Raw genomic sequence first — 288,358 nt, forward strand, 5'->3', positions numbered from 1 at the left:
GTTGGCTTTATGGTGTTCAATACTGCTTCAGGAAGACTGTGTTTATGTGAATAGGTTTTGTTTTCTGCTTTTGGCTGCTTATATTTGCACCAGGATATATCACACAATGCTTGTACTGGCTTCTCCTCAGTTGACAACTTGTGAAAAAATATTGCCCACACTGCCTTCTGCATTGCCTTCAAATCTCCAGTGTTTTGCCTTATTGATTTCCCATAATATATTTACAAATTGTGGGTCTCTTTGTCAGTCAAACGTTTTGGCACACTCAGTGGCTTTCCGTCTTTGAGTATTACACCTTTTTGTTCTCGTTTCAGTTTCAGAAGTCTCCTGCCCATCCTCTTCTCAAAGGCCCCACACACTCTAGCTTTTCAATGTTGCACCCATTTCCATGTGGCTTGCTGTCTACAATAGACGTGAAAGCACTAGAATCCACATCAACAAGATATTTCACATATCTAACTCCATGCCTCACTTCGCTCTGATGAAATGTTAATTTTATTCCTGCTAACTCCATGCCACCACTAGAACCATCATAATTCTTGATGCAAATTATTTAGTGTTTTATTTGCCATTGTCTCTCTTCTTCCTTATTGTCTGACATCTTCCTCTGTGCACAAATAGAGCAATATTTGGACATCACTTGCAAATAAAAAACTTTTCCTGTGTCAACACTCATAAGTGATGAAACACCATGTTGCGAGGTGTGGCCCCTTTTCATCCATGTGGTCACACTAAACACATAGATCTGTAGAAGGCAGAGGATCATTTACATCTGTCTGAATGTCTTTGATAAATAATACTGTCTCTTTCACTGCTGCTGACAAACTGCTATTGCATTCTGTTTCCAAGGTGCTCAGAAGACGATTGTTTAATGTTGAGTACAAGGCAGATGGAGATGGCATACTCATTATTCCACAAAACAAATTGCTACCTTCCTGTCAAACACCAACACATCTCATCCCATAGCAGAATCTTATGTTGGCTTCATACACCCAGTTCTTAGCACTTGAGTGTCGGTGTGACAGCTGTCACAAAACAAGTGCATATTACACATACTACCATCTCTGACATTGCTGTCATATAATCTTAAAGATTTATTGCAACAGTTACCTCATGCATACGAATTTCTCATAATAGAACATATACTTTCTAAATCAATTATCCTAAAACTACTATTCACTTCATCTTTTGTGGACTGAAACTGTACACCAATTCCAAATTTCTTCAGTGAACTGCTCTTCGTCTTAGCTTCACAATTATCTTCCGCTGAATTATGTTGACTCACTTGTAGAAACTGTTTATTCACATGTAAATGGTGAGCCTTAGCCACTTTATTAAACACTTTACCATTATATCTTGTCATTTTAAACGGTAAATCATACAAAAAAAGGTTGAACACAGTCGTAATTCTCACACTAACAGCAGAACTAAAATGTTTATATTCCTGCATCACAGACAATAACAGCTGCCAAAGATAGCTAGCAGAAAGCAGAGAGCAGGAAGTAATAAAACATGACAAACGAAGAGAGTGTCTTCTAGAAAAGTGGTGTGGCGCTGTGCAGTGATTGAAACAAGACGGCTATTTTTATCATTTGTATTTCTAATAAATCTGTGAAAATTGGAGACAGTATTTCAAATGTACTACAGAACTACCTGGTGGCAAAATTATTTTTATCATTTTTGACCAACTTTGCCTATTTCTCCCCTTAACCTTACCAACCTTCTTTCCCTCCAACTTAACCCATCACTCCACTATCTTTGTTTTCCTCAACCTACAGAATGGCTACGACTGTGTCTGGCATCCTGGGCTCCTCTTCAAACAACAGACCTAAGCTCTCCACATCAATTTCGTCCATCTCGTTGCTTGCTTCCTCTCTCATCGTCCCTCCTTTGTCACTATCCACAATTACAACTTCCATACTTTCTGTCCCACAGCTGGCATGCCCCAAGGCTCCGTCCTTTCCCCTCTGCTCTATCTCCTGTATACTGCTGATATGCCCAAACCTCCTCCACATGTGCATCTCCTTCAATTTGCTGATGACACCACCTTCTTTACCCTACCCGTCAACCATCCAAACATCCATTCAAACCCACCTTGACCAGTTCACCACTTGATGCAATTAGTGGTTCCTTCGTATCAACCCCTCCAAGACCCAGGCAATCATCATAGTCCGCATCACCCACTCCTTCCATCTCCATAATATCTACATCACTATTTATGGTAGTCCTATCCACCTCACTCTTACCCTAATATACGTTGTCCTCCCCTTGAAAGCCACCTCACCTGGACTCCCTGGCTCCTTACAATCCAACACAAAGCCCACAATAGGTCTGCCTCTGCAACTCCTGTCCGGCCGGACATGGGTACTGCATCCTTCCGCCATCCGTCACACCTATAAATCCTTGATCCACCCCATCCTTTGTTATGCCAGTGTTGCTTGTATTTCCCTCCCAGATTCTATAAAGCCCTCCAAATCCTAGAACGCCATGCAGTCTGCCACACCTTCTTTATCTGCCTTTCATACCCACCTGCATCCTTTACGATCTCATCCCCTTCCCCCACCTTCTTCTTTTCCTCAAACACATTTGCACCCTGTACATCATCTGCCGACTCAATTGCCCCCAACCCCCTCGTGTCCCCCTTCCTCTCCACCTCCAGCCCATTGCCACACCTTTACCGCCGTGTCCTGCCCTCTCTCCATCTCCACACCCTCCATCTCCTTTCCTAATGCAACTTCCAGCACCTACCACTCTTGGATGATGAGCTTTGCTCTGACATCTACCTCTCCTACCAACTGTAACCCCACCTTCTCCCCCTACTCCTCAGGGTTCCCTCTCCCCTCCCCTTCCCTTCCCCTGAGCATTTTTCCTCCCACCTACACCACCCTCCCTTTCCCATTCGCCTTCTGTGTCTCTGCTCTCCCTCCTGTCTTGTTGTCCCTCTTCATCTCCTGCCTCTTGGTGCACCCACCACCCCTTTTTCCACTTTCTCCCACCCATCCAGCCCCCATCATCACACCTCCCTCCCCTCTTCTCTCCTCTCAAGCCTCCCGTCCCTTGGCAGGTCCCTACTGGCTGTTTTTATTCTTCTTGTGTGCTCCATCGTTTACAGTGGTTTTTTAAGTGTCTCTTGCTCTGTGTGTTTTTTGTGCTGTGCCCGACTTTCAACTTGTGTTTTACTCCAGTGTATTTTAAGTGCGCCACTAATTGCCAGCTCTGTTCTTTTAACTTCATGTCGACTTTTTAACTGTCCCCCAGTGCATGACCCTGCGTTAGTGTTTATTTTAACTTCCATTATCTCCATTTACTATGTTTTATGTCCTCCCTTTTTACACCCTTTTTATGTGTGAGTTCCCCCATTTTATATTTTTGCAAAGTCACTCACCTGAAAAGCGGCAGACTGTGTCACTGCCAGCCCTACCCTGCCCATATGGAGCAGGGGCATGAAATTACAATAAAGGAAAAAAAATTATAGCAGTATCCCCTGTCTACTCCATCTTCCCTTCTCACAGTCTCCTCCCCTTTTATCTCCTCCTCACACTTGTATACCCACTTGTATGCTGCTTCTGCTGCTGCTCCTGCTGCTACCACTTGTCAGGAGGAATTTCCCCCACTCCCCCTGCTATGACCATCCCTGCTTCCTCTGCCAGAGTAACCATCTACCACACCATGAGTCACCGCCTGTTGGCCCACATTCGACACCATAGAGCACCCATCCTCTCTCCAATGTGCCACTGCCTCACACGAGGGGCTTGCCTCCTGCCACTTGCCAATCCAACCAATCCCTCAACCCATGCCGGCCGCGGTGGTCTAGTGGTTCTAAGCGCTCAGTCCGGAACCGCATGACTGCTACGGTCGCAGGTTCGAATCCTGCCTCGGGCATGGATGTGTGTGATGTCCTTAGGTTAGTTAGGTTTAAGTAGCTCTAAGTTCTAGGGGACTGATGACCGCAGATGTTAAGTCCCGTATTGCTCAGAGCCATTTGAACCTCAACCCATCTCCCAGTCCTCCCCGCCATAAACCCCCTAAGCACCCAAGTAGTGACGTCGTCTCCACCCCGTCCTCAAGAAACCACTTCCTGCCCCTCTTACTTCTGCTCCCTCCATGGACACCACCCCTCCTCCCACATACCCAGCCCCCCCCCCCCTTGCATACCTTCGTCGTTTCCAACCCCGAGCCTAAATTCCTTGATGCCCGCACTCTCACCCTCAAAAGCTGCACATATATCTCCAGTGCCCCCACTGCTCAACCTATCCCCCACAGATACTCAGTCCTTATCAAATCCCCGTCTCCCCCTTTCCACACCGATCTCCTCCAGAAGCTTCCCCGCATCACCGTTGGCTCACGTGTGTCCCTCACGCCTTAACTTACTTCCTCCTCTCCTTGTCAGCACCAACACCCTCATTGTCTGCCAACCCTCACTGCTGTGATCACAAAACTCAGCTCTGTGGTCATGGAGGCGGAGGTGTTGGTGGAATTGAATGCCAACCCCACCCTGTAAATCCGCTTGGCCCAACGTATCTACAACAACTTCAGCCCTACCGTCCTGTTGTGTGTGTTTACAAAGTCCATCTCATTCATAGATCACCACCTCACTCAGGAAGCCCTTATTTTCAACTATCACCACCCTGTTTACCCTTCTTGTTTCCCTCCTCAATCCTACCACTACCAACACTGTCTCCTCTACAACAATCACCTCACCCAAAACTGCAACCCCCCCCCCCCCCCACCTGTCCCCACTGTAAGGCCTCCCACTTCCTCAAACAGTAACATAACCTCGCTTCTCCTCCTTCCTGCAACACCTGCAACGAACCCCACCCCACCTACTCCTCCAAACCCTCTACCACCAACGACGAGCTCACCGTCCGCATTCTCCCCATCGATCATCCCATCCATCCCAACAATTCCCTCCGCCCACCTCCTACTGCTGAAGACATTATCCAGTTTCTGACCATCATCCTCCAGAATATCCACCCCTTCCAACGCCCCCACACCCTCCAGCAGATCTCCCTTGTTGCCCGCTCTTTCTTCCATTTGAATACCTGCTCCACATACTCCCACAACCAGGCCCACTTCACCTTCACCCACCTAAAAATGCTTGATTAAGCCTCTCTCCTCCTCCCTCCACTTCCTTCACCCCTCCCACCTCCTGATGCGCCAACAGTATTATCTCCTATACCTAAATATTCACTCCCTCCCTGACATCAAATACCTCTTCATGCATACCCTATCCCAGCACCAGGTCGACTCCTTCACCCTCACCATGTTGTCAGTAATTCTCACTATCTCCTTCACTGCACTGACAACACCCTTCCCCTCACACAAGGTGGGGTTACTATTGGCCATCTCAAGCATATCCCTGTCCAGCCACAGCCCCTGCTCTATGACCTGGCCAAACACATTATCCTCAACGTCTTTTTTCCCTTCCTCACCATCACCTGTGCCACTATCTATGTCCATCTCGCAGCTCCTCTCCCCTACAACTTCATCTCCCACAGTGACCACACCTTCTCCACCTATGTGATTGTCACAGACCTCTAAATCCACAACCATGACCCTGCCCCCCTTTGGCATTGACGTTAGTTCCTCACCACGCTCCATGGTGACCTTGTTCCCCTCCCACAGCACACTCCTCCTGAAAGTAACTCCATCCCAGATGTTAACCTCGTTCTCCCAAGCTCCTTGATCATATCGCCATGGATGTCCTTAATCCCATTGGTAGTAAGCACCTCCCAGTCCTTCACACCATCTCCTCAGCCCATCTCTCCCCCCTGCCCCCACCTCTTGCTGCTCCTCTGGAGTCCATCCATGAGTGCGACCGTCCCAACTGGGATGGCTACTGGGAATCCATTACCTCACTGGTTTAAAGCCACCAATTACCTTTCACCATCCTGCTGACATCACCCATGCCACGTCCTTCCTACAGAAGACCATCACTGACGCTATGGAGGCCCACACTCCTATCAAATTTATCCACCGTCACCACCCTATTCTTCCTCCACTGGCTCTCATTCTTCTCTGTAAATCCTGTAGGTTCTACTGCTCGTTCCTCCACAACCATGACTGAGATACACCCCTCTGCCACCAGCAATTATGGCACATCTGAAACATCCTAACAGCAAAGAAACGCCGGGACTGGCGCCAGACATGTACACACCTCAACTCCACCCACCCTATCAACTCCTCCATATACTGGTCTGCCTTCCACTGCCTTACTGGTAGCCATCCCACCCCGCATTACCTCTTTCTCCACAACAACTGCCCCTTCCCTGACAACCTCATTAAGGCTAACCATTTTGCTTCCCTCCTCTCTGATGTCTACTCCATTCCCAACAATCCCCATTTTGATTACTCCCTCTTCCCCACAGACCTTGAAAGCACTGTACTGCCCCCACACCTAGTTTCCGGTACTTGGATCAGTTACTTCTCAGACATAAACACTTCCATTATCACACACAACAACAAACTCCTCCTTCTCTCAAAACGCAACACCGCCCCCGGTCACGATGGCGTCACCTACTGCCACCTCAAGGAATTCCTCCCCCCCTTCCTGTCTGTCCTTACTGCCATTTATAATGTCCTCTTCTCCATTGGCTTTTACCTTCACCTGTGGAAGACTGCCTGCATCCTGCTCTTCCCTAAACCCAACAATCCCCCTTTTGAAACCTCTTCCTATTGTCCCATCTGCCTCACCTCCGTGCTCAGTAAGGTCTTTGAGTCCATCCTCTTCCACTGTATTCATCACCATGCTAACCGGCACCACCTCCTTCCCCTTACCCAGTGTGGCTTCTGGCCTTCCTTCTCGGCAGACAGCCAGTTCCTTAATCTTACCAATCTTCTATCCCTCTAACTTGACTCCCATCGCTCTGTTGTCTTTGTTTCCCTCTACCTCCAGAACGCCTACAATGCCTACAACCATGGCCTCCTTTTTAATCCAGCCCTACGCTCTTCCCATAAATTTCGTCCATCTCGTTGCCTCCTCCCTCTCCTGTCGTTCCTTCCATGTAATTATCCACAATATCAACTCCTGTATGTTTTATCCCACCACGAGCATGCCCCAAGGCTCCATCCATTCCACAGTCCTCTAACTCCTGTGTACTGCAGATATTCCCAAACCTCTCCTACCTGTTCACCTCTTCCAATTAGCTGATGACACCGCGTTCCAGGCTCTTTTGTCTTGCCCTTCAACTGTCCCAACGTACCCTTCAGACCTACCTTGACCAGTTCACCACTTGGTGCAACCAGTGGCTGTTTCTAGACCCAGGCGGTCATCATAGGCCATACCACCCGCTTCTTCCAGCTCCACGATTTCTACCTCACCATTTATGGTTGTCTTATCAACCTCACGTCTACCCTGAAACAATTTGGCCTCACCCTCGACTGTCACCTTACCTCGCCCTGACTCCCCATATGCTTACGATCTAACACAAAGCCCACTATATCATCTGCCTCCTGAAACTCCTGTCCAGCTGGACATGGGAACTGCATCCTTCCAACAAGCTTCACACCTACAAATCCTTTATCTCCCTCATCCTCCGTTATGCTAGTGTCGCCTGGATTTCTGCCCCTTCCAGATTCTATAAAGTCCTTCAAATACTTGAACGCCATGCACTCTGCCTCGTCTTCCATATCCGCCTCCCATCCCCCATGTGGATCTTCTATGACCTCATCCCCTTGCCATATCTTCTCCTTTTCCTCAAAAACATCTGCACCCTGTACATCTTCCGCAGTCTCGATCCCCCCCATCCCCTGGTGTCTTCTATCCTCGCTACCTCCAGCCTGTTGCTGTGCCTTTACCATGGTGCCCTGCCCTCTTTCCATCTCCACACCCTCCACCTCCTTTCCCAACATAACTTCCAGTGCCTACCGCTCCTGGATGATGAGCTTCACCCTGATATCTACCCCTCCTGCCATCTCTAACTCCACCTTCCCCCTCCTCAGGGCTCCCTCTCACCTCCTTTTGCCCTCCCCTGGGCGGTTTTTTCATCCCTCTTCCGCCCCCTCCTTTTCCAGTGCACCCCTTTTGTGTCTCTGCACTCCCTCCTGATTTACCTTCCCTCTCCATCACCCACCTTGGCTGTCTCCTGCCCCTTGGTCCATCTGCTCAGCGCCCTTTCTTCTCATCCCACCCCCTCCAGCGCCCCTTCGCTGCTGTCTCTTCCTCTCCTCTTCTTTTTTCTCTCCTCTCTGGCCTCCCATCCATCGGCAGGTCCCTCCTGGCAGTTTTTATTCTTTGTCGTCTGTGCTCCATCTCGTGCAGTTCTGGAGTGTCTTAATACTGTTGCCAACTTTTAACTTGTGATTGTGACTTCAGTGTATCTTATGTGCTCTACGAGCTGCCAACTGTGTTTTTTATCTTCATGTGGACTTTTTTAACTTTCCCACATGAACGTCTCCATGTAAGTGTACATTTTAACCTCTGCTGTCCCTCTTATTATATTCTTATGTACCCCTTTTTATCTCCTTTTATATGTATCATTTACATCATTTTACTAAATGTATCACTCGGCTGAAGAGCGGCGGATTGTGCCGCCGTCAGCCCTCCCCTCCCCTCCCCACATGGGGCAGGGAAATGAAATCACAATAAAGAAAAAAACAATAGCTTTACTGGCGCACAGCAAGTGTTGGAATCTCTTAACTAGCAGTGACTGACTCGCTAAAAGCTACCCTTCTAGTTTCGGGATCTGTTAATCCAAACCACTCTGTTGTCATATTGGACTGTCACAGCCGCCGCTACACCCAATGCCAGCAGTGCTTACTCAGCTTCTTCTGTTGCAGATGGACGCTACGTCCGTTACTGGATTGCTATACGACGACCAAGGCTTCAGAATGAGGACAACACCCAGAACTGCTTCCACATCAAATACAGCCCCAGTCTATACAGCTCCTCCTGCTGCCCAGAGAGCAACATGAGCAACAACTACCTCCATCACTGCCAGCTCTCCCTGCACCAGCTACATCATGGCCAGAAATGTCATCAGCCACAGCGTCATCAGTAACAGTAGCGGCCACACCACTACCAGGGGCAGTCCCAACACTGCCAGCCACAACACCAGCCACACCACATACCTTGATACCAGCAGGTAAACATTCCCTACCCCAAGTAATCCCACAACCTCCCTGTCACACCTAGCCAAAAAGTATCACTAAAACTAACAAAAGGCCAAGGACCAGTGATCGTCAGGCTGAAACTAAAAGGACCCAGTCACTCTCCAAGATATTGATGATATACAGCTCGAAATCATCCCAGAACAGCATCACATAGTACATTCCTCTTCCTTTCTGCTCAGTAGAAGTGACCCCAAATTTCTCAATCCAAAGGCAATCCTAGCTGATGTTCAGCGCTACATACGAACAATGCAAATCCAACAATTCATTGTTAGGAGAGATTCCATCGTCATTGCAACTAATGATCCTCATTCCCATTCATCCCTCCTCCAAATTTGTCCCTCTTTTGGTGGAAATTCTTTCATTACAACCGTTACAAACCCTCCACCTAAACAACCCCAAACTCCACATTGACAGCGGTGATCAAAATGGTCAACTTCGAATATAATGACAAAGAAATTCAAAGCTAACTCAACTCGCAACTGGTAATCAATGTACACAAGACACTCCAAATTCAAAGTGATAATGGACCTCACTTCTTAGTTCGAGTGTTACCAGAGTCACCCAACACCACTGACGCGCTTATAAAACATAGGTCCTTGATTTACAGCATAGAACATCCAATAGAAGGGTCTCAATCCACTACTCCAGCTTACAGATGTCAATCATGCCTCAATACAAAGACCATCTGACAGAACATTGGGGTGACCCACCCACATGTCATTGCAATGTCTGAATTTAAATTCCACACCTACCTGCAACACCTACGACCAACCTCACCTCACCTACTCCCAGAAATGCAAATTCAAGCCCACTCTCCAGAAGCCTGCACTCACCGTCCCCATACGTGTAGTGGATCAACTGCTCCACACAAACAACTTCCTCCATCCTACACCAACCATTGAAGATATAATCCATTTCATAACATTAATCCTTCAAAACATATGTCCTTTTGAAAGTCCCCACATCCTAAAAGAAATAACTCTCGCCACTCGCACCATCTACATCTCCGTATCTACATCACGTGTTTCCATTTCATTTTCTATTGTCTCGAATCACTAGTCCAACCAACCCCTCAAACAACTTTTTTTACTGAAAATGGAACTGCAGACATACAACAACCTGTACCAAAATTTCCATTCCCTCCGCCCTAAAAACATATTCTTATCCACACCCTCTAGCAACATGAAATCCATGCCCTCCTCCTCAACGAAACCTTTCTCCAACCCCACCATTCCATCTGCATGCCTCCTTACATCCTACATCATATTGGTAATCCCCATCATATTGTTCATCGCGGTGTGGCCATCACCCATCTACAAAATAGCCCCTCTACTCCTCAGCCACTCTCAATGATCCAACTGAGCTTCTCATACTCAACATTTTTCTCCCAAAATTCACATTAACCCTTGCCACTCTCTACATCAGCCCTAACCATCACTTTCCTTATGATTTACTGACCCATGTAGCCCGAAGTTTTACCACACACACATTCGTACCCAACCTTAACCTTCACTCCCGCATATCCGCCGAAAAACGGCGGTGGTATCAATTTACTAACATTCTCAATTCCCAAGATATCCATCTTCCTGTCCACACCCATCCTGACACAGATACCAACTCTGATGTCATTATTGTCTCCCACAACCTCTTGAGGTGCACCACAGTAGAAGTCCTAGATCCAACTGTGAGTGATCACTTACCTGTCCTCCACATCACATACCAAACCTGCACCACTCCTAATCGTCCACCCCCACATATCCAGGATTATTTCCATGCAGACTGGAATGCTTACCATGCTCAAATTCATACCTTAATCGAAAGCCGTGGTTTTAACCCTCAAAATCCTGATGACATCAAAAGTGAGCCTTCATACAACAACCATCTCGAATGCCATTTCCAACCATATCCCACTCCGAATTCTCTACTATGACCGTCCTATTCTTCCTCCATCTTCTCTTTCCCTGCTCCAAGAATCCCATAATGCATACAGAGTATATCTTTGTAGTCATCACTGAGACATGATCACATGCCACCGACAGTTCATGCGTCATGTTTGCAGTTACTTATGACTTTATGACTGGCACATGACATGCACTAAACTAAACAAAACACCTGTAAACTTTAAAAAGTATTGAAAAGCATTCCTTAGACTCTCCAGAAACAACCCCACTCCCGCCTATCCCATCCTACATCATGACAATGTAGCCAAAGCCAACCACTTGGTATCCTACTTGGAAGACACAATCATTATTCCACATGATCCCAACTTGATTGCATGATGGACCTTTATGTGTATGAATGTACCTACACAACTATCCCACCTCTAGCACCAGACTTTGAGTACTTACACAACACTCCACGAACAGGACTAAAAACGCCAATAACAGCTGATGACATTATATAAACACTCGCTAAAAAGCGAAACACTGCGCTCGGTCACGATAAAGTTACCTACCGTCACATCAAGGAATGTCCCAGAGCATATTACGAAACCCTTGCCATCTTTTTCAATACCATCCTGTACTCAGGTTATTACCCAGAGCAGTGTAAAACGTCCAAAGACCTTCTCTTCCTGAAACCTGATAAACTACCCTCGCAGACCTCATCATATCAGTCTATCAGCCTCATATCAGTTTTCAGCAAAATCTTTGAAACTATTCTCACACAACGAATTCATCAGCACCTAGCAACCCACTTACCCATTCCCAAAACCCAATCTGGCTTTCGTCCCAACTGTTCCATCGACTACCAATATCTTTACCTTACCCACTTAACCTCCCATCAACCAAATAAACAGAAGTCCACCATATTTGCCTCTCTTGATATCCAAAAAGCCTGCGACCTGGTGTGGCATTCAGAACTGTTCTTCAGTCTACAAACCTAGGCACTCCCAGTGAACTATGTGTGCCTTATAGCATCCTTCCTTCAACACTATCTTATGTATTTCACAATCAACCATACCTGCTCCTGCATCTTTCACTCTGCTGCAGGTGTGCCTCAAGGTTCTGTTCTCTCACCCCTTCTTGACATTCTGTACACCACAGACATATCCAAGCCACCACCCCCGACGTAACTCCTGCAATAGCTCCTGGCAACACCGTCTACCTAGCCACTCATCACACGTTTCAACTCTTCCACTCCTCCCTTCAGCATCACCTGAATCTCCTAGTCGAGTGGTGTAATATGCGGAAACTTCAAGTAAACCCACAGAAAAGCCAATCCACCATGTTTGGTCACCCCAATCAGCGTTTCCATCGTCCATATTTCGATCTGTCACTCTACAACCAACCCATCTCTCTGTGTAACACAGTAAAGTGTTTAAAACTAACTCTCGACAAAAAACTAACATGGAACGCACATCTTCTTACCACCCACTACAAAGAAAACAGCCGCCTAAAACTAGTGATACTACTAACAGGCGGCATCTGGGGTCTACATCCTCCTACCATTATCCTAACCTAAGAGGGTAATTCAATTATTATCCTCAAAGTAGTTATAAAATTTTATTGTAATCAAATAGGAAACTTACAAGAACATCATTTTTCGACATAGTCTTCTTGCGTTTCAACGCACTTAGTCCATAGTTGTACAAACTTCCTGATGCCCTCATAAAAGATGGTTCTCGGTTGAGCTGCGAGCCAGGAATGCTCCACATCTTTCACTGCTTCGTCCGAGGCAAATCAACGGCCCATAATGCCTGTTTGAGTGGACCAAACAAGTGACAGTCAGAAGGAGCAAGATCAGGACTACATGGAGGGCGATCCAGTACTTCAAATTTGAGTTTCTGGAGTGTTTCAGTAGTGTAGGCAGCAGTATGCGGACGGGCAGTGTCGTGCAACAACAGAACACCTTTTGACAGCAATCCTCGGCGTTTGCTTCGAATTGCAGGCTTTAGCCTGGCAGCAAGCATCTCACTGTAACGGACACTGTTTATTGTTGTGCTCCTTTCCTCATAATGTCCAAGTACTGGACCTTGTGCATCCCAAAAAAAGTCCTAAGCATCAGTTTTCCCGCGGACAGTTGGGTATTGAACTTTTTCTTGCATGGCGAATTTGGATGTTTCTATTCCATAGTCTGCTGTTTCCTCTCTGGTTCTTAATGATGGATCCATGATTCTTCACCAGTAATGATCCTGTCTGAGAAGTTGTCCCCTCCGTTACCATAGCGATACAAATGTTTTTCGCAGATGTCCAAACGTGTTTGTTTGTGCAACTGTGTGAGTTGTTTTGAGACCAATCTTACACAAACTTTATGAAACCCAAGTCTGTTGTGGATGATTTCGTAGGCAGAACCATGATTAATTTGCAGACGATGCGCCACTTCTTCAATAGTTAATCGTCTGTCTAAGAGAATCATTTCACGTGAACGCGCAATGTTTTTTTCATTTGTGGTGGTAAACCGTCGTCTGGCTCCTTCATCGTGTGTAACACTTGTGCGACAATTTCGGGATTATTCAATCCATTCGTAGACACTCCACTGTGGCAAAACACTGTTGGCATACTGTACCGAAAGTCTTCGATGAATTTCGGCCCCTGATACGCCTTCCGACCACAAAAAACGTATCACTGAACGTTGCTCTTCTTTGGTGCAAATAGACAGCGGAATAGCCACGATTAACAGCACGGCAACGATAATGAAACTAACCTAGCAGCTTGAAAATTGCAAAAATATAACAGTAAATCAACAAAGCATGCGTCATCAACATAAAACGACAGTACTACCAAATAAACAAAAATATAACTAAATTGCGGGTAATAATTGACTTACCCTCGTATAAACCCCTCATTTGCCCCATCATAACCTACACTAAAGTTGCCTGGATACTGCCTCATACGAATTCAATAAGCCCTTTGCAATCCTGGAAAGATATGCACTCCACCTCGCCTACTGCATCCGCCTACCTTCCCCAACGCACATCCTGTACCAACTCCTTCACTTCCCACATTTTCTTCTCTTCCTAGGAAACCTTCAGATCCGATATGTAAATTGCAAAACCAAGTCCCAGTGCCCAATTTCCCACCCAATAATCACCAATCCACGTACTCTGCTGCGGCACTACATCCATATTCCAAGCACCTCCATGCCTTATCCATCCTCTCCCACAGGTATTTTAACCGACTCTTACTCCCTAACGATGAAGTCCGTCCCGAGATGAACTCCTCTTTCCAATGCTAATCACAATGCTCCACCTCACACCATCCTTCAATTTTCTCCTTCCCCCTTCATTCACCTTTCTGACTTCTCGTCGCTGCCTGCAGTTCTGCAGGGCCCCATAGTCATACTCATCACTGCACCTTTATCATGACAACTTTTTCATGTGTCACCTAGCGTCACCATTACACTATGGCGTCATTCACATTCAAGAGTGACTGTGTTGTAACTGTAATATAAAATCACCAAACGAGTTTTAAAAACCATCAATATTCCATACATAAGTATTTTACAAATACACGTTTATTGTCACTTGTTTTTGTGTAAAAATCGTCACTATCGTCCAACGAGATATTTTTTTAAAAAATAATGTAATTGTCACCTTTCATCTGTGTTATTTTTGTAATCTGTGGTTGAAGAGCGGGTTTTGTCTGCTACAAGCCCGCCCCAGTTGTGGTGAATTGAAATAAGGACAAAGAAAAAATTAATAGCAGCACAGAGACAGTGGGTCGCTGTACTAATATTATGATCCATCCCTATTGTTTAATACTCCTTAGTCGTGAAATTTGGGGTGTCTAGGAAACCTGTTTTCTCGGATCGCTAGACAAACAATTCAAACAAGTCGTATTAATGAGTTTTATACAAAAAGTGAACGACAATACTTAACTTTGAGAATTACGTAGATGTGTCACGCAAACAAAGGGCGACATACGAAATAAACAAGCTTCTTTAGTATAGCAGTTCTAAAACAAGCAAAGTAATACAGTTGACACTTCTATTCACATCACTGGTCTTGAAGCTTCTCTTCGACTGGCCACGACCACTTGGGCGTGATGCCTACGTCAGTATTGGGGTAAGGGGGACACCACCCCACTCTGCATTGTTGCCAGATGTATCCAAGACGGCGGCGATGACGTCATCCAAGATGGCAGCGTGTAGATATGGCAACAGCACATGACATCACCCAAGAGATTGCAGCTATGACATCATTCAATATGGCAGATTTTGGCGGGAAATTTGAATAATGGTGGGAAGATAAGTCAATTGGGCTACCTCCACTAACCTAACACCCTCCACCCGAAAATGGCGAGAAGTTCAGATTCCATCAGAACAATGCAGTCTCTACAAACGTAAGACAAATGGCGGGAAGATAGGTCAATTGGGCTGCCTCCACTAACCGAAGTCATCTGACCACCACCTCTTCCTGGGGATTGGCATGAAGTTTGAATTTTGGCAGTAAAGAAAGGTCACTTGAGCTATCTCTACAAAACTAAGAAAATGGCGCGAAAGAAAGGGCACTTGGAATACCTCCACTAACCAAAGTCACCCGACCGCCACATAGTCCGAGGAAATGGTGGGGGAGGACATGACCTGTGCTGGACATAATCTTTATTTTGAATGCACCAGTCTTTATTTAAACAATTTAATGCAGTGCAGCCATCAAGTGTAGTCACAATGGGGTCTGGAGTCCAACTGATGTAGTACACAGTACTGCCACCAGAGGTCACTGTCGTCCATTCCGTAATGTAATCCGAGATGGCGACCGTGACGTCAGCTAATGAAGCAATTACTGTTATCCAAGATGTCGGATTTTGGCGGGAAATAGTGCCTTCACCACAAGGTCTATACCTAGTACACAGTACTGTCACCAGAGATTGCTGTCGTCTGTTCTGTGATGTAATCCAAGACAGTGAGGGGAAAATGGTGGGCCGGCCACGGTGGTCTAGCGGTTCTAGGCGCTCAGTCCGGAACCGCGCGACTGCTACGGTCGCAGGTTCGAATCCTGCCTCGGGCATGGATGTGTGTGATGTCCATAGTTTTTTAGGTTTAAGTAGTTCTAAGTTCTAGGGGACTGATGACCACAGATGTTAAGTCCCATAGTGCTCAGAGCCATTTGAACCATTTTTGAAAATGGTGGGAAACAGGGTGGTCGCCACTGTCAGCAGAGGGCACTGTCATCTGTTCCATGACATAACCCAAGATGACTGTCTGGAAGGGAAAATGACTCAGCCTGCACTGGGCTGCTGGAGAGAGGAAGGAGTGTACTTTATTTATTTTGGAACAATTTATTTAGGGATGGATTTGAGATAGTATGTTTATCACACTGATACAAAACACACACTCTGACATGCTTGGGGTCACACCACACAGCCCACAGACCTGTAAACCACTCCTAAATAACGCTCTGCAGACATGCAAACAACGCCCAAATTACCGAAATAATTTCAGTACAGACATAAAAACTCCTAAATAACGCAGTACACTGATGTGCAGACACGAAATCAATTGGTAAACTGTCCAAATAACGCATAGCACTACAGACCTGCTCCCAAAATAATGCAGCAGACACGCAAGCAATGTACACAGGCACCGCCCGCCACCCCCTGTCCACTGGTCCGCACAGGACGGTACCGCACACGCTCCCAGAAGTCGAGTTGCACTGGCAGCTGCCAAACCAAGCACAGGTGCCCACAAGCATGAGGCAGCGACATCCCTTTCATACTTGACACCTTAGAAATTCCTCTCGAAATGCGTGGTCACTTAGGCATCATTGCTGACGCGACCGGATGGAATCGAAGAGCTATTTGCAGAGCACAGACGCTCCAAGGGCGCGAGCCACTGCTGGACGCAAGGCAGCGTGAGCCATCACCCACATACCACTGCCGATGGCATGTCAAAGTTCTTCAACTGTTATACTGACGCCCCGTGCCTCTGTAAATAAACGCCAAGTCATCCTCTGGGCCGCGCGAACTCCCCCTTCAGACCCTAGGCTACCATCCCTGCAGCTTAGCGCACGTGGTCGTTCCAATGTAAGTCGGAACTGAGTAGGAGTCAGAGGAAACTGTGTCTACCACCGCCTGCAACCCATGCAGAAACAGGCGAAGATGAGTTACTGCGAAAGAACTCCGTTTGACCATTCGACAGAAACGAAGCCTGCTCCTGCAACATGAGATAGTATTAAAGACAGTACGGGAAATGGGGGAAGGACGTGGATTTTGCTACTGCATTGTGGTGCTTTTCCAAACTACAAGCAGGTACTATAGATCCACCTCCCTCAGGGCCTATTCATGTCTATCTCCCCAACATTCTATCATCGTTATTCTGTTCCATCCACCAGAGAAAAATTACGAACTAGAAAGCTCCACTAACTTCATCCAATAGAGAACCAATAAGATTTTTACTGCATCTCTCTCATCCCATATATCGGAAACAAATACCGCATGCGTTCCAGCATGGAGCACATGTGATGATCCTATTAAATATATAGGTGTTGAGCCATTGCACCAAACACTTTAAAGTTCAATCACCTGCGCTGTAGGAGGATGATGGTATCCCACAGACCATACCGTAAGTCGCAAGAGGCGCTCCCTGTGACCTTGTATCGTTGTTTGAAACATTTTTTTCTGCTGTAACTCGTGTTGTACACTGCCATACATTTTGTTTTTCCACCATGACTTCGAGGTCTATGTCAGGTTCTAAACTGACATTAACACGTTCTGATCCATTGCCTCTTGCAGAAAACTAGATGTCACATGGTGTAAATTATCTTGTTACTGCAGCTACCATAATACACCACACACACTGGATGATTTTAAATAAAAGACAGTTACAACATAAGGAAACTGGAAGAGTTTGGCCATGTTGTGGAGAGTTTCCGAACTGCTGTTCGAAAGTGATTGACGACCTCTACATTTAAACTCATCTGTCACAGTGATGGAATAGCTGATGGCTCCGCATTCTGTTTCTACTGATTCCTCATATTGCAGTTATGTACGCAATCACTGTTGTCCCTCCACCAAAACTCTTTCTCCAACTCAGACAAGTGATACCAGTCAGTTATTATGCAGTAAATAACAGCACACTAGTGGACAGATGGGGTGGAAAAGACACCATCAATGTACTCTAATAATAGGCATCACAGTTGATAGTGCAAACAATTGTAGCAATTTTACAGCAATTTCAACACCGAACAATGCTGCGACAGCATGTTTCCCAATTTCAGTATCATAGCTAAACCAGCCCCCGATGATAGAATGTTGGGGTGATAGACATGAATAGGCCCTGAGGGAGGTGGATCTATAGTACCTGCTTGTAGTTTGGAGAAGCACCACATTGCAGTAGCAAAATCCACGTCCTTCCCCATTTCCCGTACTGTCTTTTATACTATCTCATGTTGCAGGAGCAGGCTTCGCTTCTGTCGAATGGTCAAATGGAGTTCTGTCGCAGTAACTCACCTTCACCTGTTTCTACATGGGTTGCAGGCGGTGGTAGATATAGATTCCTCTGACCTCTACTCAGTTCCGACTTACATTGGAACGACCACGTGCGCTAAGCTGCAGGGATGTTAGCGTAGAGTCTGAGGGGGAAGTTGCAGGAGGCGAGGGGCTACCTAAAACGAGACGGTAATTTTACTGCAGCAGATAGGTTCGAGAAGGGTGACTCGTTTCGAGATATGAGAGTGCTAGAAATATGATTCACTAGTGGCTGTAATCATTAAGAGACTTCTCAATAGGACCCGACACAGGTATGTGCGTGAATGGCGGGGACTTGATAGTTGATTTCTAATGCCAGACGGCATTTATAGCGGATAGCGTAGCACTAGAGATCTGAAAAGCTTGTGTACATTTCTTACCCCCTCAATCAGCACACCATCTACTACTGTTTGCGATCCTTCTCAATCAACCATTGCCTACAGCCTACTGGAAATATCACAGAACCTGTGACATGGTATCAAGATGGAATACGTTACAAATACTGGAGAAATACCTAGTGGCGGCGGCGTGAGGAGGTTTCAAATACCGGTGTCATATCACGTTCCTTAGCCGAATCAATTTCAAAATTCAGCGATTTTATGACTAGGTTGTGTCGCGGGCTACGTGTAACGGGACTGCTGGTCTGATAATATACACTCCTATGATCACTGTCTTGGTATTTGTGTGGAAAAACCACGTGATTTGTAGGTAATACCATACATGGATTTATAAAACCGATATAGCTTTTAATATGGATACCTTTGTGAATATGTAGAACCAAGACCGCTTGTGACTGTAACATACAGTAGTTGTTGAGATCGGTTTTTTCAAATTCTGGCGGTTTGTAAGCCAATTAAACTCCTCTTTCTAAGACACGGTGGTAGCACTCTTAAGAAAAACTTATGAGACATGTCTGCAGAACGTTGATTTTCAGTCAATATTACTTCGTATTGCCAGCGATCAGTTATTGATGAAGTATTATACTTAGTAGTAGGGGATGCGTGATAGGTTCGCTATGAGCATCAGGCTTATAAAGCATGTGTTTGTGTTCCGATATGTGCAAAGGAAATGACTGTTTCCAGTCGTAAGGAAGGTATGGATTTGACATGGAGTACTGTGATAGCAAAGGGAAGAGTATGTCAAGTCATACGAATGGTATTGATGTTTCTATTTCCAGAGCTGCCGCCGTTAGCAAGGTGTATTTCCAATACTTTCATCATTATCGAATGTCGTTAAGCTGAGACTACAATCGTAACATCTAGTTGTAAGTACAGGGATAAAATATATATGAGGCTTTTTTTTTTTTTTTTTTTTTTTTTAAGGACGATTCTGTCTATGCGTGCTTGGCTTGCAGCGCCGGTGATATGTGGGGAATGATTCACGTTTCCCATGAACAGCAGGAGCCGTCCGAATGTAGAGGTCTGTTGAAATGCAGGAAAGTAGCTGAATTAACTGTGTCGTCCTCTAGACGGCTGAATAGCGAATTAATACTTAGTATGTATTAGACAGCTTTCGTCATAGCATGGAAATTTGAGAAGATTGAATATGGATGTGTGTTTGCGCTGGAACGTTATTCCCTTCCATGTAAATTGTTGCCGGCCGAAGTGGCCGTGCGGTTAAAGGCGCTGCAGTCTGGAACCGCAAGACCGCTGCGGTCGCAGGTTCGAATCCTGCCTCGGGCATGGATGTTTGTGATGTCCTTAGGTTAGTTAGGTTTAACTAGTTCTAAGTTCTAGGGGACTAATAACCTCAGCAGTTGAGTCCCATAGTACTCAGAACCATTTGGACCATGTAAATTGTTGTGCTGACTGCTTCTGCACATTTCGCGCCTTTATTTAGTTGAGCTAATATCGATTGTGGTGTGTGCACCTATCAGGTGAAAGACACGTTTGCTGGTTCTCTAGACATGAGAAACACCTTAGTTGGCTTAGTAAATTACAGGTATGATTTGTAATCTGTTACATCACTGACAGCAATATTCTGCAAGTGGAAATATCATTTTCCTCTTTATGTTTCGAGTTCTTATGTAAAGGTCTTCACAGACTGTATAAGTTTCTAGTTAGTCAGTGGTTTACAGCACGCTGCACCTAGCAAAAGTTTCGGGTAATGGTACAACATTATGGGAAACCATGCGAAAATACATATGTTCTTGTAATCCCAAAGTCTGTAAATGAGTGTAGAAAAGCGAGCATGCTAGCAGGTCCGGACCAGAAATAGTAATGCGTTTGTGAAGAGGGAAACGAGCTCGAATCTGTAGAACGGTTTTGAGCATGACTTCGGCCCGCTGAGGGCGCTCTGGGCACCCATCGGGAGTGGATTACCGCCGACCTCACAGGGAAATATCTAGTGCCGAAAGTATATCTACATTGCTGTCTGTATTCGTGGTATATGTACGAATGATGTAAAAGGGGCGATTTTTGTATGGTGTAGAATACGAATTGTATGTTTACTACATCGACACAGTAGGCGGTCATATACTGCTGGGTTGGAGATTGGTTTCATGCTCTAATATTCAAGCTCCTGTCCTTACTGGAAGGTCAGTGTGATTGAGTAGGAGTCTTTCCGTATTTGACGATCTGTAGGCCACTTTGCAAGGTTTAAATGTCGGTGCAATATGGCGATCTGTGTTAAATAGTTTTTTTGCCATTTAAAGTCTCATCTGCAGAAAGAAAAAGAAAAGACGGACGGTGATACCACACCGGCGGCATTAGTAATTTGGTGGGTAAATTCGATAAGAGCCAATCATAATGCACAATTCATACACAAGATATCCTTTGTGCTAGGGTATAGGAGTCTCTACATAGTGGAGAGATCGTTTACGTATGTTGAAAGCATGATGGGTAACACGTGATGGACGGGGTGCCACGTTAGAATCGCGAGGAAGAATGCATTCCACGTTATTCTGCACTATTTTTGTAAACAGGTTCTGTTAGGGCAAGAATATCCGTGCATACATGCCGAGACATCCCAAAACCTCCAAAAAAGTGCACATTAAATATTTCTGTGGCTCTATACAATTTCCTAGTGTTCGACTTGGTTCTTATTTTAGATAGTCACGTGGCTTCCATAGAACACTGAGAACGTTGCTAGATGCACTTGCGATGGTATGTAGCTACGCGCAGTGATGCGTCAGCCATATGTCACGCATGGCAAGTTAAAATCGCTAGGGAGAAAGCAGCCTGTGCTATTCTGAAACGGATTTCTACAGCGTCGCTCGGCAATTAGCTCTTCGCTGGACTGCAGGTAGAGGGTGGGATCACACCAGCAGCGACAAACACACAAGCATGCAGCCCAGAGGATGACTTGGCTCTTATTTAGAGTGGCGTGTGACGTCAGTATAACATTCGAAGAACTTTGACATGCCGTCGACAGTGGTGTGAGGGTGATGGCTCGCGCTGGCTCTCATCCGGCAGTGGCTTGCGCCCTTGGAGCGTCTGCGATCTGCAAATAGGTCTTTGCTCTCGTACGGTCTCGTCAGCAACAGTGCCTAGGTGACCACGTATTACGAGACGAATTTCTCAGGTGTCATGTATGAAAGGGATGTTGCCACCTCATGCTTGTGGGCACCTGTGCGTGGTTCAACGGCTGCCGCTGCATCTCGACTCCTGGAAACATGTGCGGTAGCGTCCTGTGTGGTCCAGTGGATAGGGGGTGGCAGGCAGTGTCTGTGTTCGTTGTTCGTGTCTGTTGCATTATTTTGCGAGCAGGTCTGTAGGCTGTGCTATGCGTTATTTGGACAGTTTATGAGTTGATTTCGTGTCTGCACGTCAGTGTACTGCGTTATTTAGGAGGAGTGTGCATGTCTGTACTGAAATTACTTTGGTAAATTGGGAGTTGTTTGCGTGTCTGCAGAGTGTTATTTGGGAGTAGTTTACAGGTCTGTGGACTGTGTGGCATGACCCCAAGCATGCCAGAGCGTTTGTTTTATATCAGTGTGATAAATATACTATCTCAAATCCATCCCTAAATAAATTGTTCCAAAATAAATAAAGTACACTACTTCCTCTCTCCAGCAGCCCAGTGCAGGCTGAGTCATTTTCCCCTCCAGACAGTCATCTTGCGTTATGTCACGGAACAGATGACAGTGCCCTCTGGTGACAGTATTGTGTACTAGGTCCATATCTTATGGCCACCATACTGTTTCCCGCCATCCCCCCCCCCCCCCACTGTCTTGGGTTATGTCATGAAATGGATGACAGCGCTCTCTGGTGTTGGTACTGCGTACTAGGTCAGTTGCACTTCGGACCCCATAGTGAACACACTGTTTCCCGCCATTTAACTCACACCCCAGACCGCCATCTTGGATTATCTCACGGAATGGACTACAGCACTCTGTGGTGGCAGTAGTGTGTACTAGGTCAGGTTGACTCTGGACTCCATGGCGACTACACATGATGGCTGTACTGCAATAAATTGTTTAAATAAAGACTGGTGCATTCAAAATAAAGACTTTTGTCCAGCACAAGTCGATTCCTCCCCCGCCATTTCCTATGATGAGGTTGCGGTTGGGTGACTTAGGTTAATGGAGGTAGCCCAAGAGCCCTTTCTTTCCCGCCATTTTCTTAGTTTAGTAGAAATAGCCCAAGTGACCAAAATTCAAACTCTGCTCCAATCCCTAGGAAGAGGTGGCGGTCGCATGATTTGGGTTAGTGAGGTAGCCCAATTGACCTATCTTCCCGCCATTTGTCTTACGTTTGTAGAGGCTGCATTGCCCTAATCGAATTCTCGCCATTTTCTGGGTGAGGGGTTTAAGTTAGTGGAGGCAGTCCAATTGACCTATCTTCTCGCCAAAATTCAAACTTCCCGCCAAAATCATCCATCTTGAATGACGGCGTGGCCACCATCTCGGGTGATATCATGTGCTGTTGCCAAGTCTACACGCTGCTATCTTGGATGATGTCATCACTGCCATGTGGCAACAATACAGAGTGGGGTGGTGTCCCCGTTGCCCCAACACTTATGTCCTCTTTGCATAGAGGCCGCTGCTGTCCCGTTGTCATCCTGGAGAGGGGTTGGTCAGTGTGCAATTGGTTGACGTCTTGCTACAGCCCTCTCTGCTCTATTGTTCCTGAGTGGCGTGCTAGCACTTGACTTTACCTTGTAACACCTATGTCTCTCCTAGCAGCTATTCACTTGTAGATTGGCAGGAAGCTACTCACCTGCACTTCAGTGATAGTTTGCTGTCCTATTATTGCTACCCATCCTTCCCCCATAGGGCTATTGGATACATTCTCTGGAGCAACTCTCTTGTTTTGCACTAGTAGCAAAAATATCTTCTCTACATCTAACAGTTATTGATGAGACTGGCTAGAGGTATTCTTTAGAGCACATCAATGGCAACTACTTTTCCACAACTCCCATGCCTCATAGCCAGAGGAAAAAAATTGAATTTTCCTGCTGGTTTTTGAATTTCCCGCCAATTTTGGAATTTATCACCGACTTTTGAATTTCCTTCCGGCAGGAGGAGGGGAGTTAGACTGCAGCAGTATTCTGGGTTGCTATGAGAGTGCACTACATCCTCCCACACCAGCGATATAAATCAATAAAGAATACATTATTGTTAATTATTATTATTTCTCTTTCCTGTCTCAGACGTTATGTCTGATCAAAAATGGAGAGTGACGTGGACCTTGATCAAGCGTGACTTCCATTTAACTGTGCGGTACATGTTACATTGCATTTAGGAACTTTCGGGTAATTGAACAAGTATCAACAATTACAGATTTCTGTAGTTGTATATATAAGTTTGGATGTAGCTGTATTGCTTTGATGTACTGGTGGATATTGTGTGGTATCACTCCTGTAGTTGATAGTATAATCGGTACAGTGTCAACTTTATCCTGATGCCTCATGTCCTTGACTTCCTCAGCCAGTTCGATGTATTTTTCAATTTTTTCTCCTGTTTTCTTCTGTATATTTGTTGTATTGGGTTTGGATATTTCGATTAGTTGTGTTAATTTCTTCTTTTATTGGTGTGTATGATGTCAGGTTTGTTATGTGGTGTTGTTTTATCAGTTGTAATGGTTCTGTTCCAGTATAATTTGTATTCATCATTCTCCAGTACATTTTGTGGTGCATACTTGTATGTGGGAACGTGTTGTTTTATAAGTTTATGTTGAATGGCAAGTTGTTGATGTAGTATTTTTGCTACAATGTCATGTCTTCTGGGGTATTCTGTATTTGCTAGTATTGTACATCCGCTTCTTATGTGGTGTACTGTTTCTATTTGTTGTTTGGAAAGTCTGCATTTATTTGTTGTGGTATTGGGATCTTTAATAATATGCTTGCTGTAATATCTGGTGTTTATTGTTTGATCCTGTATTGCAATCATGAATCCTTCCATCTCACTGTATATATTGCCTTTTCTTAGCCATGTGTTGGATGCGTCTTTATCGATGTGTGGCTGTGTTGGATGATATGGGTGCTTGCCATGTAGTGTTTTCTCTTTCCAGTTTACTTTCTTTGTATCTGTTGATGTTATGTGATCTAAAGGGTTGTAGAAGTGGTTATGAAATTGCAGTGGTGTAGCCGATGAGTTTATATGAGGGATTGCTTTGTGTATTTTGCTAGTTTCTGCTCGTTCTAGAAAGAATTTTCTTAAATTGTCTACCTGTCCATAATGTAGGTTTTTTATGTCGATAAATCCCCTTCCTCCTTCCTTTCTGCTTAATGTGAATCTTTCTGTTGCTGAATGTATGTGATGTATTCTATATTTGTGGCATTGTGGTCGTGTTAGTATATTGAGTGCTTCTAGGTCTGTGTTACTCCATTTCACTACTCCAAATGAGTAGGTCAATATTGGTATAGCATAGGTATTTATAGCTTTTGTCTTGTTTCTTGCTGTCAATTCTGTTTTCAGTATTTTTGTTAGTATTTGTCTATATTTTTCTTTCAGTTCTTCTTTAATATTTGTATTATCTATTCCTATTTTTTGTCTGTATCCTAGATATTTATAGGCATCTGTTTTTTTCCATCGCTTCTATGCAGTCGCTGTGGTTATCCAATATGTAATCTTCTTGTTTAGTGTGTTTTCCCTTGACTATGCTATTTTTCTTACATTTGTCTGTTCCAAAAGCCATATTTATATCATTGCTGAATGTTATTATTATTATTATTATTTCTTTACTTTCTCAGACGTTAAGTCTGGTTAAAAATGGGACGTGACGCGGACCTTGATCAAGCGTCACTTCCTTTTAACTGTACGGTGTATGTTATATTGCATTTAGGAACTTTCGGGTAATTGAACATGTATCAATAATTACGGATTTCTGTAATTGTATGTATAAGTTTGGATGTAGCTGTATTGTATTGATGTAATGGTGGATTATTATTATTATTATTATTATTATTATTATTATTATTACTATCATTATTATTATTATTGTCATGTCCTTTGCAATGCAATGTAATCAGCATTTTAATTAACGGCAAAAATTCGAGTTTACTACGAAAATTTGAATTTCCCGCCGATGTTGAACTTTCTGCCGATTTCCGTTATTCTGCCATTTTTCCACATGGGGGAGGGAGGTGAAGAGGTAATTCATTGATCAATTTAATTAGTACGTCGATTAATTTGATATCAAAATTGTTCCAGAACCTCTTTTACTACATTTCAATCTTTACAGGCACAATTCCCAGGTTCGAGTTCTGGTTCAGCACACAGATTTGATTTACCAGGGGGGAGGGTTGGGGTTTCCCAGAAAGGGAGAGGGGAAGAACTCCCAAGATGTGCTGGGGATTTCCCAGAGAGGGAGGGGGTAATTAATTGATAAGGGGCAGGGATTGGGGGACGGTCAACCAACTTGAATAAATTAAAAGTGGCCCCAAACAAAAATTATCCCACTGCTGGCGACAGGTGGTCATTTCTGATGAATCATGTTTTATACTCCATTGGACACATGGCCATTGGTGTGTACAGTCCTGCAATAATCCTCAGAAGGGTCCAGACTGGAGGTGGAAGCACTATGGCCTGGACAATGTTTTGTGGCCTCATTCTGGAAGGCACAGTGGATCAACACAAGTATGCATCTATCCTTGGGGACTACGTCCACCCCTATATGCAATTTTTTTCTTTCCTCTGGATGATGGTATCTACCAGCAGAACAACACAACTTGCCATCCAGCTCGCAGCTGTTCGAAGAGTGCCAAGATTAGTTTTCTGCACCATTCTGGCTACCAAACTCCCCAGAGTGAAACCAAATTGAGAGTGTGTGGGAGCACATAGATCAGGCTGTTTGCACTATGGATAATCAGCCAAGATACCTTGTGCAACTGCCACGGCACTGCAGTCTACATGGCTCCACATACCTGTTGGTACCCACCAGAACCTCACTGCTTCCTTCCTCCATGCCTGCACTGCAAAAGGTGGGTAGTCAGGTTTTTGACAGGTGGTCATGTTAATGTGACTGGACCATATATACATCCACATTTTTTTTTCTAATTGCAGTGCAATTGCTTCTTATAGTTCGTAGTGGCACTACCGTTTGGGATAGGAAAAGTCAGTTTGGTGCAATAATTCGGAGTGCACAAGTTACAGCCAGGCACGGGCCTTTTGACAGTAAGTTGTGGATTAGAATGGAGGCCACAGTGCCGTAGAAACCCCGAAAAGAGTAAATGCAGCAGTTTGCATGGCGCAAGTTACAGACAGAAGGGGCCCATGGGCCAACCTAGGTGTTATGAGTATGTGACTCGGAACAGCGCGTTAGGAAAACAGAGGCGCACAGCCATGTATAAATAGGTGCCAGTTTTCTAACAAGGCATTCAAGTGTGGCAGCTCTCCTGGACAGCAGGGTGTGTCACACCACCGGCTACACACAGCAGCATATGGGGCACCAGTCCACGGCAGGTCTCTGGTTCGACCCTCTGAGGCCAATGCGTGGTCCACAGCCAACCAGCGGCGGGCCACGTAATGGGTCAGTACCAATGGCAGTTGTCTTGGCTTCCAACACACGCTGGAGGCATTCTGAGGCGAGGGCCACAGATTCGGATGTCGGATCGCAGGCGCTTCTTGTCGCCCACGGTCTGAACCACGATGGCGAAGAAGCATGCAGCGGGCTGCCTGCGGCTCCTGGCAAGCGGCGCTGAGGCGGCAGGGGCGAAGACCGCTGAATCAGCTGTTGGCTCATCCTGATGCCGTGGCCGCACAAGGCCGACACACAGCTGTGTGTTGCATGGGCCGCTTAGGCAGCCATTCCGCGCCAAGCCGTTTCGCAGACAGTGAAGTTGTGTCCTTGGTATTACTGGACCTGGTGACACAGACCGAGAGGAACGGGGGCACTTTAGTTGGAAACAATAAATCACTTGGAAAGTTCGGACGAGTCTTAATACGGTGCCTTCTACCTCTTCCTGCTACATTTGGTGTAGTTGTTACATTTGGAGTCAGAAGTTGCAACTACAAGTTACATCTACATCTACATCCATACTGCGCAAGCAACCTGACGGTGTGTGGCGGAGGGTACGTTGAGTACCTCTATCGGTTCTCTCTTCTATTCCAGTCTCGTATTGTCAGAATAGCGAACTTATTCTGTACGCTATGACGTTTGAGCCCACTTCCTGCATTACAGTCACAAAATGTGGTGAATGTTGACCAATTTTTCTTTTTGAGTGTTGCTCGTTTTCTTTCTTTTTTGTTTATGTTTTGAGTATGGCTTCTGACAGGCCATTTTGGATGTTTTGCGTAGGTATGTAATTTTTTGTCAGAATAACTGTTAGTGTGTTTGGGGCAGTAAGATGTTGTTTTTCGTGGCATTTAATTACTTTTGCATTGGTTTATGATGATACTGAGTGTGATGATACGGAGCTGTAGGAAGTCAGGTTGTTCTTGTACTTAAATATTTTGTTTCCGGATTAATGGAGAACACAATGGCAGAGTCAGGAATGCTAGGTGTGTCGGAATCAGAAGCGGTACGGATTTTGTTGGAAAAGGTAGTACAATTGACAGTGGACAATACGCAGTTGAGAAGTAAATTAGCATCTAGAAGTGAGCGGGAAACTGCATCGGATCAGTCGTTGTTGCCTAGGATGCCGCAGCAGGAGAATGATCCAGTTTCCGCGAGTTTGATTATTCCGTTCTCTGGCAAGGCATCTGAGGATGTGCGTTCGTTTGTGGAGGACTTGGAAACTTCAGCTGTGATGAATGGTTGGTCGGATGAACAGTTGTTACATGCAGCCAAGATTAGATTAACGGGTGAAGCGAAGACATATGTAAGGTGTTCTGAGGCCTCAAGGAAGGCAGGACAGTTCAAGCAGTTGAAGGAGGGGCTGTTTCAAAGGTACAAGAAACAGAATAACGGTCGGTACTTTAGGGAGAGGTTGAGTACAATGACGAAGAGGCAGAGGGAGACGGTAGAGAAATTTGCGGACAGAATAAGAGATATTAACGAGTACACTTACAAGTTGGGTCAGAGCGATGAAGCGAATGGTGTTCTGTTGTAGGAGGCCGAGCAAAGGGCACTTGATGTATTTTTGAGGGGGCTACTGGCGCATATGTTGCGGAAAGGGCGTGAAGGGACTCCGAAAGATTTGTATTCGGCAATTCAGCTGTCAATCCAATGTGAGGAAATGGACGTGACAACGTGGATATGTGATAGACAAACAGTGTTTACAGCGGGTATAAAATGTTATAAGCGTGGTCGTACGGGGCATGTGGTACCCAGTCACCGAGTAATAGAGGAAGGAGTGGAAATCTGCAGCTTGGAGGATGGAGAAGTGGAGTTAGTAGAGACGGACAATCGTTAAACGGCAGAGGGGGCCAAAGACCCACCTAAGGGAGCTCCTGTTTAATTTCAATGCTACAAATACGTATTCAGAGGTGGAATGTTCAGTGGTAGAATCCATAGGAACTAAAACGTTTGAGATTTTATTGGACACAGGGGCGCAAGTGTCAGTAGCTACTAAGAGTTTAATGGGACGAAGGAAGTTAGACCCACCACGTTATAGGTTGCGTGGAGTGGGGGATAAGGAGGTCACACCTTTGGGGTCAGTGACAGTTGACTTTCGCATAGGGAAAGTCCGATTTGAAGCATGCATGGAGGTAGTACCATGGGTAAGCGAGGGCTGCGACATGATCCTAGGAGTAGATTTCTTGCATCAACATCATGCCAAAATTGACCTTCGACAACGAACTGTGGAACTTGGTGGAATGTTATTTCAGCTAGGGGAAACTGTTGTCGATGCAGAGCTGTCGCGAGGGGCGTTGAACGTAATGAACAAACCAATTGAACCGCGAATATTAGCATTAAGGCTTAATTCGCATGAGTGTGTGTCTGGTGGCACCGGGAAGTCGCTTTGGGTAAGTGTATGAGTCAAATCTATCTGTGGGTACAGTATGTGTTATTGAACCATTGCAGGATAACGAAGTTTAGGGTCCATTGGTTGTGAAACGTATTATTGTACGAGTACAGGAGGGGAACGACGAGCGAGTAGTTCCCGCAAACGTGGATAATTTTAGCGCTGTAGACGTGAATTTGAGAAAAGGAGTTTTAGTAGCAAATTTGAATGTGCCAGATGACGAAGACTGGTGTTCGAGAGACAGGCGAAGCGATCAACCACTAACTACCGATAGAACTGCATTGCGTGACAAAATTAAGCATTTGAAAGGAGGAGAAAGAGAGCATATGGAAGAATTGTTCTGGGAATTTAAGGATTTGTTTTTTCCACAAGGGCCGTTGCCAGCAACTCCATTAGTTCAACATAGGATACCAACAGGGAATGAAGCACCTGTTTACCGTAAACCATACAGAATACCAAGGAATTTGCAGCCGATTGTGGAGAATTTCATTGATCAGCAGCTTGCGGACAGTATTATAGAGCATAGTAATAGTTGCTGGGGAGCGGGCATTGTCGTTGTGCCTAAAAAATCTATGGATGGAACTAAGAAATACAGGTTCTGTTGTGGCTACCGATACCTCAATAATAAGACAGTAACGGACGCATACCCCATTCCAAACATATCGGAGACTTTGGATCACTTAGGGCAGTGCAAATACATTTCTACGATGGATTTGTCAAGTGGCATTTATCATTTAGAGGTGGCTCCAGAGGATCGCCTAAACACTGCGTTCTCTACTCCTGGAGGCCATTACCAGTACATCAGAATGCCATTCGGTTTGAAAAACGCTCCGACGACGTTTCAGAGGTTGCTATACAGTGTCTTGAGGGGTTTGAAACCATGGCAGTGTCTTGTCTATTTGGATGACATTACAATGTTTTCAAGTAGTATGGAACAACATAGGCAGCGGTTAAGGAAAGTCTTTATGAGGTTAAGAGCAGCTCGTTTAACGTTGAGCCTGGAGAAGTGTCATTTTGCATTAGAAGAAGTAAAATATTTGAATCATATTATCAGTAAGGACGGAATGCGAACAGATCCGAGGCTGGTACAGGCTGTAAAGGATTTTCGGGAACCAAAAACAGTTAAGGAACTGCAGTCATTCATTGAAATTTTCAGTTTCTACCGAAAGTTTGTGAAGGGTTTTGCAGATTTAGCACAGCCATTGACGCGATTGTTAAGGACGGGTGTGAAATTTGAGTGGACAGAAGAGTGTCAGAAAGCGTTTGACACACTAAAAGAAGTGTTAACATCAAGTCCGGTTCTTGTGTTTCCATATTTTGAAAAGGAATTTATTCTAGCATGCGATGCATCGAATCAAGCATTAGGGTGTGTTCTTAGCCAGAAAATTGATGGGAAAGAACATCCTGTAGCCTATGCGTCTAGGCAGTTGAATGCAGCAGAGAGGAATTACTCAACAGCAGAGAGGGAGATGCTTAGCGTAATCTATGGAATCACATATTTTAAATGTTATTTATATGGGAGAAAATTTCGGGTAGTGACAGATCATGCTGCGTTGAAGTGGTTGTTGGGGTTGAAGGATCCGTCCACTAGACTCGCTTGGTGGACTTTGAGGCTCAGTGAATTCGACTACGAGGTGGTGCACAAGACTGGGAAGAAGCACGGGAATGCAGATGCAATGAGTAGAAAGGTGGCAAAAGTAGAAGTCATAGGCAGTGACGTAGCAGTATGGCAAGAATTACAGGACGCTGACGACGATTGTAAATTGTATTGGACGTGGCCACAATTTAACATGTACGACGCTCTTCTGTGCAGGGAAACGAAGTTAGGGCCAAGGGTAGTAGTGCCAGCGAAACTGAGAGATGATGTTTTAAAGGAAGCACGTGATCACATGTTATCTGGTCATGGCGGGTGTAGAGCGAGGTACTAGTGGAGAGGCAGGAAAGTGAATGTGTATCAGTATGTATACCATGTGCGCAGAGAGCAGATTTGAGTCGGAAACAGATACAGCTACAACGATTACCGGAAGTGACATGTGTATTTTCTTTGTTGGGGATTGATGTCTTAGGACCTTTTAGGCGAACACCATCGGGGAACAGATTCGTTCTGACAATAATAGACCATTTTTCGAGGTATGTGGGCATGGTGGCTATGCCAAATCAACAGGGAGCAATGGTCACGCAAGTATTAGCAAACAATTTGATTTTGAAGTTTGGTGTACTGGAGACAATAATTACTGACCAAGAGACCAACTTCACATCAGATTTAATGAAGGAGCTGTGTAAATTGTTGAAAGTAAAGAAGTTGAGGATGAGTGTGTTGCATCCACAGGCCTACGGAAGGACAGAATGGTTACACAGAACAATCGGGAAGATGCTGAGTTTTTATGAGGATTCTCATCACCATCAGTGGGACGAGTATTTGAAGCATATTGTATGCGCATATAATGCAAAAATCCATACAATTACCGGTTTGTCTCCATATGAGGTAGTGTATGGGCGAAAAATGCCGTCACCATTTGATTTAGTGAAGCTACAGAAAGGAAGGACCGGTGAGTCTGTACGTCAGTTCGTGAGAACAATTCGGGATGTTTGGAAACAGGTACAAAAGGCGAATACGAAGGCTTTGGAAAGGCAGGAAGACATAGTGAAGCGGAAAGGAAGTTTACCTCAGTATAGAGTGGGGCAATGGGTAATGCTGTCCAGCCCCTATACGCAGAAAGAGAAAACGAAGAAGTTCCTCAAGAGGTATCAAGGACCATACCAAGTTGTTGAAACCACATCCCCCGTTAATGTTAAGCTTCAGCTGCCAACTAGAACAACGATAGTACACATTGGGCGGTTACGATCATTTAAGGGTTGTTCAGCGCAGAGAAAACCAGGAAGATAGAGTACAGCATGCTGTACCGTACGCTTTGCGATCCAGAAAGTAGTAGAGTATTTGTAGTTTCTTTTTTTTTGTTTTTTGTTTTCTTGTTATGTATCATTGGGTTTGCGTAGATTAATTAGGCATTGTATTTTCATACAGGGTGTCCAGAAAAGGGCTCCCTGATTTCAAAATTATATATCTCGAAAACAAAGATCAATAGAGGAATGCAGTAAACGGTATGTTTATTGTGAAAGCTGTAAGAAGTTTATACAGCAGTTTGAAATAATAGTTACAAAAGCTGCTAACAGATGGCGCTGTACGCTGTACAGCTCATATCAGCATACATAAGTGAAATAATCGTATGAAAACAATCTTTGGAAACAATCACATCACAATGTTTTCAAAATGTTCACCAATGGCACTACAGAGGTTGCGCAAACGAAGAATGAAATTCGCCATCACATTTCGTAGTGTCTCAACCGAAATGGATTCACATGCCACAGAGACCGCCGATTCAAGCTCGTCCAGCGTGGCGGGATGCTTCGGGTAGACCATGTCTTTCACTATGCCCCACAAAAAAAAGTCACAGGGAGTCAAATCCGGCGAATATGGAGGCCAATCCATGCCTGCACCAGTAAATTTGGGATATTCCAAAGCAATGACTCGACTCCCAAAGTATTCCTCAAGAAAGCGAGACACTTGTTTGGTCCAATGTGGTCGGGCTCCATCTTGCATAAACCATTCAATACCTGGTCAATCCTCTAACGCTTGCTGTGTGGCGACAAATTGTTCCAAAATTGCAACGTAACGTGTACCGGTGACCGTTTCTCGAATGAAAAAAGGGCCAATAATGCCTCTGCTGCATACTGCAGCCCACACAGTAACTTTAGAAGAATACAGGGGTTTCGCTTCACACCAATATGGCTTTTCGGAACCCCAAAATCGCCATTTCGGCTTATTCACGTATCGATTCAGGTGGAAGTGTGCGTCATCTGTAAACCAGATGTAGCCAACATCAAATCCTTCACTATCAATCATTGTGAGGATCTGATTAGCAAAGGCAACCCTTTGTTGCACAGCTCGTACGGGTATGGCCTGGTGCGTTTGAATTTTGAATGGAAACATGTGTAGGCTCTTTCTCAGCATTTTCTGCGTGCTGGAACGCTTCAAACCAGTCTCAGATGAAATTCTACGGACGGATGACATTGGATTTCGCTGAATAATTCCAGAAACTGTGGCGATATTTTCAGGCGTAACTGTGGTTTACTTGCGGCCAACATGCCCCACTATGAGGTGCATTCAAGTTCTAAGGCCTCCGATTTTTTTTCTCCGGACTGGAAAGAGATAGAAACATGCGCCTTGTTTTAAAATGAGGCCGCGTTCATTGTAAATATGTCCCAGAGATGGCAGCACCGTACGGCAGATGGAATTTTACCGCCAGCGGCGAGAATGAGAACTGTTTTAAATACTTAAAATGGCGGCGTTTTCCTTACTTGAACAGCGTGCAATCATTCGTTTTCTGAATTTGCGTGGTGTGAAACCAATTGAAATTCATCGACAGTTGAAGGAGACATGTGGTGTTGGAGTTATGGATGTGTCGAAAGTGCGTTCGTGGGTGCGACAGTTTAATGAAGGCAGAACATCGTGTGACAACAAACCAAAACAAGCTCGGGCTTGCACAAGTCGGTCTGACGACATGATCGAGAAAGTGGAGAGAATTGTTTTGGGGGATCGCCGAATGACTGTTGAACAGATCGCCTCCAGAGTTTTCATTTCTGTGGGTTCTGTGCACACAATCCTGCATGACGACCTGAAAATGCGAAAAGTGTCATCCAGGTGGGTGCCACGAATGCTGACGGACGTCCACATGGCTGCCCGTGTGGCATGTTGCCAAGCAATGTTGACGCGCAACGACAGCATGAATGGGACTTTCTTTTCGTTGGTTGTGACAATGGATGAGACGTGGATGCCATTTTTCAATCCAGAAACAAAGCGCCAGTCAGCTCAATGGAAGCTCACAGATTCACCGCCACCAAAAAAATTTCGGGTAACCGCCAGTGCTGAAAAAATTATGGTGTCCATGTTCTGGGACAGCGAGGGCGTAATCCTTACCCATTGCGTTCCAAAGGGCACTACGGTAACAGGTGCATCCTACGAAAATGTTTTGAAGAACAAATTCCTTCCCGCACTGCAAGAAAAACGTCCGGGAAGGGCTGCGCGTGTGCTGTTTCACCAAGACAACGCACCCGCACATCGAGCTAACATTACGCAACAGTTTCTTCGTTATAACAACTTTGAAGTGATTCCTCATGCTCCCTACTCACCTGACCTGGCTCCTAGTGACTTTTGGCTTTTTCCAACAATGAAAGACACTCTCTGTGGCCGCACATTCACCAGCCGTGCTGCTATTGCCTCAGCGATTTTCCAGTGGTCAAAACAGACTCCTAAAGAAGCCTTCGCCGCTGCCGTGGAATCATGGCGTCAGCGTTGTGAAAGATGTGTACGTCTGCAGGGCGATTACGTCGAGAAGTAACGCCAGTTTCATCGATTTCGGGTGAGTAGTTAATTAGAAAAAAAATCGGAGGCCTTAGAACTTGAATGCACCTCGTAGATAATCAATTACCCTGCCTGTTCGTTGAAATTTTGCGAAGAGCGTACGAATGGTTTTCGCATCGGGTCCTTTTGGAACGTTAAATCGTGCTTGAAAATTTCGCCTTGTTGCCGTAGGACTCTCTTCTAACCTGTGGTACTCTAGCACCAGAAAAACGCGTTGTTCAATGGAGTACATGGTTTTAATCTCTTCCTTCGGTACGCTAACCTCCTTTCACGTTTCAATAGTGGAACTGATCGCTCTGGGCTTCGGATCACTATTTATACTAGGCATTACGTATGGCGATTACAGCGCCATCTGTTAGCAGCTTTTGTAACTATTATTTCAAACTGCTGTATAAACTTCTTACAGCTTTCACAATAAACATACCGTTTACTGCATTCCTCTATCGATATTTGTTTTCGAGATATTTAATTTTGAAATCAGGGAGTCCTTTTCTGGACACCCTGTATGTTGTATGTGTTTTCGAGTATTGTGAGCCTGCTAGAGACAGCAGTTTTTTTTTTGTTTTTTTTTTAAATGAGAGGAAGGGTGATGGTGATACTGTCCTCAGGCCGCTGAAAAGGGGAGCGTTGAGCGAGTTGGTAGAAGTAAAAAACTGAGGAGGTATTGCTGACATCAGCAGCTAGTAACCGGTATGCCGAGATGACAAGGGAGGAATTATGAAGCTGCCATAGAGGGAAGGTAACGGTATGTGCAGCCAGCATGGTAAGCTCCAATCCCGACATGTGAAGCCGGCCGGAGTGGCTGTGCGGTTCTAGGCGCTACAGTCTGGAGCCGCGTGACCGCTACGGTCGCAGGTTCGAATCCTGCCTCGGGCATGGATGTGTGTGATGTCCGTAGGTTAGTTAGATTTAAGTAGTTCTAAGTTCTAGGGGACTGATGACCCCAGAAGTTGAGTCCCATAGTGCTCAGAGCCATTTGAACCATTTTTGAACCGACATGTGAACGGTGCAATTAATTTTAGCCAGGAGGAAAGAAATGTCGAAGGGACATCGTGGAGCCGAAATTGAGCTCGCAGCGGGCCGGGATGCATTGGATCTTCTCCACCTAAGACAAATTAATAGTAGTAGGAAGTTGTTTTGTGCGGGGAGTATTTGCAGAAGCTAAACGTATAGAGCTCGAGGGTAGCGGAATTTTAATAACATAATAGGACCAACCTTCCACTTGCCAGCGTCAATTTCAGGAGTCACGCAATTGAATGTTACACCGCCACAGCTATACTGGCCAGAAGCAACTTTAGAGTTTTTGCAAGGCAGAATCTGACCTTGTTTAATCAAACTCTGGAGTTAGGCCTGTTGAGATCTGTAAACCAGTTCATTTCAGAGCAAAAGAGGCTCATATCAGCTGAACAGCTTGAGCAAAATGTCCCTCAGTATAGGAAAAGGCAACAGCAAATATCGATCATTTTGAGCACCTCTGTTCCAAGTGTCTTCGCAGCCTTAACTTTGTTGTGTGTTGTTTTCATTCTGATCAGGCGTAGAGCCAATTCCAAGAGAGAACCAAGGATAGTCCAAGTCCCAGTGGATTCGATACTGAGGCGCGAGACGAGTACATAAGGGGTTGATCGAGCAGTGGTCGTCAAGTAAGGAATTCTTGCGTTTTGTTTCATGTCAAGTGTTTTAAGGGGTACTAGGCCACATTTAAGTTTTCTAAAAGTAGGTGCCGACCCAAATAACTTAAGAATTAGTTAAAGGTCGATCCAAGGATCAGGTCTGTCTGAAGGGGATAATAATGTAGTGGCACTACCGTTTGGGATAGGACAAGTCAGTTTTGATGCAATATTTCGGAGCGCACAAGTTACAGCCAGGTGTGGGCCTGTTGACAGTAAGTTACGCTACCAGTGGTTGCGAAGTAGAATAGAGGCCACAGGGCCGTAGACCTTCTGAAAACAGTAAACACAGCTGTTTGCATGGTTAGATACAGGCAGAAGGGGTCCACAGGCCTTCCTAGATGTTATGAGTACGTGACTCGGAGCAGCGTGCAAAACAGAGGTGCACAGCCATGTATAAATAGGTGCCAGTTTTCTAGGAAGGCATTCAAGTGTGGCAGCTCTCCTGGTCAGTGGGGCGTGTCACACCACCGGCTACACACAGCAGCAGATGGGGCGCCAGCGTTCCAGTCCACGGCAGGTCGCTGGTTCGACCCTCTGAGGCCAACACAGTGTCTGCAGCCAGCCAGCGGTGGGCCACGCCACGGCTCACTACTGCGGGCAGTCGCCTTGGCTCCCAACACACGCTGTAGGCATTCCGAGGCGAGGGCCACAGATTCGGATGTCGGATCGCAGGCGCTTCTTGTCGCCCACGGTCTGAACCACGATGGCGAAGAAGCATGCAGCGGGCTGCCTGCGGCTCCTGGCAAGTGGCGTTGAGGCCGCAGGGGCGAAGACCACTGAGTCAACTGTTGGCTCATCCTGATGTCGTGGCCGCACAAGGCCGACACACAGCTGTGTGTTGCATGGGTCGCTTAGGCAGCCATTCCGCGCCAAGCCGTTTCGCAAACAGCGAAGTCGTGTCCTCAGCATTACTGGACCTGGTGATTGAGACCGAGAGGAATGGGGGCACTGTAATTGGAAACAATAAATCACTTGGAAAGCTCGGACGAGTCTTAATACAGTGCCTTCTACCTCTTCCCGCTACATTTGGTGTAGTTGTTACATTCAGTGTCAGAAGTTGCCACTACAAGTTACATCTACATCTACATCTACATCCATACTCCGCAAGCCACCTGACGTTGTGTGGCGGAGGGTACGTTGAATACCTCTATTGGTTCTCCCTTCTATTCCAGTCTCGTATTGTTCATGGAAAGAAAGATTGGCAGTATGCCTCTGTGTGCTCTAATCTCTCTGATTTTATCCTCATGGTCTCTTTGCAAGATATACGTAGGAGGGGGTAGTATACTGCTTGACTCCTCGGTGAAGGTATGTTCTCGAAACTTCAACAAGAGCCTGTACCAAGCTATTGAGCGTCTCTCTTGCAGAGTCTTCCACTGGAGTTTATCTATCATCTCCATAACGCTTTTGCGATTACTAAATGATCCTGTAACGAATGCTCTCCGTTGGATCTTCTCTATCTCTTCCATCAACCCTATCTGGTATGGATCCCACACCGGTGAGCAATATTCAAGCTGTGAGTCAACAAGTGTACTGTAACCTACTCCCTTTGTTTCGGACTGCATTTCCTTAGGATTCTTCCAATGGATCTCAGACTGACATCTGCTTTACCGACGATTAATTTCATATGATCATTCCATTTTAAATCACTCCTAATGCCTACTCCCAGATAGTTTATTGAATTAACTGCTTGCAGTTGCTGACCTGCTATATTGTACCTAAATGATAAAGGATCTTTCTTTTTGTGTATTCGCAGCACATTACACTTCACTACAATGAGATTCCATTACCATTACCTGCACCATGCGTCAATTCGTTGCAGGTGCTGCTGCATTTCAGTACAATTCTTCACTGTTACAACCTCTTGATATACTACAGCATCATCTGCAAAAAGCCTCAGTGAACTTCCGATGTTATCCACAAGGTCATTTATGTATATTGTGAATAGCAACGGTCCTACTACTAGTATTTCGGCCTTTAACCTGTCATTCTGTGTTTCAGTACCATTTTGGTCACAGAGTGTCTGGACATTTTGTATTGATACACCTACCGCTTTGACATAAGACCAAAATTTCTTAGGATTTTCTGCCAAGTCAGTACATAGAACTTTACTTTTGAATTCGTTGAGCGCCTCTCGCATAGCCCTCCTCGCACTACACTTCACTTCGCGTAATTTTTGTTTGTCTGCAAGGCTTTGGCTATGTTTATGTTTGCTGTGGAGTTCCCTTTGCTTCCGTAGCAGTTTTCTAACTCGGTTGTTGTACCACTATGGCTCTTTTCCATCTCTTAAGATCTTGCTTGGCACTTACTCATCTAATGCATATTGTACGATGGTTTTGAACTTTGTCCACTGATCCTCAACACTATCTGTACTGGAGATAAAACTTTTGTGTTGAGCCGTCAACTTCTATTTACGGCTGAAATCACCGATGGGGTAACCGATATATGATCGCTGATTCCCTGTTCTGTGTTAACTGTTTCAAATAGTTCGGGTCTGTTTGTCACCAGAAGGTCTAATATGTTATCTCCACGAGTCGGTTCTCTGTTTAACTGCTCAAGATAGTTTTCAGATAAAGAACTTTAAAAAATTTAACTGGATCCTTTGTCCCTGCCACCCGCTATAAACGTTTGTGTCTCCCAGTCTATATCTAGTAAATTAAAATCTCCACCCATAACTATAACATGGTCGGGAAATCTACTCGAAATATTTTCCAAATTTTCCTTCAGGAGTTCTGCCACAACGGCTGCTGAGCCAGGGGGCCTATACAGACATCCTATTACCATGTTTGAGCCTGCTTTAACCGTAACTTTCACCCAAATTATTTAATATTTCGGATCTCCATCCATTTCCTTCGATACTATAGCACTTTTTATCGCTAGAAACACACCTCCCCCTCCACTGTCCTAGCATTTCATTACTGTTTACACCTGGTTTCAGCCGACTTTCCGTCCCTAGTACTATGTGGGCACTGTGACCGTTTACTAATGAGAGCAGTTCTGGGACCTTTCTATAGACTCCCCAGCAGTTTACTATTACCACATTAATATTGTCATTCCCTGTTGCGTTTTTCCTACTGCTACCTTGTCACGTCTCAGGAGGCGTCTTGTCGGGCCTAGGGAGGGAATTCTCTAACCTAAAAAACCCACATGTGCACTCCACACGTACTCTGCTACCCTTGTAGCCGCTTCCTACGTGTAATGCACGCTTGACCTATTCAGGGGGACCCTACATTTCTCCACCCGATAGCGGAGGTCTATAAATTTGTACTGCAGATCTCCGCAGAATCGTCTGAGCCTCTGGTTTAAGCCTTCCACTTGGCTCCAAACCAGAGGACCGCGATCGGTTCTGGGAACTAAACTTCAAACAGGAAGCTCAGATTCCACCCCACGAGCGAGGTTTTCCGCCTTCGCCAACTCCGCCAACCGCCTGTATGAACTGAGGATGACCTCTGAACCCAGACGGCAGGAGTCACTGGTGCCGATATGAGCAACAATTTGCAGTCAGGTGCGCCCAGTGCTCTCTATTGCTGCCGGCAGGGCCTCCTCCATATCTCGGATGAGACCCCCTGGCAAGCAGACAGAGTGAACACTGGCCTCCTTCCCCGACCTTCCCTAAGGGGCTCCATCACCCACCTGACATTGGAGCTCCCAATCTCTAATAAACTCCTCCCCCCCCCTCCCCCCGTGGCGGCCGATGTGGCCGAGCGGTTTTAGGCGCTTCAGTCTGGAACCGCGCGACAGCTACGGTCGCAGGTTCGAACCCTGACTCGGGCATGGATTGTGTGATGTCCTTAGGTTAGTTAGGTTTAAGTAGTTCTAAGTTCTAGGGGACTGATGACCTCAGATGTCCCATAGTGCTCAGAGCCATTTGAAATATTTGAACCCTGCTCGGACCTTGCTGAAGGAGCGGCCACATGCCCACTCACAGGCAGAGCGGGCGACGCCACACGGCCAGCCTCCACATTGACCCTCCGCCTCGTGCGACGCGAACGCCATTGAACCAGCCACTCCCCTTGGGGAGAGGTTGGCCCAACCGCTCCCGGTACCCGCGAAGATATCTCGACAGCAGGGACCGTGGATGAAGCATGTAACACCTGGGGTGTACCATGCGACGCACCAGACTCCCCTCTGCCGCTACACTCCGAGGCAGCAGCCTGAAGACGGCTGACCGCGGTCACCAGCACGTTCAGCTGTTCGCGAACAGTGGCCAGCTCCTCCTGCGTCCGTACACAGTAGTCACACATCCTATCCAGCCTAGGAAATCAACAATTTACTGTAGAGAGTTAAGTAATGAACTTTTAACTAGACTGCTAATTTACTAAAGGCGGCTGATAGCTGACTAAACTGTGGTTACTAGACACTTCTTGTTGGAAACAATGAAAAATAAGCACTAACTGTCTCTGGACTGTATTCAAAACAAACACGAAATCTGTGGAACGCTGTTACTAGCACTCGAAAATTAAAGCTTCCTAAAAGCAAAAACACACGGAAAAAGAAGTGAAAAGCTGGAAAGACACAGTTAATACTTAAATTTACGTTGCTTGCCGCACAGATGTGAAGCAGACGGCAGATACGACGACACTGGAAGAAGCGATTTATTATAGCCTACCATACTCATACTTGTCATCCGTCATCCATCATGTTTGCTTTGTGTCATGATTGCATACAACTTCATTCAAGATGGTGTACATTACTACTGAGATGCTGCTACTAAAACGTATTCAGTGGATGGGCAGTATATTCAGTTACTTAATGTGGTGGTTGATCATACTCATAATTCTGTAGAATGTTTTCTACACGAAAACAAGTTTCATATTTGTTGACATTCAGAAAATGATGTCACATACAGTGGCTGAATATACAAGACCTAAATAGTTTTCAGTGTTAACAAACAATCGAAGTTAAAAACAAATTATTTTTTATGTTGGTTGAAATTACTTTTAAATGACACATATCTAATCAATCATCTTCATTGCCCCTGAACCATCTATTATTGACCCTAACGATAAAGCTGTGCTTCTGGATAAATGTGGTTAGAGGTCTGCATGTATAAGAAATATGTTATTTGGATCCACACTGCCTTTTCAAGTCCCTTATCTGCATCTACAGGTTTTTTATCCACTTCTGTCGATATTAAAATATTGTAAAACACTTTAACTGGCCAGAATTTTTATCTGATGAAGTTGGACCTAGTAATTTACATTCTATACACTAATTACATATTGGCTGAACATGATCACATTTAAATACAACATAATCTGTCGTATTCTTGATACATTCCTTAAATTACAACTTTCTGACATAGTTACTGACATGGATTTTGTGAAATTTTCTGCTGGATCTTTCCTCTATATTGGGAAGTCAAATAAAGCAAAATTGATTAATTTTATTGGTTTCTTGTCTGATATACAAACAGGAGTTAGACGATGAAGCAAAGGTTACAACGGATAGACTGTCCTAGAATAGCGTTCATGCTGCTTTGCGGCAGTTTTCAATCATTCTATAAAACACCTCTCTTAATGCAAATGAAGCTGAAATGACTCAGACATAAGTTGTCCGCTGGTATGATAGGAATAAGCCATACATTTATTTGTGCAGAAAACTGCTAAGATTTCTATGTCGCCATCTTCAGTGCCCACAGATACCAACAATATGTCTATCATTTCCAACAAACTGTGCATTCAAGTCACTATAGCGGCAAATTACGACGAGTTAAACAACAATTATTATTACTAATCACTTCTAATGCAAAAGTAGATCAAAATCGAAAGATTGACACTGTCCTTTATCTTTCAACCACAAAATACTTGTAATTACAGATATCTGTAGATACATCTGTATATACCCACATCACTGCAGGCTTTCACCCACAAAGTCAATATTACTGCACCTTCTACAGATACTTGCATCTATGCAGATGTCTAAACAAGTGCAGTTACATGATATATGATACAGTTGATAGAAATTATCTTTTCAATAAACGTTATGTCTAAACATAATACTACTATAAAACACAATTTATACTTTCCATTGTTGTTTTATGAGTCTTCAATTCAAAGACTGGTTTGATGCAGCTCTCCATGTTACTCAGTTTTGTGCATCCCTCTTCATCTCTGAGTAACTACTGCAACCTACATCCTTCTGAATCTGCTTGCTGTATTCATATTTTGGTATCCCAGAACGATTATAACCTACCTCCCCTCCCCCCCCCCCTCCCGCCCCCGATTCCATCCATTCAGATGCCTCAGAATGTGTCCTGCCAACCGATCCGTTCTTCTAGTTGGGTTGTGCCACAAATTTCTCTTCCTCCAATTCTATTAGTACCTCCTCATTAGTTCTAATCTTCAGCATTCTTCTGCAGCACTGCATTTCCATTACTCATCCAGAATTTTGTGTAGAGAAGAGTGAATTATACAACCCTAAAAATCCAAGACCAATCTCCCAGTCATCTTATATACCCATGATAACTATTATTACCGTCAAGATACCTAATCTGCTGATGAATAAAATGGTTCAAATAGCTCTGAGCACTATGGGACTTAACATCTAGGTCATCAGTCCCCTAGAACTTAGAACTACTTAAACCTAACTAACCTAAGGACATCACACACATCCATGCCCAAGGCAGGATTTGAACCTGCGACCGTAGCAGTCCCGCGGTTCCGGACTGCAGCACCAGAACCGCACGGCCACCGCGGCCGGCTGCTGATGAACAGTCATAGGTAGAACAAGATAAATAGCTATTACATAGCCATAGGAGAATATGACAAATATATGGCATCAATTAGTTATTTTCCAAATTTGGAAACCTTCACATCATAATGATTTGTCAATATACTGTGATGCATGAGCTCAAGGTTTGGGTGGCAAAATATTACGTCTGCAAATCTCCTCTAATGAAAGAGACATTTGACTCAGCCTTAATTATCTAATTTCTCTGAGGTTAGTTTATGCTAACAGGTTCAGTTAATTTATTACAGTGTGCACCAGGTTGGTTGCTGTCACACTGTTGAAATGTGTGCAGTGTACATACAATTCTAAAATAGAGATGATAGGAATGTGATATTGTTTAATTGTAGATATTTACTGCCTCCACATCAAGACTCTCTCAGAGTGCTTTATCTGGGTAGGCAGAAACACATATTTTATGAGATTACAAGCTCTGGTGTACTATGGAACGAGACTTATGAAAAGCAAACGGAGACGTTGGTACACTGAATAGAAGCTGACAGCAAGCAGAGAAACGCATGTGTGGCGCGTCTCCAACTGTCAGACTGGCCTTCTCAGGTGTTCTCCTCTAGGGTTCCTACTGAACTTCACTGTCTCTCAGAGCGTTATCCCTCCCTTGCTCTTCTTTTCCACAGCTTACAATTCATTCATTGTACGTTCTCCAGCCAATGAAGTTTGGCAGTACAAACTCGTGGCTTGCACTAACAAGGGAACCACGCACTTAATTGGCCATCGATTAAGATCCTCTTTCGCATGACTGTAGTATGAGGGTAATCCCAAAAGTAAGGTCTCCTATTTTTTGTAAGTACATAGACCAGTTTATTTCTACAATGTATTACACCAGTTTATAGCTCGAACATTTAGCTATTTTTCGACATAATCACCATTTCTGTCGATCCATTTTTGTAGACGCTGTGGCAGTTTTTATATGCCCATGTCATACCAGCTCGCCGCCATGTTGTTCAGAAAGTTAAGAACCTCTTCTTTCACCTCATCGTAGGAGCTGAATAACTTTCCAGCTAAATGTTCTTTTAACCTAGGGAACAGGTGATAGTCACTGGGTGCCAAGTCAGGACTATAGGGTGGTTGGGTGATTATGTTCCACTAAAACTGTTGCAGAAGAGCAACGGTTTGCCGAGCAATGTGTGGGTGAGCGTTATCATGGAGAATGTGTACACCCTTGCTCAACATTCCTCTTCTCCAGTTCTGAATTGCCCGTTCGAGTTTTTTCAGAATCTCACAGTACCTGTCAGCGTTAATTGTGGTCCCAGTGGGCATAAAGTCGACCAACAATACCCCTTTCCGATCCCATAAAACGGTTGTCATGACTTTACCGGGAGACTGTGTTTGTTTCAATTTCTGTGGCTTTGGCGAAGAAGGATGCCGCCACAGGTGTGATTGTTGCTTGGTGTCAGCTGTAAAGTGGTATGCCCAGATTTCGTACACCCGTGACAGTTGAGTCCAGAAAGTTGTCCTGTTTGGCTGCAAGGACGTGAAGAAATGCACGGGAAGCATCAAATCGTTGCCACATGTGGTCCTCAGTCAGCATGCATGGCACCCATCTTGTGCACACCTTCCGTAGTTTAATGTTTCCGTTCAAATTCTGTGAGCGATGCTTCAGGAAACCTCAGGAACCAAGGAGCAGAGATCATCCAGGGTGACCCGCTGATCTTCACGCATGCTTTGCTCAACCTTCAATACTGTCTCCTCAGAAATTGACGGTCTCCCGCTCCTTTGTTCGTGGTAAATTTCGGTCCGACCAGCTGCAAACTCTCTACACCACTTACAAACATTTTTGACATCCATGCACGACTCACCATACACTTCCGTTAATTGGCGATGGATTTCAATCGGCGCAGTTCCCATTGCGTTCAGAAGCCGAATAACTGCATGCAATTCGCACTTGGCGGTAACATCCAACGGGAGCTCCATTCTCAACGGCTACTAAGCCAACACTAAGCGCCTCAGCGCGGTGTGCGCATGTTTACACACAGCTCGTGAAGCACTCTTCATAACGGTACCACCAACTGCCACACAAACAGAGTTCTGTACTTATAAAAAATAGGAGATCTTACTTCTGGGATTACCCTAGTACATAACTAGATATAACAACTACTGCTTTAGTATGATTTCGAGAAATCGAGCTCATGTTGTTGTTGTTGTGGTCTACAGTCTAGAGACTGGTTTGATGCAGCTCTCCATGCTTCTCTATCCTGTGCAAGCTTCTTCATCTCCCAGTACCTACTGCAACTTACATCCTTCTGAATCTGCTTAGTGTATTCATCTCTTGGTCTCCCTCTACAATTTTTACCCTCCACGCTACCTTCCAATACTAAATTGGTGATCCCTTTATGCCTCAGAATACGTCCTACCAAGCGATCCCTTCTTATAGTCAACTTGTGCCACAAATTTCTCTTCTCCCCAGTTCTATTCAATACCTCCTCATTAGTTTTGTGATCTACCCATCTAATCTTCAGCATTCTTCTGTAGTACCACATTTCGAAAGCTTCTATTCTCTTTTTGTCCAAACTATTTATCGCCCATGTTTTACTTCCATACATGGCTTCACTCCATACAAATACATTCTGAAACGACTTCCTGACACTTAAATCTATTGTGGATGTTAACAAATTTCTCTTCTTCAGAAACGCTTTCCTTGCGACTGCCAGTCTACGTTTTATATACTTTCTACTTCGACCATCATCAGTTATTTTGCTCCCCAAATAGCAAAACTCATTTACTACTTTAAGTGTCTCATTTCCTAATTTAATTCCCTCAGCATTACCCGATTTAATTCAACTACATTCCATTATATTCGTTTTGCTTTTGTTGATGTTAATCTTATATCCTCCTTTCAAGACATTGTTCATTCCATTCAGCTGCTCTTCCAGATCCTTTGCTGCCTCTGACAGAATTACAATGTCATCGGCGTACCTCAAAGTTTTTATTTCTTCTCCATGGATTTTAATTCCTACTCCGAATTTTTCTTTTGTTTCCTATACTGCTTGCTCAATATACAGATTGAACAACATCGGGGATAGGCTACAACCCTGTCTCACTCCCTTCCCAACCACTGCTTCCCTTTCATGTCCCTCGACTCTTATAACTGCCATCTGGTTTCTGTACAAATTGTAAATTGCCTTTTGCTCCCTGTGTTTTACCCCCGCCACCTTTAGAATTTGAAAGAGAGTATTCCAGTCAACATTGTCAAAAGCTTTTTCTAAGTCTACAAATTCTAGAAACGTAGGTTTGCCTTTCCTTAATCTATCTTCTAAGATAAGTCGTAGGGTCAGCATTGCCTCACATGTTCCATCATTTCTATGGAATCCAAACTGATCTTCCCCGACGTCAGCTTCTACCACTTTTTCCATTTGTCTGTAAAGAATTCGTGTTAGTATTTTGCAGCCGTGACTTATGAAACTGATAGTTCGGTAGTTTTCACATCTGTCAACGCCTGCTTTCTTTGGGATTGGAATTATTATATTCTTCTTGACGTCTGAGGGTATTTCGACTGTCTCATACATCTTGCTCGCCAGATTGTAGAGTTTTGTCAAGGCTGGCTCTCCCAAGGCTATCAGTAGTTGTAATGGAATGGTGTCTAGTCCTGGGCCTTGTTTCGACTTAGGTCTTCAGTGCTCTGTCAAACTCTTCGCGCAGTATCATATCTCCCATTTCATCTTCATCTACATCCTCTTCCATTTCCATAATATTGCCCTTAAGTACATCGCTCTTGTATAGACCCTCTATATACTCCTTCCACCTTTCTGCTTTCCCTTCTTTGCTTACAACTGGGTTTCCATCTGATCGAGCTCATATCACTTGCAAATCGAATCTCCGACATGTCATTGCACTTCACTTTGTACGGCATTGCTGTGTTTACTACAGCATAAATGCACATGTGTCGCGGGAACGCAGAACTGCTACAACGTTGTCTATAGAACATGTAACTTAGCAATAAATAAAAATTTCGAAGTGGTAGACATCTGTCGTTGAAACATAAAAACAAGTGATTTTTGCATATACAAAATGCGTTGGGATACCTAAGAAAGTTCTTGCTTAATGTTTAGAAATGTCATTCATTTTTTATTTTCTATCGAATTTAAACAGTCGTAAGCTCATGTTCCAGAAGTGACTGACGCACTGTAGGATGCACGTATTCTCGCAGATAACAAAATGCACTAGATTGACTGACTCTTTCTCATATGGAATAGAGTTAATTTCTTTGTTTATTTTTACACGTTTGCTACCATAAGTTAGTTATAATTTATATTAGCCAAGACAAAACATAATTATTTCGAAAGGCTCTGGTAGCATACTATTTTATATCTTTGGCTGTGATATACATTATCTTGCTGCGGGGTTAAAATCGATTTGTCGAGATGCGTTTGCTTGTGTTTTGAAGGTGTGTTAGTGACTGAAGGAGATGCAAATAGAAGACAATATGATGTGTCTGTTTTCGTGCGCTGTGTTTGTTTCTTCGAAATAGAGACTCAGTTTACCTATGTAACCATAATATTGTAACCAAATCCGACATAGTGTTTTTTACGTGGAAGCAATTCCTGCGAGTGTTAGCGATATTATGGTTGTGATACCCAATGGTGGTTATATGTGTGTAATTTGTTGCTTCGTTTCGCTCAGGATGTGTTCAGAAAATTTATGTTAAAAGTGAGAAATGGAAGTTTTTGTAAACATCAATTATCGCAGGTGAGTCTGATAATTGTTTTGTTGATCTTCGATATAACAATAAAAGGAGGAGTAGAAAAATGAGGACGATAGTAACGTTAGTATATAGATGAGAAATGACAGGCATTTGTTGGTTCATATACAGCTTTCGTTAGATTTCGAACATTATCAAAACTTACATGTCATTTTCACCTTTGTTCTAATCATACGTGCAACACAATCGAGACTTGATTGATTACATTTGTGTACACAGTTCCACGAGATCTTTGTGATTTATGCCCATGGCATAAGTTGTTTGAAAACCTGGCTATTCATTTGGGACTTGTGGATTAATATTTTGCTGCTCGAATGTACTTCATGACCATTTTGGGTGAACGGAATTCAATATCCGTAACGCATTATCTAGTGAATGCAACCAGTGTATAATCAGTTTACGCAAAGTCAGTGAGAGTTGACGCATTTATTTAGAAATCGCGAAATAGTGAACCCACACAATACAGAATTCAACGTAGGCGCAGGTTGCAGGCTCATATGTTTCCTTATAAATTATTGTTTCGCGTGTTTGTGTTTACTTAGGGTATCACCAATGTAAATACTGGCTGGTTGGCAGCAGTCCCTCTATTTGTACTAGTCGTTGGAAGTTGTTACAACCCGTAGCATCTTAAATGGAAGCACAAATGAGGCTCACGAATAACGTCACCTTTTGTTCTGAGGGCCACGTTTGTGCTAGGCAAGTGCTTTGTGTTGCTCTGACTTGTCCTACAGTAATATAAATGTTTACAGAGTATTAATGTATGAAGGGCACACAAATTTCCGTGTTTCACGGGTAGGAGTTGCTTTTTAAAGTGGCATTTGCGTCTGTAAGAGCATTACTGCGGATTTTAAAGAGAACTTAAGAGTTGATCAAAGTGCGCGAGATATATATATATATATATATATATATATATCCTTTTTACTGGGGGGTTCCTGAGTTCTTAGGGGAACGTGGAAATTGATACTTCGAAAGCAACTACCTTTGCATTTAATCTGTAGTGGCTTAGAGAAAACGTGAAAAATTAAATTTGGGTAGATGTACTGATGTTAATATGTGGTTTGTCATAATGGAAAATCATGATGTGTTTTTGCTGCGCCATTTGTTCTGTTGAGTAACAGCCCAACAAAGAAGATACAAGGGATGCTTGCTGTGTGTAGAAAGAACATGCTCTATGAAAATGCTTTTGGTGTGTAGTATATTTCTCTGAATAACACAGGAAGATGTGGTTTTGACACATTGTTAATTTGACTGGCTAGAATTAGCAAATGGGGGCAGTAGTTTGTTTTAAACAATAACATGACATCAATAGGAAACTATATAGATGTAAGTTTGTTTAGGTAGAGGACTGTGTTAGAATCGTAAATTTGTTAGTCTGCTGGCTCGTTTTATGCCTACCAATGTTACACTTATTATGTGACAAGAATGTCATTGAGAAATAAAAGTTAACAAAGATAAGCAGGACTGCTATGGACGATGCAAACCAAGGACCAGTTCTCTGCTTCAGCATATTCAAATTTTTCCTTTGAACATAGTTTCAAGTTTGAATATAGCTGAATGCAGGTCATTACAGTTTATATCTATCTCTCATGTAAGCTATCACCGTATCCCCATTTCTGATACACACCCACTTCTAATTTCATCGGTGGCTCTAGCTGAGAGTAGAGTATCAGTCACAACAGCATTAAATATTTGAATTTCAGTGAATTGTGCTTTGTTGATTGCCTTTCGTGGAAAAGTGACGAACACATACCTTAATGGAAGTAACAGCATATATGATGTTGAAACTTTGTGGCAGATTAAAACTGTGTGCTGTACTCGAACTCGGGACCTTTCCCTTTCGAGGGCAAGTGCTCATTCTGTGAAGTTTGGAAGGTAGGAGACGAGGTACTGGCAGAATTGAATCTGTGAGGACAGGTTGCAAGTCATGCTTGGGTAGCTCAGTCGGTAGAGCACTTGCCCACGAGGTCCTGAGTTTGACTTTTGGGCTGGCATACAGTTTAAATCTGCCAGAAAGTTTCATATCACCGCCCACTCTGCTGCAAAGTGAAAGTCTCATTCTAGATATAAGACATTGCCTTGGGATTTTCGAATAAATTAAGGAAAGTAAAAATAAAAGTGTCGCATGACTAATGATCAATAACGCACAAATCGGAAACAAATACAATATGGTTTTTGGCAAATCTCTGAATATTTCTTAATTCTGATGGCAATAGTAGTTTCTTCAGTTTTCTTGGTGTGTTTTCTCTTTTTATAAATATTTTATTGCTATGTTTGTTACATTGGTGAGAAGGGAGACTACAATGTACCCTTGAGATGAAGGTGGTTAGTGAAACTTGAATACTTATGTTGTTCTTCGGAGGAAACTGATTATTGGAAATAAAAATACTGCTAAGAAGTGTGTTTGTGTTACATTGTGTGTAAGCTTCTTATTTTGACTGAGAAGAGTAGTAATTATCTGTACTCTTTAAGTACAGATATATGTTGACTGTCTGATTGGAGTTTGATGCCATCCATAGCTGTTACGAGGCATTTACAGTCATCAGATCCAGTGTAGCACACGGTTTACTTAAAATTTGTGCACTGAGTTGTGCAAAAACGTGTTGTGCAAACCCAGTGTTTAAGTGATACAGGAACAATTTGGTAAGAATTATGTTTGGGTGTATGTCATTGCTATGAAGTGTCTTTTGTAAACAGAGTAGACAATGCTTGTGAGAATTTAATGTTATGAGAGGTATTTCCTTCTGCTCCATATTGTTGTATGTTTGCAAATTTTTGTATAGCTTTTACATAAATGATGATGATGACAAAATGTTGCAGTCATTCATCATAAAAGCTGTATGTTTCTCTTTTCTTTCCACCATGTGACATAGTGCGGTGTTAAGACACTGGACTCACATTCGGTGGTTTTAATCTCCACTTGTACACCCAGGCTTAGCCTTCCTGTGTTTCCAAAATTGGTGGAGGCAAATGCCAGAATTGTCTGTTCGAAATTGATAAAGTGGATTTAATTCTCCTCCCTTCCACAGTTTGAGCTTATACTCTTACTATGATAACCTTGACATCACATTCAACCTAGACTTCTTTCCTTTTGTTTCTTTTCAGGCTTGTCATCTGTTCAAGATACCCACAGAGTTGAAAGATGATTTACCTCATTTTCGTGGTCTTGCAAATTTATCTTGGGTGTGATTTCAATGCATAGTTAATCCTGTAGTATTTGAATCTTGAAATAAAATAGTAATACTAAAACACACAACATTTTGACGAATTGGAAAATTTGGTAGTAACAGTGTCATTTTTTTTGTAATGTGTCACCATTTCCTTTTCTAAGTGTAGTCTCATTTTTGTTGTGATTTTGCTGAAGTTGCTGTTTTTGAGCTACTTTTTTATGGATTTTCAGGAAAAAGTAGTGAATTTGGGAAATACGGAAGCGTCCGATCCCGCCCGTCTGCTTTGACTCATGTCGTCACAAATATGGCGGAAACAAAAACAAACACACACACTTTCCACAAGAAGCCTAATGACACTAACGGGACAAGCGCGGGAAATGGGGTGTTTTGGGTGGGGGGCAAACGAAATATAAACAAATTTAGACGCCTTGCGTAGCTACAACGTGTAAGTGAAGACAGCCATGCAAGGATACCCACCCACCTCCCCAGGGGTCGTAACCCCTGCAACCCATAGAAGATAAAGATGCTTCAGTAGCTGATTAGTGTTTTTTGTCTTTTTTTTTTTTTTTTTTTTAAAAATCTCACGCGATAGAACGAACAGATCAGAAAGATAAATATAATAAACTAAAACAGAAATTGGAGGAATCAGATAATTAAAATAAGTAATAAGTGTTTTTAAATTTAAAAAAATCTCACGAGATAGAATGAACAGATCAGAAAAGTAAATAAAATAAGATAAAACAGAACTGGAGACAACCACACTCAAACCAAACTCCGCGCCGTCATGACGTCACACACGACAACACCCTTACGTCACGGGTCAAAGCCGACGCGTGGGATCGGACGCTTCTGTCGACCCTGAATTTGTTAGTTGGTCAATGTTCAAATCATAACTTTGCGTATCTGTTTCTGATGCCATTATAGTACATGAAATGCAGTTTGTTTCAGAACGTAACCAACAGACTTTGCGGGCTATAGGTCACACACAGAGGATCAGTTTATGTTAAGGGACATTTTCTTTTTTACCTGTCATTTGGGAGAAGTGTACACAAGTGAGGTGCATTCATTATTTCATGTAACCCAGTGTAGCCAACTAGTAGTTAAACATTGTAGAAATAATTATTCTGGTTGTAGACCTTCAGTTCGTAGGTGTGTGTATTTCATAACTGTTTTTATCCTCAGCATGTTGATGGCGGAAGGTGCCATGTAAGGACAATGGATTTTCATAATGTGGTAAACAGGTTAATTCATTCATTTACAACCAGAGTGATGGGCACAGCTCACATAGGCCCCTTAACTGTATTGCATGGGTGAAACTTATTAAATATGTAGGCACAGTCAGGAGTTGTTGTCATTAGGACCATCTGATTTTGTACCTTATGTGGACTCTGTGCGATGGTTTGTTCATGAAAATAGGAATAATGTGCTCTCCACACACGCAAGTGTTATTCACAGAGAGGAGCTACTATACGTGTACCACTTACTTTAACAGTGGGGATAGTCAGATATGGGATATATAATTTCTTGTAGATCTTGTTAACATTTGTATTGGAATGATAAGTAAACACCTTCTAGAACTTGTGCTTCTGCCAGTTTGTGTAATGGGAGCAGCTTACCATCAGTTTCTAAATCCTATATTTGCAGAACTCCTGGACACAGTGGCACTTTCTGTGCACAGCAACCTCTGGCTCCATCATAATGGAGCCTCAGCAACATTTCAATGTTGTGCATGTGTAGTTAACTTTTGAGTTTGGGAGCATTTGGTTGCTTGAGGAGGACCTGTTGTTTGACAAGTACATGTGGCTGATGGTGTAACACTCTTAGAATTTTTCTTTAGGGTACTTCAGGTGTTGTGTAATTTACTGCAATCTCCAGGACAGAGCTGATTACCAGAAACATGTCATAACAGAAATGTCAGATTCCATCCATCTGCTTTGACCCATGCAGGAAATGCATAGTTCCTGCGTATACAATATGGCGACGATGATGTCACTATGTACATATGCTGACAAATGCAAACAAAAATAAAAATGACACAGTAACCTCTCTCTCCCAAAATGAAACTAATGGGACAACTACAGAAATTTGTCGGGTGTTTAGGGAGGGAACAAGCTAAATATACAACAATAAAAAAAATACCACACCGTCCTAAAACAAATAATCACACCAACTCCACCACAGGAATCGGATATTTCCCTTGACCTATATAATTCAACCATTCAACCACAGCTATCGATTACTTACCAACAAGCCTCTGGCAATACCACTTAGGTTGCCTCCCCCCCCCCCCCCCCCCCCAAAATCCCTCTCTCTCTCTCTCTCTCTCTCTCTCTCTCTCTCTCTCTCTCTCTCTCTCTCTCTCTCTCTCACACACACACACACACACACACTAAACAAAAAATCTCCAGAAGTACCCACTCGAAAACTTGTCATATCCCTACGTAACTGTAAAGCAATAATTTTTTGGATTTCTTTCTGCACAACAAGCACCAAACTAATCGGACCTCACAAAAATGCCAAACACATAAACAAAACAAAAAAAACTTAGTAACTCATTGAAAACACTTTCACAACCCACATATCGAACCAACTACCTAAACTCAAAACCACGTTAGCACATTGACAATGGAAACTCAAATGAACCCAATGCCACACGTAAACTCAGAATGTCCACTTCCGCCACTAGAGGGCACCATCAAATACAGCAACGTGACATCTACAAACACAACCAACTCAAAAACACTACACCGTAGTGATGTCCTACACCACAACACCATTATGTCACGGGCCAGAGCAGACAGGTGGAACTGGACGCTTCTGTTGACCCCAAATCAGTGATGCATTTCACAACATGGAGCAAGACCTTCTATGCTGAACACAGTTGGATGGTCATTGCTGTCAGGGTTTCAGGCATGTATTGTGATTTGGGATAGCCTCTGTGAACACTTGTTATAAATTCATTTGAACATATCCTTAGAAAAATGTTCTCAGGGTCTTGCAGATGTCTGCTGCAAATAATCCTTAAAGGCTACCTTTATGAGAATATGTTCCTTAACAAAAATTTATCTCCTGTGTGTGACCTCCAGTTCATCTCACTTTTGTCAGTTCTGTCCTCAAATTCCCTGTAGTAGGTCAGTATATGTTCAACTTATCCACACCCTTGGCCAAAGTCAGTTCCTTATCAGCAGTTTGCTATTATATTCTACTTTTTCTTATAGAGTGATCATTAGATGCTGTTATTGGCATAATCCGTATCACTTCATGCGGGAGGGGGGGTTACCTTCATAGTCTTGGATGTTATTGAATTTAGTGTATGTTAAAATTGAGGAGTAAGTAAAAAACACGTACTTTTTGTTTTCTCCAAAAAAATTTCTGCCTCGAGATACAGGCCTCCAAAGATGAAACTGCGAACATGATTTTGAAGATGTGAATTTCAGAAGTTTTTTTAAAATGCTGTATCTCTGTAACAGTTCTAGATATTTTGTTAGAGTTTTTTTTTATTTGAAAGATAATAATTGCTTTATGATTACAATGGTATCCTCCGTTTGGACATATCTGCCCAAGTTCTTTTACTGTCGCCTTGTGAATTTTTTTTATAATTTACAGAAATTTTTTTATTCAAAAATGCCAATCCAGCAAAAGTTAGATTTTTTTCTGTTGATTAGTACCATGTAGTACTATATTCTCTTTAAAGAAGAGCTTGCACTTTTTAGTTGGTCAGGTTTTATTCTAAAAGATATTTTTTTTTAATTTTCAAGGGTAATGTATGTCTTCACTGTAGTTGTTTCTTACTAATTTCTTTGTTACAATATTTATTTCTATTGTCTTTGTTGCAGTTACTTCTTACCACTTTCTTTGTTGCAGTTTCTTGTCAGTTTCTTTGTCATGGTTCTTCATTGCAAGTTTCTGTATTGTAGTTGTTAAGTGCTAATTTGTTTACTGAAGAGGCTTCTAAGAAATCTGAGACCATCCAGTGAGTTCTGTGTTTTAGTGAGAAATTTGCCAGTTGGCACAGTCGCATTTTGTTTTGTGAAAAGCACTCTTTTAAATGTCTTCTGACTGGGGCCACAGAAGAATGAAGTGTGCTGACTATTTGCATATCCATAAAAAGAGTGATATGAGACAAACAGAAAACAGACTTTGTTCAGGTTGGGAATAAGTGTTCTCATTTGAAGACTCTGTTTCAAAGTGAAGATTTTTTCAGTGGCGACGACTTTTTGTGTTTTAAATGTCTTGACGAACAACAATGACCGTATCTGAACAAGGTGAAGCATCCCACGTGCAGATGATGCAGATTTTGTATCAGTAGAGGAAGAATTAAATACCATGAATCAGTCAACTACAGAGGTAGATGTAAGTCCTGTTAAGAAACTGTGGTCAGTGAAGTCGAGTCATGAGCTCTATGCATCAAGAAAGTGCAGAGAAATTACTAAAGTTCTGGATGAATACACTACAGCAAAACTGACCACACTCTTCAAAGTAGAAATTCCATCTTCAGAAGAAAATTTTCCAAAGCTCTCTTGCACCTCTTGCCAGGAATTTTTCACAAATATCAATTCAGCTGTTGAATGTTGTGCATCCTATAGTGAGAAGGTGCAAGTTTTAAACTATTGTTCCAGAGATATTTTCAAAGAAAACAATTTTGAACCATGTTCCATCAGTATCAAAGTACATAGTAGACAAATCAAGAAATGTAAGGTCTGATAAAAGCAGTCTTTGGAATACCAGATCCCTATTATGGTCATCCTGTGGAAGCAGGTCAAGTTCAAATAGTGCAGTCATTTTATCTGGAAGATAAATGGAACTGTTCTCACCAGAGTGCCAACAAGAAAGACACTGTAACTGTAACAGTTGAAGGTCAAAAAGTTGTGAAAGTGAAGAGGTACACGACTCGCAGTATTAAAGAAACTTTTGCAATTTATAAGAGCAACTGTACAATATCACATATTGGAATATCAAAATTTTATGCACTACAACCTAAGTGGGTTGCTCCACACGCACCTAGAGATGTCTGTTTATGCGTGTACTGTGAAAATTTTAAACTTTGTGTGGTAACTTTGAAGAACTTACTGGAGTATGTGACATATGACACCTTGGTTGGGTGTGTGAAGTCATTAGTAGTCTGTGACGTAGAGCGAGAGACTTACTTGTTTTAAGAATGTAATGATTGCCCTGGAAAGGTAGGACTGTCTTTACAGATACGTGGCCTGGAAGACGTAGCAGATAACTCTGCAGAAATTACATATGCAACATGGTAGGAAAATAAACTAATTAAGAAAACTGCTGCCTTTGACAGTTTCATTGATGAACTTGTTAAATGGACAATGAAAGCAGTACCACACCAGCATCTGAAGATATTGCAACAACAACACCACTTTGCAGAAGTGAAAGGGTGTGTAGAGGCTGAAGAACTATGTTTAGTGCATCACTGTGATTTTGCTGAGAACTGGTCTGTAATCCTCCCACCAGAAGTACAAGGGTATCTTTGGAGTAATAACCAGGTTTCAATTTTTACAGGAGTGACATATTTTCAAAACAAGACCACAAGTGTTGCAGTTGTAAGTGATGACACAGGACATGACTCGGCACATGCTTTGCTACCAATGCTCAAAATTCTTCAACTGCAAACAGGGGCAGAGAAGATTGTCATTACTTCTGATGGTGCTCCTAGTCATTTTAAAAATCGCTACCAGCTGTTTGAATTGACTTAAGTTGCTTGTGCCAACTGACTGGGTATACAGTGTACTGGTCACAGGAAGGGGCTTTGTGATGGTGTAGGAGGTCTGTTGAAGCACCATGCTACAAAACATAATCTTTCCAGACCAAATTCAGCTGCAATTCAGAATACTGAAGATTTTACGAGGGTTGTGAAATCTTACACATCCACAGCCCTCATTCTTTTGTCTAAAGAGGAAATCGAAGAATTCTGTGAGCAGAAGAAAGAAGAATGGTCCAAACAAACTGCTCCTGTGAAAGGAATTCAGAAGACACATTTTTGGACTCCAAGTTATGGGCAAACTCATATCGCACGCACTTTAAAGAGCAAAAAAGAAGAAATTTCGCTCATTTGGCCAACACCTCAGAAACAGCAGGATAATATTCAGATTCACAACCTGAGAAGAGGGATGTTTGTGGCATGTGTGTATGACTGTGACTGGTGGATTGCAGAGATTATACACACCAGTTATGGGTTAAATGAAATTGTAGCGAACTTTGTGCTACCACATGGACCAGCTGCTGGATATAGGTTTCCAGCTGAAGGATAGCAACAACGCCATCAGTGCTCAATTCCTGTTGACAATGTTTTGAAGATTGTAAGTGCTCCAGTTCCTATTGGTTCCACAGGAGGGCATCACTCTATATGAAAGGAAGATTCTGAAGCAGTGGAACACATTTTTAGTTCATTGACTGACTAATTTCAGTACAAAACAGAGCGCACAGAAGTTGTATATATTGAAACCTTTAAGTCTTTGGACGTTCCACATACATTTTGGAACCATAAGTCTCTTACTCATCTTTCAAAACTAAAATTATGTTAAATAATGCTAGGTTTTGATTTTTATGAGCCTTTTATGTGATAATAAAACAAGTTTTATGCATTGCAAAAATTTCAGTTGTTTATAAAAGCTGTTCAACCTAAAAATGGAAGCTCTCCTTTTCAGGGAATGTAGAACTATATGGTCCTAACGAAAAGAAAAAAATTAAAATTTTATACACTGACATTTTTGAAAAAAAATTGCATTAATTATAAAAAAAGTTCAGAACGCATAGTAAAAGAACTTTGACAGATAAGTCCAAATGGAGGATTTCTTTGTAATCATAAAGCAATTATCTTTCATATTAAAAAAAAAAAAAAAAAAAAAAAAACTAACAAAATATCTAGAACTTTTCCAGATATACAGCATTTTAAATATTTTTAAAAACTTCACATGCATTACCTAGGCCTTCATTTTAACATATACCTAATTCAGTAACATCCAAGACTATGAAGGTAAGATTTTTTCCTAGCCTGCCTGAACTGATATGAACAATGCCTATTGGAAATCTATCTATCATAGGGAGCTGTCTTTATGCGAGTGATGTGCCCTAACCAGTGTATACCCTATCTATTCTTTTTATTCCATAATCATACATAAAACACAAACATAACATTATGATGGCCTATTACTGATTGCATTGCAGTGTACATGCGCAGATGTAGCCAAGGGATAGCCTTCTGCCTCCTCCAGTCATTTAGTGGTAATCTGTGAAGCATGTAGTAGATATATCATGAGTGTGTGCTCTCACCCAAACTTACTCCCGCTGGGCAGAGTACAACTTACTCCCGCTGGGCAGAGTACAATTGGCAGAACACAAGACAACTGGATCCATGGTGGTCTCTTATGTGGAGCTGTATGCCTTTTGGCTTACTTCAGTCTAATGCTAAATCGCTGTTTCTATTGAATGCAACCCATATTGGTTCAGCAAATGTGTAGAATAGCTTAATGACATAGGTAAGATGTGTATGTATTGAAACTTCCTGAGAGATTAAAGCTGTGTGCTGGACTGGGGCTTGAACCTGGGACCTTTCCCTTTCGTAGGCAAGTGCTCCACTGCGTGAGCTATCCAAGCGTTACCCATGACCCATCTTACTGTGTTACTTCACCAGTAGCAGCATGTATTCATTTCTTGAAGGTTTTCCCAATGGATAGAATATTCCATCATGTTTTGGGTGTGCATAGAATAATATTTTTTACATATTATAGAATTAGTCTGACACATGCCATCCAATATAATAATCAACCACATAATTTGCAAACAGCAAACGCTGTGCATGTGCTGATTCTGTGCTTGCTCTGCAAGATGATGGAATATGTATGCATTTGTCTCCACATTGTGTGTGACTTTTCATCATTAATGAATAATATAAATCGTATTTCATTTGCATCTTAAGCTATCTCCATGGACACAGTTTGTGTTACAAAACAGGAACATTGGATAGCTACAGTGGTCTATGTCCTGTCCAGTGACTATGTCGAAATTGAGATACTCAGCTACCTTATCAGTAAGGTACTTTATTGTTCATGATTGCTCATGAAACTCTGCTTCTAGTGCATCAACACAGAACAATAGGGTGAAGTGTTACTCATATGTTGAGTTTGGGCGTATAACACACACAAGCTCTGTGGCAATGTTGGTCAAGGCAGTTTAATTTGATTTATTCATCCAGGGTTCATCTCTAAATAATGTAAAGTTTGTCATCATAATAAAATGAAAATAAATGGCTCAAAGTGTACCTACACATACTGTCTGTAAATCATCAGGGATTCAGAAAACATCATTTGTGCGAGACACGGCTCACCCACTCAGTTTACACATGATATCCTGAGAGCCAACAGGCAGGTTCTATGAGGACATGCTGAAAAGTAGTGCCCCTGAATTTTTTATGTGAAAACTCATAGCTTTTAAAACAAAACAGAAGTTATTAACATCTTTGTTCTTCATATCTACATATGTGCAGCCCTCTGCTGCTAGAGGACTCTGAATCGTAACGTGTAAGCTGGTGTTTAATGTAACTATGCCAATGTGTTAGAAACAGCATTCTGTAATCTAGTTTCAAATTTGAAGAGTTTGTCCACACATGGAGCACCCTCACCTTCAGTATGACAATGCCATATCATGCAGGAGTGCTGTGACATCTGCAACAATCCAACACCTTCGATTTACTGTCATTGATCATCCTCCATACATTCCCAACTTGTCTCTATCTGATTTTCATCTGTTTCCAAAACTTAAAGAACACCCCTGAGGACGTCACTTTGATTGATGAAGTGGTGCAGGCAGAGGTGAGGTTCTGACTCCATCAACAAAGTCAAACATTCTACAGTGACAGTATCAACAAATTGGTCTCTCTTTGTGAGAAATGTGTTTGTCGCCAGGGTGTCTCTGTTGAGAAAAAAATTAGTAGATGTAGAAATTAAAAGTTTAGAATATTAATAATAATTGTCTTATTCAGAAAGCTTAGAGTCTTCACATTACAGATTCAGAAGCATTACTTTTCAGCATGCTCTCGTGTGTTCCTAGATATGTGGACAGTGTATGGCATTTTAGACTCCTATTCAAGGTCAGAGCTTATGGTATAGGTTCTCAGATATATGAATGGAGTGAATACTCTTAGGGCAATATCACCCAGCATGTTTTCCTAGTCGGCAAGTGTTCATCGGAGATGAAGGGAACATCGGAAATGCTCCAGGGAAGTGTGATACAATCCAGTTCTCCATCTTGATGAATGATCTGTTGGGTAGTGTGGTCAGCAATCTGAGCCTGGTTACTAAAGACAGTGTTGTGTACTGGACAGTGTAGGGGTGTTGATGAAGACTTGGGCAGAATTTCTGTTTGATTTAATGAATGGCAGGTTGCCAAAAAAATATGTGGATGAGTGGGAGAAACAATCCTGTAATGTTTGTAAACTGTGTTAATAGTATTCTGTTTTATGTGAAATGGATGAAATGTCCAGAGCTGCAAAGTGTATAAAAATTCAAGGGATGCTAAACAAGTAGGGAAAGGTAACAACGAATACTCTGTATGATTTTACTGCTGATCATGAGTGATTACTCTTAGAGGATGAATGAGAATGTGATGGAAACCACTGGGGACCAATAACAGAAAAATGGGAAGTGGATAAAGCGATCCAGAGTCATGAGGAAAGGAAAGTGATGGACTGTGATCAAATACTCGTTGAGGAACTGGAGGTCTTGGTCAATGATTCTACAACTAGAATTACACATCTATTCAATAGAATATATGACATAGGTATCTGGTCTGAATATCTCCTTAAGTCCATAATGGCTTTCATATCAAAGAAATGCAATGCCAATCAATTTAAAGCTACAGAATAATTAGTTGTGTATAGCATGTCACCAAGGCTGTGAGCAGAGTGGTGCTGACAAGAATAGAGAGGAAAATAGAGGAGAATATATGAGAAGATCAGTTCAGTCTTAGAAAAAGAAGGGGCACCAGAGATACAGTTGGGTGCCTGAGGATGATGGCATAAAGATTTTTGGAAGTGACTAGAGAAATGTATCTTTGTTTTGGCAACTGGGAAAAAAACATTTGATGGAATTGACTGGCATATGCTTTTGAAGATTCTGAAAGATACTGGTGTAGATTGGAAGGTAGATAAGCAATTCTATACGAGTCAGAACATGGTAGTTCGAGTAGAAGAAGATGAAACTGAAGATTTAGGTATTGGAAGAGGTGTGAGACAGGATTGCTGTATGTCATCAGCACTTTTCAATATATATGCTGAAAAGCTAATTAATAACGCCTTGGAAAGACCAAAAGACTTTTAGTGGGAGAAGAAAGAATAAACACCATCAAGTACACTGATGATACGATTGTGGTAGTAGAAATGGAAGTAGAGCTCCAGGTAATGATACAGAATATTGTAAGTGTGGGTAAAGAGTTTAGAATGAAAGTGATGAGAATTAGAGAGACATTATTAATGTATGATTAGATGGAATGGTATTTGAACAGGTTTTAGTCATTCCAGTATTTGTGAAACTTGATAACATTCAATGAAAGTTGTACAGAGAAAGTGATATGTCGAATCTCTGTGGGAAAGAGAGCTTTCAGGAGAAAGGTTTGCTGACAGCCAGAAACATCCCCATTACACCAAGGAATAGGTTCGCCAAATGTTCTGTGTGGAGTGTAGTGTCTTATGGTTCTGAAACATGTACAATCAGACAGAAAGAACAAAAATATTTTCTAGATTTGAAATGTGGTTATGGAGAAGAATGCATAAAGTGAAATGGATCTATGTAGTGATAAATGAGAAGGTGCTCAGCGGGTTAGGATAGGAGAGGGATTTCATGAGAATGTTACAAAAGTGGAAAAATCTTGGTTGGGACACATATTATGTAGAAATTGTCTACTACAGAGCATCATTGAGTGAAAAGTGGAAGGAAATAGAGGCAGAGGAGGGATAAGGTTTGGAATATTAACATATGTGAAGAGAGGAAGAAGTAATAAGTAAATTAAGGAGGATGCTCAGGACAGAGAGATATGGAGGACATCTAAATAATACCCTTCGGAGAACAAATTTAATGAAAGAGAGAGAACATTGCCAAATGGCATGAAACGAAATGAGCATATGAACATACACTGAAATTAGATAGCTAGTTATGCTTTATTGGGAGAGTTCTGGGAAAATGTAGCACATCACATAAGATAGCTTGTGTAATACATCTTGAGCACTGTTCATATGTTCAGGATCCCACCAGTTTGGATTAAATGAAGACATCAAAGCAATTCAGATGCATGTTGCTGGATTTGTAACTAGTCATTTCGATCAATACAAGAGAGTTATGAAAATGCTCTGTGAGCATAGCTGGGAGTCCTTCAGGGGAAAAAATCTGATCTTTTTCTGAAACATTATTGGGAAGTCCAGAGAATCAATTTTCACATATTAGGTTTTTGACATTTTTTTTACATATTAAGTTTTTTCCATTTTCTGCTGCACATTGATTTTATTTGCTCATTAGTTACATATGATGAATCTTGTTCCAGCAATTTGCTGGTTTGAAGTACTTCTGCTATATATAGTATACAGTTTTTTTGGATGAAATTATAAAAATATAAGTTTGTTGGCGTACTTTTATTTTGATAGTTGAATTTTTTGTATCACAATATGGTGTCTTGAAGTGATGTGGAAAATGTTTCTGTGCTGTTGAAGCTCATCAGAGCTGTATGTGTGGTGTGCAATTTTTTATTTGCTCTTACATTTGTTTCGCAGGACAATCCACTCCAGTCACACACATGTGTTTACAATTGATAATTGCAGAATATAAGTGATAATAGCAACTTATAAAGATCATGTTGTTCTATGTTTTCATTTATTCTGCAAAGATATAATTTGTGTTGAGAGTTCTGTTGTTTTATTTCTTGGTGTCAAATCAGTAGAACTCCCAACACAAATTATATCTTTGCACAATAAATAAAACACAGAATAACATGATCATTGTATGTAGTTATTGTCACAGAAATTCCACAAATATGAATTGTAAATTAATTGAAAACATATATGTGTCACTGGAGTGGCTTGCACTGTCAAAAGAACATACATATAAATAAAACAGTACACACCATACATAGATTTCTGACAAATTTCAACATTATGCGAACTTAGAAACATTCCTAACAGACACTCCGGGACACTATATTGTGATACATAAAATGTAAATATCTATTAAAATATACATAAGCCAGCAAACAAAAAACATGTATAATACATATAAAAACATGTATAATTTGTATTGAAGGATTACTTGAAAATATCAAATTGCCAAAACAAGACTCCTTGTATGTAAATAATGAGCTAATAAAATGGAAATATGCCTGGGATTTTATCAAAACCAAAAAAAGGTGCACAAAATGACCAACGGATGGCACTTCATGTGATACAAAAGCATTAATTAGCATAACAATTGATTTTTAGTAAAGACAGTGTTTTTATAACTAATGCTCAGTATGTTGGCTTTCATACATCAACAATACCTGTAGTCAAGGTAGAATGTTGTGAACAGTACTGCACAGCACATCAGTAGGTACAATGAGAAATTGCCCTCCGAAGTCTTTCAACATCCTTAATGAGGTCGGATGACTGGTAGACTGAGTTCAGGTGACCCCATGACTAATGATCACATGGACTGATGTCTGGGGACCTGACAGGCCAAGCATGATGGAAATCGTGGCTCAGCATGCGATCGTCACCAAACAATGTGCACAAGAGATCTTTCACACTTGTTGCAATATGGGGTGGAGGGCTGTCCTGCATTAAAGTCCTAATTTCCAGCAGGTGTTTATCAATCAGGCTGGGGCTGAAGTGATTCTGTAACATACTGGCATTCCTTCACCCATCATGGTGTCACCGACGTTTTGCTGTCCAGTGTCACCCACTGGCCGGTTTTTGCACACATTTGTGGTTTCAGTGAAACCTCATGTCATTTCATACATGTGTGTCAAGTTTTACCTCTCTATCCACGTTATTCCGTGGATTAGTGCATTTTCAAATGTCAATTCACTTTCGGGTCACCCTGTACTTGAAATTTCCATGTTCTCTCTCTTAAACTATCTGAACCTGCTGAGTATGTCACTGTGAGATGAATACTATTTTCATGTACTGGAGACATTTATTTGATGTATTTATCCAGACTGTACAAACAATCTGTTCAGCAAGACTTTGGACCATTATATGTTCATCTTTTCCCGTCATATCTTAATACTAACTTATCAACAGCTATGGCAGAACTGATAGGATGAGCTTAATACATGGATGGTCCCAAACATACTCCCCATTGCACCCCCCGTCAGATTTAGTTGTAAAATGGCTCAGTGGATAGCCCGTCAAGAACTGAATACAGATCCAGCATGAAAACAGGAAGAATGTGTACTGAACTATGAAAAGAAAGCAAAATAGAAAAGTGAATAGTCCAAGAACGAGAAGTGCAATAAAGAGCAGACTACAACAGCAATGTCGTCGCGGGTAAGTGCTCACGGTGTTGGACTGCCAAGCCGGCGAGCTGTATTTAAAACTCCCTTTTGCCGTTATGCCCCCCCCCAACCCCCACCCCACCCCCCACCCCACCACCGCAACATTGTGAACTGTCCATCTGGTTATTGAAATGTTTATTCTCTTTCAGTAGTCTTGGCAGTTGTTGTTTATGGAGGTGTAGTCATGTGGTAATAATATGTTACTGTCGCAAGTAAATATGATGGTGAGATACCACATAGGTGTTGAACAGAAATGAAAACAACAAATTCATCACAGATTAATAAACTTCAAAGATGTACTTTTACGTTTATTGAGTTTTTTAAAAAGTTTTTACTCTGTAGATAAGGGAGCCCTAGATAAAGTAATCCATGAATTTGTAGTAAAAACTAAGTTGGCAAACCTAGCTTAAGAAATTCTGATAAAAACAGTATCAGAAGTGAAGTGTATGTGTGAAAGAACTCAACATTTCATCATACAAGTGTCAGGTAAGGTGGTGGTTTATCTCCACAATTCTAAGAATTTGTAATGAAAAATTGAAAGAACCCAAAATATTGCAACTTTTGGGGGGGATGACGTCAAAGGTGTTTCAGTTAATTGCGTAGCATTTACGACTGATATTGCCAGACTTTCTGAAAGACTGATAATAACAGAAGTGTGAGTCAGTCTTCTTGAAGAGACATTACAGGTTTTAGAATCTCTGCAGAGAAAAGAAAATTTCTTACAAATATAAGAAGTTCTCCAGTATATTAAGTAACAGATATTGGGCAAATAGGAAAGGTAAAAATATCCAGCTATGTATAGGACACTAAACAAGAAAATAGTTCAGAAAAATCTGCTTTAGAGGAAAGGATACATAAGATGGAAATGGCATAAGCTATAACTAGGAATACATACAACCAAAAGTGCTTATCTAAAAAAACTTAAAGCACTACAAAGTAGCAAATCCAGTGCTTGTATGCTAGCAAATGTCTAATGTTAGAGTTTAAGGTTCATAAATTAGAAAGAAGAATTATACAAAAATTATTAGGTCTTCTGAAATACGCAGCATTTTGGAAATTAAAAAGACATTTATCAGAAACAATAAAGAAGAAGAGACTGGTATTTTGGGACATATTTAGAGAGTGGATGACAACTGACTCCCCAAGCAGATCTTCAAATAACATAGGGAGAAGAAATTAACAATCATGTGGAGCTAGCGAAGTGGTGCAGCAGTTACCAAACTGGACTCGTATTTGGGAGGATGGTGGTTCAAATCCACATCCGGCCATCCAGATTTAAGTTTTCCTTAATTTCCCTGAATTGCTCCAGACAAATGGCAGGACAGTTCCCTTGAAAGGGCACAGCCAGTTTCTTTCCCCATCCTTGAAACAATTCGAATTTGTGCTTTATCTCTAATGACCTCAATTTCAGTGGGACATAAACACCAATCTTCCTTGCTTTAACAACCACCTGGATTTGAGAGATTACGAAAGATATGGAAAGGAAAAGCATATGAGAAGTAGTAGTATTGCAAAAAAGAGAGTTTTAGAGAAAAACTATAAAACTGGAGCGATTCCAAGTCAGGAAGGAAAAGAAAACTGGCACAAGTTGTCTGAAGACAGGAAAAAGAAGGAATATTGGATGAAAGGAGAGAATGATAAAGGATTAAGAATTGAAACTGAAATATGGTCCTTAGAGAGCCTTAATGCAAGAAGAAGAGATATTGTGGCTTAGGCATCTGGGACAACGTAATCAAAGAGGCGGTGTGAATTTAGCAACATCATCAGCTGAAACAAAGGGAAAATTGGCAGCAAAATGTAAGACTTTACACTAAAATTGACACCTTTTTTTTGCCACCATGCCAAGAAACCAATAGTAAATGGTATGTGTTGGTCCCACCAAACCTTTGTCTCCTCCAGATGCAGGTGGCATATGAAACATTTCTGAAGAAACACTTGTACCTCCACGCAGCCAATTTTGAGATGAAGTGCAAGGACTGTACAAGGAACAAAAAGCGAAACATCTCATTTCATCAAAGTTCTTAAATATTATGTTATTTCATACTTACATTTAGTGAGAATCATTTCATCATCACTGATGCATGTATTTCATGGTCTTCAGATCATCTAAGGAAGCAGGATGTTTACTTGTGGAATGAAGTGATTCTTTCTGCAGTTAAGGCAGGTGAGCAGTGCTGCAGCTGTTGATATACAGACCACTACCAACCTCTGTAGCACAGATTGGTAATGAAATTTAATCTGATAGTAACGGTACTTGGCTGTAGGAAGCTAGTTGGTGGGAAAAAATTTCGCTATTGGTTGAAAAATGGGGGAAAGTTCACAGTGTGAAGTTCCTTATCACTAGCCTGAGTACTGTTATCTTGGGTTAAGTCTCAAATCACTCAGTAGTATCTAATGGTGTGATAGCATTTGATTCTGACAATGGGGATGCCTGATACAATGGTGATGTCTGTTAGGTTTTGCTGTATAAAACAGTGGGAGCCAGATATTAACCCCTTGCTTTTGTTTTATTAGCAGCCTCTCCTGCATAGAACATTCACCTTTAAAGCACACTGCACACATTAATTAGTGGAAAGTTGCCTACTGATAGCAAATAAAAATTCCAATTCAGATGACTGAATTTTATGGGGTAAATACCAGGCTGTACCGCCATACAATGTTTATATTTCATATGCAGACCTCCTGCATCGCAAGTGTTTGAATTGTGAGAGTGAAATATTGATTTACTATTAATTATTGCAGAGGTCAAGTTAACAACTCCTAAATTCTGTAAATCAATATAATTCCATGGTGTTATTGGGAGGTGTTAGTGTTCTATGTACTGAGACGACAGTCTCAAGTAACAACAGCATTCAAGTTTTAAAGTACACATTTTATTTCTGTATGAAATCAACTTAGATATTTAGTATTGGCATTAATAACCATACAGGTGTGATCCTTACATACAAATACATCAAGTCAGTAAGAGTTACATAGTGTCCCCCCCACCTCCCCCCTTGGATTTTTCAGAGTTTATGTATGGTATATGTACGTAGTATGCACTAACATATTTGTAGGAGACTAGTGTATTATCTAATATAGGTTATGTGAATTTACCTTGCAGTTTTTGTAACAAAAGTGTATTAAATGTATCAGAGTGCATTAAAATGATGTAAATGTAGACATCATGGTACACCACAGATCAGTCTGTTAACACAAATTTTATTTTGCATTCACATTCATCAGTTTTTCCAACTCACAACCAGCTTGTCACCAGCCATCGTAACCTAGGCCTCGGGTTATGATACGAATCAGTCTGCGACCACAATCAAGATTTCAACAGGGGCCACTATTGTGCTCTTGAAAGTGCGTATATTTAAGTTTACGTGGGATGAGAGTGACGGTATGTGAAAAAATGGATGGTGATGGTGATGGTGGTGGTGGTGATGATGATGATGATGATGATGATGACGATGATGATGACGACATTCAAGCATTGGCTAGTGTATTACATATCAGGTGTCTCCCTTTATCTGTATGGATCATTTTCTTACTTCTTCCTCTATTTGTATCACTCTTCAGAAAACTGTGGACTCTTGATGGTTCAGGATTATATATTTTCTTTATTGTACTGTGTTTCATTTGATTCAATTTATTGGACCATAGTGATGAAAGTTCTGCATGGTTCCCATTTTGTGAATTGGAAAAGAAAGGTTAATAACATCTGTCATTTAGTTATTTATAGATATGAACAGAAGTAAGACTGTTTTCCGCCAACTCAGTGAGGTGGTGCAGTTTTTAAAGCACTGGACTCATGTTTGGAAGGTTGCCAGTCATATTCCTGCCTGGCCACCCACATTTAATTTTTTTGTAGTTTCTCCAAATCACTTAAAAACAAATAGTGGGATGGTTTCTCTGAAAAGGACAATCACAGTTTACATCTTCATTGTCCTCCATTCCAAGCTTGTGTTCTATCTCTTAACGACCTCATTCTTGATGGAACATTGAACCCTAATCTTCCTTCACTATTATGATTTCATAGTTGATCAACTGCAGTTAGTTATAGAACATAATTTATGATCAAACTATTGTTCTTTATTTTATTAGGTCGTGAGAGTTGTGTACTGAATTGGGACCATAGAACCTGTGACTGTGTTCTGCTTTCAGTCCAGCATGGCTTCAACACAAGGAGAAATAAGGGTGGGACCGTCACATCAGGTTTGTATGATGCTTGTCAATTTTCTAATAATTTTATGCCTTATAGTCATCGTGTCTCTGCATTTGAGAAATGCATGAACCACAAATAATGTAAATTATTACACTGTACAGGCCCGATTACCTGAGTATCGGCCAGCGTTGCTGTCAACTTCTGATATTGCAGAGCAGTCTTCAGATCCTGAATGGGAAAAAGAACGTGAAGATTTGCGTTGGGTGCCTTGCATGACACTTGATACAGATTTGCTTATGTATTTGAGGGCAGCGAGATCAATGGCTGCATTTGCTGGCATGTGTGATGGTGGCTCACCAGATGATGGCTGTGTTGCTGCAAGCAGAGATGACACCACAATAAATGCTTTGGATGTGGTGAGTGACAGTGCTTTAATCTCCATGTAAATAATATGACTAGTACACTCTGACAATTATGAATGTTTCTTTTTCTTTAGCTGCACGATTCGGGCTACGACCCAGGAAAAGCACTGCAAGCATTGGTAAAATGTCCTGTTCCTAAGGGCATTGATAAGAAATGGTCAGAAGAAGAAACTGTAAGTAATTTGTTATGTTGGACTCAGTAATCAAAGAAATGTCATTCCCTGTGTGTAATTATGACTTTTTTCCTGTTCTATATGTATCGTTTTGCATGTGCTACTTCTGAAACACTGTACATCACGGGGATTATAATTGATGCGGAGATAGTGATTTTTTTTTTTTTTTTTCTGTTGCAATGCAGATTGTTTCAGTCATATTATAGAATGTTAAGGTATTGGATTAGTGTTGTACTGAGGGTTTAAATACACAGGGTGAGTCACTAACTATTGCCACCTAGAATAACTCCGAAGGCATGATAGTAGCTGAAACGTTTGTGGGACAAATGTTGCATGGGACAACGGGGACCATAATATAATAATAATAATAATAATAATTATTATTATTTTTAATAATAATAATAATAATAATCGTTATTATTATTATTATTATTATATAAATTTTTTGCTATGTGGAGTCCGTTAGTGAATGAAGGTCAACTTTTTTTTTTAAAAGTTGGATGCTGTAGTTTGGTACTTATTTTCTGATAGCGGCAATTGAGACAAATCCAATGATGGCTGTTAATACAATTCCAATGATGTGTAACAGTAAGGCCTTTAAAGGTCAACAAATGTGGGATGAACGTCCATTTACAGAAGGTGTTCGGAGTGATGACCATTGGTATCAATGCAGTGCTGCAATCTTCTTATCATGGATTGAGTGGTATTCCTTATCTGGCACTTATCGAAGCACATGCTCTGACAATTCTCTCTTGTATATCGTGCAAATAGTAAATATTTGCCAAATATGGTGTATCCATCTAATGTGTCATTGACACGTAAACACCATTCGACAGTTTCTCAATGCAACACTAATAGGAGCAGTAAGACTAGTATCGTCGAATCAAGCTAATGTGAATGATTTATTCCTTCGAAGAACAAGTCGATATGCTTCTCATTTATGGAGAATGCCAACGAAATTCAGTGAGAGCTAGAGGCTTATATGTTGAAAGATATCCTCAACATACTCACCCTACACATCGTACATTTAAATATGTGTATGATAAATTGAGAACAACTGGATCTTTAACGCATCAGAAACGTATCTGGCAAAGGAAAGTTACCAATGAGGAAACGGAAATTGGTACTCTTGCCACTGTGGTTCGAGATCCTTGTGTTGGTTCGTGTCATATCGCAAGGGAATCTGGCATGAGCTAGAGTAGTAGTGTTCGTGTTCTGCATCGCCATAAATATCATCCTTACCATATCAGTCTCCACCAAGAATTAACTGGTATGGATTGTATGCGCCGCATTGAATTCTGCCAATGGGCTCAACTCCAGATTCAGAGGGATGACACATTTATTAATTTGATTTTATTTACTGACAAGGCTACATTCACGAACCATGGAAATGTTAATTTGCGTAACATGCATTATTGGGCTACTGAAAATCCATGTTGGCTGTGGCAAGTTGTACGCCAAAAACTGTGCTTGGTGAATGTGTGGTGTGGGATTCTGGAGGACAGAATTATAGGTCCCTATTTCATCAAAGGAAATTTTAATGGTAGGAAGTACACCATATTCCTGCAAGAAACATTACGTTTGTTATTGGAAGAAATACCTTTAGGAGCAAGGAACAGAATGTGGTATCAACGCGATGGGTGTCCGGCACTTTGTTCGCTGATGGCTAGTAATGACTTGCATAGACAAGTCCCAAATCATTGGATTGGACATGGAGGAGATGTTTCGTGGTCAGTTCGTTTGCCAGACTTGATGCCTCTGGATTTTTTCTTTTAGTGATTCGTAAAAGACATTGTTTATAAAGACGTTCTAACTACACCTGACGATACGCGAAAGAGAATTGTCAGAACATGTACTTCGATAACTGCCTATGTGATAAGGAATACCACTTAATCCATGATGAGAAGATTGCAGCACTGCGTTGATGCCAATGCTCATCATTTGGAACATCTGTAAATGCACATTCATGTCACCTTTTTGACCTTTGTTGACCTTCAAAGACCTTACTGTTACACATCATTGGATTCGGCTTGATAGCTGCTATCAGAAAATAAGTACCAAACTATAGCATCCCATTTAAAGAAACAATGTTGACGTTCGTGTCTCTGAAGCGACCACACCTAGCAACAAAAAACCATCGTCATACTATGGCCCCTGTTGTCCCACGCAACTTTTGTCTGACAAACCTTTCAGCTCCTATCATACTTTCGGAGTTATTCTTGGTGGCAATAGTTAGTGACTCATCCTGTGCAGTGAGATGTATAAACTGAGGCTTAAGTTGCCCCCTAGATGGTCAATAATATGAACAATATGTCCCAGATGTGCAATAATATTGACCTTGTGAGAGTTAGATTGAGTGGTTGCCCAATAATATTGAGAACATCAAAATCTTTGAAAACATATTGTGCTCCGTGGAAATATTGTGCCATGTGTGGGTAATATTGACAGTATTCTTGACAGTCTCACTCAGACCATGGAGGTGAGGTTAAGTTTTTTGTTGCGTGTAAAATGAGTTCAAAGCAAGGCAAAGAACCATTATTATTAGAATGCATCAAAATGTATAAATCATTGCTGACGGTGTGGGATGTTAGGTCAGATGAGTACAAAAACAGAAGTGGTCAGTATTATGAGTCATTGATTTGTTGCCCAGAAAATATAGGGGACAGCCACAAAGGAAGATGTTTTCTTTTTAAAAAATTAATTAATTTAAGTTGTGATATTTATCTCTGTGGAAACCCTACTTACCCAAATATAATCATTTAAGGCACGTATTATTAAAACTGTGTGCCAGACCTAGACTCGAGCTTGGGACCTTTGCCTTTCGCGGGCAAGTGCTCTACTAACTGAGCTACCCAAGCACGACTCATGACCCGTCCTCACAGCTTTAATTCCGCTAGTACATTGTCCCCTACCTTCCAAACTTCGCAGAAGCTCTCCTGCATACCTTGCAGAACTAGCACTCCTAGAAGAAAGGATATTGCAGAGACATGGCTTAGCCACAGCCTGGGGGATGTTTCCAGAATGAAATTTTCACTCTGCAGTGGAGTGTGCACTGATATGAAATTTCCTGGCAGATTAAAACTGTGTGCTGGACCAGTAGCTCAGTTGGTAGAGCACTGGCCTCGCGAAAGGCAAAGGTCCCGAGTTTGAGTCTCGGTCCGGCACACAGTTTTAATCTGCTAGGAAGTTTCATATCAGCGCACACTCCACTACAGCGTGAAAATTTCGTTGTGGCTCGTATTATTGCATGACACAATTCTGTAACTATGTCTCAAATAATGTAGGGTGAAACTGCACTTGTAAATTTCAAGTTTTCAAAAAAAATTGCCATTGGGAGGGTATCACAGCATAATAGATATCTGCTGGCTTGATACAACTGTGTGTCTCATTGTATTATTTTATTGTTTGATGATGGGTATATAGACGTCTGCAGAAATTTGGTGGGGGGGGGGGGGGGAGACAATTGCATATGTATGGGGATGCCAATGTATGGGGAGACGATTCCCAGTAATGTACCAAATGGTGGTCAAACAACACAAAAAGGTATGATAATCTTTTCTTCATTCAACCTCAACTCTCTCAACAACTTTTCATCAGTGACCTTTGATGCTTGTTGAACCAGTTTTTCATCTTACTTTTTTTTCTGCTTGTAGCATAGCAGAGTAATTATCACATCAGTGATGTTTTTATTGCCCAACATTCTGAACCACATTATTATTGCACAATATCATTTACAACATTATTGAGTAGTATAGGGAGAAAATCAGTAATATTGCACAATATCATTGTTGACCATCTAGGGGCTACTTTAAGAAGCGATGGGAATGGTATGGGAAGGAAGGTAGATGCAGAAATCGGACAAGAGGTGAAGGCATTTGAAGAACAGAGATTAGTCAAAATTAAAACTGGATGACATGGTGCAATGATAAGATGGGGTTCAAATTTCTGTTTCGTGATGTCGCTGTAGGTCTTTTGTGGTTCACCTAAATCACTTAAGGCAGATGTCAAGACAGTTCCCTTGAAAGAGACAAAGTTGATTTCCTTCCCCAACCTGACCTTGTGCTCTTTCGCTGATGACCTTGTTGTCAAAGAAACTTTTCATTTCTTCTTCCCTTTCAAAACGGAGGCTGCAAGTATGCGGGGAATCGAGTTAGCGTAGCGAATTATCATCTTACACAATTCAGGGAAGTTAGTGTTTGGGAGGGAGGGGAAGAAGGATGAAAATCAAAATCATATTGAGTATAAGGACTTGCAAAGTTTTAATTATTAATTGTCAGGTTCTGTCAGACTGTGCAAACCACAGCTACATAGTCATAGAACATTTCACTATATAATTCACATACTCTGTATATGAAAGTAAGTAAGTTACAAAATTAAAAATGTGTGGAAACAAAATATTGGTTATAGTTGATATAAATAAGTGACACATTCCAGCAGAAAGCTCTAAAATACTATGAGTAACTGGTTTTCAGGATAACAGAGGAAATCTGTTGACGTAAATTTGATAATCTTGGACTTAGTACTAAAATTTTTCAGTTCTGTTGAAAGTGAACTGATAATGGAATCTGCAGAGTAGTGCACACTTTTCTATATGGTTATTTAGGAAGTGTTATCCAAATGAAAATCATTTTTTGTCAAGTGTTCCCAGTGTGATTGCTTCAGTTTCCTTTCAATAAATCCATATTTTTCACCAGAAATACCATAAGGCAGTATATTACAGGAACTGTAACATCAGAATTCTGAGACATCTGAACAACTGCTACATGAAACTCTTGAAATGATGTCACAAATGATTCTGACTGACATTTTCTGGGCTAAGGATGTTCTTTGTCAGTACGTATATTTGCCCTAATGTTATAGTACCATACCAGATAGTAATTGAAAGTAAGCAAAGTAAACAACCTTTTGCATTTCAGCATCAGTGATGATTGAGATTATTTGTACAGTAAAGATAGCAGCACTTGATCCCTGCACAACATTCAAAATGTCACACCTCCAAGGAAGCTTTTCATATTTCTTCAGCCATTGAACATTAAACATTCAACTTAATTGGCTATTTGATCATCTTTTGATGAAGTGTATGCACTGTGTGTTGTTGCAGTTAAGTGACAATCTGTTCTCTGTAAATTATGTTGATTTTTCAGATTTTGGATTCATTTGATGTTAAAAAAATTACAGTTTTTGTATATGCTGAAGCATAATTCCCACAGTATAAGTTGTTAAAAAATTTCTTTCAGAAAAGATTTGTAAAAGGGCTACGCCAGTTTGGAAAAAATTTCTTCAGGATCCGGAAGGATCTTCTACCTCACAAGGACACTGTAAGTGAAAATTCTTGTCCATTATAATAGTTCAGTTGCCACAGTTCATTTAATACGAAGAGCTACATAAATTTTGTAACTATCTCAGTGAGAGTAAGACTATCATTGTGAAACATAATTTTTTTCTCTGCAGCCTGAACTGGTGGAATTTTACTATTTGTGGAAAAAAACACCAGGTGCTAATAACAACCGACCGCATCGGCGTAACCGCAGGCAGGGTTCTCTTCGGCGAATTCGAAACACTAGAAATGCTAGAGGGCAACCAAAGGAAACAGATGCTAGCTCTCCTGCAAGTAAGTTGTTATTAAATACTGGAATGTATGTTAGGAATCATGCAGTAATTTGGAATTTGTCACAGGATTGATTATTATTATTTGTAGTTGTCAGTATTAATAAATTTCTGAAATGATGAAGAAATTATTTTGGCATCTATAATTCTTGTATTTCTATGTTACCTCTCATATGTTGCAGCCGTCGGTGCATCAAGGCCATCACCACAAACTCCAAAGGAAAATGGTATGTTGCGTGTTTTTATTTTATGAAGTAACTGATGGTTGGGTGGTTTGATTTGACAGATCGATATATGTTGATTTGAGAATGGCTACTAGGTTGAGGATTTCTTAATGGGCAAAACTGTATGTTGTTTTGAGTAAAGAGTCGAACATAGATGTACACCACTGAAGTGTCATATGGTCACCGCTCGTTATGTTAAGTGGTAATGACTTGGCTGATGGTATTTGTCACAGTCTCAAACTTTCCACAGACAGTGATCCAGGAGGAAACATTAGCTGGAAACTAGATCACTCAGATATCCAGCCAGATCTTGATAAGATTTTAACATTGGACAGAGACTGCCAACGATCTCAAATTTTAGCGAAATTTGAAACCGTGTCCTCTACAGAATATAAAGTTACTGCAGCCTCTGACTATAAGTTAATGAATCAGTTGGAATTGGTTGTGCTGTGGGAATGTCTTTGAGGAATTGCCATGTAGGCTCAGTAGCATGTAATATAAATATCAGAACTCTAGTCATTGGTCACTGGGAAAGTTCCATTTATCTGTGGAAACTTGAACTACATTCACAGGAAAGCTGCTGAAGTGTGTGGGGCCCATGCCAGATGAGACTGAGTGGGAACATTGAACATTTTCGAAGAAGAGCTGTGATGGTAATCACAAGCTGGTTCAGTTTTTGGGGATGTGAGAACATACTTAAATGCTTCAAGAGCTAATTTTTAGAGTCAAATATACAAATAATTTTTGGCACACTACATACTACTCTTGTAGGGACCATGAAGATAATTGAACTCCAAGTAGCTCCCACGACTCAAAGTAGCAAGTAATGTATCATCTGTATGATTATTTGTAACTGGGGAATGAAAGAAACCTTACTGTGTGATGTAACAAGTAACCATATGTCAAATACCTTCTGAGGTTTGCTGAATATGATTGCAGATGTAGAACAATCAGTGCTTTTATTCTGCAAATACCTGCAACAGTAATGCAATACAATAAAAATTCAGTTGGGTTGGTTGGTTTGTAGATTAAAGGGACTAAACTGCAAAGTTATGAGTCTCTTTCAGTTAGGTTTTTGGAATAAAAATTTCACTGAAATGTGCTCACATCTCCTTCTCTTGAGTATGCTGAAGGAGAAGTTAAGTCAGATTCTTTGAGATGGAGAAAACAAAGTTCCACAGAATAAAGGAAGTGGGTGTGCAAAGCAAGTATCAAATTGGTTGTAGGAAAAAAAAAATCCGTAAGTCATTAGAAATGAACCAAATAAATTGGTGGCCTGCAATTTTTAATTAGAGCAAGAGTCTTGTAAATTAAAAATAAGTTATATTACAGAATTGCTGATAGAAGAAGAAGAAGAAGAAGAAGTTACAAAAGGATGCTGTGGAACCAAATGAAGTGAGACAAAAGGAGAAAGTAGAGAGAGCGCAACAAACATGTTACAAATAGATAGTCTTTATGTGCAAGGCTAAAGGTCATATTAGAAATTATGTGTCCCATTTGCAATAATGAGAATGTAGATTTTTAATTCAGCCATCTCAGTCACATGAACATTTATTCCAGACTGTGGAGAAAAAAAGACAAACTTCTCTTAATTCCATAACATTCACACTGACTGCCTCTGTCGGAAACCTTATTTCTCAACTGTGTATCCCAAACATATATCATTGTACACCTCCTATTCTTCTATTCTGCCTCTCCCCTCAGAGTTTGTGATCAGCATTTCCACTCTTACACTGCTCTTCCATTGCATACATGATATGTCTGCAATCTTCCATATTATATGGATCATCTGATACTGAAGCATACCATTCACCTTTTCTTTTCTGTTAGGCAGAGTGCTGCATTTTTGTTCCTTTATTTCTGGGGCATTTCAGAACTACACGAAGTACTCTGTCATTTCTAGACTGTGCTTAAGTCATACAACAGTTTTTGCACCTATCCTCTTACTACCCATACTCATCTTGGATGTGCCTCATATTAGATCTTCACTCAACTGTAGTGTTAAGTCTTGGAATAGCTTAACTTTTTCTTGGGCAGATGGACTTAGGTCGTACAGACATAACGTACCTTAGAATACACTAGGCCATCTCCATAGATGGTAAGCTGTAATTAATGTTTGACTTTTGCTGCTCACTTGATTTGTTCCTTATGATAAATATTTTGTTAGGTATCTTCTATCTTCAGATGTGTTTAGGGGAAATATTAAAATTATTTTCAGGTATATGTTGCTGACATATATCACCATTGACAACATTTAAGAGGATCTGGTCACATTGCAATGGCATTGTCCATATAGATATCAACAAATGTATTGGAACAGGTATGAGAAGGGAAAGTGGGCTATAATTCCCCACATTTAACTCCAATTACAAATTTATTTATTGCCATTTTGTCATTACTGTTGTTATTGATACAAATGCCATAATTTTAACATGTCGCTACTGATTATTTGCCTCTTTGTATCAAATTTTCGATAGGGTATGCATAAACTTTTACAAAAAAATAATGGAATTATTTAATACTACTCTCATTGCATAGTGCAGATGTTGACCAGGCAGCGGTTAGACACATGGACAAGAAGCCGAACATTGCAACTCAGATATAAAATTTGAATCTGCATGTGCATACAACAAATTGATCAGAATTTGTATAGGAGTTTAAGGAAGTTTGATACCCATACAGTATGACTTAGAAACGAAAATGTAAAATGCAGTTCACTACCAATACACTCATTGATCTTTTGATATTGTAATAAATGTATTTTTAGCTATTCTGCTGCTCCTTATGACAGTATTATGAAAATGATAGATTGCTACTCACCATATACTGGAGATGTTGAGTCGCAGACAGGCACAACAAAAAGATCGTTAAACAAGTGAGCTTTCAGCAAAAAGCCCTACTTTTAAAGAAAGCAAGTCACACACACACACACACACACACACACACACACACACACACACTTACACAAGCAAAACTCACACATATATGACCACAGTCTCTGGCTGCTGAGGCCAGACAGCCTCGTATGACAGGAGAAGCAATCTGGGTGGTGGGGATAAGGAGGAGGCTGGGGCAGGGAGGGGGACAGATAGCAGGAAAAAGAGAGGGAGGGGGATGGGAGCAGAAAAGGAGAGAAGTAAGGAGGCTGTGGGTGCCTTGGTGAAATAGAAGGCTGCATAGTGCTGGAGTAGGAACAGGAAATAGGATAGGTGGATGAAGGACAGTGACTAACATTGGTTGAGGCCTAGGGGTTTACGGGAATGTAGGATATATTGAGGCCTAGGGGTTTATGGGAACGTAGAATATATTGCAGGGAGAGTTCCCACATGCGCAGTTCAGAAAAGCTGGTGTTTGCAGTAAGGATCCAGATGGCACAGGCGGTGAAGCTTTCATTGGAGTAAAGAGCATTGTTTTCAACAGGGTGCTCAGCAACTGGGTGGTCTAGCTGTCCCTTGGCCACAGTTTGTCGGTGGGCATTCAAGCAGACGGCTTGTTGGTTGTTGTGCTCATGTAGAATGCAGCATAGTGGTTGCAGTTTATCTTGTAGTTCACATGACCGCTTTTGTAGGTAGCCCTGGGTTTGATGGGATAGGTGATGCTTGTGACTGGACTGTAGAAGTTGTTGATGGGAGGATGTATGGGACAGGTTTTGCATCTAGGTATATTACAGGGCAATGAGACATGAGGTAAGGCATTGGGTGTAGGGGTAGAGTAGGGACGCACAAGGATATTGTGTAGACTTCAGTTAATAGTGCTATATGTAGCAGTTGAGTTGTTGTTGTTCACACTACTGAATTTTGAAAATCAACTTTTATTTACCACCATTTCGAAGGAATTTTGTGATCATAAAATCAGTAAGACACTGTCTAATCAGTCACAGTGATCACACTACATATTGTGTTATGGATTAGAAACATTTTCATAACTTTTTCCAGTGTCACATACTGTTAATTCAAAAACATCATAAGTAAATACTTGATTGTATGCCTAGCCTGTTAAAATTGTAGATATTTTCAATGTGTGCTATAGAAAAGGTGTTTACTGTGTTTCTGTGGAAATGAACCAATATAAGTGTTTCTGACTGCAAATTGTGCAAATACTATTCACTTTTTCGCAGTGAAAACTGGTATTACTATTTTGAAATGTAAAATACATTTTTACATAGCAATTTGAACAAAATTGTCATAATTAAAGATAGTACTATGTATGAATTTATTTAAATAATTAATTATGTTCAGCTTGGTGGACATGTTTTACATTTGATAAAATTGATACAGCATGGCAATTAAATACATTTTTCATATTTTAGTGTAATTTTTGTGTGCTGGTTTTACACACAAGTTACTCCAAGTTTCAGCTGTCTCCTTCACATGTGTGATAAGATTTAAAAATTACTTTCATAAACTCTCGTTGCAGACTATTCATTCTAATAATTGTTATAAGTGCTACACATACATCACCATATAAGGAAATATTTGAAATTCCTACTTGTTTACAGGTGAAGCTAGTTCTGCAACTGATGAAGAGAACACAGAAGAAGATTCTGACTCGAGAGACAATGCAGCGTACCGTTGTCAACACTGTTTCTCCACAAGTAATTAATAAAACTTCGTGATTTTCTGATTTCTTTGTAGCTTGTATTTACACTGGTGTCCAGCATACTTTAACCAACTAACAAGAACATATATCCTGAAGAAGTGGTGAAAGGGCTACAGAATGGGGTTAAGTTCAATCATAGGATGTTTGACATATAAAAGTGCCCAAAATATGTAATTAGAAAATTTCTAGCGTGAAAGCTAAACGTATAAAAGGGTCACAAAAACAGAAAAACCCTTCCACAACAGCAAAACATTTACTAGGTGATTGGTTATCTTCAACTGCAACATGTGCTTGATAGTGTTGTGCCATAACCACTGTTATTTCTTTCATGAGCTATATTGACAGCCACTCCCATTTCAGAGAAAGAGCAGTGCAAAATGTACTGGAAGAGTGGCTTGTGGAATACAATCCATCTTGGTACTGTATCATAAATATGCTCTATAGGATTCAGATTTTAAGACACTACTGCCCAGTGCATGTCACAAATACATCCACTTTGCAAGCAATCCCTCCACCAGAGCATCTCACTGTGGACAAGCATTATCATTCATGAAGAAAAAGTTGGAACAAACAACATCTCTGAAAAATTGCTCAGTACCCCTCCAGCCACCAACTAAGGTGAGAAGCTAATTATACCCATTCGACATAATGTGTCTCCCACACCTGAATTTACCACTAGTTAACTATTTGCTCTCCACAGTATTGTTGTGACTGAACTGGCTAACACTTTCCCTTCATATGAATGTACAACAAAAATAATTCTGTATGCTGGGATGGGATTCATCTGTGAAGAGCACATTCCTTCATTGTTTTATGGTCCAAACTTGATGCTGACGATGCCACAATAAACCATCTCTGTAGTGCCTATGAGCACAACAGTCACAGCCTGACATCTGAAATACAGACCAAGTGAACTGAGCCTCTTATACGGTGTTTGTCAGGAAACTACAACTCCTGAGGGAGTTATTAGATCTAAAGATTGCTATCTTGTTGATATTTTGGGTTTGATCATGCTATGAAGGCCACATATACACTGATGAGGTGAAAACATTATGACCACCTTCTTAATAGAATGTTGGTCCAACTCTGGAAGATCAACACAGCAGTGATTCTGTGTGGCATTGAATCAACAAGTCTTGGTAGCTTTGTGGAGGTATGTGGCACCAGATCTCTATGCACACGTCACACAATTCCTATAAGTTACAGGCTGACGATATGTGGGCACGTAGCTGGCACCTGATAGTGTCTCATATCAGATAGTCGGATTCAGATCAGGTTAATTTGGTGGCCAATACATCAATGTGAGTTCCTCCAGAAACCACCGGAGCAGAATTCTGGCCCTGTTTGTGGCATGGACAGTTATCCTTCTGGAAGATGCCATTGCCATGGGAGAAGACATCCAGCATGAAGGGGTGCAGATAGTTTGCAGTAATGTTTATGTGGTTTGCAGCTATGGTGGTGCTTTGGAGTATTATCACAGGTCCCATGGAAGTCCAGGTGAATGTCCCCCATAGCATGTTTTGAGCAGCTGTTAGCCTGAATGGCTGTGTTACCAGACATAACTATCAATCTGTTGGAATGAGAAATCTGATTCAACTGACCAAGCAACACGTTTTCATTGAACCACAGTCCAATGTTGCTATCCTATGCCCACTCCATTCATAATTGGCAGTGTGTTTGGGTCTTTTGTTGTGGGGATCTATGTTTAACGCTGTGCACTGACTGGTGTTGCAGAGATCTATATTTAACAATGCACAGTGAGCGGTGTCTCTGGAAACAGATGTAGCTTCACCAGCATTATGCCCTGTTGTCAGATCTGCCGCAGATCAATGCTTATCCTGCTGTAGAGAATGGCCAAACCTCCAACGTGCACATTCTGTGATGAGGCATGGATTTCCAACACCTTGTCGCATAGTCGTGGTTTCACTGTCCTTCAACTACTTTCTATAGATGCTCATGGCAGTAACATGCAGACAGCTGACCAGATTTGTCCTTTCTGAGATGCTCATTCCTAGGTGTTGGGTTGTAACAATCTACCTTTTGTCAAACTCACTTATGTCAATGGATTTTTCCTTTTGCACCATGTATCGCTGCTAGAATGACTCCCCATTTGTCTCTGCTGTGCTTATATGCTTTCCTTACCTTGGTACTAAAATGTAGACTTTCACGGTTGGAAATATCGTGTCCATTATAATTATCTGGGCTGTTATGCCGTGATCGGTTGATGAATTCTGTGTCGATTCCCAACGTTTCGTCTCCGACTGCGGGGCACATCTTCAAGGGGGTCCGTAGCTCGATGGAAGGTCCAACACACCCACTGGCTTGCTACTGACTGCCGCTAAATTCCGTGTCCGCGCGCTCCCACGCCGCGGCGTGACGTCACGTGTTTTGAAAACGTCAGTGCAATTGGCCGCTGCTCGTCGCCGTCGATCGCCGTTGCCATCACCCAGTAGTGGACGGGTGGTACACATCATCTTTAACACCGGCATCCATATAACGTTTAATTTCACGCCCTCCTCCTTTCGGTTGAAATTATTTGGGTGTTTAGCGATTTCGATTGCCTCCCTGTAGAACCTTTTGTAATATCCGCTTGTGGCCGCTAGTACTTGCGTCTCCTCGAAGCAAATATTGTGGTTCCCTGGCTGGAAAGCATGCTCCGCAACAGCTGATTGTTCCGTTTCTCCTCTTCTACAATTTCCCTTGTGCTCTTCCAAACGTTTAGAAACCGTTCTTTTAGTGGTACTCACATAAACATCACCACAGTTGCATGGGATCCCATACACTCCAGCTTTTTCCAATGGTTTGCAAGCGTCCTTGGCAGGCTTAAGGTATTCCTGTATCTTCCTGGTGGGCTTGTAAATTACGGTAATATTCCGCTTCGTCAAGATCCTCCCTATTCTTTCCGTTACATTTTTAACAAACGGCAGGAAAACCTTAGATTTTGCAGTAGCCTGTACGTCAGTATGATTTCTGCGTGGCTGCCTCAACGCACATTTTATTTCGGCGGACGAATATCCATTCTTCATTAGTGCATTGTGGAGATGTTCCATCTCAGCGTCGAGCAACTCAGGTTCACGAATGTTTCTAGCTCTGTCCGCTAACATCTTGATAACACCCCACTTCTGTTGTGGCTGGTGGTTCGAATCCCGGTGCAAATAACAGTCCATGTGCTTGGGTTTGCGGTATACTGAGTGGCCCAATCTACCATTTTCGTTTCTAAAATCAAGCACATCGAGGAAATGTAATTTGCCGTCTACCTCCTCCTCCATTGTAAACTGAATTCTCATGTTTATACTGTTCAGATGTTCGTGGAACCGGCTTAGTTCCTCCCTACCATGTCTCCACAGCACAAACGTGTCATCCACGTATCGGAACCAAACGTTTGGTTTTTTGCTGGCAGTACCTAGGGCCTGTTCTTCGAATTTCTCCATAAAGAAGTTTGCAATTATGGGACTTGGGGGGCTTCCCATAGCCACGCCATCCGTTTGCTCATAAAACTGTTCATTCCACTTGAAATACGTGGTCGTCAAACAACACTTAAACAGTTCTGAAATGTCGGCAGGAAAAATTCGATCCAGCTGTTCCAATACATCATTAAGTGGAACCATGGTAAACAGCGATAGCACATCGAAGCTGACCAATATGTCCTTCGGCTGGACCACTATGCCATTCAATCTGCTGATTAAATGTGTCGAATTCTTTATATAAGAGTCCGAACGGCCCATATGTGGTTTTAACAGCGTAGTCAAAAACTTGGCTAACGAGTAGTTGGGCACCAATGGCACTTAGTATCGGTCTTAACGGCACATTTTCTTTATACCTGCAACATGATCTAGAAAAAAAAATGCTTTTTTTAAGTGAAGCTTTTGCACTAATTTCACCATTTTAAATGCGCTAATTTTTGTGAAGCTGTTAGTATGGCTTTCTTTGAGGGTACTCCACTCCACATATTCTTAAAAGTGATTTCTTTTTAATAACACTTGAAAATTTGGTGGGTATGAGAGTTCATAGATCATCATAGTAACTGACACTAACTAATCATCATAGTAACTGACACTAACTAGATTTGAAAACAATAACTCTGTTTGATGTCCTATACTTTCATCAGTGAGAAGTTGTGTCCTATCCTTTCACTACACCATATCTTACCTCCAACCCTCTTGACTTCATTACACTGACAGCTATTATGGACCATACACAAACAAGATTACTTCTGTCAGCTTATGTCCATATACATGCCCAGGCCCGTATGTAAAGGCCAATGGCTCCATTCCCACTTTATAATACATGTTTGAATATAAGTAAAGCACACAACAAGGCAATAAAACAATTTAAATTCAAGGTGAAGGTAGCCTGCTATCACCATGTATTACCATCAGAAGACTATATTTTCAGCTAGAAAGTTCAGAACTGGTTTTGTAAGGTATGAATAGGATTCTCTCTGTGGGAGCCCACAGGCTGAAACTGAAAAATATGTAAAAGACAATAGTAATTTTAAATAAATAAGGGGGACAATAGAAAAAAAATCAAATGGTACATCACTAATATGAAAAATTGTTTGGGAGAATGGACTCCACAAAGTAGGTGATCAAACAAGAAGTAAAATAAATCATTCTTCTAAACAATTTAATTATTGAAGAAAAGACTTTTTAATTTTTCATACCAAAGCTGCTATTAATTTATTGGCTGACTAGTTTTGGGCTTTGCAGATTTTTAAAAGCCATCTATTACAGAACAAAATTTTATGAGTGGGTGTGTCACATGTGGATAACAAAGGAATCAGTAATAATATGGTCCACACAGTAACTACTTAAGTATTTTGTATTCGGGATATACTTGGTGTGTACAGTTCTAGTAATGTCAACACACTTTAGACGTGGCTCAGATCCATGTTAAAATATGTCACAGCCGTAATTGTACCTTACTGTAGCGTGTTAATGTATGCGCATAAGATATATTTTTCTTAATTGTGTTACCTTCATTATGCAGTATGATCTGATAAGCATGACAAAAACATGTCATATATAATGGAGAATTTGTTCCCGTTGGAGTTCATTGTGTGCCACACTGACATACTATGATATGTTATTTCCACAACTGCAACATGTTGTAATACAGATCTAAACTATATCTAAGAGTGTGATGACATAATATAACTGTCCACATCAAGTATATCCCAATTACAAAATACTTAAGTAGTTACCATCTGGACCATATTATTACTTATACATTTATTAACCATATTTGACACATCCACTCACAAAATTTTGTTCTCTGTAACGGGTAGCTTGTGAAAATGACTAAGGTCCAAAACTAGTCAGCCAATACATATGAGGGGCATTTTGAAAGTCCATGCAAAAATAAAAACTACCTGGGGTAAACCATTTTCATTTTTCGACATAGTTTCCTTTTAGACTTAAACACTTCATCCAACGCTGTTCTAATTTGTTGATCCCTTCCAAATAATAGGAATTGTCCAAGTCTGCAAAATAGCTATTAGTTGCTGCAATCACCTCCTTGTTTGAATAAAATCTTTTTCCCACCAGCCATTTCTTTCAATTGCGGAACAAATAGTAGTCCGAGTGAGCCAAGTCTGGAGAATAGGGGGGGATGTGAAATGAGTTGGAATCCTATTTCCATTAATTTTGCGACCACAACTGCTGAGGTGTGTGCTGGTGCATTGTCGTGATGGAAAAGGACTTTTTTGCGGTCCAATCACTGGAATTTTTCTTGCAGCTCAGTTTTCAAACGGTCCAATAACAATGAATAATATTCACCTGTATTATTTTTACCCTTTTCTGGATAGTCGATGAGGATTATCCCTTGCGAATCCCAAAAGACAGTCGCCATAACAGTTCTGGCCAAAGGAATGGTCTTCGCCTTTTTTGGTGTAGATTCTCCCTTCGTAAACCATTGTTTAGATTGTTGTTTGGTCTCAGGAGTATAGTAATGTATCCACGTTTCATCCACAGTGACGAAACGACACTTAAAAGTCCTGCGGATTCTTCCTGAACAGCTGCAAACCATCCTTGCAACACTTCATACAATTCAGTTTTTGGTCAAGCGTGAGCAATCGCGCAACCCATCTTGAGGGTAGCTTTCTCATGTCCAAATGTTTATGCAAATATTATATACCCGTTCATTCGAGAGGCCCACAGCACTAGCAATCTCACGCACCTTAACTCTTCTGTCATCCATCACCATATTATGGATTTTATCAATGATTTCTGGAGCCGTAACCTCCACAGGGGGTCTAGAACGTTCAGCATCACTTGTGCCCATATGGCCACTCCGAAAATTTTGAAACCACTTATAAACTGTTCTAACCGAAGGTGCAGAGTCACTGCAATGTTTCTCAAGTTTCTCTGTTGAATGGCATTCTGAGAACATTGTCTTGTACCATACAGCTGAGGGGTGCTGTGACCCAACATTAATATATTTTACTTTTCAAGAACTCACTCTTGTTCCTTAACTAATATCTCCACAGTTCACAATACAAAGATGTTACAGATATCTAAAATGGTGATTTTGAGTACACCCAACACGTACCAACTAGTCTCTCATATCTGCTGCTCCACTTATTTACCAACCTTGAATCCAGTTCAAAATATTGTGGTATTTGAAACTATTGACAATTAGGCAAATAAGTATTCAAGCTGTCAAACAGTGTGTCAGAACACACTCGAATGCGCAAATGTGTGCAATGGATTTTGCATTCATCTACAGTCTTGGAGAGCTTCAGTACACACAGTGTAAGCTCGGTTTTACATTCCTGGAATTAACATTTTCTCGCAGTTTATAACATTTTTTATTGCTTCCGTCAAATTTTGTATGTCCACAATGTTAATCCACACCTCATTTTGCGTCAGCATATTTATAATTTTCCCATGATTTATGCTTTATAAAAAAATGTTAGTGGAGAATAAAACTGACATAAAATGATGCTGGAATGATGTTGCCACCAAGTAGTGGTTACAGACATTACATGGTTAAGTTTCTTGGCACCAGGGCGCTCTGCTCAGCAGATTTGGAGCGGTATATGTGTAAAAGTTGGAACAATTCATCCCGTATCTCGTGCCGCTGCCAAGCTCTACTTGGCATGTCGGGCGTGATGGCTGATGGGAATAACTAGCACACTGTTTACATGGTTCTCTTAAAACTGGATTTCGTAAACCGATTTCCCAGTACCGCTTCTGGGTGGCCAAGGTTTGTTCAAATGAAGGTATCAGACCAACCACAACCATTTCCAAACTGTTTCAACTGTGCATGTGCAATTTCATGATTGTTGTGATCGTCATCACACCTTTGTTGAATCATACTTAGTGTGTTTCGTTTCTTGGCCACTTGTAGTGATAGTTGAAACCTTCACTCACTTTGCGTTGCTCAGCTGGTTTTGGTTTAAACACAGCACCAAACACGTATTTTTTTATGCTGGGCAAAATGCGTTTCGAGAATTTATTCTTGTTGTCAGGTGCAGTATTTACATATGTATTTTTTGTGATGTTACACAAACAAACAATGTAAGTGATAGTTTGTGTGTGTGTGTGTGTGGGGGGGGGGGGGGGGGTTATCTACGTAACTGAGGAAACAGAGGATCCGATAACCTCAAAAAGACAAATACAGTGCATGAGGCGTAGAACAACACAGATGCAAACGTCACACAAAATACTTATGTAAATATTTGTACTTGACAACAAGAAAAAATTCTCGAAGCGTGTTGAGCTAAGCATGAAAAAATACATAACTGGTGCAGTATTTCATTATTTAAATAATAAATGACAGCTGCAGGCTTGCCAAAAACATCGATTATGACATATGAAATTTAGTCGGAGGTTTCTACTTCCCAGACAAATATCAGTTTCAATTACAGCAGTGGTTTTTATTAGAAAATAAACTTTTATTAGATAATGAACATGCCCAGGGTGGTATCTTGATGCCTATTATGTACATATACATAAAGTGCGAAAATGCAAGGTGTATCCTATATGTAACTTTCACAGCTTAAAACTATTTCCCACATTTTACATTTTCCTGCATTTTACACCATTTTTTTGAAGTCCCGTGAAAAGTGTAAAAGCCGGATTTCACTGTAATTTATTTTGATGTCAAAGCCAGAATGACATCAAGTCAATCACATCATGCTAGGTGTAATTGGTATTTTGTGTGGGGAACTTTGTTTTCAGATTATTATCAAAATTTTGTGTGTCTTCATTTGTGTATGGATATATTTATAAAACAAATAAAACTAATTTCCACCCATAACCACGAGAAAGGACAATCACCACTTATAGAAGGGAACATCTATTGCTAATGGGCCGCTTTAGAAGGTGTAATAATGACAGCTCACTGTAGAGTTGTTTGTAGGCACATAAACAAGGCTGAAAGCATTGCTAAGCTTTTGGGTCCTTCAGACCTAATGACTGGAAACACACACACACACAAAGATGCTGTAACTTAGCAAACGAAAGCGTTGGTATGTTGATAGGAGACAATAAAAAAAAAAACACACACAAACTTCAAGCTTTCGCAACCCACAGTTGCTTCATCAGGAAAGAGGGAAGGAGAGGGAAAGACGAAAGGATGTGGGTTTTAAGGGAGAGGGTAAGGAGTCATTCCAATCCCGGGAGCGGAAAGACATGCCTTAGGGGGAAAAGGGACAGGTATACACTCGCGTGCGCACACACACACACACACACACACACACACACACACGTACGTCCATCGGCACATATACAGACATGTATACAGACTGTATATGTGCCGATGGGTGTGTGTGTGTGTGTGTGTGTGTGTGTGTGTGTGTGTGTGTGTGTGTGTGTGCGCGTGCGTGCGTGCGTGCGCGCGCGCGCGCGAATGTATACCTGTCCCTTTTCCCCCTAAGGTAAGTCTTTCCGCTCCCGGGATTGGAATGACTCCTTACCCTCTCCCTTAAAACCCACATCCTTTCGTCTTTCCCTCTCCTTCCCTCTTTCCTGATGAAGCAACCGTGGGTTGCGAAAGCTTGAAATTTGTGTGTGTGTTTTTTATTGTCTCCTATCAACATACCAACACTTTCGTTTGGTAAGTTACAGCATCTTTGTTTTTAGATATATTTTTCCCACGTGGAATGCACACACACACGATCTCAGATGATTACATTGTACTGGCACTGCAGATTGACTGAAATGAGGTGGTGTATTGGGTGGAATGTGCTAGGGGAGAAAGGAGATTGGTACAGGGAGGGAGGGAGGGTTGCAGGGAAGGGTAGCTCGGGTGAAATAGCTTTAACCCAAGAAGGGAGAGTTGTGTGTGTCACACAGTGATGCGGAGGGGTATGATGTGAGGGGCAGATAGACCAGAGGAAGGGAGAGACTGTGTAAGGTGTGCAAAAGTTATGGCAGAGCTGATATATGGTACAATAAGTAGACCTGCCACTAGTAGAATAGGATATGCTTGTGAAGGGACTGAAATACGAGTACAATGTGGTTGGTAGGTGCATAAGGCAAGTCTTGCATGTGGGTCTTCCACAGGGATAAGAACCATGTAACAAGGGGTGGAGAATGGGTGTGGCATAAGAAAGGACAGGATTTTTGTAGATGAGGTCTGGGTATGGAATATCACTTTGTAAGAGATGGAAAAAGATTGTGTGTAGGATGTTTCTCCTTTCTGGGCATCGAAGCCCAGATGAGTGGGAGGATTAGAGGCATAGGTGGATGTGTCATGGGAGACGGTTTGCATACTGGGTTTGGGGGATAGTGTCTACCTGCGAAGGCATTTGTAAAACTTGAGCATACTGGGCAGGGGATTACCTTTCACTGCAAGTGCATTGTCTATCGTTTACCAGACTGTACTGGGAAGAAATTGTAGTGTGAGAGGGATTAGGGCTATCAAAATTAGAGGCACTGTTGCTGGTTCATGGGCATGCTATGTACAGAAGTTTTTATGGAGCCATTGGAGAGGTTGACGTCAACAGGAAGATAGCACGCTGGGTGGATGAGTACTTTTTATAGCATTTGGGAGAGAAAATATTGAGACTGTGGAGGAATGAGGAGAGAGTGTCTTAGCCTGGGTCTAACTCATGAGACTATCATCAGTGACACGAAACAAAATAAAGAGTTTGGGATCCTGGATGACTATGATAGCTTCCTCCAGATGATCCATATACACTCCTGGAAATGGAAAAAAGAACACATTGACACCGGTGTGTCAGACCCACCATACTTGCTCCGGACACTGCGAGAGGGCTGTACAAGCAATGATCACACGCACGGCACAGCGGACACACCAGGAACCGCGGTGTTGGCCGTCGAATGGCGCTAGCTGCGCAGCATTTGTGCACCGCCGCCGTCAGTGTCAGCCAGTTTGCCGTGGCATACGGAGCTCCATCGCAGTCTTTAACACTGGTAGCATGCCGCGACAGCGTGGACGTGAACCGTATGTGCAGTTGACGGACTTTGAGCGAGGGCGTATAGTGGGCATGCGGGAGACCGGGTGGACATACCGCCGAATTGCTCAACACGTGGGGCGTGAGGTCTCCACAGTACATCGATGTTGTCGCCAGTGGTCGGCGGAAGGTGCACGTGCCCGTCGACCTGGGACCGGACCGCAGCGACGCACGGATGCACGCCAAGACCGTAGGATCCTACGCAGTGCCGTAGGGGACCGCACCGCCACTTCCCAGCAAATTAGGGACACTGTTGCTCCTGGGGTATCGGCGAGGGCCATTCGCAACCGTCTCCATGAAGCTGGGCTACGGTCCCGCACACCGTTAGGCCGTCTTCCGCTCACGCCCCAACATCGTGCAGCCCGCCTCCAGTGGTGTCGCGACAGGCGTGAATGGAGGGACGAATGGAGACGTGTCGTCTTCAGCGATGAGAGTCGCTTCTGCCTTGGTGCCAATGATGGTCGTATGCGTGTTTGGCGCCGTGCAGGTGAGCGCCACAATCAGGGCTGCATACGACCGAGGCACACAGGGCCAACACCTGGCATCATGGTGTGGGGAGCGATCTCCTACACTGGCCGTACGCCACTGGTGATCGTCGAGGGGACACTGAATAGTGCACGGTACATCCAAACCGTCATCGAACCCATCGTTCTACCATTCCTAGACCGGCAAGGGAACTTGCTGTTCCAACAGGACAATGCACGTCCGCATGCATCCCGTGCCACCCAACGTGCTCTAGAAGGTTTAAGTCAACTACCCTGTCCAGCAAGATCTCCGGATCTGTCCCCCATTGAGCATGTTTGGGACTGGATGAAGCGTCGTCTCACGCGGTCTGCACGTCCAGCACGAACGCTGGTCCAACTGAGGTGCTAGGTGGAAATGGCATGGCAAGCCGTTCCACAGGACTACATCCAGCATCTCTACGATCGTCTCCATGGGAGAATAGCAGCCTGCATTGCTGCGAAAGGTGGATATACACTGTACTAGTGCCGACATTGTGCATGCTCTGTTGCCTGTGTCTATGTGCCTGTGGTTCTGTCAGTGTGATCATGTGCTGTATCTGACCCCAGGAATGTGTCAATAAAGTTTCCCCTTCCTGGGACAATGAATTCACGGTGTTCTTATTTCAATTTCCAGGAGTGTATATAGTGTGCCATGTGAGTGCCTATGACCATGCCATAAATTATTTGTTTGTAGATCTTCCCCTCCAAGAAGAAGAAGTTATGGGTAAAAAGACATTATTAGGAGTAGGCTAGTGCCAGTGTCTGATGTGCCCTTCAGGATTCCATTGAAGTTTGGGAACAAAATGGAGCCTGCAGGAGTTAAATCTAAGGAGTGTGCTGGATATTTGAGAAGAGTTTTATGGCACTTAGCTGCTACACTCATTGGTTACAGTTTGTGACTGAATCTTGAGACCCCAATTTGCAATGCTGTACGACTATATTTGAGCATGTTGGCTATGTCACAGCTGCTGCAAATTTTTTTTTACATAATTAATCATTTACAGTTTCACCTTCAGGTGCTAATTATACGTGAACTGTGCCATTGTTGTCAATGAAGATGAAGATGATTAACATTTGAAATTGTTATGAATAGGGTCCCCAGTTCATTTTAGTATATGATGATGCCAATAAACATTATTGCATTGATTGTTGCTTGGACTATTGCTCAGTCTTGTAGCACAGGGACATCTCCTGTGATTATGATTTTCAGAAAGTATGGATTTCAGTCATATGAGGCAATGAATTCTTCAGAATTTTCAATCTGAGTTTCTTTATGCTTGCCAGTCACTTTGTACAGCACAAATCAGGGACAGGTATCCAACTTATTCAAATTTGTATGCATTTAAGTGCCAATATTGTCTGCTCTAATTAGTAATTCCTCCAATATCATTCTCAGAGACAGTTTCCAGTTTTGTGTCAGCATCTGTCACATTTCCTTAGTGTTTTGTGTCATTTACAAACATGGCACATCAACAACAGTTTCTTTTCCATGAAAGCTCTTGTACCAGATGTAAACAGATATTCTATTCATGGTTTCTGTATTGTAAACTTGCAGCAACATCTCATATGCCTCCACAACTCTCTCAGTTTTTTATGACAAGTTTTTGTTTATGCGTTGCTCTATTGCACAGTGACATGAGTCATCCGTAGTATGTTTGATTAATTGTAGCAGATAGATTTGTGTAAGTTTAGTGAGTTCAGAGCTTCTCGAAGTCTCTATTAATGGCCATCTTACATATTATTCCACCCCCCCCCCCCCCCCCCCCCCCCCCCCCCCACACATGTTGCTGTTATGATATTAGGCCATTCAGTGAACTTTGTATGCACACTTTTTGTTTTTCACCTTTTGAGGTCTTATGATTCGGATGTGTTTGGTACTGCCTATATTTATATCTTGTCAAGTATTCATACATTAGAGAAGTAATTCTTTCACTATGTACAGATTATTTGCTATGTTGACTGTGTACATCCAGTTAAAACTGTGTTGCTGGATCATGATTCAAATCTGGATCCCTGCCTTATATGGGCTGTGTGCTCCCAGTGGACCACAGTTCTTACATCAGTTTCATAAAAAGTTTCTAAGACTTAAAGATGTACCGGAAAATATACAGTGAATGATTTCAGCCTTTTTGAAGGAAAATAATTTGATAACATGGTTACCAATGTGGATAAAGTGCATTTTTTGATTTAAATTGTTTGTATTTGTATGTTGTGAATAGATTACTGATGTTAAGAATTTTGATTAGCAGATTCTCGAGATTGGCAACAAGGTGGAAAGGATCGGATATTACTCTGTTCAGAGTGTCGATCATACAACAAAAAATATGGTGAACTACCTCCTGTTAGCAATGTGGCTCAACCTGCAAATCAGGGGAGTGGTAGAGGAGAAACACCGTATCTGTTCAGACCTGTGCAGTCAGAAGGGCTAGATGATTCTCCTGGTAGAATGAGGACACGAACTAGAGCTAAGGAACAGGTAACAGTAACATTAACAATTCCTCTAATTCTTTTGTGCTCTTACACCACCTCTTATGCTGTTTATGTTACATTATAAATTTATGCAGTTCAGTAGCTGTTAATGAAACAATATGTGAAATGAATTGCGTGGTGACATAATATTCACTGTTAACACATTTGCTCTATTCAGTTAATAAATGGAAAGTTGCTGTGTATTGCAATAGTAAGATGTGTCAGTGAAACTCTAGTAGATTTTTATTTTTTATTGATTGATTAATGTAAGTTGAAGTTGTATTATGAACTTTCCAGGTTCAGAAAGAAATATACTCATCTTAGTTTTGGGAAGTTTAAATACTGGCAGCATCTTGTATTTCTAGTATTGGGAAATTTGCTTAGTGGTTGCATCTCATGGCTGCTTCATTTTGCTTCGTACAAAGTCTTCCATCTTAATGAATGGATTTCTCATAAAACGACAAATAGAAGAGTACATGAAATATTAAGTTTGTTTTATCCTTATTTGCTAGATTTTTTTGGCAGGATGTTTTTTAAATTAGACTGTTATATGATTTTGGTTGCTCCCCATTGTCATTAATTTTCATTCCATTTCGTAGCTCAGTTGTGTTAGTTGCTTGCAGCCAGCAAATGATCCAGTTATATTTTAACATAGGTGCAGAGTATCACTTTTCAGTAGTAGCACATGTATCTAGTTTGGGGAAAAGTTAGTAATATCTCACTTGGCACAGGGTATATCCATTGTGATATTAACTGTATATTTCAAGCATAGTATTTTAATGATTTGTCTCTGTACACATAGAGAACAACTTGAGCTTTCTACTGGAATCATATTATTACACTTTTTATGGTTATTCTATGCTCACACAGCACTTAACTGTTGTGTGTCAAAATTTTCTGTCTTAACTAGACTTCATGAATTGGAGATAAGACTGTTGGTGGGTGCAGTGGCTACCTTTGAACAAGAGAACGTAAGAGAAATTTGTTAGTTATAAGAAATTATGTGTTAGGTGGATAATAGGCTTCCTTGGTGAAAAGAATAAAAACAAAGAAAACTAATGTACATACAGTTGCTGGGATGCGGGGGGGGGGGGGGGGGGTCACGATCTCGTCTGAGAAATAAAGTGTACTTATATATAAAAACAAAGATGAGGTGACTTACCGAACAAAAGCGCTGGCAGGTCGATAGACACACAAACAAACACAAACATACACACAAAATTCAAGCTTTCGCAACAAACTGTTGCCTCATCAGGAAAGAGGGAAGGAGAGGGGAAGACGAAAGGAGGTGGGTTTTAAGGAGAGGGTAAGGAGTCATTCCAATCCCGGGAGCGGAAAGACTTACCTTAGGGGGAAAAAAGGACAGGACGGGATTGGAAAAACCCACCTCCTTTCGTCTTCCCCTCTCCTTCCCTCTTTCCTGATGAGGCAACAGTTTGTTGCGAAAGCTTGAATTTTGTGTGTATGTTTGTGTTTGTTTGTGTGTCTATCGACCTGCCAGCGCTTTTGTTCGGTAAGTCACCTCATCTTTGTTTTTATATATAATTTTTCCCACGTGGAATGTTTCCTTCCATTATACAAATAAAGTGTACTGTTGTTCTGTGTGTGCATGCCGAAGTACATACAGGCAATAATTCTCATTTGTGTTTGAAATATGGCTGAAGTACTTAACGCTGTTAGTCTGCTCATAGGGAGAAACCACAGTGCGCAGTTTACTGCGTATTGAAGGTTCATTTGAGGTTCTCTGGTTTGTAACTGAGAGAAGTTATCCCAAAAAGAGAATTATGGAAAAAGATATACCGATAGCTTAGAATGAGAGTCTTTTTATGCATTTGATAGCAAAATTATCTTTGTAGAGCTCACAAAGGATTACTGTATAATGTCAGTTAACCAAATAAGGGTACAAAACCACTGGATTTTTTGATTGGTTCCAAGTGGTTTTCCAACATTTCTGTTATATTGCTACCATTGAAAATTTCACATTTGCAGTTAGTTGTCATTGACTCCAGAAAAGTGTGATTCCACAAAATAACATTTTGCCATGCACATTATACTTTAATCATGGTATCACATGAACAATTTACAGCCTTAGCCATTTCGGAAATGCATCCACCCTTGGCCCAAAAGCCAATACTTATGACCTTTTGGACATCAGATAAATTGCTCCATTTCCTCATTACAACGATGACTGCACTGTTTTCTGTGTCCCCCCCAATGCACTTCATATGCCGTACACTGCTAGTGCAGCCATTTGCTGCATGTGAGTGGTTATTGCATGTTGATTTTGGACCCGGGACAACAGGGAGATCTGGAAGAAAACCCGGAAAAAACCTGGGAATATTTTAGAATCCTGGGAATTTTTCGTTTCAGTTTCCAGTTAAATTTTTGTAATTTTGACTGGTAAGAATTGATACTCTAACAAAGGATATTACTGTATCCCGCTACTGCAGAATAATACTCCAACAATACAACATGAATGAGGGGGAAAAAAACATAAATTCCAAAGAAAATATGCCTTATACAACAACAAAACACAGTGCTCATACAAGCGTTTGCCAATAGCAAAATGTGTCAAAGGCTTTAGGAATAATATGCAATGCTTCATAACAACAAATTGCCTCCAATGAGCGTGAAGTCACAACTGTTTACATTAGATTCGTTTCAGCAGTTATGACCGAGCTCATGCACATGCTCAGTTGAGTGGCATATCAGTAGTACCTTCTCCTGTTTCTGGCTACAGAAATGTGGCTGTTGGCTGTGTAAGCAGTCGCAGCAAGCAGCTAGATGCAACCGGGAAAAATTTTACTGCCCCGCCCAAGCTGCCAGATTCACGCATGCGCAGCAGGCCTGGATCTATGAGGTAGGGTGGGGGCGAGCTAAATTAATATTCTTGAGGAGAAAAAACCTTGTTTTACAAAGCGCCTAGCTTCCAGCACACATTGGTGTATCGATTACTCATATGATTTTGACACGCATCCCTGTTGGTTTTTGAACACACTTTGTAAGTTGATTTCTGAATGACTCGTAAGCCTCCAGGGGTAGCCGTGCGGTCTGAGGCAACTTGCACGGTTCGCATGGCTCCCCTCGTCGGAGGTTCGAATCCTCCCTCGGGCATGGGTGTATGTGTTGTCCTCAGCGTAAGTTAGTTTAAGTTAGAGTAAGTCGTGTGTAAGCCTAGGGACCGATGACATCAGCATTTTGGTCCGATGGTAAAAAAGTTTAATGTGTGCATAGTGTACGTGATGTCACTGTCAGGGGAATCCTCATCGCATCTCGAAATAAACTTTCCTGCAGGCAAAAGGGGACCAGGCTATACAAGCTGAGTGGAGTAAAGCCGAACTGGTAAATGCCAATCGCTGTCTGATTATGTTTTTGTTTGGATTTGCGTATGATCAGCGTTGCTATAATTACAAGGGAAATCCATAGATTCATACTACCAGAGTGGAAATAAATGATTAACAGGAATAACAGGTAAGAAAGATTACATATTATCTTCTCGGTGTATCCAGGAAAATGAAATTTTGTCAGAAAATTTTTGGCTAGATCGCTACACTAGTAAGGGCCAGTTGTACAGTTCCTGTCTAGCAGCTGCTTAAGTTCTATTCCTGAAGTAGCACAGAAAATGGTTTGTACAAACATAACAATGCCTAACCAGAGAATAATCAGGGATAACTAAACTGGTGATTCTGGCAGGGTTAGGGAAGTTAACCGGCGAACAAGTTTTGACAAAGGCAGGAATAGTTCCAGAATTAGTCATGACAAGTTTGTTTGTTAGAACGAGGAAGGAGAAGAGATGGGGACATCACACAAATTACGGAAGAATATGATGATTCCAAATTTATATAAAAATCTCGTACTACTACTTTTCGATCTCATGCTCGAGAAACTGGAGCGTAGGAATGAAATGAGAAGCTATTTTCTAACATAAAGCTTTTTGCTTGTAGTTGACCTAATAGGCATTGTATGTTGGTCTTTGTGAATTATATTCTGTTGTGTTATAAAAATGACCATCTAGTCTCGTTTATTTGGTGTGTGTTACAATTTCTGCAGTGTTAGAAAGGCCTATTTTGTTTTACCTAGCAGACAGTGATAAAATAGACGTAATCAGATCGAGAAACCACACCAGTCCGGGGTACTATTTGTATTAACAGCTAACACAGTATTAGACAATCGTATTTCGATTTTTCATGTAGCAAAACGTTTCACGAACTTTAGTGAGGTAATAGATTCTTTCGCAGAAAGGAAAGCACGCTATGTAAAGCTGTAGCAAGATTAGAGAGAAAACAATGCTAGGAGCTAAGGATTGAAGAAATGTGTACTATATTGCTTGTCTCTTGTCTTTACTGGTTTTGTATACCCTATATTTAATTTTATGTCACCCAAAAGAGAAAGTTATTAGCTAACAGGCAATAAAGAGTGCAAATTTTCTGAAGAGTTCTTGTTCTCCCAATTACAAATAATCCCATCCAGTATTAATTGCGAAGTTTTTTTAAGGGGGGGGGGGGGGGGCGGCAGGAGGATGTCAAACTGGGCGACTGGGAGCAGGAGAGACACCACAGGACATTTTAATTTCCACTGTCCTGAATATGGTTTGATGGCTCGAACATATGTATCAGACTCTTCAGAGAGATGTGCACTACAAAATGAACATATTTTTGAAAATTCGATTTTTAAAATTTTTTACGTTGTATGTCAAACGCTTGAGGGAGGGAGGGGGGGGGGGGGGGGGGAGGAAGCACTATCTTAGTATTGCCCCGATTCGGAAATATCGTAGATCCGAGGCTGATGCGCAGAGCAGTCCGGGTTATAGTGGGGAAGTGTGTAGTTTCCACGTGACCTGACCCGTGTTTACATTTAGTGATTTTGCTGTTTCCTCTTTGTTTACTGCTCTCACGTCAAATGAAAACAAAATGGATTTCTGTGGCCGGGAGCTCTCAAGTGAATTAAAATACATTCACATAATTACGGAAGGCTAATATGCATTATTAGTTTCAGATTTTATTTTATTTCCACTTTTCTGACAGACATGCATTAATCGCCTTGTAGAACAATGAAGTTATTTTTGTCGGTTTGCTAAAGAAATTTGGTTTTTATTTATTTTTTGTGCTGAGGCAGTCTATGTGCTTGAAACAAAGTGTTTAGTTCCACACTATTGGCTAATTTCAACTGCTTGCTGCATTTCAAGTGCACATTTTCATCTTCTAGCACGTATGGCATTATGCCATAATAAAGAATAAAAAATGATTTAATACAGTACTGGTACTCCAAGAAAATTTACGTCCCGAAACCCACACTGAAAAGCTTAATATCAGGTCGAGGCCTACTTCATTGGGAATCTGGACATACGAATGTGCTCTTTAAATGCACTTTAAATTTGCCATTTTAGTATGGTTCATGAAATTCTGATGCTCTTGGAGTATCCTCTGATGTCTTTTTTCTTTTGTGACATAAGGTAAGATCCTTTAATGTTTTACCCATACGAACATACGGGCTTCCTGCATCATAGCAGCTGCCAATTCGCGGTGGTGCCTGTTATCTGGCGCTCTCTGACGACTGCTGAAATGAACCTATTTCTAACAAGTCGCGGGAAAATATTGCGAATGGTGGTTTGAAAAGTGTTGTTACTTTCAAAGTAAATTTCCTTTTACGCAAGTTGATTTTGTAAATCACAGAGCGTTTGATGATGAGCCATTTAGAAGCATTTCGAGCGCAGAAGATCAGACATTCATGTCCTTATTATGAGCAAATTGATGTAGTGCTACGGGAAGCTCTCTCTCCTCTGCGGTAGCTAATTTATTTGTGGAAAACTATGAGGACAAGTCACTGGACTCGGCTAAAATTTTTACTGGCACATTTGTGTGATATATCTTGAAGTGTAAAATGCACAAAAAAACTCAACATTGTATATGAAAGCTTAGCTTCTCTTGCAGCTTATTAGCCTTAGAGATCATTATTATATGTGAAAGCTTTGCTTATCTTGTAGCAACACTACGTATATTAATTTAAAACGTTAACTTTCCCTGTTTGTTTATCCATGCTACTTAACAGTGATGTTGCTATTAGCTGACTACATCACGTGTCCTGTGGTCTGAATATCCACTGTCATCGGCTGGCGGGATCACGTGACATGAGCTATGACTGGCTTACAAAAGCACATCGCAATCTCAATTACAATGGTTCAGAAAGTAACATGCGGTGTTTGGTGGAATTCAAATTTATACTTTCGTAATACGAAAATATGCAGCGTACATGTTGCTTCACATCAAAAATCTTTCCAAAAGGAGTTTTCTTCCCTGAGTTTCGTTTTCTAAAGTGCCGGGAAATTCTACACCCGTGTATAGAAACATAACCATTCAAAGGATTGGTAAGTTTTACAGTTACGAGGGAAAATATGCTGACACTTAATTACACGGAAAAAGTGTCTTTTGATCCGGGAGAAAGTGAATTTTTAACCGGGAAATCCGGGAATTTTTTTTCCTTGTCTGTGTATACACCCTGTGTTGGACATAGGCGGTGGTCGCATTAATGTAACTGGACCATATAAGTGATCTACCAAGCCACTGATGCATCTATTGCAAAGTCATCATGTCATCTATGAAGACTGTCTGCCTCTTGTTGGTATAAGGAGTGCCGTCTGTCATCATGGGTAGGTATGTTGCTTTGCAATGGTTCAAATGCCTACCAACTAGAGAGAACCTTACAACCTTTCAGGTAGTGAGGGCAAAGTGCTTCCAAACTATTAAAGGGAGTAAAAAGAGATCATGGAGTCAATTGCGGAGTACACACAATCTTTCCCTTTTGTGAGACAATCACACATACTTGTCTTTAGGGAGAGTGCATGCCAAAAAAGTTTATTTCTGAGGGAACTCAACTTAACCAGTTTTTCAGGCATTCTGGGATGTAGATTATGTACCTCATTTATTGTCCGGCTGATGACAGTATTGAAAAAAAAATGCATTCTCCATACAGTATGAGATACATAAATAGGTGACTCCCAAGGATGCCCATACAATAGTTTGTTGGGATGGCAAAGACCTGGGGTTATTTTCTCTGAACATTTTTGCTACTGACAAGTACTGAAAGAATTCGGTATCCTCGGAGCACGTACAGTTGATGTGAGTACAAGTCAAATATTGTGAGGAATTCCACCATGAATGGAAAAGTAATATCCTCGATAAACATTCCTAATATGTTTAACATGGTGTAGCAGTTGCCCGTTTTGTGCATTACACTCTTAGACATACGCATATAATATGTAATACCATTAAAAACGTATGACTGCATACTGTCAAAAGCACATCAACATTTGTAGAGGGTGTGGCAAACATTGATAGATGAACTTGTTTCTTAAAAATATCCTATTCAATTAAGAAGTAAATTTGCATCATGGAGTGGCCTCTTCAGTACACAAAATATTCACACATGGTTGAGAGATAATGCTCTTGCCACAGCAAAATGAAATTGTTTAGAGCAACTATTAGAGAAAATTTGGTGCTGCGTCATTCATAAAATCGTATTTGGATTTCGCATATTATGAACTGAATTTTCAGCTGTAACTATTTAATGTTCCTTACAGCAGAAATTATGAGAGTTTTTGGAAGACATGAATTTGGCTAAAAGATTGAGTTTGAGGTATATGTGAACAGATTACCTTTGCATTTTGTAGCGGAAATGGTTAATCCCATTAACAGTATTTTTTGCAATAATGTAAGATCTTAAGATCTAAACTAGTTGGATCAATCTTATTGAGGTCACTTGAACTTTATGATGTAAGAGGCTGAATTAGGAGATGATCCTAAATCACACCAAAGAATGCACTTGCATGTGCGTCAGTTCATGAAGATTCGGAGGTATTTTGATGAGTGACTGTATTCAGCCTACGTGGCAAAAATATAAGCTTGTCTTGTGACTGGAGTCTGTATAAATTATACGTTTTCCATGAGAATGTTGTTACCAAGTGATACGATACACATTAGACAACAGTATTCATCATGTTATTCTTTTATTTTCTGTGCTAACAGCAACCAGAAAGTTTGACATGCCAGCACTGCAGATTGTTGTATCCACAAACTGTTTCCTTGGCTTCTTTGTAAAAACAAAGTGGTTTGCCCATAAGTTTTCACTCACTAAGAGAGACCAGACCTTGTCTCTCACCAGTTTTGACAAGCTTCGACATACAAGTCTAGGGCTTGCTGAAAGTAACTACTCTGAAATGATTTAGGTCACTATTCTTGTACTGTCAAAAGAAAAAAAAAAATCCAGGTCAGAGGTCATGATGATGCAGGATCCATTTTGGGCCAGGTGGAATCAATTTCCAAGAAATTGATGAGAGTGTCATTCTGAATCATGGGTGTATTTGAGGAAGAAAGCACTTGTTGAACAGGACAGTGGGCAAGTCGTATAAGGCATCTGTTCAGATCAGTCAACTCTGTGTGTGTAGGTTTGTACTGGACTTTTTGCGACATTATTTAATCTTATCAAAGATAATGGAAGGAGTTGTGAACTCTGTATCTTGTTGTTTTGAATGAAATATGCTGATCAGCCAGAACATTATGACCTCCAACCTATTATCAATATAAACCCGTCCATGTGATAGCAGTGTTATCTGGCGAGGAATGACCACTAGTCAGACACATCCACATTGCATTTCATATCAGTGAGCATGCTGTCCGTGTTTAGAATGGGGAAGGTGTGTGTTCTATCTTAATTTGACTGAGGGCAGATTGTGATGGCCCATAGGCTTGGCACGAGCAGTCCGGAAACTGTATGACTTGTTCTGGTGTTCAAGGAGTGCTGTGATGAGTGTCTTCAGCACATAATGAAACCAAGGTGAAACCACATTCAGACATCGTGGGGATGGGCGGCCACTCCTCATTACAGATTTTGGATGTCGTAGCTTGGGCAGACTGGTAAAACAGGACAGGCAGCAAACTGCGGTGGAATTTCTATCAGACTTTAATGCTGGGCAGAGGACAAGTATGCCTGAACACACAGTGAACCGATCACTCCTAATTATTGGCCCCTGCAGCAGATAATCCATGCACGTGCCAATGTTAACACCACGACACAGCTACGACTTAAATGCACACATGATCAGTGGCACTTGATGTTGGCACAGTGGCAGATTGTTGCATGGTCTGATGAATCATGATACCTTCCTCATCATGCTGAAGGGAGGGTACGAATCCTTCGTCTTCCAAAGGAACAGCTTCTTTACCCTTGTACTGCAAGATGGAGACAAGCTGGCGGTGGCTCCATGGTGTTATGGGGAACATTCATGTGGGCATCCATGGATCTAGTGGAGTTTGCCCAAGGGACCATGATGGCCAAGGGGCATCATACACTGGTTGCAGACCATGCACACCCCTTGATGACTATCATGTATCCCGATGGCAGTGGCATTTTTCAACAAGATAATGTGCCATGTCACAAGACAAGGGGTGTGATGGACTGGTTTGAGGAACACAGTGGCGAGTAGCAGTTGATGTGCTGGCCTCCCTGCTCATCAGATCTGAACCCAATCAAACACATCTGGAATGTGATTGAATGTGGCACCAGAGCTAATCACCCCCCTCCCTGGAATTTACAGGAATTAGGTGACTTGTGTGTGCAGATGTGGTGCCAACTCCCTCCACTGACCTACCAAGGTCTCGTTGCTTCGGTGCTGTGGTGCATCGCTGCTGTTATCCATGCCAAAGGTGGACATACTGGCTATTATGTAGGTGGTCATAACGTTCTGGCTGATCAGTGTAAACATTATTGTGAACTAATTAAAAAAGTGATCAGCTTATGCCACTGTGTACTTTGACGGGATTGGTGCAAATTATATGTTTTGTGTTTTTATATTATTTCTCTCAAACTGTATTATCCTCTTTTTTTAACAGATAATATGAAGATATGAAGGATACCAAAAGTATTCTGCAATAGGCTATTTTCGTATTTTAAAAATATGGTTCAGATTGTTGATATTTTGACTTATTATAACATTTAAATAACATTTACAGTAAATGTCCTCACAAAATATCTCTTATTTTTATGTAATAAAAAGCTTAAAAATCATTAAATACTATCTGGTCACATGATCGAAAACTCTGTTATTGGCTGATTCTGTGGTGACATCACAGTATAGGAGTAAGATGAAGCTATACATCTACATCTACATCTACATTTATACTCCGCAAGCCACCGAACGGTGTGTGGCGGAGGGCACTTTACGTGCCACTGTCATTACCTCCCTTTTCTGTTCCAGTCGCGTATGGTTCGGGGGAAGAACGACTGTCTGAAAGCCTCCGTGCGCGCTCGAATCTCTCTAATTTTACATTCGTGATCTCCTCGGGAGGTATAAGTAGGAGGAAGCAATATATTCGATAACTCATCCAGAAACGCACCCTCTCGAAACCTGGCGAGCAAGCTACACTGCGATGCAGAGCGCCTCTCTTGCAGAGTCTGCCACTTGAGTTTGTTAAACATCTCCGTAACGCTATCAAGGTTACCAAATAACCCTGTGACGAAACGCGCCGCTCTTCTTTGGATCTTCTCTATCTCCTCCGTCAACCCGATCTGGTACGGATCCCACACTGATGAGCAATACTCAAGTATAGGTTGAACGAGTGTTTTGTAAGCCACCTCCTTTGTTGATGGACTACATTTTCTAAGGACTCTCCCAATGAATCTCAACCTGCCACCTGCCTTACCAACAATTAATTTTATATGATCATTCCACTTCAAATCGTTCCGCACGCATACTCCCAGATATTTTACAGAAATAACTGCTACCAGTGTTTGTTCCGCTATCATATAATCATACAATAAAGTATCCTTCTTTCTATGTATTCGCAATACATTACATTTGTCTATGTTAAGGGTCAGTTGCCACTCCCTGCACCAAGTGCCTATCTGCTGCAGATCTCCCTGCATTTCGCTACAATTTTCTAATGCTGCAACTTCTCTGTATACTACAGCATCATCTGCGAAAAGCTGCTTGGAACTTCCGACACTATCCACTAGGTCATTTATATATATTGTGAAAAGCAATGGTCCCATAACACTCCCCTGTGGCTCGCCAGAAGTTACTTTAACGTCTGTAGACGTCTCTCCATTGAGAACAACATGCTGTGTTCTGTTTGCTAAAAACTCTTCAATCCAGCCACACAGCTGGTCTGATATTCCGTAGGCTCTTACTTTGTTTATCAGGCGACAGTGCGGAACTGTATCGAACGCCTTCCAGAAGTCAAGGAAAATAGCATCTACCTGGGAGCCTGTATCTAATATTTTCTGGGTCTCATGAACAAATAAAGCGAGTTGGGTCTCACACAATCGCTGTTTCCGGAATCCATGTTGATTCCTACAGAGTAGATTCTGGGTTTCCAGAAATGACATGATACGCGAGCAAAAAACATGTTCTAAAATTCGACAACAGATCGGCATCAGAGATATAGGTCTATAGTTTTGCGCATCTGCTCGACGACCCTTCTTGAAGACTGGGACTACCTGTGATCTTTTCCAATCATTTGGAACCTTCCGTTCCTCTAGAGACTTGCGGTACATGGCTGTTAGAAGGAGGTCAAGTTCTTTCGCATACTCTGTGTAGAAACGAATTGGTATCCTGTCAGGTCCAGTGGACTTTCCTCTGTTGAGTGATTTCAGTTGCTTTTCTATTCCTTGGACACTTATTTTGATGTCAGCCATTTTTCATTTGTGCGAGGATTTAGAGAAGGAACTGCAGTGCGCTCTTCCTCTGTGAAACAGCTTTGGAAAAAGGTGTTTAGTATTTCAGCTTTACGCATGTCATCCTCTGTTTCAATGCCATCATCATCCCGGAGTATCTGGATATGCTGTTTTGAGCCACTTACTGATTTAACGTAAGACCAGAACTTCCTAGGATTTTCTGTCAAGTCGGTACATAGAATTTTACTTTCAAATTCACTGAATGCTTCACGCATAGCCCTCCTTATGCTAACTTTGACGTCGTTTAGCTTCTGTTTGTCTGAGAGGTTTTGGCTGCCTGTGTTATAGGAGTGTTAGCTGAAGTTCTGACATTTTTACATACTTTTTCTGCAAACACTTTAGCTATATAATGATAAAAATCTCGATTACAACTTTTAAGTAACAATAGAAAGGAACTTTGTGAATGTTGATAGCGGTAACCATGCGAAAGTTCATGTGTTTATGCTCCACCCATTTAGAGCGGCGATATGTGCAACAACGGACATTCTGCAACATCATTAAACTTGCTCAGAACTAAGGAACTGTAGAATTTTGCAAGCGGGTCTGTGTATTATAACTGGATTGTCGACTATCAGTTCAGTCATGAGCTACGACCCAAAGCACAATAAAATTATTCTTGGCAAAACTTGGTGCTGATTTCTTCTATTGAGGACACTCAGCAGAAAACCTATCTCTAAATAGGTGTTTAGTGGCACAACGTATAATGCATCCGATTGCAGAGAAAGATGTCACATGTTTGAATGTCACATGTTCGAATATTTTTAAAATTTTTACACAAAATATGAAAATAGCGTTAGCAATAACGGATTGTAACAGTAGCTTCGATTGTGGTATGTGTTATACACACATCAAAAAAAGTTTTGCATCACCTTGTTCCGAAACCTTTACAGATCAACATAAACTTCATTTCCATCCTTTTTATTGCTAATGAAAACCACACATTGCATGTTGTACCATCATACAGTGAGGCCTTCAGAGGTGGTGGTCCAGATTACTATACACACCGGTACTTCTAATCCCCAGTATAAACAGCCCTTTTCAATCTATCCCAGACATGTTCGACAGGGTTCATGTCTGGAGAACATGCTGGCCACTCTAGTTTAGTGATGTCATTATCCTGAAGGAAGTCATTCACAAAATGTGCACGATGGGGCCACGAATTGTCGGCCATGAAGACGAATGCCTCGCCAATATACTGCCGATATGGTTGCGCTATTGGTGGGAGGATGGCATTCATGTATCGTACAACCGTTATGGCACCTTCCATGACCACAAGTGGCATACATCGGCCCCACATGATGCCACCCCAAAACAGCAGGGAACCTCCACTTTGCTGCACTCGCTGCACAGTCTGTCTAATGTGTTCAGCCTGACTGGATTCTGTCCAAACACGTCTCTGATGATTGTCTGGTTGAAGGCATATGCGACCCTCATCAGTGAAGAGAACATGATGCCAATCCTGAGTGGTCCATTCGGCAAGTTGTTAGGCCCATCTGTACTGCACTGAATGGTGTCGTGGTTGCAAATATGGACCTCGCCATGGACGTCGGGAGTGAAGTTGCGCATGGTGGTGTCTCTGTCAGGGTTCCTCTGAGTCATAATCTGGTGGTAGCGGTCATCCACTGCAGTAGTAGCCCTAAGGCGGTCTGAGCAAGGCATGCGATTGACAGTTCGTGTCTCTCTCTGTATCTCCTCCCATGTCCGAACAACATCACTTTGGTTCAGTCCTACACGCCTGGACTCTATCCTTGTTGAGAACCCTTCCTGGCAGAAAGTAACAATGCGGACGCGATTGAAAAACAGTATTGACCGTCTAGGCATTGTTGAACTACAGACAACATGAGCCGTGTACCTCCTTCCTGGTGGAATGACTGGAACTGATCAGCTGTTGGACCCCTCCATCTAATAGGCACTGCTCATGCATGGTTGTTTATATATTTGGGTGGGTTTAGTGACTTCTCTGAACAGTCAAAGGGACTGTGTCTGTGATACAATATCCACCGTCAACATCTGTCTTCAGGAGTTCTGGGAACCGGGATGATTCAAAACTTTTTTTGCTGTGTTTATATAACTTCACATTTATCTTAGTCTGAGAAATGAACAAAGAAGTATAAATGCATTTACTTTGCAAGCAAACAATTCACTTTTTTGGAAAGCATTGCCAGTAGTGAAGATATCACCATACGCCCACAGTACAACGAGGTGTAGGACGATGAGGTTGTACGGAGAGATGTAAAGTGTGTACAACATGCAGGTGACACAAATGTAAGGGCTGTGATGTTTGTGAGTGTAAGCTAACATTGGCATCTGAGGCAGACTTACTTCATCTTTAAGTAAGATGATGAAACGGCAAAAGTTTTAAACAATAAGGATCCTCGCTGGACAGCATGAAGATAAAAACTTTGTTTCTCTTGAAGTGACATGTTTGGTCACATCAGCTAGAAAATGCCATTTTGAATGTAAAGTGTGTGAACAGCAATTGCAAATGTAAGCACATGTAAATGGACAGGAAAACACAATAATATTCTGTTTCTGATTGGTATGGTGAAGTTTTGTGATTGTGATTTGGTTGTCATATGAGAGGACTGTCGATTTGTTGTATGAATATGTTAAAATGTTCTTTGGGGTTAGATTTGAACCAGAGATCTATGGACATCAGCTCGTAAAATTCAATGGTGTACCACTCTAACAAGTGAGCTACCGAACAATTGAGGTGTAGTTGGGTGCAATGACAATTTTCACTAGGAGTTTAATTTCTTTGAATGATACTATCCTTCTCTGTAACAGTGGGAGAGTGTATCTCGGAGGTAAGTTAATGTTAACTTCACAGTGCAACACACTTTTAATGAAGTTAGTGAACTTGTGCGTCGACGTGGTGGCAATTTGCACATACAGTACAACCACAGTTATGCATCTTCTCATGCTCTGGAACACTCAAAAACAACTTTTCAGGAGTTTCTATAGATGCATTTGTACAGTGTGGTGCTAAACATAATTTGTAACCAATTTCCCAAAACGTAAATTCCAAAACAAGATGTCACTGTGAATTAGCATTATTACAGTAGAAGCAGTGAGCTGGCCGGTGATGTCACAGGAATCACATGACTCGAATGGAGCGTTTTAGTGGACTTTCAAATAATTAAATTTCATTTCCATTTTTGTAGAAGAATATTGAAATTCAAGAGGGGAAAAAGCATGTTAGGAGCATAAAATGACATAGTTAAGCATTTAAGACACTTATCAGAAAACTGGCAAATACCCTATTATTGCTTGAAAACTCTATCTTTCTGGTTTTAAAAGACTCACTTATATTGCTCCTATTATGGTAAGCTTTCACTATACATCAAACTATATTTTTACATTGTTCATAGTAAAAATTATTATACTTAAAATGTCAGAATAAAAGTATCATGACAGATTCTGCCTTACCAAACATAAAAATGTGGTGCAAAAAGTGTGATTCCAACCCATGCTCACAAAGGATTTACTGCAATCTGAGTGTAGGTCATATTCCACTTTGCCACTGCACCAGTTGGTAAGGGCTTTTTTCCTCGGATACATCACCGATAGGTTTGGAGTTACAAATCCTTTGCTCTCTTGGATCTTTGATCTTCATTTTTTGAAACCATAAGTATACTGATGTAAACTCTGTCACAAAAGTTACTTTTAAGTTGCCCGAAGCTAGTGTGCTGAAGCACGTTGAAATTAGTAGATCTTAGGCTCTGTCATCTCCTTGTGAACTGCAGTTAAAAAAAAAGAAAAAAAGATGCAAAATGGGTCATCATTTGGAAATTGTTTGCATATTAAACTTACAAATTTCTATTTATGTTGCAATTTGCCCCTGCATATTGCCTTCTCTGCAAATGGTGAAACTTTTAATCAGAGGCAATTTTCATTTTTTCTCATTTGTAAATAGAGTGACAGTAACTCTGTGCCTAGTTTCAGATAGTTAGTTACAATTTTAACAAAAAGACAAATACAGCTGTTATCTTTGTTACAAAGGATTGGAAATTTTTTATTTTCTCAAGAGCTTGAAAGACGGCATCTGAATACTCCGTGTTCCCACAAAAAGTCTCTAAAGTGAAAATATGTTGTGCATAATGTGTACCTGTACTACTTATGACAGATCAGTGTTCTCATAAAATATTTGACTTTGGGTTTGTGCTGTTAGTTACATATGTATTTTACATTCCCTGGCACAGAAAATAAAAAAAGAATGACACAATAAAGTTTAAGTATAAAAACTATTCATTACAACATTTTTGTTGTCTGTAGATGGCATGAATGAAGTTGCATAAGTGGGTGTCCTCAAACTGCATTTGTGTATCTGTTAGAACTTCAGAGTGCTCAAATGGCTGGACTTAATTATATCACCTTCAGGTGCTTGACATCTATTATTTTTTATCTGTCTTTTACAGCTTTTAGCCCAATAAAGAGTTGAAAGTGTATGGATTAAAAATCATTGTCAGGTTCCATGCCACAAAATAGTAAAGGAAAGGGAGTAGATGGATGTGTTGCCCTATTTATTGTAGCATTTGGGTGCTCAAAAAAAAAAAAAAAAAAAAAAAAAAAAACCTCACAAAGTAAATATTTATTCTGTTTGCACAACTGAGAATAGCTAAATAATACAGAATTTGCTACAGTACCAGTTACTTTCTTAAAATCTGTCAGACTTCATGTAATATATTATTGTTATTATTATTATTATTGTTATTATTACTACTACTACTACTTGTTTTAAGTTTTTAGAAATTGTTTGCAGCTAGTTCTGAGTCAGAGAAACTAACCTCATAAATTTCAGAAACACAAATGCCTGACTTAATTTTTAAAGACATCCAATCATCATTTAGTAAAGACCTTGAGCAATTAATAAGCACATAAATGCACATTTGGGACAACATTGTCTTTGTGTAAAAATGTTCACAATGTCAAAATTTTTTAAGGTTCCATTTAAACAAAAATTTCACACTAGAAATTTTTGGTGTTTGATGTGAACCGCGTGTAAGCATATAACAGTTGTCGAAAAGCCATATCGCCTAGCATGTTGTTATGGATGTTCAATGCTATGCTGACAGTGTGATCACAGCTGTTTGCCGGCTGTCAGTAGAGTGTAGGGGTGTAATAGAACATAATTCACTCGTAACAGTAAGCTAGATGATATGGCTTTTTCACAATGTATGTTATGTGAGGCAATGGCAAAGGTATTTTTGAATATATAGGAACAGTTTATCACACCCCTTAAAGATATCTAGTGTGGTGCTTTTGTTCAGTTGGGTAAGCAAGTTTGAATGGGGAGAGAGAATAGTCAGCATTTCCACATGGACAGTTTTTGCCATACTAATATATTCATCAGGAGAAAGCAGGAAGGTTGAAATAATCATTGCTGTTTATGTCTCTTCATCATTCGTTTTTCTTTTTGTCTGGAGGTAATAGAATGTAAACTGATATTGTTGATAGGATACTGTGCAAGTATCCAAATGAGATGGACTGTAGTTTTGTTGCCCAAGAGTAGGACTTTTTTGGGGATTCTTTTTGTGTTATAACCACATTTTAAAAAAGATGACTTTATTTCCATTTTGCTTATAAAACTGTTTCCAGTGAAACGAACACTGAGTGAATATCACATTGGATATAAGCAAAGAAAGAATCATCATTATAAGTAGTCAGTGAAAGATTTGGAACATTATCGTTGCTGCCATATGAGGTCTTACTACCATTCTTAGATGGAGGGTCACTAAAATTGCTTGTCTTTCTTGCCTGCTTAGCATGTACTCCGTAGCTGTACGTGTAGAAAACTTTTTTAAAATTTTTTCTTTGGAATGTTGGTTGTGTGATCCATGAGTGTTTTCTTGAATCGTGAATTCTGTTACGTATGACTGCCATCAGATTTTGTTCGTTGCAACATTGCTTAGGTTCATTTTTCACTTCTGTTGGACATAATTTCTTCCCGGGAAAAGCATTTGCTTCTTTTTCCAGTTTAAAGAATAACCATTTATGAGCTAGAATTAAAATATACTCCTGTCACTTACGTTTTTACCGAATGAATTCCCACTGCCCATGGTACAAGGATTCTCGGGTATTTGTGTAAATAGAAGCAACAGTTGAATTGGGGTGCTGAATGCTTGCTACAAGTGAGCGGAATGTTCTCAGTAACCTTTTGCATTTTTGCAGAATGTAAGGGGCCGTCCAAAGCGTAGCAGTGGAACACACACTCCAGAAAGTGAGATGGATAAGAAGTCATGTAAATCTCCAATAAGCAATGTGCCATCTCCTTGCGAAAAAAACAAGAAGAAGGTTTGCATCTTTCGTGTACTTATAAGGTGCTATAGGCATTAATTGGATGTGATCCGTGCATTCTGTTATAGTGGGTGAATGTTCAGTTCTCGTTAGTTTCAATCCAGTCACGAAATCTCTTTACCATAGACATTGTTTTGGAGGAGCTGTTCGCCGAAGATGTAGTTTTTGTTCCTCTGTGGTCAATGTGGTGATAAAGATACCATTACCATTGAAAAGACGAGTGTTTTGTAGGTCTGTTATCAGATTGCATAACTATTACTAAGAAGCTATCGCATACGTGAGTGCAAACCAAAAACATGGTCTCCAATTTTTTTTGTTTACCGCTTTGCACTGTATAAGTGAGACTTGATAATGCAAGTGTAATATTGTGTTATGATTTTATTTGGAAGTTGTGTATCCACAGTGTTTACTGTATGTGCTGGAACAATTCATCTCAGTCATTACAAGCCTTTTTATTCATTGTTCGAAATGCCAGTAACTTTTATAAAGATGCATTTCATTGTTTGTTATTTTGCAACTCTTAGTCATTATCCCATGTAATCTGTCCCCATATATTAAATGTCTACTTATTTTCCATTACTGATGGTGCATTGTGTACCCAAATGTTGAATTATACATTCTTTTTCCTGTACAAAGTTGAATTAAAATTTAAACACTGGAAAATCAAGGTTGGAATAATGACAGTATTATGAAAAGGATAGATTGCTACTCACCATATAGTGGAGATGGTGAGTGGCAGACAGTCACAACAAAAAAGACTACTAAACCAGTAAGCCTTGAGCCAAAAGAGTACTAAACCAGTAAACCTTGAGCCAAAAGACTTTTGGGCCAAAAGCTTACTTGTTTAGCAGTCTTTTTTGCTGTGACTGTCTGTGACTCAGCATCTCCACTATATGGTGAGTAGCGATCTATCTTTTCATAATATTTTTTAAATTGAATTTTAGCTTTTTTAGAAAATGTGTGCCAGTGAAGGCCCATTGTTCTCATAATGTTAGGTTTACATATTTACGAACTTTTTTTGTTGGCATTCCCAATTTATTTGAGCTCTTATGAGTGAATTGCAATTTGGTTACTGTGACTAGAACTTAGTTTTGGTGATATGCAACTAATAGCATACATGCCACAGTTTGGTCCTTGACAATGTTTAAGCAGATAATTATAAGTTGATGCATTTGGAATAGGAATGATCCTTTTTCTGCACCTACAGTATAATCCCTCTTTTACATTCTCGGAATTAACATTTTCACACCATATACGACATCTTTATTGTTCCCGTCAAATTTCCTGTGTCCACAGTGATAATTTGCACCCGATTTTGTGTCAACATATTAATAATTTTCCCATGATTTACGCATTATGAAAAAATGTTCCTGGAGAAAAAAATGATGCTGACATGATATTGACCATCCAGTAGTGTTTACAAATATACGTCGTTGAGTTTCTTGACACCAGGGCACTCTACTTAGCGGATTTGATCCAGTAAACATGTAAAAGTTTGAACAATTCGCGCTGTATCTCCCGCTGCTGCCAAGTCATACTTGGCTGATAGGAGTAACCAGGTTCATTCAAATAAAGATTCATGACCAATCACAACCATTTCCAAACTATCTCTACTGTGCAAATGCAGTTTCCTGATTGTTGTGATCACTGTGACACCTTTGTCGAACCAAGTTTAGCGTATTTCGGCATTTGGTCCCTTGTGCTAGTTGACACAATCATTCACTTTGCGACTTGCGTTGCTCTAGTTTTTTTCCCCATGCTGAGCAAAATGTGTTTCTAGAATTTATTCTCGTTGTCAAGTGCAGTATTTACTTATGTTTTTTTTAAAAGATTTCTTGAAGCCTTCAGCTGCCATTCTCTCTTATTTCCTGTACGATTGTACAGTTTCGGCCTTAGGCAATTTTCAAGTATCTGAAACAGAAGTATCGTACATTGGATGCATTAGTGACACTTGTGATTTTGATGTAGGAACAAGTCATAACTATAGATATACTAGGCACGTTATAACATACTTTATGAATGATTTTTTAGTAGCTACTAAAATATCATCCATAAAGTAAGTTATAATGCGCCTACTATATCTACAGATATGACTTGTTCCTACATCAAAATCACAAGTGTCACTAATGTATCCAATGTATTGTACTTCTGTTTCAGATACTTGAAAATGGCCTAAGGCCAAAATTGTACAATAGCACAGGAAATAAAGATCTGAAGGCTTCAAGAAATCTTTCAAAAAAATTCATCACAGCTGTGGACCCTATCGGATTGAAAATTTACATATATATATTTTTTGTGATGTTACACAAACAAATAATGTGAGTGATAGTTTACGTGTGTGTGGTTTTCCACATAACTGAGGAGGACCAATACCTGATAACCTCAAAAAGATGACTACAATGCAAGAGATGCAGAATGACACATATGCAAACACCACACAAAGTACTTATTTACATATTTGCACTTCACAACAAGAAAGAACTCTCAAAACATGTTGCGCTAAGCATGAAAAAAATACGTAACTAGTGTAGTATTTCATTATTTAAATAATGACTTACAGCTGCAGTCTTTCAAAAACATTGGTTATGACTTATGAAATGGAGTCAAATGTTTCTACTTCACAGACAGTTATCAGTTCCAGTTACATCAACGGTTTTTGTTTGATAATAAACCTGTATTATATAATAAACAAGTCCGTGACAAGTATTTCGATGCCTGTTATGTACATATATCATACATAAAGTGTGAAAATTCAAAGGGGTATCCTATACGTAACTTTTACAGTGTGAAATGTTATTTCCCACATTTTACATTTTCCTGCATTTTTCGCCTTTTTTAAAAGTCCCTTGAAAAGTGTAAAAGTGGGGTTTCACTGTACATTTGCACTCTGCAAGTCTGTTTGAAGTGCATAGCAACGGGCACTTACCATTGAATCATGTATTAAAATTTCTTCCTGTTCCATTCACACACAGAGCATGGGAGAATAATTTATTAAATGTCTTTGTACATGTTGTAATTAGTCTACTCTTGTCTTCGGAGTTCCTGCAGCAGTAATAGGTTAAGGCCTGTAGTATGTTCCTAGGTTCCTCACTTAATGTTAGTTCTTCATACCTTGCAAATAGGCTTTTGCACGATAGTTAGGGTCTTTCTTCAGTTGTCTGCCTGTCCAGGTTTTTCAGCATTTCTGTGATCCTCTCATTTGAGTCAAACAACTGTGACCATTCATGCTGCCCTTCTATGTGTATCAGGATATTCCATGTCTCAATATTAGAGAAGGAAAGTTGCTACTCACCATATAGTGTAGGTGCTGAGTCGCGATAGTCACAACAAAAATATTCACACAATTATAGTTTTTGGCCATCAAGGCCTTTGTCAGAAATACACACACACACACACACACACACACACACACACACATACAAACGCAACTTGCACACATGTCTGCAGTCTCAGACAACTGAAACCACACTGCGAGTGGCAGCACCAGTGCATGATGGAAGTGGTGACTGGGTGGGGGTAAGGAGGAGGCTGGGGTGGGGATGGGGAGGGATAGTATGGTGCGGGTGGCAGACAGTGAAGTGCTGCAGTTTATATGGAGGGCAGGAGAGAAGGTGGGGCGGGGTGGGGGTGGGGGGTATGTAGCGGAAAGGAGAGAAATAAAAAGAAATTAAAAGTCTGGGTGTGGCGGTGAATTGACAGCTGTGTGGTGCTGGAATGGGAACAGGGAGGGGGCTGGATGGGTGAGGACAGTGACTAACGAAGGTTGAGGCCCAGAGAGTTACGGGAATGTAGGATGTATGGCAGGGAAAGTTCCCACCTGGGCTATTCAGAAAAGCTGGTGTCGGTGGGAAGGATCCATATGGCACGGACTGTGAAGCAGTCATTGAGATGAGGGATATCATGTTTGGCAGTGTGTTCAGCAACAGGATGGTCCACTTGTTTTTTGGCCACAGTTTGTCGGTGACCCTTCATGCGGACGGACAGCTTGTTGGTTGTCATGCCTACATAGAATGCAGCACAGTGGTTGCAGCTTAGCTTGTAAATCACATGACTGGTTTCACAGGTAGCCCTGCCTTTGATGGGATAGGTGATGTTAGTGACCAGACTGGAGTAGGTGGTGGTAGGAAGATGTATGGGACAGGTCTTGCATCTAGGTCTATTACAGGGGTAAGGGATTGGGAGCAGGGGTTGTGTAAGGATGGACAAGTATATTGTGTAGGTTTGGTGGACGTCGGAATACCACTGTAGGAGGGGTGGGAAGGATAGTGGGCAGGACATTTCTCATTTCAGGGCACGACAAGAGGTAATCGAAACCCTGGTGGAGAACGTAATTCAGTTGCTCCAGTCCTGGATGGTACTGAGTTATGAGGGGAATGCTCCTCTGTTGCTGGATGGTGGGACTTTGGGAGGTGGCGGGAGACTGGAAAGATACGGCATGGGAGATTTGTTTTTGTACAAGGTTGGGAGCATAATTACAGCCAGTAAAGTCTTCAGTGAGACCCTCGGTATATTTTGAGAGAGACTGCTCGTCACTGCAGATGCAACGACCACAGGTGGCTAGACTGTATAGAAGGGACTTCTTGGTATGGAATTGGTGGCAGCTGTCAAAGTGGAGGTATTGCTAGTGCTTAGTAGGTTTGATATGGACGTAGGTACTGATGGAGCCATCTCTGAGGTGGAGGTCAACACAGTAGTGGAAATCATTATAAAGGTATAAAAGTAATAGTACAATGTCTGTAGCTTAGTGTATTGAATTTATTGTGAAAGTAGTAGATACATATACAACATAAGTAATCATGAGACGGAATTACATATTTTTTATCATAAAACGAGTAACAGAATGAGGTGTTTACGTTTCTTGGGGGGAAATTGGTATAAAGGCACTCACCGTCTTGTTGTATTATTGCATTGTGAGTACTTTGTCCAACCTCCGTTCTTCCTAATTACCTCAAAAATTCTCTTTGGCATTGGTTTTGTTATGGTTTGTGGTTATGACAGTGATATTGTTGCCCACTCTTCTCGCATCTCACTTTTCAGCTTACATATGGCCTCAAATTGCCTTCGATTGCAACAGACATGCCTTGCAAGTATTCCCCAAGGCTACACGCAGGCCAAGGCAAGACATTGGTATCTTTATCATCAAACCACTTTTTGGTTGTAGCAGAAATGTGAACAGATGCATTGTCTTGTTGAAACATTGGACTTTCATTTCCTAGGCTCTCATACATTCTAATCAATTCTGTTTCAAGCACCTCAATGTACATGTTAGAGTTCATTCTAGTTTTCAATCAAGCAATGCATGATTTACCTGTAGTGCTGAAGGCTGCTCAAATTATAACACTTGCTCCACCAAAATGTCTGCTCATTCTTACCTGCTGCTCTGTTCTCAGATTGTGCCGATAATATTGAAATCCACCCGGCCTATCAAAATTAAACTTTTCATCAATGAAGATCATTTTACCCCATTATGAAATCCATGACATATGTTTTTCAGCAAACTTCAAGCTAGACTGTTTATGTTTGGGTGTTAGAGCCAGTTTCTGCAGTCGTTTCTTGATCCAAGATGTTTGTCATTTGACAAAATTTGTTGTACATGTCTGGCAGTTACAGCTGTAAATCAGCAACAAGTTGAGAAGAATAGTGGTTTGTGGCCCTTGCTTTGCACCAAAGAAACTGTTTTGATGCCTCAGATAATTTTCTACTTAGCTCATATTTTCTGTTATGTCTATATCATGCACCCAATTTGATGAAATTATCAATTGCTACACTGAATGGTTCAACTTTTTGGCAATTTGATGATTAGAGAGTTCCATTTCCTTGTGCATACCAATTTTTACTTTTCTACATCTAAATCTACATCTACATCTACATCGATACCCCGCAGTCCACCTTAATGGCGTGTGGTGGAGGGTACCCCGTACCACTACTAGTCATTTCCTTTCCTGTTCCGCTCACAAATAGAACGAGGGAAAACGGCTGGCAATAGGCCTCCACATGAGCCCTAATTTCTTGTATCTTACTGTTGTGGTCCTCACGCACAATGTATGTTGGGGGCAACAGAATCATTCTGTAGTCAGCTTCAAGTGCCGGTCATGATCATCTCATGGTAACTATTTTCGGTGTGGCTTTGTCACAATCGTGGTTTGTGTACACAACATGCATTGCCACTAATGATATCTGTTTCCTGTCTGCAGTAAAGCACATATGCATACACTAACACCTCACACCTGAATCATTGATGTCTTGTTAAATACTGCACTACAGTTTGACTGCAGTTATCAGTATACCAGGAGCAAATTCTCTGCTGCTTTGTTGTTTTGATTTATAGAAAGTCGCTATGAAACTTGTGAAGATGCATTACAGTCCCCCTTCCGTCAGTGACGGATACTGGTTTCTTTCTATTGACCACACAATATCTCATGAGGACAACACCGCAAGTGCCACAACTCGATTTCCCTGAAACTTCACTCATTGGAAGGGGAATCAAAATAAGTGAACATGTGTCAATATGTGCAGAGGCCATGGCTGACATTGGAATGGTGCCAGTTGAGTCTGTCAATAGATCGGGTCTCACTGGCCCTGGCCTGTACCTCTGTATGTATGGGGAGGGGAGGCTGACAAAGCTTATATGTGACAGTGTAGTGGGCGGTGGTGGTTATTCATGTACAAAATCCTGTTGTAGTTGGTGTTAGATTTGTACCTCATAGGTATCCCTGCTTAAACGAAGTCCCTCTAACAAAGGAATCACCTTCAGAGGAGGTCAGGTATCCAAGTACTGAAGGAATAAGCATATTACATTAAAATGTGAGAGGTATTAGAGATACAGTTAGTGAATTGCTTACAGATGTTGACTCTGCCATTACTGGTATATTGGAGCACCACTTAAATAATTTGACAATTCAGAGGCTTCCTTTACTGGGATACAGATTAGCTAGCTGTTTTTCACCGAGTTCTTGGCAGAGTGGGGGGAATGGCCATGTATGTGAAGAACAGTGTTCCACTTGAGTCCATAGACGTATCACAGTGCTGCTGACTCCAATATTAATTTTATGTGTGATTGTGCAAGAAAAAGAATGTTGGAAGATCTCCTTAATTCATATGATCTGATGCAGACTGTGTTTTTTCCAACCAGGGTGCAGGGGAACAGTAGCACAGCCATAGACAGTATTTTTATTCATTCTTTATTATTAGATGCGCATTCTGTTGGTAACAGGGTGAATGGTCTTTCAGACCATGATGCACAAATTTTAAGACTAAAAGATTTCTGTAGCCAAACAAATGTTATGTATAACTACGAACAGTGTAGAAAAGCTAATCCACAGGCAATAGAGAGTTTTTTAAACCTCTTTAAGGAACAAGAGTGGACAGGATATTTATAGTGCCAATAACATAGATCACAAATATAATGCTTTCCTTAACACATTTATCGTGCTCTTTGAAAGTTGTTTTCCATTAGAACATTCTAAACAGAGTACTAGCAATAAAAGACAGGCTGGGTGGCTGACTAGGATATCATGACTTACCAACAGGAAAGCACTGGTAGACAGACACAATAAAAAACACACAAACACACACACAGAATTTCAAGCTTTCGCAACCAACGGTTGCTTCGTCAGGAAAGAGGGAAGGAGAGGGAAAGACGAAAGGATGTGGGTTTTAAGGGAGAGGGTAAGGAGTCATTCCAATCCCGGGAGTGGAAAGACTTACCTTAGGGGGAAAAAAGGACAGGTATACACTCGCACACACAAGTCATGGAATCTTTGTTTTTAATATATTTTTCCCATGTGAAATGTTTCTTTCTATTTTATTTATATCATTGACTAGGATATCATGTAGAACAAAGTCAGAAAATGTTCGAAGTAGTCACAATCAGGCTACAGTAGCCCACTACAAACGGTATTGTAAGGTGCTTAAAATGTTATTAGGAAGGCAAAGAGTATGTGGTAAGCAAATAGAATAGCTAGTTCACAGGATAAAATTAGAACTATATGGTCAGTCGTGAGGGAAGTGTCTGGTCAGCAGCGTAAGGTCAATATGAAGTCAGTTCGTAGCACAAATATTCCTGTTGCTGATAAGTCAGATATATGTACAGTATTTAACAATTACTTTCTGAGAATTGCTAGTGAATTAAATAAAAACTTTGTTTCCAAAGGGAATCAAATAACTCTCTTGGATAATGCCTTTCCGAGATTAATGTCTGAAATATTCCTCTGTCATACTGACAAGAGGAAATTGAGTCAATAATTAAATTGCTGAAGACTAAGGACTCCCATGGATATGATGGAGTGCTTAGCAGAATATTTATGCACTTTGCTGTGCATGTTAGCCCTGTGCTTAGCCATGTTTGTAATTTCTCCTTTAAGAATGGTCAGTTTCCTAAACAATTAAAGTACTCAGTAGTAAAGCCACTTTATAAAAAGGGAGAAAGGGGTAATGTAGACAATTTTAGACCATCAGTGTTTGCTAAAGTTATTTAAAAAACTGTGTATGTAGGGATAATTGATCATTTTATTTCACATAATTTGCTGTCAAATGTACAGTTCGGTTTTAGAAGCGGTTTAACAAGTGAAAATGCTATATTCTCTTTACATGTGACTATGAGTTTTCAGTTGCCTGAGACTGCAGTCGATGTGTGTGTGTGTGTGTGTGTGTGTGTGTGTGTGTGTGTTTGGGCACTCGCATCTGTCGTCTATTTTTGACGAAGGTCTTACTGGCCAAAAGCTTTATGTTTGACAATCTTTTTGATGTGCCTATCTACTACTTAGCATCTACGCTGTATGGCGAGTAGCAACTTCCCTTTTCATAATAGTGTTATATTCTCTTTTCTCTGTGAGATAATGCATGGACTAAACAAAAGGTTTCAAACGCTAGGCATCTGTTTTGATTTAACTAAGGCATATGATTGTGTTGATCACAAAATATTGCTTCAGAAGTTGACCCAGTATGGAATACGAGGAGTAGCTACATCTGCATCTACATGACTACTCTGCAATTCACATTTAAGTGCTTGGCAGAGGGTTCATCGAACCACAATTATACTATCTCTCTACCATTCCACTCCAGAACAGTGCGCTGGAAAAACGAACACCTAAACCTTTCTGTTTGAGCTCTGATTTCTCTTATTTTATTTTGATGATCATTCCTACCTATGTAGGTTGGGCTCAACAAAATATTTTCGCATTCGGAAGAGAAAGTTGGTGATTGAAATTTCGTAAACAGATCTCGCCGCAACGAAAAACGTCTTTGCTTTAATGACTTCCATCCCAACTCGCATATCATATCTGCCACACTCTCTCCCCTATTACGTGATAATACAAAACGAGCTGCCCTTTTTTGCACCCTTTCGATGTCCTCCGTCAATCCCACCTGGTAAGGATCCCACACCGCGCAGCAGTATTCTAACAGAGGACGAATGAGTGTAGTGTAAGCTGTCTCTTTAGTGGACTTGTTGCATCTTCTAAGTGTCCTGCCAATGAAATGCAACCTTTGGCTCGCCTTCCCCACAATATTATCTGTGTGGTCTTTCCAACTGAAGTTGTTCGTGATTTTAACACCCAGATACTTAGTTGAATTGACAGCCTTGAGAATTGTACTATTTATCGAGTAATCGAATTCCAACGGATTTCTTTTGTAACTCATGTGGATCACCTCACACTTTTCGTTATTTAGCGTCAACTGCCACCTGCCACACCATATAGCAAGCTTTTCTAAATCGCTTTGCAACTGATACTGGTCTTCGGATGACCTTACTAGATGGTAAATTACAGCATCATCTGCGAACAACCTAAGAGAACTGCTCAGATTGTCACCCAGGTCATTTATATAGATCAGGAACAGCAGAGGTCCCAGGACGCTTCCCTGGGGAACACCTGATATCACTTCAGTTTTACTCGATGATTTGCTGTCTATTACTATGAACTGCGACCTTCCTGGCAGGAAATCACGAATCCAGCCGCACAACTGAGACGATACCCCATAGGCCCGCAGCTTGATTAGAAGTCGCTTGTGAGGAACGGTGTCAAAAGCTTTCCGGAAATCCAGAAATACGGAATCAACCTGAGATCCCCTGTTGATAGCGGCCATTACTTCATGCGAATAAAGAGCTAGCTGCATTGCACAAGAACGATGTTTTCTGAAACCATGCTGATTACGTATCAATAGATCGTTCCCTTCGAGGTGATTCATAATGTTTGAATACAGTATAGGCTCCAAAACTCTACTGCAAACTGACGTCAATGATATAGGTCTGTAGTTCGATGGATTACTTCTACTACCCTTCTTAAACACTGGTGCGACCTGCGCAATTTTCCAATCTGTAGGTACAGATCTATCGGTGATTGAGCGGTTGTATATGATTGCTAAGTAGGGAGCTATTGTATCAGCGTAATCTGAAAGGAACCTAATCAGTATACAATCCGGACCTGGAGACTTGCCCTTATCAAGTGATTTGAGTTGTTTCGCAACCCCTAAGGTATGTACTTCTAAGAAACTCATGCTAGCAGCTGTTCGTGTTTCAAATTCTGGAATATTCCATTCGTCTTCCCTGGTGAAGGAATTTTGGAAAACTGCGTTCAATAACTCCGCTTTAATGGCACAGTCGTCGGTAACAGTACCATCGGCACTGCGCAGCGAAGGTATTGACCGCGTCTCGCCACTTGTGTACTTTACATACGACCAGAATTTCTTCGGATTTTCCACCAAATTTCGAGACAATGTTTCGTTGTGGAACCTATTAAAGGCATCTCGCATTGAAGTCCGTGCCAAATTTCACGCGTCTGTAAATTTTAGCCAATCTTCGGGATTTCGCGTTCTTCTGAACTTCGCATGCTTTTTCCGTTGCCTCTGCAACAGCGTTCGGACCTGTTTTGTGTACCATGGGGGATCAGTTCCATCTCTTACCAATTTATGAGGCATGAATCTCTCAATAGCTGTTGCTACTATATCTTTGAATTTGAGCCACATCTCGTTTACATTTGCATAGTTAGTTCAGAAGGAATGGAGATTGTCTCTTAGGAAGGCTTCTAATGACACTTTATCCGCTTTTTTAAATAAAATTATTTTGCGTTTGTTTCTGGTGGATTTGGAAGAAACGGTATTGAGCCTAGCTACAACGACCTTGTGATCACTAATCCCTGTATCAGTCCTGATGCTCTCTATTAGCTCTGGATTGTTTGTGGCTAAGAGGTCAAGTGTGTTTTCGCAACCATTTACAATTCGCGTGGGTTCGTGGACTAACTGCTCGAAATAATTTTTGGAGAAAGCATTTAGGACAATCTCGGAAGATGTTATTTGCCTACCACTGGTTTTGAACAAGTATTTTCGCCAACATATCGTGGGAAGGTTGAAGTCCCCACCAACTATAACGGTATGAGTCGGGTATTTATTTGTTACGAGACTCAAAATTTCTCTGAACTGTTCAGCAACTATATCATCGGGATCTGGGGGCTGGTAGAAGGAGCCAATTATTAACTTAGTTCGGCTGTTAAGTATAACCTCCACCCATACCAATTCACACTGAGTATCTACTTCGACTTCACTACAAGATAAACCACTACTGACAGACACAAACACTCCACCACCAATTCTGCCTAATCTATCTTTCCTGAACACTGTCCGAGACTTCGTAAAAATTTCTGCAGAACTTATTTCAGGCTTTAGCCAGCTTTCTGTACCTATAATGATTTCAGCTCACAGCTGGTTCACCTCTTATTTTAACAACAGACAGCAAAAGGCCATTATCCCCAGTTTTTAGAACGGCAATGATTTAGGATCTTTTGTGGGGCACGGTCAAATTTTGGGTGCCCTAGGGATCAGCGCTGGGGCCACCCCTGTTCCTTATTTATATAAATGATATGTCCTCTAGTATTACAGGTGATTCTAAAATATTTCTGTTTGCTGATGACACTAACTTGATAGTAAAGGATGTTGTGTGCAACATGGCATTGTTTCAAATAGTGCACTTCATGACATAAGCTCATGGCTTGTAGAAAATAAACTAATGCTAAATCATAGTAAGACTCAGTTTTTACAGTTTCTAACACACAATTCAACAAAACCCGATGTTTTAATTTCACAGAATGGGCATATGATTAGTGAAAGTGAGCAGTTTGAATTTCTTAACATTAAAAGTACTCTACTTTGCTTATTTTTATTCGCTTATGACTTATGGTATTGTATTCTGGGGTAACTGCCCCAAATCTCAAAGGATATTCTTGTCTCAGAAATGGGCGGTTAGCAATATCAACTTATTCCCCAGAATTAGCAGCTTTCACTCAGTTAATATTAGGCAGAAATCCAATCTGCATTTGGATCACACTTCCTTGACTCCTATCCATCCGTTTTCAATAAGCTACTACAAGAATTCAGAAATATTAGCAGTAATTCACATGCTTTCAAATCTAAACTGAACAGTCTCCTCACGGGTAACTCCTATCCTGTTGAGGAGTTCCTTGAAAATTATGCTGATTCCTGTGTTATATTGTTGATTCCATTTACATAAACTTATGGCTGGTCTTTTTTTGAGTTCATAAACATTTTATTTTATCTGATGCTACTCTTATGTTGTGATTTCATGTACTTGCATGTTCCACGATCTTGGAGATTTGCTCCTCAGTTTGGTCCTATGGAACTAGATGTGTAAAATAAAATATTACCTTATACTTTAGCCATTTTTAAAAATCTGGAATATCACTTTGACCACCCTAAAAGTCACCATTTTCATCTTGGTTGACTAGGATTTGGAGAGTTAACAGGAGCTTGCACTCCTTTTTCTGCCAATTATTTGGAAAATTGTGGTTATGAAACCAACTTCCATGCAATCTGCACCATTTTCACAAATTTTGAAGTTTCTTTTACTCTGTGAGATAGTGTTCCATCTGCACCTCTGTCAAATTGTTGACATGCCCAACCATACCTTTGTGATGCGTAAAGCAGTGGAATGAGTAAAGGTGATGACATGACGTGTAGTTCGGGAATCCAGTGGTCAACAGGTGTATAAACAAAATTGAAATCATTCCTGGACTTTTGGGCAACGTTATTGCATCGAGTTAATAAGACTCTCTCTCTCTCTCTCTCTCTCTCTCTCTCTCTCTCTCTCTCTCTCTCTCTCTCTCATGGTTCACATGGTCAGCTACATCGTATAATCATATCGTGTGAAATGAATTAAGAGTGGGTAATGGCATGCTGAAATTATTGTTTATTGATATTGTGGGCTATACTGCATCCATCCTGTATGTCACGCCTGGTTAAGATGAGAGATAATTTACTTATGTACTCAGTTCCAACCGTAATTACCTCTTGTGTAATCATTTCATGCTCCATCTCTTTGAAATTCTGTATCTGGTCATTTACAAATCTTGTAATTCTTACAATGTGGCTTTATTGACGTCAGATACCTGAAAGGCTAGAAGTGGCAGTTGGTGTTTGCATAATAATAATAATAATAATAATAATAATAATAATAATAATAGCCAGCCGTTGTGGACGAGCGGTTGTAGGCGGTTCAGTCTGGAACTGCGCCGCTGCAACGGTCGCGGGTTCGAATCCTGCCTCGGCCATGGATGTGTGTGATGTCCTTAGGTTAGTTAGGTTTAATTAGTTCTAAGTTCTAGGGGACTGATGACCACAGATGTTAAGTCCCATAGTGCTCAGAGCCATTTGAACCAATAATAATAGTAATAGTAATAATAATAATAGTAATAATAATAATAATAAACTACAGAAAGCATATAAACTCACGTGGAACTATTATAACAAAAAGTCCATATCCATTAACGTAAAGTTGAGGCACTACAACACTGTCGTACTTCCGGAGGCACTGTATGCATCTGAAGCAGCACAAAGAGGTGGGCAAACTAAAATCAAAGAAATAGAGAAACAAGAAAGGAAAATTCTCAGGAAAATTTTTGGCTCGATACAAGAGCAAGGACTCTGAATGAAGAGACCAACATCAGAATTATACAAATACACAGACAAGATTACGGATACAATAAGGAAAAGAAGAATGCAGTTCTCCGGACATATCCACAGGATGAATGAAAACAGAATTTCAAAGCGAATTCTTAAAGTCATCAACTCAGGCAAAATGGATAAAAGAAGTTGAAGACGACCTCAGACAAGCACACATAACAGTAAACGATGCAGAAAAAAGAACTGAATTCAGGAACATCATCAAAAAACATAAATTTGACACCACAACACAGAAGAGACCAAGATGCAAATGCACAGCGGAGCGAAAGAAACAACACAGTGAACACATGAAGAAAATTTGGGCTCAGAAAAAAACATAAACAATCATCATAAAGGAATTAGAGTTCAAACGCTCTCTTAGATGGCAATAATCGAAAATAATAATAATAATAATAATAATAATAATAATAATAATAATAAACCCCGTGGAGGCCTGGGAAAAGAATAGGCCTCCGGCATGTTCTGCCAGTCGTAAAAGGCGACGAAAAGAACAAACCACTAATAGGGCTAACCCCCCTTTTAGTGTGATTAGTTGGTTCAGGACAGAACTAAAGAAGCCTCGGACAAGTGCCGTCATGTTCGGGGATGACATTCGAACCCTATGCCTGCCCACAATGGTAACGACACTGCTAGCCAACTGGAAAATGATTTAAATCCAAATAGAGGTGTTTTGCAGGATATGCTTCCTGCAACCACCCTAGAAGGAAAACAAACACAGAGGATGAGATGGTCAGATGAAGTTAATCGACACCTCATGTTCTGTTATTACCAAGCAACAAACCTAGGAACCAACACAACTGGATACAGATCACAAGTATAAAACAACATTTATTATCAGATACCCAGAATTAAAATTTTTAACAGAACAATGACTAGCTGATCAGATCCGTGTAATAATAAAAAATAACAGGATACCCCAGTCAGAATTAGAAAACATCAAAGAACAAGTACAACAAATACTGGAGCAAAATAATGTGCAATCAGAAGAAGAAGAAAATACAGTAATGGACTCATACATCCCAGAGCAAACAAACAAAGAACAACACGCATCAATTAAACAATCAGAGGAAAACGAAATCTTAAGACAGCCACCAGAACAAGCACAAATAGAACTCGAAGTAACACTGATGTTAGATATAGAAGAAAAATTTCAGCTGACGTATATAGAATACAAAGACACAAATACAGACAATAGACCATTCTTGCATAGACCGCCAAATAACCCACAAGTCGAAAAAACAATAAAAACTATCAACACAATCATACACAACAAAATAAATGAAAACACAACTATGGAAGAGTTACAACTACTGGTTTATATAGGAGCGCTCACTACACTAAATATACACACTAGGCAGAGATCAGAACCAACCAACACACAGAAGAAACCTGCAAAACCAGCATGGCAACACAGGCTACAGATCAGAATAGAAAACTGAGAAAAGACATCGGACAGCTAACACAATTTATAGGAAATGAAATGTCAGGAAAAAAAAAAAAACAGAAAAGGTTAGGTAAAATCTCACAACAAGAAGCGATAGAGCAATTAGTTGAAAAGAGGCAGAAATTACAAGCATTGGCCAAACAACTTAGAAGATACAAAAAAAGTGAAAATAGAAGGAAACAAAACCAAACATTCAACGCAAACCAAACGAAATTTTAGCAGACAATAGATAACACACACATTAAAATAGACAATCCACCAAACATAACAGACATGTAACACTCCTGGAGCAACATATGGTCAAACCCGGTACAACATAACAGGCATGCACGGTGGATACAAGCAGAAACAGATACATACAAGATGATACCACAAATGCCTGAAGTGATAATTTTGCAACATGAAGTCACCCAAGCAATTAATTCTACTCACAATTGGAAAGCCCCCTGGAAAAGATAAAATAGCAAATTTCTGGCTAAAGACGTTCACCTCAACACATTCACATCTAACTAAATTATGTAACAGTTACATTGCAGACCCATACACATTCCCTGATACACTTACACATGGAATAACTTATCTGAAACCTAAAGATCAAGCAGACACAGCAAACCCAGCTAAATATCGCCCCATAACCTGCCTACCAACAATATACAAAATATTAACTTCAGTCATTACACAGAAATTAATGACACATACAACACAGAACAGAATTATAAATGAAGAACAAAAAGGCTGTTGCAAAGGAGCACGAGGATGTAAAGAGCAACTGATAATAGATGCAGAGGTGATATATCAAGCTAAAACTAAACAAAGGTCGCTACACTATGCATACATTGATTACCAAAAAGCTTTTGATAGTGTACCCCACTCATGGTTACTACAAATATTGGAAATATACAAAGTAGATCCTAAATTGATACAGTTCCTAAACATAGTAATGAAAAATTGGAAAACCACACGTAATATCCAAACAAATTCAAATAATATCACATCACAGCCAATACAGATTAAGCGTGGAATATACCAAGGAGACTCATTAAGTCCTTTCTGGTTCTGCCTTGCTCTGAACCCACTATCCAACATGCTAAATAATACAAATTATGTATACAATATTACTGGAACATACCCACACAAAATCACACATTTGCTATACATGGATGATCTAAAACTACTGGCAGCAACAAATCAACAACTCAACCAATTACTAAAGATAACAGAAGTATTCAGCAATGATATAAATATGGCTTTTGGAACAGACAAATGTAAGAAAAATAGCATAGTCAAGGGAAAACACACTAAACAGGAAGATTACATATTGGATAACCATAGCGACTGCATAGAAGTGATGGAAAAAACAGATGCCTATAAATATCTAGGATACAGACAAAAAATAGGAATAGATAATACAAATATTAAAGAAGAACTAAAAGAAAAATATAGACAAAGACTAACAAAAATACTGAAGACAGAATTGACAGTAAGAAACAAGACAAAAGCTATAAATACTTATGCTATACCAATATTGACCTACTCATTTGGAGTAGTGAAATGGAGTGACACAGACCTAGAAGCACTCAATACACTTACACTATCACAATGCCACACATATAGAATACATCACATACATTCAGCAACTGAAAGATTCACATTAAGCAGAAAGGAAGGAGGAAGGGTACTTATCCACATAAAAAAACCTACATTATGGACAGGTAGACAATTTAAGAAAATTCTTTCTAGAACGAGCAGAAACTAGCAAAATACACAAAGCAATCACTCATATAAATACATCGGGTACACCACTGCAATTTCATAACCACTTCTACAACCCTTTAGATCACATAACATCAACAGATACGAAGAAAGTAAATTGGAAAAAGAAAACACTACATGGCAAGCACCGGCATCATCTAACACAGCCACACATCGATCAAGACACATCCAACACATGGCTAAGAAAAGGCAATATATACAGTGAGACGGAAGGATTCATGATGGCAATACAGGATCAAACAATAAACACCAGATATTACAGTAAGCATATTATTAAAGATCCCAATACCACAACAGATAAATGCAGACTTTTCAAACAACAAATAGAAACAGTAGATCACATCACAAGCGGATGTACAATACTAGCAAATACAGAATACCCCAGAAGACATGACAGTGTAGCAAAAATAATACATCAACAGCTTGCCTTACAACATAAACTTATAAAACAACACGTTCCCACATACAAGTATGCACCACAAAATGTACTGGAGAATGATGAAATCAAATTATACTGGAACAGAACCATTATAACAGATAAAACAACACCACATAATAGTAATAATAATTTGTTTTCTACCTATCCGCTCCCTCTCCTCATCACCAAATTATGAGAAAAGAGCAGAATTTTACAAGTTGTTTTATTTATAATCACTTTGCTCTCCCAAGTTGTACCGAACATTATTTGACCTAATTCTTTTCCTATATGACCTGACACAGAGGTATGTTTATTGGAATTGATCATATTGTCACACGGAAACCCCAATAAAGTCCAAATCTGAAGGCAGGGTTGTCAATAAAGAACAACACATGAAAGCACGATTAGTACTGATGCCAACATACTGCCAGTACAGGACAGAACTGACCTGGGTAGAGAGTGCAACTGTTTATATGAACGTCAAATATTCCAGAATGGTGTTGTTTATACAAATATTAAATATTCCAGAATACACAAACATCACAAACATATTTGAAGAATCTTCCAGAAATGGTAACTACTAAATAACAAATAATTTCTGGTGACTGGGTTGGAACCAGTGACCAGCAGCACACCAGCCAATGACACTAACCACTGCATCACACTTCATGCACCACAGCTCACGGCATTAGAGATGGGTAAACTCGTTCATCCTTGGGAACTAGTTCACTGCTGATCGTTCTTTTTTGGGAACCGTTCATTTTTACTCGTTCACCTTTCATTTTTGCTTGGTATACGGTTCTTATGAAAAACTGAACACTAGTAGTGTAGGTGACTGAAGGATGGAGGGCACCAAGAGGGGGCACTTGCCTCCCTCCTGGAGTATAGAGTTTTTATTCATTACAGAATTCTTACACACTTTTAGAAGTAATTTCTGTGATTCTGCAGAACCTCTCGTTTAGCCAACTGTAGCTTTGTGTGGCTGAATGCCTGATCGCAGGGAAATAATATAGGGTGGCGCATGGAAAACCGGCCCCGAGTACAGACTGCTCGCCAATTACAGGTGATGTGTTGCCCGTTACGAGCAGATGCAACAAACAGACAAACATGTAATAATTAGGCAGTGAAGAAATAACAAGCTAATGCAAGCAACAATTGCGAAACAATCGATGATGATGTGTAGCGAGCTGGAGAAGAGAACATGAAAATCTCACGCGACGCGCATGGGCTATAGTTCATGTAGTCTTGTAAACCTGTTGGTGGCTGTTTCCCAACTTAATAGACCACAAGTGTCTTGTATAAAAATTCTTCGTTTCGACTTCCACTACATAGCTATGCTACGTTGTAAACAATAATCATTTACACCCTATATATACTGCACGTTGTCTCTGAGTTTGTAGGCGAAGTAAAGACTTTATGGAAGCATAAAATAAAATGTGATTTTCTCATCATACTTGCGTCACACGCTTAGTAAAAATTAGGTTTTTATGTTGCATTATTAAAGTTAATGCAGCAATAATAATAGTAATTAAGTTTGCAGTAGTAAAGTTTTTGGTTTGAAAGCTCCTTCTGAACAAATGTTTTTGAGATAATAAGTAAATACGATTTTATGGCAATCTATGTGTTCTCAAATGGAGAGGCACCGCTTTTCCTACTGAGTCAAAATGACCCACAACCCACTTTTTTATTTTATTTTATTTTATTTTTTTTTTCAATGAAACCAAACTAGCGGGTAATGCAAATTGGAAACAACCAAACTTAAAAATAAATAGAGCCTTCCTAAATGTAATGTTTTGTATATGAAAGATACACGAAAATCGTTTTATATGAATTTTCTTACACTAAACATTAAGCAAATTATTGAAAGTTAGTTGCTAAATCAAGTTGATGAAACCAAAAAATATATGAATAACAAAAAAAACTTGCCTTGTTATAAGTATGTATTCTGCTGTTCGTCGATATAATGAATTGAGCTGATATGCCCTTTTGTTACCTGAAAAAACGTACCTATTACATACAACGTAATTTTTATGTAATTTACGTAACTATAAAATACTTTTTGATTACCGGTCACTGAACTGAATAGCCAGAGCCAAGTGCAAGAACAGTTTGGAACACATGTAAAATGGGCAAGCGCAGTGAACGAAACGAACAACTGGATACTGAACTAACTAGGAGCAGTCGGAAGTGGAACTGAGACAGGTGGTCATGCGAAGAATGACAAGTGCGGCCGAGGGAGGCCGAGACTGAGACGAGCGTGCGACCGAGGCTGGAACGAGAACTGCCGAAGTGACCGGCGCAACTGAAGTGAACTAGTGAACTATGAACTGATCGTTCCTCGTTCCTGGGAACTGTAAGTAGACTGCCGCGACCGAAGTGAACTACGAACCGATCGTTCCTCGTTCCCGGGAACTATAAGTAAACCGCCGCGACCAAAGTGAACTACGAACCGATCGTTCCTCGTTCCCGGGAACTATAAGTAGACTGCCGCGACCGAAGTGAACTATGAACCGATCGTTCCCTGGAATTTGTTCCTTGGTCCTTTCGTTCATCTTGGATCTTGTCCATGGCCCTCTGTATGGCTGTGCTGGCAGATCCTTATGTTCTGGTTATGTTGTCACAGCATCTCCTCTATGATGAGCATTAGAGGTAGCTCCCCTTTCATCATTGATTTGCATCTTTGGACAATAGCAGGACTTCATTTTCTGCCCTCGTCTTCTTGATGAAGGATCATAATCCTCAGACAAGTGACAGAGGATACAATATAGTCAAAAGTTATGCTTCAATAACTTTTATAATAGTCCAACATTCCACAGAAGTGTAGAACTCCATACATAGTCTACGGGGCTGTGTCTCACTGGCCAGTGCTTAATGTTATAGTGGTCATCATCTTTCTCCTGGGTGTCCAGGTTCTGTATGTAAGCAAGCTGCCTTGCTTCTTCTGTCCTGGTTATGAGATGTTTCATGTAGTCATCATGAGTATCGATCAGTTGAAATGAGAAAAGTTTATCCATTGTTTTGAACTCATGGCTCTAGAGCAGAAAGAACAGTGTGAAAACTATAGTGTCTTGCTCCACTGTGTTTTATGCGAATATCATGATGGGAAGTATTGTACCCAAGTCATTCTGTGCAGTGTCAGTGTACATTGAGAGCATGCCTGCCAACATCGTACTGACATGTTTTTTTTAGGCCATTCGTCTGTGGCTGGTAGGCAGTTATCCTCTAAGTGTTGTCGCAACGTGAAATTGCCCTGATACTATTCTCAACTGGAAAACTTTTCCACCATGAGAGCTCATCATGTGGGGAGCACTGCACTTTAGAATGATGCCTTCTACAAGGAACTGTGCAATTACTGGAGCTTCAGGAGCTGCATTGTTTTGGTGACAACATTGTGGGTGAGGTAGACTGTGCTGACTATTATTCATTGACTCCCTTTTGTCAACTTAGGGAATCTCCCCAAGAGGTCACTTCCAATTTGGTAAAGTGGTGCTGCTGCAGGCAGGTTTAGTACCAGATGCCCCAGAAGTAATTGCAACACATGCATTTTTTACAGTGGCTCACATAGTGTCTAATGGATCAGTAGAGACTTGGTGAGTGATACCTGCATCTGATTTGGTCTCGAGTCTTCATAAATCCCAGATGAGTGTCATGTCGACGTGATGTTGGAATATAATGGAAATACCTTGGGGTTGCTGGCCACAGATGAGCTGGATGATGTGCATCAATTTCCACATTATGACAGTGTTTATACGACCCGGGAAAAACCCGGGAATTTTTTCATCCGGGAGAAAACCGGGAAAAACCAGGAAATTTTTCAGGATTCCAGGAATTTTTCATTGTTTTAGTTTTCAGTTAAATTTTTGCAATTTTGACTGGTAAGAACCAATATTCTAACAAAGGATATTATTGTATCCTGCTACTGCAGAATAATACTTCAACAATAATACATAAACGAGAGAAAAAACGAAAATAACTTAAATTGCAAAGGAAATGCGCCATATACAACAACGACACAAAGTGCTCATGCAAGGGTCTGCCAACAGCAAAATTTGTCAAAGGCTTTAGGAAGACTATGCAATAGCTTCATAACAACAAATTGCCTCCGATGAGCGTGAAGTCACAACTGTTTACATTTGATTCATTTTAGCAGTTATGAGCGGACTCATGCGCATGCGCAGTTGAGTCGTGTTTGAGCAGTAGATTCTCCCTCTTCTGGTTACAGGAATGTGGCTATTGGCTGTGCAAGCAGTCGCAGCAAGCAGCTAGTTGTTACCAGGAGAAGGGGGCAGCAAATTCATATTCTGGAGGGGAAAAAAAAACCTTGTTTCACAAAGTGCCTAGCATCCAGCGCACGTTTGTCTATCGATTATTTTGAAACGCTTCCCTGTTGGTTTTTGAACATGTTTTAAGTTGATTTCTGAATGAATCATAAGTTGATTTTTGAAAGCGTGTATAGTGTACGTGATGTCTCTGTCAGGAGAATCCTCGTCACATCTAGAAATAAACTTTCTGCAGACAAAAGAGGTCAGGGCTATACGAGCTGAGCGGAGTAAAGCTGAACGGATGAATGTCAATCGCTGTCTGATTATGTGGTAGATTGGGTTTGCCAATGATCAGCTTTGTTATAATTACTACTATTGAAATCCATAGATTCAGTCTACCAGAATGGAAGTAAACGACTGACAGGAATAACAGGTGAGAAAGATTACATACTATCTTCTCGGTGAACTCAAGAAAATGAAATTTTGACAGAAAAGTTTTGACCAGGTCCCTACACTACTAAGGGCCAGTTGTACAGTTCCCGGCTAGCAGCCGCTTAAGTTCTATTTGGGAAGTAACGCGGAAAACGTGTTGCACGAACACGTAATAACGCCTAACCGGAAAACAATCGCGGGATAACTGAACCTGTGATTCTGGCAGTGTTTGTGAAATTAATCGGCGAACAAATTTTGACAATGGTAGGAATAGCTGCAGAATTGGTGATGACAAGATGGTTTCTTAGAATGAGAAAGGAGAAGAAACGGAGACATCACACAAATTATGAAGAATAAGACAATTCCAAATTTATATAAAAATGTCGTAATACTACTTTTCGATCTTGTGCTTGAGAAACTGGTGCGTATGAATGAAATGTGAAACTGTTTCCTAACATAAAGCTTTTTGCTTGTAGTAGGCCTAATAGGCATATGATATTGGTACTTTGTGGATTATATTCTGTCGTGTTTTAAAAATGGCCGTTTGTGCCAAAAAAGTCTTGTTTATTTGGTGTGTCTTACAAAATTGCTCCAATATCAGAAAGGCCTCTTTTGTTTTATGTAGCAGGCAGTGACAAAATAGATGTAATCAGATCGAGAAACCACACCAGGCTTGAGTATTATTTGTGTTAACAGCTTTTTCAGTATTAGATAACGACATTTTGATTTTTCACTTAGTGAATCGTTTGATGAGCTTTGGTGAGGTAATAGATTCTTTTGCAGAAAGGAAAGCATGCCATGTAAAGCTGTAGCAAGATTAGAGAGAAAAAATGCTAGGAGCTAAGGATTGAAGAAATGTGTACTTTCTTGCTTCTCTCTTTACTTTATTGGTTTTGTGTGCCCTGCATTTAATTTTATGTCACACAAAACAGCAAGTTATTAGCTAATAGGCAATAAAGAGTGCAAATTTTCTGAAGAGTTCTTGTTCTCCCGATTACAAATAATCTCGTCCACTATTAATTGCGAGATTTTTTTTTTAAGAGGGGCCTGCTGGCAAACCGGCCGACTGGAAGCAGGAGAGGCACCACAGGACATTTCAACTTCCACTGTCCTGAATATAGTTTGATGGCATCCAGTACAAAATATACACATTTGAATTCCACAAAGCGAAATACAGTGATGAGCGATAGAAGAATGCTTTATGAAGAGGCGTGGCACTGCACTTCAGCACACTTGAGACCAAATAATATGTCTTACATTTCCTCGAACACATATGTTTTATGTTTCAGACTTTTCAGGAAGATGTGCGCTACAAGATGAACATATTTTTGAAAATTCGATCTTTTTTTAGTATTGATCCAGTTCGCAAATATCGTAGATCCGAGGCTAATGCACAGAGCAGTCTGAGTTATAGTGGGTAGTCTCCACGTGACCCGTGTTTACATTTAGCGATTTTGCTGTTTACTCTTTGTTTACCCTCACGTCAAATGAAAACAAGACAGATGTCTGTGGCCGGGAGCTATGAAGTGAATTAAAATACATTCACATAATTACGGAAGGCTAAAATATGTCATTAGTTTCAGATTTTATGTTGTTTCCACCTTTCTAACTGTCAAGCATTAATCGCCTTGCAGAACAATGAAGTTAGTTTTGTCGGTTTGCTAAAGAAATTTGACTTTTATAAACCTTTTCCGCAGAGGCAGTCAATGTATTTGAAAGGAAATGTTTGAATCCACAGTACTGGCTAGTTTCAACTGTTCGCTGCATTTCAAGTGCACATTTTCATCTTCTAGCATGTATGGCGCGTTATGCTATAATAAAGAACCAAGCATGATATAATACAGTACTGGTGCTCCAAGAAAATTTACATCCCGAAAACCACACTGAAAAGCTTAATATCAGGTCGAGGTATACTTGATTGGGAATCTGGACATACGAATGTGCACTTAAAGTATGCACTTTAAGTGTGCGCATTTTAGTTATGGTTCACGAAATTCCGATGCTCTTGGAATATCATCTGATGTCTTGTTTCTGTTATGACATAATGTATGATCTTTCAATGTTTTATACGTATGTACATGTGGTCTTCCTGCATCATGGTAGCTGCACAAGCGCGGTGACGCCTGTTATCTGCACTCTCCGTCAACTGCTGAAACGAACTTATTTCTAACATATCGCTCTCTGGCAACTGCTGAAACGAACCTATTTCTGACAGGTCGCAGGAAAATATTGTGAAATGGGGTTTGAAATTTGTTACTTTCAAAGTAAATATCCTTTTACGTAAGTTGAACTATGTGCGAGAATGTACCATGAATTTCTTAAATCACAGAGCGTTTGACTCTCATTTAAAAAATCAGCTCTTTGATGATGAGCCATTTAGAAAAATTTCGAACAAATTTCGAACCCAGAAGATCAGACATTTGTCATTATTAAAAATTTTACTGGCACATTTGTGTGATTCTTAAAGTGTAACATGCGCATAAAAGATCAACATTATATGCGAAATCATAATTTTTCTTGCAGCTTATTAACCTTAGAGACCAATATTATATGTGAAAGCTTTTCTTTTCTTGTAGCAACACTATGTATATTAATTTAAACTATTAACTTTCCCTGTTTGTGTGTTCGTGCTACGTAACAGTGATGTTGCTGTTGGCTGACTACATCAAGTGTCCTATGCTCTGAATATCCGCTGTCATTGGCTGCCGAGATCACGACATGAGCTATGACTCGCTTACAGAAATGCATCGCAATCTCTATTTCAATGATTCGGAAAGTAACATGCGGTGTTTGGTGGAATTCCAATGTATACTTTCATAATACGAAAATATGCAACGTACATGTTGCTGCACATAAGACATTTCCAAAACGCGTCTTTCTCTCTGAGTTTCATTTTCTAAAGTGCTGGGAAATTCTACGCCCATGTGTAAAACCTAAACCATTCAAAGTATTGATAAGGGAAAATATACTGTCACTTAACACGGGAAAAGCGTGTTTTCACCCAGGAGAAAGTGTATTTTTAACCGGGAAATCCGGGAAAAATCTGGGAATTTTTCTTCCTTGGTCACGTATACACCCTGTATCAGATCATAGTTCCTCTTATACAGTATACCATTTATTTGTTGGTATCCTTTGGCTGGACCTTCCCTCTGTTCAGCAGCATTGTCATATAATGCAGCAATTACTGAGATTTCACTCGTGCTGCTGTGTTCTGCCAAAGAATTCCCTGAGTGACAGTCAGAACTATTCTGATTGTGTCCATATTTTTGTACCAATGTGATGTCATACTCCTGAACCCTCAGTGTCTGTTTTGCTAGTTGACCCGATGGATTCTTTGGGCTGGTCAGCCAGTATAGAGAGTGGTGATCTGTCTAAATAGTGAAGTGTTTGCCTAATAAATAGGGCCAGAACTTGTTTATGGCCGAAACACCTCCAAGGCACTCCATCTCAGTAGTTCTTCTTGAACTTGGAGGATACTCTTCCTGGATTTGTACTAGAACTGCCCCTATCCCACAACACATTTCAACACATTTGTCAGTTGGCTTCGATATTCTTCAGATGTCTTCAAAAAAATGGCATTATCATCCAGATAGCAAAGTCCAATTTAAGTGTAAAATAGATTGTCCATTGTATTTTTGAAGATGGCTGGAGCATTTCATAGTTCAAGTGGCATAACTTTGAACTCATAGAGGCTATTCATAGTTACGAAAGTAGTCATTTCCCAGTCAGCCTTGTCAATCTCGATTTGCCAGTAGCCTGTCTGTGTGTGCATTGTTGAAAAATACTTTACCCCTTCCAAGCAATCCAGGGTGCAGTCAGTGCACGGCAGTAGAAACAGAAGTCTCTCTTTGTGATTTTGTTCAGTTGTTGTAGGTAGTCAACTCAGAAACACCATGTGCTGTCCTTCTTTGCAAGGACAACAGGAGAGGAACAAGGACTCTCTGAAGTGTTAATGATGTCATCTTTCACCATGTTTTCCTCTTACTCCTGAATTATCCATTCTTCAGCCAACAACACTGTATGAGCATTGGCTATTGGTGGCTGATCCCCAGTGTTAATAGTGAGTGAGGTGGCACAGTTGCTAGCACACTGGATTTGCATTCGGGAGGACGACGGTTCAATCCTGCGTCCGGCCATCTTGATTTAGGTTTTCCGTGATTTCCTTAAATCGCTCCAGGCAAATTCTAGGATGGTTCCGTTGAAAGGGCACGGCCGACTTCCTTCCCTAATCCGATTAGACCGATGACCTCGCTGTCTGGTCTCTTCCCCCAAACAACCCAACCCCCAGTGTTAATATGACGTTTTATCATGGACTGCTTGGCCTGTCTTTCCTTCACTCTGGATTTGAAAGCTTCTGAAATTGACACAAAATAGCTATTACTTGCCAATGTTGATCCTCTGTCAAGCCAAATTCTATTGGCAGTTAAATAATAGCTTCCTCCCCTGTGTTGCCTGTAGTTGTAATTTAGCAGGATTCTTTGTTGATGACTCTAAGCTGCCCTTCCTGGATTGTTTCAGCTGTTCGTGTGCACACACCTTTAGGGATGAATGGGGGCTGCTCGTGACAGTGAGGGATCCAAAGTTCTCCTTGACCCTCCACTATGTTTATGATCATTGCCGGCATGTAGATTTGTTTTGTGAGCCTGAGTAGTTTTTTACAATCAACAAAAACTTCACATCATATTTGCCATTGACTGTAGAAATTATTTTTTTCACAATTGCAGTTTCAACTTTTGGGCCATTGTCAAGTGTTAAGTGTTACTGCAAAAGATTTTGCTTCAGCGCATGTCAGACTAAAATCCTCCGATAGGCCTACATGTCATCATCAGAAATAGCCTTGTGAAATAAATAATTTCTAGTCAGTGATATCCTTCAAGAAATTCTACATGACTGTGAGCCCCAACCATGAGTAGTTAATCAAAAACTTCACAGTTTAACTGTGCATCTTGACTGACTTGACTGATGACTGGAACTTGTCTTGTTGATGACAAAGGGATAACAATGTCTTCAATAGCCAACAACTGCTCAGAGCAATCTTTTTTTATGTATGCTTGTTAGAATATCTTTATCAGTTTGGAGATCTGATCTTTCACAGTCTATGAATGGTTGTGGTGACTGCAAGAAGTCCTACCCAAGAATAATGATATGACTACATTCTGATGAAATGACAAGGATCAAACCTCTCTTCTTCACCATTCTCAATTATTTCTGAGCTATGTGGTCAGCATTCATGGTGGATATGTCTTTTGCACTCGGTCCAAGATTTCTGGCTGCCGTACACTGTTGTGTCTCTACTTTTACTGTTTCGCACATGAGAGAAGTGAGGTCATGGTGGTCTTCTGCAACTACCTTGGGGACCAAGGAACCACATTCAGGAGTCGACTGTATCACTTTCACCTGACTCTTTTCTTTGTGATACATTTCCTTAGTCCACTGGCACCACTTGATAAATTCTTCTGTTGTTTTGACATCCTCTATCGGAGAAGCTTGGTGTGTGTCTTCTGCGACTCCTTTTCTCATAAGTGAGGAAACATTCTGTATGTGTGACTGTGTCGTTTTGCAATAGCAATGGGCCTTGTTCTTTGGTTGTTCTTCTGTTAAGCAGACTTACTGTTGATTGTCACCAATTGTTTTCCTCAGTTCAACCTGGAATTTGCCCCAGCTATTGAGCTTCTTTTCGTTGTTCTCAAACCATTGCTGGGCTGTGTCATACAAATAAAAGTATACATATACCAGACACGTCGTATCATCCCACTTGTTATATTTGGTGACTTGGTCAGATCCTGTTATCCATTTCATCAGATCCTGACCAGTATCCCTGGAAAACACTGATTGATGCCTGATTTTCAGCTGACATCTGCTGTTTTGGATTCCATCCATTTTCTGAATTTACAGATCTTAGGAATGATGTACTGCTTGTATTTCAATTCCTGTCCATGTAGGTGACTGCTTTTACATTGCCTAACTGGAGTCTTGGTGATTTAAATGTTGTGAAGCACCTGGCACCTCCACCAAACAATGCCATGTCGAAATCACAATTGAGTCCAAGTCCAAAGGCAGGGTTGTCAATGAAATACAACACGTAGACTGAAAGAAATTTTATTACTGACATCAATATACAGCCAGAACAGAACTGATGTGGATGGGGAGTGCAGTTTTTTATACAAGTGTTATATGTTCCAGAATGCTATAATGGGAATCAAAAAGTTCCAATTTGAAGATGTTGCTGCAGCTTGTATGCAATGTAATGATTTTCTTATGCGGGTATATAAGCACCAATATGTAGGCAATGGATTAGTGTGGCTTTTGTGTCTTTCCACCATGCGTACAGTAAATGGGGAAATATGAATTATGACAAGAAGGACTAATATGCTATTATTTCTTCCTTGGCTGCTGAAGGACAAACACCGGTGACATTCATTGGAGAATGAAAAATGCGTATGGGACAGCATGTCTGTCAAAAACCACCATTGTGGAATGGTACACCAATTTCTGTGCTGGTTTCAATTTGACACAAGACAGTGGTTGATATGGGAGGCCAGCCTCATCTCTTACACCAGCTCAAGTGGTAGACACTTGGGCACTTGCCCTATGGTCCTAGTCTCTCCTCATGTGATTATCTCCTTATCCCTTAAAAAAGTCTTTGAATGATTGACAGTTCCTGTCAGTTTGTGATGTGCAGCAAGCACAGATTTCTTCATGCAACAGGATGTTTTACCAAACAGGTGTCTTTGACCTAATGCTTTAGTGAGATGATTGCCTCAGTGCTGACAGTGATTTTGCCTGATTGGCATAGTAATGCTGTATTGCACAGCCTTGAAACAGAAACTTTTTGATCACCCATTATAGTATTTATACATAAACTGGATTTTCCACCTATAGAACCACAATATATTTCAAGAATCTTCCAGAAATGATAACTCCAAAATAATAAATAATTGCTGGTAGTTGTGTTTGAACTGGCGATGTGCAGTATGCCAGCTGGCAACACTTATCACTGCATGCACAAGAACTGATGGCAGTATTTCTTTGTACATACAAAACAATAATGTATGCTCTGTTGGTTGTGCATGTCAGCGTCACACTTTATCTGTGACTGGCTGCATAAGCTGATTCCTAGGTCAGACAGGGGTAAGTGAATCATGCCTCTGAGGGAATTATGATTTGCTTATCCAACAATTGTTAATGCTCTGATTATTGTTAGAATGTTGCTTACATGCCGACTGAAGGGCTTTCTTCATTAGAGTTATCAGATTGTAGATGTTATAGGGGGAGAGGAGTTAATTGCTCTTGAACATATCAGCATACAGATTTGAGATGTGCTCCATTTTTGTGTACTGTGTATGAGTGATGCCCTCTAAAATATAAAAGTGCACCTATACAGCATGAAATGCTACACTATGATAGTGTGTAAAAAATTCATATACTAGCTTTGTAGCATTCTTTTCATCTTATTATCAGGTTGGTGCACAAAAACAATGGATTCTGAAATGGCAATAGTTGGATGTTAACAAATGCCAACAAAGCACCTATATTTTCATTGAGAATTTTGGGTTTACTAAAATGGTCAGAGGCACTCAGGAACACCAACAAACATTTGTACCTGACACATTATGACAGTTATGACTGCAGTGGTCATTGAAAAAAACTGTAGTCTGTAGCATGGCTTTAGAAGATAAACCCTGTAAAGAAATGTTAGCAAGTACACAATGTGAAAAACAGTAGGGCTAGTGAACTTTCCTCCTCATTTTTAATGGGATACCAGTGATATTGAGCTACATTTTTATAACAGTGACTTCTCAGCATTTTCAAGAATATGGAAAAGTGTGCACAACTGATTCCTCAGGAGCTTGATGAATAATTTTTTATTTGTCACCTGGAAGAGTTGCTTCTCTGTTATTCTGATATAAGAAAATAAAAAAATATAATTACACACAAAGCACTGTCAGAAATTAAAAAAAAAAGTTTTTATTAATTGTCACTATTCTGGTCAGTACCTTTGTAATGGTGATTAGTGATTGCTGCATGTATTATTTGGTATTCATTGTTGAAAACTGGTGAAAGAATGAATGCTGGAAGATATTGCATCCCATTTACTGGGCTGCAAGGCATAAAAACTAAGCCAGAAATTGTCTTTTACTGTGCAGAAACTACATATCATTGAGACTCATGTGCTGACAAACTGTTTAGGCATATGGACAGTTTGTAGACAGGGAAAACTTTTGCATTAAAGCCACCCATTATTTTGTTTTAGAATAGCATTTCACTCAGAAATATTTAAAATTTGTGACAATGTTGCACTAGTGCCTCGTAAGGACAAGTGAATAGCATCGTCTCATGCAAATGTGGATTTATTATTTTCATCAGATTATTGTTGTTTCAAAGTGCACCACAGAACCCAACATTTCATGTGCAGCATTCTAATACACTTTAATCAATATTCATGTTGTAATATGGTGCATTGCGAGATGTGAATGTGATATTTGTACATATTCTTCCTGGTATGCCATAATGGCTAACATCTGCAGTGTAGTTGAAATAAATGATTGTCTGGCATACCTTTAGTTGGGGGATAATATTATGAAATATGCTTTGATATACATTATTTTGTTTATTAACTTTGTGTGATATTGTAAAAACAGGATATTTTGAAATATCCAACTGTTAGTTATATCAGTTAATTTGTTTGTAATATATTCAGACAAATGTCCCTATCAAGTGTCATGGTTTTTGCTCACAAGGGGTTTTATCACATAGTCTTTGGAATTACACACTTTGATTTAGCTGACATTAATATAAAATTATTCCATTTTCATTTCTTTACTTGCAGTCAAAACCAGAAACTCCAACAAAAGGGAAAAAACGATCAACGATAGAGGTTGAGAATGAAGAAGAGAAGGAAGTTTCACTATTCAAGCGCAAAAGAAATGATAGGGCAGATGTAAGTAGTATTCGTAAGAACATCAAGACTTCCAACTTTTTTGTTGGTTGGTTGTTAAATTTTAAGTAAAGTGAATGTTAATTTGTTATGTAGCTGAAAAGTTTTTCATGGCTGTCTGCTGGATTCAGTTATTGGCCCTACATTAATTTTTGACAGTGAGATTTGCTGCCAACTTATGTTGACTGCAGAGGAATGCTAAGCTAAACTGACACAGTTTGGTGTCCCAGTCCAGGATTCAGCTGCAGTCACCTGAAAATGGCATCAAATCAGTGCAGTAAAATAACCTGGTAGAATTTGATTTCGATAATTTGTATCACTGAAGCTGTACTTTGTGTTGTTGTTGTGGTCTTCAGTCCTGAGACTGGTTTGATGCAGCTCTCCATGCTACTCTATCCTGTGCAAGCTTCTTCATCTCCCAGTACCTACTGCAACCTACATCCTTCTGAATCTGCTTAGTGTATTCATCTCTTGGTCTCCCCCTACAATTTTTACCCTCCACGCTGCCCTCCAATACTAAATTGGTGATCCCTTGATGCCTCAGAACATGTCCTACCAACCGATCCCTTCTTCTGGTCAAGTTGTGCCACAAACTTCTCTTCTCCCCAATCCTATTCAATACTTCCTCATTGGTTATGTGATCTACCCATCTAATCTTCAGCATTCTTCTGTAGCACCACATTTCGAAAGCTTCTATTCTCTTCTTGTCCAAACTATTTACCGTCCATGTTTCACTTCCATACATGGCTACACTCCATACAAATACTTTCAGAAATGACTTCCTGACACTTAAATCTATACTCGATGTTAACAAATTTCTCTTCTTCAGAAACGCTTTCCTTGCCATTGCCAGTCTACATTTTATATCGTCTCTACTTCGACCATCATCAGTTATTTTGCTCCCCAAATAGCAAAACTCCTTTACTACTTTAAGTGTCTCATTTCCTAATCTAATACCCTCAACATCACCCAACTTAATTTGACTACATTCCATTATTCTCGTTTTGTTTTTGTTGATGTTAATCTTATATCCTCCCTTCAAGACACCATCCATTCCGTTCAACTGCTCTTCCAAGTCCTTTGCTGTCTCTGACAGAATTACAATGTCATCGGCGAACCTCAAAGTTTTTATTTCTTCTCCATGGATTTTAATACCTACCCCAAATTTTTCTTTTGTTTCCTTTACTGCTTGCTCAATATACAGATTGAATAACATCGGGGAGAGGCTACAACCCTGTCTTACTCCCTTCCCAACCACTGCTTCCCTTTCATGTCCCTCGACTCTTATAACTGCCATCTGGTTTCTGTACAAATTGTAAATAGCCTTTCGCTCCCTGTATTTTACCCCTGCCACCTTTAGAATTTGAAAGAGAGTATTCCAGTCAACATTGTCAAAAGCTTTCTCTAAGTCTAAGCTGTACTTTATGCAAATTTTTTAGTCATGAAACTGTACTCTGTTTAAGAAGATGGCTTATTATCTTTTTATGGACTTCATATCTTCCTTTCTTTTTTTTACATAGCCAACAGATATCTTATTACTCCATTTCACTTAACACCCATCCCTTCTTCCACCTCGTACTTTCTTCTCACTAACTACTCCTCTGGATCTTTCACACATGTAGTGTCACAAATCAGTTATTTGATTTTCATATGTTTTGAGTAACACATGTCATCTTTTCTGTTTTTATCTGCCACTCTGTCTCCTCCAAATTTCCTCCCACCTTTGCCAAAAGCAAAGGGCATATTTTTTTCCTACAACTTCATGGCAGTGCCTTGTATGAGGTAAGTTGTCTTTCATATTTCACGTGGATTATTTACAGCTGCCATAGGCAAAGAAAATGGTTATAAAAATCTCTAATGATTTTGAGTCTGAAAACAATTGTTTATGGGCAATAATGTGAGGGCTTTCATTCACTTGATCATGGTAGTGGAAAATGTATAACTAGAGTCTGCCTGCTTAGTTGAACAGTAACATATTTTCCTACCATACAGTGGGTTCCTGTTCGATTACAGACAAGCTGGAGATTTTCTCTACTTGTGGACTGGGTATTGTGTTGTCCTCCTCATCCTTTCATCATCATCCCCGACACACAAGCTGCCTAATGTGGCGTCACCTGAAGTGAGACCTCGACGTGGCGGCCAAACTTCCCTGGATGGAGCCTCCCGGCCAACAGTGCCATATGATCATTTCATTTTCATGTAAAAGTAGAAGTGATTTTCAGTAAAAGAAGTTTTAATGTTTAGTTATTTATAAGAGTGGCTTGAAAACAAACTTTCATCTTTATCTTACTAGGTTGGAAATGTGGATATGTGTATTTGTTCATTCCTCATTCCAAGACGACATATGAGCATTATTTGCTATAAACGAAGATCTTGCCAGCTGTGAGACACTGACACCAATAGCTTTTTTCACCACAGTGTGTGGAGAGAATGGAATGGATGGAATTATTCTTTACCCTTTGTGTCACTTGTTCTGCGGTGAGTGCACTGACATCTGCAGTGAACATGTGAATGGATAACTATGTGTTGACAACCATGTACTTTTAGCAAGAGCAGGCATTTCCCGCAGGGGGAGCGACTTTTAAAACTAAGTTTATGAAAACAGTTACAAGTCGCACTTTGTATTTTTTATTTACTGGTTTCGCTCTTCAAATGAAAAAGAGCATTATTGGAATATACACTGTAAAAGATACAAATTGAGATAATATAGAAAACTCACACTGACATTATGTAAAGTACATATTCTATTTCCAGTTTGGTGACTTACGTTTGAAGTTGGCTGACAGCATTAAAGATTGTGTTTAAAGTTGGCTGGCAGCCCTATAAATTAAACTGGCTGTGCTGTAGTGTTTAAACTTATGTTTAAAGTGTGTTTAAAGTACAGCAGTAAATGATGATAAATGATGAAACTGACAGCGCCAAAAATGAAACTGACTGTACAACAGTACTTGTAATATCCATGGTATTGTGTATCCAAAAATAATTTACAACTAAAGAAAATGAAATTTACATTTTTTAGTTTCCTCTTTTATGGGTGTGTGTATAGCATGTCATATCTGTACATATTTGTTTATCTTTCAAAAAAATACAAGTACATCTGTAAAAATTAAAATGTATTCCGAAATATATTATAAAAATACATATTTAAAAATATCTTTACAAAAATGCATTCGAAACTACCATTTTTAAAAATATTTCTGGTAAGATAATAGACAGGTATTATATTTTGGTTGCTTATATACAGCACTTCATCAATTAACCCACAGAATCCATGTAAATTACATTTGCTTTCTTCATTTGATAGATTTTGTGGGGTTTTCTTCTTTTCTAAAAAAAAAATTCCAATTCTTCCAAAACCTGTAACAGAGGACCTTTATCTGCGGTGTGGATAATTTTCATACTGTCTCAAAACTCACCTAATGTATGTTTACTTGTTCTCAAATGCACCCAAATAGTAGATCAAATGGGATACGTATTTTTAAAGTTTACAGAAAGCCTACATATTCAGCTAGAATTATTGGTAGTAATTCAAATTATCTAATCCAGCACAAAAGCATATTTCTATTCAGCTTTATACAGACTATTACAGTTACCACTCACAGATAATGACAGAGCAACAGAATTACAACCAAAAGTATGACATTAAGGAACAATTACCAAGAACGTGATGTAACGATATTGTACCACACTACACAGACCATTGTTAAATGAAAGAAAAACAATAGTATAGGCAAGCCAGTAGAAAAGGAAAGGTATATTACACTCACATACAAAGGTCATGTAACAGAGATGTTTCCCAAGATAGAAAGTTAAAGCAGCATTTTGAAGCAGCAGCTCCCTTAGACATGCCCTAATACACAAAGAGAATATATGTAAGGACAAATACAGTAATTTAAGAATATATGAAATGAGTTGCCAGAATTGTCAGAGCATGTACATTGGCCAGACTGGAAGGGTGTTCAAAATACATTTTAAAGAACATTGCAGTTTAAATTCAAATCATACAGCATTTGGCGAACATTTCAGAACAACTAAACATACATTGGATGAGATCCAAGCTAGCCTGAAAATTATCCACATCACGATAAAGGTCCTCTGTTAAATGTCTTTCTAAGGCGCTGCCATCATGGACTGTGCAGCTGGTCGAGGGGGAGGTTCGAGTCCTCCTTGGGCATGGGTGTGTATGTGTTTGTCCTTAGGATAATTTAGATTAAGTAGTGTGTAAGCTTAGGGACTGATGACCTTAGCAGTTAAGTCCCATAAGATCTCTCACACATTTGAATATCTTTTTAAATGTTTTGGAAGAGATGGACATTTTCCTAGGAAAGAAGAAAAACCACAAAATTTATTAAACGAACAAAGTGAATTTAATTTGCATGGATTCTTCCAGTTATTTGATGAAATGCTGTAGATAATCAACCAAAATATAATACCTGCCGTATTATCCTAACAGAAATATTTTTAGAAATGGTAGTTCGGAATGCATTTTTGTAAAGAAATTTTTAAATATTTTTTTATAATGTATGTTGAAAGACATTTTAATTTTTACAGATGTACTTGTATTTTTTGAAAGATAAGCAGATGTGTACAGATATGACATGTCTATACACAGGCCCATAAAAGAGGCAACAAAAATGTAAATGTTGTGAATTATGTTTGGATACACGATACCATGGACGTTACAAGTACTGTTGTACAGTCAATTTCATCTTTGGCACTGTCAGGGTCATCATTTACTACTGTACTTTATACGCACTTTAAATATAAGTTTAAGTACTATAGTACAGCCAGTTTAATATATAGAGCTGCCAGTCAACTTTAAACATAAATCACCATACTGGAAATAGAACATATAATTATGTAATGTCAATGTAAGTTTTCCTTATTATCTCAATTTGTATCTGTTACAGTGTATATTCTCATAATGCTCTTGTTCATTTGAAGAGCGAAAGCAGTGAATAAAAAATACAAATTGTGACTGTTTTCAGAAACTAAATCATGTACTTGTAGTAAAAGTGCATGATACAGACAGAATAATTTCACGTGTAAGAACGGCACAGATATCTTTGAGTAATTGTGCGTGATGGTGTGATGGTATGCTTTTCGTGAGTTTTATACCAAGTAAGTGCAAAGATTTCAGCTTAGGAAATTAATGTGCAGGGTTGTAGGCTGTGCCTGTTTCAACCACAGTATGATAGTGTAGTAGTTAAAGCTGCTGAACATTGGCATATTAGGTCGAGGTACGAGAACTGGTGTTCAGTTTGGATTTTTCTGGAATTGGAAGGTGTGGAGTCATTTGTCTCAACATTGTTACTCCAGGTGAAGAGCTGCACAGCTAAATAAACAGGGGAGTTGACATGTAAGAAGTAGTATTAAATTGAAAGCCTTGGAGCTAACTGTAAACCACATAATGTGTATTTATTTATGCAGATTGTCACAGGAGGTGTGGGAGTTTAATTCTGTTTGTGAGTTTTGAAATAAAAAGATATCAGTGTACTGGGATCAAATGAATATGACTTAGGATAATGATGTGGTTTTTTTCCCCCCAAAAAAACCTATGACAATAATTGGACACTGTTTGTAAATGTATCCTACATCTTCTGCGGCAGGGGAGTTTGAAAGTGTTTGATCACCTTCCACATAGAGACTTGCTCTCACTTCCACTAGTTATCAAACTTAAAAGATTGTTTGTATAACAGCACTTTTCATAATTATGAGCAAAAGAAAAATAACATGGAGTGGCTGCAGTTACAGGTGTCAAAATTTCATATGTGTTAGTGAGTGGGAATGTCACTTTTGTGTCAGAAAATCAAACAGTAGAAAATCCAGGATGGAATAATGACAATAGTATGAAAAGGATAGATTGCTACTCACCATATAGTGAAGGTATTGAGTCTTGGACAGGCACAACAAGAAGGCTGCTAAACAAGTAAGCATTTGGCGGAAAGGTTTTCTCCTGTATTAGGCAACATACTCACACACATTCACACAAATGCAACTCATACACAGTGCAGTCTGGCCTCAACAGCCAGAGAGACAGTGGTCCAGTGGTCATGTGTGTATGAGTTGCATTTGCATGAATGTGTGTGTGTATGTTGTCAAATTCAGGAATATCTTTTGACCGAAAGCTTACTTGTTTAGCAGTTTCTTTGTTGTGCCTATCTGTGACAACATATTTTATATGGCAAAACTATTCAAAATATAAAATAAGTTAACGAAGTTAATGGAGCTTATATTCCAAAGAGGTTTCATTTCTCGAAATGTTTATGGTATTTGTGTTAATGATAATGTAAGGGTGACACAATTTGAGGATCATTCACTCACCTTATGAGGTGAAAGCTCACAGTATCAATAATTCTACTTTCTCCTTGCGTCCATTTTCTCTTGCTGATGACTTTATAAGCTGAAGAACTTTTCTTCATTAATACTTTAAGCATTGTTAATCACTAGAGCCATAAACTATCTACAGTGCAGCATATCATAACCTTTCATGCCATGTGTAATTGTTACTGTATTCTTATATTTCAGAGTCCTGCAGAGAGCTTGACAACAGATAGTGGATCACTAGTAGATGATGGAGAAAACAATGAACAAGAAAGTGAAGCTGCAGAAGCCATTACAGGAAGTGTTACAATTATGTCCACTGGAAATGTAAAAGGAATAACAGACGTAATACGTCCTCTGTCGGGTGCACACAGCCCGAAAGTATCAGAGTCTCCATCATTGAGCACAAGCTCAGATAAAATAGACTGCTCAGTAGTAACTAATATTGCAGCTAATCCTGGACATTGTTCACCAGGACAGGTGGCAGGCTCTGTTGTCATTGTTAACAATGCTAATGCAAGCAGTAATAAACCTCTAATAAATGAAGCTGGGTTGACAGCTCACAATAACTTGCCAAACGTGAGTTCAAATTCAGTGTCATGCATATCGGTAGTAGGTTTGAAGGTGCCAGTTCCAAATTTAAGTGCACTTGATGATACTAGAAGCAACAAGTCAGCCTCCCAAGAAGAAATTCATGGTATTGTATGTGATATGAAACATAGTGTTGTTAAGGAAAATACAAAGGCAAGTCATCGGATACCTTACAGTGCTCTTGACGATGAAAGCACATCAAGCACTGAAAAAAGTTTGTCAGATAGTAAATTACATAAGTTAATGGATGAAGAGCCACCACGATTGGTCATAAAACGAGAATTTCAGCAGGACGCACTTGATAGAAGGGAGCGAGAAAAGGAAGCAGTCAAGATGAATGATGAAGTTCTGAATATGTCTGCAATGATGAAAGTTGTAATTAAAGAAGAATCTGAAAATAGTAGTGATGCAGTGTCAAATATGCAGATGAATTTGTCCAATATGGGTGTCATTGTAAAAGAGGAACTAGAAACCTCACGTTCTCCAAATCCATCGCAGATGCTTGGAAATTCTCCGTTGGTAGGAGTTGACCTGAATAATCAAATTGGACCTCTGGTTGGGAGCAGTAGTGTGCCATCACACTTGCCACTATCAAGATGTATTAAAATCGAACCAGCATTTCTGAGAGAGGATCGACAAACTCATGCATTGGAACTGTCAACCAATGTTCAGTCATCACCTGCTCGAGATCCTCTGTCTCCCATACTTTCGTCAAATATTGTGCAGGCACCTCAAGTAACGTCTGGTAGCTCAGGCAGTATATCGCACTGTTCTGATTCACCTCTTTTAAAAATAGTTGGACATCATCATCATCTGTCTTCTAACACTGCAGTAATTAGGCAGACATCTGAAGTGCAAGTTTCAGGTGGTTCAGACAGACCAGTTAGTTTCAGTGATGAAAACCGAGATGCAAAGCTGCAGTCTTCAGGACAGATTCCTGGTCAGCAGCCGACAGTACTGCAACATCCTTCCCAGGTGCTGCAACTCCAACAACAAAGTCAAACCAGTATATCTCAGCAAAACTGCAATTATATGTCAAACTCGTCATACCACCAACAACAGCAACAGCTCCAGCTTCATCACCACCACCACAGTCATCACCACAGATCGGCTAATCTGCCACCAGAGAAATCTGCAGTGGGCTTGTTGCACATAGTTCCACCCTGCACAAATGGGGGATCAAGCAATCCACAACAGAATGAACCACAAAACTTAAAAATTAAACAAGAAGTTATAACACCATCTGATCGTATGTTGTCAGATCCTCTGCAGTCTCTGAAAGAAGTTAAGGTTCCCAGCCTTACTGGTTCCGCATTGTCTTCCTCACAGTCACTCTCTAGTGGTAGTAATGGTGCAAACACCTGCTCAGATACACAGAGACTACCTTCGCCGAGTGGGCCAGCACCTCCATTTCTGGGACCCTCAATTGAGAATATTAAGAGAGAACCAGAGAGCTATCCGAGCTCTGTTGTTGTAGGGCCTCACAGCCTTAGCAGTGTGATGCCTAAGACGCCACCCCCAAAAATTCATTTGGCAGGAAATGTGCAGCAGTCATTATCAAATCAACAAGGGGGAGGAACACCACACGGATCAGTAACACAGCAACCTGGGGTGACCAGTAGCCCTCGGACAACTCCATGTACACCTCCTCTGGCCTTACCCAGAGCAACATCGCGAACGCCTCCGGGTTCACAGCCTCCTTCACAACCGTCACCGAGACTCACACCGACATCAAGTCTGGCTGCTCAGAGTGGACGGCAGCTTTCACCTTTAAGCAGCTCCTCACCTGGACACCCACATCCTACTCCACATCCCCATCCTTCGCCCTTTGCTGCACCTCCTGGACTTCACCATCATCCACATTCACTTATGCATCACCATCCACTGTTTGCTGCACAAGTTGCAGCACAAGCTGCAGCTGCACATCACAGCACTTACCATCATCCTCATCCATATGCAGCTTATGGTTATCCACTTCCTTATCCATATGGGCCACCTCTTCCTCAGCCACCACCTCATCACCCTACCCCACCATCTTTACATCGTTCTTCTCATGAAAGTACAAAAGTTGAAGTAAGGAATAGTGAAACACATTCTGTGCATCATTCTACACATGCTACTAGCATAACACGACAGGAAACTGCTACCACACCTGTGGATGAAGCGGAGGAACGTCATCACTCTCAAGAACAATCTTCCTCTCACCACCACCATTCTTCCCACCATTCCTCCCACCATTCCTCCCACCACTCCTCACATCATTCATCACATCAACAGTTGTCTTCAGAAAAATCAACTAGTCATCAAAGTATCCAAAGTGGCAGTCATTCTGTTGCAATCTCTCATTCAGCAACTTCCTCTAGTACTGCCTCTGTTCACAGAATCAGTGTTAGTAGCAAGCAGAGTTCTTCTGGAACATCTAGTCCAACATGTCACATATCAGCAACTCTTTCATCATCCGTATCCTCCTCTACATCAATATCGCATCCTTCCTCCAATCAGAACAACCATTACCATTCACATCATCATTCACATAGTCATCATCAGCATCACCACCAGACAAGTTCCAGTGATAGATCTTCTCCGGTTGGATCTGCTACTGTTCCATCTGTAATGAACGTTCCTCTTCCGTTGAGCCAAACTGGTCCAGCAACAGGGAGGAGTTCAAGTCACCAACATCATCAGAACTCTCACCATTCAAAATCAAGTTCTGGAACCTCCTCTCATCATCATACTGGGCAGCCTGGACTAGTAGTTCAACCTATACTACCACCATCTCTTGCTCATCACCATGTTGCACTGGGAGGAGTTCCACCAACTGCTGGCCCTACATCTTCCTTGGAAGCACTGAGGTAAGTGCTTGTTATGTTGACCTTTGGATATTTTTCACCTGTGTTGTATTCTATATATTTTTCTGGAATTTTCTAGAAGTCCAACATAATTTTTGAGTGACTTTTGTGTTTCTGCTGTAAACGATACGTCTTCCCCCTTCATTGCTAGATAAAATCACAGTAATGTAATTGTAACATAATTTCAGTGGATCACAACTGGAAAGGAAAGAGATGTATAATTTAACACAATTTTCTTATTTAACTACTGCTCCATCCCAGTAAAAGTTGTATCGTGGAAGCAATGTAGTACAATTACTGTCTTAATAAATTCAAAGGGGCAACTAACCATTGTAGTTTCAGATTTTAGTCATTCAACCAACTGAGATCAGAAAGTAATGCGACATATGCTTATGGTATGATGATACATAATATCCCCATGAACATATAAGCTATAGAGATGGTTTCCCACCTTGAGTGAAACTTACCTGCAATGAAAAAGGTCATGAATAGTTGATTTTTGATAAAACTGTGCAGAATGATGCGACTGTTACGAGTGATTTGATCAATGAACCTGTAGATGTATTATTCTACTTCGGTCAGTCTTGACCAGTTGAATCAATATTTTATAGGCTGTGTCATTCTGAAAGCTTAATTGTTGGTTATGTGTGTAGCATAACTATGCCTTGGAAATTAATAATAATAATAATAATAATAGGCCTCCGGTATGTTCTGCCAGTCGTAAAAGGCGACGAAAAGAACAAACCACTAATAAGGCTAACCCCTCTTTTAGTGTGATTAGTTGGTTCAGGACAGAACTAAAGAAGCCTCGGAAAAGCGCTGTCATGGTCGGGGACGACATTTGAACCCTATGCCCGCCCACAGTGGTAACGACACTGCTAGCCAACTGGAAAATGATTTAAATCCAAATAGAGGTGTTTTGCAGGATATGCTTCCTGCAACCACCCTAGAAGGAAAACAAGCACAGAGGATGAGATGGTCAGATGAAGTTAATCGACACCTCATGTTCTGTTATTACCAAGCAACAAACCTAGGAACCAACACAACTGGATACAGATCACAAGTATAAAACAACATTTATTATCAGATACCCAGAATTAAAATTTTTAACAGAACAATGACTAGCTGATCAGATCCGTGTAATAATAAAAAATAACAGGATACCCCAGTCAGAATTAGAAACATCAAAGAACAAGTACAACAAATACTGGAACAAAATAATGTGCAATCAGAAGAAGAAGAAAATACAGTAATGGACTCAAACATCCCAGAGCAAACAAACAAAGAACAACACGCATCAATTAAACAATCAGAGGAAAACAAAATCTTAAGACAGCCACCAGAACAAGCACAAATAGAACTCGAAGTAACACTGATGTTAGATATAGAAGAAAAATTTCAGCTGACATATATAGAATACAAAGACACAAATACAGACATTAGACCATTCTTGCATAGACCGCCAAATAACCCACAAGTCGAAAAAACAATAAAAACTATCAACACAATCATACACAACAAAATAAATGAAAACACAACTATGGAAGAGTTACAACTACTGGTTTATATAGGAGCACTCACTACACTAAATATACACACTAGGCAGAGATCAGAACCAACCAACACACAGAAGAAACCTGCAAAACCAGCATGGCAATACAGGCTACAGATCAGAATAGAAAACTGAGAAAAGACATCGGACAGCTAACACAATTTATAGGAAATGAAATGTCAGGAAAAAAAAAAAACGGAAAAGGTTAGGTAAAATCTCACAACAAGAGGCGATAGAGCAATTAGTTGAAAAGAGGCAGAAATTACAAGCATTGGCCAAACGACTTAGAAGATACAAAAAAAGTGAAAATAGAAGGAAACAAAACCAAACATTCAACGCAAACCAAACGAAATTTTAGCAGACAATAGATAACACACACATTAAAATAGACAATCCACCAAACATAACAGACATGTAACACTTCTGGAGCAACATATGGTCAAACCCGGTACAACATAACAGGCATGCACGGTGGATACAAGCAGAAACAGATACATACAAGATGATACCACAAATGCCTGAAGTGGTAATTTTGCATCATGAAGTCACCCAAGCAATTAATTCTACTCACAATTGGAAAGCCCCTGGAAAAGATAAAATAGCAAATTTCTGGCTAAAGACGTTCACCTCAACACATTCACATCTAACTAAATTATGTAACAGTTACATTGCAGACCCATACACATTCCCTGATACACTTACACATGGAATAACTTATCTGAAACCTAAAGATCAAGCAGACACAGCAAACCAAGCTAAATATCGCCCCATAACCTGCCTACCAACAATATACAAAATATTAACTTCAGTCATTACACAGAAATTAATGACACATACAACACAGAACAAAATTATAAATGAAGAACAAAAAGGCTGTTGCAAAGGAGCACGAGGATGTAAAGAGCAACTGATAATAGATGCAGAGGTGATATATCAAGCTAAAACTAAACAAAGGTCGCTACACTATGCATACATTGATTACCAAAAAGCTTTTGATAGTGTACCCCACTCATGGTTACTACAAATATTGGAAATATACAAAGTAGATCCTAAATTGATACAGTTCCTAAACATAGTAATGAAAAATTGGAAAACCACACGTAATATCCAAACAAATTCAAATAATATCACATCACAGCCAATACAGATTAAGCGTGGAATATACCAAGGAGACTCATTAAGTCCTTTCTGGTTCTGCCTTGCTCTGAACCCACTATCCAACATGCTAAATAATACAAATTATGTATACAATATTACTGGAACATACCCACACAAAATCACACATTTGCTATACATGGATGATCTAAAACTACTGGCAGCAACAACTCAACCAATTACTAAAGATAACAGAAGTATTCAGCAATGATATAAATATGGCTTTTGGAACAGATAAATGTAAGAAAAATAGCATAGTCAAGGGAAAACACACTAAACAGGAAGATTACATATTGGATAACCATAGCGACTGCATAGAAGTGATGGAAAAAACAGATGCCTATAAATATCTAGGATACAGACAAAAAATAGGAATAGATAATACAAATATTAAAGAAGAACTAAAAGAAAAATATAGACATAGACTAACAAAAATACTGAAGACAGAATTGACAGTAAGAAACAAGACAAAAGCTATAAATACTTATGCTATACCAATATTGACCTACTCATTTGGAGTAGTGAAATGGAGTGACACAGACCTAGAAGCACTCAATACACTTACACTATCACAATGCCACACATATAGAATACATCACATACATTCAGCAACTGAAAGATTCACATTAAGCAGAAAGGAAGGAGAAAGGGTACTTATCCACATAAAAAACCTACATTATGGACAGGTAGACAATTTAAGAAAATTCTTTCTAGAACGAGCAGAAACTAGCAAAATACACAAAGCAATCACTCATATAAATACATCGGGTACACCACTGCAATTTCATAACCACTTCTACAACCCTTTAGATCACATAACATCAACAGATATGAAGAAAGTAAATTGGAAAAAGAAAACACTACATGGCAAGCACCGGCATCATCTAACACAGCCACACATCGATCAAGACACATCCAACACATGGCTAAGAAAAGGCAATATATACAGTGAGACGGAAGGATTCATGATTGCAATACAGGATCAAACAATAAACACCAGATATTACAGTAAGCATATTATTAAAGATCCCAATACCACAACAGATAAATGCAGACTTTGCAAACAACAAATAGAAACAGTAGATCACATCACAAGCGGATGTACAATACTAGCAAATACAGAATACCCCAGAAGACATGACAGTGTAGCAAAAATAATACATCAACAGCTTGCCTTACAACATAAACTTATAAAACAACACGTTCCCACATACAAGTATGCACCACAAAATGTACTGGAGAATGATGAATACAAATTATACTGGAACAGAACCATTATAACAGATAAAACAACACCACATAACAAACCTGACATCATACTCACCAATAAAAAGAAGAAATTAACACAACTAATCGAAATATCCATACCCAATACAACAAATATACAAAAGAAAACAGGAGAAAAAATTGAAAAGTACATCCAACTGGCTGAGGAAGTCAAGGACATGTGGCATCAGGATAAAGTTGACATTATACCAATTATACTATCAACTACAGGAGTCATACCACACAATATCCACCAGTACATCAGTGCAATACAGCTACATCCAAACTTATATATACAACTACAGAAATCCGTAATTAATGATACATGTTCAATTACCCGAAAGTTCCTAAATGCAATATAACATATACCGTACAGTTAAAAGGAAGTCACGCTTGATCAAGGTCCGCGTCACTTTCCATTTTTGACCAGACATAACATCTGAGAAAAGAAAGAAATAATAATAATAATTCATCAAGAAGCAGTAGATGGTTTTCTGGGAAACTAGCCAGGCAGTTATATGACGTCTGGTGAATCTTTCATTCTGATTTCTGAGATCAGTGGTGTTTGTTGCCAAAGAACTGACACAACTGCAGGAGAAGGAGAGACTGTTGGCACTCTCCATTTCAAAACTATTGATTTAGGCTGAAATATCAGAAAATATCTCATGTACTATTTTTTCCACCTCCTCCTCTTCTTCCTCTTCCTCGCCTTGTCCCATTTCTCTGCGGTGTCAGCGTTCTTATATGGATTTTGGCAATGTTACTGATGGTTGGTTGTCAGATGACCCTCCTGACATCACCACTCCCCCCCACCTGCCCTCCCACACAGAATCCATGTATCCTATGTCTGCATCTTGGCGTCTTGAGTAAATCTCATGTTCATGTGTGAGAATGTTTTCTAAATGTTTGTGCAGCATGTATTAGTGGCAGGACATGGGTACCAACCTGGTATTTACCTATCTGGAAGTGGGAAACCACTTTTAAACCATATCGAGCCCTCAGCGTTAATTTGCAAAGCGATTCGACCTGAGGCAGGCTCAAATCCCAGAGGCAGCATGTTATGTGCTCGGCAATCTGGGCAGGTTATCATATCATGTGTAAATTGGCATTATATTCCTAATCTTAGTAATTGAGCACTATAAACACTGTTAAATTCTGCAGTTACTAATTTTGATGTGCCATACCAAGGCCTGAAATGTATGTAGATTATACAAGAGGGGACCAAAAAATTCCCAAATCAAAATAATGCCTATTTGACCCAATGAATTTTTTCTAACGGCCTTCCCACTACCAGAAACATTTTTTGAAGGGTTCAACTGGGATTTGACTGATAGCTTGCAGTGTCTTTTTGCTCCCCCCCACCCCCCTCAACTTCATCTAGATAATCAAAATGATGATGTAATAGTTCCTTCATATGTGAGATTGTAAGGAAATGTTAAGCGGGACAAGATTTGGTGAATGGGTGAGTGAGGAACGGCTATCATGGTTTCCCTTTTTGTATTTCTTTATTTTATGAATAATGTCATTTCGATCACTTAATGTTTTTTTTATTTATTACCTCATTTTGTTTAACAAATTTTGACTACTGCCATCATAGGACCCAAAATTAGAATTTCCTAAATTAAGTTCAGTATCTATATACTGTTAATTGTGTTTCGTGGCAAAATCTTTTGGTTTTGCTAAGCAATAAGTGCCAGGTATTGTTTTGATGCAGCAACAGTTTCTCAGTTGCCCTTAAGCCTAGTAATTTCTGTCACACATTTTCATCATATGTTTCCAAAACACTCAAGTATACTTCCAGATTAACAGTTTGTCCGGATGGAAAATACTCCCTTTCACATCAGTGAAACACATGAGCATTGTCTTCATGTGTTGTCTCAGTCGGCATATATTCTTGTGTCTCAGAAATGATTTTTACTAGCATTATTGTTGCTTTCCAGAAAAAAGTCTAAGCTATTTTGCAGCTAATATTTCAGTTTTTTTTTACACACAGTTATGCCTTCTGTGACAGCAACACAAATCTCATGAAATGCTGTTTCATATTCAGTTCCCGCAATAAAGTGTCCTTGCATGTGCTCCGTAACACAGAAATCATCTCTAAAATCTTGTTAATCATATAACAATGAACTATGTGACAGGAATTTGGATTCTTAACATGTTTCATGATGTTGCAGGTTGTTTAGGTTAAGGTTGATCTTTTAAAAAATCCACCCTCTCCCCCATTTGAAATGTGAAAAATACTCATGTATAAAATCTTCCTCAGTGTTCAGATCATGTCAGATCAGAGTTAAAACTTAAGCTTTAGGAGCTTAACTCCATGTTCTTTGCCAGGAAATGACTGTCCACTGGGAGGGAAGTCTGCCTCCTATATAGTGGTGTTCAGTCTTGTGATTGCTTCGGTGACATAACTTTGAATTCTAACTTCTGTTGGTGGTGACATCATCTGAAGGGCTGGATTCACATCTGCAGGTGCAGGAGATTATTAATGTGTCAGTATGTCCCCTCCACCACTGGGTCACCATTGAGGAGTGAAAGGGGAACGGAGACTGCCTCCAGTGCTATAAAGGAGGCGGACCTTGCTCCCAGCAGAAAATCATCCGCGCACAGTGTAGATGGTGTTAATTGTCAAAAGCTTGAGTTTTAACTCCAATTTTACATGGTCTGAACATTTAAAAGATTTTATACAGGGATGCTGCTATGAAAAACTTTTGATTTCTCTCACACTTGTGTTTTTCTTAGACTGTTTTCCTTACATGCCTTGTCAGGTTCGCTACAGTCTCAGCTGCAAAAATTTCTGGCAAAAACAGAAACACCACACGTATCTGTTCTTCATGATCTGCTGTAGTGAAAGTCCTAAAATACCACACAAAATGTATGAGGGCATGCTGAAAAGTAATGCCTATGAATTTTTTTATTCTGTACTCAGTATTGGTTGAAGTATTAATGTCATGCATTATTATTACTCAGTCAAATTTCTTGCTATGTTGATGCAAGTTGCATGCCCTCTGCCACTTGAGGGCTCTGAACTGTAGTGTGTAATGTGGCGAAGTATAATGTAACTATATCTGTGCATAAGAGGCCCTCAGAAAACTGAAAGTATGAATTTGAAGAGTTTGTCCACATGTGGAGCATCGTCTCCTTCAACATGAAAATATGAGCCCTGTGATATCTGTAACAATCTGACACCATAGATTCACTGTAATTGATCAACCTCCATACAGTCCTGACTTGCTCCCATCTGAGTTTCATCTGTTTTCAAAATTTAAAGAACTCCTCGAAGAACTTCACTTTGATAGTGATGAAGTAATGCAAGGAGAGTTGAGATTGTGGCACAATCAACAAAATCAAACATTCTGTAGTGACGGTATCAACAAACTGGTCTCTCATTGGGAGAAATATTTATTTTTGTTGCCACATGTCTTTGTTGAGAAATAAATATGGAGACATGAGGAATAAAGCATGTAGCATGTTTTAAAGTTTGTTTCATTTAAAAAAGCTTTAAGAGTTTTCACGTGAAAATTTCAGAAGCATTACTTTTCAGTACACCCTCTTAGGTATTTTACTGTAGATCATGGGACCTCATCAGGAATAATTAATTCTATCAAATGTGATTTGACGTTTTGGCACTGAGGCACACTAATGTACAACGAAAGGAATTGGATTAAAGTTTGTAGATCTGGACAACAGCAGCTGTATGAGTATATTTGTTAAATAGCAACCACAGCAAGCAAATTCCGAAAACAGTGTTCGTGTAATAAAAGAACAATAGAGAATGAGTGTCAGGCCAGTGGTAATTACTTGTATTGGTGTTTCCCTGTTTTCCACTGCAAATTTTTTTTTTTTTTTTACATTTATGTAACTTTTTAATGAAATTAGTTTAAATGTTGTATATTTTGGCTAATATTGTTTCTCAATTATTTGACAGAGCTCATGCCCAGGCTGCAGCCAGTATGCAACAACAGTCACAACCGGTTCAGCAGGGATCTCTAACGTTTGGCATGATTCGCCCTTCATCTCATTCCCCATTGCAACAAACGGGTTAGTATGATTGGACTGTGCCTATAATGAAAGTTTTGTAAGTTTGAGTTCTACTTTTTGTGGCTCAGGCTTTGAAAGAAAATCCAGATAACATCTATTGGATTATTATTATTAAAAACAAAAAAACTGTTGCTGTTCTTTGCTCATATTTTCTTCCATTTTTGTATGGAGGTTTTATGTCAGGTTCTTCCCTTTGAATAGTGGCACATTTTGGGTTATCTCCAAATGAACATCAAAAAGTAATCATTTTGTAGTTGAAATGATGCTTTCTTTAATTTTGTAAGTTGATACAACAGTAAATTTTGCCTTGTGTCAGATTCTGGAAACACATTGCACATTTGAAGAACTAAGTATCCTGAGAGAAAGGAATGGAATAGTCAGGCAAGATTAAAGACAGCTGAAGTGGGGAGAACTTATAGTAGTGGTAGGTCATACACATAGAGACAGTGGAAGGAAAATAGATACAGCATGAAAAGGGAAACAGTAATGAAAGAGATAGTAAAATGTTAAATTTAAGTTATGATCCAAGAACAAAGTAGATAAAATAGTTATAAGCAGACCAGAGGGTCAAGCCAAGGTTGTGCTTGTCGCAAAAGTGATATAAATGTCAAGTAACAAATGATAGTAAATAGAAAGAACAATAAAGACAAGGCTTTAGTAAGGACAGAACATGATGCAGGCCAGCACCGGTTAATTATTGAGACTTCAGTGTTCTATGGATACTGTTGTGTCAGTGGATTTAGTGTCCTGAGTGGTAGGCTGCATGCAGTAATTGATGAGTTCCCAAGTTGCATATAGTGACACATCATTAACACAGTACAGAAAGAACAAAGTTTAACATAATGTAGCTTCTGATTGATAACTGGAAAGGGTCTTTCTGAGAACGTCGTAGCCAAGAATCTTGTCATGACTTTGGTCATGACTATGATTTTTTAAAATATTTGAATTTTTTAAAAATTTTATATGTCATGTTCCACAGGACTACATTGAGGAGCAAGTCTCCATGATCATGGAACGAGTCAATACATGAAATTATAACACAAGAGTAATAACAGATAAAATGAAACATACATGAATCCTACACAGATGACAAGCCATGTCGTGACACTAGTCCATTGGGACATGGGTCTTGATGATAACTTTCATGGGCACTGAGATACAGAGTCCAGAGAAGGCCAGCATTGGACAGATGAAGGCTCCAAAACTGGTAACTGTTGGGTCGGAATGTTGGAGGTGGTGTGAGCTCCAAATGATGGGCCGTGAAGTAGGTGTTAAGGTCTGAGCTTAAGGAGAAGTGGGACCTGGTGTACTGCTGCCAGCTTGCAGTTGAGCAGCATCTTTGTAGGCAGCAGGCAGAAGGACGTCATGCGTGACTCGGCAAGCACATGACAGCGGATGCCGTATACTCTCTGCGATGGCAATGCCATTGTTGCCGATGCGCAAGCTGCTTTAGAGCGAGTCGGGCATCCCTGCTGATGCCTGCTAGAGGTTAACATGTCAGCAGGTGTTTATAGTTTGTCTGTAGTAATGTTTCTATAATGTGCAGTGTACTAGTGATGCTCAGTATGTGACTGTTCCCAATGGAGTAGTGCCTGCAGTACTGGAGCACACTAACCACTGGGTTTGGGTGTTGTGGCAGAAGTAGAAGTTACCAGCATATAGCCAGACGTGGCATCCTTTCCCCTTGGAGGAAAAATACAGTGAAGCCATCTTGACATAGGCTACAGATCCTGCATCCCTTTCTATTGGTGGGAGATGGTGGAACAGATGAGTAAGAGTGATGGTGTCAGGTGTCCACAGGGAAGCTGTTCCTCCCCCAGTGATATGGAATGTCTGAGGGTTTGAGGAACTTGTGGCACCTGTGACCTTGTCCCCAAAATCTGGGACCTGAGGCTGTGTGGTGTGCGTAGGAGCATGGGAGAAGAGGGCTGGTAGGGAGGAATGGAGCGGTGTGTAGGATGTTGCTGGAGGTGGTGGTACGCATAGAAGCACGGAAGGAGAGAGTGGAGCAGCAGAGGAAGTGAAGACACTGGCACATAGTCAAAAGTCACCTAGATGAGAGGAGGCATGAAGTGTTGCACCACCCTCACGAGAGAGGGCGGCAATGGCTGCATCTTCTTAGTGGGGGAACATAGTGCAGGGGCAGTTTCAGGCATGGCTGGAGGGAACATGATGTGTGACACCCTCGTGAGGGAGGCTGTGGCCAGAGCTGCAACTTATCGCAAAGGCTCGTGTTGGAAGTAGTGTTGGGCTCGCTGCCAGAGGAGGATGGTGGAGGACAGGCCATGGCTGCAATGTCTAGAACACCATTGGGCATGGCAGGAGGAGAGCAGCAGCTGGGTGGCGGATGATATTAGATGCTGCGATGAGGTAACTCGATCCTTGTCGCCAACTTTAGTGTCTCGAGTGTTAGGCTGCTTGCAGTAAATGATGAGTGCCCAAGTTGCGTATTGTAACACTTTATTAACAGTGCACGGAAGGAACAAAGTTCACTATAATGTAGCTTTTGAATTATACAAGTGAAAGGGGTCCTTCCGATATGAGATGAACATGGCATAGCCGAAAGTCTATTAAAACGTGGGTCGTGACAATGTCGTAATGTAGGTCATGATGCTAGTTCACGGTGGTGTGGGTCGTGACAGTAACTGCAATGGCTGCCAAGATACCGAGCTGAGGAAGGTCAGTTTGGCCATTCGTCGGCTCTGAAAGCGATGTTTACTGCTGCTTACATGCGGTCGAGTGGCGTCTTTATATGCAGCGGGCGGAAGGACACCAGATGTGATGCAGCCGCTGCGATGGCAGCATCACTGTCAGCAGTGCAAGTGATGCTTGAGAGCTAGGCTGGTGACCTGGTATTGGCTGCCAGAGATTGGTATGTCAGCATGCATTTATGGTTTGTCTGCAATAATGTTTCCATAAACGTGGTGTACTAGTGGTGCTCAGCATATGACAGTCTCCAACAGAGGAGTGCCTGTGGCACTCTATCCGCTGGTTGTGGGCATTGTGCTGGAAGCAGAAGTGGCCGGCGTATTACCAGAGATATGGCAGAGGGCAAGCACTAATCATTACAAATAAGGAAATACACTCCTTGCACGTTACTGCATCTCTGAGCTGCTGGACCGCTTCAGAAGACCTTGTTTTGTCAAAGCTGTAAATTGTCACACCATTGTATTAGCTTTCTTGCTCAGTCAGTACCATCTGCAACTATCAATTTTTGGCCCATTTTTTATACTGCAGTACAATTTTAATCTTAGAGTATTTCCATTTACCTAGATGCAATTATTGACTGCAAAATCATCAAAAATCTGTTATGCCAAATTGGTCTCTTGCATGTCTTATGTATAACGCATGTCCTAAGCCTTGTACTGATAAGGACAAATATCATATGTATAATTAAATCTGTACAAATAATGCCTTTGGTCTGGTGGAACATGACAAGATTAAAATCGCCTATATTACTGAATAAAATAACAACACTTAATGTACGGGCTCTGACTGATCAACAGTTTATGTGTGAAACTGAAATCTAAAGTAACAAGTAATATTGTAAAGTGCAGTTTGTCTTAATGTTTTGTTTACAAAGAATTTGACACACTATGTCTCAAATTTACTTCTAAAAGCCTTCTGTTTGGTATTGAGCATGTGTATAAAAAGAAATGTCACTCAGTGCATTTCTTGGGAACTGCCAATGCTGTAGGAGTTCAGAGAAATATGACAAAACTTCAAAAATGAAACATTAAACTACTGAACAGTTTTAGGTAATATGTTTTTTCATGTTCCATGCAACACAAGTATTAAAAAGGAAATAGAGTTACATAAATCACACTCTGAAGAAACTATTGTCTTTTTAGCAGTTTTGAATAGCCATGTGCTTGTGTAAACAAACATGTCTTGCTAGGAACTTTGCCTGCAAGAGCAGTGTGCAACATGGCAAGTTTTGTATTACAGATGAAATTCCCATTTATTAATATTCAGACACAACTTCTATATCTTGTTTCACTTCATATGAATAAGCGGTGGGCAATAAAGAGTATTCCTGCAGCTCTGTATTCACATTACTCCATGCATAAGCTGATGTATTTTTTATGTTTTCCTAAAATCAAGAAACAGCACTGTTTCAGATTGAGGATTTGTAACATTGTGAGAATGTATCAGATATTTCACCATGTTCTGTGTTCAATGACACGAGAGAAAGACATGTCACTTGTCATTGTAATAGAAATTGATTTAGTATATTAACTGCTTTCATATTACAGAAGTTAATTTTCTTTTGAAACTTAGTGATCATTTGCTTCAATTTTTTTTGTGTTAGTATGGATGACAGTTACTGACATATGATAGTATGCTGTACATTTTTGAATTAGTAATAAATATGCATATACTTAAATAATTGCTCTTAAATGCATGACAGACAGAATTTATTATTGCAATATTATTGATTCAGGAGAAGCACTGAAACTGAGACATATTTAGCCCACCATTTGTTGCTTAGTTGCTTTAAAACAGCATTCCCATGAGTCCTTGTCTCATGTAACTTAAATTTTTTTCTTCTTCCTTTGGATTGCTTGTGGAACTAGTGTGGTTAATGCTGCCAGCTGCGGAGTCAGGGTTGCCAGGTAAGAAGCCTCACAGTGAATGTAAAATGTTACCCTTAAGTCACATGATGGAGGCTCAAAGGTTGGGCTCTGCAAAGATGTTTGACACTATATTATTTGAGCAGGATTTAGATTCTTCATCTAGTAAGAATCAGTTGGCAATTAAAAGGGAAAAGGTTGCTTGGGAGCTAAGTTATGAATAGACATCCAGAGATACTTGTGTATTTACTGTGATTTATAAATATTTGCATTCAAATGGTATACCTCTGAGTCTTTGCTTGGTGTAACCCAAAAACAGCTCTTTGTTTGTTTGTATGTATGTATGTATGTATGTACGTATGTTGTTTTGCATTGCTTTGGTGTTAGCATGCCTCCATTCAGGCAAGTGAAATGTTACTACAATTTCTGTGACAGGAATGTGCATGAGTTGCTCCTCCTTAATTGTCTTCCTTCTTATTAGTTGACATTCTGATTTATTGGCATTTAATTTATTCAGTTGTTGACAATCATCAAATGATGTGATAAAGTTTGTAAATCAAGGATGAGAATTTAAATGCTTTCAACCCTTTTTAAAGCTTTGGTTTGAATTCTTGAGCTTCCAGTTGTGTTTCAGAAGTTATATAAATTCTGAGTAATTTGAATGGCAGGTTCTGGATACAATTAACAAACAAAATTAATATTCCAGTGTCCAAATATAAATGCATGATTCATGGTGGAAAATAACTTTCTCTTAACAATTGTTTAATAAAACTGACATAATTTTTTGTATGCAGGATCACACCATCACACCCCTCGACATATTGTAGGTTTACCAGATGATTTGAAATCTGAAACATTGAGCGACATGGATGCTCAGATTACGGCATCACAGCAGCCAGAAGAGGATGAGATTCCGAGCCCAAATCATGTTCCAAGAGGCCCAAGCCCAGAACCAAAGATAGAAGATACAGAATGTCATCGTAGCCAGAGTGCCATGTGAGTAACGATAAAATAATGTGTCTGCACGTAAGTGAGCCTTCTCTCTCACTATTGTCCCTTTGATCTTAATATGTACGGTGGTATGTGATATCCATTCTCCTTTTAGGTGATATAAGACTTTGTTTGTTTTGTGCTAAGAGTGTTGTGAAAAAAGTGTTAATAAGTTTGTGGTTTAGCTTTGCATTCACTGTGGCACCTTGTGTGTATTGTCTTTTGTGATACTGCTTGTATCCAGTTTTATTTATGAATGTTATTCTTCACTTCAAGTAGATCCAACCTGTTCTTAACTATGGAGATCAAAGTAGAAATGACACAGTTTTCATCATACCATCTTTTATCCGTTTAAGGTTTCAGCTGTTAAGAACTTTTATTTTGATCTCGCTTGTAAGAATCTGTGAGGGATAATTAGCTAAGTAGTTTTCTGTTCTCTCTCTCTCTCTCTTTAAGAATGACAGTGAGACTTATATAAGTGTATTATGTTATTTTTAAGTGTGTTTCTTTCTCGTCTTCTTTTTCCACTGCAAGCTGTTAAATAGGAAGAGATGTGATTTCTTTGCTGCATTGGCCAACTCATCAATTAATTCATGTTAATGCATGTAGGCATGAGCAGAATGAAGGTGCAATACTTGCAAACCTTTTATCTGGTGTTTGATTTCTATTTTATGTAAGAGCTGAAAGTTTTCTGTGGCTCAACAGTGTATAAGGGACTTTTTGATGAGATTTGATTTAACCAGGGAGACAAAACTGCAATGCTCTTAGTCCCTCGTTTCCCTCACCTAAACTAACTTTAATGTACAGTATCTTTCCCTTTCATTCTAGTAAAGCCAACCAGTACCCTAAAAGAGTAGCGGGAGTCCATTTACTGGGTCTCTGTTAGCCACAGTCTCTTTGGAATTAATGGCCCAAATATTTTGCCTCTTTTGGTACAATGCTTCACACTAGAAGATTAAAAGTGATGTGGTTTCATCTCTTGTACTATATAATTTGCACTTAGTGACTACTTTCTGTAGTCCCAGTATGTGCAGGTATTTCTTGAAGTTCTCATGGCCATTCACTAGATCTACCATGAGTTTATTTACCTCCTGTTCAAGCCCAGAATTACAGAACTCCTCTTTAAATATGGTTTTGGCATCATTAGCTTGCAGTTTTTTTTTAAACACTTCTTGAGTATTAAGCTAGGTGACATCATTCAGAAGGCAAGATATTTTGGCAACTCGACTTCTTGCTGCCGGCAGGTGTTCCTGATAATTAATTGAATTCTGAGGGGCACCTCTTCCACTGTGCTGATAAGTTCCACTGTAGATAGGGTAGTTGGTGTCAGTGCAAAATTTAGCCCCTATTGTAGTACAGATAAGTTAGCACTGTCAGTTATTTTCTTTGTGCAATTGATTACAGTTCTTCGAGGTCTTTCTTGCAGTGGTTTAGTGGTAAGGCATTTGTACTTGCGGTTTGTCTGCAAGTGGCCAATTGTTGTGCTCTGTTGGCTTGAGACCAGCAAACTACATCTGTTCACTCCCACAATTCATGTGAGAGTGTTGACGCCAACTGGATGTGAAGTGTGAAGAGTTCTCTTGAAGTCTTGTCTCATCTGTGCCGAATGTAGCAGATCCTACCTAGTCTGGCCAAGTGCAGAGGGTGGATATGCTAATCATAGGGAGCTCCAACATTGGATGGGTAATGGAGTCCCACAGGGAAATAGAAGACAGGTCGGGAAAGAATGCCAATGTACACTTTGTATGCTTGTCGGGGGTTCTCACCTGAGAGGTGGAGGAGGCTCTCCCAGTGGTTCTCGAGTGTCCCGGGTCCAACTGGCTGCAAATTGTGGCTCATGTCAGCATGAATAATGCCTGCTAATTGAGTTTTGAGGCCCTTCTCAGTTCCCAGGTGAAGAGGTACGTGGGGGTGCAGGCTAAGCTCATTATTTTTAGCATTGTATGTGTTGTCATGCGAGTTGGTAACCGTTATGTTCCAAGGAGCCAATTGTTACTTCCTCACTGCTAATGGTAAATGAGTGGAAGGCAACCAGAGGATCTGTTACTGTAAAGAATTTGGACCGTCAAGTAATAGTATAGGTGACACAAGTGCACTTGGAATAAATATAATTTATACTCAACTATTGGAAAAGAACTGCTACACTGTTGACAATTTATAGTAGACATGGTTGGCTATAAGCAGAGTTGACACTGGTGTGCATCTGTGTACACCGAATGTTTGCCGGTAGAGCTAGCTGTCAACAACTCAGTGCAATGTTCGGCACCGACTAGTGACACGGAAGTAATCTTGACTAGAAGTCTGGTACCCAGGAGTGCGCCACTTGTAACTCCGTCTTGGCGGTCTCCATTGCCAGTGGCCTGGTGGTTTTCCATTGGTAGCAGTGTTCAAAGGGCTTCTTGCCGTGCCTGTAGGAATCTTCCAGGCACCAGTACTGACAATATTGATAGGTTACAATGCTACAATATCCGGGGTTGAGAATGGTCGTCTTGTGTGAAGCAGAGTGGATGGTTTAAATCAGAAACTCAGACGATTCTCTCTGTGATGGTATTGGATGCGAATTTCTTGATCTCTGTTTTTGGGTGGGGAGTTGTAAGGCTTCTCTTAATAGGTCAGGCATGCACTACCCACAGGATGTGACCGCTAGGGTGGTGGAGTACATGTGGCATGCATGTGGGGTTTTTTTTAGGTTGGAGGAACCTACCTTGGGATCAGAGATAATTTGCCTTCTGAAACTGAAGATACGTCTGCCACATTATTCTCAGAAAATGGTTTTCCTCACAGATTAAAAATATAAAAGTTTCATTTGATATTTATAAATTGCAGGAGCATCCATGGTTAGATCCTCAAATTAGTATTGCTTAGTGAAGGTTGTAATGCCAAGGTAGTAATAGGAACAGAAAGTTGGTTGAAACCAGAAGTGAATAGCAATGAAATCTTACATTCAACTTGGAATATTTATCATAAGGATAGGATAGAGGCCAATGATGGTAGCATATTTATTGCAGTAAAGAATTCTATAATAAATGTGTTCTGAGGTTATCACAGTATTCCAAACATTAATTAATTTGGGTAAAGTTAAATATCAGAGATGGGTCAGAAATTGTAAGCGGATGCTTTTGTAGATCACCTGTGTCAGGAGCTGTAGTGGTATAGTGATTCAGAGAGAAATTGCAGTATTTTGTGCATCTGGTGCTATTTGGCTGTTAATATGCATTTGGTCTACGAATCTCTCTGACACCCTTTCTTTCATGTTTGAATGCTTCCTTTTCTCAACAGGTGGGTTCCCTCTTTATACTCTTTCCCAAATACCCTCTCTTTTTCTCCCTGAAGAAGGAAATTATAATTTAAAAAGCAAGGGGTATTTATTTATTTTAAGTTTTTGTTGGCAATACTGTGAATTGGACTTTCTGAAGGTAAGTACTGGTTGGTCTTCCTCTTCATAATTTTAACAATTTTGCCAAATAAATTTTCTGCTTTAGATCTTAGATTCTAATCTCAGATTGTTATGCATTGGAGATAAAACTGTATTGATGTACAGTAAGAAGATGGTACTGTAACTGAAAACTTTTGAAAAGTGTTAGAACTGCCCAATGACATGAAAAAGTAAACACAGTCTTGAAGGATTAATATATATAATTTGCTATTCATTTTAATTTTTCACTTTTGCAATAATTTTTGTGAAATGGACTGAAAATGGGGTGGGGGGCAGGGGGTGCGTGTGTGAAGAAAACAAAAAGAATTAGAGCCTGTGTGTGTGTGTGTGTGTGTGTGTGTGTGTGTGTGTGTGTGAGAGAGAGAGAGAGAGAGAGAGAGAGAGAGAGAGAGAGAGGACAAGAGAGGACATTCCTTTTTATTGTCTTTGGACAATCATAAGGATTTTCATATTCCTGCTATTGTTGCAGTTTTCTGCGGCACTGGAACAGAGGCGATTTCAATTCCTGTGCAAGAACCGATCTCACATTTAAGCCAGTTCCTGATTCTAAATTAGCTCGTAAAAGAGAAGAGCGTCTTCGAAAACAAGCTGAAAGAGAAAGAGAAGAAAGAGAAAAGGCTGCATTGCAAGCACAAACGGTATGTCATATTTAAATGTTATTGCTAGAAATAGTATAGAAATTTTTGCATTGAAATGAGAACTGCACAAAATAGTATGAGCATTGAATTTCAATTTAATACAAAAAGCTGGAAGGAACTGTATGTGTTTGTGTTATTTTCATTGTTAATTTCTAGAATTTTTGCTATATTCAGTAGTGATTGCTATGAAATGAAAGGGATAGGTTGTTACTCACCACACAGAGGAAAGTTTCTTAAACTTATAGCTTTTGGACAGAAAAGTTCTTGTGAGTGTGTGTGTGTGTGTGTGTGTGTGTGTTTCTGCTTCTGGAGGAGGATTGTTTTGTTAGAAAGCTAAAAGTTTAGCAGTGGTTTTTGCTGTGTCTGTCTGTAACTCAGTGCCTCCTCTGTGTAGTGAGTAGCTATCTATTTTTTTCATATTGTTGTTATTCCATCCTGGACTGTCTATTGTTTGATTTACTGACTGGTATGACAAACTCTGAGACAGCATTTTATCCTGAAGGTACAAGTGTTACAGATTAAAAATGTATTGTGACATTTTCATTGCTACCCGGTCAGTTGGTTGTAGGCTGTAGGAATTCATCATTGAAGTGGCTTAACATGAATTACAGTTCCCTTAATACTTTTCTCTCTCTTCTTTTTTATACTTGACTTTCACTATAATTTATTTTAATGTTTTGTTAGAGGAAAATCACAACACCAGAAAAATCTGAGGGTCCAAAGCCTCCATCCCGTGGTCCCATGGAGACTATAACCTCTCCATATGAGCGTTTTACACCGAGACAAGGTTATCCTGACACACCAGCATTAAGACAGCTAAGGTATGTTTGTTAAATAATGTTTGTCAAATATTCACTGTCTGCTTCTCGTTTTTGCACAGTTCTTTTTTAATTATTATTTTTAAGTTTTTTATAAAATCACAAAGATTTTTCCATAAAAAATTGAGTGATAGGATATGGACAATACAGACTGCAAATTTCAGTTTTTATTTGTGTGTTTTAGAAGAGTTGCATTACATGAACAAAGTTAGCAGCCCTGAGTTGTTGATCATAGCTTAGCTAAGATGACACATAATTAGCGTCCCAACTGAGGACTGTTTCTTCATGAAGAATTACATTTATTGGGATAATAGCAAGGGTTTGTTTAAGAATGCTCTCTCTCTCTCTCTCTCTCTCTCTCTCTCTCTGTGTGTGTGTGTGTGTGTGTGTGTGTGTGTGTGTGTCCGTCCCATCCCATCCCCCATCCCTTCTTCCCTCTCGTCTCTTCGAACCCCCTTTTCCTCTATTTCTTCACTCCAGTGCAAACAAATTTCAAGACTGGTATCATTTTCTTTCAGTCTAATGATTCTATAATGATTCTAAACGTAAAAGTTTTGTCTTTTAAATAATACCAAAAGTGTAAAACAAAGGAGCCATTTCTATGAACTATGATAACCAGTTCAGGAATGTGGAAACTACTGGTTGAAGCACCACTATTTACCTATAGTGTTCTGAGTTGTTCCCTTATCATCTAAAATTGAGCCAGTTTATGGATATTCCTTCTTTCTTTAATATTTAAAAAAAAAAAAAAAAAAAAAAAAAAAAAGCAGTCTATCGAAGAGATAAAAGATGACCTTGGAATTCCAATTTGAATGGAACAAACTGCATGATCCCTCCAGATGATAATGATGATGAGACAGTTCTGTTGCTCTTAATTTTCTGTGCCCACCCATCACTTTTCTAGCAGCTGTACTGCCTGTCCCATTTGATTTACACACACAGTATACTTAATAAATATTTAAAGAGTTTTCAACAAGTAACATATTCAGTGGTGCAGTTACATTTGTTGTATCCTCTGAAAAACAACCAATTTTGAAATGGGTGAAAATATTATCAGTTTTCACCAAGAGTCCAAAGAGAGGTTAGCACACTGGACTCGAATTTTGGAGGATGACGGTTCAAGTCTACATCTGGCCATCCAAATTTAGGTTTTCTGTGATTTCTCCAAGTTGCTCCAGTCAAATGCTGGGATTATTCCTTTGAAAAGACATGACTGATTTCCTTGTCCATCCTTGAAACATTCCTACTTGTTCTCCATCACCTCCATCTTCTCAATGCGATGGGATGTTAAACCCTAATATTGCTATCTTTTCCAAAGTGGGATATATTTTGCCTTGGATAACAAATTAAATGAAGACGATAATAGAGAATATAAAACAGTTTTCACCTTGGTGTTTGAATTAAAAGATAGTGCTGAAAAATAAGTTACACAGTGTGGAAATAAAAATTGGCACCAAGCACGGTGGAAGTTATGCAGAGATAACAAATACCAAAACAAGGTACAGAAAACTAAAGTTCCAGAATGACCATTTTGGTTTGAGTACTGGCTATGAAAAAAGAAATAGTGGATGACTGAAAACATTATGTTGCTCAGGAGATGATTTGCTGACCGGATTTCACTGACACTGGGCAGGCAGGTGCTAGCTTAAATCCATACTGAATTGGAAATAACACCTGACAGCCGGAACATATAGTGTGTTTAATATTCTTGGCAGGCACTATCCTGTAATTCATTGAGGGCAAGTGTACTAGAATTTTATTATATTGTTGATAATCTGAACTTTGTGTTCAAAGATATTCTATATATACATCTACATCCATACTCTGCAAGCCACCTGATGGTGTCTGACGGAGGGTACTTTGAGTACCTCTATCAGTTCTGCCTTCTATTCCAGACTCTTATTGTTCGTGGAAAGGAAGGTTGTCGGTATGCTTCTGTGTGGGCTCTTAATCTTTCTGATTTTATCCTCATGGTCTCTTCGCGAGAAATACGTAGGAGGGAGCAATGTACTGCTTGACTCCTTGCTGAAGGTATATTCTTGAAACTTCAACAAAACCCCGTACCGAGCTACTTAGCATCTTTCCTGCAGAGCCTTCCACTGGAGTTTATCTATCATCCCCGTAACGCTATCACAATTATTAAATGATCCTGTAACGAAGCGCGCTTCTCTCCGTTGGATCTTCTCTCTCTCGTCTGTCAACCCTATCTGATGAGGATCCCACACCGGTGAGAGTAGTCAAGCAGTGGGGGAACAAGTGTACTGTAACCTACTTCCTTTGTTTTTGGATTGCATTTCCTTAGGATTCTTCCAATGAATCTCAGTGTGGCAAATACTTTACCGATGATCGACTTTGTATGATCATTCCATTTTAAATCACTCCTAATGCCTACTCCCAGGTAATTTATGAAATTAACTGCTTCCAGTTGCTGACCTGCTGTTATTGTATCTAAATGGTAAAGGATCTTTCTTTCTATGTATTCACAACACTTTATACTTGTCTACATTGAGATTCAATTGCCATTCCCTGCACCGTGCGTCAATTCGTTGCAGATCCTCCTGCATTTCAGTACAATTTTCCATTGCTACAACCTCTCGATATATTACAGCATCATCCGCAAAAAGCCTCAGTGAACTTCCGATGTTATCCACAAAGTCATTTATGTATATTGTGAATAGCAACGGTCCTACTACACTCCCCTGTGGCACACCTGAAATCACTCTTACTTCGGAAGACTTCTCTCCATGACATGCTGCGTTCTGTTATCCAGGAACTCTTCAATCCAATCACACAATTTGTCTAATAGTCCATACACTCTTACTTTGTTCATTAAATGACTGTGGGGAACTGTATCAAATACCTTGCGGAAGTCAAGAAACATGGCATCTACCTGGGAACCCGTGTCTATGGCCCTCTGAGTCTCGTGGACGAATAGCACAAGCTGGGTTTCATAACATCGTCTTTTTCGAAACCCATGCTGATTCCTACAGAGTAGATTTCTAGTCTCCAGAAAAGTCATTATACTCGAACATAATATGCGTTCCAAAATTCTACAACTGATCAACGTTAGAGATATAGGTCTATAGTTCTGCACATCTGTTCAACGTCCCTTCTTGAAAACAGGAATGACCTGTGCCCTTTTCCAATCCTTTGGAATGCTATGTTCTTGTAGACACCTACGGTACACCTCTGCAAGGAGGAGGGCAAGTTCCTTCGCGTACTCTGTGTAAAATCGAACTGGTATCCCATCAGGTCCAGTGGCCTTCCCTCTTTTGAGCAATTTTAATTGTTTTTCTATCCCTCTGTCATCTATTTCGATATCTACCATTTTGTCATTTGTGCGACAATCTAGAGAAGGAACTACAGTGCAGTCTTCAACTGTGAAACAGATTTGGAAAAAGGCATTTAGTATTTTGACCTTTAGTCTGTCATCGTCTGTTTCAGTACCATTTTGGTCACAGAGTGTCTGGACATTTTGTTTTGATCCACCTACCGCTTTGGCATAAGACCAAAATTTCTTAGGATTTTCTGCCAAGTCAGTACATAGAACTTTACTTTTGAATTCGTTGAACGCCTCTCGCATAGCCCTCCTCACACTACACTTTGCTTCGTGTAATTTTTGTTTGTCTGCAAGGCTTTGGCTATGTTTATGCTTGCTGTGAAGTTCCCTTTGCTTTCGCAGCAGTTTTCTAACTTGGTTGTTGTACCACGGTGTCTCTTTTCCATCTCTTACGAACTTGCTTTGCACATACTCATCTAATGCATGTTGTATGATGGTTTTGAACTTTGTCACTTATCCTCAACACTATCTGTACTTGAGACAAAACTTTTGTGTTGATCCGTCAAGTACTCTGAAATCTGCTTTTTGTCACTTTTGCTAAACAGAAAAGTCTTCCTACATTTTTTAACATTTCTATTTATGGCTGAAATCATCAGTGTAGTAACCGCTTTATGATCGCTGATTCTCTGTTCTGCATTAACTGTTTGAAATAGTTCGGGTCTGTTTGTCACCAGAAGGTCTAATATGTTATCGCCATGAGTTGGATATCTGTTTAACTGCTCAAGATAGTTTTCAGATAATGCACTTTAAAAAATTTCACTGGATTCTTTGTCCCTGCCACCCGTTATAAACGTTTGAGTCTCCCAGTCTATATCTGGCAAATTAAAATCTCCACCCAGAACTATAACATGGTCGGGAAATCTACTTGAAATATTTTCCAAATTTTCCTTCAGGTGCTCTGCCACAACAGCTGCTGAGCCAGGGGGCCTATAGAGACATCCAATTACCATGTTTGAGCCTGCTTTAACCGTGACCTTCACCCAAATTATTTCACATTTCGGATCCCCGTCAATTGCACTTTTTATTGCTATAAACATGCCTCCCCCTTCACTGTCCAGCCTGTCTCTGCGGTATACATTCCAATCTGAGTTCAGAATTTGATTACTGTTTACATCTGGTTTCAGCCAACTTTCCATCCCTAGTACTATGTGGGCATTGTGACCGTTTATTAATAAGAGCAGTTCTGGGACCTTTCTATAGACTCTCCTGCAGTTTTCTATTACCACATTAATATATGTATTCCCTGTTGCGTTTTGCCTACTACTACCTTGTCGCGTCTCAGGAGGCGTCTTGTCAGGCCTAGGGAGGGAATTCTCTAACCTAAAAAACCCACATGTGCACTCCACACGTACTCCGCTACCCTTGTAGCCGCTTCCTGCGTGTAGTGGACACCTGACCTATTCAGGGGGACCCTACATTTCTCCACCCAATAGCGGAGGTCGAGAAATTTGCACCCCAGATCTCCGCAGAATCGTCTGAGCCACTGGTTTCAGCCTTCCACTTGGCTCCAAACCAGAGGACCGCGATCGGTTCTGGGAACAATACTACAAATAGTTAGCTCAGATTCCACCCTGTGAGCGAGGCTTTCCACCTTTGCCAACTCCACCAACCGCCTTTATGAACTGAGGATGACCTCTGAACCCAGACGGCAGGAGTCGTTGGTGCCGACATGAGCAACAATTTGCTGTCAGGTGCACGCATTGCTCTCTATCGCCGCCAGCAGGGCCTCCACCACATCTCGAATGAGACCCCCCGGCAAGCAGACAGAGTGAACACTGGCCTTCTTCGCCGACCTTTCTGCTATTTCCCCAAGGGGCTCCATCGCCCGCCTAAAATTGGAGCTCCCAATCACTAATAAACTCCTCCCCCCATGTGCCTGCTCGACCTTGCTGAAGGAGTGGCCACATGTCCACTCACAGGCAGAGCGGTCGATGCTACATGGCCAGCCTCCACATTGACCCTCTGCCTTGTGCGACCCGAACACCGCTGAACCCGCCACTCCCCTTGGGGAGAGGGTGGCCCAACCGTGCCCAGTACCTGCGAAGGTGTCTTGACAGCAGGGACCGTGGGTGAAGCATGTAACACCTGGGGTGTACCATGCAACGCACCAGACTCCCCTCTGCCACTACACTCTGAGGCAGCAGCCTGAAGACGGCTGACCGCGGCCATCAGCACGTTCAGCTGTTCGCAAACAGTGGCCAGCTCCTCCTGCGTCCGTACACAGCAGTCACACATCCCATACATCCTAAGAAATCAACAATTTACTGTAGAGAGTTAATCAACTTTTAACTAGACTGCTAATTCACTAAAGGTGACTAAACTGTGGTTACTAGACACTTCTTGTTGAATACAATGAAAATAAGCACTACCTGTCCCTGTACTGTGTTTAAAACAAACACTAGCACTACTGGCACTAAAGCTGACTAAAGGGACTCTCTGACTCTATTCAAAACAAATACGAAATCTATGGAACACTATTATTAGTACTTGAAAATTAAAGCTTCCTAAAAGCAAAAACACACGGAAAATGAAGTGACGGGTAAGAATAACACAGTTAATAAGAGGGTCAGTCAAAAAGTAATGCCTCCTATTTTTTTTTCTACGTTTAATTGTCAGGAAATTTAAATGCAATTACATAGGTTGAAAACCACAACATTGAGGATCATTTTGTCATTTTTCAATGTAATCTCCGCCCATCTCTACAGTTTTGGTCCATCTTTGAACAAGGGCATGTATCCCAGCACGGTAAAAATCACAGCTCTGCTTCCTAAGCCATTGACGCACGGATGTTTTGACGGCCTCCTCATCTTCAAAATGAATCCCACGATGAGCTTCTTTTAGTGGCCCGAACAGATGGAAGTCTGATGGTGCCAGGTCAGGGCTGTATGGGGGATGAGGCAAAACTTCCCATCCAATTTTGACAATCTCGTCAGAGGTGTGACGACTGGTGTGTGGTCTTGCATTGTCATGCAAAAGAAGAACATCTGCCATTGATTTTGTTGGGCGAACTCGCTGAAGACGTGCTTTAAGTTTGTTGAGGGTTGTGACGTATTGAACAGAATTTATTGTGCATCCCTGCTCCAAAAAATCAACCAGAATCACACCCTCTGTATCCCAGAAAACTGTTGCCATAACTTTCCCTGCCGATCGCACAGTTTTGAATTTTTTCTTCCTCGGCGAGCTTGTGTGACGCCACTCCATTGACTGCCTCTTTGATTCGGGTTCAAAAAAATGCACCCATTTTTCGTCCCCGGTCACAATTTTTTTCAGAAACTCATCTCCCTCCAAACGGAAGCGCTGCAAGTGTTGGGAGGCTATTGTTTTCCTTGCCTCTTTATTCTGATCGGTTAACATTCTTGGAACCCACCGTGCACAAACTTTTGAGTACCCCAATTGTTTAATAATCGTGATCACACTGCCTTTACTAAGAGAAATAATGCGACACACTTCATCTGCAGTCACCCGACGGTCACCACGAATGATGTCATCAACTTGCTGAATGTTGTGTGGAGTCACTGCACTCACCGGCCTGCCGCTCCGCTTTTCGTCAGTCAACGGTGTTTGCCCTTCAGCTTCCTTACAACGACGAACCCATCGTCTAACAGTGCTGACATCCACTGTCACAACACCATACACCTTGTTCAGTCTTTCATGAATGCGTATGGGCGTTTCACCTTCTGCATTCAAGAATTCAATCACACAACGCTGTCTCAAATGAACATCGATGTCGGCCATCTTACAAACTTCTGCTGTGCTGCCACCTGTTGACACAGAAAGTTACTACTGCAGTGGATTGCAGAAGAAGGTTTGAGGAATGGCGCCAAATTCAAATTTTTCACTTAACTTAATTTCTTTAAGTAGAAAAAAAATGGGAGGCATTACTTTTTGACCGACCCTCGTACTTAAATTAATGTAGCTTGCTGCACAGCGGATGTGAAGCAGACAGCAGTTATGACTATGATTGTTTTAAATGCAATGATGTATCTTTTAAATGATATTTAGGAGTTTGTGGAAAGAAAATTATAGTAATATAGTGCTTGTTAATGTTACCAGTAAGTTTTTGCGAAGGTAGTAATGAAGTTCGTTAGAAAAGGATGCACATTGTGTTAGCACTGGATAATTTTACCCTGTGGTAAAGATATGATGTAACAGAGTTGAAACTATACTTTAGTCTCAGTCTTGACCTCCCCTTTTTAGCACATTTTGCTTTAATTTGTGTAAAAATATTTCAGTGCTTACCTTTACAAACATTATTTTAAGAGATATTGCATGCTATTAAAAAAAAGTCCTCTGTTCCACTTACAAAAATCCCTAGTCACGAATAATACCCTGACCACAAAATGCTCACACTTTTGTTTATGCTCTCTGTTGTGGCACACAACACAAACAAACAGTATTTTATGTTATCTTTGTGGTACATTACAACATGTGATGACACGCTGCACAATCATGAAACTGCCCGTAGGCTATACTAGGTCCATAGCATAACAATGTTCAGATCTTGAGGGCTGCACAGTAAGTAATGGTTCACAGCACAGAGTAGACTGAAGCCCGTGTGGTTGAGGTTGACCTATATATAGACCTGTGCAGACAGCACTGAAGTTGCTGGCAATAGTTTTGAGTCGGCTCACACATCTGGTTTTATAGACATGTGCTGGAGGTCGATGGTGGAGTCTCTGGTGCCGATTCCTGCATCCGCATCTAACAAGCCTTACCTTGGTACATTGAGGAACAACTGTAGTGTGCTGATTCAGTGAGTTACATGTGTGGCTGGTGGGTCTGGAACAAGGCGGGTAGCTTAAGGTGGTGGTAACTGGATTTACCACACCCTTGCACTCCTGAGTGGTGGTGTTGGGGGTGGGGGTTTGGGGAGGGGGGGGGGGGGAGACCCTGCTACGCCTGGCCCTGCGCCGAGTGGGGAATAACGTGTATGACCTCCATGTCTTCTGCAGCCTCCCATGATGGCTCTGGTTCCAGGACTCCCTGGTCTGTGGGCACTTGGACATAAAGCTGAAAGTGGCTAGTCCAGTGTTGGTTGAGCCAAGTGGGCAGTGGTGGAAACATGGGTGAAGCAGTGGACACTGGAGGTGATGTCGTGACGACATCTGTGTTCTAGAATGGCTGCTGCTCTGCTGGTGCACCCGCTGGGAATGTTCCCAGCTGTGGTAACTTTATCAGAAGCCTTGGTCTGCTCCGGGGTGGGGAAGCCATTGGTGAGGTTGGATTCTTCCCTTGTGATTGTGGTAGCCTGGAATAACTAACAGTTGAATTAGAGTCCCTTGTGATTGTGGTAGCCTGGGACAACCAACAGTTGCATTAGTGGGGGTCACTTGGAGAAGGATGGGGGAGTGGGGTCAAGGATGAGCTCTTCTTCCACTGAAGGATGGGAAAATGGGATGCAGTGGGAGGACTGCAGAGAAACAGACAGGGGGGTGCAGATGAGTAACTAGAACAGGTTTTGTTGTCAGGTGATAGTCTGGTCTCTGGTATCAAGGATAAAACCCATCATCCTCATTGCTGATGACTAGTGGATGGGGAGTGGGGACAATCAATCTTGTTGGCCAAACCTCTGGGTCCCCACACCTGCATCCCAGGCTGTAACTTTGGAGAGGGGGTGGAGGAATTGGGGGGGAGGGGGATTTGTGTGCAAGAAGGAGTAAATGCAAGAGAGAATGGGGTTGATGTCCATGCAAGAGCTCAGATATGAATTTATAAAAATGTCAGGGTGCCTTTTGTGGATGTAAGGGGATGTAAAGTAGGTGAACAGGTGTGCATCACTCCAGCGCAGAAATTCACATGGGCTCCAATGGAAATTGTGAACCTTTGTCTATGGCTTATGTCTGTGGCAGGCCCTCGATGATGAAAATCTTCAACAGCGCTGTCACTGTGATTCCACTGTGGTTGTATGGCAGTTAACAATATACTGTGAAGAGTAAAAAAAAAAAAAAATTTGTACACCTGCCTAATATCGTGGAGGGTCCTCACGAGAACGCAGAAGTGTCGCAACATGACGTGGCATGGACTCGACCAATGTCTGAAGTAGTGCTGGAGGGAACTGACACCATGAATCCTGCAGGGCGGTCCATAAATCTGTACGAGTGTGAGGTGGAGATCTCTTCTGAACAGCACGTTGCAATGCATCCCAGATATGCCCAATAATGTTCATATCTGGGAAGATTCGTGGCCAGTGGAAGTGGTTAAAGTCAGAAGAGTGTTCCTGGAGCCACTCTGTAGTAATTCTGGATGTATGAGGTGTCACATTGTCCTGCTGGAATTGGCCAAGTCCATCAGAATGCACAGTGGACATGAATGGATGCAGGTGATCTGACAGGATGCTTATGTACGTGTCCCCTGTCAAGAGTTGTAGCTAGATATATTAGGGGTCCCATAGCATTCCAGCTGCACACGTCCCACACCATTACAGAGCCGCAATCAGCTTGAACAGTCCCTTGGTGTTATGCAGGGTCTGTGGATTCATGAGGTTGTCTCCATACCGTACACGTCCATCTGCTTAATACAATTTGAAATAAGACTCGTCCAACTAGGCAACATGTTTGCAACCATCAACAGTCCAATTTCAGTGTTGACGCCACCAAAAGCCCATATCGATGATGTTTCAGTGAATGGTTCGTACGCTGACACTTGTTGATGGCCCAGCATCGAAATCTGCAGCAGTTTGCAGGAGGGTTGTGCTTCTATCACATTGAACAAGTCTCTTCAGCCATAGTTGGTCCCATTCTTGTAGGATCTTTGAATGCAGCAATGTCAGAGATTTCATGCTTTACCGGATTCCTGATATTCACGGTACACCGTGAAATGGTCATGCAGGAAAATCTCCACTTCATCGCTACCTCGGAGATGCTGTTTCCCATTGCTCATGCACCGACCATAAAACCATGTTCAAACTCGCTTAAATCTTCATAACCTGCCATTATGGCAGCAGTAACCTATCTAAGAACTGCGCCAGAACTTGTTGTCTTATATAGGCGTTGCCGACCGCAGCGCCATATTCTGATACACATGCCTCTACCAGTTTCTTTGGTGCTTCAGTGTATATGGGAACCTGGAAATAGCATCAGTGATGATGAGACCCATGTTGTTCGGTAATGGGCATGCAAAAATCGGGGGGAAAAAACTTGCGATGTGGCTGTCTTTCGTTCGACATATTTAGTGTATTGACAGATGAGGTTCTCCATGTCTTGGTCGATGCCTGGCCAATACTCACTCCAGGCAGGCAGCTTGGTGTTGGAAGTTCCCCAATGCCCCTGATGCAGCAGCTGTAAGATGTGTTGTTGTAGGGCAAAAGCAAAAGGTGCCACTGCCCTTAGTAATGCTGAAGAAGAGTAGGTTGTTGCTTAGCCCATTGCTCAGGGCACCTTCTCAAAACATAGGTGCGAATTTGTTTGAGAATAGTGTTGCCTCTGTGGTAGCATGCATGTGGGCTCCTGTAATGGGAAAGTTGTCCATCACTTTTTGTGCCTCATAGGTGAGAAAGTGTGTCCACATTTGTGTGCTGGGATGTCCTTCTGAAGTGGATTTCATTGGCATATCTTGAGAAGTACAGTGCCAAGCGCTGTAGACAATGAGCAGTATGATCTGGGACATGAGCTGTTGGGTTGAACAACAAGATCGATGGCTTATTGTCTGTTACCATGTGGAACTTGGTGCCATAATGAAAGACATGAAATTTCTTGAAAGCGAATATAATTGCCAGTGTTTCTTCTCAATTTGAGAGTATTTCATTTCTGCAGAAATGAAGGTTTTTGAAGCTTAAGCTGTGTGGGATGCTCCGAACCATCATACTCCTAGTGAGTGAGGCTGGCCGCATCCCAGGATATGATGCATTGCTCCCCACCACTATCTGCTTCCCAGTTTGGGATGTTGCTAAACAAGGTGCTGAGAGTAGGTACTGTTAGAGTTCCCAGAATGCTGTTTCACATGCAGCCGACCATGTAAAAACCACTCCCTTCTTACCCAGGTGATGTAACAGCTGAGCTATTTGAGATGCCACTGGAATGAATTTTTCATAATATGTAATTTTACCCAGAAACACCAGGAGCTGCTTGAGGTTCACCGGCCTAGGCATGGATGCGGTCGCTTCGATGTGCGACTGTGTTGGTGATAGTCCTTCACGAGAAAGGATGTGGCCTAAATGCTACACTGAAGGCTGAAAAAATTCACATGTGCTGAGATTGCACTTTAATCGTGCCTCCTGCAAAACGAAAAACAGTGACTTCGGTTCACTAAGCGCTGCGCGGTAGAATTTTCTGTGATTATGCTTTCATCAAAGTAGTTAATGGAATCCAGCACATTGCGAAGTAGCTGTTTCAGGAAATATGGACAATTGCTGGGGCACTGGAGACCGCGAAAGCCAGCTGCTTATATTTGTGCAAACCGTACAGTGTATTAATCACCAATATCTTCTGTGAACATTCATCTAACAGGAGCTGTAAGTACTCCTCGGTGAGGTCAATTTTGTAGAAGTAGTGTCCATCCACCAGCTTTGCATACAGTTCCTCCAGTTTTTAAATGGTGTATGTGGGTATGTGTCCCTGTTGGCTTGAGATTCACTGTGGCCTTGAGATTAACTTTGGCCTTGAGATTCACTGTGGCCTTGAACTCCCTGCACAGTGTGAGTTTGTCTCATGGTTTCCTGATGACAAGAGGAGTAGCATGCTGATTCAGTGATACAGGAAATATCACATCCAATCTGTGCAACATGTCTAATTCAGCCCTGACCTGGTCCCTGAGTGACAGTGACACCAACCGAGGGTGGGTGGGGGGTGGGGGGATGGGGGGGGGGGGGGGGGGGGGGGAACATGAGGCAGTGCTGTAAGTTTCTGCGAAATGTGAGCTTAGAAATTCTTCACTTTTCCCAGAGCAGAAGAAAAACATTTTGGGGAGTTTAGTGCAAAGCATGTCCAATTGTGAATAAGGAACATTCTCTGAGGACCAGGTTTGCGCTATCCATGATGGAAACTCCAAAAGATGCAAATGTGTCCAAGTTGTGGCCTGTCACGTGTGTGACCTTGTAGGACTGTATTAAATGCAACACCTTGTCTTACAAAGGGTCATCAAACTGTAAGGCTTTTAACTGAAACTCTTTATTAGGTGCTGCATGGACAATCACACCTCTAACCGTGCATTCTGCATAATATTCCGTGGTGGTAGGCAGAAAAAACTTGTGTTGGTGACTTGGCCCCTGGAGTTCAGCTGCAAAGCTTGATAAGATTGACACTTGCTTGTGACATTGATAAAACTCGAGGGGAGCAGAAATCACATGACAGTATCTTTGACAGTGAGCACTTAACAAAGAGTAATTTTGTTGAAAGTCAGGTTATCAGGTTCTGTCAGAGGGGCCAGATTGCACAACAAATGATAAGTTTGTGGCGGTACCCATGATAAGAAAAGGGATTTAGCAGCATCATCATCACGTACCATAAATACCTTAAAGTGCTATCGCAGTGAGTTCCAGTCTTTCGATTTTCCCCTCATACGGCGGGAACAGTGAAGGAGTTATTGTTGGCTGTTGTAGTAGTCTGGCTAGGAGGTCCTCCATACGTTTTTGATATTCCACTTGATGAACCATCAGTTGTTGCATAACAGGGGCAAGAGATGGTTCAGCCATGGTGACAGGAAAGAAGGAAACGTTGGTAACTGTGCAGTAAACAAAGTCTGTAGGTCATGGAAAAGGTCACTGTCATATAGCGTCAGTCAAGTGCTGAAATTCGCACGCAAGTTTTCACAGTTCGAGCAATGGAACACATACAAGTTCACTCTGCAGTCACCAGATGCCATGACCCAAACACTGTTTTTTTTTTTTTTTTTTATTTATTGGTGCACAATGTGCAGTCATGATACTGCCCAGTGGTGATACTAGGTCAGTCGCATAACAACATCCAAATCTTGAAGGCTGCACAATAGGTAATAGTTCACAGCATGGTGTAGAATGAAACCGGAAGGCTCACGTCGGCCAAGATGTAGACCAGTGTAGACAGAACTGATGTTGGTGGCACTAGTTTTGAGTCAGTGTGTGCAGCCAGCGTTGTAGATTTGCACTGCAGGTCAATGGTGGAGCCTCTGGTGTTGATCCTCACATCTGTGGCTAGCGAGGCTTAGCTCAGTGCATCGAGAAACAGCTGTGGTGTGCTGGTGCAGCAAGTTGCACATGCAGCTGGCACAGTGTACAGATCTGGAGTGAGGCAGACGGCTTAAGATAGTGGTAACTGTGGGTTTACCACACGTATCTCTTGTTGAGGAACATGTAATGATACCTTTAACCGTTTATGTAAAGTGGGACACACTATGCAGTGATAAACGCTCTGTTTGGATCAATTTTGAGTGAGTCATGCTGGTGTAAGATATTGGTATCTGCATTAGCATAAAAGGTGACTTTTTAGTAGTAAGGGTGTCGTGAAAGGCATTTAAAAAAATTGATGTTTGTTTGTCAGCGTATTCCATATATGTCAACTTTTGCAATGTGCTGCATGATTAGGGTGTTACTGATATGACTTGATTACACTGTAACACAAAAAATGCAACAGCAGTGTAATGGGGAATACAAATAATGTAACAAGTAAAGATAAGCACTCACCATATAGTTGATTGTTAAGTGGTTGACAGTCTCAGAAAGAACATAGCGTCAAGCAACAATGTCCTGGCAGTGCAGCTCAACTCGGCTGAGGGGTTGTGTCAAGTGGATTTTTAAAGAGGAGCAAAGAGGCAGGGTGGGGCACGAAGGAAAGGATGGTAGCAGCTAAGAGGGAGAGGCAGCAAGGGAATGAGATTGAAATGTGGCTCTGGGAAACCTGCCCTGCTTGTGACACATGTGAAACTGCTTGTGGCTTACAATGACATGGAGGAATAAGGAGGGGGTAGAGAGAGAGAACTGAGGAAGAGGAACACCATAGAGAGGAAAATGTGAGTGTAGATGAATGGAATAATGTGGGAAGTACAGGGAAAGGGATGGAAGTGGGTATGGAACAGGAGCTACCAGAAGTTGAAGCCAGGTGGCTTGTGGATTGAATGCTGTCTTTTAAGGACACTCTTCAATCAAGTAATTCCTCATGCGTCCCACTTTATTCACATTTCAATCTCCATGGTATCCCTCTTCCTCTGTTGTATCCCCCTCCTCCCCCTCCCCATGTGTGTATTTTAGTCAACATTGGAGGGCATTGTCTGAAACCTCAAATCTGTATTCAGTCTTGCTTATATGCCTGTCAGCTGCTGAAAACCTCAACTACATGTTGAGTGGTTACTTTTATTCCTTCAATTATTTGAATTTTGCCCAGGATTTTCCAGTTTCATGTAAGTTGGGGAAACTGTCAGAATAAACATTTTTGATTATGTTTTAATAAGTTTCATCAGACAACTAATGAGTAAAAGAAACAGTGCAATTGCTTGAAATAAAATAAAAATGTAATACAGTGCTTTTCCAATTTTATGTGTAGTCATCAGTATGACATGGCTTAGGTAATGAAAATCTTAATTTCTTAAGATATATTTTAAATTTAAGAAGTATTGCCTGGGCTTTTGTGACCATACTATCTCTGTGAATGCATTTTTCCTTATTTTACATATTGACAGTATTAATTATTGCAGTGAATATGCCAGGCCTCATGCAGGCTTTTCACCTGGGACATTGCCACGATCGTCAGGATTGTCATTGCCGCCTCAGTGTATTGATCCAATGCTTCATTATCAACTAAACAGCATGTATGCACCTGGAACTCGTGAAAGGTAATGCCCTAATTAATGAGAAATTTTTTAAGAATGTGATTTATATTTATCATTGATAAAATATTGTGGAATAATATTTTCTCATGCTGTATTTCACTATTAGTTTATATCTTTATGGGTGTGAGCCTGATGTGGTAGAAAGCAGCCATACATTATGGCAAACAGTTATAAATTTCATATTTATGTGTAAGTGGTTAGAGAAAACATACTCAACAGTTTAATAAAGTTTGGTTGTCAGTAATAAATTAAATGATTTTGGTCTTTGCAAACTTCCTCAGATCTTTTCTGTGGATAATTCTGTATTGATCGCAGATCTGGATATGCTCATGTAGACCAGAACTAGTTAGCTGATAATTGGCTCACAACTGTGATGTGAAGTAAACTGTTGTTAAACACAAATGTTGCTGATCTCTATGTACAAGTTGTGCTCCACAATTAAAAATACACAATAGTGCCATTGATCCATCACCATTTGAAGAACCCCGTATTAAGAGACATACCTGTATATAATAATAAAAAAAAAGTTATCAAGGCAAAAATATTTGTTTAACACTCATGAGTGAAGTTTTGTGTAGTTTACCTGAACATTTCTTTCATAAAAGTCAAGGGTTATAACTTTGTATGTCCTTGTCAGATTTACTGTAGTCATTATTGTGTAATTACTGGTCTGTGCCAGAAAGGTGGTCAGCACAAAAATCAAAACAATATACTTAAAAAAAATAACTGACACATTCTTTAAAAAGATGCAATGTAACCTGCAAAGGTGATTACTTTTCAGGTTTGAGACTCGGCACTGTTTTTGCTTACTTATTGTAGGAAGCTTTTTATGCCTTGAATGAGCTGTGTGTAACGTTACTTTGTGTATATGTTATTACCTAACAGCAACTCATATAAGATTACTTTTCAGAATAACAAGAAGTAACCAGAGAAATAATACATTGAACAACTAATCAAGAAATAACAGTAAAATATATTTAAAAATGCAAACCAATTAATTCTAGAGAACTACTTACTGACAAAAGAGATGGCATCACTTCCAAGGGCACAATTAGGAGAAGATTGCACATTTAGCTTTTGAAATCAGTGCTGCCAACTTCTGGAGTAGAGAGCAAGAGTGGATAGAAAAGTGGTGTGTGTGAGTGTGTTAAGGGAAGAGTGGAGGCTCAATCAGAATACTAAGCCAAGAGAGGCACTGCAGGATACTTTGGATTGGAACTGAACAATTAAGTGCAACAAGCGTATTGTTATTACTGAAATTTCAATGAAACTGTCTCAGAGAAGCAGAGATCAATTTCTCTCTGGTCATTGCATTTATGCTTCTGCACACAGAAGCTATAATTACATGTTGATGTCTGCACAGATCAGTGTATGCAGCCACCCAAATTTCTATTGGATGAAGCAGTAGGGCTCTGAAAAGCCTTCACTAACTGTAGCTTGACAGTGCACTCACAGAACTGTTTTCAAGCAGACCACTAATTCCATGTTCCAGGGCACATCAACATCAGACTAGTGTTTCATAATGCAGCATTTTCATGACAGATACGTGGCTTCTAGCCACACCACTTAATTGAATGTTTCAGATTTTGTATCCATTACATTCACTACTTAATCCACAGTGTCTCCCAATTAACTCCCTTCCCCAAATCCTGTATGGTTTAGGTTCATATCCTGCCATCACTGTAGATGCCTAATTCACCCACCCACCCCCATCCCCAATCCTCCCCCTCCTCCTCCTCCTCCTCCTCCTCCACCACCACCACCACCACCACCACCACCACCACTTGTGTAATGGATAGGAACCATTGTCAGTCTAGGAAGCAATAGTCATGTGTACACTTCAGCTGTGCTGAGTGTAAATTCTGGTCATGAACTGTAGGGTTTTAAACTTTTTCTTGAAGTTTTGTGGCATACTGAAATTCATTTCAGGTGAATGTCAGAGAACTTAGAGAATTTGGTGTGAGATGTAGTTCCTGAACTTCGAGTTAGCAACAATGTGGGCTCTTCTGTATAAACTTTGAATTATTTTTGGATACTTACTCCGAGGCTTCAGCAATTTGCTGTGTTATTTTGAACTTAAGATTTTCAATCCTGTGAGACTACTTCAGACTTTTAAATATTTCAGTGAATCACTTGTGACATCGATCTGAACTTCGTTCGATTAAAGTGGATCTTGTGAATGACCAAGCAGAGTTCAGAAATATTACTGATGCACTTCCATGCAACCGAAATTGTAATTATTAGTCACTGTAGCTGTAGTTAACCCTTTCACTGCTACAGACGTGCTCTCTGCATTCAGTGGTGAGGGCAGCTTTTGCCAAATGCTGGTACCTGTGCTGAGAGCGGCATTCTGGCTGATACGAAATACTTATCATACAATTATTCAAAAACTATGAAGTGAAAAAACCTGAATTTAGCACGTATTACAGTCTGATATCTTCACTCGATAAAGAACTAAGTTTCGCTTTGTTACCCAACATACTTAACTGCGCCCCATCAAAGTAAGTAAAACATTTGCGAAAGATTGTAAGAGTTTGCAGAGGAAAAAACACATTGCATAAACTTTGCATATGATTGATTTTAACTCATAGATTGCAGTGAATGAAATGTAGATAAGATATCAAAATTTTATTTAAAACTGAGAGCAGAACGATATCTCATTTCATTCGCAAGTTATCGGGTTTTACATCTGATGGAGAGTTGCACACAAAATGCCAATTCACACCTTTGCACAGTGCTAACCATGTTGTCATACCAATCATTATAGCTCCTAAATGATTCAAGATATCGAAATGAGGCTTTTTGTGAATGATAGAATGCAAGGAGGCACTTATGTTGTATGATGAATACTCAAAACTTTTTTATTAACAAAGGTATTGAAGTAGCTCACCTGCAGCAGTGAGAGATCGGTAGCTCAGGACGCATAGAGAAGTCAGCCACACTGTAGGAAAACTCAAGGGGGGGGGCACATGCATACAGCATCAGCACCTGGGAAATAGCATAACACAGCATGTATACAAGTTCACAGCAGCGAAACTGTTAAGCACTCACCAGTAACAATTTGTGGTCTTGTTTTGTGGAAGTAAACTGTCTTATTGAAGATCAGTGCATCGAGTGTTACCTAAAGTCATCTCACCATCAATCCTATGTTTATATAATTTTAATTACAGCTTAGACAGATGCTGTTGACAAATGTGAGAACATATTGCTGAAGTGTACAGTAACCCATTGGCAGCTAACAAACCACAGCTGATCTCAGTGACCATGCATTATTCCACTGACATCTTGGCAAGTTGCTAGAAGGTTAATTTATTGCAGTGTGTAAAATAACAGTTTTGCCTCTGGTTGACAATCTCTTCATTTTTGTTCATCAATTTTGAATGGCTTATTGTTTTGAAAATATTTCACTGTAGATGTATTATCCTATGATTGTTTAGGCTTCGTGTAATGACCAGGAGCATATCCTTTCAATTCCAGAAGATTATTTTGCCTTGAGTCTTGCTATTGCTGAATTTTCTCAGTAAACTGAAAGCATGACATTACATCTCGTTTGGAGTTGATATATACACTGAAGAGCCAAAGAAACTGGTACACCTCCCTAATATCGTGTAGGGCCCCCACGAGAATGCAGAAGTGCTGCAACATGATGTGGCCTGGACTCGACTAACTGAAGGACTGCTGGAGGGAGTTGACACCATGAAATTGCAGGGCTGTCCATAAATCCATAAGAGTACGATGAGGTTGAGATCTCTTCTGAACAGCACATTGCAAGGCATCCCAAATATGCTCAATAATGTTCATGTCTGGGAACTTTGGTGGTCAGTGGAAGTGTGTAAACTCAGAAGAGTGTTCCTGGAGCCACTCTGTAGCAATTCTGGGTGTGTAGGGTGTCGCATTGTCCTGCTGGAATTGCCCAAGTCCATTGGAATGCACAATGGACATAAATGGATGCAGGTGATCAGACAGGATGCTTAAGTATGTGTCTAGACATATCAGGAGTCCCATATCACTTCAAATGCACATGCCCCATGCCATTACAGAGCCTCCACCAACTTGAACAGTCCCCTGCTGACATGAATCCTTGGATTCATGAGGTTGTCTCCATACTTGTACATGTCCATCCACTCAATACAATTTGAAACTTGTCCGACCAGGCAACGTGTTTCCAGTCATCAACAGTCCAATGCTGGTGTTGACGTACCCAAGCGAGGCATAAAGCTTTGTATCGTGCAGTCATCAAGGGTGGTCCTTTGGCTCCAAAAATCCCATATCGTTGATGTTTCATTGAATGGTTTGCATGTTTACACTTGTTGATTGCCCAGCATTGAAATCTGCAGCAATGTGCCGAAGGGTTGCACTTCTTTCACATTGAATGAGTCTCTTCTGTCATCGTTGGTCCCTTTCTTGCAGGATCTTTCCCCAGCCGCAGTGATGTCAGAGATTTGATGTTTTACTTAGTTCCTGATATTCATGGTACACTCATGAAATGGTCGTACTGGAAAATCTCCTCTTCATTGCTGCCTCGGAGATGCTGTATCTCATCGCTTGTGCGCAGACTATAACAGCACATTCAGACTCACTTAAATCTTGATAACCTGCCGTTGTAGCAGCAGTATCTGATCTAAGAACTGTACTAGATACTTGTCTTATATAGGCGTTGCCAACCACAGCGCCGTGTTCTGCCTGTTTACATATCTCTGTATTTGAATACGCATTCCTATACCAGTTTCTTTGGCACTCCAGTGTATGTAATCCACTTCTATCGTAAATTATGCGAGGAGGAAATCCATCTCCTGGCAAAAAACTGTTGAAAATGGCACACTCTTTGTGAGCCTTCTGCACACAGTTGATGTGATGACATACCATGTACGTCAGTTGTGAACAACATTATTTTTGAGACAGTTACATTGACTGTTCAAATACTGGACCTGCAATGCCTGTCTTCATCATGGATGTTTCAGTAGAATATATGTCATGAAGATTGATGTGAACAGGGGTCATAAGAAGAGGGTAAATAGCAAAGACAATTAAATTTATTGCACAAACGATTACCATATTTACCCGACTATAATACAACACTGAATATTATAGCCCCCTTGTTTTTTTAGAAGTGGCTCCTTGAGAATTTTTTTTATTTTTGTCGTATTCTGACTAATCAAAATTACAAGTTGGTTTATTGATGATGAAAGTATCTGCCTAAAATAGTTAACATTACCTCATTTATTAATTGTCTACATTTCAGTGATACAAGATGAAATAAAATAAACAAACAGAAATGGTTGTTTTTTTGGTATCAGGTCCTTAACTTCGTGGGTGAGGTGTGTCCTGGATGAATCCAGCACCAGCATTTTTCTTGTGTGAAGTAAAGTGTCTGATATTCTGTTTCAAACAAAGTTCAACTATTCTAGTACCAGGTCATTAGTCATCCATCCCTTACCTTGGCATTTAAAGGTAAGCTCTGCAAATAGTTTTTCTTTTGGTGCAGTTATTCTACGAATAATCATGTATAGGATGAACTTTCTTCCATCAACTAGCACATTCACCATTACTGTATTCTGGCCTTTTCATTGCCAAAACTTCTTATAGGAACACTTTTAAGGCTCTTCATGTTGACAGCAGCATTTAGTGGCATATCAAAATAAAATGAAGTCTGATGAACATTGCCCATATGGCCTAGCAAATAGTTGTGCCATTTTCTTAGACTCATTATATGATGCTAATATGTAACTAATTTTTCGTCAAATGTGGCAGGAAGTTGCTGAGCTAGTGGTAGCGCAAGCTAGCTCCACCCTCTTCATCAGCCTCACACACCGGCCAATCCTTGCTTTGAATTCTGTTATGCATGCAATTGGAAAAATTTCTCTTAGTCTCTAGCACCTCAATTTTGATAATTTCTTGAGTGATTGGAAAGCCTTCGTTGTGTTTCTCTTGCACATACTAGCATCCTGCTACTCCAATTCGTGAAATGTTCCCTGCTTCAGTCCCCTGAGAATTTGGCACGAAGAACTGACATTCTTTAATTTTTTTTTTCTTCTGATGCACAGTTGTTTGTGACCTCTGCTTAACGAATCACCATTAACTTATAATTAGCCTTGTACTGTCTGAATGAACCAATTTTGAACTGTGAACTTGTAGAGCTACGTTTCTTGACAGTCACAGCTATAATTTTCATCCATTATCAATTGCTGAAATTTATTTTTCTTATAGTACTGCCATTATATGCAAACTGAATGATAACAGTATGTTGTCTTCCTGGCTCCTCACAGCTTAATTGACAGAAATCTACCACTTTGGCGTAACACTATTGCCAACCTTGAAAATCTTCAATGCTGTAGAGCAGTAGGAGCTTTGGCACCATTGTTGAAGTTTATGTTTCATTTGTTGTGCTGTATTTCAAGTGTTCTGTTTAAACTTTTTTTTTTAGCCTTAATTTGTCTCTTGTAGAAATGTATAGCATTGTTGAGCATTTGTCCAATTGTTAAGTCAGTTCAGTTCCAATTACAACTGGATTCGGGCAAACTGCACTCTGAGGGTGGTGGATGTTCATAAAATGCCAAGGTATATGGTATATGTTTCCCCGACTGGCAGCATGACGAAATTTGCTGTCCTCTTGGCACTCGCCTCCTCCCTTTCGTATTACTGCTCAGCCAACCAGGTGCCACTGTTCCCCTCTCACCCATCTGAATTCTTCAAATTAAATCTGTGCATGACCACGGTTACCAAAGCTTCATCTGAAAATGTAAGATACAGATACAGCATAAGAATGTTAACCTCAGGAATAATAGTTTAATGTGTGAATGCAAGATGATCCTGTATTTTTTGAATGGAGAATTTCAGAGGAAACCTCTTACAGTCGGGTAAATAAGGTACATACTTTCGACAACTTTTTTACGTTATTGTCTCAATTATGTAATATTTTTTACATATGATCGTCACAGATTGGACATCAGTTATATATTGTAGATTATCAGTCAGTTACAGTGTCCTCAAGTTTCTCAGAAGATTTACTCAGCTGCTGCCTTCACGAGGGCTATCGTACATTTCTTTTTAACTTCTGTTAGGGTGTAATAAGGCTTTTGAATTCATTTGCACACAAATGACCGTATGACGTGTGTTAATGTCTATGTAAACTTGTTGCAATTATTGGAGTCATTTAAATGATGTGCTCTGTGCTCACTGTCTGCTAAATCCAATTGTGAATTTAAAGAGAATGAGCTTTAATATCATTGCTTACGTAAGTTGCTCCTGGAGTCACAGTATTTCAATAACAAAGTTAATACCAGTAAAATTTCCGGTCTGATACAGTAGTCAGTAAATATTGCTGTATTTTAAAATCTCTATTTTCAGTTACTGCAGAAGTGTAATTACAAATCAGTAAAACAGAATTGGGCGTGTGTGACGATTAGGAAACTTACAGTCAAAATTCACTTTTACACAACCACAGTGGATCACATGAAAATGAAGTTTCTTAAAGTAATTCCACTAACAGTAGGAGGGTTGCACAGCAAATATTACATGTTTTATTTTGGCTAATTGCTGCCAAATTATAATATATTCAGTCATTAATGCACTCGGTTGTATTCGCAAGCAGGGCATTCAGGTGTATGTTGCTCCATTGTTCAACAGGTTGGAGATAGAACACTTTGAGAGAGAGAAAAGGGAGAGGGAGTTAGAACAATTTGAGAGAGAAAAAAGAGAGAGAGAGATACGTGAGCTTCGGGAACGGGAGTTGACTGACCGCTTGAAAGATGAGATGATGAAGGCAGCTGGTCCCGGACCACGACCGATTGAACCTCACTGGGCTGATTTGCACAGAAGGTAACTGAAGCTGTTATACCTTATTATGAGACACACTGTAGGCAGTGCAAAATCTGAGTATGTAGCAGTAACCCGCTGCACATGGGAATTGCTACATCATTAAATGGTGGCTTGTTTGTCACCGGATCAGTGGCACAGTGATCTATTGTAGAAATTAAAATCGTCTCTCAAAACTACAAATGCGACATGCGATAAAAGGAATTTGTATTTGTGAATGAAAAGCCAAGTAACTGCCAACAAGTGATTTGCGTGAAGAAGTGTGCCAGAATACCATAATAATGGAAATAATTTTAAGTAGGAAAATATTGTTGGAGCGCATGGGGCCAAATCGCCAGCTCGTCGTAAAGTTAGTCAGACAGTCATGTAGTCACCACTGAGGAATACATAGTGTATATAAAAGAGTAGTCAAGTATGACTTCTATATATGCACTGAAAGTAATTATGATTGACACTTCACCGAGATACAGCAGCACAAATTGATGCAGTACCAACAAAAATTGTGCAGTTTGTTATTGTGCACCACAGTTCCAAATATTTATGAGAACTAGTTGTCATTATTTATAGAATTTGCACTACGAGCAGAGCATCCTCGATACCATTTACCTGCGACTCTCGGTACCATTTGATACATTCGTGTTGACACTATGAATGTTGAACCTGTGGACAGGAATGCCAGTGCATTGTCTTCTGTGGTGAATGTTACTTCAGGCCAATTGCAGATAAAGTTGGCAAACAGATAGGCTTGATCTAGGAGCGCTGCAGCTCATAGAAGCAGGTCCATTGTTTTATGTGGTATTAGTTATGCCTGCTGAGCACAAACCATTTGATAAAATGGTAGTACTATATCCCATATGGTTTGCATCAGACTAGTAGGCTTTACAAGCTATTGATTACATTCATTACCCAGTGAGACCACTGTCTATATGTCTTCTGGTGAGTGTATTTGAAAATTTTCTTTTTTTTTTCCTTTTTTTTTCCTTTTTCAGAACCTCACTTGGCTTCCTGCATTGCCAGTTAAGAAAGACCAGTCATTTATTTAAATCTTTACAGAAGTGACAAATCATTAAAACTTTTTTAAATATCTTCTGTTAGTGTCTGTTGGTTTCATAAAGTCTCATGCGCTGAAGGAAGATGTAGCAATTTTCATGTTCAGTGATGTGTTGATAAAATTAAATTTATACAAAAGTATAGTGCAAATATTTTTCTAATTTTATCATCTTAACCACGAATATTCTGTATTTATACCAGTGAATGCATGCTTTATTCCCTATGGTCACATACTTGTGCACTAAGCAGAAAATTTCTTCTCCCCTCCTGTTCTTACAGATATGTTGGATTTGCACCCACTGATCGGCCTCAGGGAGCTCTGCATCAGTTTGGGCTGTACCCATCAGCACCAGCGGCAGGGCAGACAGCTTTAGGACAGCTGGAGCGTGAGCGCCTGGAGCGTCTAGGTGGGTATATGTTTTTTGGGTATTGATGTAATCTCTATTTAGTAGATTTAAAGTTAACTAATGAATGGCCATCTCTTTTGAGACTGAGTTCCCCATGTTCCTTCCCGTTTTCAGATGTGCTTTGCAGTTTATAACATATTTGCTTAGAACACTTCAGAATGTTGATGTAGCATATTTTAGAATAGTAGAAAAGTGAATCATACACACTTGCCTATGGCTCATTGTGAATAGCTGATGTTCCATTCAAAATAACTCTCTTGCAAATCCTTATCTTGTTTTCACAGATTAATTTGTATATTTAAGTCAGTTATCTGAAGTCACCACAATAAAGTAGATCAGCCAGCCTCATGACAATTATTAAGAAAAAATGTTAATAGTTGTGAAATTACTTTGCAGTTCACACTTAAGTGTGTGATAGAGGGTGCGTAGAGCCACTTTCAGACTACAGTAAAATCACTTTTTAACAAATCTCTGGGAACTCAAATATTTTTTCCTTAAATAGTGGCTTTTCTTAAATGTCAGTTTTGCTAGAGTACATGGAAAGAGTGATGCAGAATCATAATTCAAGCATGTTTAGGTGATATAAGTGCTATTTAATTACAAAATTACCAAAATCCTTTGCTACAAATTTAAATGCAGTAAATACACAATTATTAAGCCCCTCATGTTTGTTTTGTAGTGAAAGACATATGGATCCAGCTGACTGATGTAAGTTAGAATTGTTTTATCCACATTAAAAGAGGAAAAGAAATTCCCGACAGTGTCAATTCCATGCACACCAACAGTGAAACTTGATGCAACTCCCTCTTTTTTCTTCCTCATTGCCACCATCAGCTTCTACCTATGTTCCTTCATAACATTTCACTTGCATCAATCTCAGGTATGTAATCAGGACATCATCATCACGCTAATGCCCTGGAATGTTTCATTTTTAGAAACATCAGTTCTGCTTGTCCATCCTTCTGGAACAGTGTTGTCTTCAGCAGTAACTGATGTACTACAGCCATCCTTCGGAAACAATTTAACACAGTCTTTTGTGTTACAGAATTCCAGGCAGCAACAAATATATTTATTGCCTTTACAAGGCTGAGTGTCATCACTTTCTATCATCATCATCATCATCATCATCATCATCATCATCTTGGACAGTTTCCAACCTCAGGCCGGGTCTGTATGGAACATAGGCCTCTCCATCATCTTCTGCCTTGCCACCATCTCTGTGTCTTCACCTTGGTCTGGTCTTCTCTTTTATTCTGGATGCATTCCTCTACTCCTTTAGCCATCTGTCTCTCAGTCTTCCTCTTGGTCTCTCTATTTCCAGTTTCATCTTGTGTATCCTCCTGGGTATCCTCTTCTCCTCCATTCTCTTAATGTGCCCATACCATCTCAGCCTTGATTTCTCTATCTCCTCCTATAATGGTTCCACCTTCATTAACTCTCTCATCCTCTCATTTCTTAACCTGTCTGTCTTTGTCACTCTAATACTGTTTCTCAAGAATTTCGTGTCACTAGCTTGTAGTTTACTTTTGTCTCTTCCTTTCATAACCCAGGTTTCTGATGCATATGTCAGGATTGGGACATATTATGACCGGTATATGACCTTTTTACTGATTTGGGGTACATCCTTGCTCCATATCAGGCTTCTGACACTCTTCCCCTAAATGCTTCTGCTTTTCTTCTCTGCTCGTTTATTTCCCTGTTGTTTTTTTCCCATCTTCCTGTATCAGTCTTCCTAGGTACTTGTAACTCTCCACTCTCCTCAATTGTTCCTCACCAATTGTTATTCCAGTTGTTCCTTTCTCCTTCTTTCTTGTTGTGATAATCATCTCATTCATACTAAATTTCATCCCATATGTGTGATTTTAAGCTTTCCTGGCGAATTAACTGTTTGTACTGTTCTTGGGTCTCCAGGCGAATAGTACATTCATCCCATATTCTTGTCCTGTTTGTTCCCATACGTCCAACTGCTCTTGTACTTCCTCCTCCTTATTCCCCCAAATCATCAGATCATCTGCAAACACCATAGCTTTCATATTCCTTTTACCAGTTACTTGTGTCACTGTACTCATTACATCATCCATCTCTACAATGAAGAGTAATGGTGAAAGTGCACTTCCCTGCCTCAAGCCATTCTTCTGTTCAGTCCAAGTTGATCTCTCTCCTCTCATTTTCACACAGCTCACACTTCCATGGTACATTTCCATTATCCTCCAAATAGTCTGTTTTGCTACTCCTGTATTCTCCAGGGATTTCCACACTTTGCTTCTACGCACACTATCATACACTTTTTCAATGTTCAGGAAGGTCATTAGTAGATCTATTCCATATTCATAGTACTGTTCCTGCTTTTGTCTTACAGCAAAAATTAGATCCACCATGGACCTTCCTGTTCTGAACCCATGTTGCTCTTCCCTCATTCTTCCTTCTAATTTTGCCCGAATTTGTGCTTCCAAAATTTTCTAAAAAATCTTTGCTCAATGACTCATCAGTGTTATCTCCCGATAGTTCTTGCACTCTTTTCTATTTCCCTGCTTAAAGATAAGGCCAATTATTCCCTTCTTCCAGTCTTCTGGGATCTGGGATCATCTTTTGTTTCCACACAATTTTCATTACTTGATATAGCCATTGTATCTCAAACTCTCCTGCTGCTGTCACCATCTCTACACTTAGCTCACTTAGACCTGGTGACTTCCTCCCTTCATCTTGCCCAATGCCTTTTCCACTTCTCCCTGTGGAAGGTCTTTTCCTATTTGCTGTTCCTCCTTTTTCTTTCTCCTCGTCTTGTTCCTCCTCATCCAGGTCCCCATTCGTGTTCAGGAGTTCTTCAAAAATACTCCTTCCACATATTCTTGAGTTCCTCCTTATTCTCTTCATCTTTTCCACTTTTGTTCACTATTCGAGCATAATCTGTTGTACTGTTCTTCCTCTTACTTTTAATCATCCCATATAACACCTTTTTTGAACCTTCACTATCCTCCTCCACCATTCTGGTCCACTGTTCCAGCCACTTTCATCCTTCCTCCACCACCGCTCTTTTTGCTTCTTTCTTTCTTGCCTGATACTCTTCCCTTGTCTCTACTGTTCTCTTCTGAAATCATACCCTTATAAAGGCTCTATTCTTCTTTTGTACTATATCCTTTGTTTTATCGTTCCACCAGGGTGTTTATTTCCATCTCTTTTTGGTGCTTGTCCTCCCACACATTGCTTCTGCCGCACTTACTAATATTCCCTTGAATCTACCGCATTTCTCTTCTACAGTTTTTGGTTCATCCTTTGTGATGCTTTCCTTTACTACTTGTAGGTACTGTAGCTTGCTTTCTTCCTCCTTCAACTTCCATACCCTTATATGTCTTTCCTGGTTTTCTGTCCCTTTATTATCCTTGGTCCCTCTCAGGTTCATTACCATCAAACGGTGTTCACTATCCAAGGCCTATGATGGTAATACCTTAATGTCAGTGATGTTCCTATTCATCTCACTATCATATAGGAAGTAGTCGACTATTGACTTTCTCTTTAAGTCTTGACTGTACCAGGTAATCTTGTGGCTCTCCCTTTTCTTGAACCAAGAGTTCCCAACTAGCAAGCCATTCCTTTGACAGAACTCCAATAGTGTTTCACCTTCCTTATTTCGGCAGCCCCACCCCTCTGGTCCAAGCACACTTTCGCAGCATTGTCTTTCTCTTCCAACGTGTGCGTTTAAATCCCCCATTACTATCATATTCTTCATTCCCATCTGCTTCTGCATTTCCTCTTCAAACTCTTGCTTCTCCTCAGAAGTGCGTACACTTGTATTACCTCTATGGTTGTCCACTTGAGTGATATTTTGGTCTTCATCATCCTATCATTTATTCTCTTCACTTCCTCTTTTAATCGATCTCTTACTACTATTCCAACTTCATTTTTCCTTCTCTCCTCATTTCCACTCCAGTACAGTTGGTAGCCTTTCCTCAGTTCTCTCCTTCCTTCTCCTTTCCATCTCGTTTCAGCTAGCCCCAATAGGTCTAACTTCCTTCTTTCCATCATGTGTACCATCTCCTCCACCTTTCCCGTCAATGTTTGTAGATTTAATGTTCCAGATCTTAGTCCTTGTTTATAACCAGTTCATTGTTGATTAAATCTGTCCTTTCCAAGGCCTGTTCTATTTTTGAAAGCAGAAAACATAATCCACTACTGGCTTGCTGGGTCAGAGCCCCATTAGCCGTCGCTTTTCAGGGTTCTTGTAGGACCTTCACAGCTACCATAGCGGTCCTGGGGCACACACAGTCTCCACTGTACCTCGCTCCTACAGGCAATCCCCTACTTCATGCCATTGCCCATCTCCCATGACTTGGACGAGGGATTGGACTTGAAGAAGGAAATTGACTTCTACGCATCTGCTGCTCTGTATTTGGCTTTAACAGTGTGTATTGTGCCCAGATCTAGAGACTGAAGATGACATGTGCAGCTCAGAGGAAGGAACACAGCATTTACATTCCTCAGAAATTATGTTTCCTTAGGATATACAGGTACAGTTCCTTCCTTCTGCACTCATCTCGGCACCTAAATGCCTTAAAAAGTCTAAGATTTCCAACGTCTCCAGAGTCTGCTGTTGTACTCATAAGAACAAAGTAGCATTTTTATGTTTTCAAGATACCTGGGAATTAATAGTAGATGCAACTTTTCACTTCTATCACCATTTACATTTTTCTCTCTTAACAGAATATGATTTTGTGGTAAGTAAATTATAAAAGACACCACTTTCATCAGCAGTGAAAATGTATCTGGGCTCATAGCACTTTATGAAATTTGGCAATGTAATGTTCTTCCAATATCTTGCACTCTGTGTGACCAGAGTCTCAGTTTCTCCACTTATGCTTTGAAATGACAGATTTTTTTAATGAGTCAACAAGCCATTTAATGCCCTGAAATTTTCAGTTTCAATGTTCAGTATGATATCACAAATCTTCTTTTGCAGTATGTTTCCTCTTATAGACATACTTTTATTTCTCTGCCCTCGAAACTACATAAGAAGAATATTTTCCACAGCATGGACTGTAGACATACGAATGTCCCTCCTTTTTGTATCCGTAAGAATCATTAGATTCGCCAGTTGAGAACTCTTCCATATTTTTTTAATATTCTGCTAGATGGCCAAAAATTGTATTTCTTCATTGTGTTGGAAATAGTAATGCCAAGATCGTCAGCTTTTGCTGAACTGTAAGCTTTCCGTATTTGATAAGTAAGTAAGCAAACAACTACATTTCTCATGCTTCATAGACCTAAGTCTGTGACGTCACATTACGTGATCTAAATCATATGGAAATCGACTTCCGATTCTTTCCATACATCTGCTGGTATTGCTACAAGTGAAGTCGAGTTATTGACTACAATCTACGTATGCGTCAACCAGCTGAATCAATAACCATTTACAGCTGAATCGATAACTATGACAAAAAATACGACTTGTATGAAATGAAGTGGAAGGAAATCAGAAACTCACTCAAACACATTAGGAATTATGTTAAAACTGGATTTCAATTTGCAAAATGTTCCAGGCTTATTCCTTAAAAATGAACTTTTTCTTAAAGCAAGGTTTGTTAAAAGCAGGGAGAAATAACATTTTACTTATTGGAGTTTTACCAGGACCAACAGAAATATTAGTTAAAAGTGGAATTTCCTTAAAAGTAGGTTTGTTATTTTGGGGTTTTACTGTAATTCTTTACCATTGCATTCTTGAATAGCTTGTGTCAAAGTGATGATGGTGTATTTGGCTTCCCTTAGCTGATCCATGCTCTGTTAATAAAACTGCATATATTGTGGCAAATGAGATAAAGCATAATCTAGTTAAATGACAGATCTATCTTTGATCTGCTTACAGAGCTACACAATGAGAGCATTTATTGACCTATCCCACCACATTATGCCACTGTCAGACAGGAACATGACATTAATCTTCCAAGTTTACTAAAACCTAGACATTTACAAATATATTTTAAAACTCGTGCACTTTTTTACAGTGTTTTGTTCCAGCTGTTTATGGTTCCAGCTTTTCAATAACTGCAATATGTTGGTATTTAATCAGTAAAGGGTGATAATATTTTTTTAATGGATAATACAACAATACTAATACATAAGTAGAGAGCTTAGTAACATTTTGCAATATTATAAAAAAGAAGAATAACAGAATACTCGGAAATTAACAATATCATAACCGTGGGAAATTATAATACAATAATAATAATAATAATAATAATAATAATAATAATAATATTGACTGTCCATTGGCTGCCATGAAAATGAACATTATGTCTCAAGTTATGCTCGACCAATGGCACAGAGCAACATAATTTTTATCTATGGCGGTATTCCATTATAGTTCTAGAAATATCATTGGCACTGTCTTTTGTCATGTTTAATAGATGAATAAATAAACCTGTTGCGGAGTGCAGTCTGTTGATTATTGGTAAGTGACTTTATTAAAGTGGATGTTAGATTTAAATTGAATGATTGGTGATATATTGTGTTTGTATGACAAAAAAGTGTCCTTTTATGTGCCTGTTAAAGCCATTGTTTGGCCTGTAGTATCCTCATTATGAATCTGCTCCAATACTAGCTCTCAGTGTGCCATGATGTTTTGAGTGAAGCTATACTTAATTTCTAGATGATTGATATGGGGACTGGCTAGCAATCAGCTGCTCAAATACACGGGTCAACAATCAGTTTGCCCCCAGGCATCTCACCTTGCTACCGCCCTTTTGGCTATAATCCTGGCACAGACATTAATAGTACATCTGAAATATGGCTTTAACCCAGGAAGTGGACAGTTAATGGTTAGTTAAAGTCCATGACATAATTTTAAATCTCCACTTAATCATAACTTAATTCACCATGTCAGCACAGTTACGTGATGTGGTAAAATTGCTATGCACAAACAAATGTCAGCATTGGATACTGAATAATAACTGTCTGTGTTGATGACTGGTTGTCAGCTGTCTGACCGCACTCCACAGGATTGGTGCAAAATGTATAAAGGGCACAACTAGACATTTGTTAAAAGTTACAGGAATTTTGTGTTCCATGATATCAGCAGAACATTCCACAATTTGTAGTCTAGTGTTACACCTTCAATGCCTCTGAAGAATACTGTTTCACATTACAGGATGAAAACAAACTTATCCCTCTGTACTGTTTTCCTACTGCCAAAAGCCAGATAGTTGTGCAGTTCTTCAGTGGCAGAAATTCCCACTAGGCAGCTGTTTCAGCATGGGCTTCCCAATTTCACACCTGTTTTTAGAAAGTGGTTGCATATACAGGGTGAACCAGAACTCCACGAACAAACTTTCAGAAGTTGTTCAGAGGTACCTTCTGAGTATTTTGATGTATGATTCCTGTGGTCTCTAGTGGCTCTTTACAAAGCCATTGCATTTCATTTGGTTTCTAGACCCATTTAACTCTATATCTATCTTGCACTGAAAATAGTGTACAACATTGCAAATGTCGACTGTAATGTGCTATATATCTTGTTTCCTTTTGCTCATGATACCTGCTGTTGTCAACAGTAATGTCAATGTTAACCGTTGCCCCATGTTTGCATTCAATACTGCTTTGGGTTTTGTTTTGTGTTGTACTTTTTGATGAGTACATATTGTAGGCTTTCTCACTATTCTGAAGATATTTTCTCAGAAACAAAGGTAACTGGGGTAACAAACTGAATAAACCACATTTACGAGGGTTGCCCAGAAAGTAAAGAATGTTTTGACGTAACTAAATAAAAACCAAAGATATCAACATGAAACTTTATTTACAAAGGTACAGTAACTTACTCTATTTTTCAGTGTAGTCACTATAACTGCCAATGAATTGTAACATGGGAACAGTTTTTCAATGCCCTTGTTGTACTCCTCTATCGCCAAAGATTTGAGGCAGGACATCATTGCTTGTTTGAAGTCTTCATCGTTTATGAACTGTTTTCCACCCAAAAATTCCTTTATTCAGGGAATAAGTAAAAATCACTTGCTGCCAAGTCAGGATTATAAGGATGATGTCCAAAGATTTCCAACTTAAGGCATTGAAGTTCTTTCCGTGTTTGAGCTGATGCATGAGGCCATGCATTGTCATGAATCAAAGACACCTTTGCCGACAACATTCTGTGTCTCTGAAGGCTCCTTCATTGCACTGTCACTTTAGACATTTCTTATTTGCCTATTAATTTTGATAGGCTGAACATTTTGTGCATTCAGAAAATGAATTACACTATGTACTTTGCATTTGGCAGTATTCCTAAGGGTTACTGAACAAAGAGGTGGGTCCGCTTGATGACAAAACTTGGCTTACGTTGAGACGGAGTACAGTGGTGGTGTATCAGTGGTAGGTGTGGTACACAATTTTTCTTTACTTTCTGGATGACTCTCATACATTATTATTCTGTAACCATCTGGCAGAGACCATTGGCCTTCATACCAAAGCCACTCAGAGGCTATCCCTGAACAAACTCTGAAAGTTTATTGGTGAAGTTCTGGTTCACCCTGTACAATACTTATACTGTTTGAGTGATATGGGAGGCTTCTGGCAGTGAGTGGAGTGGGATATTCCATGACTTTCTGTTTTGCTACAAAATGGTACCTTGCCCAGTTTTTTTGTATATTCCATGAATAAATTTATGTAAGCCTTTAAAGGTAGTGGACTCCTGTGTAAACAGCCTCTTGTGAATCCACTTGTTAGACCTCTGTTTTGGACAATACTTAATTGTAATTTTTATTGTGTGCTGATTGCCAGTGCTCCCTGAAGGAAACTGGAATTGACTGTGATCAAATGATCAGATAATTTTTCATGGAATGAGTAATGGAAAAGTATCCTTTTCTTCCATTTCAGGACATGTTTGTTATAATAGCTCTATGAAGAAAATACCACTACTCCAAAATTTCGGCATTATGAAAAGCATTTTCTGCTTAAAAATGTAGCTAAAATCTGATAGCAGAAGTGTTTAAAACACGCAATAAGATTTGCCTTTTTTTCTTAACATATTCTTCTCTACTATTGAGTAACTCTTGAATAGAAATGATCACAGACCTGCAAAGGGCTACCAAGTAGTCATCTCAATACGTTTGTTTTAAGAGTTGTGTACAGTTTTTTTCATTGCATGTTCAATGTCATATATCTTGAATATGAGCCGTGGGACACATTCACACAAGATAACAACTTAATGATTGTTGAGTCTATAATTATAGTGCTACAGTTTTTCATATTATTGTGTACATTTTTTTATGATGATTAATTTTGTAGGAATACCTGCTGGTGGTCATGGACCGGCGGCAGGTCCTCACACTCATCCTCATCCTAGCTCTTTAGCAGCAGCCCAACTGGAAGCTGCTGAACGGTTGGCGTTGGCCACTGATCCTATGGTGCGCCTACAAATGGCTGGTATTTCAGCAGAGTATCATGCTCACACCCACGCACATACTCATGCTCATTCCCACACACATTTGCATCTTCACCCAAGCCAGCAAGCTCAGCAAGCACAGGCACAGCAAGAAGTTGCGACAGCAGGAACAGCTGCTTTCCCATTACCAGGTGGGAAATAGTGTGTGATGTTCAGCTTATATTATTTTTTATTAAAGTACAAGCTACAGGAGAAAAGTCTGCTGATATAACTGTTGCATGTCCTTCGTTACATTTATCCAGTAAAGACATCCACTCACTGTACAGTGGAGATGTTGAGCAGTAAACAGTTTTGAGTTGGGCTGCATTGCAGGGTCTCTCTCTCTCTCTCTCTCTCTCTCTCTCTCTCTCTCTCTCTCTCTCTCTGTGTCTGTGTGTCTCTGTGTGTGTGTGTGGGGGGGGGGGGGGTCGAGAGAGAGAGAGAGAGAGAGAGAGAGAGAGAGAGAGAGAGAGAGAGAGAGAGATTCTTGTTTATGTTACTGTCTACTACTCGAGGCCTCCACTAAACCAATTAATGTTATCTTTACTTTCTACAGTTTCTGTATCTCACACAAGATTTTTCCAGTCCATATTATACAGTAAAGAAATATATCCAAATTATCGAATGTGTGAAAACTTGTGCAAAGCACTTTTAAGTCATTTATTGTAGGATAAAATATGTTGGTATATAAATAGTTTTTGTTGTTGTTTTATGAGAGTAAGTCAATTATAAATGAGGTTTTATTTTAAAAAATTGTTGAAAAATAAAAGACAAATATAATTTAATTTTCTAAATAGTGTCCTCCTTTAGAAATACATAATTCCCACCGAGAAGGAAGGTTTTCCTTCCCAGCATTGTAGAATGAAGTGGGTTTCATCAGGAACCAATTGCTCACAAATCCCTCCACCCCCTCTTCATCTTTAAATCATTGCCCTCTTAGAGCTTCTTTAAGCAGCCCAAATAAATGAAAATCAATTGTTGGTAGGTCTGGGCTGTGTAGGAAGAATGATTAAGTTGAGACCAGTGCATTTCTACAAGTTTTGAAACTGTGAGAGCTGCAGTATGTTGCCTGACATTGTTGTGGGGGAGGATGGCCTCTTGAATTGGTTGGTCTCTTCTTTTGTGGTGATGTGCAGACTTCACCTCATTCAGCAGCTCACAGTAGTAAGCAGCATTGATTGTGCATCACTCATGCAAAAAGTCAGTGAGCAAAATGAATGAACCACCAGTCAAAGAAAACTTGCCAGCTGACAGTCTAGTCTTGGCTTTCGCTGGAGCTGCCTCCCCTTTTGCACCACCACTCCGTACTGACTTGTTTTGCCTTGGGAGCGTAGTGGTGGGCCCGCGTTTCATTGCAGATGATCATCTGACTCAAAGATGCATCACCTTCTTTCACAAACTTTGGTGTAATCTTCTGACATACCTCAAAACGTCTCAAACTCTGATCTATGGTCAAAAGGCAAGAGACTCATCTGGCACAAACATTATGCAATTTTATTCATTTGTGATGATCATTTGACAGCTCCCATAACTTATTCTGGTCTGACACACTCACCCATTGATCTTCTTCAAGAACATCTTTAACTGCATGAATGTTTTTGTCTGTTATGCTTGGTCAGAGGGTGGTGATCGTGTTCCTGTTTTTCCACTTGTTCTCATTCTTTTGTGAACACTTTATGCCAACAAACTCAAGAGTCCTTGACACTGTTTTGTCCCCAGACAGTGCAGTCAGTCTCCAAAAAATTTATGTTGCTTAAACTCCTTTACGAGCAAGAAATTTTCTTGTTATGCATTGCAAAATTGTGGGGTGCACTTGTTGCTCTGACACTGTGAGCACTACTGACAGAAGGATTGGGAGTGTGGAATGGCCTGCTCACCCCACTCCTAATGGCCCCTGCCAAGCATATTAGAGGTATGGGCCCAGTCTTACCAACTGTAGACACTCAGGAACAAAAATCCCATCTGTATTTGATTTACCCTCATATTTGTGTGCTTTCTTTAGTGTACAGAATCAGTAGTCAGATGGCTATGTGAAAATTTGTCTAGTTCGCACCACAGTGTGGTGCAGTCCATTCCTAACATGTATAAGAGCACAAAGTATTCAATTTATAGTTTTTTTTGTGCTCTGTTATTGAAAACTTGAAGGAGTGTTGGGTGCAAGGGGGAACATTCGCTTCATCCTCACAACAAACACTACAGCAGGGCTGAGCATGTATTAGATTTAACAGTTCAGTGGTGTTTTGGGCTTTGGTCAACAAGATGTCATGACTTGTTTTTCTGTAATCATACTGGTTTTGATAAAGCACAGAAAAGTCACAAAAATAATTAATAAAATTTTATTTTGAATGTGAATAGACTAAGCCAAAGTGTTGAAAACATGTTATGCCTTAAATGAAGATGAATATGTTGTTCCAGTAAAGGATTTGTGTCAAGACTTAAAACATATTTGAAATGTACCAAAGGATCCCATCAGTTTGATACAGTATAAGTAGGGACAGGAAAATTTCTCAAAAACGATAACGCAAAGTTATCAGTTTTTGGCGGAATAGCATGAAACCAGTTACTTTTAAGGGATATCACAAAATTTATAATTTTGCTGTATAAAAATCTAATTCTGTGGATGGCACTTTGCTAACAGTCATAACTGACAGTTGTTGAATGTTAAAATTGCATTTTGTATTCTGCTGTCATTAAAGCTGAGGTTCATGCATAATTTTAAAATAATTCTACATTTCCTGAGTAACAAACTTTTTTGTGATGATAAAAATAGCACCAAATTTGGCCAAAACTAACACCAAATTAAAAAATCACCAATTTTAGAAAAAATCATATTTGGTAAAAAAATGTGAAATATCTAAAAAAAAATTGAATTTAGCAAAAAAATAACATCGAATTTGATAACAAACAACAAAGAACTTGGCAACAAACAACAAATTATTTGGCAAAAACAAAAAAGAACTGTGGGATTTGGCAGAAAACATTAAACAATTTGACAAAAGAACATCACCAAATTTGGCAGAAATAAACAATACTGATGTTGGCAAAAAAACACAGAATTTGGCAAAAAAACCATGTTGAATTTGGAAAAAATATAGTAAATTCGCAAAACAATCACCAAATTTTGCAGTACATAACACTGAATTTGTCGAAATTAATAGCACCAAATATGGCAAAAACACTGAATTTTTGAAAAAAAAAAAACAGCTCCTAATTTGGCAAAAATTTGGAAAAAGAGGTCACCAAATTTGGTAAAAAACATTGAATTTAATAAAAAAAATTACACTGTCTATTGGGGAAAAAACTACCAAATTTGACAAAACATTCTATGAATTTGGCAAAAATAACACTGAATTCGACAAAAAAGAACACCATATTTGGCAACAAATAACATCAACTTTGGCCATAAAATAAAACAATTTTTTCCTGTCTGTAAGTATAAGCAATGACAAAATGCAGCATGTGCTGACAGTGATAGGCAATATAGCAATGGCACATACTGCAATGTGGAATGGTATTAATGGTGAATGTCAGTTCCATAGAAACTGAATTCTATTTTTCTCACATTGTTGCTAGGTGCGTGCTAAGAATCCAGGGTGCAGCAGAATGCCACCAAAGGGTACCTCAAACATGCTTTGTGGGAATTAGATCAGAAAATTGAATTGGCTACTCCGTGCACTGATTTTGTTTGCAATAGAAGAGACTTCCTACATATAGTCCTATGTGGTCAAGCATTGCAGTCTTGTAAGATGAAGCCATCTGTTGCTCTGAAATAACATCATTCATAAACATAATTTTCATCTCTACACTGTATACATGTATAATCACTGTTCCGTGTGAGGAGACATGTTTTTAAACATTACGCATTTCATAGGGTTATGAGTAATAATTGGATCTGGCTTCATGCAAAATAAAGAGATGTCTGCTATAACTTTTCACATTAAACCAGTAGTCATTCACAAAAACAGTGATCCCCCAGTGTTCTGCATTCCAGTGTAACTGTTGGTGTGGCTGCTGCGAATGGTCCCTCTTCTGACAAGTACTGATTGGTAAACAGCACACCTCTGCTTATCTAGTATAAATACCACCTTTAAAAAATCTTCAGCACAACAGTTAAATGCTGAACTTGTGGTTACGAATTGTTGCCACAGCCTGTGTGCAGTAGAAGATTGAATACATTAGACCTGCTTCCTGGCTGCCTTTTCTTACTCCCACAGCACTAATTGTCATTGTAATCTCTGCTTTGTAAATAAGATTGAACAGTTAACAGTACTGGTTTGCATGTGATAGGATTTTCAGCACTAATACTGTAACAACACATTTGAATTTTGTGTCAGTTGCTTTCTGATTTATGAAAAATATTTGTTTCTCTGTCTCATGTTATACACCTTCGTAAAGTTCATGTTGTGTGAATCTTGCAGAATTGTCACATTCGTTACACTCAGTAAAGCAAGCAAAATATTTCAAGATTATTAAAAATAATTGTAGTATTGCATTTTTACTGAACGTCTCATAGTCTTCTGGATGGTGAGTTACTTATTTGCATGTTCTTCAGATCATTCTCTGGCTGCCTCATTATGAAATGTAACACAGATTTGGTTTACGAACTAATGCATCTTCCCTTTTTTATGGAAAGGGGGCATTAAAGGTTAACATTTTTGAGTGAAAGCACAGGCACCTGGACGCCGAGAAAGGCCTTAACATCATTGTCAGGGAAATTGCCACTCCGAGCAATTACATCACAATTACATCCCCTGGCCATGTGGGTATCCTGGGTAATGAGCTCGCTGATCGTTCGGCTGGGGAAGCAGTCACTTACCCCCCATTTTCTGTAACCCCTCCTGCAGCAGATTTACGGCTTCACATCAAATCCCACTTCGCACAGTCATGGGCCAATTCTTGGGAGGCTACTCCCCTGTCTAATAAACTTCGTGCGATTAAGGTGACACCAGGCCCATGGCGTTCTTCTTTTCGCCTCTCCCCAAAGGACTCGACCACACTGTGTCATCTCCGCATTGGCCATACCAGGCTGACCCATGGTTTTCTTTTGCGTGATGAGCCACCCCCACTTTGTGGGTGTGGAGCCTTCCAGTCAGTAGCCCACATTTTGGTTGAATGCCCCCTTCTTTTGGCTCTGCGTGCTAAGTACAGACTTCCCCATACTTTACCTTTGATGTTGGCTGACGATTCCCAGATGGTCTCTCTGGTTCTCGGTTTCCTTCGGGAGAGTGGTTTTTATTCTCAGTTTTAAGGTTTTTAATCTCTCTTTGGTGTTGGGTATGGCGGTGAGTGTTTGGGTGTCTCCCACTGTAAGCCATGTTCGGAGCTTCCCGATTCACCTCCCTGACAGAGGTCCTCTTTTCCTCCCCTTTTACTCTGTTTTTACCCCCCCCCTTTTTTTTTTTAAAAGGATTGGTTAGTCTTCTTTTCCCATACATACTTCTACATTTTAGCGGTTGTACCTTTTAAGTCACAGGTGGTCTTGGCTATGCTGCTTCAGCATAGCGTTGGGTTCGTTCTCTTGCTGACTTCCCTCGTTTGGTTTTTACCATTGACAACATGACTGCCCCTTTATGTTTTTAGCCTTTTCCCTTTTATTCTTCTGACTTTCCTGAGATGTCACATTAGCAGAATGGACCACATTTGAAACAAGGGACTGATGACCTTGCTGTTTGGTCCCTTAAACCTCACACAACCAACCAACAACCAATTACATCCACAAATACATCACTTATGGGAGATGATGACCTGTAGCTAGTTCTTCCTTGGGGTTGTCCCAATACTTCTCTGATGATGAGCTATGTCAGAGTTGTATCCTATGGTCTCCACATGATGTCTGGATTGATTGTGTTGTTCGGAGAAAACTTTTTCTCGACTTGAGTCTTGGTGTTTGATGTCGCATCCAAACAGGGGGTGTCTCTGATCCGTCTTCTGCTTGTTTCTTTCCACTTCAGCTGCTGTTCTCCTTCGGATGTCTGGAGGTGCCACGCCCATGAAGTGGTAGATTTTGTCAACAGAGTTGCCTTCAAGCAGCCGGTTACAGTTCATCCTGTTTCGTTTAGGGCAATATTTACCTGTTTGGCATGGCTGGAGTTCTGCCATACAGGTGCTGCATATTCAGCAGCAGAGAAGCACAAAGCGAGGGCAGATGTCCAGAAGACCTGTGGGTGTGCTCCCCAGTTGTTGCCAGTCAGTTTCCTAATAATGTTGTTCCTCGCACTGACTTTCATTTTTGTATCTGTACAGTGGTCCTTGAAGGTGAGGGACCAGTCCAACTTCACTCCGAGGTACTTTGGGGTGTCACAGTGGGTCAGCTGTCTGATAATAAGGACCTTCATGTCATTGTATCACAACAGTACAAAATTGCTAATGAAATTCTTTTCCAACACTAGGATTCAAATAAGCTACCTACGGACTTAATTGGGATTATACTAGTATGTAGTATCAACCTTGGCTCTGGTTGCGAGAATGCTATAGATCCATATTTCAAAAAGTAAATTTAAAAAAGTTCTTTACTCCAGAACTGATATTGCTTTCCATAGCTTTTCATAGGATAGGAAGTAAAGCTTTGTGATTCTGTTGCTTCCTGGAGGGTGGCTGTGCTACTTGTAGGTATTAGCACCAAATTTAACAATGCAAACACAGTGATCAGTTTATGCAGTCTGAGACATTCTCCAGCCAGTTACCCAAAAACTTGGTGAGCAGGTAAATCATGCCTAACATGTCATGGATGAATACACTAGTTGTGTGATACTGATGATACAGAAGTGGAAGTTGTAAGCTTATCAGAATCACCAGCTGTCTGTAGCCCTTCCTAGAATACCTTTGACTCCTTTTGTCTGTATGCTTGGTAAGAGCTTTGCAAATAGGATAACACACACCAAAGTTCTTGCAGACTTGGAGGTAGCTTTTTGGAATGATATCATCTTTTTGTGAGCTATTCCATTACATTAAAATTTCCCTCTTGTATCTTATGTTGTACTGGGATGATTATAGCACTTTTTCATCAGTACGTGACAAAACTTTTAGTGTATATGGAAGCATATCTTCCTTTGTCTGGTATCATAGCAGAAGAAAATGTTTCTGTTAAATGACCTGCTATATTTTATCTAACTCTGTAATTGTTTTCACCAAATTACAATAGGGAAATTCCTGCTATACTAGGACTTAAATGCTTGTTTAAATTTGTCCATTCATTGTAATTTATTGGTTCCTACTTTATTTTTGCTTGTAGGAGACATGTCTTGCAGAAGTCAGTTTACTGACTGACTTATTTATGTAGTATCAGACGGGTTTAGTGAAATCTGTTTGAAAATGAAGTAGATTCTGGCAAGTCCTTTTTATCTTTTGGCCAGAAATATTTCTCTTTTCAAAACAACTATGTGTTTAAAAAAAAGCTAGCCTGCTTTCTCTTGTCTGTCTGTCAGTCATCTGTAATTTTCAGCGAGGAAATGGACTGATTTGAGAGTAGAAAGTCAGTACATTTATTGTATCATTTTTTTAAATTATGTTTTGTGCTATTTCATAGAAACTCTTCTTCCTTTAAATTATTCTTTGGAAATAATGGTATGTGGGTTGTAATTTGTAGTGTGCTATTTCACATGCAATTTCATTGTTATATGTAATGTTAGCTATTGTAGTGACATCTTACTGGTGTGTTTTAGCATCAGCGTCGGGATATCCACGACCAGCTCTGTTACCTCCAAGAGAGGCAGCACTTGGATTACATCACCCTTCAGATTTATTGACACGTGGCCCAGGTTATGCTGATCAATTGGCTCATCAGGTATATTTTGGCAGCTTCTTTAGGATGTTGCTTACATTGTTGTTTGAGCACATTCCTGCATGAATGCACGAATCAGGCTACAATTACATATTTCTAATGTATAAAACTTACTGAAAGGTGTTGTTAAGTAAAGTGGGCCATATGTTATTGAAAGCATGTGCTTCAAGTTGTTATGTGTTAAAGAATGAAAATACAATTAGATAGCCACATGTGGTAGATGTTAAGATCATAAATAAAACCATGAATATCAAGCTTTTAAAACATACGAGTTGTTATTTAGAAGCTTGGAAGACAAATGAAAAGAGAAAATATTTTTGATGCTGTTAAATTATGGTGGAAAGTGTGGCAGATTACCCAGTACACAAATACAGGTCACATCTTTTACATTAACAGAAGAATGGATTTTGGGTAAATCAATGAAGCAACAATAGGTGTAATATTCTCTCATATTTTCTGCCCTGAGATTATAGGTCAGGAATTGGTCAAGTTCTCTCAGAATATGTCATCATAGGACATAATAGAGTAAAAATAAACAGTTTTAGCATGCTTGTAGTTTCAATGTCAGTGACAATGGTGATGGTGATTATGACAATAAACAACTTTCAGTTTCTTCAGAAGGTACTGAATACGAAACTTCAAAGAAAGCCCTCCATCTCCCTTTAGTCAAGTGACTTCAGAATTTTCGGCTTCGATGATTACCGGTTTGGCTTATCACAGTAAAATACTAGTTTTACAGATGTTCTGTGTCAGGAGCTGACCTCTTAATGTCTCTGAAAAATATCATGATTACTGCTCAAGCTGCCGATAAACTTCTAAATTTAACAGCCAGTTTTGGTAGACAGCCTCCTGTTCGGGTTCACACTTTGTACCATTTGGTGAATATAAAATTGTTGATATCAGATAATTAAACCATGAATTTGACACTATTGTTACATCATTATATAAATTACATCATCAGTATATAAACTTCCCTAGGGAGTGCACTCTTTTCATGCTACATCAGCAATTGATGTTAATGCTAACTCTGTGGTTGACATTTGAATGACAATCTGTTTTCCATGAGGTCTGGCTTAGTGTCATCCACTAGCCTATTGCTGTATCATTTACATTACATTCAGCATTTTTCATGTTGCCATTTGTGTCATTTGTAAGTAGAAGAATTTCTGAACAATCCATCTCAGGTGTTGGTAGATCTGGATGTACACAGATGAACCAAAACGTTATGACCACATGGTTAAATATATGTGGAACAGTAATAACCTGGTGCAAGCATCATCTTATTGTTGTTCTTGGTAGTGCATAAGTTCATTGCCTCGAAACTGAAAACTTTTTGACTATTGGACTATGTCGCACAATACTGTACTGTACACAACACCACTGCTTTTTAGTTTCACTTGATTACAGTTATATTAACATTAAATTGACCTATTCAGTGATGATCAGTTCACTAACATTACTATTCATATTTCAAGATAATCAGGCTAGACCACCCAGTTAGTGACAGTTTCAATGGCAATACTTATCATAAAACCCTTCATCCCATAATCCACAGTTTATAGAAGCAGACAGTTGAACACCGTTCATTATTAAAGCCAACATAAACATTTAGTGTGGCACACAAGACAAAAACATTTATTATGTGCAGTCTGTTAAACTAAATTTTTGCTTGCAACAACCAAAGAAGTTCATGCAGTTGTTTCACACAGACATGTTGTCACCAAGAGAAACTATGTGGAAATATTAATTGTTCTCAAATGTTGCAACAGACTGACTTTTAGATTCTTCAGTGCATAATTTGATCCAAATAAACATTAACTTGCATAAAAATGTTAATTGATTATGTTCTCAGTACTGATTTTACTGTATGACTGTGGATACTGACAGAGAGATGTTAGAATAAAGATTGTAGTATGTGGACTCGATTCATAGATGTTAACATGGGAATTTCTTGATGTGGACTGAGAAGATTTTTGGTTGGAGTGTGCTATATAAAGGCTCTCATAAGGATATTTTATGATTTTGCAAACTACATATTTGTTTATAAATCTGTATGATTGAAATTTGCTACAGTGGATGAGCCATATGTTCAGGCAATAATTTAGTTTACATAGTAAATGATTAGTTAGCAAAGTAAAAAAGGTTATGGGACCATTTTGTATGCCAATGGTGTGAATTCAAACAATGGAAACTCCAGGTTGAAATATCAGCAGTATAAGGAAAAAGATACATTACCACTCACTGTAAAGATGACATGTTGAGTTTCAGACAGACACAACGAAAAGACTGTTACACATTTAGCTTTTGTCAGGGGCTTCTTCAGAAAGGGAAACACATACACACATTCATTCGCACAAGGAAGCACGCCTCACCCACATGGCTGCCATCTCCGGCAGCTCAGACCGGAATGCTGGTGTTGTTATATTGTTGAAGATATTTCTTTTCATTCATAGTTTCTCATCCACAGTGTAAACAGCATTTTCTGTTGACATCAATATCTACTACTACAACACAAAAGGAGCATAACTGCTCAATTGAATAAGAAACAATTTGTCATGGAATTTTATTGACCAACTGTTTTTGACTGTGAATTGTGTCCTTTTCACACAGTCCAATGACAGTAGTTTATTATAGACTTATTATTGCACTTTCTTGGAAAATGTAAATTAGTTTAATCAAAAGAAATGTGGCTGAGGCTGAAAATATGTGTACTTGCCACATAAGTTTAGTCTGTGGTGGTTGCCTGCAACATAGGAACTATTTGAGTTCACAGATGTCTGCATTTGTTCCTTCCAACCCTCAGAACATTTCTGATTATCATTTTCCATGAGGTAGTGTGGAAGCTCAACCGTGTTTGCATCTGGCAGAATGCAGAAATACACCTCTATAAACAGCACCTGCTGACACTGAGTTGACTGATTTCCGTGAAACTCTTTACAGCTCAAGGTCGAAATTCAGTCCTGCACCAATACACTAGTACAAATAAATACTTAGTAATTTGAGCAGTTAGGACCTTTTGTGTTGAGATAGTGTACTCAGCAGAAACTAGCTTGCTCCATAGAAACTGAATTTGTTGCTTGGTAGGAAATACAGTGTTGTGTATGGACATATTGCTAAATGAAGCCATATTCCTATTTGTGTTGCAGTTATCAGCTCAAGCTGCCCATGAGCAGTTGCAACGCCAGATGTTGTTAGATAGGGACAGATTCTCTCATACTCATCCATCACTTGTTGCACCAGAGGAGTTCTTAAGGTAAATCTTTTAAAACATGCAGAGTCTGTGTTATTTATGTTGTATGTATATTTTCATCATCTTTAGATGTACTGCTGGTTCTTTGTTTATGGTATTCATATAAGTTGCAATATGCAGATAGTTGCAGCAGCCTCTGTATCATTCTGTGTAGCATACTGACACTGACTGACTGTCAATATATAGCAACTTCTTCCTAGTATTTGTAATTTAATATTTAAGTTTTCAAAGATATTAGAAACTACTTACTAATGAAATGATTCAGTTACTCAACAAGATTCAAAGTTATATACAAATAAGAATGCTTTTCCTCCATGAAGAAATTTCAGTTCAGTCCCTACCTTATTTGAATTCATGTAATAAACCTACTCTAAGTGACAGTCATTGATGCCCCTGCCCTCAGATTTATACAAAAGTAGCTATATGCACATGCTTTGCAATGGAAGTTGAAGAAAAACCTTTGTATACCGTCACTTTTTAGGGTTCCATACCTCAGCCAGTGAAACACAGAAACGTTATGGGATCACTTTGTCAATAAATTTATTTTTCCTTGCCAAGAAGTCAAATATAAATGAATCCTATCAAGAGAAGCAAAGAAATTTTGTTAAGTTTTGGGTAAATTCAATCTTAGTTTGTATTCGTAATGATATGATTGCAGTTCTTAATTCTGTCACTGACACCAAAAATACTTCTGCTACAGAGATTTTATTTTTTTAATTTTTTTTAAAGCACCATCTATTGATTTTTTGGTGTAATACACCATCACTAAGGTAAACATTCCTACTACTAAGCTGAGCAGACTCCTAAAACAACAATTTACAATATCTTCTTTTTTTTCCCCCCATGACATGAGTTTGATGAAATAAAAAGTATATATTGCCGTAAGCTACACTGCAGGTTACCTGTGAAAACCCCATGAAAATTCATCAAATAGTTTTGGAGATTAGCATGTTTGGATAGACAGACAGCCATGAAGGTTTTATCATTTTGTTATTTGTATACAGGGGCGTGCTGGAAAGTAATGCCTCCGAATTTTTTGTAAAATATCTTAAAGCTCTTTGAATAAAACAATTTTGTTAACATTCTACATTTTTACTCTTCACATCTACATATTTGCAGCTTTCTGCCACTATAGCGCTTCAAATTGTAGGGTGTAACATGGTGATGTGTAGCCATAACTGTCGGTGCATGAGAAATAGTGTGGCGTAGTCCAGTTTCGAATTGAAAGAGTTTGTCCACACATGGAGCACCCTTTTCTTTAGTGTGTTAATGCCAGACCACACAAGGGGATTGTAACGTCTGCAACAATCCGATGGCTTGGGTTCACTCTCATCAATCATCCTCCATACAGCCCCAACTTGGTTACATCTGATTTTCATCTGTTTCCAAAACGTGAAGGACTTCACTTTGGTAGTGATGAAATGGTGCAAGCAGAGATGAGGTTGAAGAATAAAGATACGAAATTTTAATAACATATGTTTCATTAAAAAAACTTTAACATAAAAATTTTTTTTGAGGCTTTACTTTTCAGCACACCTTTATAGATTATAGTGACAATGTGGCATCATTGTGTGGAGACATTGGATATTTTGGAACATTAACAGCACCGTGGCTCCAATTTGATTATGAATTACCCTTCACTTACACTGTCAGGGACCTCAGTACAAGCTGTTTGTTGTCCCTAAGGACTACATAGTTAAGAGACCGGTATACAAACCTGGCTATGAGTCATTTTCACATCAGACGTCTGTCAGTGTTTTCAGAAGTTATTCAGAACCCAGCTAAATGGTTGAAGGATTTCAAGCAAGTCGCCAAATACAATAGGTGCAGTGATACAATATGTTTTGCCAGTGTCTACTGTTACTTCGGTGGCATAGCCATTAGTGGTTTAAAAACAGTAGGCTAAGCTATTTACAGCTGCGAAAATTTCCGGTTACCAATTAATTTTTTGGTGATAACCAACAGGAAAGCCATCTGATGGAAGAATGACTGACGTATTGAGTCTAATACCATGGAGAAAGAACACAATCAATACAAGTGTTCTGGTACTGTACCACACTGTGAATCTGAACATAACAAAAGCAAATAAAGTTTCACACCTAATGTAAGCTGTAGAAGGAGAAGTGTATCAAGCATTTCATTTGAAGGAAGCCACCATTACAGAAGACTTCATGAAGTTTGCTAACCAATAGCTTGAAAGATGTCCAGTTGACTCCCACGCCAGTACTGTACCTATTTCTTTCATGGAAAACAATCAATACCTCACATTCCTTGTACAACAATTATAGATAAAATAAAATGGAATTTCTGACAGCTGTAAATGTGAAATTCAGCTGGCATGAAGCGGTATCAGTTATTTAAGAAGAGTTACATCAGTCTTTGGCACCAGTATCTATAAACAAGCAAACCTACCTTGGTTAATGGGATTGACTGCCTTAAACTTACACCACAACTGTGTAGCTCTCCAGCAGCTTGTGTGTAATCAGCCAATTGTCAGTGTGACATGATTTGGAGGACAACTTACTGTAATGATTCCTCTGTAGAGACACTGGGCACAGCATACATTATTGTTGAAAAAATAAATAGTGTGTTTGACCATTTACATGATTTTGTTTTCCACATAGCACACACTGCATACCCATGCTCTCAGAGACCCTGCAGCTGCACTGCCTAGCTCCTCTGGGGAAAATTAATTGTTTGCTGTTTTGAATGAAAATCGTAATAATGTTGAAGATTATGTATACTGGTTGTCCACTGCTGAATAGTAGATCTTTAACATAAAACTGTGGTTACTTTTCAGCACTTGAAGAACAAAATTTATTAAACCACATTTTACGTATTAGAAAGTGATACAAGAGTTTTATTTACATGTTTTATTCTAGTCTGGCCTGCTTTACGTTACCACCTACTTGCACCAAAATATTGTTTGCTGTGTATTATTAACAAAGCTTTCCTAAAGTCATTGATCAAAATAGTCTCGCACCAAATTGTGTAGGCCACTAAGCAAAATGAACGGACAGACAGGGTTCGTTTAATTAAGGTTAGTGGTAATCTAGCTCACTTATTGGTGTTTGAGAAATCATCTTTTACATTCCATTTACTAGCCAGTGTGTCTATACCATAGCTTTGCCTGTTGTGTTTAGTGCATTTCTGTGAAGTTTTCATGCATGCTTCAATGTTTGAACATATTCAGGTATATCACAGACATTCTGATCAGGAGGAAATCTGTAAATTGTTAATATTCGAAGAAATACTTCAGAACCAAGATCACATTTAAATATTTATTTTGAACTGATGACCAGTTTCAACACTACATTGCTGTCATCTTTGGATTAGCAATACGACATACACACACACACATTGCATTTGTAAACATATTTTCTATGCCAATAGTAATGAAATACATAAGTCTAATATTTTGCAATGTGTGTGTCTATATCATATTGCAAATCCGAAGATGACAGCAAGGTACTGTTGAAACTGGTCATCAATTCAAAATAAATATTTTAATGCGATCTTGGCTCTGAAGTATTTTTTCAGATATTATATTCAGATATGCCAATGTACTCAATCTTTCCTGTCGAATGTCCTGCTGCTAAGGTTTCAGCTTCCTGTGGTAAGCACAGCATAGATCAGGCTTTTCTCAGTGGCATATCATAACATTTTACTATGTGACCTAGTGTTCTGGAATGTGTCATGAAATTTTGTACTATCCAGACTGATGTCTGTCACTTCTTAACATGAGCTATAATAATTTACAATCAATTTTAAGACAGTTTGTGCAAGTACACAATTCAGTAACTGGCAACTGTCAGTTCTGCTTGTTGGTAATTCTGTGGTAAAATCCTATACCAGTGGCTACCGTACTCTTCACACGTAGTGAAAACACTAGTAAGAACTCCCATGGTCAGTTTGCCAGTTTCATTGTATGTATAGCCTAAGTAGGTAATGGTCCAAAATTCCTATTAGAAGCTATAGGTTGTATTGGGGACATAGTATGTATAAAATTTTTTGATAAGTAGTCATTGTCACAAAATGCACTATTTTGATATAAAATAAGTTTAAAGATCATATCATTCCCAAATCTCCCTCTTCATGGTATGCAGACAGCGGTTAAAACGAGCTCCAACTTGCATGCTTCACAGGAGCTGCTCTATGTGATGATCCTGCTGTTTGTTGTACAAAGTGTGTCTGCACTTTCATACACATAGTCCACAAGCCTTGGTATGTGCCAAATAATTTCTGCTGCCACCAGAAATCACACGAGGAGATCTTCCAACTGTACAGAAGTCTCATACACATGACTCTTCATATGGCTCCACAAGAAAAAGTCAAGAGGTGCTAAATCTGATGGTTAAGGAGTTGGTCTACATTGAACCTATCCACCTTTCACTGTACGTTTTGTTGAGATGTTTACAGACACCACATGTGCAGGTTCACCGTCATTTTGGAACCACATGTCCGGACAGAGTGACAGTGACAAATCTAATAACTCCTCTAGTACCCCTTGTAGGAATGTCAAGTATCTGGGACCCATTACGCAGCATGGAAGAACATGCAGCCCACTAAGACAACAATTGATTATAACAGCATATTCATTAATACCCAACCATTGCTGAAATCCACATTTTCGTTATACCCAATATGCCTGTTTTGACAGTGCAGAACAACCTCCCTTATGAAGTGAGCTTCAGCTGCAAATAGAATGCAGTGCAGAAATTTGAGCATGTTGACACAACAATGTAGAAATGACATATAGAAACTGTCATCTAGTGGAAAATCTGCCTGAGTCAATGCATGCACATTGTGTTGATGGTAAGGGTGGAGTTGCTGGTCATACAAAGTATGTTGTATGCTCACATGAGGCGTCCATGGCATGACATGGACAGTGTTTCAAGTACAGGTAGTTAGTTTCATGTTCCATGGATCATTTTACACAGTAGATCGTAATAATGTGGAACGAGTCATTTTACATTCATTTCCCAAATTAATATCTAAACATTCTGAACATTTGGAAGTTTTTCTTTCTTTTTTTCCAAAAAGGAAAATATTCAGATTTTGTTAGTTGTAAGTCCAAGCCACCACCTTTTACACATCACACTTTTGTGCTAAAAATAACCTTAATGTGCAGTAATGGATGTTATTTTTCCCTCTAGTATTGTAATTATGTTCATCATTGTTGCTTTTGAACTGTAGTGGATTATTTACAACAAACTTCATGAGGGAATAAATATACTCTGAAGCAGTAGTCAGAACACCCAACTCCTTAAACAGGTCTCTACATGTTGTCAGGTTTTCTTCTATGTGCCAAAGAACATTCTGTTGAAAGTTGAGAGTGTAGTGCAGCCATAGAACACCACAGTCAACACTCGTAGTTATGAACATACTAGTTTATCACATCTGTTGTAGTTGAATGAAATTGATATGTGATGGACTGAGTTGATCTGGGAAACATTCTCGATACCTGCATGGCTCTCCCCATAAGTCCAACTTCACTATAAATTTGCAACATATCTGTGTGATCTTCAAATGTAGATTGTATGATCCTGTGCTGTCTCATTCATCCTTACTTCTCAGTGACAGACTGACAGTTGAGCAGAATGCTGAAGCAGTGATTATAAACAGATGGCAAATTGCATCAGGGGACTGACGATGGTGCCCTTGTCTCAGTCTGTGTGCTTGCTGTGAAGTGGAAGGTTTGAAAATAATCTGATCTTCAAACGTCTTTTATTTCCTGACAAGAATTCCTTATCAAAACTTTACCTACTAAGTACCTTCTACAACTCCTAGAAGAGTAGACTGTTGTTGTTGTTGTTGTTGTGGTCGTCAGTCCAGAGACTGGTTTGATGCAGCTCTCCATGCTACTATATCCTGTGCAAGCTTCTTCACCTCCCAGTACCTACTGCAACCTACATCCTTCTGAATCTGCTTAGTGTATTCATCTCTTGGTCTCCCTCTACGATTTTTACCCTCCACGCTGCCCTCCAATACTAAATTGGTGATCCCTTGATGCCTCAGAACATGTCCTACCAACCGATCGCTTCTTCTAGTCAAGTTGTGCCACAAATTTCTCTTCTCCCCAATTCTATTCAATACCTCCTCATTAGTTACGTGATCCACCCATCGAATATGAATACGAATTGTGAAACCCCCTTGTGTGTGACTACATATTGTTAAATAGAGTCCCCACAGTTTATTTTTACTATGGGCCTCTGTGACCTTAAACTGCCCCACAGAGGCAATGGGTAAAAAACATAGTTAGGTCCAGCATGGTATAGCTTACCTACCGTGTTGCCACTGATGTACCCATTACGTATAGTGCCAACTCTGCCTGCAGTAATGCCATTCCACTAGATTTGACTTGATTTCTTGGGAAGTTCTCAAAGATGGAGAATAATGTGTACATAAATAACCAATTTCTTTGTGGGAGACATAACTCTGAAGTGCAGAGCACCAAGTGTTAATTGTAATTGATGATGGAAAAGTCTTTAAGTTATGACTTGTGACAGATAATTTCATGTCACAACATTGCTAACAATGTGACATCTGTGTGCCACATGCAGGCAAATGACCACATGGAAAGCTGTCCATGTATATTGTCATTGACAGAGAGACTGATATATGATATTACCTCTCGTAACGTTCAGTTTCATCATACTGAAGCAAGACACTATAGGTTTGACCATTTCAGTGTGATTATACCAAGAATGATTCCATTAAGCAGCTTATCTACAAAACTGAAGAAGTGAGACACATGCAGTGCAAACAAACATTGGAGATTTTAGATAAGGGGCAAGAACATTATTGCATAAAATACTGACCACTAACTTTTAGCCACAGTGTCATTATGGAATGTTATACTTTTGTAGAAAGTTGTGCTATCAGAAAATTTTTTATTGCTCTGTGTGGTCCTTAAAGGATTCTACACGGCTGTGGATTATGATTGTACACCAAGGCAGAAAAACTGTGGATACATTGGTTGTATCATCCACATGAAGTCCTGTTCCAGTCATGTGCAGATTGACAATTGCGATATCCCATATAAAAGACCTAAGACTTGCTCAGTGATCAGTGAGTCGAGGTATCTTTGAATGTTGCAGTGATGGTGACGAAGTAGCAACCCCACTATAATGCAAAGCTGCTCAACTATTATCTTGTAAATAACCTTTGAAAACGTCTTGGGCTAGGGTGTTTTTATTCACCATAAAAAAGTGTATTTGAGTAGTAAAGATACTCTAGGTATTAACTGATGAATTCTGTTGTTGGCCCAGATGAATGTTACTGATGTAAACATATTCAGTATGTATGCTGCTGGCCATTATACTTGCAACACCATGAAAGTGGCATGCAACAAACATCAAATTGATATGAAATGTAGTACATGCCTAGATACGGAAATTATAAGCATTGCGACACAACTGTACAATGCCTGTATGAGCAACACCATCTACATTCTGTGCATAAGAAAAGATTATCGAGTGAGTTTCTCATTCCGAAATAGCATTTGGGTGTCAGTTCTTGGTGAGATTATCGTGTTATGCCTTATATAAGAAGAAGAAATGTTTGTCAGCATGTGTCAGAATTCGACAATGGCAGGACTGCGGTCTATTGAGTCTGAGGTTTATTGTTCTATGATATTGCTACTTTCATTGATCAGGATCCCATGCCTTGGAGGATCTCAATGGCCGCGCACAACTAGTGCCTGATAGGTACACATTTTTTCTCGGCCTCACAGGATTGTACAGCCACATTGTGTACTTCAGGTCTGGAGAAGTCTTGAGCATCACAAACTGTCAATGCAGTGATTATTTTTACAGTATCTCTTGACTTGGCAGTGGAGATGGTGGCACCACCAGTGGTGAACCCAACGAGAACACTGGGAAACAGGTGTCGCGCCATATTGTTATATGATCCAGACTTTGGCCTCAAATACAAAAACCTATTTATGTGTCAAAAGACGTCAGACTGGTATGAAATACCGGATGCACTGTGGAGACCAGGAATGAAAGTCTGCAATGTATTTAGGTGTTCTCACTTTTATTAATGACAGATTTGGCCTTTGTGACAAGATATGCTTTTTTGACAATGACTTATATTTCATGCCAGTCAGATGACTTTTGACATAAGTTGTTGTACTTGAGAATGGACTAAGGCCGAAATCTGGATCGTAAAACAATAAAATAAAATTTATCACAGACAAATGCCATCAGCATCGTAAAAAAAATTATAGTGGATGTATGTATGTGTGGAGGCTCCAAGGAGAGTGCTGGATATGGCCACAGAATTACATAATCTTTTCAGATGAGTTCCGATGGATGTATCTGTGAATGGAGGCTGCAAGGAGAACAAACTTACCAGGTTACACTGTCATCATCAGTTCCATCTGGCACCTAGCGTGATTGTATGGGTTGCCATTGAGTACACTACAGGGTCTCCTGTGATTTGCGTAGCCTGTAATATAGACAGCACGCATTAAATTTTTGACATGTTAAGGCCAGTGGCCATGCTCTATTTTTTGTGATGTTATCTATAAATGAGATAATGCAAGACTGCACATTGCTTGTGCTGTTCTGACGTACCTCGATACAGAGGGTGTTTGAATGTTTTTGTGGTCAGGACTTTCTCCAGCTCTCTCACCCATTGAAAACATCTAGTAATGGTTTGCTGAGAGACTGGCACACCATTACTCGCTAGCCACTATGATTGACGAACTCTGGCACCAAGTGGAAGCAGTGTGGAATCACATATGGTACCTGTATCTGTCATCTGAGCTCAGTTTGACCTGATGCCCACTGGGTTAGAACCATTGTTGCTACCAGAGGTGGCAGCTCTGTGTGCTAAATTTTGCACAATGTATGCCCTCAAACCTCATACAAATTTAAATAATTTGTTCTTCCTAATATATTGGCCAAGCACAATAAGTAAGTTGTCATGGCCTGCAGTGTAATTAGATTTTTGCAATGCCAGTGGCCATAACTGAAGGTTTTTTCCACCACATATATTTCTTAGTGTAGTCCTGCAGCGCACTTCTGCAATAATTTACACAGTGAGTTAGTGTGCTTGGTAGATAAACAAAGAAACAGAAAATGGTTTGTGATCTTCAAGAGTATGTGCCCTACTCAACATTTTCCTCATACTTAAAGTTTATCTCTTTATGAGTAGCAATAAGCTTTTTTGTGTAGATAGTCTCAGCAGAGACGTGCCCAGTTCCATTATCATTTTGAAGACAGTTACTAATTCACAGATAAACATAAGTTTTAATCATGTTCTCACTGGACCTGTTAAAATGTTTTTAGAAATGGAATTCAGACATTTACAATCACAGGTTGTGTACATTCCATGATTTATTTCAGCCAGTTTATTATCCTCAATGTGCAGGAAAAATTATCAATTGCATCTTGTGTTTTGAGCATTCCACAATTGGCATAATTTTGTTATGACATTATAAGGAAGATTTAATATGCATTATATTTGTTGAGTGCATATCTCTTTGTGCTCACCCCCTTATAGGCCCACTAAATTACATATTTAAGTGAATCTTTATGAGTTCATTTTCAGTGAGCTTGGTATTTAGCTAGTCTTACAGCCACTTCACAGTAAACTTTTAAATAACTTTGTGGATAGGCTCATACATTTTTTTTCCTTCTGCATGCATTTATTTTCTTAAGAAGTGTGTTGTCTGTGTTTATTGTTTATGAATACATGCACGTAATACAATAGTGTACCTCAATTAATCAGTTGCATGAAATATGGAATACTTGTTAATCCTCTTTTATGTTGGCAGCTGCCTTAGTCTGTCAGATATCTGTTGCAATATTCTCTCTCTCTCTCTCTCTCTCTCTCTCTCTCTCTCTCTCTCTCTCTCTTTTGCAACTGCTGTGCAACTGAGCCATTTACCATATAGTTGTGGCACTGAGCAGACTACAGGCACACTAACACGTTTGAACATGTAGCATAGCTTAGTCAAGTCTCTGTGCTTATATTCTGTGGTCAGTGGTTATCTTCCATTGACTGCATTCCCAGGATAAGCCATTTTTGTATTAAATTAAATTAACATTAAATTTTATTTTCCCTCATACAACTGCATTGTTTTTTGTTCTATGCCTGTTCAGAGTTCCTTGCTCATTCAGTGACAAATATGTTCCGTCTTCTAATAAAAGTGGAGAATTAATTCTGCAAAATCTTATTTTTCTTTACAAAATTTGCATTAGAATTAAAAATTGATTACACTACATCATGTCTGTATGATACTGTGGCCTGTTTCATGCTGCATAATTGTGCTCCATGCTGTTATATATTTAATACATAAATGAAATTGGCCACTAGAATTCCTGTTTTTGGAAGTACTTTATGAGAGATTAGTTCTTATACTGCTCTGAGATTTTCTTCCACCACTTCTTCTCTAGTGTCACATTCACTTTTGACAAACAGCAGTTCAGTAAGGATAACTACCAGGAATGTGCCAATTTGTAGCTTACTTTCCTCTGGTTTGTAAGAGACCTTTGTATATTAGTGAAATTAGATGAACTGAGTACAGGCAAGCTGTCTGTCTTTCCAAGAAGTTTCTTTATATGGCCATCAAATTTATCTTTTTATATACTTTTTATTTTCAGGCAACAGAGGGAACGAGAAATGAAGGTGAGAGCCTTGGAAGAGGCTGCTCGTGGATCACGACCATAGTAAGTGTTTCTAACAGTAGATTAATTCTGATGCGTGATGTATTTTGACATTCGTTTTGTAGACAAATTTAGGGTAAGAGTGTTAATGCAAAAGAGAATGAACTTAAAGAGCTACCATACATATTATATTTATCATGTTGTTTGTTTACCTTTTAATATGAATGAGCAGACCCGTTCAGAAATGGTAATGTCTTCCAAAACTTGGAAAGTCGACCGAAGTGAAGAGGCCATTTGATTAATAGCAAAAATAGACTGGAACAGTTTAATTGGGGTAAATAATGAGAGTGCAAGAAATGGAGACGGAAGGGGGAGAGTGAATAGAAAGATATAGGATTGACAGTGTAGGCTACTGTAATTTAGCAAGGGCAGTAAAATTGAATACACAGATGAGGATAACAGAAACCGTTTCAATCTGTGTTAGGATCTAGATCACATGGGCTGTGGAACAGTTATTAAGTTAACCGTATTATATGGGTTTCATACTGTGCAAGTTGTTGTGCTAACTTGTCTTTCACTACAGTTTGATGGTCATGTTTCGTGCGATGGATTGGTGATTGGTGATGATACCCGTAAATGAATTACATGGCTGGCTTTGCAGTACAGGAACAGGACATGCTCAGGGCATTCATGAGACAGGTTTTGCAGTTAGGTCTGTCACACTGATGTGAATAATGTGGCGGAGGGTTGGTCGTGGGGGTGAAATAAGGATGGACTAGGATATTTTTTAAGGAGGGAGGGAGTGAAATACCATCTCAGAAGATGTAACAAGGATTTTGAAGAGTATATTCTGTACTTAATTGGGTTGGATGGAGTGGTAGAAGCACCAGAAATCCAATTTGCATCAGGTTTGGGAGAGGGCAGTTGGTACAGGAGTGCTTGGCTGTGCAGTTCTTGGCAAGACCTTTACAGTAATTAATGAGGGATTTACATCACTGCATATGTGCCATTCACCACAAGTGGCGAGGTATTATGGGAGACACTTTTCCAACATGGATGACTGGTTGTATTTACTCATAGACTTAAGTGTACTCCACGCGGGATTTTCCATTATACTTTCTTCTTTCTAAGATATTTATTAATAAATTTCCAATTCACTTACTAATTGTGTGGCTCTCTGTCTCCAGGACAAGAAGTACTCATAGTATTTGGCAATTCTTTCATGAAACCGGAGCTGACACAAAGACCTTGCAATTAGCTTTCTCTTGGTTGTAGAATAGAGGACTGTGATTTGTACATGATTTGATGAATCACCTTGTTGAATATATCATCACAGTAGCCTTATCTCAGATATTCTGGCTCTTCTATGTGTACACTGTTGTAATATTTTGTATCATTTGTGTATAACCATGTGAATGTTGTAAACTGTGTGAAAGCTGTGTATTGATTTCTCATCATGTGATTGAAAATTGGTTACCTGGAGATACTATTTATGAGTAACATTTCCTAGTAGTATGCCATTATCATTGTGTTTTACGTTTTACATCTTCAGCCATGACTTTTTGGTGTTGATTGTACCTTCTAGGTAACTACTTGGTGTTTGATTGTATCTATGGTACAGTCAACACAAAAAAATCATTGCTGAAGATGTAAAACATGAAACATAATGATAATGGCAAACTACACTCCTGGAAATTGAAATAAGAACACCGTGAATTCATTGTCCCAGGAAGGGGAAACTTTATTGACACATTCCTGGGGTCAGATACATCACATGATCACACTGACAGAACCACAGGCACATAGACACAGGCAACAGAGCATGCACAATGTCGGCACTAGTACAGTGTATATCCACCTTTCGCAGCAATGCAGGCTGCTATTCTCCCATGGAGACGATCGTAGAGATGCTGGATGTAGTCCTGTGGAATGGCTTGCCATGCCATTTCCACCTGGCGCCTCAGTTGGACCAGTGTTCGTGCTGGACGTGCAGACCCAAACATGCTCAATGGGGGACAGATCCGGAGATCTTGCTGGCCAGGGTAGTTGACTTACACCTTCTAGAGCACGTTGGGTGGCACGGGATACATACGGACGTGCATTGTCCTGTTGGAACAGCAAGTTCCCTTGCCGGTCTAGGAATGGTAGAACGATGGGTTCAATGACGGTTTGGATGTACCGTGCACTATTCAGTGTCCCCTCGACGATCACCAGTGGTGTACGGCCAGTGTAGGAGATCGCTCCCCACACCATGATGCCGGATGTTGGCCCTGTGTGCCTCGGTCGTATGCAGTCCTGATTGTGGCGCTCACCTGCACGGCGCCAAACACGCATATGACCATCATTGGCACCAAGGCAGAAGCGACTCTCATCACTGAAGACGACACGTCTCCATTCGTCCCTCCATTCACGCCTGTCGCGGCACCACTGGAGGTGGGCTGCACGACGTTGGGGCGTGAGCGGAAGACGGCCTAACGGTGTGCGGGACCGTAGCCCAGCTTCATGGAGACGGTTGCGAATGGTCCTCGCCGATACCTCAGGAGCAACAGTGTCCCTAATTTGCTGGGAAGTGGCGGTGCGGTCCCCTACGGCACTGCGTAGGATCCTACGGTCTTGGCGTGCATCCGTGCGTCGCTGCGGTCCGGTCCCAGGTCGACGGGCACGTGCACCTTCCGCCGACCACTGGCGACAACATCGATGTACTGTGGAGACCTCACGCCCCACGTGTTGAGCAATTCGGCGGTACGTCCACCCGGCCTCCCGCATGCCCACTATACGCCCTCGCTCAAAGTCCGTCAACTGCACATACGGTTCACGTCCACGCTGTCGCGGCATGCTACCAGTGTTAAAGACTGTAATAGAGCTCCGTATGCCACGGCAAACTGGCTGACACTGACGGCGGCGGTGCACAAATGCTGCGCAGCTAGCGCCATTGGACGGCCAACACCGCGGTTCCTGGTGTGTCCGCTGTGCCGTGCGTGTGATCATTGCTTGTACAGCCCTCTCGCAGTGTCCGGAGCAAGTATGGTGGGTCTGACACACCGGTGTCAATGTGTTCTTTTTTCCATTTCCAGGAGTGTATTAGGAAATGTTACTAATAAATGGTATCTCCAGGAATCAAGGACTACTCTCATCTAAATTTACATACCAACAAGAAACCACTGTATTTAAATTAAATTTTGCAAGTTGTGTCCAGGACAAAGAGTTGACTGCGATATAGTTTAATCAGTTCTTTGTCAGAACCACATTTGGCACACAGTAATGTTATAAAAAAGGTTAAGAAATGGAGCAGAACCACCAACCTCATGTTTCTCGCATAAACATTGTTACTTCAAGAGCACACAAAACTACTCTCCAGTATTCAGCTTCTCCAACATGTCACCAGTCTTGTCGGCAGGAAAACCTTTAAACCCACATCTGAATCCCCTAATAAAATTTTTTTAATGGTCACAGAAGTAGTAAAACATCCTTTAAACTTTTCTTGGTGGCCTACTGCATGTGCAGATAATGTTTATCTTCTAGACATTAGCTCCCAGGCACTCTTCAACTGAAGATAATGCATTGAATATAACAAGAAGCCTTTGTGTCATAACATGTTCACATTTTACAACTGCCCATAATTATGATAATGTACATTACTCATCAGGGCATCCCAGTAAATTACTCTTCAGATCCCATCTGTTTTTGTTTACACTTTTATGAACAGTGAACTGCAGCTACATTGTTGCCATTTAATTCAGTTAGCTCTCGCATGAGCGTATTGTCTTCTTTCCTATGTGCAGTTAAGTCTACACTGTATGATTACCTCTACTTTCTCTCAATGTAATGTAGGTATAATGTCTTTATAAGCTTAAATGACACAATCTGGCGATCATCCACCTTTGTCTATTGTAGATGGAATTATATGCCGTCTTTCGGACTTCACACATCTCATTTTTGGTTGAAATGGCTCTGAGCACTATGGGACTTAACTTCTAAGGTCATCAGTCCCCTAGAACTTAGAACTACTGAAACCTAACTAACCTAAGGACATCACACACAGCCCGAGGCAGGATTCGAACCTGCGACCATAGTGGTTGTGCAGTTCCAGACTGTAGCGCCCAGAACCGCTCGGCCACATCTCATTTTTATTAATAACTTTTGCCTAATAAGTATCACCCATTGGACAGCACACTATTTGCTCTGGGAACTGCTTAGATATGCCACAAAAAATTGATATCCTGCAGTCCTTTGTAACATATTTGCATTTATGAATGTTGTTTTTGTACACTGCATAGATTTTATGACAGAGAGTTTATGTTTCAAATTATATTATAATTGCTATAAGAAGAACTTGGTGATTAACTGGTTGCTTCTCTCTGATTCAACCTTCAGGTTAAAAAAATTGGTATTTGCTGCATTACTAAAAGTTGACAAATGACTTGAGAGCAACCAGGATATCTCCATTCCATCCATACTCATGGATTCACACACAACATGTCTTTCACTTATCCTGTTCCTCCATACTTGCTTGTCATTTTGCATTGCTCTCAAGGTTCTAAATACTCGTTTGTAGAATTTTAAAAAAAAGTTTGCATTCTAAATTTATGGCACTTCACTCTTGATCTACAGTCCAGCATCCAGGAACAATTTGGTGCTCTACCTCTAAGGACTTCAGTGATGACAGGAAATTAAGGTACAACCTTCCTTCTTCCCTTCCCAACCGTCTTGACCCAGCGTCATGAATGACCTCTCTCTCTCTCTCTCTCTCTCTCTCTCTCTCTCTCTCTCTCTGTCTGTCTGCTTCTACCTATCTGTCTGACTTTTAACATATCCACAGTTTACCCATTGTACTCTAACAGAAAAGGTTTATGGTTTTATGTCTCCCTCTCTGCCCCCGCTCCCCTCTCTCTGTCTCTCCCTCCCTCCCTCCCTCTCTCCCATTCCCTCCCTTCGCCTCTCTCTCTCTCTCTCTCTCTCTCTCTCTCTCTCTCTCTCTGTGTGTGTCTGTCAGTCTGTCTCTTTCTCTCTATGTTTGTTGCATTACTATCACATGCTGTTAAAATATTATTAATGTTGGACAAGTACAGTTATGTTACAGAGTAATTGTCTGGTTTCGAAATAATACTTTAGTTGTTATGATGATGTTTGTTATCGTTTTACAGGTGCAGATATGAACTACTTTGTAGTTGCATGTATAGTGACTGTACAGAGTGGTGCAGGTATGCACTTCTTTAAAGTTGCATATATAAAAACTGTACAAAGAGAATAAAAAAGGTAACAAGAATTGCGCATACCTCAGTTATGTGACAGAAAATAGTACTATTTTATGTGTTGTTGAATCTAAACAGATATTGTTTTAAGATCTTGTATGTATATATTTGTAGTAAATTTATTGTGGCTTGATTCATATGCTATAGGAGCACATAAAATAGCTCACATTTATTATTTTACAGAGTTCAGCGTTTAGCTGAATTGTCATTCCAGCATGGTTATATTTCACAACCATGTTTGTAGCATTGGTTACCACCAGATAGTACCTTATTTGGAATACACTGATTTATAAAACATAAATTTTACAGATTTATGATATATATTATTATTTCTCTTTTTTACATTTTAAAATTGTGAATAATTTTTAAAATCTAGTTTTTTTTCTATTTAAGTGACATTATCATTTTAGATACAGTTTTTGAAAAACTGAAGTTCTAAGACTGGGAAATTACATTGTGTTTTCTAAGACGAGAGTAAAATACTTAGTATTTTGCATAAAAGCCGCATGTCGGTGCTTTTGTTGCCCTGTTAATTTGTGTTTTTTTCACAGTGTGTTGATTATAAGGTAAAGGATATGAAAAAGAACAAGAAAACAAATTATTTATGTGTACATTTACCACGAGTGAGTGTAATTCAACAGACAATTGTCCACGAAGAGACATCGCCTGCTACTTTTCAGTAGTTGATTAGCTGCGTATAATTTAGTCCAGGGTAAAATAAAGTATGATGACTACTTTATATACCATTGATGTTTTGTACCTTTGTAGGCTTACCTTGTTTCAATTTGAAGTATTTTGCTTGCCATTTTGTTGACTGCTTCTGTCGTGAATATGGTACAGAGTGCACAATTTTTATTTTACATTTCCATGGAAGTTCATTTGCAGATGTGACATAGAGCCCTGCCTTATTTATGCTTTGTGTATACATTTTAAAGCTAGTGAATGTAAGTAAATATTCATCTTCGATTGTAAGCCCATACCTACATATGTTGCCTAACTTTTGAGCTTAAAAAAGAAATTATTGCAGGCGAATGGAAATAACTCAGTTATTTGTTCTGGGATAAAATTGAGTCATTGGCAAGTACCAACATTTCTTTACTAATTTATGGTGAGCATGGTTTTTCAATACTATGGTACAAAACCAGTCTGTTCATGGTCATAAATGCCTCTTTCAAGAGACATAAAAGTCTTTTTCAAGAGCACCACATTTACTGTCCTGTAAAGTACCTCAATACTATGGTACTATGGTACAAAACCAGTCTGTTCATGGTCATAAATGCCTCTTTCAAGAGCCATAAAAGTCTTTTTCAAGAGCACCACATTTACTGTCCTGTAAAGTACCTCCTTCATACGAAGTTGCTCTCTTGTGTGTTTTCTTAAAAAAAAAAAAAATGTTGTCTAAAAAAAAGTGCAATGAAATTAACTAAGTTTTTAGTTGCCCTGTAACACTACTCATTTACCTCTGTCTTTGTTAGTGTTGTGTACCAGTCCATAGATGCGTATATAACAAGTATCCATGCAGAAGTCATGAGAGTACATGCACTGTCAATAGATAATAACAGTAGTTACTTGCATGTACCAAAGAATAAATTTTAAGTATATTAGTCATATTTTCTTTCCATCCCTGAATTGTATATTGTGTTTAAGTGGAACTGTGTTTCAGCAGTAAAATACAAGGAAAAAAAACAGTCTACGTGTCTGTACAAATTTCAGATTGTGTTGTTACTGTTACTATTATTTCATGTCTGGTTTTTTTTAGTATTGTCTCATTGTTTATATAAAGAACACTTTTCCCCTTACCATCTGTTTCTAACATTACTGTAATTAGTCCAAAAAAGTCACAAAAACTAGCATAAAAGGCAGTGGTTCTTTGACAGTAATCATTTCACTACAATTAAATATGAACATACCTGAGGCAATATGTTTGTAAAATAAATTACGGTGGTGTGCCTTTTCAACCATAGCGTTCTGTCTCAGATAATGTTGGAATACAAACACTGAGAGTTGACTAAATATATGAGTCCACTTTCTGTGTAATCTTAATGTGTGTTTTATATATAACAGTTGTACCATTTGTCATCCATTTATAACAATTGTAACATTTATTATCCATTGAGACAACAAAACAAATCAAACTACCAACCACTAAAATAGTTTTTGTGTTTATGTCCACATCCAATTACATTTCAATATCCTTGGAATCAGTCTATATGTAATAACACCTGGCTGTTTTGTTACAGTTTTGTATTTACTGGCCATTGACCTAAGAACTGTATTTACTTGCTTTATAAAATAACATTTTTGCAAAATGTGAAATTCGAGGCTTAAAATGCTGGAATAAAGAATATGACCTAACTTGACTCTTAATTACCAGTTTAACACGTATGTTGACATATGAGTCAACATTTTTAACTGAACTTTATTTACAATTTTCAGTGTAGATCACATAGTGTGATCTAGACTGAAATTTACAAATAGAGTCACTTGAAAATCAAGCTCTGATGCTGATGGTCAGTTTTAGTACACATCTTGTCATTAGAAGTCTGCCATTACCTGTGGTTTGACAGTTGAAAATGCGGTTAGAATGAAATTTTTGTAGTATGGGTGGTCCCACATTTCTTAAATATTATGTGTGTACAGTGATTTTCAACCTCATTTATGGATCAGGGTCCTCTTGTTTAATACTGCAAGCATTTAATAAGTGAGGGCTTTAGCAGCATACACTATCCAAACTGCAAGAAACGATCCCTGAGGGTATGAGGAGCAAAAAAGGTCGTATGGTAATACACTGTCCAGTCATGTTAATGTGACCACCTGTCAAAAGGCTGAAGTGATTATTTGAAAAGGTCACCTGTCACCATTGAGTGGATATCCAGTTGCAGTACTCGCATGAAAATTTCAGCCTTTGTTACCAATGAACAGCAGTCAGATCAGTGCATGAACCAGGTGTCTACTGTAAAGGCCCATATGATGCAACATTCACTGAATGTTCATTGAGGAGACACTGTTGCTAGCCCCCTTGATTCATCTGGGCAGACAGTCACTCAACAGCTGCACGTCTTTTTGTCCAGACACATATCTGCAGCTGTTGTTCACCTCTCTCATCTATTGCCGACGGTCACTACAGTTGCCTCGGTGCCGATTTTGGGCAGTACCATTTTGCCGTGCATGGTGTACATTAACCATGGGGGCATGCGAACAGTTTACAGACTTAGCCATTTTGGAAATGCTTCCACCCTTGGCCCAGAAACCAGTGGACATCTGATAAATCGCTCCGTTTCTGTATTACGACAACGACTGCACTATTTTCTGCGTCCCCCCGGTGCGCTTTTTATACCTTCCACTGCTAGTGCTGCCACTTGCCGTCTGTCAGTGGTTACTGCATATTAATGGTGAACGTGAATGGTGGTTTCCTTAATGTGACTGGACCGTGTAGAAGGTATTGAAATTAACCAGTGATTATATGGGTGTCACCTGTGTAAAGGATGTAAGTCAATGGTGGCCACGAATTCGGCTCACAAGTCATGCCCTGGCATGACCTCCATCACCACAGCATGCTGTCTGAGTGAGAGGAGGGGGGAGAGGAGAAACTGTGAATGCACCACACTTAAATGACAGTGCAGTCACCCTATGTGCAACTTAGTTTTGTATTTTACATTTCTCAGCAATATAGACCACAAAAGTATTATTTAAATATTTTTGGCATGCTGATGACATAATATAATTTTTATCTGGTACAAACTCTCACCATATGGACAGACACACACAATTTCACAGATTTTCACACTCAGGTTGTTATGTAGTCAGGATTTATTTAGTTTCACAGTTGTAGAAATATCTGTCACACACGTGATGATCGAAGTATTGTAGCGCTTTTGAAACCTCATTATTTAGACCTGGAAACTCTACCGGAGGAAAGCAATGTAGACCCCCTGGCTGACAGTTTTAATGTAAAAGTATCTGTATTTAAAATGGGAATTAACTTTCATCTCAATCAGTTAAAACTGCACATATCTGCACATGCACAGGGGTGATTTCAACTGAAATGGCGAACGGTCTCAAAAACAGATGTAAGATTGGCAGTGCCCTCAAAATATTTATAAAACTGTGCTTGTAATCCTTTCAAGAACATAATGAATCCTTCAAACCTCACCCTTTCTTTAATGACAGTGGACTTAGGGACCTGGACTGTGCTTGTCAGAATGTGTTCCTTCTTTTTAAATATGCCCCCATCAAATCAAAAATAAGTTGTTTCTTACGTTTCTTACTGTGGGCAGTGTGCAATCAAATCCACTTGAAATATCAGGTCTCCAATCCATTTTGGATGTTCTAATTTTTGTTCCACCACTCCTTTTCCCTTTATAATTTCAACAATAGAGAGATTTAAATCAAAAAATTGTTCCAGCGTAATTTACAATAATGTATAAAGTCTCCACACTCTTTGTTCAGTTCCATTGAAAGCTGTTGCAACTAACAGTGGGATATTGCATGTGACTTCAGAAATTTTACTATTCCAGCCACCATCTTATTTATTTGCTGCATGCCTGTAAATTTAGCACAAAGGGCTTCTGGATGTACATTTGGATTGTAACATCATTTCATAACAAATGTGCTGTACTCATCACTTATGGAACTGCATAATAGATACTGAGAGTTCACATTCCTGTATTCTGTCATTCCCATTAATTTTTAAAGGCTTGTGACGATAGATCCCTAGACTGCCTCATTTTGTGCAAGCGGCCATTGGACCTGTGAATGTCCTTCGTACCACAAACAAATAGCAAGAGGTAAACATTGCTGATACCATGACTCTGCTGAAATGAAGAGAGTTATGCCAACCGAACAGTGGCGCACTCCAATACAAAATGAAATTTTGCACTGTCGCAGTTACTTCCAAGAAGAACAGAGCAAAGCCAGGACAGGGTGAGCCTTTGTGTGCACACCCGGCACATGTGAACTTTTATTACGTTGTTGTGGCCCTGATGTAAGTGGTACAACTTTTTAACTGTCTGATTATGTCAGAATGGCATATTACAGTGAATTAACTGTGACAGCATGCAATTAGTCATTTGATCAGCTTTGACTAAAACTGCAGCCATTTATTAAAAAATGTTGAGCCTTTTAATTTCTTTTTGTAATAGTTTAACATTCTCTGTCAACAGCAGGGACATGTGAAATGGTATACGAACTCTGTTGAATATCCAGTCAGGAAAGAAACTACCTGTGATCTTGTTCGAGAACCCTTACTAATATTCAGAAGTGATGTAGAGAAAGCACAGAGAATCTAAATCTGGATTACCAGATTGGGATTTGAGACCTGCTTCTCTCAGTACCTCACTTTCTTGAGCAGCTTATTCTCTGGCGTAGATTAGGGCTGTTGTGAAAACAAACCATCATGACTCTCTCCTTATCAGTGATTAATCTTATTCACATTAATTGCTTTTCCATGTGATTCTGATAATGAATTGTAACGTACAGATGTGCCTTTTTTCATCATGACAAGCTGTATTTCTTACATCCACGCTTTTATTTTCATATGTGAAATCTGATTTATGACAGTTCTTCACAAAACTGAATCATGAGTGAGCACTGCACAGGTAATCTCATTTACTTGTCATTTCCTTATACAGATCAAAATCAGTCAGGACTCCTGTTGGACAAAAGTGGCAATTTTGTATGCATAAAATCAACAATGACATCTACAAGGTGAAAACAGCATTCTCACATAGTTCCTGACATTTTTATGACCATACGAAAGAGCTGTCATTTGATGCTTTGTCAGATATACAGCTTGAGTTTTCTAAAATCTAACATTCAAAGATAGGATTTTATTGATGATTGATTTATGGTTCTCACATTTTAAGCAAGCCATTAAGGGCAGATAGAATGGTGAACTTTATGTTTCCTGGAGGAAAACAAACTCGGTTTCAGAATTTCAAATGGGAACATGAGAAAAAATTGCTCACAGTTAAATAAATTTTTATCTAAAATATTTTGTTTGTATTTTGTGCTGTTGTGGTGGTATCATAGAAAAAAACTCTGCCTGGAGCTGACTGTCTGAACAATGCTCGGGGAAAGAAAAAGAAAGTTTGTTGGATATGTTGCTGTGAAGAAAAACTTTTTCTTACACTTTTAACTTTGAATAAATTGTATTGCAATTGTAACAATAATAACAAATTATTAGAAAATAACAGTTTTGTGGTTTGGTTTATGGTAATAGGTGTTGGCAATGCTTTCCACCCTTTTCTAACCACAGTCATGCACAGTGAAAAAATATGAGCTTGCCATATGGTGAAAAAATATGAGCTTACTGACCAGGAATCCCCTTGAGTGTAAGGTCGCAAAAGGCCAATGATGTTTACGGCCGATGCCCCACATATTGTCTACCATGCAATAACAATATTAGTTGCTAATGGCAGTAGGGATGGGACTGGAGGTACTGAGTAGTGAGAACAGAATGGGGCTACGGAGCGTAGTTGAACTGCTTAGTCAACAAGTAACTCACAACTCCACTACAGTGCCAGTATGGTGTTGATACAAAGCAGAGCAATGACAACAATAAACAAAGCAAACATTGCATTATATATCCAAGAGTTGACATTTTGTCAAAAATGAACCTAGGGAATTTTGCAGATTGAAAAGGAAGTGGTAGATGAAATGTTAGCATTTCTGCAAGATGAGTCAGTTGAATGTGTTGTTGCATATGCTCGACTGCGTGGACATGTACATGAGGAGTACAATGGTGAGGAGTGTCGAGCCCTGTATTTCATCATCCTTATCGAACAGGGAGCCACAAATCCCATCTCCACTGAAATGTAGTAAAGGACAGTTGTTGTCCAAGGAGCTGGTACTAAATGTAATGACATACATGGAGGATCATTCGCAGCATAGTAAAAAACAATTATGAACAAGTTGAGAATAAGCCCACAGCGATGTGACTGTGTAGTGCATAAGAAAAACAACGGATATTCAAGGGACAACAAGGTGCACTTGTTACAAAAACGGATGTTTGCGTGCTTCAAGTATGCTCGATACAATTCACAATATGTGAATGATAGTGACCTCCTATGTTCTGCACGTCAAATTGTATGTGACATAGATTTTAGTGATTTTGAGGGAAGCAGTGGATGGTAGCTTTAAACAGTGCTACGGAATTGGAAGGCATAAGATAACAAAATATCAAACAAAGCATCAACATGACGATGGACAGCGAACTGTGGAATTGACCTGAAAATTTTTAGATGAGTAAACAAACTTATCCTATCATTAAGTGAAGAGTTTGTTTTCAACTCTGACCAATCAGGATCTGTAGAGGAAATGTATATGAAAGGAATCCTGGAAATTACAGGTATGAAGAGAGTTGCATCAAGATCAACTAACATCAGTCCCTTAACAAGAATTTTTACAATTACCCCGACTGTTAATCTGGTTGGTAAATTGGCTGGAATAGGTTTTGTGACCCCTACAATTCTTTATTGTGTGCATGATCTTGCAAGGGCAATGGGGGACATATACGTCAGCAAGCAAGAGTGGAAAAATAGGTGTAAGAGAACTACAGCTGTTGTATGGGCACTGTTTTTGGCCAAAATAACTTGCATTTGCTTGATACCTGGTCTGCACATAAAAACCATACTCCTTTATTGCAAATTATCCCTCGTGAAAAGTGTGTGACATTGCAAGGCATACCACCTGGAACCACAGGACAAATTCAACCTCTTGATGGTTATTTTTCCCGTGCCTATAAGACATATTATTGTAATATCTTCAGCTATGCCTTAAAGGATAGTAAGTTTCATTATTAGTGCCACAACAGAGTGTTCTGCCTTCGGTTGCATGCCATCATATTCCATCAGTTCTCGCCAACCCGTTACACCAATATGATTCTATATGCATTCTTTAAGCATGGTTACCTAGCTGAATGTTCTGCACAGTTTGTATCTCCCAAGGAGTTCGCTTTGGATCTTGATGGTACGAATGTTTGTGATCGCTGTGGTGTACCATCTTTCATTCAGTGTTCATGGTGCAAATTAATGGTTTGTTTTGAACATTTCTTGACTGTCGACGATGTCCAATTTGTGAAGTGTAGTACATCTCCCAGACACTCATTTTCTGTTACCCTCCTGATGGAAATGGTGAGTCATTAGCAGCTAATATTTTTTTTTGTCATAATTGTTAACACTTTCAAATGAACCTTACTAAAGACTGAACTTGCGAACCTCACACTCATTAGGTTCCTTGTGAGCATCGGACCAGATCTGAGACTGGATTCAAGACTTACTTGCAGGTAAAACTCAACACAGTGATCTTAATAAATCAAAATCGACAGGTGTACAGACATTTTCCAGAGTACCCCAGGGAAGAGTGAGAGGGCCGTTACTGTTTACAGTGTGTATAAATGATTTAGTAGAAAGTGTCAGAAGCTCTTTAAGACTGTTCGCAGATGATGCAAATGTCTGTAGGAAAGTAAAAGCGCCTGAAAACAGTATCAATTTGCAGAATGACCCACAGACAATTGATGAGTAGTGCAGGCTCTAGCACTTGACCCCAAACGTAAATAAATGTAACATATTATGCATACACGGGAAAAGAAATCCACTACTGTACAATTACACTATTTATCAAAAAATTCTGGAAACCATATTCATCATGAAGTACCTAGGAGTAACTATCCAGAGGGACCTTAAGTGGAATCACCACATAAAACAAATAGTAGGAAAAGCAGATGCCCAACTGAGATTCATAGGAAGTATCTCAATGAACTCATCCACAAAGAAAATGGCTTACAAGAGGGTTATAAGACTGATTCTGGAGTACTGTTCGTCTGTCTGGGATCCTTACCAGGTAGGACAGAGAAGAACCATCGAGGAGCGGAATGTTCAGTTGGCGCGAAAGCATCACTGAGATGCTCAACAACCTCCAGTGGCAGATGTTACAAGAGAGGTGTTGTGCATCACAGAGAGTGTTACTGTTGAAATTTTGACAGAACACTTTCCAGGAAGAATCACACAATATATTACTTCCTCCCACGTACACCTCATGAAATGATCCCGACAAAAATTATAGAAATTAGAGCTAATACAGAGGCTTACCAAGAATCATTCTTCTCACACACCATTTGTAAGTGGCAGGGAAGAGGAGATCAGTTAATGGTACCAGAAGTACCCTCCGCCTCACACCGTTCTGTCGCTTAAGGAGTCTGATGTAGGTGTAGATACAGAAGTGTTTCAATGTGCTACTGTCCATTTGACTCTGTGGAAACCATACGGGGGATATGACTGTATCACTGTCTTTCCCCTTTTAAATCCAGACTCTTCTCTCAGAAAAACCTTTGTCAGCATCCCGATATGCAGTCAAATGCATGGAGTCCTGTTTTAGACATTTAGCGCATGGGTTGTGGTAAAATGACTGATGCTCATTTTCTTTTACCCTTGTCGCTTTACCGCCCACTTTCCCATATAAATGGCAGCTGTTGCACCCAATCAGTTTACAATTACGTGTCCATGTTATCAGAATGTCACATTCCTGGATGGATATGTGTCCTGACACTGATTTGCGCAGGATAGGTTCTAGAAATAGAATCTGCTACATTCAGGGCAGGTTACATTTTTACAAGTCTGTGGTAACCTCTTGACCTCCATAACACCACTTTATTTCCAGTATGCCTCTACAAGCTCGGAAGCTGTTTGCCAAGTTTCAAAACTGAAGATATTATTATATGTAACGGCCATTCGTTTGCTAAACTTGCATGTAAACTATGTGAATTCTTAGAAACTCTCAATCCCAAGCACCAAAACCATTGCTCTGACATTATCTCCACCTAACAAAAGTGATAATGCTTTTACTTATCTGTATATCGGTTACGGCATCGTGAGCGAGTGTGTGTGTGCGCGTATGTTTGTGTATGAATATCGTATGGTATTTTTGATGTTTTGATTGTGTGTCATTAATTTAAAATCTCCATAAATGAGCTATAATACGAATTTTTTGTACCCTGATCAGTTCGCCCCCCACACATCCTTCTACCACATTCCAGCATTGTATTATTCTACACATTAAAAGTCCTACTTAGGAAAGAAACTTCAATGTATGCTTACTCTCCGTTACTGTGTACTGTAAATGCCAATACCTTGTATTCCCCTACTGTATTTAGATTTTTCCATATATCATGTTGAAAGTAATTTTTAAGCGATCGTTCCTTACAATAACGTTACCATCTCCCTGCACAAAGAAGTTGTGGCTCAGTGTTAGGCATCAATTTTTTAGTTTGGTAATATCCCTATATTTGTCAGTATTTTGCCAAACAGTGCTCTGGATTGGGAAAAAAAGATGGTTCTCCTGCTTTAATATAACACATCCATATCGCTGGCATTTAATGCATTTTGATATACATCTCAAAAAATCGCACACGCAATCCATTCCATTGTTAGAAATCATAGGTTCTAGTAATACCATAGAATTTAGCCAAGGAATATGTAACAGTCTTAGTACTATTTATAATAACATTACCGTTTCCTCCACTAGTCGTCCTCTTGCAGACAAAAGTCATGGCTTAATGTTAGGTAGCCAAATATCCCCTATTTTGGTAAAAAGTCCCAGCAAGGACTCACGTTATATCCGCATTCGTAAGGTGAAATGCATCTAGACCAGTGGTCGTAATTGCACCCCTCCCCCTATAAGAGCCAACATTGACACTCTAGAGTGACACCACAGACTGCACAGCAAGAAGCTAAGCTAAACTGACCACTCAGAGAGAGATCAACTTTCATCACACCATAGTTATTGATAGAAGCTTACCACTTATTTACACTGATGTCAAAAATTATAGCAACAATCGGAAATTTTGCAAGGTTGTGTTTATTTTGCCACAAAACAGTGTAAACCTGTGATAGTAAAGTAGAAACAATGTCAAGAATACAGAATGTAAGCAACTGCAAAATGCATAATGTTCTTCGTTTTTCTCCAACTTAAGGGATTGATACACAAATACTGACAATTGGTTAATGTGCTCAGTATGGGTGGTGACCACCTCTGGCAACACTACAGGGTTGCGACGACAGGACGTACTGTGAATGATGTCATCAATCTCTTGTAGAGGCAATAACACCCATTCATCCTGCAGAATTGCTTGCAAATCTTAGAGAATGGTTGGTGAATGATGACATAATGGAACCTGTCTCCCTAGTGCATCCCAGACATGCTCCATGGGATTCAAATTGGGAGAGTGAGCAGGCCATGCCATGCATGCAGCATCTTCTGATTAGAAGAAAACACCAACCACCCGTGCTTTATGAGGTCAAGCATTATTGTCCATCAGTACGAAGTCTGGGCCAACAGAACCTCATGACAACTGCACATGTCCGCAGCTTGTCGTCTAGTGGCTAGCATTGCTGCCTCTGGATTACGGGGCCCTGGGTTCGATTCACAGCCAGGTTGGGGATTTTCTCTGCCCAGGGACTGGGTGTTTGTGTTGTCCTCATCATTTCATCACCACCACCATCATTATCAGCATCATCATTCATGACAGTGGCTAGATTGAACTGAATAAAAATTGGGACTTTGTACGAGCGCTGATGACTGAGCAGTTAAGCGCCCCCACAAACCAATCATCATCATCATCATCATCATCATCATCATTACAACTGCACATGAGGTCCCGAGAACTCGTCAAAATATCTGACAGGAGTTAAACCTTGCCAATTTCATGAAGAGATGTTCGAGCTGTCAACATAATCTGTGCCCACACTATTTGGTATTCACCTCAATATCGATCTCTTTCCACAATGTTTGGGTCCCAATATCATGTTCCATCAGATGTGAATCCATCAAGAATCACTCTCAGACGAAGTCGGGACTCATTTGTGAAAAGAACATTGGCCCACTGTTCGACCATCCAGGTGGCATACTGATGACTCCACTCTACATGCTCCCTTCTGTGAAGACGTGTCAGAGGTACACACACAGCAGGTCTCCGACATTAAGGGTCACTCTGCCGAAGCCTTCTGTGCACCATTTGTCTCTATACAGCACGTCCAGTTGATGCTGTGGTCAGATGCCAGTCGCCTTGCAGTGCTATGGCAGGACCATCATGCTGTTACGGCTAAGAATGGTCCTCTCTTTCTGATGTTACATGTGGTTGGCCTTGCCCTGGTCTTTGGGGTACAGCTTCAGTCTCAATAAAATGTCGTCACATCCGAGAAACAAACAGACCAGATTCACATGAAGCCATCTGGCCACATCAGTTTGCGACTGTTTTCCATTCTTCCTATGGCTTTCCACCGTAGAGAGTCTTGTAGGCATCTTCTCTGTGCCATAGTGCACCGTCTGTGACTGTAAACATAGCGACTGCGGATATGGAACTACCCGGCAAACACTACCCTGTTTGATAGGTGCCCAGACGTCATCGTTGGCATGATTTTCCATTGACCGGAATGCCATCTTCCGTGCAGACCACGACCCTACTGACTTCTGTGGACAGTTTGTATGATTACATTGTAAATTGGACCCAGAACGGAAGCATATTTTGAATCTGCGTGTTATAAGGTATCACACCACATATTTTCAAGTGGAAAAGAAAAATAAGAAAAACAGAATGGAGCCACCTGCATTTCTCTGAAGATTTCCAATGTTACCAGTTCTCTGTATTTTAATGCAACCAGTGACATCGCTCATCGCAACAGGAAGCCGTGTTTGTTTTTATTTCTGGCCGCATTTGCTGGGCATTTCGTCTTGCTGCAACATGTCTGGAATGTCCTGTCGTTACACATTTTAAGAACATATATGTGGTCTCATCCCTCTCCTACATCTAATCCATGATAAAGTCCGACAGCTTATGGCATATATATCGATTACTCCCTTTGTAAAATGCAATTTTTTTTGTAGACACGTCTATAAATCAGCGTAGTCAAGGAACTATAATCGGTATGCTACAAATGGTTTGTTTTGTAACCGAATTAGGTTTTTTCCATACAATATACTCCGATACAGCATCTAATAGCTACTAGTGTAGTTGGGTGCGCAGTACAAGACACCTCTGGTGTGGCATCTCCACATCGTGAAGCATTTGTTAACAGATGATACAGACCCAAATGTCTTACCAATAGCACTCTGTGAGGAATAAAATGACGTATTTGTAACCGTACAGAAGACATTGCAGATGGACAAACGATGGCATTTTACGTTTTACTGATTTTTTAAAAAAAGAAAAAAAGATTCCTTACTGTTGACCAATTTTTCTAAGGAAGTGTTAAGATAACAATGTAATCATATTAAGAATTGACCTTTCTAGATATTATCTGCCTCTACGAAGAATGTCGATGTGTGGTTATACAACTTTATTTTCTAATTCCACCCTAGGATCTCTAATGCAAGCAAGCTATACAGAATATCAAAGACACCTAGTTACCAAGTACCATGTAAAACTAGCGTACATGTAATGAAGACTCTCAAAATCATTTTTTCTGCAAGTACACCAACATATGACTAACTTCTAAATTTGGTTGGTTGGTTGGTTGTTTGGGGAAGGAGACCAGACAGCGTGGTCATCGGTCTCATCGGATTAGGGAAGGATGGGGAAGGAAGTCAGCCGTGCCCTTTCAGAGGAACCATCCCGGCATTTGCCTGGAGTGATTTAGGGAAATCAGGGAAAACCTAAATCAGGATGGCCGGACGCGGGATTGAACCGTCGTCCTCCCGAATGCGAGTCCAGTGTCTAACCACTGCGCCACCTCGCTCGGTCTAAATTTGGTTCTTACACATTACAGTGTGTATAAATTAATTGTGTCATGCCACAATCTGCAAAATAAAGGAAAATTTTTCCATTAAGGCAGAAGACTACAACATATTCATTAGAAAGCCTGAAATTGCTTCAGAATTTAATGCTTGCGAGTTATTACTTTTTTTTTTCATTTCAAATTTTACAGAATGGTAAAAAATGTTAGTCCGGTGCCGCCATATCTGAAAATCAGTGGTGATGGCTGTTAAACTAGCAAACTGACAAGATATGTCGTAAAAATGGCAAATTGGTAGCATAGCGAATCTGGAAATTGGCTAATTCACAGGATAGATCGTACAATTGGCAAATTGGTAGGACAGAAAATTCAGAAATAGGCATATTGGCAGCACTGGCCGTAACATTGCCAAACGACTAATCTGAAAATTGGCCAAGTGGTAGGATAGACCGTTAACTGGCTGAAACTTTTCCACATAGACAGGATGTCAAATCTGGAATTTAGCGAAATGGCAGGATAGGTCGTAAAAATGTCTATAAAACTGGCAAATTGTTATGGCACCAAACCCAGAAACTTACAAATTGGCAGGATAGAACATAAAATTGATAAGGAACTAAATCCAGAAATTAACAAGTCTGCAGGGTAGGTCTGGGAGATGTTCTGGAAGTGAATCCATCTGCATTATATCCAGAATATTGTTCAGGATGGATTCACCCACATTAAGTTCAGAATAGCTTCTGTAGGTGGATCCATGTACTGCAGACTGCTCACAAAACAGTGTAACAGAGCTATGTGTGTTTACAATAGGATACAGACAGTTCATCAGACATTATTATTATTAGTATTATTATTATTTCCATGTATTAGTCACATCTTGTTGCTTTAGAGTCCATATATAGAGCTTTGCCAGTTTTCTAACTATGGAATTGATTATATGTTTGGCCTTAAGAAGGTATGTCTAAATGCTTTAAATGCCAGCGATTTGGATGTGTTATACTAAAGCAGGACAACCATGTTCCCCCCCCCCCCCCCCCCCCCCCCCCCTCAGTCCAGAGCATTGTTCACTACAGTATCGTCAAATATAGTGATATTAACGAATTAAAAAATGGGTATGTGTTACTGACAAATATTGAGCCACGACTTCTTTGTGCAGGGATAAGGTAATAATATTGTAAGGAATGATAAAACTGTTTAAAATGAATGAGCTACAATTGTAGAAAGGCGTACAAATTACAGTTGACAGTTTGTGTGTGTGGGGGGGGGGGGGGGGGAGGGGGGGGGGGGGGAAGGGGGCAGGTGGGGAAGGAATACAATATACCACATTTATTGTAAAGAGCAATAGAGAGAGATCAGACACTGGCGTTTCCTCCCTCAGTAGGTGTTTTGGTTGTTACAATAACACTACTCTGGAATGCGGTAGTTGTCATTTGTAGGAAGATATGTGGCGTAAAGTAACCAGGGCGGGAAAAGATCGCATTCTACCATACTTATGACGATTTTAAATTAATTACACAGTCAAAACACGAAAATAGCGTACAATATCCACAGACAAACACATGCATACACACTCGCTCATGATGCCTTATCTGAAATATGGGTAAGTAGAAGAGGTATCAATTTTGTTTGGTGGAGATCCTCGAACAGCAATTGTTTTTGTGGGCGGGGTGTGAGATTTTGTAGGAATCCACATAGTTTACATGCAGGTTAACCACATTTAGGAAACAAATGGTTGTGAAATATACTAATTCCTTTGGCTTTAAAACTTGGCAACCAGCTTTTCATTTTGTAGATGCATACTGGAAGAAGAGTTGTTTTTTTATATAGGTCCAAGAATTATATACCATGTTAGCACAGACATGTAAAAATGTATCCTGCCCTGAAAGTAGCAGATTCTACTTCTAATACCCATTCTGTGCAAATCAGCACCAAGACACATACCCAGCTAGGAGTGCAATGTTCTGGTAGTATAGAAACATTGTAAACTGATCAGGATGCAACAGCTGCCAATAGGGGACTGTGAGTGATAAATGGATAAGAGTGGGGGAAAAAGAGTATCAGTCATTCTATCACACACCATTCATTCCATGTTTAAAACAGAACTCCATTCTTTTGACAGTATATAAGGGTTTGCTTTGGCACTGTGTTGATGGAGGTTTTTCTGAGAGGTGTCCAGATACATAAGTGGTAAGATGATGATATAGTCATAGCCCCCCGCGCCCCCCCCCCCCCCTTTCCCCGGAGTTGAACCCTTTTTCTGCAGAGTCAAATCAATGGAAGAGCATTTTAATGCTTTTGTATAATATTTATGTGTTACCAATTTCCATAGTTGGTATGTTAGACTTCTAGAGGCTGGTGGTCATATTTAGAATTACTATTGCGCTCGAGCGCATATCCATTTGACACAGTTCGATCATTCACAATCTCATTGCAAAACCCAAGTCCAATACTCCACCTCGGTATTTACACGAAAAATTACAGTTCACACTAGGCGAGCGGCTGCTCACCGCTCAGAGCCTAAGCCCTGCGATACCACACCTGCGAAATTTTCTAAGTAGTGCCACTTCCCAGCTACCTAAAGACCGACTGTCCCCTTTGGTCTCTCGACCAGAACTGCCCTCTGCCCGTCTCCGACCACATTTCCTGCGCGTCGAACATCTTCGCTCAACTGACTAGCGCAGTTCCCTTTCCTGAAGCCGTACATCTGATTGGCTACAGCTTATTCTACATTACTTTACATTTGAACATATTTAAATAATCAAAGCTTGAGCACTTTCACGTTCGAAATAAAATAACAATAATATCTATTGTTAAATTCTTTTACATAAACAAATGCAATTTCCTTCTTAATTTTGAATGTCACGGCTAGTAGTCTTGCACCAATGTGCTTTCTGATAAATGAATAAAGAACAAAAGTAACTATTATGCACTAAACTTTACAACAAATATTCTACTACCTAATGATTCAATAAGGTGTCATGCTGTCATCGTTCAGTGTATTTTGTGTGCAGGAAATGATGATCTGATGCTTAACTGAAAATACTGATAACTTAAATTTACTATACCTTTTAAACACATAAAGTTACTGAGTTGATATTTGCAACGTTTGTCATTTTAATGATGCGCTTCTATATGAAATGTCGATCGTTACGATCGACCAAAGCGTTCAGATTTTAGCATTTAGGTCTTTGTTACAAAATTTGTTAATTTCACTTTAACAGTAAATCCTAAACTGTTATAGATATGATCAATATTCAAGTTTTATTGGGATCGCCATGAAAATTTGTGGAGGATGGCAGATTAAAATTTCTGTGGCTTGATTCCCTGCACTACTACAGAATTAAATAGTTTTCATAAATGTTTCCCATTATGGCCGACCTTAGGTCCGCCATATTGGCCACAAAAGCCTTCTACTAGGTTTTCTGGCACAGTGGTTAGCACACTGGACTCGCATTCGGGAGGACGACGGTTCAATCCCGTCTCCGGCCATCCTGATTTAGGTTTTCCGTGATTTCCCTAAATCGTTTCAGGCCAATGCCGGGATGGTTCCTTTGAAAGGGCACGGCCGATTTCCTTCCCAATCCTTCCCTAACCCGAGCTTGCGCTCCGTCTCTAATGACCTCGTTGTCGACGGGACGTTAAACACTAACCACCACCACCACCACCACCACCACCACCACCACCACCTACTAGGTTTTCCTATGACGCAGGTTCTCATCTGTCTCACTCGCACACTACAGCACTTAGGCCTCAATAGACAATAGATGCCTTTGAGTTTCTCCATCTCGTGGTGAATCTGTGCCCTTTGTGGTGTCCTGTCCTGGACTACAGGTTTCGTTTCACAATTTCTGAAGGCTGACTCTTACGGCCATATACTTAAATGAGAGTGAAATGCTCGTTAACTCATACACCTCTACTTCATAACATGTTTGTGTGCCATATATGTTATGAAGTAGCACCCAAATTTATAAGACACAAATTCATAATACAACAACATAAGCATTCTAATCGCCAGATCAATAGTGTAATTATTTGTAGTGGTGTTGATGCAGCATGCTCTAAATTTAAATAAACTTATATCTAACGTAAATTATGAATTGTGGCATATTAATTAAATGCCAAATAAAACTATACATTCATCAGAATCGCCTGTCTATTGAAATGCCACAGAAATATCAACGCTACTGCACTCACTTTCACAGAACTTTTTTCTCACAACGAAGTCTCCAGCGGCGCTCCATAGATTCGGAGCCGAGTACCCTGCCGAAATTCTGTATGGCTCTTGCTCTGCATTCTGTCACCAACGTTTTTCGGGAACAAATCTGTTGAAATTCGAATCGGGTGTAGATACCAGAAAACAAACACTTCCGAAACCACCCAGGATCTGCACTGAATGCTTCCCCCAGTGGAATTGATACAAACAGATCCAAACGACACAGTAACCAATTGATTTACAGCGTTTACAAGATGCTCATAAATTCTTCAATGACGTTATTCATGTCCCGCTAGAGATGCGTATCTCATGACAGATTCCCAGTCGACTTCATCATCAAATTAATATTTGCTTTTAATTTAAATAACTCCCTTATCCGGCCGGAGTGGCCGTGCGGTTCCAGGCGCTACAGTCTGGAACCGAGCAACCGCTATGGTCGCAGGTTCGGATCCTGCCTCGGGCATGGATGTGTGTGATGTCCTTAGGTAAGTTAGGTTTAATTAGTTCTAAGTTCTAGGCGACTGATGACCTCAGAAGTTAAGTTGCATAGTGCTCAGAGTCATTTGAACCATTTTTTAACTCCCTTAGACTGAAAACTAACAACAAATACGAACAAATATGACCCCTCGTTTAATTCCGTGCAGTGAAGCTGTGTACACAAATCGATACTCCACACAACAATAAATTATTCCACAAATATACTCAGATAAGTAGATAAACATACATCTGTCTTTGTAGGTAAGCATTATTAATTTTCATCTTCAAAATTTCTCTGATCTCCATGTACCCAAACTGCCGTATCTGTAACTTATAATTTGGAAATTACAACAAAATAAAATCATCCAAAAACTTAAGCCTAACACATAGATACACATAAATAAATCCCTTATATACCCCCAAAAACCTAATTTATAAACATATACAGCACTGATTTTTGACTTGATACCGTTCACCACCTCTTGCTATCTTAAACTTCTCAGTAATTGAGTTCTCCAACCTCCTCGCACACCAACTGTGCGTGTAAACTATCTCTTTATAAATGCATGGAACTTGCGCAAAAAAATCCTTATGCAACAAAACAACAAACAGGCAAATTACCCCTCCAAATAATCTTATAATCTAAACACAGATAACTTATTTAGAAGTAAGTGGGCCCATTGGGTGCAGTCGCAGACAATTTATTGACATTTTTTCATTTTGTTATAAATGGAGAGGTTGAGCAAACTAGCCACTTACTAACATTTTTTATAAATGGATCACTTGAGTGTGCAAACCAACACACCCATAAAAATAAAAAAAGACACTTCAAAAATTTTCAACCAAAAATCAATGCTGTGAATCATATGTCAAATTCTGCAGCCTGCACTCCACAAAATGAGAAAGAACCCCAAAAAGCTACACAACAGACTCCAGATTATGAAATTCGTTTTGGTCTTTTACATTCCTTTATATTTTAGTTTAACGTCACCATCTTTAAAGAATTGGAAGTCCCAGTTATCTATTATTTTATTGAACCTTTCTGGCAAAATAATTTTAAATTTATTATCGAGCTCGAGAGAAATTTTCTCTCCTTATCTAGTTTTTAAACCTTTGCAATCAGTAATGTAGTACCTCTCATTTACCTCAAGTGCACTAATCTTTCTAAACAAATTAGAATTGCTTGTATTATTTACCTTGTTCAGTGAGTATCCACGTGGAACAAAAATTTAATAAGCTTTTAAATTTTTAATCTTTATAAATATGACTAATGTGTGGGATGAATTTAATTTGACATCTTTGTCGAGAGACGTAATAATCCAAGAGAGAAACAAGTTGAGTGTAATACTTGCAAAGAATATTTTAAACCACCATTAATTATAGAACACTTGAGAAGTCAGAATCATACTGAACATGTTAGTGTATTAAAGAGAATTTATGGAGAAGAATACGAAAAGAACTTTGATAGCTATGAGGAAACTGATATAGAAATATGGGACGAAATGGAAAACTCCGATTCTCTCTTTTTTATGACCATAAAGCAAATGGTGGATTCTAATTTGCCAATTAATAATTTCCTTACAAAATTACAAAAATATTTGAAACATTATTCATTATTTTTAAAAGTTTCTCACTCTATAACCAAAAAGTTAGATGGCACAGAATACAACAAAATGCAACTAACTACTTTATACTATTTGTATAAAGAATGTGGTATGAATTTTATTTTTTCATTAGAAGAGATTCAATAACAATAACCATAAGGCACAGTATCAAAATTTTCTAGAAACACTCTTTTATCATACTGAAATGAAAATTCTTTCTTAACCTGTTTGTTGACCATATTTTTAGTATCAACATCGCTGGTTATCTGATTGTGCTCTAGCTGCATCTTTTCTTTCGCTTCACTTTCTATTAGCCATATCATCGAATCGCAATTCAACTTTTGAATATTCTTGTAATTAATTACCTTCATCTCTGTCTTTTTATCATTTTTCTCATAATAGTAACTTTTCGAGCCTGTTGAAGCCCAATCTGTAATCCAGTTATTTCCCAATTCATCAGTCCATTCGTCTAGCATACAGCCTGCTTCCACAGTATTTTCACCATCATCAATATACAGGGTGAGTCGCGTAAGACGTAACACCCCCATTATTCCGTTGGCGATTGCACGTATCGAATGATGGTAAAAAGTATAGCGTCCCATTTAAAAAACATCTACTTGCCTCATTATCTCGGTCAATATAAACATTGTGATTATTGTGCATGTACCAACGTATGAGCCCCATAGTCCACTATGATTCGCCAAAAACCGCATACCGAAATGTGGAATCGCCCCCAGAATAAAGGCGACTCACCCTGTATACTACAGAATCGGTATCAAATTATATAACAGATTCTCCTAGTTTATCTAACATATCATATAATCTGAGTCTTGCATTTGGTTTAGTGAATGCAGCTATGAAAATATTTGTGGCTGCATTATTTTCAACATAATAATCCTTGAAATTATATCTCATCTGAACCATCTGCTCTGTAATAAAATTGATATCTAAGCTATCTAATCAGTCATTCAGCAGTCTCTCATAAATGTGCTGTAAATTTGTTACATATTCTGTTTGACTCTTAGTTTGTCTTTGCCCAAATTTCCCCCATAACGAATTAAGATTTATCTTAGCAACAGCCCATTTTCCTGGATTTTCCTTTATTCTGTCACAATCTAAGTCAATATCCATGTTCTCAGTAACTGTTTTGATAAACTCTTCATCACTTTCAAAATTATATCCGCTGGTCTCTAATTTTATCTTCAGAAAGTCTTTCACATAATTTTTAAACAGCATATTGTTTTTATTTTTAAAATCCCAAGCTTCATATACATTTAAAATTTCATATCCTTTTTCTAAAGCTTTCATCACTTTGTCAGTCACCAAAGTTCCAATAAAACTTCTTTCGTCATCACTGTGATTGCACTTATCTATTTTTTCTTGAGCACATTTGACACATAAAGGAAACAACAGTTTTTCATTTTTATCGATTTGCATTTGTACAGGCAAAACAGGGTGGGTGATACGATCCTCTAGGAACTAATACTTTACTTTTTATTAAACCATACCAATTTTTAGAATAATATTTTGGTCTATGAATGTTTCTTGGATGTTGTTCAGGATAAAAGTCATGAAATTGCAGAGTAGGATAAAGACTACATACTTCAATATATTTTATTTTTGAGCTAACACCATCTGCTTTAGCTCTTAATTTTATTGCCTTTGCGTGGCCACCATAAAAAGCATGTGTTGGATTCAATGGTTCAACAATTTCAGGCAACTGCTTTAATTTCTTAAGCATTTTTTACTCTGCTGAGTTCAGCCAGTTACATTTCCACATCTCTACCAGATTGTATCCAGCATTTAGTATTTCAGCACTTCTTCTGAAACTATTTTGATAAAGGTCATCCATCGTTTCCTTATTTTTATTGTTAATCGTCTCACTCTTGAAACATTTTTTACATCCATGCCAATAATAGCCATGGTATTGATATACAGTATTAGTTTCAACCCATCATTTTTTACCAGCTATTCTTACTTCACCACCATTAAGAGCATGTTGAAGGTTGTTACTGTTTAACCAAGCTATGGATTCTTTACTATAATTCTCTTTCTGTCCTTTATCCAATACAGCAATTGTATTTTTCGATAAATATTTAGATTTGTAAATAGCCATGCATACTCCAGCGATGCTTAAATAACAGAATGGATCAATGTTAGCTATCTCTAGAAATTGTTTTCTTAGTTCCAAACAGCCTCTTCTCAATATATCTACATCAGAATTACAGTACTCATTAATTTCTTTCTTCATATTGAACACACAATTTTCTTTGACTCTTGAGCTGTGACATTTGAGAAATGGTTCTATATCTTTTGGCTTCGTAGTGTCAACACAGTAATATTCAGTATCAGGAATCGGTCCTATGTAGTTTTCATTTTATGGCGTATTGAATAAATGTGGGAAGTAGCCTTTCTTCAATTCTTTCAAATCAAAAGTTTTTGGAAAGCTACTGAGTGGTCCTTGGATAAAGTTACTGCTGTGTATAATTTTTATACCTAAATATTTGATCTCCAATACCATCAGTTTAGTTCCTGCATAGATGGTATATGGCCTTATTGTATTTTCAACACAGTACTTCAAAATGAATTCCAAATCGTAGCCTTCTGCATAGTGAGCTATGAACGCGTGATACTGTTCTTTTCAGATATCATCCACCTACAGAATTTAGCATTTGTCTTAAATTTATAAACAGTATCACCTTTAAAATTGTGAACAATTATGAGATTTTGAATGTGTGTTCCAGTTTCTTGAGTTGCTTCATAATCAAACCACATGTGTATCTCTCAGTATAGGTACAATTCACTTTCCTAGGGAAGCCTTTTTCGCAACATTTAAACTCTTTACCAGCGACTACTTTATTGCATTCGAGTCACTAGTAAGTATAAAAATCTTTGAATTCTCCATAAACATAGAAACCTTCTTTATTACAATTTGGGCATCCTTGCACTATAACATCCTTACCAAATCTTCTTTCACAGATTCCATCTTTTGCAATACATTTTGCATAAAACATTTATGATTTCCAATTTCCACTACTTGTTTGCAATTTCTGCGAAGTTCAAAGCCACATTCATGTTCTTTGGACGTCAAACAAATCTTTTTACATCCTTCACACTTGTAAGCTGTATCACAGACTTCTTGGTGATTGTTCAAGCATTCTTCATTAAAACAGTATCTATTGCATTTCTCACAATAAATCTTTTTTTCTTCACTTCATGTTCTGGACTTTTGCATAATATGCACACTTTTCTCTCTATTTTACATCTGTGAACATCCTTGTTGTGATAAGGTTTGTTGCATTTATCACAGAAATATGAAGATTCTAGGTATGCTGTCATACTGTTAATTACATCAAAATGATTTTGATGTTTATAGAGATATATCTGTATTTCTTTTTCAGCACCGCTATAGATAACCACATTGAATTTTTCAGCACATTATTTGGATGTCCAACAATTCTTCAACATTTTTAATGTAATCTAAAGTAAATCCTTCTTTGTTGTATTCACCCAGCTGTTTACATAATTTTGTCAGTTAACTGCTTCTGTAATTTGTATTTATATCCTACTCTGATTTTCTTAATCTCATGTGTGGTTAGTTCTCTTCCCAAAATGTTGTTTGTGTGGTACGTTAATGCCACAATTACTGTTCTAGGACAACACAGATTATCATTGTTATTAATTCTTGTGATACATCTCTTAGTCTTTTTGTCTAAAGCTATATTTATTATTTTTTTACCACCTCCACTGCCTCTACGGATTGCTAACATCTGCATATTGAATGCTGCATCTGCTATATCAACAGTCTCATCAGATGTTAAAGTTTCTCTTATTTTGTTGCACAAGACTTGAACAGACTCTCATGTGTTATTCGATGCATTTTAACCTGTGCGAATTGGATAAAACATTTTTGGGTTATTGACTGGTATATTCAACTTATCTCCTTTCCTGATATTAGTTCTCTTTTTTGCTACTTTAACCATAGAATTGAGTGCTTTTGTTATGTAATCTGTTTTCTCACTAACAGTATCGAGTTTGGCAATTTGGCATCGTTAAAGACAATTTTATAGTGAACAGACCACACTTCAAATTTTTCATTAAATCTCGATCTAATTTCTTTAAATTCAAATAATTGCTTTTTAGATGGCTCAGCCTCCTTTTCTTGCTCAAATATTTTGCTACTAAATGGGTAAATTTGATCTAGCCTCACTATTTTTTCCTCTCTCAGCAGATGAGGCTTTTCAATAATGTAGTCATCAAATCTGTAAAAATAATTTATATTGGGTACTTGCTTTGGTCTTGATCTAGTCTTTAGGAATACTTCTGGATGAAATGTAAACTCTTGTAATCCAATAGCCTTAATTAACTCTGAATTCTTTAATGTACTATATTCTCTAATGCCAAGACTTTTAGCTTTAGCTTTGAGCTCCTTCATTCTCAAATTATCGAGGGTTCTTTTGGGAGCGGGCAAATTATTTGAAACGATCAAGTTAATTAAATAACCTTTTCTAAATCTGCTAAATACTCATAAATTATTCCTCCTGCAATAATCACGAAGTTGAGCAACTGTGAACTATCTAAAAGCTACAGCCATTTACTAAGGAATAAAAAAAACATTAGTTTTGCAAAGAATGAGAATTTTCATTTTCGGTTATTTTGATGTGTCTATTTGTTAGTAAATGTTTTTTGAGATGGTTTTTAACTATTTCATTTCCACACTTACACACAACTTTTCTTTTTTGCATATTTTCTAGTTGACAAATCTTGCATCTTCTTGCAAGGTTGTCCCTAGATGTATGACTTAAGTAAAAACAACCAAGATCTTTAATTTCTTGACAACCAATACATTTTTTACGATGTTGTTCTCTATTTAATGCTTGTTGCTGTTGTTGTTTGTAAAAACGAAGAAAATCTTTCATGTCCATAAACATTTCCAAAGGACTCTTATAATTAGATATAGACTGTTTAAAACGTTCTTTTTTTTATTATTGTATGCATTTCTTATAAGCATTTTATTACATTCTGTACAAATATTTTAATGTTTATCCTTTGTATATTTATGTGATAAAAGTTATCAATTGACTTCTCCACTTCACCTTTTTTACACTTCTTGTAAACTTCCATTTATCGAGAGAAAATTTTCATTAGTAAATAAAATTATTCCTTAATAAATGAGTCCTCTTTGATGTTGCTGTGGGCCTGATAACTCTATAGAAAAAGTATTTACACTCTTAATTTTCCTTCTATCACTAGTATTTCTACTGTGTGTTTTTTATTTCATGGCGTCCGGAGTGGCCGAGCGGTTCTAGGCATTTCAGTCTGGAACCACGCGACCACTATAGTCGCAGGTTCGAATCCTACTTCGGGCATAGATGTGTGTGATGTCCTTAGGTTAGTTAGGTTTGAGTAGTTCTAAGTTCTAGGGGACTGATGACCTCAGCTGTTAAGTCCCATAGTGCTCGGAGCTGTTGAACCATTTTTTAATTTCATTTATGAGTTTTTAGTACAATACATATTTCACAAAAAGCAAATTGATATCTATAATGACTCTGTTAAGGAAATTGCATTTGGAATTCCAGGCGCCTGAATAATTAACAGACCATGATGCCAAAGAAATTTAATGTATTTTCATTCTATATAAATGGAGTCGATTGTAGACGTCACGAATATCAAGCTTACATACAACAATAAGCAAGTGTTTGTGATTACTGATGACCAAAATAATCCTTGGTTTAAGGCTAAGGATGTCGCCGAAATTTTAGAATATAGCAATACAGAAAGAGCAATATGTAAAAATGTAGATGTTGATGACACAAATAATTATGAAAATTTAAAGGGGGGCCATCAGTCACCCTTAAGAGGCAATGAAAAAGAAAATTTTATGTATTTTCACTCTATATAAATGGAGGTATCTAATGCAGTTGTCAAATCATCAATGCTGAATATCTTTGAATTCATTCGAGAGAGGAACTATGACTTAAATTTAGGAAGTTGGTTTGCAGATATTTGCGTTCCTTTGTTCAACAAAAAAGATGTTTTGATCACAAATGTTATTTTGTGCTTCATTCACAATGGAGTTGCAGAGGATCTGAGATATTAAAACTATAAAAAAAGAATTTGATCAAATCATTGAATAATTACAATTTCGCGTACACTGAAATCAAACATGATGATCCTATTGCTTTAAAGTATGAATACATCCAGAACGAAGCCAAACAAATTACACCAAACAATTTAAGCAAAAAGATATGGATTTCTCTACCGGTGTGAAACTTCAAGAAACCTATCATGAGTTTATGCACAAAAGTTGCTAATAAAATTAAAGACTATTACATAACAATTGAGGATATATTAGTTGACTATCTTAATTACACAACATCTGTTGAAAAAGAGAACTCTCAAAAAAATATTGAACAGGAAGCGATAGAAATACAAACAAAAGATCAAGAATTAAAAGAAAGGGAAATAGAATGCCTAAAATTAAAAGATGTAATATCTTCATGAAGATTATCAAGTTACAATAGCGGAAGACCTAAAGATGATAAAATATTTTATGTCAGAAAATATAGATGTACTGGTTATAAATCAATATAGCAAATGCTTAATATTTATTTTGGTGTACACAGAGTAGATATAAGAAAAGAAATATACAATATGCGCTTCAAAAGTCTATCTTACTTTGTTGAGAAATTATGTGATCAATCCAATGATATTGTTGATGAAGTAAATGAGGAGAGCAAAAATATTTATAATGAAATTTTAACTGTGCCTGCTGTTGAATTTTAACATATTGATGAAGAAGACAGAACAAAGTTTGTCAATAATTTAGGGGTCAAAATCATGAGCCCACATTAATAATTGATAAACAGACCATTTTCATCATCTCAATGGGTGATTCACCAAGTTTTTAAGAGTGAGGATGTTCTCCCCCTGCAGATCTTAAATGGCAATGTCGACACAAAAATTCAACTTTCAAGATTTTTGACACAAAACCATGCAAAAACAAAGAGTTTTGTGCTTTAGAATTTTAGGAGGTATGACCATACCTCCTGAAACATGAAGTGGAACATCACCTCTGCTGATTTAAGAAATTACTTCAGAATATTCCCCCCCCCCCCAGTAAATTTGAAGAAAAAAATGCTTTATTTTTCAGAGGCGCAGAGCGTCACCTCTGCAGATCTTAATTTAGAATTCCAGAGATTAAATATTTAATCCCTACACTTGGAATTCTGTGCTTTGTTCAGGGTGTATGAACATACTCTCTGCAAACATAAAAAGAGTTTCATGCTTTACTCAGGATCTGCACTCCCAAACCAGACAGTATGATGCCATCGGCTGATATTCTAGCATTTTTGAATGGAATTCCAGGCGTTAAATATCTACCACCTGAAATTGTGTATACTATGAAGTTTCAGGCAGGATAACCATCCCAGCTAAAAAAAGTTTCGTGCTTTATTCCAGGAAGGAAAGATTTCCCCCTGCAGATCGAAAGTCGACGATTGAATGCAGACACAGTTCTAAGACTGCCTCGACTTTTATGTGCGTCAATCCAGCTGCCGCTGTTTTTTGAAGTATTCATAAACAATACAAATTTCGCCTCCTGTGAGATTGTATAAATAATTCACACTTTCATCAGTTAATTGATTTATGAATGTAGAGATTATATCTCCTTCATCATCATCAGGAAAACATACAGACAGAAAGAATGAAAGTGTCCATTTCCTCATTTGTACTATTTGGTACATTTATATAGAAAATTTTTAATAGATTGGCAAATAGATAGGAAGTAAAATGTTTGAAGCTTTAAATGGCGTCTCGCATAGGCAACGAAAAATCTTGTCTTAAATCACTGGGTGATTCAGGTTCTACGCTCCGATCAACCGACTATTACTTTATCTTTATTCAACCAACTGTTGTGCGAATTATCGAAACCCAACCGTTTAAAATAAACTTTACCTCCTTTCTTTCTCAGAACTTTTTCAACGAGATACACATCTAGATATTTCGTTTTCTGTAGCTCTTGCTCATAAAAATTACCTTCGATGTCTTTCAGTTTACATGTGATTGGATTAGAATGAATAACAGATTGAATTTCGAAAATTTCCGTTTACCAATTGGCTGTATATCCTTTTTCAAAAAGTCCTTTAAATTTACTGATCCTCACTTTAACCCGTTTTTCAAAATTTAGCCTTATTGTTAGGCACAATGATGCTTATCTTATAGTTCTTTTCATTAACCTCTGTTGGCTTCATTTTTATAGTTCGATGAAATGTGTTATTGTATTCGCCAACTAGTTTCGAGAATAGAAAGATCCATTTGTAATTTCCTCGAAGAGCAAATTTCTTCCACATCTTTTTCTTAAGTGTTCAGTTGAATCATTCAACAGCAGATGCTTTTAATTCCTTAAAAGTGGAATAATAATTAATCTTGTGTTTCTTCATCAGTTCTTGGAATTCTTTGTTTTAAAATTCTTTGCCATTATCTGTCTGTAAATTTTTTGGCTTTCTAACTATGAAACTTTTTTCGAAAGCATCAGCCACATTCTTACCTGTTTTATCTTTAACAGGAAAGCCCAAGAAAATTTTGAAAATACATCAATAACAGTCAATAAATATTTATATCCTTTGTTTATTTTTGAAATGCCTTTCAAATTGCCTGAATTCGTCTCTACTAGATCAGCTTGCCATAAATCATCTGTACCAAGAGAAATGACATTTCTTCGTGTAGATAGGAAGTAAGATGTCTGAAGCCTTAAATGGCGTCTCGTCATTGGTTTATGCAACTTATTAATGATTGCTTCACAGAGCGATTCACCGACCTTTTCATCACCTGCTGTATGAATGAGATTGACATAGCCAGAAAGGGGTGGTGAATTGCCATCCCTTTCACCTACAAAATTTTTTTAACTAATTTACTTTTCTTCTTTTTACACACTGTGCAAAATTTTCTGTCGCCCATTTTTTGTTGTTACTCTGTGTGGATTATGTGTCTCAGTAAATTTTTTACAATTCAAGCAATAAATGTGATCGTCCTTAAGGACTAAATGCGAAGCGTGATCACTCTTAGGAGCTGAGTGCAAAGCACGATTGTGATTATCCATTTATATAGATGGAACTTTTTAAATTATTTCACCAAATATAGTTAACTTTACATCTACGGGAACAGTTTTAACCGTATCTTTCAATCTTACAGTTAGAAAATTTGATTTGTGTACCATGATTGCCTTTGTTAACTTCATATAGCATATCACCCACCCTTACAGTGATGTCAAAGTCATCAAAGTTCAAATCTCTAAAAATATTCTTACCAACAACAATAAGTCTTTTAAGCCTGAAATCATAGTGGAAATTGTGCATTTTTTGCTCGCCTCCAACCATGAATGTAAATTCAATTATTTGTCTATAATATACCTTATCTTTAAGAGTACTTAACTCATTCAAGTATGGGGTTATATATTTCACGTAATCTGTAAAAAGTATTTCTACTTCTTTTTTGTTAAAGTCATTGTTGAATAGTGTCTGAACGCTTGTTAAATTTTGTTTAAAGCTTGTTGAAACATCTTCATTATTCTGCTTTATTCGTCCATCAGTTTTTTGTAGTGACATAGTTAGTGAATTGTGTCAGAATACTTGCATATTCACACTTTCTAACAACATTTGATAATTCATTATCGAAATAATGTTTGTTCACTACATCATTTGCATCTATTGGGCCATATACATTCGCAAGTCGTCTACCTTTAAAGCCAATATAACCTTTAGTTACTTTAAAGTAGCATTAAATTCTTTCTTAAATTGTTTAATTACATTGGCCATCTTTGTGTCTATTGATAGTTGAAAGTGCTTAATCATTTTCTATTTTTGGATCAATTTCATTTTTGATTTTTTCTAGATTGAACGCAGGCATGCTAAGCTCTTCAGTTTGTCCTATCTTATTTCCAAAAATGTCAATTTATTAAATCCAAAGTATCATTAAACGTATAATTCTCTCATAACAATTTAAAACAAATAGACACAAATGACCACATATTACTTCATCGAAATTTTGTATTCTCTCAGTTTTGTAGTGTAGTCCATTTTTTCCCAAATAGTTAACTAGTTGTTTTGGTTTATTATCACTAAATGAATCAAAAACAAATTATTGTCATTATTATTATAGTAACAAACCAGTGGGTACCAGTGTGATCAGAAGTGTCTAAATTTACTATTCCATGTTCAATTTTTGATGGTATATTCATAAATCATGCATATACCACCAAAGTGTTTAATTTTCAATTGTTTAGCAAGTTTTTCTGTGTCAAAATTAGATAAAGGACAGTTAAATTTTTCGATCAACTCTTCGAAATTTTTTTTGCTTTCTTGAGTCCAGCCCCAGCTTTCTTCTTCATCGTTTGATTATGTCTTTTCTGTTCTTCTACTTCTTTAATGGCTTTCTTCTTGTTTAATACTGCATTTGCGATTGCTGCAGATCCACCAGCAAGTGAACCAATCGTTGCTAGATATGATAATGCAGCCAAAAGTAATGGTAGAAATCCACCTTCATGTTTTGTTAGTCCTTTCCATTCCTTCTTACTTGTTAGATATTCAATAATCTTTTTCACAACAGGAATAGCTAATGTAACAACTTTTCTTTTCTTTCTTTCTCATTTGAACATCAGTCAAAAATGGTTCAATCACATTTAATTGTTCATTATTCAACTTTAATTTAATTGATTTTGGCTTAGTCTTGCTTCTTAGAAGTAAGTATAATCAATCGAAAAGGTGTTCATTTATACAAATTAAAAATTTAATAAGATGAAGTTTTCATACTCCTCATCCATTCTCATCCACGCCTAAGCCCATTCCAAATTTTCGTTTTCCATACATTACTCTCCTAATGAAGCATCACTTGCATGCATTCTTTCTTTTGCAGCTAACTGAAGTTCTTTATCTGCTTGGTGTCTAGATTCGATCACGATAAACAATATCATGTCTTTTACAAGCGTTGTCTAGTTGATTAATTCCTGGATGACCAGATGCTAGTCTTTCTTCAACATTAGTGTACTGCCCACACCAATTATATCCCTGTACATGCTTCTCTGACAATGGTAAATTTAAAGCCCAATCGACTGATCCTTTTCCATATTTAACACTTTCCCAGAAAGTGTGTGGAACATCATTAAAAAATCCGATCATGTATGGAATCCCCTTAGGATTGTTGATGATGAAGTCGCTAAATTTGTTCATCACCATCTGCGTTATGCTGTCTTTTTCATTATGAAGATTTTTACTCCCCGCTAATTCTTCACCATGGATTACTGCTAATCCATCGATTAATTGCCAAACATCATCCATCGAAACATACTCAACTGGTTTCTCTGTATATTTTTTAACTAAACTTTCAGCTTTCTTCTCAGGTGACCTAGAGTCTATAGTTGGTCTTCTTAAGTTAGGGAAATAGTCATCAACAATTGGTTTTATCAAATGTTTATATTTGTTACCTCTACTTGATTTTATTTTATTTGGATTACTAACAGAATACAGTGCTGCTGAATTGTGTAATATATCTGCATAATTTGATAAATCTACTCCATCGAATTTATAATTCGTATCATCCATAGTAATCTCTTTTTCAGTTAAAAGATTCATTAATCCATCAGTTCTTTCATATGTTTTTCCACCAACTGTTAATTTATCTCCTTCAAAAGTTACTAGTAATCTTCCTGTATCTTTCAACGTACCAACAGGCCTTAATCCAAAAGTAGTATCTTCAGTATGGTTTACATATTTTAGCATTCTTTCACTTATATTTATTTTCTTAACAACGCTAGCCTTTATTTTTTTGACTTTGCTCCGTTGTTCATCATATTTCTCTAGAAAATTTGTTATTTCTGACTCTCTTAGCATATAACCTCTTTAATCACTTTCATCATGTTTAATTGTTGGAATATCATTAAATTCATCAATATACTAAATTCTCTATTTTCTTCAATAGCTTTCAATACATTGTGACCTAATACTTCAATTCCTTGTTTGACTTTGTCAATGGCATCGATAGCTGGTAGACCTTCTTTTTTAAATTTCTCCCACTCTGTTCTTGGCTGTTTTTTCCATTTGTAAACTCTACTTTTAATTGTTCTTTTACTATCCTGTTCTGCCTGGCATTTTTAACGCTTTCTGGGTTCTATTTTGCAAACCTTTATTAAGAATAAGAAACATTAATTAAAATATTTTTATGTTAAACATTTATGTTTATGTTTATGCTTTACATTTATATTTGATGATGTTTACATTTATGTTTAACGTTTATGTTGTTATGAAATGTTTTATTTTATTTCTGAACTTGCAATCATTTGATTTTCTAGTCATGCCTATTGTAGAAAAACCAAACTGTTCGTTCCAACATTTACTACTCATTTCTTTAAATTCATCAAACTTTAAATCTCCTCCAACAAACTCATAGTAAATATGATTGAAATTTGTGTCATCCTGTCTGAAAACACTTAAAAAATTAAGATTATCTCTGACTAACTGTTTCAGTATTTAGGAGTAAATTTGAGCTAAGTAAAAACAATCTATTCCTTTGGGTCTCCCTGTAGTGAAATTTTCTCTAACAATATCTTGGTTCTCAAGAATGAAGTTATCAAATATGACAACTGAATTTTCTTCGCATTCATCTAATGAAATGATTTCATCGTTATTTTCAACAAAACTAACAATTTTTTCATTAATTTTATCCTCAATTTTTTCACATCTTTTTATAAATTCTTGATATTTTGGTTGATCTAAACTTTTTGAATAAACATACAAATGATTATTTTTTTCCAGTTCAGCCATCCTAGAGCAAAAATATAATTATCAATAATTAATGTCGTTTTTCCACAACCACTCAGTACAATTATTGCACATTGAAGAGAATTTGGTAAAAGCTTACCATGTTTGTTTTTCGACTTCTTTTCTGGAAGTCTTATTTTTGGTTCCCAATCAGTTTTCCTCATTTATTAATAAACAATTTCAATAGTAAATGAGTAGATTATTTCAACTGAGTGATAAGTCATCAGTTCTCAAAAAAGACTGACTGTATCCATACAAGATAGAGCTATACTTACGTTGCACTGGTTGGTTTTTATACAACCTTTTCAACTCCAAACACTACTTCGAAGAATAATAAACTTAACTGTGATGGAGAGACAATAGAAATTACTGTAGGTAAGTATAGTTTGAAAAACTTGAAAAAATTTATTCATTCGAAAAATCCTAATATTCACACTAAAACGGATGAAATTTTAAATACAGTTTATATTCAAAGTAATGTTAAGTTGTATATGGATATAAAAGAAGATAATGTTGCAAGTGTGTTAGGATTTAGTGAACAAATTATTGAAGCTAATGAAAAGACTGTTGGTAACTATGTGCCTCAAATTATTCCATTTGAGTTAATCAATACAAATTTTAATCTCGCTGAAGGAATGTTTGTGAAGCATACTGATCATTTTCACAGAGAAACCAATATTACTGCTTCATTCAAGTGTAATGCAGAATTTGGTGGACCAATAATTCATGAACCGAATTATCCTGAAAATATACTAATTTTGATCCAATTCAGGACTTAGAAATTACTATACCTGACGAAAATCATAGTTTGATTGACTTTAATGGTGCTTGTGTAACAGTTATTTTAGAAATTTCTTGATATTTTTTATTCTTAAATAAATCATGAACAAAATCGAGAGTTACCAGTTTTACTCATTCCCTGTGAATGAGAAGGCAAAAAATAATTTCAACCTCCCCAACAAGAACACAAAGATTAATATAAATATTATTGATATGGTTGGGTTCATCCTAATCACGCCCTATTATACATTAACTTCAGTATTATCGGAATAGATGGTACAGATTGTCCAACTTATGATGTAAATACCAATAAAAAAATTAATCGATAATTATGTAGCAAAACTGTTCAAAGTGATCACTATAAAGGAAGGTAACATACGAATGGAATTTCTATTTATTTCTTCATTGGCTCTTATTCGATTGACTTCGACTCTAGCCAATGAGTTAACCATGAAAGGCCATATTCTTAATAATAGAAAGATAAAAAGTAAGAAAACTAAAGTACCTTATCCATTAGAATTATTCGGCGGGTGTTTTAAAGCTTATAAAGAAACAGTATGGGATGGAGATTTAACAATAATTTTCATGTAATCATCAAGTGCTGGAGATTCTATTCTTCGTTGGTCAGATCATACCCAAGCTGGAGTTGAAGATGTGATCACACTTCCAAAAGTGGAAAAAATTGTATAATCAATGGAAATTCGTGTTCCTGTTGTTAAATTTGAACCAGAATATTCGCTTGAATTAGAACAAGATAGACTTAAAAATCCAAAAAGTTCCATATCTTTCTTTGAGCCACAAACTGTAGAGATTGCTGGATTGGATGAAAAGAGAAATTTTGAATTAGGTATTACAAATTTCTATAACTCTGTAGAATTTGATATGCCTTATTTCATCTCCGTTGTTTTCCAGACAAAAAGGAAAAATAATCAGTTAGTTGACTTCTTTATTTAATAATGTGAAATTACAGAACATATACTTGAAAAATGGGAGAAATGAAGCTTTTCCTTAAGAAATGTGGAATCTAGATCCGCCAAATAATTATCTAAAAGTATATGATGCTTTCATAGGTTTTAAGAGAACTACACAATTGAATGTTAATGTTAATGTGAGTCCATCAATTTTATTCAAAATTATCTTATCTATGTAATAAATACGTCAGGAAGAATGAATGTGTTAGCTACTCAGAAAACAACAACTTTTTTTGAAAAAATTCCGAAAGATACACTTATGTATGTAGTAATGTACAGCAAAAAGAATTTGACATATGAGTCACAGCATAGAAGTTTGGTTGCAAATTTTTGAAGTGGCCTTTTTTTTGTGGGTGTGTTGGTTTGCAACTCAAGTGATCCGTTTATAAAAAAATTTTAGTAAGTAAATGGCTAGTGTGCTCAACCTATCCGTTTGTAATAAAATGAAAAAAAAATGTCTGTACATTGTCTGTGAGTGCACCCAATGGGCCCACTCTTCTACAGTATCAATTCTGTCACATTTTTAAATCCTAGAAGTTTTCCTGACACAGGGTATTTGAGTCGGTAGGCATTAGGGTGCGGACATTCTGCCACTACAAATGGCTCATACTATAGGTAAAACAACTTTTTTATTTCTCCATCCACTTCGCTGGACTTTTCTTTTGCATGTACTAGGACTTTGTCTCCTATTTTGTACTTATTTGGTTTGTACCTCCTGTCATGCCGTTTCCTCCTTTCGGCTGCCAAGTTCTCCATACAGGATTTTACCGCCTGCTCCCTCTCAGCGGCTGACTCAGCCAGGCCCTGCGGGAGCTCACAATTTCCGTTAATAGAAATTTCAATTTGACTCCCATCATCACCTCCAAGGGCGAATATCCAGTTGCATTACTTTTCATGCTGATTAGAACATCCTCAAATGAACGTACGTATTCCAACCACTTTGAGTGTCTACCACTCACCTACGTCCAACACAGTCGTCAAACTTGTCGCATATACCGCTCGCAAGGGTTACTCGCTGCGTGATACACAGATATTTTAATGTGTTTTTTATTCTGGTCGTTCATAGAACTGTTCCAAACGTTTGGTGTAAACTGAAATCCGGTTTCAGATAACAGCCTGTCTGGATTGATTACGATTTTAAAGAAATCCTTTTCTAACTTGGCTCTCAGTGTCTTGCTGTTAGATTTCCGTATCGGATAAAATTTAATAAAACTTGAAAAGATGTCCATAACAACAAATATGTACTTCATACCGCCACGTCCTGTGGGCAGTCGGCCGAAATCGTCAACCGCCAGTAACTCTCCTACCTTGGTCGGTATTATACTTTGCATTTTCCCTTGTTGGGCTGTAGTGCAACATTTTACTCGCTGACATCGATCACAAGCAGCCAGCTGTGCGTGTACTCGTCTGGCGACGTTATTATTGTGGATGTATTGCTCTATAACTTCCGTGCACTCTGGGCCCCGTAATGACCGTGAATTACATGGACATAATCTCTCAGCTGTTCAACATATTTGTCTGGGAAGCACAGTTTCCAGTGATCCGTTTCCTTGTCTCTTCTGCGAAACAGCATACCCTTTTGGATCTTGAAATAGTGGAGTATTATTTCGTAGCCGTTGCTGTCAAAGTTTATTTTGATTTTCTTTAGTTCGGGGTCATCAATTTGCGATCTCCACATATCCCTGCAGACTGCACGAATTTCCTTTTCCTCCAGCGTATTGGGGCTTGGACGGTTATCTTCCAAATGCCCATTATCTAAGATGGCGGTGATGGCGTGATCCAAGATGGCGGCGATGACGTGAATCAAGATAGCGGATTTTGGTGGGATGTTTGAATTTTGGCAAGAAAGTGTCGCGGCCCCCCTCACCTAGAAAAATGGCGCGAAGTTCAAATTCCAACATGATTATGCTCACACGCCGGTTATCTCTGCTAAGTAATGAAAATTACAGGAAAAAGTACTTGTCTTTATTATTTAACCAATTTCATGCATGTCTGTTCTCCACTGGGTCTGGACTCCAACTGGCTTAGCTCATATGGTCGCCACCAGAGGGCAGCAACGTGATGTCAGATCATGACGCAAGTACCGTCATTCTAGATGGCTGCACCCGATGTATCCACCACGAGCTCCAGTGCCCAACTGGCTTAGTTCATATCAGTGCCACCAGAGGGTCCTATCCTAACGTCAGGGTATGACACAAGTCACATGATTGGACTTCATAGAACCTATGACTTGGAATCAATTTTTACCAGTGATCCACCCACCTGGACTTGGAATCAAATAGTTAAAGTCTCCACCACGATCCTCAACCCAGCACCACGCACCCTTACCAACCCATGTTGGTGGTCTAATGTGCACTAACTGACACTAACCTATACTAACCTGCACTAATGTGCACTAACCTGTACTAAACTGCACAGCACATGACGTCATCCAAGATGGTGGGGTGAGATAACGGGCAAACAGGTCTGAACACAAGTCTTTATTTTGCAGGCTGTGTCTCCACCACGAGATTTACTATCCAACTGACATAGTACACATTACTGCCATCAGATGGTACTGTCATCCCTCCTATGACCTAATCCCAGATGGTGGCCTGTAGGGGAGAGAATTATGCTAAAACTAAACAGGCTGCGCTAGGCTGCTGGGGAGAGTAAGGAAGGAGTCCACTCTATTTACTTTCGAACATTTTATTTAGAGGTCGAATATATTCATCACATTGAGGCAAAACATTCTCCATCTTATGCACAGGTATGTCTAGACACGCTCAGTGCTCATAAACTGTCCAAATAACTCATAGCACAGCCTACACACGTCCTCACAAAATAATTCATTCAACATCCAAAAGCACCCTCCGCCAACCCCTGTCCAGTAGAGCGCATAGATAAGCCCAACGACGTGGCGCGGCCGTCAGCTGTCAAACCACGCACAGGCACGCGCCCACGATCCGCATGAGGTGACATCTCATTCGTAGTTCATTTCTGACAAATTCCCATCCAAATACGTGTTCACCTAGAAGCCTATGATGAAGCGATCGGGCGGGAGCGAATATATATTTTCAGAGCGCAAAGTCTAGAATCTCGTTCGCGCACATTTGCATTCGACGCAGCCGTCAGCTGTCAAAGCACACACAGACGTCCATTTAGGTTCGCGCAAAATGAGGCGGCCGCAGCTCGGGTCCCGTGCGCTCCGCCATAGTCCCCGAGCCGGCGTCGTCGAACACCGGTGAAAGTTGCATCCCTCCATACAGTCACGGTTATACTGATGTCATCGCATTCCAAAGCCCGTTCACGCCAGTCTCATATTCGAGGCATCTCCAGGCGCCACTTGTCTTTACCATTAAAGTCAGAATAACACAGAGCGTGTTGACACATGCGTTCAGCCGCGCGTACCCGCACCCAGCTTGACTGACACCTCGCCATCTAAAACATTCTCAATCTTACTTTTACGTCACATGGATTTTTGAAAAAAAAAAAAATCAGCCAAGTCTAGCTCTTCGTAATTTTCTAGTGCCCCAGAAATAGTTAATATCCGCTTTCTTGTTGTCTCAGCTTGTATGCGCGAAAATTCCTACCCTAACAGAACCTATTTACGAAAATATCACCCAATCCAGTCTTCCTCTGGACATAACGTGATAGCCTTCCTGCTCTCAACATACGCAAGTGTTCTCACCGCTCCTATATCCCACCACAATCAGTCTAGCAGTCTAGCATTCTGATTCACTCTTATCGAATTTACCAGTCGAATTACTAACGCCGCCGATATCAAAGCACCATCCACCTTTTCTTTCTGGGGCTTTCTATGGCTATTTAGCACAGACTGCAAAATTGTATCCACAGTTCCCTCAATCTATACGCCCCCAACCTGTTCTTTCTTTCTACAGACGCTACACTCAGCGGTAATAAACTATTTTACACTGATCAACATTTTGCACTGACAGTTAAACCCACAAAGTTGTCTACAGATCGTAAAATACATACTACCGAGCGAGGTGGCGCAGTGGTTAGCACACTAGACTCGCATTCGGGAGGACGACGGTTCAATCCCGTCTCCGGCCATCCTGATTTAGGTTTTCCGTGATTTCCCTAAATCGCTTCAAGCAAATGCCGGGATGGTTCCTTTGAAAGGGCACGGCCGATTTCCTTCCCCATCCTTCCCTAACCCGAGCTTGCGCTCCGTCTCTAATGACCACGTTGTCGACGGGACGTTAAACACTAACCTCCTCCTCCTCCTCCTCCACATACTAGATTCACAGGAAAGCCAGGATAACTAAAATTAACTATTACAATTGCTGCTACACCCTGACACCGACAGGGAAGCACCGTCAGCCTTTTCTGTCGTTCTACAGACACGACATTCGCCGGCCTTGGTGGTCTAGCGGTTCTAGGCGCTCAGTCCGGAACCGCGCGACTGCTACGGTCGCGGGTTCGAATCCTGCCTCGGGCATGGATGTGTGTGATGTCCTTAGGTTAGATAGGTTTAAGTAGTTCTAAGTTCTAGGGGACTGATGACCACAGATGTTAAGTCCCATAGTGCTCAGAGCCATTTGAACCATTTGAACACGACATTCAGCGGTAATAAACTATTTCACGCTGATCACAATGTTGCACTGACAACTAAACCTCGCAAACTTGTCTGCAGATTATCAAAATTATACGGGACCCGCAGGGATATTGGACCGTGAAACCGATCTGCCGGCCGTGGTGGTCTCGCGGTTCTAGGCGCGCAGTCCGGAACCGCGCGACTGCTACGGCCGCAGGTTCGAATCCTGCCTCGGGCATGGATGTGTGTGATGTCCTTAGGTTAGTTGGGTTTAACTAGTTCCGAGTTCTAGGGGACTGATGACCTAAGATGTTAAGTCCCATAGTGCTCAGAGCCACTTGAACCATTTTTGAACCGATCTCCATCCCGGCAATATATCACCGAGTACCGTCTCCATCTAGTAAACATGCAATTCATATCCCTCATCATACAAAATCATCCCTTTTACATCAGCGAACCGAAGTAACTCTCAGAACTGATGTACAAAGTCAGGCTCCTTTCCCCATCGATAGAAACCCCCTACTGTTTCTAGTCCCGACCTGTCTGCTTGCTTGCCTTTCTACACCCATCTCCACACCCGTCGATTACAAGAACACATTTATTTTCACGATAATATTTTTTCAAACAGAACGGAAGTGTCATGTCGGGATAATGGAGCATCTTGCTCGAACACAGTTTATCCTTTATGTTCTGAAATTCCTTTTCACATTCTTCGAGCCATTTCCATGATGCGTTTTTCTTTAATAATTTACATAAATCTGGCTTATTCATTCCTCCATCCCCCAAGAATTTTCGATAAAACCAAAATAATACGAAGTACGATTTTAATTGCTTTCTGTTGGTTGTTGGTTGGCCTTTTGCAATCCGTGGTTGATTTTAGTTTCTCGGTACTCGGTAAAATTCTCTCAGATGTAAGAGTGTGTCCTAGAAACTGAATTTCCGCTCGGACAAATTCGCATTTGGCAATTTTTAACGTCATTCCTCCTCGTCTTAAGGCCACAAGGACTTCCTCCAGTAATTTATAGTGTTCACACCAGGATTCCATCGCTATTAAAATGTCGTCAACATAGATCACCAACTTGCTCATTAATTGTTCTCCTAAGACATGGCTTAGCGCGCTCACAAATACTGCCACTGAAATCGCGAGGCCAAATGGTACAGCCTTAAACTGGTACCTTCGTCCTTCGAATAAGAAAACTGTCTAACGTCTGCTTTCTTTTGCCAATGGGGTTTGCCAAAATTCTGAGTTCAAGTCAACACTAGACATCAATTTTATGTTCCTGAAGTTTTGCAGCAGTTCCTCCATATCACCAGACTGGTTGAGTTCTCTCACAATTACCTTATTTATCTTATACGCGTCGAACTCGATTCTAACCGATTTGTCTTTTTTTTTTTTTTTTTTTATTACAGTTACAATGGGATTAGAAAATTCGCTCCTACACTGCTCTATAATATCCGATTCTAGCATTTGTCTTAACCTGGCCCTGACGGCTTCCTGATCAGCAACAGGAATTACATTAGGCTTACACTTAATCGGCTCGTGCGTCTTCACATTAGTGGAGTATTCAAAGTCTGTTACTTTACCGTGACGATCAGAAAATATGTCCTCATAACGGCACAACAATTCACATAACTCCTTTTTCTCTACCTCGGATAAACTCCCAGCTGCTTCTACCGTCTCCTTGATCTTGTCACACATATTGTTCTCTTCATCCCAACCATGTGTAATGATGGTGTGGACAATCTGGTTTTCCCCCGTTAAAATATTCTTAAATTTTGCTTTCCTTTTTTCACCCTCAATTTCAAAATCCAAACACCTTCCCACGCAGTGAAGCGAAGTCTTATATTTACATAAGAAATCTGTTCCCAGCACCACATCTTTTACAAGTCCATTCAATACAAAACATCCTACACTAAAATTATTCTCCTCACACTTGAATTCCAAGAACACTTCTTGCCTTATCGGCTTACTTAAACCGCCAACTGCCGTTTGAATTTTTACACTGTTTACAGGTAGTAATACTAATTTCTTATTCTTTATCCTATGTACAAAATCTTCCGACACTGCTGACATGCTACTTCCAAAATCGAGCAGTGTGTCTACTTTCTCGTCATTTACTTTAATTTCAATGATAGCCTGAACATTAATCATTTGTTTTTGGTCTAAACACTATTCCGTCAATAAATCATTCTCTATGTCTCAGCCCTTCTCTTCCATCTCTAGAGTACACATATTCTGCTCGATCCACCCCCCAATTTCGTATTCATCCCAAAATAATTCATTAAATGCTTCTTTTGCCCCACTTTAATTTTTTCTGCCTTCTAGACCTATCGCTGTCTTAAACTTCTCTCGAGTCCACAAATGAGGCAATAACGATCGTAATGTTGTACCGTACCATCGCCAATCAGTTACAGTAAAATCACATTCCTCCGTAAGATACCATTCTGTCCAAATATCACCTTCTATAATAGAATGAAACTCACTGTATTCTCCCTTAAAATTATCGGCATTAGTAGCTACAACATCGTTATCATGAAATAAAGCATTACTTTTTACTTCCACGTCATTACAAACACCTTCACAAACAGCACTTTCAACAGCCGCTGATACATCATACAACTCGCTACATAAAACCTCATTTACCTCCGTCGACAAATCACCAACATAAGAACCGTTCATAGTTTCACCATCCTCTGCCGTTACATCGCATAAATTGTAGCTACAGTGTCATGCTATTTCAGAATCAGCAGTACCATTAAATTCCGCTCCGTTTTGATTTAAACCTGAGCATAGTACCTCTCTCTCTCCTACACGCTCCTACGCCATATTAATTTCAGATCGCTCGTCAAATTCAGATCCACATTCATTCTCAAACAAACATTCAAGATCCATAGATCCATCTTGAATTTCGGGTTCACCTCCATCAGACTTCCTCTGAAGTATCAATATCAGTAGCTTCAACTTTCGTAACTTCAGCACATCACACACAAATTCATCAACAGGTGACGAGACTAATGCTACGTTGCCATTATTAAGCTCCATAACTTTCGCCATCACAGTATCACCTGAAACATCATCACCACCATCACTATAATCGTTACCGCTGGTTAGAGCTTTTTTAGAATTTTCTAGACCATCTAATTCCACCAAATTCAGCTCAACCTCAGCCTCATTTTGGCACATAGAATCTTCTATTTATTAACTTTCACACACTCTTTTGTCTCATATTCATAAAACAAATCATTTAGCCCTAAATCGTCGTCAACGCCTTTATCGTTATCTTTCATTATCGTAGGATTATGCCTTTTACGTACGGTCTGGTTTGAAAATTTACCAATTTGATTATCATCTCTTATTAATTTCATTTCAATATTCTGACACCTTCCTACCGATTTATTAACACCTATCACATTCCCGTTTACTAGCGTCCTATTCATCGCTGGTTTATTTTGCCATCTCCGGACCTGAGATGCGGCGAAACTTAGTTTTCCGATCTCCCATTACGCTGGTTCATTTTGCCAGGTGCCGGTCCCTCAAATCTACGTTCTTGGTGTCGGTCCCTGTCACGAAAGTATCCGTTCCCATTACCCCCTTGAAATTCGTCATTGGGTGTGTTCCTGTTACCGTTTTCCTTATTAAAACTGCTGTTTGCATTCCGTTGATAACTTCCCAGATGTATCTCATAGTAATTAATCGGGCTGTAGTTAGGATCACCACTCTGAAAACTATTTGTCTGCTTACCTGGCGGTTTAAATTTCAACGCCCGTTCTAATTTTTCTACAAAGTCCAAAAATTTGTCTATTGAGTTGCTAGGACTGTGCACTAGATACCACTGCAACGTCGTTATTTCAGTAACCACTCCCAATGGACGTTTCACATGCATTAATCTCGCTAGTTCACGTTTAAAAAATTCTCGCATCGACCCGTTCCCGTATTTAAATGTTGGCTCGTTCAGAAACTCATCTTGGTGTCGCGTTTGCTACGCTTCACTCCAGAACTTGTTCAGGAAACTGCTTTCAAATATTTCGTAGGTAGTGAACGTATGACTGTGTATATTTGCCCACGATTGCGGCTCACCTTCCAAATGTCTTTTCACGAATTTTGTCTTCGCCTCGTCGGACATTCCCGTTATAAAACCATCCCTGCATGCTGCTAGAATATTTACTGGGTGATATTTTCCGTCGTCTTCAAAACATTTGACCGATCCTGAGTCAACCACGGAACACTGATCACTGTAGAGGTTTGATGTGCAGCTAAAGAATTCAATTCGCTCCTTATTTCATTGACCCGCTTTTTAACTTTACTATTTTCCATTTTAATAGCCAGCTTCTACTTGTTCCTTTATTGTATCTACTTCTTTCTCTCCTTTATCTGTTCGAACGGATAAGTTGCTAATAGCCTCTGCCGTCTCAGCCGTTAGCGCATCTTGCCTACTCATACAATTTCTTACGTTGCCTCCCAGATCTGCCTGCAACTTCTCCACCTTATCACTGAAATTTTTCTCCGCTTGATCTACCTTAGAGTCAAGTACCCCAACTTCATCAGAAATTTTTCCCATTTCATCGCGAATGGTTTTTAATTTTCCGTCTATCAATTCCTCGATTCCACTAGCAATTTTACCTACTTCGTCTTTCATAACCAAAGCTATTTCGGATTGAACCGAATCAATTTTTAAATTTACGTCACCCATATCGGTTTTAACACAATCAATTTTGGATCCCAATCCTCTTATCATTTGCATTAATTGTGACATCATGTCTCCCCTAAATTCATCTCCCTGGCCCGGTTTCGGACTATTTGCCCTACTAAATTCACCGCCGATCACGCTCTACCGCTCCGACTTCGTTTTAAGCGGCTCGCTATTATTTTCGGACGCACTCAAACTGGCCGACTGCTTAATATTAGCGACGTCTGTTATTGGCGATTGACCCACAGAATCATACATAATCTCGCTATCAGCGCAGGTACTTAGCTTTGTCGTGCTGGATCCTTCTGCCACGGTATTGCTGACGATGTTGCAGTTGAAGCCGTCGCTGAAGATCTCGTACCCTCTGCTGTGGTACTACAACCGCCACAGCGCGAGGAGTCGCCGTTGAAGATGCGACTGCTGACTGGAACCATGTGCTTTCGATATCGCCTCTTCTTCCACGTTACTTTTTTTTATCACTCCTAACCACTGCTAAAACTCGGTGCACACAACTGTTGCAAAAGTCGTAGCTCAGAGCCCCCACACAAACTGCCTAAACTGCCACAGACTTGGTACCTAGGTCACAGAATGTCGTTAACTGTGAGAATTACAATTGTAATTTCACAACTATTTAAGAAAGCTAATATTCCGTCCTGAACCGATCTCACATTTAACTTTTGCGAGAGGTTCTGCCTATCGAAGTTCAGATAATACTTTTGGAAACACTTTACAGAATTCGAATCCAATTCTAAATTTTCCAGAGTTCATATTTCTCAAATAACACTTTCCAAAATCCAATCCTGTTCCAATACTTTGCACGATTCGTATCCCTCAACTAACACTTGCAGAATCCCTACCCCAGACGAGCCTCCAATTGCGAGCTAACATCCCATAGATCTTTGGGCTCACATGCGGTTCCTCTTTGTCGAAATGTCTTGGCTCAAACTCGTCTAGGGGTTGAATCGCACGTGTCGCATTACACGCCCTAAATTAGACACTTGTGACCCTTTGGTTCAATTGTCTGGCTGACGGCAATTTTGCGAAATTGTATGAAATAAATTAATGTAACATAAAATAACAGTAATAATTATAATATTGGAAACGAAATTAACGCCCCATAAATGATGTAGGCCACACAGTTGCGATTTGGTTAGAACAATGTTTATTCGGAATGAAACTAACAGCAAAAATGGTCGTATTTAGAATTACTATTGCGCTCGAGCACATATCCATTTGACACAGTTCGATCATTCACAATCTCATTGTGAAACAAAAGTCCAATAGTCCACCACGGTATTTACACGAAAAGTTAAGAGTTCACACCAAGTGCACGCTTGCTCACCGCTCAGAGCCTAAGTCTCGTGATATCACACAACGCGAAATTTTCTAAGTCGTGTCAATTCCTAGCTACCTAAGACCGACTGTCCCCTTTGGTGTCTCGATCAGAACTGCCCTCTGTCCCTCTCCGACCGCGTTTCTTGCGTGCCGAACATCTTCGCTCAACTGACTAGTGCAGTTCCCTTAACTGAAGCCGTCCATCTGATTGGCTACAGCTTATTCTACATTACTTTACATTTGAACATATTTAAATAATCAAAGCTTGACCACTTTCACGTTCGAAATAAAATAACAATAATATCCATTGTTAAATTCTTTTACATAAAACAAATACAATTTCCTTCTTAACGTTGAATGCCACGGCCAGTAGTCTTGCACCAGTGTGCTATCGGATTAATAAATAAAGAATAAAAGCAACTATTATGCACTAAACTTCGCAACAAATATTCTATTACCTAATGAGTTAATAATGTGTCATGCTGTCATCGTTCAATGTGTTTTGTGTGGAGGAAATGATGATCTGATTCTTAATTGAAAATACTGATAACTTAAATTTACTATATCTTTTAAACACATAAAGTTATGTAATTGATATTTACAACGCTTGTCATTTTAATGATGCGCTTCTGTATGAAATGTCGTTCGTTAAGATCGACCAAAGAGTCCTGGTTTTAGCATTCAGGTCTTTGTTACAAAACTTTATCAGTAAATACTGAGCTATTATACAGTAAATCCTAAACCGTTATAGATTTGATCAATATTCAAATTTTATTGGGATCACCATGAAAATTTGTGGGGGATGGCAGATTAAAATTACTCTGGCTTGATTCCCTGCACTACTACAGAATTAAATAGTTTTCATAAATGTTTCCCTTTATGGCCGATCTTAGATCCGCTATATTTAACACTGCTATGTCTCCTTGGCCACAAAAGACTTCTACTGGGTTTCCCTATGATGTAGGTTCCCGTCTGTCTCACTCGCACACTACAGCACTTAGGCTTCAATAGACAATAGACGCCTTTGAGTTTCCCCATCTCGTGGTGAATCTGCGCCCTTTGTGGCATCCAGTCCTGGACGACAGGGTTCGTTTCACAATTTCTGAAGGCTGACTCTTTCGGCCATATACTTAAATGTGAGCGAAATGCTCGTTAACTCACAGTGAGATGTAAAGTTCACCTGAGACTAACATCTCGCATTAAAGCGACCTGTTTGGTGATACTTTAATAGTTATATACAGCTAAATTTCCTCCCTACATAGGTGTCTAGTGATGTAGAAAAGCTGTGTCCATACAAAACAGACGTAGGTTTCTGTTAGACACATGAACTTACCGATCTTTGACCGCAGGTCACAACCAACGAATATGCTGCAAATAGATTGGGTTTTGCGGTATGTGTTGCTTTACTGGACAATTATGTAACGCAATTGTTATTTTTGTACATATATACAGCTGTATTTACTGCTTATGTAGGTGCTTTGGGGCAGAATGTAATGGTATGTGTACAAAAAGAGATACAGATTACTACGAACTGCAGAGGATAGATGATTATTACAGGGATAGAGAGCTGAAAAAGGACATAAATACACTGATGGAAAAAATTGCGACACCAAAAAGTAATTAATGCAGAGTAGTGAAATTTTGGGAACACATTTGTCTATGTAACACATTTAAGTGATTAACATTCCAAGATCATAGGTTAATGCAAGCACAAGATAAGACATTGCGAATGTGAAATGCAGGTACATTAATAACTGGTGTAACTGCCAAAATGTTGAACGCAAGTATGCAAACATGCATGCATTATCTAGTACAAGTGCTGGATGTCAGTTTGTTGAGTGGAATTTCATGCCTGTTGCACTTGACCGATCAATACAGGGGCAGTTAACGTTGTTTGTGACTGAAGCTGGAGTTGTTACCTGATGACATCCCATATGTGCTCGATTGGAGACCGATCTGGTGATCAACCAGGCCAAAGGACATGTTGACACTCTGCAGAGCATGTTGAGTTACAACAGCGGCATGTTGGCGAGCGTTATCCTGTTGGGAAACACTCCATGGAATGCTGTTTGTGAACAGTAGCACAACAGGTCTAACCTCTATAGTTTAGATTAGAGATGAGATTTACTTTCATTCCAATTGATACATAGTGAGGAGGTCCTCCAGGATGTAGAACATGTCAGAAAAACAACAATACATGACAAATATTTACAACTAAAACAAATAAGCTAATGTACCATTCCACAGGTCCCAAGTGGAATGATCGTCATTTTTTGATGAACACTATATGAAAGAGTCATTTTACAAATACTAATGTACTGAATTTAAAATAAAAAAGTTTTTTTTATTTATTTATAAGGTAATAAACGTGTAATACAACTACTATAATACACTCCTGGAAATGGAAAAAAGAACACATTGACACCGGTGTGTCAGACCCACCATACTTGCTCCGGACACTGCGAGAGGGCTGTACAAGCAATGATCACACGCACGGCACAGCGGACACACCAGGAACCGCGGTGTTGGCCGTAGAATGGCGCTAGCTGCGCAGCATTTGTGCACCGCCGCCGTCAGTGTCAGCCAGTTTGCCGTGGCATACGGAGCTCCATCGCAGTCTTTAACACTGGTAGCATGCCGCGACAGCGTGGACGTGAACCGTATGTGCAGTTGACGGACTTTGAGCGAGGGCGTATAGTGGGCATGCGGGAGGCCGGGTGGACGTACCGCCGAATTGCTCAACACGTGGGGCGTGAGGTCTCGACAGTACATCGATGTTGTCGCCAGTGGTCGGCGGAAGGTGCACGTGCCCGTCGACCTGGGACCGGACCGCAGCGACGCACGGATGCACGCCAAGACCGTAGGATCCTACGCAGTGCCGTAGGGGACCGCACCGCCACTTCCCAGCAAATTAGGGACACTGTTGCTCCTGGGGTATCGGCGAGGACCATTCGCAACCGTCTCCATGAAGCTGGGCTACGGTCCCGCACACCGTTAGGCCGTCTTCCGCTCACGCCCCAACATCGTGCAGCCCGCCTCCAGTGGTGTCGCGACAGGCGTGAATGGAGGGACGAATGGAGACGTGTCGTCTTCAGCGATGAGAGTCACTTCTGCCTTGGTGCCAATGATGGTCGTATGCGTGTTTGGCGCCGTGCAGGTGAGCGCCACAATCAGGACTGCATACGACCGAGGCACACAGGGCCAACCCCCGGCATCATGGTGTGGGGAGCGATCTCCTACACTGGCCGTACACCACTGGTGATCGTCGAGGGGACACTGAATAGTGCACGGTACATCCAAACCGTCATAGAACCCATCGTTCTACCATTCCTAGACCGGCAAGGGAACTTGCTGTTCCAACAGGACAATGCACGTCCGCATGTATCCCGTGCCACCCAACGTGCTCTAGAAGGTGTAAGTCAACTACCCTGGCCAGCAAGATCTCCGGATCTGTCCCCCATTGAGCATGTTTGGGACTGGATGAAGCGTCGTCTCAGGCGGTCTGCACGTCCAGCACGAACGCTGGTCCAACTGAGGCGCCAGGTGGAAATGGCATGGCAAGCCGTTCCACAGGACTACATCCAGCATCTCTACGATCGTTTCCATGGGAGAATAGCAGCCTGCATTGCTGCGAAAGGTGGATATACACTGTACTAGTGCCGACATTGTGCATGCTCTGTTGCCTGTGTCTATGTGCCTGTGGTTCTGTCAGTGTGATCATGTGATGTATCTGACCCCAGGAATGTGTCAATAATGTTTCCCCTTCCTGGGACAATGAATTCACGATGTTCATATTTCAATTTCCAGGAGTGTATATATATACAAAACGAACACATTCACATTAGTGCACTGAAATTGTGCACAAGTTATATTAGTTGGTTTTAGTGAGAAATTCATCACTGGAGTAGGAGGTGTTGGCCACCAATAAATCCTTTAGGCTTCTCTTAAACTGAATTTGATTGGTTGTTAAGCTTTTTATGGCTGCTGCCAAGTTATTGAAAATGTGTGCTCCTGTATAATGCACACCTTTTTGTACAAGACTAAGTGACTTTAAATCCTTGTGAATATTCTTATTTCTAGTATTGATTCCATGAATTGAGCTGTTGGTCTGAAAAAGTGATATATTTTTAATGACAAATTTCATTAAGGAATAAATATATTGGGAAGCAGTAGTTAGTATCCCTAGTTCCCTAAACAAGCTTCTGCAGCATGTTCTTGAGTTCACACCACATATAACTCTTACTGCACGCTTTTGTGCCCAGAAAACTTTACCTTGGCTCGGTGAATTAGCCCAAAAAATAATCCCATATAACATTATGTAATGAAAGTAAGCATAGTATGCCAGCTTTTTCATTTTTATATCCCCTATGTCTGACACAATTCGCATTGCAAATAGAGATCTGTTAAGACGCTTCAGCAGCTCTGTGGTGTGCTCCTCCCAGTTGCATTTATTATCAAGCTGTAATCCCAATCCCAATTGAAATACAGTTTTGCATTCAGGATGTGTGGGGTGACCACAGGAGTGCTTCTGCTGTCATGAAATCCACACCCCAGTTCATAGCTCCAGGTGTAAGACCAGTGTGTCTAACATGGAGACAGTTTGGGCGAAGGTCCTCACTGGCCTCCTTCTAACCAACAGACGCCCATCACTAGCACTGAGTCAGAACCAGCTTTCATCAGAAAAACGCAACAGACTTCCACCCTGCCGTCCAGTAAGGTCTAATTGAAGGAGCAAATGACAGTGGTTTGGGCTCAGTGGAATGCGCCTACAGGGCATCTGGCTCGGAGCTGTCCTGGAAGTACCTGTTTGTAACAGTTTGTTGTGTCACAGTGGTGCCAACTGCTGCTCAAATTGCTGCTGCAAATGCAGTACAATGCTCCAGACCCATATGCCGAATAACATGGTCTTCCCTCTCGGTAGTGACACATGGTCATCTGGAGCCCGGTCTTCTTGTGACGATACATTTTCGTGACCACCACTGTCAGCAGTCATGTACAGTGGCTACATTCCCACCAATTCCTTCTGAATATCAGAGAAGGAACATCCAGCTTCTCTTAGTCCTATTACACAACTACGCTCAAACTCAGTGAGGTATTGATAATGGCATCTTTGTTACCTTAAAGGCGTTCATGATTAACACCAACTCACCACATCCAATCTCAAAGGTTACTAACATCAGGACTGTTACAGTGCGTATCTAAACCAAATCTAATTTGCATCCTCATAGCGGCGCTACTAGCGCCACTCCTATGCGACTGGTGCGAAAATTAGTCATCATCTTTCAGCTGTAGAAACACACCTGCCAACTTTCATTTAAATCACACACATCCTCCATGGTGCTATGATTTTTTTCTGTCAGTGTATATGTGTAATAACGTAAATTGTCAAGGTAGTTTATTTGTAAGGGAAATTACCATTTTCATTTTTTACCTTTTGTCTGATTTATTGTGCAGATTTATCAGCTTCTTGTACACAGTTTGTGTGAAACTTAATACGGGAGAACTTTTCTAGGGACAGTATGGCACAGTGATGGCTTGTTAATAGCAATGTATCATTCCTAACATGCTGATGTTCGGCTTATGTGTAGGGGTAGGCCTTTAGACTAATTTGAAAAATGCTCTATTGAATGGGCACATAAAATTCTGCTTTAAATTGATGTTGCTTGTTTGCCAGCTTGTGCATACCACTTGTGTGTGTGTGTGTGTGTGTGTGCATAGCATTTAATATTTCACCACCATGTGAATGGAATTTGTCGAGATGTCAATGCGTAATAAACATTTATCACGTAATGTTGACTGCTCTTGCAGTTACTTTTTTAAGTGTAAGCAATGGTATGCTGATGTGAAGCTGCTGGCATGTGTTGTGCATCACTTTCTTATACTTGATGAGCCATGCATGCCCATTGCTGGTGGGAAGTTTGCACTCAGGCCCCACTTGGCTCTGTCGGCTAATGAGGCATATCTTTGCGGTAAGATGCATGTTGAATAGGTACGTATTTACATGTGTCTTTGGATTACTGGGTTTGTACATTGGTTTGTATCAGGCAGAGGTCATGCATTTTAGTGTTTACAGACAACACCATGATATCAACAAGTTATAGTGATTCTGTTGATAGGATAATGTAACAAACAGACACACACACACACACACACACACACATACACACACACACACACACACACACACAAATAATGCAGGGATGATGTACATAGTTGGGACTATGTATTTTTGTCTTTTGAATCACACTATGCCACTCCTGCCCACGTTTTAAAGGAAAAGTACTTGGGTATTTTCTCTAGGCTGAAGTTACTAAGGTAATGGAAACAGAAAAGAATCCTGGGGATTTCTTTTGGTTGTAATGAGAATGTGCTTGCTGTACAGTCACGTACTTATAGTGGATATCTGTGGAGTGCTACTAATATCTTGCTGCTAATTGTATTAATGGAGATATAAAACTTGAAGGTGACCATTTTGAACTATTAATTACAGTAATATTGGCTACCATTTTTAAGTAAGTAAGCCCCCCTCCCCCCAGTCACATACAGTTTATATAGAGGAGTGGATAGCCTAAAGTATTCAGCCATTTTGTAGAATTTGAAATGCAAAATCATTTAATAACTCACAAGAATCAAATTTAGAGACAGTCTCATGCTTTGTAATGAATATGTTCCATTTTATTAGATAAATTTACTGCCATTTTACACAATATGTCACGCATCACACACACACACACACACACACACACACACACACACACACACACACACACACACAATTCACCCAGAGGGTTAACATTTTTGTAGAATTTACTATGATGTTATTAATTTATATGCACACTATGATGTCAAGTTATCTTGCTTTAAATTTACTGCCATTTTGCAGAATGTGTCATCATATCATTAATCTGCACTTTCAGAGTTTCTTACATTAATATTTACTGTCATTTTGCAGAATATGCAATGGTGTCATTAATTAATACTGTCAGAGTGTCATACATTAATATTTACAACCATTTTGCAGGACATTCCATGATGTCATTATACTGTCAGAGCAACTTACCTCGTAAACTATGGTAACATTTGCAGCTAGGATAACTCTGCTGCCAATGGTCTTCTCAGTACAGTAAATGGTGAAACTCACATAATTAGAATAATAATTATAAAATTAATTTGTTATTTATCACAAATACCAACACCATGACCTTCCCACTACTGAGCACAGAGCTAGAATGGAGACCAAATAGCCCAAGAGTGTTGGGGCTGTGAGGTGACTGGCTGAGACCATCATGACATTGACATTTTGCAATTGGCTGAGGACAAAACTGGGACAGACAGGGGGTGCATGGTCAGTGACCTAGAATATCAAGCACAATTGCCTCAGCACTGGAAACACTGACACCCAAATGTACTGACATCAGTCCAATTCCTGGAACGCTGATATAAAAAATCACTGACTTCAGTGCAATTCCTGGAATGCTAACACCAAAATGTGTTGGTATCAGCGAAATGAGCTGGAACCTTAGTGCTATTCTACTCACATCATTATTACCATGGCCCGTTGCCAATTTACTGCAGCTAATGGGCATTGATCTTTTCGTTCTTAACTGTGATACTTTGTACTCAATTCAGGAATCACATTCTCTTTCGATCTGCTGTTTACAGTTTCGTTTTCTACATTGTCTACTATTGTCACTGGCATGTCTGCGCATCTTCATTCCTAACCAAACTCTTCTACATTAGGCATGATATGTAATTAAATTTGTGTGCTACCTATATCAGTACCCATTCATGGACCCTGAACACTTTTCTAATGTTTTCTCCAGTTTTCTCCTACTCAGCATTGATTCTTTCTTCTCCACAACATACAGCAATGCTGATAGTGTTACAGTTTTACTGTATCTGTTAGGGCCTGATAACAAAGATGAGGTCTGCCTGAGCGATCTTAGACCTTGAGCCACGGCGGCCAGGCCACCTTGTTGAATGCATCATGTTAGTTGACTGCCCCTGGCAACTGAATGGTCAGCGCAATAGAATGGCAATCCTAAGGGCCTGGGTTCGATTAGCGGCTGGGACGGACATTTTCTACACTTAGATATTGGGTGTTGTGTTGTCCTAATCATCATCATTTCATCCCCCATCGACGTGCAAGTCACCGAAGTGGAGTCAAATCGAAAGACTTGCACCCGACGAAAAGTCTACCTGCTACGAGGCCCTAGTCACACGACATTTACATTTTATCGTGTCAGTTACATAAAGGGCGGCTTCGCTGCGACGTGGATAGCGCCTTATTGTCTCAAAATACAGATTCCCTGGCGCGGTCGACGGCTGTGAGCTCCTACAGGTGTACACTTTTAGCTGTGTTCTCACACTGATGGCTGGGTCAGCAGTGGCATGAGGCAGATCTGTCGTACCAGTGAGTATGCAGTGCACACATTGGAAATGATGGATCAGAAAAATTTAGCAATCAGGTGAAGAAGTTTGACATGTATGATACAGGCGATGCAGATTATAAGAACATTTTGGAGAAGGTCAAAGCATGGAGGGATATAGCTGCTAAACTGGATCAAAATGGTAAATATTTTTGCAAAAATTTTTATTTTCACGCATTCAAAGTGCTACACAGATGAAGTACAGTATTGGTAGTTAATTAGTGTACCAGTATATCATGCCTTAAAGCATCTGAAAGATTTTTAGGTGAGTAAGCGGATCTGCGTGACTGCACGCTCAGCTCCTGTTCATTCGCCGGTGAGAGACAGTGGAATATGTGTCAGGATGCCTATTTAAAAAGACATGGAAATATTCTTCACAAGAGAGTACCTACACCATTTGTGTGAACAGTGATGTTTGGTTAGTAAAATAAATCACTTCATGTGGTTTTCAACATACACCAGCGAATCATTAGTTCAGGCCATATTTTTCAATACTCCTGGCAATAAATTGCGGTGTTCCTGCGCCCATGATATTCTCCATGCCCTATGACATATGGTGATCTGAGGTACACATGTGTGGCCCTTGCTTCTCTACTCCTTAGGACTTAGGTGGCACCTATGTTATATTAATATTTCTCTTGATCCAAAGATGGGAAATCACGAGACGGCGTCAGAAGAAAAACAAACAACAGGGCAATAATGTGAGTGCTTACGATGGAAGGTAAAGGCCAGTAAGACAACGATGGTGACATGTGAAGAAAGAAAGATAAGGATTTCATGTCCCAATAACGAGGAGGGCATTAGAGATGGAGAACATGGTTGCATTAGGGAAGGATGCAAAAGGAGATTGGTCATGCTCATACAAAGCAATCGTCCCTGCATTGGTCTTAAGAAAATTCGAAAAATCATGGGAAACTTAAATGTGGGTGGGTGGAAGGGGTTTTGATCTACTGTCTTCCCAAATACGAGTGCAATGTCTTCTTCCTGCTCCATTTCATTGGCTGATGACACCCAAGTGCAAATGGATAGTCTGGCTGATCAAACATGTTCGATTCCAATATGAGATCTAATGTTGACAGTCCATAATGGAAAGAAACATTGAAAAATAGTTGTTGCTTGATGATGTGAAGAATAGCCCTCACCAGTGGGACCAGGAGAACAAAGCCTATCTTGTTGGGGCTATCAAATCTGAACTGTGGGGGGGGGGGGGGATTATTGGGACATAACAGTTTGTAAAAGATAAATATGTATTACAATATATATAATGCTGACTTTCAAATTAACCCATGTTAGTTGAAGTCGATGCAAATTGCAAGTGGATCAAATGAAATCATTGTAAAAATTGATATTTTGTAGTTAGAAACCAATAATAATTATTGTGTGTTAGTCTATGCATTTGTTTTCAAATAAACAAAGCCGATTTAAATGAAGTACAAGTCGAAAGTATCTCTGATTTGAGCCTGATGTGAAGCCCCGTTAAACGTTTTTATCAAACTACTTTGTTGGGAGGCTAATTGGATCAAACAACACTCAGAAGAAAATATGAAGTACTGAATGGAACCCAAAGATGTCTGTCTAATAAATGGTTTATTTGAATAACAAGCTGTTGCTGAGAATATAGACATCCACGGATAGCTCAAGAAATTTTCTTACAATGTGAAAAGGAAATGACACTCTACCTTGTGAGCATAGCTCCGCCACGGCAAGATGAAGGGATTGCAAACGATGCTGAACCAGACACAACAACCTGAGTCATTCGCTTCGTTTGTCGAAATGAAGTACAAGTCGAAAGTATCTCTGATTTGAGCCTGATGTGAAGCCCCGTTAAACGTTTTTATCAAACTACTTTGTTGGGAGGCTAATTGGATCAAACAACACTCAGAAGAAAATATGAAGTACTGAATGGAACCCAAAGATGTCTGCCTAATAAATGGTTTATTTGAATAACAAGCTGTTGCTGAGAATATAGACATCCACGGATAGCTCAATAAATTTTCTTACAATGTGAAAAGGAAATGACACTCTACCTTGTGAGCATAGCTCCGCCACGGCAAGATGAAGGGATTGCAAACGATGCTGAACCAGACACAACAACCTGAGTCATTCGCTTCGTTTGTCGAACGACAATACATGAACCGTGAAGTTACATAAAAATTTATTGTGATTCACAGGCATGTGACATTGAAAATAGGACGTTCTGTGGAGTTGAAGGACATGTTTCTCGAAAAGTGTCAGCATAGCCTAGCGTAGATGATAGCACACGAGATTGGTCAGGCATTGGCTCGGGTGTGATCCTTACTACCGCCCCATATACACTTTTTGTTTTGCTCCCTTGTTCGGATTTGGGAAACCAAATGACGAACATACACTCCTGGAAATTGAAATAAGAACACCGTGAATTCATTGTCCCAGGAAGGGGAAACTTTATTGACACATTCCTGGGGTCAGATACATCACATGATCACACTGACAGAACCACAGGCACATAGACACAGGCAACAGAGCATGCACAATGTCGGCACTAGTACAGTGTATATCCACCTTTCGCAGCAATGCAGGCTGCTATTCTCCCATGGAGACGATCGTAGAGATGCTGGATGTAGTCCTGTGGAACGGCTTGCCATGCCATTTCCACCTGGCGCCTCAGTTGGACCAGCGTTCGTGCTGGACGTGCAGACCGCGTGAGACGACGCTTCATCCAGTCCCAAACATGCTCAATGGGGGACAGATCCGGAGATCTTGCTGGCCAGGGTAGTTGACTTACACCTTCTAGAGCACGTTGGGTGGCACGGGATACATGCGGACGTGCATTGTCCTGTTGGAACAGCAAGTTCCCTTGCCGGTCTAGGAATGGTAGAACGATGGGTTCGATGACGGTTTGGATGTACCGTGCACTATTCAGTGTCCCCTCGACGATCACCAGTGGTGTATGGCCAGTGTAGGAGATCGCTCCCCACACCATGATGCCGGGTGTTGGCCCTGTGTGCCTCGGTCGTATGCAGTCCTGATTGTGGCGCTCGCCTGCACGGCGCCAAACACGCATACGACC

At 39.9% G+C, this 288,358-nt stretch overlaps 1 protein-coding gene across 1 annotated transcript; it reads left to right on the forward strand.

Annotated features, from left to right (window-relative positions):
• The first annotated feature begins 48,016 nt into the window (after nucleotides 1-48,016).
• Nucleotides 48,017-231,622, forward strand: LOC126469823 (uncharacterized). Its single transcript, XM_050097109.1, has 24 exons — nucleotides 48,017-48,326; nucleotides 69,123-69,233; nucleotides 69,345-69,599; nucleotides 69,680-69,778; nucleotides 75,016-75,096; nucleotides 75,230-75,389; nucleotides 75,568-75,612; nucleotides 80,108-80,203; nucleotides 93,384-93,610; nucleotides 142,755-142,865; nucleotides 149,391-152,629; nucleotides 160,525-160,637; nucleotides 165,215-165,253; nucleotides 166,006-166,207; nucleotides 170,107-170,275; nucleotides 170,960-171,096; nucleotides 186,035-186,172; nucleotides 193,796-193,987; nucleotides 195,314-195,441; nucleotides 204,703-204,990; nucleotides 212,500-212,621; nucleotides 215,765-215,871; nucleotides 226,482-226,547; nucleotides 231,096-231,622. Exons 2-24 carry the CDS (start codon nucleotides 69,189-69,191, stop codon nucleotides 231,130-231,132), a joined length of 6,096 nt encoding a protein of 2,031 aa, XP_049953066.1. The 5' UTR covers nucleotides 48,017-48,326; nucleotides 69,123-69,188; the 3' UTR covers nucleotides 231,133-231,622.
• Nucleotides 231,623-288,358: the final 56,736 nt, after the last annotated feature.

The sequence above is a fragment of the Schistocerca serialis genome, chromosome 3, assembly GCF_023864345.2.
Source record: "Schistocerca serialis cubense isolate TAMUIC-IGC-003099 chromosome 3, iqSchSeri2.2, whole genome shotgun sequence".
Classification (NCBI taxonomy): Eukaryota; Metazoa; Arthropoda; class Insecta; order Orthoptera; family Acrididae; genus Schistocerca; species Schistocerca serialis.

Bases quoted from the DNA above. Each gene is read 5' to 3' on its own strand.
- LOC126469823 (XM_050097109.1), top strand. From the start codon at position 69,189: ATGGCTTCAACACAAGGAGAAATAAGGGTGGGACCGTCACATCAG. The intron at 152,630-160,524 runs GTAAGTGCTTGT...ATTATTTGACAG, and splicing joins TCTTCCTTGGAAGCACTGAG to AGCTCATGCCCAGGCTGCAG. The intron at 226,548-231,095 runs GTAAGTGTTTCT...CTTGATCTACAG, and splicing joins GCTCGTGGATCACGACCATA to TCCAGCATCCAGGAACAATT.